This window comes from Sminthopsis crassicaudata, chromosome 3, assembly GCF_048593235.1.
Source record: "Sminthopsis crassicaudata isolate SCR6 chromosome 3, ASM4859323v1, whole genome shotgun sequence".
Taxonomy (NCBI): Eukaryota; Metazoa; Chordata; class Mammalia; order Dasyuromorphia; family Dasyuridae; genus Sminthopsis; species Sminthopsis crassicaudata.
The window spans coordinates 130,726,234-131,014,591 of NC_133619.1; positions in this window are offsets into that span (position 1 = coordinate 130,726,234).

Genomic DNA, 288,358 nt, shown 5'->3' on the forward strand with positions numbered 1-288,358 from the left:
AAAATGGAAAGAATTTTTTCCAAATAGTATATTGTTTAGGCTGTGATTTCATTAAGTAAAGCACACATCCATATTATAGATGCACAGGAATCCATAGCACTATACCTCCTTCCTCTAATGTTAAGAGGCTCTCCAAATAAGATGGAGAAGTTGGTGATCAACAAGGTATTCAAGTGGCACAATGCTTAAATTGATGGACCTAGAGTTTAAAAGCTTTGAGTTTACATCCAATTTCAGACTTTTATTAGTTGTGGGATCTTGGCTGAGTTAATTAAAAGTTGCAACTTCTTTTGCAAGCTTCTTCTATTACCAAATGCTTATAAAAATATTTATCTCTTAGGGGTATTGTGATAAAAGAAATAATATTTATAAAGTAATTTGCAAAGGATCTGGCATATAGTAGTCACCTATGAAATGCCTGTATTGTATTCTATTATTATTATTATAGATTCTGGCATTGGTTAGCTTATATGGAGAATGAGCTCATGATTGGGAGTAATTGATTCTTATTACTGCCCCCATCAGCCAACATTGTAAATAACACTTTATGTTAAAAAAAAAAAAAAGCAAAAATTCCATGTATATTAAGTAATAGTATAGTTTTCATTGAGCTAAGGAAGTTGAGATTTGTTATAGAAGAACCTTTGTGTGTGTATATTCATATGTATTTGCTATAAATTACTGAATAAAGATTCAAATTCCTTAGTTAACATTCATCCTCTTCAGTGATCTAAGTCCAGTCTATCTTTTTTTGCCTTAACTAATAGTAAATCTATTCTTGTATTTTAATTTTTAAAAACAAAAGCAAATTGTTTTGGTTGTAACTTGTTATTCTTTTACTTGGATATTAACCCCCATCTCCTCCAATTATGAATCTTTTCCATCTTTAAAATGTTAGCTTCTCTATGATATCTTCTCTAATTTCATCTTCTTTGAATCTCCCAGACCACTTTTTAAACATTCCCCAAGTAATTAATCATTTAAAATTTTTCCTAAATTAATTTATTAATCATTTTAAAATGCTTTATATTTATGCCCACATCTATAGAGACGTATAAGCTTACCAAGGTAAGAGACTATGTTATTTTATTGAATAGAATGCAAGTTTCTTGAGGGCAGTGTATGTTTTTCAGCGTGGTATGCTCCAAACATAGGAGAATGTCTTAAAGCTCATGTTCATTAACTCATTTGCTGAACTGAAGTGTATCTCTATATCTCTAATAACTAGTTCAATGTTTTCGTATAATCTCTACTAATCAAGGATATGTGATTTGATTCTTTGATTTTGATTCTACTGAACTTCTTAATTGTATCATTATTCATTTTTTGCCTGTCATTCCATTTTTATCAAGTGCTGAAAATACACTTCCATTTCAATTCTTTCCTACTATTTTTTTAGTAGCAAAAAGAAAGCATTTTCCATGTGGAGTGGTCTGTTGTAACAGAAGTATTTATTTCTTTTAAAACTTGTTACTATTATTAATAGTTGATATAAATACTTGTAACTATTATTACTAGTATTAATGGGATAGCATATAAGGAACTAGGTGTCTGTATTTATAACAATTCTGATGAAATGCCAAATCCAACTTCCATGTCTCTCCATAGACATCCTATTGAAATAAAATAATAATAGCTAACAGTAAACTAAAAATTTATTATATGTTTTTCCTCTGCATTATTTCAGTTCTTAAAACCAACCTTGAAAATGGTTAATATTAATATTATTTACCAATATTACAGATAGTATTTGAGCTCTTAAGTTCAACTACTGTCCCTTACTCTTTTTTATTGCCTCTGAGTATAGTAAGATGTCAGCCTTTTGATCTGATAATGAATATCAAGTCTTTAATATAATGAGATCCTATATCTGCCATTCCTAAAATGAATATTTAATTTTTACCTTTTTCATATTATTTGTGCCATGGATTTATCTCCTTCTGACTCCTTCTCGTTCTTGTTCTATTGTTACTTAACTCATACAAATAATCAATTCCTCCATTAACATTAATTCCTTGGATAAATAAGAATCATAATGGAATATAAATCGATCACTATATTTGAAATCATAAACATGAAGTCAAATCTTGCCTTTGATAAATAATATTTCTTAAATGCATCTCCTCTTTTTACTTCACTGAAATACTTTAGGTCTTCCTCACCTTACATATAGATCTTTACTTGTTGAGACCCTGGATCTCTTAGAATCAGCCAGAGTCAGGATAAGCAAAAGTCTTTATTCTTGGTTTTTTGGGGGTCACTCTCAGGGGATTAGATATAGCAATCTCTCCACCTCCTTCCTCTCTCTTTACAGCCAAAGAATCAATCTCCTCCTCCTACTCCACCCACTGATCTCACTTCCCCTTCTTTGTCCACACCCATAGATCAATCCAGAATCTAGTCGAGTAGGGTCATCCTCCAAAAATGTTAATTGAGAATTGTCCAATTGGTAATTAGTCCTAAATACTGGTTACCTTGCATCTAGGTCAAGTACATCCACTCAGATCTAGCCCTTTAGGGGCAGCTAGGTGGCGCAGTGGATAGAGCACCAGCTCTGAATTCAGGAGGACCCGCATTCAAATGTGGTCTCAGACACTTAACACTTCCTAGCTGTGTGACCCTGGGCAAGTCACTTAACCCCATCCTCAGAAAAAGAAAAAAAAAAATATCTAGCCCTTACATTTACTTTATTCTCACAAAGAAACTTTCATCTGACTTCTCCTTTCTTCACTTAATCCTTTACAAAATTCCCAGAATATCATTAGTAATATGAAGGCATGATCATGACACATCTCTATTCAATAATCTTCCATGATTTTATATTGGTTCTTGTATAAAAAATATATTATCATAACATTCAAAACAATTATACTCTTGTTACAATGTACTTTCTAATTTTATGTCACACAACCCCACTTCATTTTACTCTATTTTTCAAACAAACCAAACTTCATTCTGTTTTCTTATCTTTGCTTATATTTTCTTAAATTCCTGGAAGAGATTCCTTTTTTTTTAAATTTTAAATATCTATTTCAAACAACTGAAAAGCTCTTTTATTTTCAAGGCCTAACTTATTTATATCTTCTACCACTAAGCCTTCCTTCAATTTATACATGGAAATTTGTTCTCCTTTCTTAACTTCATAGGATCACAAAATATTAGAAATAGAAGAAATTATAAGTATTGTCTATTCCCAACCTGTCATTTTATAAAGGCAGGGTTTGAAGCCTACACAAATTATTTTACTTCTCCATTGTTATAAGGTTATTAAATGCTAGGAATAAATTTTCCAACCAAGTCTCCTTATTGTAAGTCTATAACTATTCCTTTACATTTCTGCATACCTTTATTTTCTCTTTGGATATGAAGCACTTCAGATTGTGTTTTTCATAATAAAGTAAGTGGGCATTTAGTGCTTTAATAGAATTGAATTTGTAGGCTTGAAGTAATATTTTAAGTGACTTTCCAAACATTCACTTTGTTCATGTTCTAAAGTTTGTATGAAATTTGTTTCTTCTGATTCTTACTCAAAAGATGTTATCTTATATGCTGATTCTATCATAATTTGACTTCTGAAGAAGGATGGTGCTCTTGTTTCTGTTAGTTCAGCTATTTAAAGATTTCACTAGGGAAAAGAAATTGTGAAACTGAGAATGGAGATTTCATATTATATGTGTGTGTTTGTACACATATGTATGTGTATATATGTGTGTGTGTGTGTATACATATTTGTAACATGCACTCCTGGCAGTTACAATTACTAGTCTACTCTACGCCCAACAGAGTACCTTTGACCACTGACCTTTGCAGTGTCAACTGTACCTGGCTCGCCTCCTCTGAGGCCTTCAAAGGTCTCTGGCCATGATCTCTTGAATCTATAGCTTAATAACCAGTAGCACACGCAAGAACAGCCACATGTAATCTTAAAAGCCTTTATTATACACACACACACACACACACACACACACACACACACACATATATATATATATATATTCATATATATATTAGGCTACTACTTATAAAGTGATAGTGAAGATATTAATGATAGAAGAAAGATGATAAATTTTAATAAGATTTATAGTAAAAGATATTCTGAAGAGTGTAGCTCAGAATGCTTTTTACAATGGATTAGATTATTCAAGTAGCAATGTTATCTTCCCTCAGTGACCTCCTCCCAAAAAACTGTACTTAACATATCTAGGTTAACTCAGTTAGACTTTAATTCTCAAATGAGGCTTATACAGTTTGAAATTGCTGATTGGTAAATTTTATACAAGACCAATTTTAAACTTACAAAACTTTACTTACTGATACACTGTTATAATAGTGGATATTACTAGATAATGGAGAAGCAGTAAGTTCAATTATTCTTGAAAAATGCCGTAAGGGTAAATTTAGAAATAACACATTTCAACCCTTCATTGTTGTTCTAAAAATAATCTACTCTTGGAGATATAGAGAAAGCCTGGGATAAATATAGTGTTGGAATGAAATGAAACATTTAACAATGCTAATGTTGAGAGACAAATGCATACTCCTTTCCTGGAGGGGGAAGTGAGATTGATAAAGCTAAATTTAGATGGAGAAATAATTAGCCCAATCATTGACCAAGGAGGAAAAATGCACTAATATGCTACTTTTAAACAAATATATATAAAGAGTGGTTGTGGGAGAATTAAGGTAAAATCATTTCAAGAGTGTTATTTCCATATATATAAAATGAAATCCACAATGACAATTTTCACCAAAGCCTGAGATCTGATCTTGTATTCAAATGCATATGTTACCTCCAGGCAAGATGAAGAATACAGATAATCAGTATCATCTCAAGCAATCCCAGTAGAGTTGAAAGATAATATAAATAGATAACAACATAAAAAGAATATATATGTGTATATATAAATGTAAATATGCATATTATGTAAATATTGTTAGTTTTAGATACTAAATTATCTTTTATAAAATATTTCTATGTTTGAGAAAAATGAAAATAATGGAATAGTCAAATTCTAGCACTTTGAGCTCTGAGTTGTTAAGGGCTTTATGTTCTGAAGTATTGCACACAATGCCCAGGGAGTTGTTTGGATTCATTAGGTTACCAGGGTTTATTGTCATCACATATTGCAATGATTGTTAAAGTAGTAAATGAGATTTGTAGCAGCACACTGCATTTCCTCCCATTTCTTCCCTGAAATAGATTTCATTACATTTACATTTAGTTACCTTCAGATTTATCTCTATTTTTATTGTCTAAACTGTTCTTATGATAGGGGTCTTTAGGAGAAGAATAGGCTAGCACATTATAAAGTTTTGCATTTCAAGACCTTAATTTAAAGTACTTTTTCTTTGTCAGTTTTGCTCCTTCTATTTCATAATGTCCCCAGGGCTTTGTGTCTTTTACAGTGTTAGAAAGTTTGTCTTAAATAAAGATCAGTGAGAAAAACACAGAGATACACTCCTAAAGAGAAATAGATGCAAAAACAGAGAGATAGAAGCAAAGAGATAGAGTAGGGATACAGAGAGAGAGAATTTTTCTTTGTGGATACTAATCTTTAAAATGTTTTGCTCTAAATTTTGTAATTCCAAACCACAAAAGGCTATTATAAATGTGCTGTCCTTTGTTTATGAAGATAAAACTTTCTTCAAGATAGCTTTGTGTATTTTTCAAATGATAAAGTCTCACACTATTTAAAAACTTAAGAAATGCATATTACTTTGGAAATCGAATAATGATATTTTAAAATTTTCACTCTGAAATATTGTCATAGTCTTAAAGTTGTCAAATTTGTCTGACATAGATCTAGAACTGTATTTGTACCATTAAAAACATTCCTCATCTTGCCAACTTTAACTCCTTCAAGCATTCTATTTCTTTGAAAGTATGTCTTTCTCTTCTTTGGTTAAAAATACTACTGAAAACTCAGAGCTGTTAAGAAAGCAAGAATACTCACAGTAAGACAAACTAAGCCATCTTTTATAGCAATCAAAACAATCAACAAAATATCTTCACTCTATATGGGAAAACCTGGCTGAGTTTTAGGATTTTCTAAAACCATAAGTGTCTTTTAAAATCATTTTGCTGCTAAATTTAGAGTTGTAGGCATTTCAAAGAAATTTAATTTTAAGGGGAATATTTTGCTAGCTAAATGAATGGTTGTGGAATGAGGGGAAATGAGGTAACTATATGATGGCATTTGCTTAGCTAATACAGTAATGCAGAAACATTTGACATTACTAGAGATGAGCTGTATGCTTCATGTTGTTTTACTTAGAATGATTGCATGCAATCAGCTGAAACATTTTTCTTCAGAAGAAGTTGCAAGCAACAAGGAACCCAGCTGATCTGGGTTCAAGTTTTAGAGTCAGAAGAAGTTGCAAAGAAAAATGCAAAGTTGCAAAGAAAAATGTCTTTGTGGACACATTTTTGCGTTACATTTTGTGATGGGGGAACCTTGAAACTGTCTTTGACTTTTGGGGTGAGCTCTGAAACTCTCCTGACAGGGACCCACCTTTGCGACAGTTAAGTGGTTTTATTAAAACTGGCCCAGGACCAATACTTAGCTCAAACTTAAGTGGTCTCATTTAGCTGAAGATCTGGACCTGATGTTTCTATTGAGTAACTGCACCCTCTATTGAGCTGAAAATTAATCCAGGACCACTCCTGTTAGGATTACAAGGTGAGAACTCAGGTTGACTTGATAGAGGGGGCAAGCTCATTGGCTGGGGTGGTTCTTCCCAGAAGCCCTTGCATTATCCCACGCCCATTCTCTGGGAGGATAAAAGAGACAGCACTGGGCGCAGAGAGCATATCGGCCTGGAGAAGGATAAGAGCTGGAGGAGATTCAGAGCCAGGATTCAAGAAGAGGGTCTCTGCATTACATCAGGCCTGACGGGGCTCTCTGCAGGAAGGGAAGTCACTTCTAAGGACAAGAGTTAACAACAACTGCCTGGAGACAACGGTTCACTACAGGAAGAAGAATCTGTCTGAGAGATTTGAGTAGACACAGCAGATCTCTTCCCAGAGAGTAATCCGGCAGCTTCTAGAGACGACAGCTCGCTATACACTCCTACTTAGTTGGAACTTAAGTGGTCTTATTCAATTGCAAATCTAAGCATGGGGGCAGTGACAACATTGAAGTAATTTCATTGAATTAAAACATTGAATTAAAAGTCTCAAATTTCCTATTTAAAGGGTAATTTGAGAGATCATTTCTTTGCAGAAGGCTAAAAGCAGGAATTATGCCATACCAAGGGACTTCTCTTTGGCATAGCTGCCTACCATGACCCTTGCCCACTGTGAAGACATTCTCTTCTCATCATTAACCCTTCTTTACTCTCTACCAAGATTTCTCTGCTAGGACCTTTATTTCTCTGTCAGAACCTTGCCATTGAAGAAGTCTGTCCCCTAGCAAAAGCTGACTTCTCAGTGTCAATAAACTTCCTTTTCCCATATAATATTTCAGGTTCATGAATTCTTTCATGTTGGATTTGTACCAACCAAAGAGGGATTCCCCCTACTCTCTGCACTGCCACTAACCTCAACAAAGCATTTCATAATCAGCTGATCTGGCTTCAAGTTCAACCTCTGGCTTATTGGCTCTGGGCAATTGATCTCTGGGCAAATTAATTAATCTTTGGTCCCCTTGCAATTATAATGTTTTAAATTGTAGTATAGTCATTCATGGAGGTATTCCCTCTCCTAGACTTCCTTACATGGATCAAAATAAGTCTAAGTAACAATAATAATGACAAAACAAATAAACAAACCAAAAACTACTTTATTAGATCAAGAGAACTGAAGCAGTTACCTTAAGATATATCACTGCAAAGTATTGGTTGTATATAGACAGTAGTCCTTGAGTTAAGCCTTGAAGGAAACCAAACATTTTAAGAAATAGAGTGGGGGGGAGGTGGAGCCAAGATGGCAGAGAAGGCACACACTCTTTAAGCTCCTCTCTCTTCCCCTCACTACCAATCTTTGAATTTTGCCTCAAAAATAGTGCTTGACTAATGAAATTCATTAAGATTAAAGGTGCAACTACTTACCAGCTGAAGATAATCTGGAAGACCACCAGAACAGGTTTGTCTGAGGGGCCAGAATAGACCAGCAGCAGACAGGAAAATAGGAAAGTTTGGTGTCCAGAGAGGACCAGGGGCAGGGTAGTCTCTGTGACTAGAAGAGCAGTGGAAACGACCCTGCCATAGGGTTACTGCTTTGCCTTGATTGTAAAGCAGGGGATCAGCACAGAGATTAGAGCCAGAGATATAGGATACTCTAAAAACACCAGAACTGTACCCTCCCCCCCAACCAGAAGTAACTCAGTATAGACTAGCACAACTATGCAGCTTCACACTGAAGCAGGTCAGGGCAGCAGCAAATATACACAACAGGGGGGCGCAGCCTGGGGCAACAGAACCTCCTCAGAAAGACTGTGCTTCTGATACAGAGACATTTCAGGTCCAGGGCAGAGAAACTTCCAGTCTGAGCAGCTGTTAATACCCACAGCCCAACAACGGTCTCGGATTGGAGCAGTGACACTTTCACAGCTCACACTCTTGTCTCAAGGCAGTCATTAATCCACACAGCAGGGTTCTTAGCAGGGCATTCCCCACAGCCAGACTGTGCAGACCTCAGTCACTTCCATTGGGAAACTATTTCCCAGCTGGTTGACAGGCTGGCCAGACACCTATACCTGTTCTGCAGAGAAAGCTGGTAATCTCCTGACCCTGAAAGCAGACCCTACAGGATTTAAAAAAATGAGTAAAAAAATTAAAAGGACGATTGATAGCTTCTATACAGAAAGAGAGCAGGATTTCAACCCCGAGGAGACTAATGGCAGACAGTCTCCAGACAATTGTTTGTCCCCAAAACAAAAAAGCTCTCCTAGAAGAGACACTTAAAAATCTTAAAAGGGAGCTAGAACAAAAATGGGGAAAGGAAAGAGAAGTTATTCAAGAGAGTAACAACTTCCTGAAAGGTGAAATGGGAAAGGTAAAAAAAAAAAAAATTCACAGGAAGTTCAGGGAAACAGAATTTGTGAATTAGAAGATAAAGAACTCCCAGGAAAGTAGAATTTGTGAATTAGAAAAAGAAAATAACTTAGTTAAAAAAAATAATTAGTGAAATGGAAAAAATTTCCATAGAGCAAAACAACTCCTTTAAAAAACTCAACTGGAAATATGCAAAAAGAAATTATTTTTTTATTAATTTTTAATTATAATTTTTTTTGACAGTATATATGCAGGAGTAATTTTTTATAACATTATCCCTTGTAGTCATTTTTCCAAATTTTCCCCTCCCTCCCCCTACTCCCTCCCCTAGATGACAGGCAATCCCATACATTTTACATGTGTAACACTATAACCTAGATACAATATATGTGTGTAAATCGAATTTTCTTCTTGCACGTTAAGTATTGGATTCCAAAGGTATAAATAACCTGGGTAGATAGACAATAGTGCTAATATTTTACATTCAATTCCCAGTGTACCTTCTCTGGGTGTAATTCTTTCTGTCCATCATTGATCAGCTGGAAGTGAGTTGGATCTTCTTTATGTTGAACATATCCACTTCCATCAGAACACATCTTCATACAGTATTGTTGTTAAAGTATATAGTGATTTTCTGGTACTGCTCATTTCATTCAGCATCAGTTCATCCAAGTCTCTCCAAGTATTTCTGAATTCATCCTACTGGTCATTTCTAACAGAGCAATAATATTCCATAACCTTCATTTACCATAATTTACCCAACCATTCTCCAATTGATGGACGGCCATTCACCTTCCAGTTTCTAGCTACTACAAAAAGAGCTGCCACAAACATTTTGGAACATACAGGTCCCTTTCCCCTCCTCAGTATTTCTTTGGGATATAAGCCCAATAGCAGCAATGCTGGATCAAAGGGTATGCCCAGTTTGATAACTTTTTGGGAATAGTTCCAAATTGCTCTCCAGAATGGCTGGATTCTTTCACAACTCCACCAACAATGTATTAGTGTCCCAGTTTTCCCACATCGACTCCAACATTCATCATTATTTATTTCTGTCATCTTAGCCAATCTGACCGGTGTATAATGGTATCTCAGAGTTGTCTTAATTTGCATTTCTCTGATCAGTAGTGATTTGGAACACTCTTTCATATGAGTGGATATAGTTTCAATTTCGTTATCTGAGAATTGTTTGTTCATATCCTTTAACCATTTATCAATTGGAGAATGGTTTGATTTCTTATAAATTAGGATCAATTTTCTATATATTTTGGAAATGAGACTTTTATCAGAACCTTTAACTATAAAAATATTTTCCCAATTTGTTACTTCTCTTCATAATCTTGTTTGTATTAGTATTGTTTGTACAGAAATGTTTTAGTTTGATGTAATCAAAAATCTTCTATTTTGTGATCAATAATGATCTCTAGTTCTTAAATATCTTCCTCCTCCACAGGTCTGAGAGGTACACTATTCTCTGTTCCTCTAATCTATTTATGACCTCATTCTTTATGCCTAAATCATGAACCCATTTTGATCTTATCTTGGTATATGGTGTTAAGTGTGGATTCATATCTAATTTCTGCCATACTAATTTCCAGATTTCCCAAAAGTTTTTTCCAAATAATGAATTTTTATCCTTAATGTTGGTATCTTTGGGTTTATCAAACACTAGATTGTTTTAGTTGTACCCTTTTTTGTCCTTTGTACCTAATCTGTTGCAATGAACGAGCAGTCTATTTCTTAGTCAATACCAAATGGTTTTGGTGACTGCTACTATATAATATAGCTTTAGATCAAGTATACCTAGACCACCTTCATCTGACTTTTTTTTCATTAATTCCCTGAAATCCTCGACCCTTTATTCTTCCATATGAACTTTGTTATTTTTTCTAGGTCACTAAAATAGTTTCTTGGGATTCTGATTGGTATAGCACTAAATAAATAGATTAGTTTGGGGAGTATTGTGATCTTTATTATAGTTGCTCGGCCTATCCATGAGCACTGGATGTCTTTCTAATTATTTAAATATGACTTTATTTCTGTGGCAAGTCCCTTGTAATTTTGTTCATATAATTCCTGACTTTTCTTTCGTAGATGGATTCCCAAATATTTTATGCTCTCTACATAAGTTTGGAATAGAATTTCTCTTTGTATCTCTTCCTGTTGCAATTTATTGGTGATGTATAAAAATGCTGAGGATTTATTTTGTACCCAGCAACTTTGCTAAAGTTGTGAATTATTTCTAATAACTTTTTATTAGAACCTCTGGAGTTTGCTAAGTATCATCTGCAAAGACTGACAGTTTGATTTCCTCTTTACCTACTCTTATTCCTTTAATCTCTTTCTCGACTCTTATTGCCGAGGCTAGCATTTCTGAAACAATATTTAATAGTAATGGTGATAATGGACAAACTTTTTTCACTCCTGATCTTACTGGGAAAGATTCCAGTTTATTTCCATTACATATTATGATTACTAATGGTTTTAAATATATGATCCTATTTATTCTAAGGAATAGTCCATTTATTCCTATACTCTCAAGAGTTTTTGGTAGGAATGGATGTTGGATTTTATCAAATGCTCTTTTCTGCAACTATTGAGATGATCATATGGTTTTTATTAATTTGATTATTAATATGATCAATTATACTAATAGTTTTCCTAATATTAAACCAACCATGCATTCCTGGTATAAATCCTACTTGATCATAATGTATTGTGATCTGAAGTCTTTTTGCTAATATCTTATTTAAGATTTTAGCATCAATATTCATAAAGGAAATTGGTCTATAGTTTTCTTTCTCAGTTTTTGATCTACCTGGTTTAGGTATCAGTACCATGTCTGTATCATAAAAGGAGTTTGGCAGGACTCCTTCATCCCCTATTTTTTCAAATAGTTTATATAACATTGGGGCTAGTTGTTCTTTAAATGTTTGGTAGAATTCACATGTGAATCCATCTGGTGCTGGGGATTTTTTCGTGGGGAGTTGATTAATAGCTTGTTCTATTACTTTTTCTGAAATGGGACTATTTAAGCAATTTATCTCCTCCTCTGTTAATCAAGGAAGCCTATATTTTTAGAGATAGTCATACATTTCACTTAAGTTATCAAATTTATTGGCATAAAGTTGGACAAAGTAACATTATTTCCATAATTTCCGCTTCATTGGTAGAAAGATCCCCTTTTTAATTTTTAAGATTAACAATTTGATTTTCCTCTTTCCTTTTTCTGATCAGATTCTACCACAAGGTTTATCTATTTTATTGTCTCTTTTCATAAAACCAACTATTGGTTTTTATTTATTAATTCAAATAGTGTTTTTTTTTTTAAGTGTTTTTTTTTTTACTTTCAATAATTATTGATATTCTCCTTTTAATTTTTGTATTTCCCAGTTTAATTTTTGGTTGGGGGTCTTTTAATTTGGTCTTTTTCTAGCTTTGTAAGTTGCAGGCCCAATTCATTAATCTTCTCTCTCTCTATTTTGTCCAAATAAGCCTCTAAAGTTATAAAATTTCCCCTTATTACCGCTTTAGCTGGATCCCACAAATTTTGGTATGATGTCTCATCATTTTCATTATCTTGTGTGAAATTATTAATTGTTTCTATAATTTTCTGTTTCACCCAGTCATTCTTTAAGATAATAGTGTTCAGTTTCAAATTAATTTTTGGTCTATTTACCTTTAACTTCTTATTGAATGTAGTTTTTATTGCATTGTTATCTGAGAAGAAGGCATTTAATATTTCTGCCTTCCTGCATTTAATTTTGAGATCTTTATGTCCTAATATATGTTCAATTTTTGTATAGGATCCATGAACAGCTGAGAAGAAAATATACTCCTTTCTATCACCATTCTGTTTTCTCCAAAAGTCTATCATCCCTAGTTTTTTTTTTTTTTTTTTTTTTTTTTTTTTTTTTTTTTTTTTAATGTTCCATTTACCTTTTTAATTTCTTTCTTATTGACTTCTGGCCAAGATGGCGGCGTGGAGGCAGACAGCTGCTTGAGCTCCTCGTTTTCTCTCAGAACTTACTTCATGACAAGCCTCTGACTTAATGCTTGACCCAGAAAGAAATCCACAGATGATCACCAAGAGAAGACATCCTTGAAAGTCGCCAGAAAAGGGGGAGAGTCAATCAGACTGGGCACAGACTGAGGGCAGACAGCCAGAGCAAGACAGGCAGCTCACACAGCTCAGACCAGAGGGGGAGGGGTGTGATCTCTGCCGTTTCTGTGAAAGGTCTTTTGCCCCAGTGTGGATGCTCCGTCTTGGTAGCAAGCCAGGAGCTGCAGAGAGGGTGTAAACACCGGAGGTGAAGATTAAAACCCCAGAAAGCCAGCGTCTCTCAGAGCCCGGCCACCCCCAACCCCCACCTGGACTGACTCAGTGCGTTCTCGGAGCCTCAGAGCGCAGACTCAGTACAGTCATTGCTGTTCTGTTAGTGGCTCTCTGCTGCCCTACCCCCAGTCTGTAGAGGAAGCCCATGAATACCATCCAGCCCCATCCCCTGCAAAACAGACCAATTGTTTCTCTTGTCAGTTTGTTTTCTTTGATTCCTACTCTGACAAAATGAACAAAAAATTCAAAAGGGCTCTAACCATTGACAGCTTCTGTGTGGAGAGGGAGCAGACTTCAAATGCTGAGGAGACTAGGAACAGACTGTCCCCAGATGTATCCCCTGGGAGGGATATAAGCTGCTCCTCAATACAAAAGAACCTCATAGAGGAAATCAAAAAGGCTCTCACAAGAGAGCTGGAAGAGAAATGGGAAAAGGAAAGGGAAGCTTGGCAAGAGAGCCTGGAGAAGTCATCCCATGCATTCAAAGACAGAGTGGATAAAGAAATCAAATCATTGAGAAACTAGGTTAGTGAGCTGGAAAAGGTAAACAACTCCAAGGAAAACAGGATTAGTGAGCTGGAAAAGGTAAACAACTCCAAGGAAAACAGGAATAGTGAGCTGGAAAAAGAAATCAGCTCTCTAAAAAATAAAATGGATAAAATGGAAAAAAATTCCATAGAAGATAAAAACTCATTTGGACAATTACAAAGAGATATAAAAAAGTGAGTGAAGAAAACACATCATTGAAAATTAGACTGGAACAAGTAGAAATGAATGACTCAAGGAGAAACCAAGAGGGAGTCAAGCAAAACCAGAGAAATGAAACAATTGAAAAGACTGTCAAGTACCTTACCAGAAAGACAACAGACCTGGAAAACAGATCCAGGAGAGACAATTTGAGAATAATCGGACTCCCTGAAAAATGGGAGGAAAAAAAGAGCTTGGACACCATTTTCAAGGAAATTATCAAAGAGAACTGCCCAGACGTTTTGGAAACAGAGGGTAAAATAGACATTGAGAAAATTCATCGATCACCTACTGAAAGGGACCCTAAAATCAAAACACCAAGAAATATAGTGGCCAAGTTCAAGAACCATCAGACAAAGGAAAAGATATTGGAAGCTGCTAGAAAAAAACAATTCAGATATGGAGGATCCACAATAAGGATAACCCAGGATCTAGCAGCGTCCACATTAAAAGAACGAAGGGCCTGGAACATGATATTCCGAAAGGCTAAGGAACTTGGTATGCAGCCAAGAATAACTTACCCAGCAAGAATGAGCATCGTTTTCCAGGAAAGAAGATGGACATTTAACGAAATAAATGAATTCCATCTATTTTTGATGAAAAAACCAAACCTACATAAAAGGTTTGATCTTCAAATACAGAACTCAAGAGACTTCTAAAAAGGTAAAAAGAAATCTTGAGAACTATACTTCTGTCAAAAAAATATGTAAAGAACATATGTACAATTTGTCTTAGAAACTAAGGGTGGAAAGGAGATTATATAATAAAAAGGTGTAAAGTGGTGGTACTACATCTCATGAAGAGGCAAAGGTAACCTATTATAACTGAGAGAAAGAAAGGAGGGAGATGAACATAGCGTGTATCAATAGACATATTCGATTTATGGTGAAACTTCTTCCACTTCATTGAAAAGTGAAAGCGAAGTAGTAAGGTAAGGGGAAGGGAATACAGTAATTTCGAGGAAAAGGGGTAAAATAAGGGGAGGATCTTTAAGGTGGGGGAGGGATCCTAAAAAGGGAGGGATGTGAAAACCAAGTGGTGTTCACCAGTTTAATACTGGATAGGAGAGTAAGAGGGAAGGAAAGGGGAAAAGCATAAGCAGGGGTTAATAGGATGGCAAGCAATATAGAATTAGTCCTTCTAACCATAAATGTGAATGGGGCAAACTGCCTCATAAAGAGGAAGCAGTTAGCAGACTGGATTAAAAGTCAGAATCCTACTATATGTTGTTTACAGGAAATACACCTGGAGCAGGATGAGACATTCAAACTAAAAGTAAAAGGGTGGAGCAGAATCTATTATGCTTCAGGCAAAACCAAAAAAGCAGGAGTAGCCATCCTCATCTCAGATCAAGCAAAAACAAAAATTGATCTAATTAAAAGAGATAAGGAAGGGCATTATATCCTGCTAAAGGGAAGCATCAATAGTGAAGCAGTATCAATATTAAACATGTATGCACCAAGTGGTGCAGCATCTAAATTCTTAAAAGAGAAATTAAGAGAGCTGCAAGAGGAAATAGATAGCAAAACTATAATAGCGGGAGATCTCAACCTTGCACTCTCAGAATTAGATAAATCAAACCACAAAATAAATAAGAAAGAAGTCAAAGAGGTAAATAGAATACTAGAAAAGTTTGATATGATAGATCGTGGGCAAAAGCTAAATGGAGACAGAAAGGAATATACTTTCTTCTCAGCAGTTCATGGAACGTATACAAAAATTGATCATATACTAGGGCATAAAAACCTCAAAATCAAATGCAGTAAGGCAGAAATAGTAAATGCATCCTTTTCAGACCATAATGCAATCAAAATAACATTTAATAAAAAGCCAGGGGAAAAGAAACCAAAAAATAATTGGAAACTAAATAATCTTATACTAAAGAATGATTGGGTAAAACAGCAAATCATAGACATAATTAATAATTTCACCCAAGAAAATGACAATAATGAGACATCATACCAAAATGTGTGGGATACAGCCAAAGCAGTAATAAGGGGAAGTTTTATATCTCTACAGGCCTACTTGCATAAAATAGAGAAAGAGAGGGCCAACGAATTGGGCTTACAACTAAAATTGCTAGAAAAGGAACAAATTAAAAACCCCCAGACAAACACAAAACTTGAAATTCAAAAAATAAAAGGTGAGATTAATAAAATTGAAAGTAAAAAAAAACTATTGAATTAATTAATAAAACTAAGAGTTGGTTTTATGAAAAAACCAACAAAATAAACAAACCCTTAGTAAACCTGATTAAAAAAAGGAAAGAGAAAAAGCAAATTGATAGTCTTGAAAATGAAAAGGGTGAACTCCCCACTAATGAAGAGGAAATTAGAACAATAGTTAGGAGCTACTTTGCTCAACTTTATGCCGATAAATTCGATAACTTAAATGAAATGGAAGAATACCTTCAAAAATATAGCTTGCCCAGATTAACAGAAGAAGAAGTAAGTAGTCTAAATAGTCCCATCTCAGAAAAAGAAATAGACCAAGCTATTAACCAACTTCCTAAGAAAAAGTCCCCAGGACCAGATGGATTTACAGGTGAATTCTACCAAACATTTAAAGAACAACTAACTCCAATGCTATGTAAACTATTTGAAAAAATAGGGATTGAAGGAGTCCTACCAAATTCCTTCTATGACACAGACATGGTACTGATACCTAAACCAGGTAGATTGAAAACTGAGAAAGAAAACTATAGACCAATTTCCTTAATGAATATTGATGCTAAAATCTTAAATAAGATATTAGCAAATAGACTTCAGAAAATCATCCCCAGGATAATACACTATGACCAAGTGGGATTTATACCAGGAATGCAGGGCTGGTTGAATATTAGGAAAACTATTAGTATAATTGACCATATTAATAATCAAATTAATAAAAACCATATGATCATCTCAATAGATGCAGAAAAGGCATTTGATAAAATCCAACATCCATTCCTACTAAAAACGCTTGAGAGTATAGGAATAAACGGAGTATTCCTTAAAATAATAAGGAGCATATATTTAAAACCTTCAGTAAACATCATATGTAATGGTGATAAACTAGAACCTTTCCCTGTAAGATCAGGAGTGAAACAAGTTTGCCCACTATCACCATTACTATTCAATATAGTACTAGAAACTCTAGCCTCGGCAATAAGAGCCGAGAAAGAGATCCAAGGAATTAGAGTAGGAAATGAAGAAATCAAATTGTCACTTTTTGCAGATGACATGATGGTATACTTAGAGAACCCCAAAGACTCTGCTAAAAAGCTATTAGAAATAATTCAGAATTTTAGCAAAGTCGCAGGATACAAAATAAATCCACATAAATCCTCAGCATTTTTATACATTACCAACACAATCCAACAGCAAGAGATACAAAGAGAAATTCCATTCCAAACAAATGTTGAGAGTATAAAGTATTTGGGAATCCATCTACCAAAGAATAGTCAGGAATTATATGAGAAAAATTACAAAACACTTGCCACAAAAATAAAGTCAGATTTAAATAATTGGAAAGACATTCAGTGCTCTTGGATAGGCCGAGCGAATATCAAAAAGATGACAATACTCCCCAAACTAATCTATTTATTTAGTGCTATACCAATCAGACTCCCAAGAAACTATTTTAATGACCTAGAAAAAATAACAACAAAATTCATATGGAAGAATAAAAGGTCGAGAATTGCAAGGGAACTAATGAAAAAAAAGTCAGAGGAAGGTGGTCTAAGTGTACCTGATTTAAAGCTATATTATAAAGCAACAGTCACCAAAACCATTTGCTATTGGCTAAGAAATAGACTAGTTGATCAGTGGCATAGGTTAGGTTCACAGGGCAAGATAGTGAATAAAAATAGCAATCTAATCTTTGACAAACCCAAAGATCCCAAATTTTGGATAAGAATTCATTATTTGACAAAAACTGCTGGGAAAACTGGAAATTAGTATGGCAGAAACTAGGAATGGACCCACATTTAACACGACATACTAAGATTAGATCAAAATGGGTCCAAGATTTAGGCATAAAGAACGAAATCATAAATAAATTGGAGGAACATGGGATGTTTTACCTCTCAGACTTGTGGAGGAGGAAGGAGTTTGTGTCCAAGGGAGAACTAGAGACCATTATTGATCACAAAATAGAACATTTTGATTACAACAAATTTAAAAGTTTCTGCACAAACAAAACTAATGCAAACAAGATTAGAAGGGAAGTAACAAATTGGGAAAACATTTTTACAGTTAAAGGTTCTGATAAAGGCCTCATCTCCAAAATATACAGAGAATTGACTTTAATTTATAAGAAATCAAGCCATTCTCCAATTGATAAATGGTCAAAGGATATGAACAGATAATTTTCAGATGATGAAATTAAAACTATTTCCACTCATATGAAAGAGTGTTCCAAATCACTATTGATCAGAGAAATGCAAATTACGACAACTCTGAGGTATCATTACACACCTGTCAGATTGGCTAAGATGACAGGAACAAATAACGATGAATGTTGGAGGGGCTGTGGGAAAACTGGGACACTGATGCATTGTTGGTGGAGTTGTGAAAGAATCCAACCATTCTGGAGAGCAATCTGGAATTATGCCCAAAAAGTTATCAAAATATGCATGCTCTTTGACCCAGCAGTGCTACTACTGGGCTTGTATCACAAGGAAATACTAAAGAAGGGAAAGGGACCTGTATGTGCCAAAATGTTTGTGGCAGCCCTTTTCATAGTGGCTAGAAGCTGGAAGATGAATGGATGTCCATCAATTGGAGAATGGTTGGGTAAACTATGGTATATGAATGTTATGGAATATTATTGTTCTATAAGAAATGACCAACAGGAGAAATACAGAGAGGCTTGGAGAGACTTACATCAACTGATGCTGAGTGAAACGAGCAGAACCAGATCATTATACACTTCAACAATGATACTGTACGAGGATGTATGCTGATGGAAGTGGATTTCTTCAACATAGAGAAGAGCTAATCCAATTCCAATTGATTAATGATGGACAGAACCAGCTACATCCAGAAAAGGAACACTGGGAAATGAATGTAAACTGTTATTTTTACCTTCTGAATCCAATTCTTCCTGTGCAACAAAAAATTCGGTTCTACACACATATATTGTATCTAGAATATACTGTAATATATTTAACATATATAAGACTGCTTGCCATCTGGGGGAGGGGGTTGAGGGAGGAAGGGAAAAAATCTGAATAGAAGTAAGTGCAAGGGATAATGTTGTAAAAAATCACCCATGCATATGTACTGTCAAAAAATGTTATAATTATAAAATAAAATAAAAATTAAAAAAAAAATTAAAAAAAGTTCTTTCTTATTTGTTTTGTGGTTTGATTTGTCTAAGTCTTAGAATGCAAGGTTGAGATCTCCCACTATTATAGTTTTGCTGTCTATTTTTAGTTGCAACTCTCTTAACTTTTCCTTTAGAAAGTTAGATGCTATGCCACTTGGTGCATATATGTTTAGTATTGTTATGGCTTCATTGTCTATGCTACCTTTTAGCAGGATATAGTTTCCTCCCTTATCTCTTTTAATTAGATCAATTTCTGCTTTTGCTTGATCTGATATAAGCATGGCAACCCCTGCTTTTTTGGCTTTACCTGAAGAATAATAGATTCTGCTTCAACCTTTTACCTTTACTCTGTATGTATCTCCCTGCTTTAAGTGTGTTTCCTATAAACAACATATTGTAGGGTTCTGACTTTTGATCCAGTTGGCTATCTGACTCCGTTTAATGAGAGAGTTCATCCCATTCACATTTACAGTTAAAATTACTAATTCTGTATTTCCTGCCATCATATTATCCCCAGATTATGCTTCCCCCACCTTAACCCCCCTGAACCTCATCCCAATTATTTAATTTATAGACACTACTTGTGGTGCACATCCCTCCCTTTTTAGAATGCCTCCCCCCTCCTTTTAAGTCCCTTCCCCTTTCTTGTACCCTTCCCTTATTCCCCTTTTCCTTTTCCCTTTTCCTCTCCCCCCTTTTAATGAGGTGAGAGAGGATTCTCTGAAAAACAAATATGTCGATTATTTGCTCTTTGAGTCTACTCTGATGAGAGTAAGATTCACACAATATTTCTCCCCCTCTCTAAATTCCCTCATATGTGTTAGATTTTCTATGCTTCTTCCTGGGATGTAGTTTCCCTCTTTTTATCTCTCCTTCTGCTTTACCTGATACTATCCCCTTCCCTTTACTACTTCCATATTTTTAAAATATTATATCAGTAAAATCAAATTATACATGCGGACTTTCTGTATATACACAATAGAGATATAGTTCTCAAATGTTCTTTTTACCTTTTTCTGCTTCTCTTCAGTCTTGTGGATGTAGATCACATTTTTTTTTTTAAGTCTGGTTTTTTTCTTAGAAAGAAATGGAATTCCTTTGTTTCATGAAATTTCCATCTTCTTCCTTGGAAGAAAATGCTAAACTTTGCTGGGTAGTTTATTCTTGGTTGCAATCCTTGATCTTTTGCCTTTTGGAATATCAGGTTCCAGGCCCTGTGATCCTTTAATGTGGAGGTTGCCAGATATTGAGTGACCCTTATTGTGGCCCGTTTATATTTGAATTGTTTTTTTCTTGCTGCTTGCAATATTTTTTCCTTAGTATGGTAGTTTAGCCACAATGTTTCATGGAGTTCTTTTTTTAGGGTCTTTTTCAAAAGGTGTTTGATGAATTCCTTCAATGCCTATTTTCCCTTCTGTTTCTATTATCTCTGGACAGTTCTGTTTGATGATTTCCTGTAAAATAGAATCTATTCTCTTTTTTTGATCATAGTTTTCAGGAATTCCAATGATCCTCATATTCTCTCTCCTAGATCTATTTTCCATGTCTATAAATTTTCCCAGTAAGTATTTGACGTTATTCTCCAGCTTTTCATCTTTTTTTTTTTTTTTTTTGACTGATTCTTGGGTTCTCAATGAATCATTCATTTCTATTTGTTCCATTGTGATTTTAATGAGTTATTTTCTTCATTCACATTTTTCATTTTTTTTGTATATTCCCAATTGAGTTTTTAAATTAATTATTTTGCTCTGTTTAATTTTTTTTCCATTTCACTATTTTTTAGCAAGTTATTTTCTTTTTACAATTCAGAAATCCTACCTTCTTGAGACTTTTTTATCGTTTCCAATTTCAGAAATGCTACTTTCCTGTGTTTTTTTTAACCTTTTCTAATTCACAAATTTTGTTTCCATGAACTTCCTGTGAATTCTTTATTTTTTCCAACTCAAATTTCAGGACATTGTTATTCTCTATCATAGCTTCTCTTTCCTTTCCCCATTTTTATTCAAACTCTCTTAATTTTTAATAGTCTCTTCTAGGAGAGAGTTATGTGATGGGTGGCAGGTATCATTCCCCTTTAGGCTGTTATCTGCTGACTCTCTGCTATTAACTTCCTTGGGGTTGGATACTGGCTCTTTCTCTATGTAGAAAGTGTCAATCTTTCTCTTCAGCTTCTTACTCATTGTTAAAAATCTTTTGGGTTTTGTGCTTTGGGTAAGAAGTTTATTTATGTACCAGCTTCTTTCCAGATTGGGGGCAGGGGTGTAGAATGCAACAACCTTGTGCCAGAGGTAAGAGAGAGCTATGGGAGAGAGTTCCCAGGAAATGCCTCAGAAGTGTTTAGCACAGCTGCTCTGTGAGCAGTGCTTAGTGAAGGATCCTGCTGTGTGACCTAGGGACTGCCCTGAGTTTTAAGGCTGAACAAAGAAAGCATCACAAACCCCAGCCAATGCCTCCCTTGGGGCTGTGGATGTCAGCAGCTGATGTGAAAAGCCCCTACGCTCAAACCGGAAGTGTCTGCCTGGAAACCGAGGTCCCCACTACAAAGGTTCCACTTCTCTGGGAGTTCTGCTTTTCTGGGAATAAGCTGCTGCTAGAATTCCATTGCCTTAGGCTGAGCCTTGCACTATATGGATTAGAGGCTGCCTAGGGCTGTGTCCCCACTGTTCAGGCTCTCAACTACCCCAAGGAGTAGCTGGGTAGCAGAAGGTGTCTGCACAGTCTTCACAGCCGTGAGGAGATCTGTTAGGTCACTTTAGGATTGGGGTGGATTTAGGATCTGACTTTATATTTTAAAGTAGCTTGATTTCTCTTCTGAACTGCTGTTTTATAAGCAGAGAAGAGCTTACAGATTTTGTCAGATTCTTCTATCTCAGAGTCTTCTCTGATCCAAGTGTGTTAGCACCCAGTCCAACCTTGTCTGTACTGGCCTTTTTTTTTTTCCTCCCCTTGGAACCATCTTTTTCTGTTGAAATTCCAGATTCTCTTCAGCTGGTAAGCTGTGCTTCTAATCCTTGTGGTTGTTATCAGTCCAGCATTATTTTTGAGGGTGATTTAACTAATTGGTAATGAGGGAAGAAAGGCGCTTATAAATTCGCGTGTATCTTCTCCACCATCTTGGCTCTGCCCCATACAAAAAGAAATTAAAAAACAGCTAATGAATAAAATAACTCATTAAAAATCAGAACTGAACAAAAAAATGAATGGTTCCCTGAGACATCATGAATCAGTCAAGCAAAACCAAACAAAAATGAAAAAATAGAAAGAAATATTAGATATTAGATATCTACTTGGAAAAACAACAGAACTGGAAAATATATCTAGGACAGATAATCTGAGGATTATTGGACTTCCAGAAAATTATGATGAAAAACAGAGCCGAGATACTATTTTACAGGAAATTATCAGTTCTCAAGGGTTCTGTGTACCTTTTTCTGTTTCTCTTCAGTCTTGTGGATGTAGATCAAATTTTTTGTTTAAGTCTGGTTTTTTTCTTAGAAACATATAGAATTCCTCTGTTTCATTGAATGACCATCTTCTTCCATGGAAAAAGATGCTAAACTTAGCTGGGTAGTTCATTCTTGGTTGCAGTCCTTGATCTTTTGCCTTACGGAATATCAGGTTCCAGGCCCTTCTATCTTTTAATGTGGAGGCAGCCAGATCTTGGGTGACCCTTATTGTGGCACCTTGGTATTTAAATTGTTTTTTTTCTAGCTGCTTGCAGGATTTTCTCCTTTGTGTGGTAATTCTGCAGCTTAGCCACTATATTCCGTGGTGTTCTTTTTTTAGGGTCTATTTCAGAAGGAGTTCGATGAATTCTTTCCACATCTACTTTCCCTTCTGTTTCTATTACCTCTGGACAGTTCTCTTTGATAATTTCCTGTAAAATAGAATCTAGGCTCTTTTTTTGGTCATAGTTTTCTGGAAGTCCAATGATCCGCAGATTATCTCTCCTAGATCTATTTTCCAGGTCTATAGATTTTCCCAGTAAGTATTTGACATTGTTCTCCAGCTTCTCATTTTTTTTGTTTTGTTTGACTGATTCTTGGGTTCTCTGTGGATCATTCATTTCTATCCTGACTTTTAAGGAGTTATTTTCTTCTTTCACAGTTTTTAGTTCTTTTTGTAAATGCCCAATTTCGTTTTTAAATGAATTATTTTGCTCTATTGAATTTTTTTCCATTTCCCTAATTTTTTTTTTGAGAATTATTTTCTTTTTCCAATTCAGAAATTCTATTTTCTTGAGACTTTTTTATCTTTTCCAATTCAGAAATCCTACTTTCCTGTGTTTTTTTTAACCTTTTCTAATTCATAAATTTTGTTTCCCTGCATCTCCTGTGAATTCTTTATTTTTTCCAACTCCAATTTCAGGACGTTGTTATTCTCTATCATAGCTTCCCTTTCCGTTCCCCATTTTTCTTCAATCTCCCTTAATTTTTTAAGAGTTTCTTCTAGGAGAGAGTTATGTGATGGGGGGCAGGAATCGTTCCCCTTTAGGTTGTTATCTCTCTGCTGTTAACTTCCTCGGGGTTGGATACCCGCTCTTTCTCTGTATAGAAGGAATCTATGGTTTTTCTTGGCTTTTTGCTCATACTTAAAAAAATCTTTTGGGGTCTGTCCCTGGGGTAGGAAATTATTTATTTACTTCTTTACCAGCTTCCTCCCAGACCTGATGGATGCAGGGGCTCCTGTGCCTGAGCTAAGATAGAGCTCTGGGAGAGAGTTCCCCACCCCCTCCCTGGAGGTGCCTCATAGGTGATTAGCACTGCTGTGCCCGAGGGCGTTGAATAGTAAAGACAGCAAAAAGCCCAGCCTATGTATCCGGGTGGGGAGTGGATGTCTGCAGCAGGTGACGTGAAAAGCCCCTGTGCTCAAACTGGAAGTGTCTGCTAGAAACCGTGGTCCCTAGTTCAAAGGTTCTGCTTCTCTGGAACTTCCTGGAGCTGAGTTCCACTCCCTCCAGCTAAGCTAGGCAGTGTGTGTTGCCTTGGGCGGTATCCACCCACTTGTCAATCTCTTAACTATTTTCAGGTGGTAGCTGAGGCCACACCCCCTGGTGCCGAGATCTGCTGAGTCACCTCCAGGGTCTGGGGAAAATCTAATATGAGTTTTAAAATATTTTGGCTTTCTCTTCTGAACTGCTAAATAATTAGCAGAGAAGAGCTAAAAGCCTGTGCCAGATTCCTTTACCTCAGTGGCTTCTCTGATCCCAGAGCCCTTCCCAGCGCAATGGGCGCAGTATGCAAGCACCCAGCCATCTGTGCTGGCCTCTCTTCTTCCTCCCCTGGGGACTGACCTTGTCTGTTGAAACTCCAGATTCTCTTCAGCTGGTAAGTCTTGCTTCCAGTCCTTGTGGTATCTATCAGTCCTGGGCCAATTCTGAGACTTAATTTATCTAATTGGTTGTGAGGGAGTGAGGACGTTCACAGAGTCGTCTGTTTCTTCTCCGCCATCTTGGCTCTACAGGAAATTATGAAAGAGAACTGCCCAGAGGTAAAAAGAACCACAAGGGAAAATAGGCATCGAAACAATTCATTGAATACCTTCTGAAAAAGATCCTAAAAAAACACTCCATGGAATATTGTGCCCAAAGTTCAGAACTACCAGATTAAGAAAAAAAACTATTACAAGCAGCCAGGAAAAAAAAAAAAAAAAAATTTAAATATCGAGGTGCCAAAATAAGGTCACTCAAGATCTGGCTGCATCCAAACTAAAGGATCAAAGGGCCTGCAATCTGATATCCCAAAAGACAAAAGAACTTGGAATGCAACCAAGAATAAGCTACCCAGCAAAGCTGAACATTTTTGTTCATGGAAGAATTTAATGAAACAGATGAATTTCATTTATTTCATTTTATTTCTAAGGAAAAAAGCAGATCCAAACAAAAAGTTTGATCTTCAACCAATAGAAACAGAAAAAAGGTAAAAGGATCTCTTGAGAACTATATTTCTGATGTGGATATACATAAAGTATAATTTGATTTTACTGATATAACATAAAAAAGGGAAATAGAAATTGAAAGGGGATAGTATCAGAAAAAGGGAAAAGAGGAGATAAAAAAAGGGAAACTACATCCTACAAAGAGGAAAAAAAATCCTATCAGATTTGAGGGAAATTAGAGGGGGAAGGAATATTGTGGGAATCTTACTCTCATCAGGTTTGGCTTAAAGAGAAAATAATTGATATATTTGTTTTACAGAGAATTCTCTCCACCTCACTAAAAAGTGGGAGAGAAAAATGGAAAAGGAAAAGAGTAATAAGGGAAAGGTACAAAAAAAAAAAGGGGAAGGGATTTAAAGAGAGGAGGGAGGGATACTAAAGAGGGAGGGCGGCATGACACAAATGGGGCCCATTCATTCAATACTAAGGAACGGAGTTCAGGGAGGGCAAGGAAAAAAAAAAAAAAAAGCATAATCCGGGGATATTATGATGCCAGGAAATACAGAATTAATCATTTTAAATGTAAATGTGAATGGGATGAACTCTTCCATTAAGCAGAGCAGATAGCAGACTGGATCAAAAGTCAGAACCCTACAATATGTTGTATACAGGAAACACATGTAAAGCAGGGAGATACATGCCGAGTAAAGATAAAAGGCTGGAGCAGAATCTATTATGCTTCAGATGAAGTAAAAAAAAAAAGCAGGGGTAGCCATCCTTATCTTAGATGAAGCAAAAGAGAAAATTGATCTAATTAGAAGAGATTAGGAAGGAAACTATATCCTGTTAAAGTATAGCATAGACAATGAAGCAATATAAAATCTATATGCAACAAGTGGAATAGCATCTAACTTCCTAAAGGAGAAGTTAAGAGAATTGTAAGAAGAAATAGACAGCAAAATTATAATAGTGAGAGATCTCAACCTTGCACTCTCAACCTTGCACAGAATTGTATAAATCAAACCACAAAACAAATAAGAAAGAAATTAAAGAGGTAAATAGAAAATTAGAAAAATTATGTATGATAGATGTTTGGAGAAAAACAGAATGGTGATAGAAAGGAGTATACTTTCTTCTCAGCAGTTCATGGAACCTTTACAAAAATTGACCATATATTAGGACTTAAAGATCTCAAAATAAAATGTAGGAAGGCAGAAATAGCAAATGCTTTCTTTTCAGATCATGATACAATAAAAACTACATTAAACAAAATGTTAGGGGTAAATAGACCAAAAACTAACTGGGAACTAAATAATCTTATCTTAAAGAATGATTGTGTAAAACAGCAAATTATAGACAAAATAATTTCACTCAAGACAATGACAATGATGAGACATCATACCAAAATTTGTGGGATGTAGCTAATGCAGGAATAAGGGGAAATTTTATTGGAGGCTTATTTGAATAAAATAGAGAAAGAGAAGATAAATGAATTAGGCTTGCAACTTAAAAAGCTAGAAAAAGCCTAAAAAAACTCCCAATCAAATGCTCAACTTGAAATTTTAAATCAAAAGGATAAATTAATAATATTGAAAGTTAAAAAAAACTATTGAATTAATAAATAAAACTAAGAATTGGTTATATGAAAAAACTAATAAAATAGATAAACCTTTGGTAAATCTGAACAGAAAAAGAAAAGGGGAAAGCCAAATTGTTAGTCTTAAAAATGAAAAGGGAGAAGTTTCCACCAATGAAGAAAAAATTATAGCAATAATAAGGAGTTACTTTGCCCAACTTTATGCCAATAAATTTGATAACCATAGGGAAATGGAGGACTACTTCCAAAAATATAGGCTTCCCAGATTAACAGAGGAGAAAGTACATTGCTTAAATAGTTCCATTTCAGAAAAAGAAATACAACAAGCTATTAATGAACTCCCTAAGAAAAAATCCACAGGGCCAGATGGATTTACATGTGACTTCTACTAAACATTTAAGGAACAATTAGCCCCAATGTTATATAAACAATTTGAAAAAATAGGGAATGAAGGAGTTCTACCAAATTCCTTTTATTACACAGACATAGTACTGACACCTAAACCAGGTAGGGTGGAAACTGAGAAAGAAAACTATAGACCAATCTCCTTAATGAATATTGATGCTAAAATCTTTAATAAGATATTAGAAAAAAGACTACAGAAAATTATCCCCAGGATAATACACCATGATCAAGTAGGATTTATACCAGAAATGCAGTGCTGGTTTAATATTAGGTAAACTATTAGTATAATTGACCATATTACTAATCAAATGGAGAAAAAGCTTTTGATAAAATCCAACACCCATTCCTACTTAAAAACATTGAGAGTATAAGAATAAATTGACTATTCCTTAAAATAGTCAGGAGCATATATTTAAAACCTTTAGTAAGTAACATATATAATGGGGATAAACTGGAACCTTTTTCCAGTAAGATCAGGAGTGAAACAAAGTTGCCCACTATCACCATTACTATTCAATATTGTATTAGAAATGCTAGCCTTAGGAATAAGAGCCAAGAAAGAGTTTAAAGGAATTAGAGTAGGAAATGAAGAAATCAAACTACCAATCTTTGCAGATGATATGATGGTGTACTTAGAGAACCCCAGAGATTCTAATAAAAGGTTATTAGAATTAATCCACAACTTTAGCAGTGTTGCAGGATAAAAAATAAATCCACATAAATCCTCAGCATTTTTATACATCACCAACAAAATCCAACAGCAAGAGATACAAAGAACAATTCCATTCAAAATAATTGTCAATAGTGTACAATATTTGGCAATCTATCTACCAAAGGAAAGTCAGGAATTATATGAGCAAAATTACAAAACACTTGTCACAAAAATAAAGTCAGATTTAAATAATTGGAAAGACATTAAATACTCTTGCATAGGCCAAGTGAATATAATCAAGATGACAATACTCCCTAAACTAATCTATTTATTTAATGCTATACCAATCAGACTTCCAAGAAGCTATTTAAATAACCTAGAAAAAATAACAACAGAATTCATATGGAACAAGAAAAGGTCAAGAATTTCAAGAGAATTAATTAAAAAAAAAAAGTCAAATGAAGGTGGCCTTGTTGTTCCTAATCTAAAACTGTATTATAAAGCAGCAATCACCAAACCATTTGGTATTGGCTAAGAAATAGACAAGTTGATCAGTGGAATAGGTTAGGTTCACAGGATAAAATAATGAACAACTATAGCAATCTAGTGTTTGACAAACCCAAAGATCCCAACTTTTAGGATAAGAATTCATTATTTGACAAAAACATGGAAATTAGTATAACAGAAATTAGGCATGGACCCACACTTCACACCACATACCAAGATAAGATCAAAATGGGTCCACGATTTAAGCCTAAAGAACAAGATCATAAATAAATTAGAGGAACATAGGATAGTTTACCTCTCAGACTTGTGGAGGAGGAAGAATTTGTGACCAAAGGAGACCTAGAGATCATTATTGATCACAAAATAGAAAATTTTGATTACATCAAATTAAAAAGCCTTTGTACAAACAAAACTAATGCAAAGAAGATTAGAAAGGAAGTAACAAACTGGTAAAATATTTTTACCATTAAAGGTTCTGATAAAGGCCTCATTTCCAAAATATATAGAACTGATTCTAATTTATAAGAAATCAAGCCATTCTCCAATTGATAAATCGTCAAATGATATGAACAAACAATTTTCAGATGATGAAATTCATTTCAAATAGAATTAAACAGAGTGAACCAATATAACTACTTCACAAGATTTATGATTCAAGGTAATTGGGACTTAGATGTAACAATAAGTACATTACTTAAATGTTAAATTAATTTTGACTTGGTTTATGTTTTTGAAATAGACAAGTATATTCTGCATGGATGAATTTAATTGAATCAATATCTATGGAAATCTGCATTTGCCATGACATATTCTGAAGTAACATTTTACTTAAGGGAACAATTAATGGAACTATCACACATGTTTAGAAAGAAAACAAAAAAAGAACAATTTCTATTTGTAAACATTAAGTTTTGGACAAAACAACTTTTTATCTTTAAAATGGATTGAACATTTTCATTGTCAGCCCTTCAAATCTCATTTTGAATAAAAAGTGTATTTATGCCTGTAAAATATATCAACCAAATAAATTAATATCTTCTTTTTTATACTCAATCCAAGATGGAAAAAAGAACCTTAAAACCATATAGTTTCTTACAGCCTTTGTCCCTCTCTATTCACAGAACCTCTCTATTCTATTCTATTCTATACATATTTTCACATTTATCATGATGCACAAGAAAAATCAGATAAAAAAATAAAATGAGAAAAAAAATAAAAAGCAAGTAAACAACAAAAAACTTGAAAATATTATGCTGTGATCCACATTCAAATTCCAAAGTCCTTTCTCTGGATGCAGATGGCTTTCTCCCTCACAACTCTATTGGAAATGGTCTGAATCACCTCTTTGTTGAAAAGAGCTATGTTCATTAGAATTGATAATCATATAATCTTGTTGTTGCTATTCTACTCAATCATTTAGCTTTAGTTCATATAAGTTTCTCCAGGTCTTTCTGAAAATCATCCTAGTAATCATTTCTTATACAACGATACTATTCCATAGCATTCATGTACTATAACTTCTTCAGCCATTCTCCTCGATTTCCAGTTCCTTTCCACTACTAAACTGACTGCCACAAACTATTTTGCCCATGTGGGTCCTTTTACCTTTTTTATGATCTTTTTGTGATACAGACCCAGTAGAGACACTGGTGAATCAAAAGTTTGGGGCATGCTTTTGGTCATAGTTCCCAATTATACTCCAGAATGATTGGATTAGTTCACAACTCCACCAACAATGTATTAATGTTCCAATTTTCTCACATCCCTTCCAACATTTATCATTGTCTTTTTTTCTGTCATTCTAGTCAATCTGAGAGATGGTTAGTGGTACTTCAGAGGTGTCTTAATTTGGATTTCTTTAATCAATAGTGATTTAGAGAATTTTTTCATGTGACTGGGAATTATTTTAATTTCTTAATTTGAAAATTGTCAGTTCATATCCTTTGAAAATTTATTAGTTGGAAGATACCTTATATTCTTATATATATGTGAGTTAAGGGTTCTATGCTTTTAAAGAAATATTTTGACATGTGTATGAAATTTGCACTTACCACTTAGTTCAGTGAAGCAATATTTTACAAACTAGTCTCTGGCAGAAACATCTTTCTTTTTCAAATTATGTAATTTAGAATTAAAAGTAACTTTCAAGATCTTTTTGAGTTTACTTTATTACCTTAATTTTCTTTTTTGATCCCCCCAAAAATGATCTTTCTCTTGGTCAGATAGAATCAATTATGTGAAACTAGATGAAATGAAGATAGTGTCTCACTGCCAATCTGAGAGGTATGTAGTGGTACTTCAGAATTATTTTAATTTGCATTTTTTTTGATCAAAAGAAGTGATTTAGAATATTTTTTCCATAGCATTAAAAATGGTTTTAATTTCTTTATCTGAAAATTTTCTGTTCATATTCTTTGCCATTTATCAATTGGAGAATGCTGGTATTCTTATAAATATGTGTATTTTAGAAATTAGGCCTTTATCAGAACGTTGGATATAATTTTTTTCCAGTTTGTTGTTTTCCTTCTAATCTGATCTGCATTGTTTTTGTTTGCACAAATTTTTTTTTAACTTTATATAATTAAAATTATCCATTTGGTATTTCATATTGTACTCTAGTTCTTCTTTGGACAAAAATTCCTTCCTTCTTCACATATGTGACAGCTAGACTATTCTTTGTTTTTCGAAATTGCTTGTAGCATCACTCTTTATGTATAAATCATGAACCCTTTTAGACCTTATCTTGATATATGGTGTTAGGTGTGAGTCAATGCCTAGTTTCTACCACACTAATTTCCAATTTTCCCAGCAATTTTTATCAGATAGTGTGTTCTTACCTCAGTGGGTTTATCAAACACTAAATTATTATAGTCATTGACTACTGTGTCTTGCAAATCTAACCTATTGCACTGATCAAGTACTCTTATTTCTTAGTAAGTATTAAATGGTTTTGATTAACACTTATTTATAATATAGTTTTAAGTCTGGTACAGCTAGGCCCCTTTCATTAACCTTTTTTCATTAATTCCCTTCACAATTTACATCTACATGTATTTGTAATGTGTGTGAAATTCAGAATTTAGAGTACAAAAGAAAGAAAGGTGGTACTCTCCCCTATTTGTCAATTATATTGCTAGGGGAAAAGTTTTAGGGGCTTGAGGTTGGATGGATAGCTCCTAGTAAAAACTCCAGTATTGTGGAAGAGAAAGGAAGCCCTTCTTCTTTATCACTAATTGGAGACTTGGAAAGTAGAATCGCACGACTGAAGAAGAATTAATTTTAGCCCCGTATTGTAAGTGATACTTTCACAGAAAAAAAAAATGGTATGATTAGAAGCAGTATGACATAAGATGAAAGCATAAAATAGGAATGGAAAAACTTAAAGTGGCAGAAGGAAGTTTTATTCAAAAAATAATAATAATACTTAGAACAAAGCACTTAACATGTGTGTATTTTTTCTCATATCAATTCTTTGATGTAGATGCTATTATCACTTAATGAGAAAAAGTGAGTCAAAGGGATATTCTTATTTTCCCACGTTCATGGAGCTGGCAATTTCTGTCAAGTTTAAAATCCAAGTTGTCTTGATTTGCAGGCCAGAATGCTATTCATAATGCCACTTAGCTTTCTAAGTAGAAAGAAGTTTATTTTTTGGTGAATGGGGAAGAAACCAATTACAAAGGTGGAATCAGGAAAGGCTTAATGTAAAATTTGATGCTTCTATTAAATCTCAAGTGAAAGTCAGATTTCTAAGATACTGAGGTAATAGTGTTTCAGAAGGTATAGAAGGAGATAACTGGGGTTTTACATAGAATTAGGATCCCCAAACCAATTAAGATCAGTGGGTTTTTATTGGGTTATTTCTAGGTAAAGCAGGATATGGCACTGAGGGGAAAAAAAACAGAATAAAACAACAACAAGAAAATGTTTGGAATTGGAGTAGAAGGAAACATTCAGACTAGTGATCATTTACACTTTGAGGAAACACCTGGGGAGTTGGGAACTAGTTGATATTACAAACCTCAATCATCACAATAAAAGGTCTTTCCACCTTTATTGCAGGACTTTCTTTGAAAGGTTAACTCAGAATATTTAAGTTTTCTCAGGGCTTCATCATTTAATATTGTAGAAAGAATAAATCCCTACAAAATGTGATCTGTTATTCTTTTTTGGCTTGTAAAAGTGCTGTGCTTTTGATTTGTGGTCTCAAGCCCACCTGGGAAAAAGTACAAGCCCACTGATGTATATTTTTTTCCAGTATTATAGTTCTGACCTTGCCCACACAGCAAGCTGGCTTCTGAGTGCAAATAAACCCATTTTTTTGCCACAAATCTTGTACCTGTATCCATTGGGATTTGGAAATTCTTTCACGAAGTCTGCCACCTGGCAAGGTGATCCCATTGCTGTTAGGGGATTTCTTACCCTCAAATTCTTGCATCTCATAACTTTGATTTAAAAAAAAAAAGTTTGTAATAATATTTTTACTGTGAAACTCAGTAAAAGAGGATAAGCCAATAATGTTGGATTTTTAGCACATGGTTTTCCTCCAAAAGCCTATAATATCAGCTTGAAAAGTTGATGTAATTTAGGAAATGTTATTATTTAGTCATGTCCGCCTCTTCATAACCCCATGGATGGATGATAGTGTCCATAGGTATTTTTGGCAAAGTTATTTGAGGAATTTGCCATTTCCTTCTTTAGTGGATTAAGGCAACAGAAGTTGTGATCTGCCCCCAGTTACCCAAATATCTGAGTTCTTCTCTCTCTCTCTCTCTCTCTCTCTCTCTCTCTCTCTCTCTCTCTCTCTCTCTCTCTCTCTCTCTCTCTCTCTGTATTTGATCATTTTTGACAGAGATTTGAGAAAAGAATAAATTCCCATTCACTCTATATTTTTAAATTTTTAAATGATAGCTGGGGGGGAATCTGGGAAGATGGCAGAGTAGGTTGGTAAATCTCAAACTCTTCCCAATTTCCCCCACAAATAGAACAAATTTGCACCATCATAAACTGGTGAAAAATTAAGAAGATGGGGCAGAAGAGGTATCCTCCAGATACAAGAATAGAAGAAAGACCCCAGGCTGAGATTACCCCATGTGAAGTGCAAACATCTCTGGGCTACCTCACATCTAGTGAGAATCCCTTAGGCTATCTCTTTGTGTTTGGAGCCTTACCAGGAACCATATTGACCTCCAAGACTGTTTGTGCAGTAGAGGTTTGAGTCAGGGAAAACAAAGTGAACCTGGGCTGATTGGGAATGCCAGGTCCAGCTGTGCAGCTGAAACACAGCCCTGGTGACAAGGAACCAGACAAAATCTAATGAGTACAGAAGCAGTGATGCAGGAATCCTACTGGCTTCAGGCACTTGCAGGAAGGGGAAGCTCTTGGTCAGAGGGGAGAGTTGAAGGGAAAGTTGAATACTGTAATGCTGGAGAAACTCAGGCAAGATAGATATTAGCTTTAATATTTTATTTAAATTTCTGGGAGAGAGAAATTTTTGGGGACCAAAGGATCCATTGTGGAATTTAGAGATAGAGGATGCCAATTAGGTATCTGAGGTAGGACATCTGGAGTCTTATCTTTTAGAATGCCAGAGTGACCAGTTCTCCATAGCCCTAATTATCTCAGTCCTAATGAACAGGAAAGCCAGGAGAATTGAGGCAGAACAATTCAAGGAACTGATGCAGAACAATTCAAGGTAACTGTGGCAGAACTCCCACCCTATGATTAGAGATGCTTACACTAATACCTATTATTAAAAAAAAAAAAAAGTTGAAGAGACAAAGAAAGAACTCTACCATTGAAACATATTATGAGAACAGGAATAACTGGGATTGATTTTCAAAGGAGGACACTTTATTAAGAAAAAAAAAAAGCTTCTACCCCCAAAGAGTAATGTGAATTGGCTCCCTGACTAGAGAGAATTTTAGAAAAAATCAAAAAATAATTCTAAAATCAAATGAGAGACATTGAGAAAAACTAAAGAAAAATTAAAACCATCCAAGAAAAAGAAGTACAAAGTCTCAAAGATGAAAATAACTCTCAAAATTAGAATTGGACAAGGGAAAGCCAGTGAAGCTATGAGAGACCAAAAAAAAAAAAAAAAAAAAAAAAAACAGATTATAAAAAATGAGAAAATAAAACAGAATGTGAAACATCTCATAAGAAAAACAACAGAACTGGAGAACAGATTAAGAAAAGAAATATAAGAATAATTGAACTGCCAGAAAACTGTGCCCACAAAAAGAACCTTGAGACAATAATGCAGGAAATAATGCTAGAAAAATGTCCTCATGTGATAGAACATGAGGGGAAAGTAGAAATAGAAAACATTTACCAATCAGCATCTTAAAGGGAGCCTTTCTGGAAAAGAAATAGTAATATTATTGCCAAGTTTTGAAGATCTCAGATCAAAAAGAAATATTTTGCAAGAAACAAGAAAAAAAATCAATTCAAAGATGCTTGAGCTACAATTGGAATTGTACAAAACTTAACAACAGCTACAATAAAACATTTCAGCACTTTCTATCAACCAAACCTTAACTTAGCAGAAAATTTAAGAGCCAATATCAAAAAACAGTTAAGGAACTCAACATGATCAAACTGTTTAAACATGGATAAATTATTTGTTTTTTACACGGAACAGGTAAACTTTATGTTTAAGATTTACATCAACAATATGGAAAGCTAAAAAGAAAGATTGGCAAAGTAAAAGTAAAAATAGTAATCATATTATACACATGAAGTAGGGAGGAAGAATAAACTCAGAAACATTAGAGGGGAGAGGAAGGCTCATAGTTCTAAAAACTTACATCGGGAATGGGTTCAATAGGCAATGATATGTACATACCATGAAGAGTATAGCACCCTGCAAAATTTATAAAGAAGTAAGGGGGAGGGATGACTGGATGGGGAAATAATAGGTAAAGGAAGAAAAAAAGGGAGGGTTCTCTGGGTGAGGGGAGGTTAAGTAATAGTAAGCCGAGTTACAGAGTAGAATGTAATGAAAGATTCAGTAGGGAGAGGAAAGACACGTGTATGTGGAGTATGTGTGTGTGTGAGTATGTGTATGTATGTGTAATCTACATATGTATACACAAATATATCTTTTCTGAACTAGTTTACTTGGTGGTAAGGATGACAAGGAGATACGTATGTGTGTGTGTGTGTATGAACATATGTATATGTAAATATATCCTTTCTTAACCATAGCCTGTTGGGGGGGGGGGGAGGTGAAAGGAGAGGAAAGAATAAACTAAATAAAGTGTGCAGCAGAGAACGAAAGAACAATTCAAAGAAAGTAAAGAAAAGATGGACACTCATGAATATAATTTATTCTGCATGTTTATATATATTATATATAGTTTCTTAAATTGGTATTTGTTGTTATATATTTTGAATCATCCCAGATGTTCTGCTGGTCAATGATAATGTTCTCTTTTGTTTTGTTTCATTTTGGTTTGTATTGCTTTTTTTTCCTTTTTGCATAATGCTGTTTCTTCAAATAAAATAAATTTTGGGAAAAATAAATAAAATTTTAATAAAAATAAATATATTTTAAATGACACCTTATTTGTCTATTAGACAAAAATGTTAAAGGTCTAAATGTCATTCCCTTCCCTTCCTCTCCCTCTTCCTCACTCTTTTCTTTCTATTTTGTTCTTGCTTACTTATTTGCTTTCTTCCTTGTTTCTTTCTTTTCCTCTTTGTCTTTCCTATTCCTTTCTTTTTTTCATTTTTATATTTTTGTCCTGTTACCCTCTTTCGGTCTCATTGCACTTTTTTTTTCACTTTTTACTTTCTTATTCTTTGCTGTCTACTGTTTTTCCTTCGTTTCATTTCTTCTTCTTCTTCTTCTTCTTCTTCTTCTTCTTCTTCTTCTTCTTCTTCTTCTTCTTCTTCTTCTTCTTCTTCTTCTTCTTCTTCTTCTTCTCTCTCTGTCTCTGTCTCTTTCTTTGTCTCTATGTATCTCTTCCTTTATCTCTCTCTCTCTCTCTCTCTCTCTCTCTCTCTCAGTCTGTTTCATTGCTTTCTTCCGTCTCACACAGGTTTTGAGAGTCAAGGAAAGACTACAGGAAGTGTAATTTTCTCTGGTCTGACGAATTTTTCAAAAGTTTGCCCTCAATAAGGCATTGTTAGGATAAGAATCTAAATAAAGTTAGGGATTTTTATAAAGGAGTTAGCATTACAAGAATTTTTCATCAGAGCCTTACAATACCCAAGGGTAATGAAATAATGTGGCTTGAAAATGTCAATGCCAAAACAATCCATAGCCATTTATGACCCATACCAATAGCAACTAGTGGAACTACTTGAAATAGTGAGTCTATGTCAAGTTGAACAGTGACCAATACATTACAAAAATTTCTCTCTAAAGGGTAGCAGAGTAAGAATATAACTATTTAGTGTTATAGATATCTACATGTATATTTATGTGTTTGTGGAGGGAAGGGAAATGTATTTAATGGTATTTATATTTAAGACTTAAGTAATAATAATTGTAGATTGTGAAATTTTATTTTGAAACTGCCTCCATTCTGAAGCTGTGATTTTATCTCTGTGAGGAAGAGACTACATACAAATTATCTCTAAAGATAGAGATTGACTACTTGTCCTATTTTTAAAATAAAATATTTGTTTATCCTAATTTAGGCAAGAGATAAGGAAGAATACCAAAAGGGCCATTGTAACTGGTCATGGTCTAGATTTTACTATGTGGTAGGTATGGGTTTTGTGGAGTTACCTGACTAGCAACTGCCAAAGTGTCATTCCACAGATTCCTCATGTTCTGTTAAGTATAACTAAGAATCCTATTAGAAAAATTCAATGTGGATGATATTTCCCCTTATTATTAAATAGGAAATGTATGCATCAAAATTATATATAATATTTCATTTTTAAAAAATAAGTTGTATCTTCTCCATTTTCTTTCAAAAATTTCTCAATTCCCAATTGCCCTAGGATATTCCATATCCCTAGAACTGAATATTTTATGGGTTCTGTCAAGATATTTTAAACCCCAAACAGTTCTTACAACAAAATTACTTTTAAATCAATAAGATTTTATGGTCTAATCAGCACAATTTACAAACTTCCTGGTCTAATATTCTTTGTTTTTTTGAGTGCATAGAATAATAAAATATAATATAAGAAAATATAAGGTATTATGTGCAAACCATTATGCTAGTCGCTAGTTTAGGTACAAAAATTAAAATACATTCTCCTCTCAAAGATGTTACTTTTAGTTTGGGTAAAATCAAACTTATTTAAATAAGTAATATTAGAAAATAAGTGATAATCCATTTATTTGAAATAGTAAGATGGATGCAAATAAGATTGTTACCAACTGGCAGGATGCCTTAATAACAGAAGCAATATTTGAATTGGGTTTTAAAGGATAAGAGAAGGGAAGGGAATTCATTCAAGTTAAAAGAAGCAGCCTGAGCAAAGCCACAGAGGTGTGAAAATATAATGTATTTATACAGTAGAGAATATTTTACTGGTGCATGCCACTTATTTCAAATGATTTCAGCAAGTATTTCCTAAATAGTTACTACTACTAAGTAGTTACTATTTGGATACCAAGCAGAAGATTCTGATTTTATAATCAATAGATTTATAATGATCTTATAAACAAGAATTTCTGTAGGGAGACAGATTTGAAGAGTTAAACAAGAGAGAAAAGCTAAGTAAGAAAAGCACATTTTTTTTTCTATAATTTTTTTATATAAATCTCATAGACAAAGAGAGAAATGAAATGAGGTAGCTGGGAAATAAATGTCAATGAAGTCTTTTTTTTTTTTTTTTTAAGTTTTGAACATATGGATGAGGGAGAGAGAGATTGAGAGAGAGAGAGAGACAAAGAAAGAGGGATAGAGAGAAGTGCAGGTGTGACCCAGAAATTTAATCTCTGAACCTCTTAGTGTTTTAGGCATATCTGTAGAAATGTAAACTGCAGAGCACATGCCAAAATGACTTTACAGGGGGAGTTTCCTCATTTATAAATTCTCTGTACCAAGGAAATCTTAGGTCTGGTATCTATCTAGCCATCATTTTTATTATATTACTTTGCTCTCTGATGGATAATCAAAATTTCATTTAAGTTTTTTTTTCATTTAAGTTTCCCTTTTTTCTGTTAAAAGCATCTTTTAATTATATTTTTCTAAGTTCTGGCTGTGTCTTGGTAAGCTTAATTTTATTGTTTTTATCATTAATTTGCATAGGATTTTGCCTTCAATTTCTCCTAGTTTTTTGTTCTTATAACATATTTAAAAACATTTATGAGTTTATTGCTTTATTTTATATGTTTCTAGTTTATCAAAAGTATTAATCATCTAGATTGATTCTATTGCTAGTTCCCATGAGCTTTCTAAGTATATGCTCAAAGGGATACTTTTATCTTCACTCTGATATCTTCTCATCAGATAATAAAATGCCATTAACTTATTTCTCCTTTCTCATTGTTACTATTAAAATGCATATGTGTGATTCTACTAAGTTAAATCTAATAAGAATAAGAAAAGAAGAAATCCTTGCTTTATATATGTAATTACTGGGAAACTTCTTGTGCTTTTCCGTTGCATATAAGTAACTTTTGATTTTCAATATTGTTATTGGCATTATCACAATTCTTGATTTTAAAATGACAATTATATTAAATCAAACATATTGCATAACAATCATACCTTAAAATGAACTTTGATAATTAAATTTCTAACATGAATTAATGTGGATATTAAGTATTTTCTTTTGTATCACTGTGTCATGGATGAAGAATTTTAAAGACAAAATTATTGTGGATCAAGTTCTATCTGTTCCTAATAAGATAAAAGGTACAGTGAAAGTAAGGTTAATTTTTTCCAAGAGAAACCTTTCCAAGCTGCTATTCACAGTATGAAAAGTTTCTAGGTATACATTTTGGAATAAATGGCTATAACACCAAACAAAAACCATCTACTAAAGCAATAATAGAATTTCAATCAGTGAAATCAGGAAGTTTAAATTTCTGAAAAAAAATGTTCATTCTGAAAGATTTCTGAAAGAGAATGTCCAGAACTGTGAAAGAACCAAAAGCCATGGCATAGGTCCATCAGCTGAGGAATTAGAATGTTTAGGCTGGAGAGAAAATTCAGAAGATAAGGATGGCATGATATCTTAAATATCTTGAATAACTTATATTAGAAATGACTAGATTTATTTGAGCTGACTTTATAAAGAATTAAGAATGTTGAGCAAATAACTATCAGGACCAGATTTTTGAAGCAATATAATGACAATTTGAAAGAAGATCTGAGTAGCCTAAAAATTGAATAGACTATTTCAACAATAGATTCTGAATTAAAGGAAGTCTCCATATAAGTAGTTGATAATCACTTTATAGTTTTGTTATTCAAGTAATTTATATTCAAAATCAAAGATTCTATGAAATATTAAACACTATAATGTACCTACTACTTAATGAACTAGAACAAACTTGACTATGACTTAAAGAATGAGATAATGTAGATGATGTCAACATTTGTTATTACTAGTGAATAATAGGCATATTTCAATGATAATCTACAGAGATTATTATTTTTTTTAATTTTTTATTTTATTTTATAATTATAACATTTTTTGACAGTACATATGCATGGGTAATTTTTTACACCATTATCCCTTGCACTTACTTCTATTCAGATTTTTTCCCTTCCTCCCCCAACCCCCTCCCCCAGATGGCAAGCAGTCTTATATATGTTAAATATATTACAGTATATTCTAGATACAATATATGTGTGTAGAACCGAATTTTTTGTTGCACAGGAAGAATTGGATTCAGAAGGTAAAAATAACAGTTTACATTCATTTCCCAGTGTTCCTTTTCTGGATGTAGCTGGTTCTGTCCATCATTAATCAATTGGAATTGGATTAGCTCTTCTCTATGTTGAAGAAATCCACTTCCATCAGCATACATCCTCGTACAGTATCATTGTTGAAGTGTATAATGATCTTCTGGTTCTGCTCGTTTCACTCAGCATCAGTTGATGTAAGTCTCTCCAAGCCTCTCTGTATTTCTCCTGTTGGTCATTTCTTATAGAACAATAATATTCCATAACATTCATATACCATAGTTTACCCAACCATTCTCCAATTGATGGACATCCATTCATTTTCCAACTTCTAGCCACTATGAAAAGGGCTGCCACAAACATTTTGGCACATACAGGACCCTTTCCCTTCTCTAGTAGTTCCTTGGGGTATAAGCCCAGTAGTAGTATGGCTGGGTCAAAGGGTATGCACATTTTGATAACTTTTTGGGCATAATTCCAGATTGCTCTCCAGAATGGTTGGATTCTTTCACAACTCCACCAACAATGCATCAGTGTCCCAGTTTTCCCACAGCCCTTCCAACATTCAATCATTTCTACATAGATTATTAAATGCATTCCTGGAAAGTTGTTGTATGAATCCAAAAATATTTTAAATCATTTTAAAACTTATGGTTGTTCATGTTTCATTCACTCATCAAATGATAAACCCCAAACTTCAAGCTTTAAGGGTAAGAACTAATTATTTGCCAAAAATTGCTTAGAAAACCACAAAGTTATTTGTCAGAAAATAGAAATAGACCAAAATTTCATACTGTCCACCAAAATGAAGTCAAATTGAGTAAATGATGTTGAAATAATTGGTGACATTATGAGAAAATTAGGGAAATCCAGGAAGTTATATCTGTCAGATAGTTGAATAAGGGTGTAATTTATGACTAAACAAGAATTAGAATGAATCACAGGAAGTGAAATGAATAAATGCATGTATATATATATATATATATATATATATATATATATATATATATATATATATATATATATATATATTTATATATATATTTATATATTTATATGTCAAAAAAAAAGTAACAACAATTTTTTTTTTTTTTACAGAAAGCAAACTAATTCAGCCAAATTTAGGGAAAAAAATAAACTGTAAAATGATAGAGGGTATGGGAAATTGCAGCAAGTTTTCCCATACAGACTTTGAGTTTCAAATATTTACAGAATTGAGCTAAAATTATATAAAAAAGATGCATTTTCCAGCTAATAAAGTCATGAAATATAACCTGATGGTTTTCAGGAGAAAAAAATAAGAACTATCAATATTATTTACATGAACAAATGCACTAAACCACTACTGGTTAAGTAAATGCAAATTAAAACAACTCTGACATAACTCATACCTAAGAGGTTAGCTAACATGACAGAAAGCAAAAATGATAAAATTTGGAGGGAATGCGGAAAAATTCAGATATTAATGCACTACTGGTGGAGTTGTAAACTAATGCAAATATTTTATAGAACTACTTGGAACTATGTCCAAAGAGGTATGAAACTGTCCATATCCTTTTATTTGTTTGTTTGTTGTCCCAAATTATAATCAAACCTTGGCTTTTCATAAGTCTGACAATGCTCTCTACACATTTTCCTTAATTTGGAAAAGAATGCTGTTTTCTAAACATCTGTCTCCTTTTAGCTGAAGTACTACTTTATCACTTTAACCAAATTTCCTTGTATATTTGTGTACTCACCCTAATTTCTGGGTTGAGGAGACTTTTCCACTGAAATTAGGATCATGTCTGTCCCATGTTTGGATGCCAAAATGTAATATTATCTCTAAAATGTAATGTTCTCTGTTAAATATTCCTTGGGGTCTCTAAGCTGCTTTTGTTTCAGTTCAGTAATCACCCCAAATGCAGCCAGGTGTTAAAGTCCACATCCTTTATTGTCTCTTTCCAAGTCTTGTCTCCTTTCCTGTGGCTTGGTTAGCTTTCTTAGAGGTATTCTGTAGTCTTGGTTCTGAGAGCTTGAGCTCCCACCTATCTTCTCTGGCTTCTGAATCTCCCCAGCTGAATACTGGTTGAGGCTTCTAGCTTATATATGCTCTCTTAAAAGTGTGAATCTTGTAGAACTATAGTAAGTCCTAAGTGCATGTACTGAACTAGAGAACTGTTAAGCACCATGATAAATTAGATAACTATTGTCTCTATCAAGTCCACTGACTTAGCATCTTGTTTCAAGTTCTGGCCGATAACAAAAAATAATCCATTTGCACAGAAATTATTATAGCAGTTCTTTAAGCTATAACAAAGAATTGGAAATTAAGGGGATCTTCCCAAATTGGGAGTTGGCTAAACTAGTTATGTTTATGATTATGATGAAATAATATTTCATTCCAGAAAATATGAGCAGGCTAATTCCAGAAAAACCTAGGAAGACTTATATAAGGTGATATTTTGTGAAAAGCAAAAGAATATTGTATACAGATTATAATATAAATATATATATGAGTATTATATATATATATATATATACACATATATATATATATATATATTGCATATACATGCATATGTATTACATTTGATATTGTTAATAACATTTATAAAATGTTTAAATATTCACAAAATATTTTACAAATATCTCTTTTCATCCTCTCAACAAACATGAGAGAAAAGGATTATTATTATTTCCTTTTTTATTGATGAAGAAACTGAGGCAGATAAAAGCTAAGTGAATTACTCAGGGCCAAATCACTGACAAACCTTCAAGGTTGTATTTGAAATCAAGTATTCCTGACTCAAGGACCAACACTCTATTAATTGTATCACATTATTCATATAAAAGATCTATGATTAATTGAAAATAAAAAAGTTCTCAAAGTGATAGTGATGCAAAAACTTGGGAAAATTTTGTTTTGTGTTGATTTTGATCATTAACATTTTATCCTACTGGTCATTACTACTCTTGTCTATACCTGCCCTACTACAGTTCTAAATACATTCAATATCATACCATTTGGAATCTCCTTTCCAAAGAGAAATAGAGGTAAGAAATCTGGGTATATTCTTTCAGAGAGTAAAACAGGCAAGGAAGGGAAGCAAATAAACTTACTTAAGGGACGACACCCAAGGAGCTCTACAGAAGCCTAAAGCCCATTGAAGAATACCTTTTTTTCCTCAAAAATGAAGGCCAAAAGGAGATGAAATAGATAGATAGATAGACATACATATATGTATATATGTATATGTATGGTGTCTTACAAACTTTTAAGGTAGATAAAAATTACTGGCTGGGAACAACAATAACAATAAATAATAATGATAATAACATCATATGTTGAGAGCTCTTTAGAATGTTAATGGACTATTTTCCAAAATTTCCACAAATATTTTCTGACAGTATAAACTGGTGAATCTGGAAAGAAATCATCTTTGTAAGTTATGCAAGATATAAGCAATCCTTTGGGAGTGGGATAACCTCCAGTTATGTCATTATTCCTATGCCTTATACTATTTCCTGTGCTTTGCTTTTGAGACTGCAATGCATCCTCTCCACTAATACTGATTGTTCTTCAGTGAGGTCAAGGTCTGGTTGGCAGCTTTTCAGGTTCAGAAACTCTATTTTCTGATCAAGCAAAAGGGAATTGATTTATGCTGACCAAACTCACAAGAGACTTATTTATAAACCAGAATGCCAAGTCAACAATTTGCACTGGAAAGGGAGCAAAAGAGAGCCCTGAATTGGTTTATAATCAGAATATGTGGTCTAAAATCTGTACTTTGTTACTTATTAGCTATGTGACCTTGACCAAATTGCCTCACATTTCTGAGACTTATTTTCATCATCTATAAAATGAATGAATTACTATAGTTCTTTTGGCTCTGAAGTCTATTATTGGATAGGCATTTCTAGTGATTGAAATTGTGCACTTTCTAGGGAATCATCATATACTTTTTAATACCTAGATCCATGGGAAACTAAGTTATACAGAATCCTGGTAAGTATGTCATTAGAGTAAAGTGATGAGGCATAATGGAAAGAACAAGATTTTATGGATCAGGAGCTGGATTCATATGTTCACTGTCATACTTATAGTTTGTGTGGTACTTTGAATAAACTTATAATCTGTTTTTGCCTTACTTTCCACATAGGAAAAATGAGAGAGGATCTCTAAGGTTTTATTCCATTTCAAATTTTATGATATAGATATATCTAAGCTATATTTAAAACTTAGAAAAACTATTCTCCTCCATTAAATAATATATACATATACATATATGTATATATATATATATATATATATATATATATATATATATATGTGTGTATGTTGTGTGTGTGGTACACTTGTTTATTTCTTGATATATTTTCATCTTCATATAGTACTAGATAATATGCTTTTGAGATCTGTACTTCAAAAATAGTTTGAAAAGTGACAAATTTTACATTTAAAATCATATAATATGCAATTGAAAGAATTATGTTTTTTATAATTCCTTGATGAATCTGTGATCTCCCTAAAGTATGTAATCTTTACAAATGTAGAAATTATAACCTATGCATACTTGTAAACATTCTTCTATAAATACCACCTGTGGGATTTGGATACTAACAATGATATCTTTTTTTTTTTTTCATTTAATACAATTTATATTATCTCTCTACCATCTTCCCCTCTCCAGAACTATGGGAATAACAAATAAAAATAAATTCTTTGCAATAAATGTGAATAGTCAAATAAAGTAAATTTGCACACTTTCCATGGATAGCCTGCATCTTGAGTCCATCAGCTCTGTAACTAAAGAGAGATAACATTCTTTACTCATTTTTTGTAATCATCATTTATCATTTCATTGGTCATGTTTCTTAAGAATTCCAAAGTTTGTCATTACAATGTTACTAAATGAATTGTTATGGCTCTTCTCACTTTACTGTAATATGTGGGTTATCAATCACCTTTTGTTTCATTCATCTTCTGGCTGCATATGTCATGCTTTTAACTTATGGGCACAACAATGGCCAACCACATCTGCCTTTTCATTTAACAATATCTCGTCCCCCATTTATAGAGATATAGAATTCATAAACACACACAAACAGCTTCATTAAATGCTCCCTACTATTTGGGAAAGTCATTTAGCATGTGTGGATTTCTTATTCCTTATCTGCAAAAATGAAAATGTGAAGTAGATAATTTTATAGTTACTCTTATGCTTAACAATTCTATGATTCTTTGGCAATGTAGCTTTATTTTATTATGTATAATATATCCAAATGTAAAAAACACAGATTGGGCTGTTTCTGCATATTCCTTATTAAGATGTCATTTTGGGAATGTAAAGTCTCTGTGATTCAATTAGAGCTTCCTAAAAGGAGATGTTTATGTTGCCCCTTTGGGATAGAAATATGCTCATGATATGTCAAGCATATAAAATGTTCTGGCATCATTTTGAGAATTCTCTATAAATAGACACCTACACATTTATCCTGATCATGTACTATCATATAACAGGGTTTATATGTAAAGTAGAAAAAAAAATCAACTTCATTTAAATCTTGGTCCCTGTGGTCACACCTATTTTTTTTTAAGTTGTTAATCAACCAAGAAATTTTCTTGTAGTATAAAGATTAAGGTATTGGTGTAATATAGTTTTACAAAGACTGATTAAGAGAGATAGGAGAGTTATGAAGTGCTCAATTATTTTCTGAAGTAAAACAACAGTAGTTGTTTCTATGAATGATATATACATGTTATAGTATTATGGACTCTCCCTATGCTTGTTTTCTTCAATGATGGGAAATGAGATACTTAAGTATAGTATTGACTTTTTTAGGCAATTAAGGAGATACTATTTCATGGCTTCCTGTTGCAGGAAAAAATACAAAAGTTCTAAAGTGTATTAAATTAGAAATTAGAAAATTTAAATTTTCTAAGCTGCTACTTAGACCTTAGCATCAATAAATCCTGTTGATTGGAAGACTATTTTAGATGTGAATTAATTATATCATAAAATATTATTATTTAGTCATATGCATATATTACTAAGAATGTCTAATTTTTGGGGACTCACTTCCTTTAAAAAGGAGGTTGTTATAAATATGTCTAGAGTTAATTTCTAATGCCTCTATAAATAGATTCAACTGACATTATCACAAAATCCCTAGAAGTTAATTTTATTATCTCATGGAATAGTCTGGGGTAGAAAATTCTATAAGATATCAACACTAATTGTTTAAATAAGGCAATGACTTTTACTGTCATTTTGTTTTGTTGAATTTGGGATTTAATTTTAATATATTTTACTTCCTTCACCATGCAAATCATGAAATATAATCACATTGTAGTCACTGAATCATTCTTTAGTTATTTCCAATTTGTTTTAATGTTCATCTGTAACCATGTTTACACTGAGAAAGATTTGCTATTCTTTTGCTTTTATTTTCCATAAACTGTAATTTTTGTTGAGACAATACTGTACTAAGAAATGTTACAACAGAAAAATCTGCCTTGCCAATGAGTTTTTTTGTTTACCAATGAACTTTAAATTAAGCACAAACACACACACACAAACACACAAAAAAAAAAAAAACATGAAAATTGGAAAATCCAAATGTCTTAAATGACTGAAGCAGATTCTTATAATCTCTGAGATATAAAATTTAAACTTGTCAATCCTTGTTATTAAGATTATAGTAAAATACCCTAGTTTTTCATAGAAAATAAGGAAAAATAATCTCAATTTTACACAAACTTAAATCATATAACTTAAATCATATAATTTGGTACAGTTGTATTCATTATCTATTAAGTTATGATTATGTCTTGAATGTAATGTAGTATTCACAGAAGGAGACTGTAAGGAAATTAATTAGATATAATATGCTTACAAATACTTCAGTAGATCTATAGTTTCATCAGTGTGCGTATTCCTTTTATTGGGACATTCTATATAGCTCTCCTAAATGTTCTTATTATTTGTAATTATTGAATTATTTATCATAATTCTTCCATGTAGAATGCACCTCAAATTCTGAAAGGCTTCTTCTTAAGTCCTTTCAAATAAATTCAATTCAATTTTAAAAATAGTAACTTACTATAAGCAAGGAGTATAGCTATTTTCCAAGGACAGTGTATCTTTTTATCTTTCCTCCTTTCTTCATCACTAGCTCTCCTTATTTTCTTTATACTTATTTTCTTAGTGGGATACTTTGTAGGCTATTAGATAGTTGAGGTCAGTAAGATCTGTGTTCAAGTACTACTTTTTACATATATGACCTCTAGTTGGCACTCTATGTAGAGTGCTGGGCATAAAAATCCAGCACCTTATACATTTTCTATGACTCTGGACAAGTCACTCTTTATCTCAGTTTTCTCAACTGTAATTTAATTGTTATAATCTAACTACCACATGTGTTTTGAGAATGAAACGATCTAATATTTGTAAAGTGCTTATCATAGCACCTGACATAGTTAACACTAATAAATATTTCTTCCCTCAATCTGCAGGTGAAGAGAAGCACATTAGAATTTTCTGTGCCTTAAAAAGCCTATAAGTATATGTTACAGATCTGAATTTGTGAAAAGAATTTTATATTTTTCTCACTAAGTATTACTTACAAAAATAAAATCACAGGACTGCCTAGCTCTTACCTCAAATCCAATATAGCACTTCATTTACTTAGATAATCATGGTAAATACATAGAAACCTATTTATGTCTACCATTATGTCTCCATTACTCTTTGGACCATATCCAATATTGATTCTTCAAATATGTGGTCTTCCAATATTTCAACCATGTAGTAAATCAGCAGAAATAGTCATTTTTAAATGATGAGTTTTTGTGGCAGGTGACAATTTTTGAACTGAACCTTATTTCTCCAATTCAGTCATGGCCCCAAATCAATGTCTATATTCAGTTCTTATCTTAAATGGATGTTCTAATGTGCTAAATGAATAGTCCACCTTTTGGGGGGCAAGTATGTATTTAAAGCAAACAAACAAACTCATTTGTTTTTGTATGGATTGCAAATTTTATTTCTGAATACCAATAGCTTTTATTCAGAAAAAACTTGCAGTGTTACTGAACTTGGGAAATCTGTTCATTTTGTTTTTAAAAAGGAACATCTAAAAGATTATACAATCTATTAAAAAACTGTCTTCCAGATAGACCTTTTAAAGATTATCTTTCAATGCATTGTGGGACTTCTTAACTGTCTTACATACATACATCTTATTATGTTCCTCATGTGATGTTATGAATCAGATGTTCATTAACATATTTATTCTGGTTCTACAAATGATCAAGAATCCATGAATGCAATTAAAGTAAGCAAAAGAGTCTCCTTTCAGGAGTAGAGTAGGTAAGAATGTTTTGCTCTATTGATTCAAATATATTTTTTTGCATTTTAACAAACAAGAAACAAAAAGATATACTTATTGTTTACATCTTTCATTCAATTTTGTAATTCTAAATATGTGATCTCTTGAATATTATATGTGGAAATTTGTCTTTTCTCATATATGCAAGAAGGATATATTTGATCCATGTAGAAATAAATTTCATAAATATATATATTAAAGGAAAAGAAATTAGGAATATCAGATGACAATTAAACCATCCTCTGTATCTCTTTAGATTAGTGTCTTTTTTTTTCTTTCTCTTGGTATTGTCACATCTTTTCAATATCTTGAAAAACATTCCCTACCTAATTTATTTCTAAAATAGGTTTCCAGTAGCATTGGTTTCCTAAATAGATTATCTAGTTCATCCACTTTATCTGGCTGCACCGTCTTTTAACAGTATCACTTCAACTTCAAAGATTGAAGTAATAAAAGTTAAATGGGGTTGCTTCATTACCAAATGAAATTGATAATTCTTCAGACAGTGGTAGATGATGATTTGGGCATAATAGTGGGTTATGTCTTTAATTTTATTTATTTTGTACTGAAAAAATAAAGCAAGTATTTCCATAACATAGTAGAGTAGAAAAAATTGATTGCACATGAAATTGCAAATCTTTTGTATAGAATTTGCTATTCCTTTTAAAGACAGAATAACGTTTTCATGTACCTTTTTATTTCTTCCCCCTCATTGAAATGGCTACCATTAGATAGAACTCTGTGTGTGTGTGTGTGCATGTGTGTGAGAGACAACAGACAGACAAGAGACAGAGACAGAGAGACAGACTGATATGAAGAGAGAGAGAGAGAGAGAGAGAGAGAGAGAGAGAGAGAGAGAGAGAGAGAGAGAGAGAGAGAAAGTGTGTATAAAACCATTTTATACATTTTTCTATTTATCAGTTCTTTCTATAGATGCAAATACTATATGGATACTTTTTAAGTTAAATTGGGTATTTATGGACTATATCTTATACAAAAATCATATGTCTTCTTGTTTCAAATTGATGGAGATATTCAATTAAGGAATTAAGGACTGAAGAATATGTAATGTTGTTTAAAATTTGGATTGCTGAAACTATTTTACTTTCATAAAAATGGGATTTTAATATTAATTTTAATAATTAGTCATCACATATAATTACAAGTGAAATACATTTTTTTTATCTTGGACTTTTTTAATATCCAGAATATTTGTTTTTTTCATAACTTCTAGCCTTGACATTTTTATTTTGTAGTTTGAAGGACAAGTGACATTTTGTTTTTAAAATCAAAACCAATCATACACACAAACAAGTGCACATGCACCTACACAACATTGGTTTGTAAGGGATATAGCTTAAAAGTAATCATGGTAAGGGTTATGTCAGGCATCAATACAAAGAAAGAACAAACAGGACTTCAATTTGACAACTTTATTATTGTAAAACTACTCTGGAAATCACTACAGCATCAGCTATGAAAAGTGTAAGAATACATAAAAATAATAAATAACAAGGAGCCTGAAGGTAATGCTCTCACTATATTGCAAAAGAGTCTTCAATATACAAATGACAAAGCCAGTTTAACTTTGATTTAATGAAGAACAAAAAGACCCCTGGAAATTCGCTTATGAGGGACATGATAAGCAAATTAGCTTACACGGTGTGCCAAATGGAAGAAATCCAAACTAAAGAAATCAAAGAACTAGTAAAGTATTTATAAATATATCATCTATACTTATTCAGTCTCCTTACATTGATAGTTAATGAAAAATTGCTAATTCTATGGCACAAAAGCAACTTTTGCTTAATTGATGATTAGTCAGGGGAATAATTCATGATAACAAAGATGGCAAGGGAGAAAAAATTGAGAGAGGAGTTATAGACTCTTCATGCTCTTGATATGGTGTACCAAAGTCATCAAGACTTTATGTCAGTAGTCCAAGTCATGAGCCACATATTTCAAGAAAGTTTTCAACAATTTTTTCCTGGGTTAAAAATGATTTACCCAGGATCACACAGCTAGGAAGTGTTATTTGAGGCCAGATTTGAACGCAGGTCCTCCTCTGACTTCAGGGATGGTGCTTTTTCCACTGAAGCACTTAATTGCCTTTTTAAGAAAACAAATAGCTTTAGCTTGGTGTATCAGGAGGTTCTGGGGAAAGAGTAGTTTATAGAGTAGTAAAGCAAGCTAAAAGTAGATATGACATCACAGGAAGAGGTAATGAGGAAGAAGCAGGATGTAAATGTAAATGAGAAGAAATTCCAAGTATCTTCTAAAAACTAAGGAAAACAATCAGAAGTTGTCCTGCTGCAGAAGTCGCAGCACCAAAATCAGGGGGAAAAATCCAGAGGCACAACTGCAGACTTGGAGAGCTGGTGGAAAAAACAAAATAACAAAAAAAAAACAAAAAACAAAAACAAAAATCAAAAAACATGAAGACTTAGTAAGTCAGTTTGAGCATCTGGCAGATCTTCGATGCTCTCATATTCTAGAACTCACCTCTGTGATTTTTCCCATTGATAAAGTTAAAACTGGCATAAGAGACCTTGTGGATACTGCTTCAGAGAGTGACAATGCTATGACCTCCAGCACTGTAAGCAAGCTTGCAGAAGCCAGGAGGAATAATCTCTCTAGGAGATGGATTTGTGATGACCACAATGGAGATATAAGCATTAGCACAGGAATATAATTTTGGAAAATTATACATATTGCCTCATAAACCAAGAAAACCTATAATGTAGAACACAAACCACTACCAGAGCTTTGTGTGAGGTAGATCCTTGGAGAGTTTGTAAATCATACTAAAGGAAAAAAAATAAGTAAAAATATCTTAAATAAGGTAGATGTTTCAGCATTTTTATAGAACTGTATGATCATGACATCAATAGTATTGATTCCATGTTTGGATTCTATTACCACTTTACCCAAATTAATATATGAAGATACAGCATTGCTATTCAAGCTAAGAAGAATACTTAAACCAGAAGAAAAATCCTAACTTAAAGACACATAAACATTAATTTTGGAAACATCTTAAAGAGGAGAAGTTTCAAGAAAAAATAGGATGAGTAGTGTTTTTACTAAATATTAGAAACTGAGACATTTATGATACTTGGGGAAACTTCTCAACTGACAGAATGAGTCCATTATTCCACTAATAGTGCACTAATAGGATAAGCCTATTCTAGTTTCAAGAAAGTCAAGAGAATTCTAATTCACTTGAACCATAGATCACACACCACAACAAATATACTTGCTTTTCTACAGGCAGTCAAAAGTCACTTTTTTTTCAAAATAAATTTTATTAATGAATACTAAGAAGCACAGTGATGAAACATTTCTCCAATAAACTTGATATATTATCCTAAATATTTGTGCATATATATATATATATATATATATATATATATATATATATATATATATATATATATATATATGTGTGTGTGTGTGTGTGTGTCTCTGTGTGTGTATGTTTGTGTGTGTATATATACACATACAAATATATATATATGCATATATGTAACTATCTATATATTTAGAGAGAGAGATGTACATATCAGCAATGATGAAATTGGACACAAAGAGGATTTCCTGTGGAAAAATAAATATATAAAGAACATATGTCATAGGGGACACATGTTCTAGGAAAAGCTCATATCTTCATTACTTTCTTTTGGTGATGCTTTTGTGCTGCTTCAACCAAATTTGTCTTCCTATTTGGTTCATTCATCACCAAATTGATTTGAGATATTTTCCCCAATGGATTCCTTAATTTTTTTTAGCATTTTTCTTTTCTTTTTTAAAAATATTTTTACTTTTCTGAATACATGCAAAAATTTCAATATTCACCTTTGCAGAACGTTGTGTACCAAAATTTTCTCCCTCTCCTTCCTCCAAGAGAGCAATATATCTGATATAGGCTAAACATGTGATTCATCTAAATATATTTCTATATTCATCATGTTGTGCAAGAAAAATCAGATCAAAAGGGGGAAAATACAAAAAAGAAAAACAATCAAACAAACCATAACAACAGCACTCCAAAAGATGATAATACTTTGATTTGATCGAAATTCAATAATCACAGTTCTCTTTATGTAAGGGGATTACACTTTTCATTACAAGGGTATTGGAACTGTCTGTGTATCACTGTCTTGTTGCAAAGTCAAGTCCATCACTGTTGATCATTACATGATCTTGTAACTACATACAATGTTCAATTATGTACTATATATTCTTAATTCTGCTCATTTCACTTAGAATCAGTTAATAAAAGTATTTAAAGGCTTTTCTGAAAGAAGACTTTAGCATTTTTTTCAGTGTTTATTTATTTATCAGTGTTGTCCATGGCCAGATGAAATTCTAATGGTACATGGTTGTGGAATTACTCTCTTATTCTAAATTTTAACTTCAGCAGCAGCATTTAGGTGATATATTATTTCTTTCTCATCAGATGAAGTGTGGGATAATCCATAACTCCAAAGAAAAGAGTAATATAATTTATGCAGTAGAGGAAAAATGGTGTTTTTTCACAAGCCATGACTGTTTTGTTTTTTTTTTTTAAGAACCTTGGTTAGAAGCCAAGCTCTCTGGGACATAGAGCAGAGACATTTCAAGTTAAATAGTGTCATCATACTTAGTTCTAATTTTAGAATGACATTTTAAAATTACTGAGTTCTGAATACCAACTAGAATTTTTCTAGTTTAGAAAGAGAAAATCTATGTGATTCCCTGTTCAATTCCAAATTAGAGACTCCATGTCATTAAATTTATTTTAGAGGCATTCTGACTATGCAGAGCTGTGTGGATATGATTCTTTATAGTATTTGGAGAGATGTAGTATATTTTGTGCACACTAACTAAGCAAGCAAAACCCAAGCTAAAGAAGTTTACCTAGCACATTCCTGGTTAATCATATGCATATATTCAAGAAAGCTTTTCTGGCTTTTAGTCTAGCCTAAAGAATGAACTGAAATAGTGACTAATCCATATTGTCCACATGACTGATTTCTCATCTCTATAAAATTCTAATGATAATAATCCAAATGCACATACTGAGGACATCTTCAGTGAAAAAAATCATAAAAGGAGCAGATAGGCTTATGAGAATTTGGGGGAGTATGTCACATCTTTATATTCATAATAGTTGCAGAAAGATAGGAAGAATATATAATGCAAGTATTTGTACACCTTATCTGTTTTATTTTTTAATTTTAATAATAGCTTTTTATTTTCAAAATACATGAAAAATAGTTTTCAACATTCACTCTTTCAAAAATCTTATGTTCCAATTTATAAGAAATCAAACCCTTCTCCAATTGATAAATGGTCAAAGGATATGAACAGACAATTTTCAGATGATGAAATTGAAACTATATCCACTCATATGAAAGAGTGTTCCAAATCACTACTGATCAGAGAAATGCAAATTAAGACAATTCTGAGATACAACTAAACACCTGTCAGATTGGCTAACATGACAGGAAGAAATAATGATGAATGTTGGAGGGGATGTGGGAAAACTGGGACACATGCATTGTTGGTTATGAAAGAATCTGGCCATTCTGAAGAGCAATTTGGAACTATTCCCAAAAAGTTATCAAACTGTGCATACCCTTTGATCCAGCAGTGCTACTACTGGGCTTATATCCCAAAGAAATACTAAAGAAGGGAAAGAGACCTGTGTGTGCCAAAATGCTTATGGCAGCTCTTTTTGTAGTGGCTAGAAACTGGAAAATGAATGGATGTCCATCAATTGGAGAATGGTTGGGTAAATTATAGTATATGAATGTTATGGAATATTATTGCTCTGTAAGAAATGACCAGCAGGATGAATACAGAGGGGTTTGGAGAGACTTACATGAACTGTTGCTGAGTGAAATGAGCAGAACCAGAAGATCACTATATACTTCAATAACAATACTGTATGAAGATATATTCTGATGGAAGTGGATATCTTCAACATAAAGAAGATCCAACTCACTTCCAGTTGATCGATGATGGTCAGAAACAGCTACACCCAGAGAAGGAACACTGGGAGTTGAATGTAACCTGTTATCATTACTGTCTTTCTACCCAGGTTACTTATACCTTCGGAATCCAATTCTTAATGAGCAACAAGAAAATTGGATTTACACCCATGTATTGTATCTAGGCTATACTGTAACACACTCAATATATATGGGATTGCCTGTCATCTAGGAAAGGATGTAGAGGGAGGGAGGGAAAAATTTGGAAAAATGAATACAAGGGTTAAAGTTATTTTTAAAAAATTACTCTTGCATATGTACTGTCAAAATTTTTAATAATTATAAAATTAATTTAAAAAAATCTTGTGTTCCAAAATGTTCTCCTTTTTTTATCATTATCCTTATCGCTTATACAGCAAGTAATCCAATATAAGTTAAACATGTGCAATTCTTCTAAACATATGTCCACTTTTATCATCCCACTCATGAAAAATAAAATTTAAAAAAGGAAAACATATGAGAAAGAAGAAAAGCAAGCAAACAAACAACAAAAATGTAAAATGTATATGTACCATAATTTATTCAACCATTTTCCAACCAATGGGCAAATCACTCACTTTGTAATTCCTTGCCACTACAAAAAAGACTACTACAAACATTCTTTTTTAATATGTGGATTGTTTTTCTTTTCTTTTTTTTTTTCCTTTGGGATATAGACATGGTAGAGATACTGCTGGATCAAAGGGTACTTACAGTTTGATAGTCCTTTGTGCATTGTTCTATATTGCTCTCCAGAATGACTGGTTCAGATCACAACTCCACCAATAATGTTCCAGTGTCTCAGTTTTCCCACATCCCCTCCAACATTTCTTATTATCTTTTCCTATCATCTTAGCTAATTTGAAAGGTATGTAGTGGTACCTCATAGTTGTCTTAATTTGCATTTCTCTAATTAATAGTTTAGAGCATTTTTTCATATGACTAAAAATACTTTAATTTATTCATCTGAAAATTGTCTGTTCATATCCTTTGAAAATTTATCAATTGGAGAATGGTTTGTATTCTTATAAAATTGAGCCAATTCTTTACATATTTTAAAAATGAGCCTTTTATTAAAATCCTTAGATGCAAGTCATCTATTTTAATAAAACACTTAAGTAGATTAAACAAAATGCATTCTTGAAATATCTCCATAGATAAACTTTTCACATATGCAACACAATCATATCAGTTTCTATGACAGATGTGCCTATAGAGATAACTGTTCATTTTTTTCCAGTACGTATTGTCAATTATTGTGTTAAATAAGACATACAGGTTCACCAAAGGTATTTATCTTTGTCATGGAAAAAAGACGAATTACAATTAAAAGAAATACTTCCCATTTATAGTAAGATTTTCTATTTACTCATTTTTATAGATAATATTAAATTAATCAAACAAATTCTTTACACACATTTCTTCTTGGAAAAGTGAAAAACATTTTTTCCTAAGAGAAACTTTTATCAATATTAAGGAGATTTACCTATCTATCCACAGTGGAAATCATTGCATGAAAAATTAACATTGGCCAGGTATGGCCTGCAGCTCTATCCTGGTTCATTAAATTAGCTCATCCATAGGGTTACCTTGAAAATGTACTGAAGATGACAAGAATCCAGGCCAGAAAATGAGTAAGAGAAAGCAATGATGTTCTGCATTTAGGAAAGCAGTGCCTCTGTTTTTGCACAAACTATCCATTGCCACAAAAACCCCTCTCTTTAACACCAATATTCTTTTAGTAATACTTTATGCTGTTAAATTCTGGAAACTGAATATTTCAGAATTAAGATGACAAATAATTGCAAAGACAATGGAAGGATTCATCTCCTCCTATAATAATACTTTGTCAGTAATGAACATTAAGTAGGATGTTGTATAAACATTATCATGAAAGAAAATGAAATGATTAAGCTAAATAGGTAGAATGAGAGGCATGAAGACAAGAAGGAAAGGGCTTTGATATTCCAATATATCAAAAGAAGGAAAAAGGTCTTAGCTCAACAAGCAGAAGTTGTAATAGAAAATTTATGGGAAAGGATGGAAATGGTTCATGCAAAATTGAAAAGTTCTGTAAGATTATAATCTGCTTTAGTAAAAGTACCCACACCAATGAAACCAGAAATTTTATAAAGGACATCAAAATTGTATATAATATAACCCTAATTGCAAAACCCATTTAAAGCTATAAAATATTATAATTGTCAGTGTAATTTTTTAAACAATATTAATAATTTTAATTTTAAGGGAATATGTTTTGAACTTATGTTTGGACTAAAAACATTTTGCTACAACTTTTCATACAAACAGAAATAGCAACAGAATTGTTTGCTATACTTCCAAAATATTGCAGTATCTAAAGTGGGAAAGGAATGGGTAAATGTTGAGAGGGAAAAAATTATGTTATAGACCAATTAAAACATAGAAGCTTCATTGAAATAGAATAGTCATTTATATAATACAGAGATATAGTTAAGGTGATGTGATTGGTACTTCATTCCAAAACAATTAAACATAGAAGCTATAATATGAACCATTAAGCAAAAATGAATCTTAATAATAAGATGCAATCAGATAATCTTAATCAGTTATTCCTAATATTTTTTTCCTAAAGATCCCTTTGATAATCTGATGAAATCTATGAAAGTCTTTTCTGAATATTTTAATTTTTAATTTTTACAGGTTTAAAGCTTTTAATTTTCAAAAATACACATAGAACATTTTCAACATTCACCCTTCTAAAATCTTGTGTTTCAAATTTTTTGTTTCTCCACCCCACTCACTCCCCTAGATGACAAATAATCAAATATATATATATCAAATGTGCAATTCTTCTATACATATTTCTACAATTATCATGCTACATAACAAAAAGCAGATAAAAAACAAAAAAAAATGAGAAAGAAAATAAAATGAAAGTGAACAACAACAAAAAGAGTGAAAATGCTATGTTGTGATTCACTCAGTTCCCATAGTCCTCTATCTGGATGCAGGTGGTTCTCTTTATTTCAAGACCATTGGAACTGGTTTGCATTACCTTGCTGTTGAAAAGAGCCACAAACATCAGAATTGATCATTGTATAATGTTGCTGTTGCAGTGTATAATGTTCCCCTGATTCTACTCACTTCTCTTAGCATTAATTCATATACGTCTCTCCAGGACTCTTAGCATCATCATGCTGATCATTTCTTATAGAACAATAATATTCTATAGCATCCATATAACATAACTTATTCATCCAGCCATTCTCTTAACTCATGGGTATTCTCTCAGTTTTCAGTTCCTTGTCACTACAAAAAGGGCTGTGATAAACATTTTTGCACATGTAAGTACTTATCCCTTTTGTATGATGTCTTTGGAATAGAGACACTGCTGGATCAAAGGTTATACAGTTTGATAGCCCTCTGGGCATAATTCCATATTGCTCTCCAGAATGATTGGATCAGTTCACAACTCCACTAAAAATGTATTAGTGTCTCAGTTTTCACATACCCTTCAACATTTATTATTATATTTTCCTCTTATCTTAGCCAATCTGAGAGAGGTGTGTAGGGTACCTCAGAGCTGTTTTAATTTGCATTTCTCTGATAAATAGTAATTTAGAACTTTTTTTTGGATGAGTATAAATAGTTTAAATTTCTTCATCTGAAAATTGTAACTTCATATCCTTTGACCATTTATCAATGGGAAAATGGCTTATATTCTTATAAATTTGAGTCTCTATATATTTAGATATGAGGCCTTTATCAGAACTCTTAGATATAATTTTTCCCAGTTTCTTGCTTTACTTCTAATCTTGTGTGTATAGGTTTGTTTGTACAAAACCTTTTTAATTCAATATAATCAAAATTATCCATTTTGTATTCCATAATGTACTTTGTTCGTCTCTGACCACAAATTCCTTCTTTTTCCACAGATCTCAGATGTACATTATGCTTTGTTCTTCTAATTTTCTTATAGTATCACTCTTAATGTCTAAATCATGAGCCCATTTCAACCTTATCTTGGTATTAGGTATAGGTCCACACTTCATTTCTGCCATAGTAACTTCCAATTTTCCCAGCAATTTTTGTCAAATAGTGAGTTCTTATCTCAGAAATTGGGGTCTTTGGGTTTATCAAACACTATATTACTATATTCATTAATTTTTAAAATATTTTTATTGATTGCATAATTATACCTTTTTTTTTTTTTTTGACAGTACATATGCATGGGTAATTTTTTTTACAACATTACCGCTTGCACTCACTTCTATTCTGAATTTTCCCTCCTTCCCTCTACCCTATCCACTAGATGGCAGGAAGTCCCATACATGTTAAATGTGTTATAGTATATCCTAGATAAAATATATGTGTGCAGAACAGAATTTCTTGTTGCACAGGAAGAATTGGATTCAGAAGGTAAAAATAACCTGGGAAGAAAAACAAAAATGCAAAAAATTTACGCTCATTTCCGAGTGCTCTTTCTCTGGGTGTAGCTGACTTTGTCCATTATTGATCAATTGGATCTGAGTTAAATCTTCTCTTTGTTGAAGATATCCATTTCCATCAGAATGCATCCCCATACAGTATCGTTGTTGAAGTATATAATGGTCTGCTTCTGCTCATTTCACTCAGCATCAGTTCATGTAAATCTCTCCAATCCTCTCTGTATTCATCCTGCTGGTCATTTATCATAGAACAATAATATTTCATAATATTCATATACCATAACTTACCTAAACATTTTCCAATTGATGAGAATCCATTCATTTTAAAGTTTCTAGCTACTACAAGAAGGGCTGCCACAAACATTTTGGAACATACAGGTCCCTTTCCCTTCTTTAGTATTTTTTTAGGCTATAAGCCCTGTAGTAGCACTGCTGGATCAAAGGGTATGCACAGTTTGATAACTTTTGGGGCATAATTCCAGATTGCTCTCCAGAATTGTTGGATTCTTTCAATACTCCACCAACAATGTATCGGTGGCCCAGTTTTTCCATATCCCCTCCAACATTCATCATTATTATTATTTTTTTTTCTGTCATCTTAGCCAATCTGACAGGGGTGTAGTGATATCTCAGAGTTGTCTTAATTTGCATTTCTCTGATCAACAGTGATTTGGAACACTTTCATATGAGTGTAAATAATTTCAATTTCATCATCTGAAAATTGTCTGTTCATATCCTTTGACCAATTATCAATTGGAGAATGGCTTGATTTCTTTAAGAGTCAATTCTCTATATATTTTGGAAATGAGGCCTTTATCAAAATCTTTAACTGTAAAAACATTTTCCCAGTTTGTTACTTCCCTTCTAATCTTCTTTGCATTAGTTTTATTTGTACAAAAGCTTTTTAATTTGATGTAATAAAAATTTGCTATTTTGTGATCAATAATGTTCTCTAGTACTCCTTTGGTCACAAATTACTTCCTCCTCCACAAGTCTGAGAGGTAAACTATCCTATGTTCCTCTAATTTATTTATGGTCTCGTTCTTTATGCCTAAATCATGGATCCATTTTGATCTTATCTTGGTATGTGGTGTTAAGTGTGGGTCCATGCCTAATATCTGCCATACTAATTTCCAATTTTCCCAGCAGTTTTTGTCAAATAGTGAATTTTTATGCCAAAAGTTGGGATCTTTGGGTTTCTCAAACACTAGATTGCTACAGTTGTTCAATATTTTGTCCTTTGAACCTAATCTAATCCACTAAGAAATAGCCAATACCAAATGGTTTTAGTGACTGCTGCTTAATAATACAGTTTTAGATCAGGTACAGGTAGGCCATCTTCATTTGATTTTTTTTTTTCATTAATTCCTTTAAAATTCTTGACCTTTTGTTCTTTCACATTAATTTTGTTGTTAATTTTTTTTAGGTCATTAAAATAGTTTCTTGGGAGTCTGATTGGTATAACACTAAATAAATAGATTACTTTAGGGAGTATTGTAATCTTTATTATATTTGCCTGGCTTATCCAAGAGCTCTTAATGTCTTCCCAATTATTTAAATTTTACTTTATTTTTGTGGCAAGTATTTTGTAATTTTGGTCATATAATTCCTGACATTCCTTTGATAGATAGATTCCCAAATATTTTATACTATTGACAGTTATTTTGAATGGAATTTCTCTTTGTATCTCTTGGTGTTGGAATTTGTTGGTAATATATAAAAATGATGAGGATTTATGTAGATTTATTTTGTATCCTGCAACACTGCTAAAGTTGTGGATTATTTCTAATAGCTTTTTATTACAATCTCTGGGGTTCTCTAAGTATACCATCATATCATCTGCAAAGAGTGATAGTTTGATTTCCTCATTACCTACTCTTCTTCCTTTAATCTCTTTGTTGGCTCTTATTGCTAAGGCTAGCATTTCTAATACAATATTGAATAGTAATGGTGATAATGCACAACTTGTTTTACTCATGATCTTGCTGGAAAAGGTTCCAGTTTATCCCAATTACATATGATACTTACTGACAGTTTTAAGTATATGCTACTAATTTAAGGAATAGTCCATTTATTCCTATACTCTCAAGTGTTTTTAGTAGGAATGGATGTTGGATTTTCTCAAATGCTTTTTCTGCATCTATTGAGATGATCATATGGCTCTTTTTAATTTGATTATTAATATGGATAATTATACTAATAGTTTTCCTAATATTAAATCAGCCCTGCGTTCTTGGTATAAATCCTACTTGATCATAGTGTATTATCTCAGGGATGATTTTCTGTACTCTTTTTGCTAATACCTTATTTAAGATTTTAGCATCAATATTCATTAAGGAGATTGGTCTATAGTTTTCTTTCTCACTTTTCATCCTACCTGGTTTAGGTATCAGTACCATATCTGTGTCATCAAAGGAATTTGGTAGGACTCCTTCATTCCCTATTTTTTCAAACAATTTACATAACATTGGGGCTAATTGTTCTTTAAATGTTTGGTAGAATTCACATGTAAATCCATCTGGCCCTGGGCATTTTTTTTTAGGGAGTTGTTTAATAGCTTGTTGTATTTCTTTTTCTGAAATGGGACTATTTAAGCAATTTACTTCCTCCTCTGTTAATTTGGGAAGCCTATATTTTTGGTGGTAGTTATCAATTTCACTTAGATTATCAAATTTATTGGCATAAAGTTGGGCAAAATAACTCAGTATTATTGCTTTAATTTCCTCCTCATTGGTGGAAATTTCCCCCTTTTCATTTTTAAGACTAACAATTTGATTTTCCTCTTTCCTTTTTCTGATCAGATTTACCAAAGGTTTATCTATTTTATTGTGTTTTTTTTCATACGACCAACTCTTATTTTAATTTATTAATTCAATAGTTTTTTTTTTATTTTCAATATTATTAATTTCTCCTTTTAATTTTAGAATTTCAAGTTTAGTATTTGATTGGGGGTTTTTAATTTGGTCTTTTTCTAGCTTTTTAAGTTGCAAGCCCAATTCATTGATCTTCTCTTTCCCTATTTTATTCGTAACCCTCTAAAGATATAAAATTTCCCCTTAATACTGCTTTAGCTGCATCCCACAAATTTTGGTACGATGTCTCATTGTTGTAATTATCTTGAGTGAAATTATTAATTGTGTCTATAATTTCCTGTTTCACCCAATCATTCTTTAAGATGAGATTATTTTCCAATTACTTTTTGATCTATTTACCCTTTTACAACTTTTTGTTGAATGTGGTTTCATTGCATCGTGATCTAAAAAGAAAGCTTTACTATTTCTGCCTTCCTACATTTAATTTTGAAATCTTTATGTCATGATATATGGTCAAATTTTGTAAAGGTTCCATGAAATGCTGAGAAGAAAGTATACTTCTTTGTTTCACCATTCAGTTTTTTCCAAAGATCTATCATATCTAATTTTTCTAATACACTATTTACTTCTTCAATTTCTTTCTTATTTGTTTTGTGGTTTGATTTATCTAATTCTGAGAGTCCAAGGTTCAGATCTCCCACTATTATAGTTTTGTTGTCTATTTCTTCTTGGAACTCTCTTAATTTCTCCTTTAGGAAGTTAGATGCTATACCGCTTGGTACATATATGTTTTGTATCGATATTGCTTCATTGTCCTTTAGCAGGATATAGTTTCCATTCTTATCTCTTTTAATTAGATCAAATTTTGTTTTTGCTTGATCTGAGATAAGGATGGCTACTCTTGCTTTTTTGTCTTTACCTGAAACATAATAGATTCTGCTCCAGACTTTTACCTTTGCTCTATAAATGTCTCACTTCTTTAAATGTGTTTCCTCTAAGCAACATATTGTATGGTTCTGACTTTTAGTCCAGTCTGCTATCTACCTCCGCTTACTGGGAGAGTTCCTCCCATTCACATTTACAGTAAAAATTACTAATTCTGTATTTCCTGACATCATAATATTCTTGGATTATGCTTTTTTTCCCCCTTGCCTCCCCTGAACCCTAGTATTAAACTTATGGGGGCCACTTCCATCACACAGCCCTCCCTCTTTAGTATCCCTTCCTCCTTTACATTCCTTTTCTTTTTTTGGTACCCTTCTCTTATTACGCTTTTCATTTTCCCTTTTCCTCTCCCACTTTTTAATGAAGTGAGAGAGAATTCTCTGTAAAACAAATATGTCAATTATTATCTTTGTGAGCCAACTCTGATGAGAGTGAGATTCACACAATGTTCCTCCCCCTCTCTAACTTTTCTCAGATATGATAAGTTTTCTTTTCTTCTTTGTATGATGTAGTTTCCATCTTTTTATATCCTTTTTTTCTGATACTATCCCCTTTCCATTTCCATTTCCTTTTTTATGTTATATCAATAAAATCAAATTATACATGTGGACATATATATATATATATATATATATATCCACCAGAGAAATACAGTTCTCAAGAGTTCCTTTTATTTATTTTTTTTTCTGCTGCTCTTGAGTCCTATGGTTGGAGATCAAACTTTTTGTTTTGATCTGTTTTTTTATCCTTAGAAACAAATGAAATTCTTCTGTTTCATTAAATGTCCATCTTCTTCCATGGAAGAAAATGCTCAGCTTAGCTGGGAAGTTTATTCTTGGCTGCATTCAAAGTTCTTTCGCCTTTTGTAATATCAGATTCCAGGCCCTTTGATCCTTTAATGTGGATACAGGCAGATCTTGAGTCTCCCTTATTGTGGTACCGTGATATTTGAATTGTTTTTTTCTTGGCTGCATGTAATATTCTTTCTTAGTCTGATAGTTCTTAAATTGGGCCAAAATATTCCATGAAAGGTTTTTTTTTTTTTTTTTTTGGGGGGGGGGGCGGGTTTCAGCAGGTGTTTGAGGAATTATTTTAATGCCTATTTTCTCTTCCGTTTTTGTTACCTCTGGGCAGTTCTCTTTGATGATTTCATGTAAAATATTATCTAAGCTCTTTATTTCATCATAATTTTCTGGAAGTTCAATAATTCTCAGATTATCTCTCCTAGATCTATTAATCCAGGTCTGTTGTTTTTCCAAGCAGATGTGTAATATTTCCTTCTATTTTTTTCATTTTTTTGGTTTTGCTTGATTGATTCTTGAAGTCCCAGGGAATCATTCATTTCTATTTGTTCAGTTCTGATTTTTAATGAGTTATTTTCTTCATTAGCTTTTTTTTTTTTTAACTTCTTTTTGTATATTTCCAGTCGAGTTTTTAAAATGAGTTGTTTTGCTCTCTTTTAAGATTTTTAATAGTCTCTTCTAGGAGAGCCTTTTATATTGGGGACCAACAATTGTCTGGAGACTGTCTGCTATTACTCTCCTCAGGGTTGAAAACCTGCTCTCTTTCTGTATAGAAGCTATCAATCATCCTTTTAATATTTTTACTCATTTTTTAAAGCCTATAGTGTCTGTCTTCAGGGCCAGGAAGTTACCAGCTTCCTCTGCAGATCAGGGATAAGTGTCTGTATGGCCTGTCAAACAGATACAAAGAGTGGCCAGGTACGGGATTGCTCTGGGAAATAGTTCCCCAATGGAAGTTTTTCAGGTGTGTACTGCCAGGCTGTGGGGGAATGCCCTGCTAAGAACCCTGCTGTGCAGATTAACAACTGCTCTAAGGCAAGAGTCTGAGCAGTGAAAGTGTCACTACCCCAATCTAAAGCTAGCTGTGGGGCTGTGGGTATTAGCAACTGACCAGCTGAAGGCCGCTAAGGCCAGACATGTCTCTGCCCTGGAAGCACATTCACACTGCAGAAGGTCTGTTGCCCCAGGCCAAGCCCACCACTGTGCAGATTAGAGGCTACCCTTGGATGCACCCACTGCTGTATAGATTTGCAGCTGCCCTGGTCTGCTTTGGTGTGCAGCAGCATAGTTCTGCTACTCTATGCTGAGTCACTTCCAGTTTGGGGGGGTAATGGTTCTGGAGTTTTTAGAGTACCCTGTACCTCTGGCTCTAATCTCTGTGCTGGTCCCCTGCTTTACAATCAAGGCAAAGCAGTTAGCCTATGGCAGGACGTTTCTACTGCTCTTCTAGGCACAGAGGCTACTCCCATCCCTGGTCCACTCAGGACACCAGACTTTCCTATCTCCCTGCCTGCAGCTGGTCTCTTCCTGCCCCTCAAGACAAACCTGCTCTAGTGTTCTTCCAGATTATCATTGGCTGGTAAGTCATTGCACCTTTAATCTTCATGAATTTAACCAGTCAAGCATTATTTTTTAGGCTAAATTCAAAGATTTCTAGTGAGGGCATGAGAGGAGTTTAAAGAGTATGTGCCTTCTCCACCATCTTTGCTCTACCTCCTCCTATAGTCATTAATAATTGTCTCGTGAACTTAACCTATTCCAGCGATCACCTACTCAATTTCTTAATATCAAATGTTTTTGATGACTGCTGCTTTCTAAGATAGTCTTAGGTCTAGTATAGCTAGGCTACCTTGCAATTTTCCCTTAATTCCCTTGAAATATTTGACCTTTTGTTCTTCCAGATGAACTTTGTTATTTTTTTTTTAGCTCTCTAAAATAATTTATTGAAAGTTTGATTGGTATGACACTGAATAAGTAGATTAATTTAGGTAGAATTATCATTTTTATTATATTAGCTCAACCTATCCATAAGCAGTTGATATTCTTCCAATTTATTAGATCTGATTTTATTTGTGTGTAAAGTATTTTGTAAGTGTGTTCATATAGTTCCTGACTTTGCCTTGACAGGTAGACTTGTAGTCTTTATAATTTATATATATTATAATATCTACAGTTATTTTGAACAAAATTTCTTTTTGTATTTCTTGCTGTTGTACTTTGTTGGTAATGTAGAAATGCTGATAATTTCTTTGGATTTCTTTTGTATTCTGGAACTTTGCTAAAGTTATGAATTTTTTGTGGTAGTTTTTTAATTCATTCTCTAGGAATCTCTATGTATATCATTATATCATCAGCAAAGAGTGACAACTTGGTTTCTTCATTATCTATTCTTTTCCCCCCCTTCTTTATTGATAATGTTAACACTCTAATGCAATATTGAATAGTAATGGTGATAATGGTCACTCTTCTTTCACCCCTGATCTTACTGAGAATGGTTTTACTTTATCCCCATTATATATCATGCTTGCTGATGGTTTTAAATAGATGCTTATGAACATGTTAAGAACATCTCTGTTTATTCCTGTACTCTCTCATGTTTTTAACAGGAATGAGTGTTGAAATTTGTCAAATGTTTTTCCTGCATTTATTGAGATAATCATGAATTCTGTTAGTTTGGTTTTGAGATAGTCAATTATGCTAATAGTTTTCCTAATATTGAACAGCCCTGCTGAATATATTTAGAAAACTGAAGGAGACACTAAATTTCATTGGAAGATTCATGAAAATGAATATCTTTGATTTTTTTTATGTGTGTTTGGTTTTTTGTTTTGTTTTTTATTCTTTCTTTTCCAAGTTTACTGATTTGCTAAAATCAATTAAATTTAAGAAGGCCTGCTCTACATGCTTTCTACCTCACCTTAACCCCCCCATCTCATTTCTAATGTTCCAGTCTCTGATGAGCTTTTCTCTAGTAGCCATGTTCTGTTGTTGCTTTTCCTACATTTTCTACAACAACCCATTATATCACTGGGTGATATCTTAACCAGAGCAGGAACTGGCTTCAAGAGAAAGCAGAGTTACATAATATTATCAGCCTTGCTCTCTTTTGCAGTTTCTAAAGTCAGTGACAAAACAAAGCCAAGATGACTGGCGACCTCCACAGTTCCTGCTCTAGCCACTTTTGTGGACTTTAATAGTTATAAAGTTTGGGTAGATATCCCTCTAATTCACCAACAAGTTTGACATCTGTTACTTCTTAATATGGTTGAGCCCATTTTTTTTTTAAATCAGGGAGACACTTTTCCCAGGGAGAGACTACTATACATGATATAGCTTCTTGAAGGCACAAAGGAGAGCTGGCTGAAGGGTTGGATACTAAAGGTGGATGAGCAACCCTTGAAAGGCTCAGCAAAACCTCTTGGCAGATGTTCTAGTCCTCTCTTAACACTCCATGCACCACAGTTTGGCTCTACTTCCTTAATAGCGGTTTCCTCTGTACAATAATTTCTAAATGTCCTGGAGTTTCTGATCACAACCTCCAATGTTAGCTTCATGTGTAAGGATCTCTTCCTTTTCCTTTAAACAGAATTTGTGTTACAAAATTTTCTTGAAGGAGTATTTTCTAAACTTTTTTATAAGCTTCAGAAAATATTGCTTATGACTGCCTGTTTATGTCATTGGTTCTTTTTTAGTTCAGTCTTTGTTTTTTTGATTCCTTGGCCTTTCCACACCCCTCTTATTCCCTTTTTCTCATATCTTCTACAATGAATTGAAGCCAAGAGAGTATTCAATGGCAAATAGGCAGATTTTGTAGACTGACAGTCTGGTGGGGGATTCGTCACCATTTAAACTCCTGACAGACAAAATGTTCATGCTTTTTTGGGTGACCAGAAGTGGTGGACTAAAAGCTGCCAGGCAGTCAGGAACCACATCCAGATAACAGATGGTTTATTCAAGCTTCTCTGTCTCTCTTTTTTTTTTTCCTGGCTAAGCCGATTTTGAACATGGAACAAAACATAGCAAAAAGGGAAAAAAAAATAACCAATTGATAAGTTTTTTAAATTTATATTCATGAACTTATTACTGTTAAAGTAATGGATATATAATAACAAAAGATTAATAAGCTAATGCTTTATTTATTTATTGTTAGGTGACTTCTTTTTTTTTCTAATTTGTTATTTTATTTTTTCTGGTTATGTGTAAAATTATTTTTAATATTTTTTAAGACTTTAAATTCCATATTCTCTCCCTTCCTCCTTTCCACTCACACCCCCATCATTGAGAAGGCAAACAATTTAATATAGGATCAATATGTGCAGTCATTATAAAATGCTCTGTAACAGTAATTTTGTGAAAGTAAACAAACCAAAAGAAAAAAGAAAATACTTTAAGGGAAATAAAGTAAAAAAGTATAAATGGGCAATATTTTTTAGCATAAATTAAAGAGAGTAGAAATATTATGAGGCTACTTTTCAAAGAAAGAATAAATAATATTTCCTAAATTTGAGGTGCATCAATTTTATTGAGTACAAACATTCATATGAGATTAGTGGGTTAGCATATTACATATACTTTCTAGAGGAGGGAATGGGGGGAAACAGGGAGAAAAAATTGAAACACAAGATTTTGCAAGGTGAACACTGAAAACTATCTTTGCATATATTTTGAAAATAAAAATATATATATATATTTTACACTGCATGTTTAAACACCGGTTTCTTACAGTTAAAGTGGTAGAAGCAAAGACTGACTTAAAATTGATAAGCCATGTCTTTTGTTATTTAAAAAATAGTTTTGGTTTTTCCCTAGATGAGAAAAATATTATGAAACAGTGAATAAAGACATAGATTTAGACACAATAGGTCTAGACTCTAGATCCAGCTGTTCCATAAACTTGCTTTGCAGTTTGGGGTAAAACATCTATTATCTGTGACCTTAAGTTTACTGTCCAGTGAATTGAGCCTATTGTTTTCAAGAAAGCAGTGGCTAACTTTAATAGTCAATTAGCATGGATATATTCATAAAATCTTAGTTCGAGTTTGTTTTGTAATTTGTATACCAAGGGTAAATCTTATCTAAATCCACCTTAATAGGATAGGCTATATTTATTTCAGTTATTTCCTGCTAGAGCATAGATCCATTTGTTATATGGGAAGAAATGTGGAATAGTTTATGAAGTGCTAAAATGGGAGTCCAGAAGACATAGGTTCAAATCCTGCCTCTGAAAATTCATAGCTATTTAACTCCAAATAAGTAACTAAACCTTTGTTATGCTCAGTTTCTCTGTCTATTTGAAGAATGAAAAAGCTTTTATTAGATGCTTACCTTGGTCCAGCTTTTTGACCACAAATATAAAGGCAAGGGGTACTCAGCCAAGATGGTAGAAAAGGCACATGCAATTTTCTAAGCTCCTCTCATACCCTCACTACTAATTACTACATTCAGCCACAAAAATAGCACTTGACTGGCAAATTCACAAATATTGGAAGTACAACAATTGACCAGCTGAAGATAATCTTAAAGATCTCCAGAAAAGGTTTGTCCTAAGCAGCAGGAGCTTGCTATCTCAAGCAGGGAGATAGAAGAGTTTAGCATACTGTGTGGACTGAGACTGGGGCAGGCTCCGTGGCTGGAAAATTTGCAGGGAGTAATCTACTACAGTTTGGCTGCTCTGCTTTGGTTGCAAAGCAGTAGATCAGCAGAGAAATTAAAGCCAAAGGTAGAGAGTTCTAAAAAATGCCAGAAGCTAAAAGGATCTGGCTATACCCACCCAACCAGAAGTGAGTGACTCAGCACACACCACAGCATAGCTGTGCAGCTACAATCTGCAGCACAGGGCTTTTGCCTGGGGCAATCACAAATCTGCATGGCAGTGGGGCTGTGCTAATCTGCACAGTGGAAGGCTTGGCCTGAGGCAATAGAATTTTCTGCCCAGGGCAGAAACGCTTCTGGTGCCAAGTGAAGCTATTGGCAGGGCAACTGCTAATACAAACAGCAGGCTTTTGCCTGGGGTAGTGACACTATCACTGTTCTGTCTCTAGCCCCAGGGCAATCACTAATTTGCACAGCAGAGCTCTTTGTAGGGCATTTCCACAGCTTGGACCTTGCTACCTAGGTCTGAGTCACTTCCAGTGCAGAGTTTTCACAAGAGCATTTTCATAGCTCAGCCACTCTTTGCAGCCCCATTGGCAAGATAGTTGCTGTCCATATGCCTATCCCTGCTCTGCATAAGAAGCTAGTAACCTGCTTGCCCTGAAGGTAGACCCTAAGTGCTTTAAAACAATGAGTAAAAAAGCCAATAGGCCGATTGATAGCTTCTATACAGAAAGAGAGCAGATTTTGTGAAATCTGTGAAAGAATCCAACCATTCTGGAGTGCAATCTGGAATTATACCCAAAAAGTTATCAAAATGTGTATACCCTTTGACTCAGCAGTGCTACTACTGGGCTTATATGCCAAGGAAATACTAAAGAAGGGAAAGGGACCTGTATGTGCCAAAATGTTTGTGGCAGATATTTTTGTAGTAGCTAGAAACTGGAAAATGAATGGATGTCCATCAACTAGAGAATGGTTGGGTAAATTATGGTATATGAATGTTATGAAATATTATTGTTCTGTAAGAAATGACCAACAGGAGGAATACAGAGAGGCTTGGAGAGAGTTACATCACCTGATGTTGAGTGAAATGAGCAGAACCATGAGGTCATTATATACACTTCAACAATGATACTGTATGAGGATGTATTCTGATGGAATTGGATATCTTCAACATAGAGAAGAGCTAATCCAATTCCAATTGATCGATGGTGGACAGAATCAGCTACACCCAGAAAAGGAAAACTGGGAAATGAGTGTAAACTGTGAGCATTTTTTTTTGTTTTTCTTCCCAGATTAGTTTTACCTTTCGAATACAATTCTTCCTTTGCAACAACAACAACAAAAAAAAAAATTTGGTTCTCCACATATATATTGTACCTAGGATATACTATAAGATATTTAATATGTATGGAAATGCCTGCCATCTAGGGGAGGGGGTAGAGGAAAGGAGGAGAAAAATTCGGAACAGAAGGGAGTACAAGGGATAATGTTGTAAAAGAAAATTACCTATGCATATGTAGTGTCAAAAAAAGTTATAATTATAAAATTAATTTTAAAAAGTTTAAAAAAATAAAAATTAATTATTCAATTAATTAATTAATTAATTTTAAAAAATAAGATACCTCCGAAAAAGATGCTCCGAGTCATTATTAATCAGAGAAATGCAAATTAAGACATCTCTTAGATACCACTACACACCTGTCAGATTGGCTAGAATGATAGGGAAAGATAATGTGGAATATTAGAGGGGATGTGGGAAAACTGGGATACTTATACATTGTTGGTGGAATTGTGAATACATCCAGCTATTCTGGAGAGTAATTTGTAGCTATGCTCAAAAAGTTATCAAATTGTGCATAATCTTTGATCAAACAGTGTTACTTCTGGTCTTATATCCCAAAGATATCTTAAAGAAGGGAATGGGACCTGTATGTGCAAGAATGTTTGTGGCAGCCCTCTTTGTAGTGCCAGAAACTGGAAACTGAATGTATATTTATCAATTGGAGAATAGCTGAATCAATTGTGGCATATGAATCTTATGGAATAGTATTGTTCTATAAGAAGTGACCAGCAGGATGATTTCAGAAAGGCCTGGAAAGATAAACTTACATGGACTGATACTGAGTGAAATGAACAGGACCAGGAGATCATTTTATACTTTAACAACGATACTATATGTTGATCAATTCTGGGAAAATGCCCTCTTCAACAATGAGATAAACCAATTTAGTTCCAGTAGAGCAGTAGAGAGTGAACTGAACCAGCTACACTCAGGGAAAGAACTCTGGGAGTTGACTATGAACCACTACATGGAATTACCAATCCCTTTATTTTTGTATGCCTACATTTTTTATTTCTGTCACAGACTAATTGTACACTGTTTAAAAGTCCAATTCTTTTTGTACAGCAAAATATTTTATATTTAACATATACTTTAGAATATTTAACATGTATCGGTCAACCTTCCCACCTTGAGGAGGGGGTGGGAGGATGGAGCAGAAAAATTGGAACAAAAGGTTTTGCAATTATCGATGCTGAAAAATTACCATGCATATATCTTGCAAATAAAGAGCTATAATAATAAAAATATAAAGGCGAGAGAATCTCTACTGCTAATAAGTGAAATCATTCATATAAAAGAAAAGTGTCTAAGGAAGAAGAAAAGTATGAGAGACGATAAGGACTAGTTAATGGGCACACTCTTTGCAGATCAATGGTATTCTTGATTTGATTTATGTAAGCAGCAGAAGAAAAGGAAATAAGGAAATGTATGTTACAAGTAGGGTTAAAATAAGGTATAGTTAGACATGACTTTATGGATGGTGTTAAATATGGTAAAGATATGGGAGCAGCTGGATAGAATGAGATTGTTTTCAATAGATTTGGTTGTTTTCAGATACTTTCCAGATTGAAAAGCAAGGCTCTCAGAGTGCTTGGGAGATCCAAAGTGGAATCCTTAGCTCTTCCAGGTTATGATTTCTGAAGAATAAAGGTACAGCAGTATAAATAGCAGGATGATATGGATAACACTATTAATAGTACGTATTTAGTAAGGTAATTGGGAGGCTTTAAATAGATATTTGCAAATACTTTAGAAACCTTATAACATTATACCAAAGATTAATATCATTATTGTCATAACTACCATAGGTATTGCTCAGTTCATTTAGATTTCTGTCAGGAATAGTTTTTATCATAGGTAATACTTTGGTTTTCACTCTCTTTTCTCCCCCATTGTTTTATTTCTCATACATTTGCTTACCCTTGTTCTTTCCCCTCTTATCCCTTCATATAGCATTGCTGCTTCAGTGCATCAGATAGTACCAGAGAGGCTGAGTTAATTTGCCTCCCTAAATGGCTTGCTACTAGGAGTGATTTAGGCACTGGGGAGAAGAAAGCCATTCATTTTTATTGAAGGAATAAAAAAGATCCATACAACCAGTGTGGTTACTCAGTGGTGACTATGAACATTGTCTGCTTTACATATGACACTTATCTTGTCCTATGGGCAGAAATCACTGCTTTCAAATAATTTTATGGAGCCGACTATAACCACCTTGTATTGACCTGGATGACTCTATTAGAAACATGTTGTTTAATGATCTGCAGCAATTTGCAAAATGGTGATTAAATATTGAATAGATCATTGCAGGAGAATTCTGTGCCAAAAAATCAAATGGTTCTGTTGCTATTCCATATTCCCTGGTATTTTGTTGAGCAAAGAAAAGTGTCTTTCAATGTGTTCTGATTTTTGGCATCTATTTCTTTTTCCTTTTTTTTTTTTTTTCCTGTACAATAAGATGTAAAATGCACATTTAATCCTCATCACTTAAATGGTCCATGGTGATCACTGAAGTCTATCCCTTATGAACTTTGAGTCTATGACATATGAGGATCAGTTAAATGAACTGGGCATATTTATCCTGAAGGAAAGTGTTTCTGGAGGAGGGCAGGGGAAAGATAATATCTTTTTTCAAGTATTTGAAGCGGTCATATGGGAGAGGAAAAAAATTAGTTTGATCTTATTGCCGTGATTAGAAAAGTTGCATGCCATTTAACTCATAAGGGCTGTTTGAAAGAATTTTAGAAAAGTCAAGTTGCTTACCAGAGTTACATACCTATTACTTTTCAGAGAAGTTGAACAAAATTTCAGACACCAAGTCTATTTGCTTTAATAGATGGAGTTGTCTCATCTAGGTAGTTCTTCTATATTGAAGAAACATGATATAGTGAAAAGAATCCTTGACTTAGAGCCACAAAGATCTTTGTTCAAATTCAGAAACTAAAGACAATTTCTTAACTATAAAATGAGGGGGCTAAATCTTTTTTTAGCTCTAAATCCTACATAATCAGAGTTCCAGTTTCCTATAAGATCATATGTACAGTTTAAATCCAGGCCTAAGTAAACAAAGAAATAATTAATGTCAAAGTATCATAATAACCAAAGAATAACTTAGGGTAAAGACAGTTTGGATTCTAGCCCTGCCTCTGACACATAATAATTATTTGAACATTAAAAGCTCACCTAACATCATTGTTTTGAGGAAATTATCTAAGATTAGAAGCTACATAAGGATTGCATTCTGCATCAGGTGAATCAATTTTCTACATTGGAAATTTCCTTCTCAAGGGAAATCAAGTTCCAGAATAAAATAAAACGCAAAAGAAACCATTAGTACATATTGTCTATGTAATTCAGTCTGAGCCACTTTCATCTATAACTTTAACACACCAGACTTGTTTGAACCTATCATCCAAGTTGTTTTGTCTATGTATTCCCTCTCTTACCACTATTCATGATTTGGTTAATTTCTTCATGCCTTTTTCTTATTTTATTTAATATTATTTTTTCAGACATAGGGATATAAAAACACTTCATCATAATGTTTAGTAACAATGAATTTATTTATTTATCTTGTATAAAGAACAGTGAAAAGTTCTTTCTTTTTCTTAGTGTATATAAAGAACGTTGGAAAGTAATTTTATTTTTCTCTGTTTCTAGGATTTTCTTCTCAATTCTCTGACTCCCATGATTTTTTTCTTACTTTCTCTTACTGACTCCATCAGTAACTATTCCATACTTTCTTATTCAGATTTCCTTTTTCTCCAAAAATATGTTTCCATTCCTATTGAAGCACAATTATTATTTTTCTTTCTAAAGTCAAGTAGAAATAAAATAAATAAAATAATCAGTCTGAGTTGTTTAAAAAGAAAGGAAGAAAATTAGATATGTTGTCAAGTAATAAGGTGATATTTCTCTTTAAAGCATAGGTTCTAAAGCTCAGATTTACAGATCCCAAAGAGACTATGGATAGATTTCAGAGTCTGTAAACTTGGATGAGAAAAGTATATTTTTGTGACAATTCTTTGCATTTATTTATTTTTTAATTTAATTTTTATTTTATTTTATAATTATAACTTTTTTTTGACAGTACATATGCATGGGTAATTTTTTACAACATTATCCCTTGCACTTCTGTTCAGATTTTGTCCCTTCCTCGCCCAACTCTCACCCCAGATGGCAGGCAGTCTTATACATGTTAAATATATTACCATATATTCTAGATACAATATAAATATATGTGTGTAGAACTGAATTTCTTGTTGCACAGGAAGAATTGGATTCAGAAGGTAAAAATAACAGTTTACACTTATTTCCCAATGTTCCTTTTCTGGATGTAGCTGATTCTGTCCATCATTAATCAACTGGAATTGGATTAGCTCTTCTCTATGTTAAAGATATCCACTTCCATCAGAATACATCCTCATACAGTATCATTGTTGAAGTGTATAATGATCTTCTGGTTCTGCTCGTTTCACTTAGCATCAGTTGATGTAAGTCTCTCCAAGCCTCTCTGTATTTCTACTGTTGGTCATTCCTTACAAAAAAATAATATTCCATAACATTCATTATACCATAATTTACCCAACCATTCTCCAATTGATGGACATCCATTCATTTTCCAGCTTCTAGCCACTATGAAAAGGGCTGCCACAAACATTTTGGCACATATAGGTCCCTTTCCCTTCTTTAGTATTTCCTTGGGATATAAGCCCAGGAGTAGTATGGCTGGGTCAAAGGGTATGCACATTTTGATAACTTTTTGGGCATAATTCCAGATTGCTCTCCAGAATGGTTGGATTCTTTCACAACTCCACCAACAATGCATCAGTGTCCCAGTTTTCCCACAGCCCCTCCAACATTCATCGTTATTTGTTCCTGTCATCTTAGCCAATCTGACAGGTGTGTAATGATATCTCAGAGTTATCTTAATTTGCATTTCTCTGATCAATAGTGATTTGGAACACTCTTTCATATGAGTGGAAATAGTTTTAATTTCATCAGCTGAAAATTGTCTGTTCATATCTTTTGACCATTTATCAATTGGAGAATGGCTTTATTTCTTATAAATTCAAGTCAATTCTCTGTGTATTTTGGAGATGAGGCCTTTATCAGAAGCTTTAACTGTAAAAATGTTTTCCCAATTTGTTATTTCCCTTCTAATCTTTTTTTGCATTAGTTTTGTTTGTGCAGAAAATTTTTAATTTGGTGTAATCAAAATTTTCTATTTTGTGATCAATAATGGTCTCTAGTTCTCCCTTGGACACAAACTCCTTCCTCCTCCACAAGTCTGAGACATAAACAATCCCATGTTCCTCCAATTTATTTATGATTTCATTCTTTATGCCTACATCTTGGACCCATTTTGATCTAATCTTAGTATATGGTGTTAAATGTGGGTCCATGCCTAGTTTCTGCCACACTAATTTCCAGTTTTCCCAGCAGTTTTTGTCAAATAATGAATTCTTATCCCAAAATTTGGGATGTTTGGGCTTGTCAAACACTAGATTGCTATTTTTATTCACTGTCTTGCCCTGTGAACCTAACCTATGCCACTGATCAACTAGTCTATTTCTTAGCCAATACCAAATGGTTTTGGTGACTGTTGCTTTATAATACAGTTCTAGATCAGGTACAGCTAGACCACCTTTATTTAATTTTTTTTCATTACTTCCCTTGAAATTCTCGACCTTCTGTTGTTCCATATGAATTCTGTTGTTATTTTTTCTAGGTTATTAAAATAGTTTCTTGGAAGTCTGACTGGTATAGCACTAAATAAATAGATTAGTTTAGGGAGTATTGTCATCTTAATTATATTCGCTTGGCCTATCCAAGAGCACTAAATGTCTTTCCAATTATTTAAATCTGACTTTATTTTTGTGGCAAGTGTTTTGTAATTTTGCTCATATAATTCCTGACTCTCCTTTGGTAGATATATTCCCAAATATTTTATACTATCGACCGTTATTTTGAATGGAATTTCTTTTTGTATCTCTTGTTGTTGGATTGTGTTTGGTAATATATAAAAATGCTGAAGATTTATGTGGATTTATTTTGTATCCTGCAACTTTGCTAAAATTCTGAATTATTTCTAATAGCTTTTTAGCAGAGTCTTTGGGGTTCTCTAAGTATACCATCATGTCATCTGCACAAAGTGATAATTTGATTTCCTCATTTCCTACTCTAATTCCTTGAATCTCTTTATTGGCTCTTATTGCTGAGGCTAGAGTTTCTAGTACTATATTGAAAAGTAATGGTGATAGTGGGCAACCTTGTTTCACTCCTGATTTTACAGGGAAAGGTTCTAGTTTATCGCCATTACATATGATGTTTACTGAAGGTTTTAAATATATGCTCCTTATTATTTTAAGGAATAGTCCATTTATTCCTATACTCTCAAGCGTTTTTAGTAGGAATGGATGTTGGATTTTATCAAATGTTTTTTCTGCATCTATTGAGATGATCATATGGTTTTTATCAATTTGATTATTAATATGGTCAGTTATACTAATAGTTTTCCTAATATTAAACCAGCCCTGCATTCCTGGTATGAATCCTACTTGATCATAGTGTATTATCCTGTGGATGATTTTCTGAAGTCTATTCATTAAGGAAATTGGTCTATAGTTTTCTTTCTCAGTTTTCAATCTACCTGGTTTAGGTATCAGTACCATGTCTGTGTCATAGAAGGAATTTGGTAGGACTCCTTCAATCCCTATTTTTTCAAATAGTTTACATAGCATTGGAGTTAGTTTTTCTTTAAATGTTTGGTAGAATTCACATTTAAATCCATCTGGTCCTGGGGACTTTTTCTTAGGAAGTTGGTTAATAGCTTGGTCTATTTATTTTTCTGAGATGGGACTATTTAGACTACTTACTTCTTCCTCTGTTAATCTGGACAAGCTCTATTTTTGAAGGTATTCTTCCATTTCATTTTAAGTTATCAAATTTATCAGCATAAAGTTGAGCAAAGTAGCTCCTAACTATTGTTCTAATGTCCTCTTCATTACTGGTGAGTTCACTGTTTTCATTTTCAAGACTAACAATTTGCTTTTTCTCTTTCCTTTTTTTAATCAGGTTTACTAAGGGTTTGTCTATTTTGTTGGTTTTTTCATAGAACCAACTCTTAGTTTTATTAATTAATTCAATACTTTTTTTACTTTCAATTTTATTAATCTCAAATTTTATTTTTTGAATTTCAAGTTTTGTGTTTGTCTGTGGGTTTTTAATTTGTTACTTTTCTAGCAATTTTATTTGTAAGCCCAATTCATTGGCCCTCTCTTTCTCTATTTTATGCAAGTTGGTCTGTTTTGCCGGGGATGGGACTGGATGGTGTTAATGGGCTTCCTCTACAGACTGGGGGTAGGGCAGCAGAGAGCCACTAACAGAACAGCTATGACTGTACTGAGTCTGCACTCTGAGGCTCTGAGAACGTGCTGAGTCAGTCCAGGTGGGGTTTGGGGGTGGCCGAGTTCTGAGAGATGCTGGCTTTCCGGGGTTTTAATCCTCACCTCCAGTGTTTACCCCCTCTCCACTGATCCTAGCTTGCTGCCAAGACGGAGTATCCACACTGGGGAAAAAGTCTTTTCACAGAAATGGCAGAAATTGTACCCCTCCCCCCCCAGTCTGAGCTGTGTGAGCTGCCTGTCTTGCTCTGGCTTGCCTGCCCTCAGTCTGTGCCCAATCTGATTGACCCTCCCCCGTGCAAACACATACCTTTTCTGGCGACTTTCAAGGATGTCTTCTCTTGGTGATTATTTGTGGATTTCTTTCTGGGTCAAGCATTAAGTCTGAGGCTTGTCATGAAGTAAGTTCTGAGAGAAAACGAGGAACTCGAGCAGCTGTCTGCCTCCAAGCTGCCATCTTGGCTGGAAGTCCCTTTGCATTTATTTTAAAACAGTATTTTTAGAAGGATAATATAGGCTTCACCAAAATGGCAAAAAGGATTCATGACACAAAAATAAATAAATAAATAAGAATTCCTGTTCTATGAGGATGAAGAAGTACTTATTATAGGAAGACAATTGTTCTAAGCACTTGGGATAAAATAGGAAAATGCTATAAAAATAAATATTCTTAGAAGGGTGAAATTACATGTAATATTTCATCTTTAAGTAAGATAGAAAAGCCAAATGGTGTATGGCATACATGGGCAAAGTAGATGACAATTCATTTTCTTTAGTATTGCTTGCATCAATAAAAAATAATCAGTTTCTGATGGCAAGAATATTCCCTAAAGAGATTAATAGAGCCCTTTCTAGATAGTTACTTACTGTACAAATTATTGAAACTAAGAATAAAATAGCTTTAATTTACCTCAAAAGAAATGCTTAAAAGCATAGTGACCTAAAACTGTTTATCATTGAATAAGGAAAAGGGAAAACTTTTGACTTTTCATCTCACTAAACTTCATCTCATTAAACTTTTTGCTTAAAGTTTTTGGTACTTCATCAGGCATTATATTTTTTTCTGGGGAAGGTCTAAGAGTAACATCATTAGGTTATTGTAAACAGTAATCTCACTTTGTAGATTTCTCAAAACAGTACTAATTTCAGTGAAAGATAATGTACTTTTCACAAGCCTTTTTAAAGGGGGAGTCCTTTAATTTGATGATGTTTACTATTTGGGATTTGATAAGTTAATTTACCAGTCATTGAAAAAAAATAGTAAATACGAGACCTTGTGACACTTCATATTATTAAAACTTATTTAGCTATCATTTTGACACAATTTTTGAATGTTGGAGATTTATGCCAGTGTTGGTGTCAGTCTGCTGGACTGCCCAATGGGAAAAAAAGGTTTTTTTTTGAGATTTAAGGAAAATAATGCTAAAAGAAAGAGCATTATCAGCAAAAGAAAGACAAACCTTTATGCCACAAGTTGAGAGAGTTCTTTATATTTTTGTCTATTACCCACTATGACAAAGAATTTCAAAGACAAAACAACCTACCCCCCAAATAACTATAAAAAACAATTATCTGTTCTTAAGGAGTTTATAAAATAATTTTAAATCTAAAGTTTGCAAGTGAAATTAGTTCATTTATTTTTTGGGGGAGGGAGAATAGAGAAGGAAGAGATGAGATGTGCCACAGAAATTCCATATCAGTAAAAGAGAATTTGTTGTCAGAGAAACAAGCTTCACATCCAGTTTTAAAATTTATTTCATGACCCTTCCTCTGGCCCTCTAATTTCTTAATCATAAAATAGAGGGTTGAACTCTGTTATTTCTAAGACTCATTTGAGCTCTCAATCCTATAAACATGAAACTCACCTAAGTAATTATGCTTCTATAAAATTCATAATATTTTAAATGAATGTCAGTTAAAAAGGAAAAAAAAAGCATCTTGTAAGTTAAGCAGTAATTGAAGAGTCCTTTTCCCAGAGGAATGAGACACTTTCCCATCATGTATTTGATCTAAATAATAATGATTTGATCTAAATGATCCCATTAGATCACCATTTTTTAATAGTTGTTTTAGCTAAAAGATGATCAGGATTGAAGAAGTTTTTTTCATTTGTAGCAAACAGGCCTCTTAAGTGGATTGTTCAACTCTTTTAGAATAATTGGGTTTCAGTACCATTCAATCAGCAGCTTTACGTTCTAGCCCATGATTACATACTAGCTGAACTAATGATGTGGATCAGACCCTGACCCATATTTTGATGTTAGTTATAGATATATGCAATCTGTTTATGTACTAAGTGATGGCTGACTGATATGTTTTAGCCAAAAAGTTTTTATAAAGATAACTAGTGTAGTGAATTTCTATGGAAATGGTATTGTTATTTTACATCTATTTATAGTAATTTTTAATTAATTAACATTTAATCATTTGGCTGAACTGAAACTAGCTCATTCTAGTAATCTCTCTTGATCAAAGGAGGACTCCTAACTTGGGACTATCTATAGTTTTACATGGTCATGATTTCTTTTAAGATGTCTTTTAAGGGGGCGGAGCCAAGATGGCATGGAAGATACACGCCACTGTGTAAGCTCCTTTCTTCCCTCACAACCAACTTGATTTAATCAGCCTCAGAAATAGCGCTGGACTGATAGAATCCACAAGGACTGGAAGCATGACTTACCAGCTGAAGAGAATCTGGAGTTTCAGCAGGAAAGGTCAGCTCCCAGGGGAGGAAGAAGAGAGGCCAGCGCAGACGGTGGGGTAGTGGCACACTGCGCGGGTCACGCTGGGGAGGGCTCTGGGATCAGCGAATCCACCGAGATAAAAGAATCTGGCACAGGCTGTTAGCTCTTCTCTGCTTATAAAACAACAGTTCAGAAGAGAAATCAAGCCACTTTAAAATTTAAAACTAGATTGGATATTCCCGGATCCCAGGAGTGACTCAGCAGATCTCGGCACTGGGGGTGTGGCCAACATAGGCAATCCAGGCTTTTACCTCGGGGTAATTAAGAGATTGAAGAGTGGGTGGGGTGGCAACTCATAGTGCCTGGCTCAGCTGGCTGGAGGCTGTGGAACAGAAGTCCCAGAGAAGCTGAACCTTTGAACTAGGGACCACGGTTTCTGGCAGACACTTCCCAGTTTGAGCGCAGGGGCTTTTCACATCACCTGCTGCAGACATCCATGCCCCACCGGGACGCATAGGCTAGGCTTTGAGTCGCCTTTACTGTTCAGTCTCAACCTCAGGGAAGCCGCTAAAACACAGCGCCCTAAAAGCACAGCAGTGCTGGTCACCTCTGAGGCACTTCCAGGGAGGGGGTGGGGAACTCTCTCCCAGAGCTCTCTCTTAGCCCAGGCGCAGGGGCCGCGGCATCCATCCAGTCTGGGAGGAAGCTGATAAAGAAATAAATACATAATTTCCTACCCCAGGGACAGACCCCTAAAGATTTTTTAAGTATGAGCAAGAAGCCCAAAAAAACCATAGATTCCTTCTACACAAAGAAAGAGCGGGTATCCAACCTCGAGGAAGTTAACAGCAGAGAGTCAGCAGATAACAACCTAAAGGGGAACGATTCCTGCCCCCCATCACATAACTCTCTCCTAAAAGAGACTATTAAAAAGTTAAGAGAGTTTGAAGAAAAATGGGGAAAGGAAAGAGAAGCTATGAAATTGGAGTTGGAAAAAATAAAGAATTCACAGGAGATGCAGGGAAACAAAATTAGTGAATTAGAAAAGGTTAAAAAATCACAGGAAAGTAGGATTTCTGAATTGAGAGAAGATAAAAAAGTCCCAAGAAAATAGGATTTCTGAATTGGAAAAAGAAAATGATTCTCAAAAAAAAAATTAGGGAAATGGAGCAAAATAACTCATTTAAAAATATAATTGGGCATTTACAAAAAGAACTACAAACTGTGAATGAAGAAAATAACTCCTTAAAAGTCAGGATGGAACAAATAGAAATGAATGATTCATTGAGAACCCAAGAATCAGTCAAACAAAATAAAAAAAAAAAATAAAAAAAATGAGAAGCTGGAGAACAACGTCAAATACTTACTGGGAAAATCTATAGACCTGGAAAATAGATCTAGGAGAGATAATCTGCGGATCATTGGACTTCCCAAAAACTATAACCAAAAAAAGAGCCTAGATTCTATTTTACAGGAAATTATCAAAGAGAACTGTCCAGAGATAATAGAAGCAGAGGGGAAAGTAGATGTTGAAAGAATTAATCGAACTCCTTCTGAAATAGACCCTAAAAAAAGAACACCACGGAATATTGTGGTTAAGCTGTAGAATTACCACAAAAAGGAGAAAATCCTACAAGCAGCTGGAAAAAACAATTTAAATAACAAGGTGCCACGATAAGGGTCACACAAGATCTGGCTACCTCCACATTAAAAAATAGAAGGGCCTGGAACCTGATATTCCAAAAGGCAAAAGATCAAGGATTGCAACCAAGAATAAACTACCCAGCTAAGTTTAGCATCTTTTTCCATGGAAGAAGATGGTCATTCAATGAAATAGAGGAATTGCATATGTTTCTAAGAAAAAAACCAGACTTAAACAAAAAATTTGATTTACATCCACAAGACTGAAGAGAAACAGAAAAAGGTACACAGAACCCTTGAGAACTATATCTCTGTTGTGGGTAGATAGAAAGTACGCATGGATAATTTGATTTCACTGATATAAAAGAAAAAAAAGGAGGGGGTGTAGTAAAGGGAAGGGGGTAGTATCAGAAAAAGGGGAGGGAGTGATAAAAAGAGGGAAACTACATCCCAGGAAGAGGCATAGAAAATACACCATATCTGAGTGAATTTAGAGAGGGAGAGAATCATCGTGTAAACCTTACTCTCATCAGAAGAGGCTCAAAGAGTAAATAATTATCATATTTGTTTTTCAGAGAATTCTCTCTCACCTCATTAAAAGGGGGAGAGGAAAAGGGAAAAGGAAAAGGAGAATAAGGGAAGGGACGTGGAGGGAGGGGGGAGGGATACTAAAAAAAAAAGGGAGGGCTGCGCGTCACAAGGGTGGTCTATACATTGAGTATTGGCGAAGGGGTTCAGGGGGGTCAAGGGAAAAAGCATAATCTGGGGATAATATGATGGCAGGAAATACAGAATTAGTAATTTTAACTGTAAATGTGAATGGGATGAATGCTCCCATCAAATGGAGACGGATAGCAGACTGGATCAAAAATCAGAACCCTACAATATGTTGTTTACCAGAAACACACTTAAAGCAGGGAGATACATATAGAGTAAAGGGAAAAGGTTGGAGCAGAATCTATTATGCTTCAGGCAAAGCCAAAAAAGCAGGGGCAGCTATCCTTATCTCAGATCAAGCAAAAGCAGAAGTTGATCTAATTAAAAGAGATAAAGAAGGAAACTATATCCTGCTGAAAGGTAGCATAAATAATGAAGCCATATCGATACTAAACATATATGCACCAAGTGGTATAGCATCTTACTTTCTGAAGGAAAAGTTAAGAGAGTTGAAAGAAGAAATAGACAGTAAAACTATAATAGTGGGAGATCTCAACCTTGCACTCTCAGATTTAGACAAATCAAACCACAAAACAAACAAGAAAGAAATTAAAAAAGTAAATACACCATTAGAAAAACTAGGTGTGATAGACTTTTGGAGAAAACTGAATGGCATAGAAAGGAATATACTTTCTTCTCAGCAGTTCTTGGATCCTATACAAAAATTGACCATATATTAGGACATAAAGATCTCAAAATTAAATGTAGGAAGGCAGAAATAATAAATGACTTCTTCTCAGACCACAATGCAATAAAAGCTACATTCAGTAAAAAGTTAGGGATAAATAGACCAAAAAGTAATTGGAAACTGAATAATTTCATCTTAAAGAATGACTGGGTGAAAGAGCAAATTATAGAAACAATTAATAATTTCACCCAAGATAATGACAATGATGAGACATCATACTAAAATCTGTGGGATGCAGCTAAAGCAGTAATAAGGGGAAATTTTATATCTTTAGAGGCTTATTTGAAGAAAATAGAGAAAGAGAAGATTAACGAATTGGGCTTGCAACTTAAAAGGCTAGAAAAAGACCAAATTAAAAATCCCCGACCAAAAATTAAACTTGAAATACAAAAATTAAAAGGAGAAATCAATAATATTGAAAGTAAAAAAAAAAAAAAAACTATTGAATTAATAAATAAAACCAAGAGTTGGTTTTATGAAAAAGCCAATAAAATAGATAAACCTTTGGTAAATCTGATCAGAAAAAAGAAAGAGGAAAATCAAATTGTTAGTCTTACAAGTGAAAAGGGGGATCTTTCCACCAATGAAGAGGAAATTAGAGAAATAATAAGGAGTTACTTTGCCCAACTTTATGCCAATAAATTTGATAACTTAAGTGAAATGGATGACTTCCTCCAAAAATATAGGCTTCCTAGATTAACAGAGGAGGAGATAAATTGCTTAAATAGTTCCATTTCAGAAAAAGAAATAGAACAAGCTATTAATCAACTCCCCAGGAAAAAATCCCCTGGACCAGATGGATTTACATGTGAATTCTACCAAACATTTAAAGAACAATTAGCCCCAATGCTATATAACCTATTTGAAAAAATAGGGAATGAAGGAGTCCTACCAAACTCCTTTTATGACACAGACATGGTACTGATACCTAAACCAGGTAGATTGAAAACTGAGAAAGAAAACTATAGACCAATTTCCTTAATGAATATTAATGCTAAAATCTTAAATAAGATATTAGCAAAAAGACTTCAGAAAATCATCCCCATGATAATACACTATGATCAAGTAGGATTCATACCAGGAATGCAGGGCTGGTTTAATATTAGGAAAACTATTAGTATAATTGACGATGTTAATAATCAAATTAATAAATACCATATGATCATCTCAATAGATGCAGAAAAAGCATTTGACAAAATCCAACATCCATTCCTACTAAAAACTCTTGAGAGTATAGGAATAAATGGATTATTCCTTAGAATAATCAGGAGCATATATTTAAGACCTTCAGTAAACATAATATGCAATAGAAATAAACTTCAACCTTTCCCGGTAAGATCAGGAGTGAAACAAGGTTGCCCACTATCACCATTACTATTCAATATAGTACTAGAAACTCTATCCTCGGCAATAAGAGCCAAGAAAGAAATTCAAGGAATTAGAGTAGGAAATGAGGAAATCAAACTATCACTCTTTGCAGATGACATGATGTTATACTTAGAGAACCCCAAAGACTCTGTTAAAAAGCTATTAGAAATAATTCAGAATTTTAGCAAAGCTGCAGGATACAAAATAAATCCACATAAATCCTCAGCATTCTTATATATCACCAACAAAATGCAACAGCAAGAGATACAAAGAGAAATTCCATTCCAAACAAATGTTGAGAGTATAAAGTATTTGGGAATCCATCTACGAAAGAATAGTCAGGAGTTATAGGAGAAAAATTACAAAACACTTGCCACAAAAATAAAGTCAGATTTAAATAATTGGAAAGACATTCAGTGCTCTTGGATAGGCCGAGCGAATATAATAAAGATGACAATACTCCCCAAACTAATCTATTTATTTAGTGCTATACCATTCAGACTCCCAAGAAACTATTTTAATGACCTAGAAAAAATAACAACAAAATTCATATGGAAGAATTAAAGGTCGAGAATTGCAAGGGAACTAATGAAAAAAAAAAAAAAGTCAGAGGAAGGTGGTACCTGATCTAAAGCTATATTATATAGCAGCAGTCACCAAAACCATTTGGTACTGGCTAAGAAATAGAACGGTAGATCTGTGGAACAGATTAGATACAAAGGACAAAAAAGGGTACATCTATAGCAATCTAATCTTTGACAAACCCAAAGATACCAACATTAGGGACAAAAATTCATTATTCGGAAGAAACTGTTGGGAAAACTGGAAATTAGTATGGCAGAAATTAGATATGGATCCACACTTAACACAATATAACAAGATAAGATCAAAATGGGTCCATGATTTAGGCATAAAGAATGAGATCATAAATAGATTAGAGGAACAGAGAATAGTCTACCTGTCAGACCTGTGGAGGAGGAAGGAATTTATGACCAGAGGAGAATTAGAGATCATTATTGATCACAAAATGGAAGATTTTGATTACATCAAACTAAAAAATTTCTGTACAAACAATACTAATGCAAACAAGATTAGAAGGGAAGTAACTAATTGGGAAAATATTTTTAAAAGTAAAGGTTCTGACAAAGGTCTCATTTCCAAAATTTATAGAGAACTGAACCTGATTTATAGGGAACCGAACCATTCTCCAATTGATAAATGGTCAAGGAATATGAACAAACAATTCTCAGATGATGAAATTGAAACTATTTCCACTCATATGAAAGAGTGTTCCAAATCACTACTGATCAGAGAAATGCAAATTAAGACAACTCTGAGATACCACTATACACCTGTCAGATTGGCTAAGATGACAGGAACAAATAATGATAAATGTTGGAGGGGATGTGGGAAAACTGGGACACTGATACATTGTTGGTGGAGTTGTGAAAGAATCCAGCCATTCTAGAGAGCACTTTGGAACTATGTCTAAAAAGTTGTCAAACTGTGCACACCCTTTGACCCAGCATTGCTGTTATTGGGATTATATCCCAAAGAAATACTAAAGAGTGGAAAGGGAAATGTATGTGCCAAAATGTTTGTGGCAGCTCTTTTTGTTGTAGCTAGAAACTAGAAATTGAATGGATGTCCATCAATTGGAGAATGGTTGGGTAAATTGTGCTATATGAAGGTTATGGAATATTATTGCTCTGTAAGAAATGACCAGCAGGAAGAATACAGAGAGGCTTGGAGAGACTTAAATCAACTGTTGCTGAGTGAAATGAGCAGAACCAGAAGATTACTATACACTTCAACTACAATACTGTATGAGGATGTATTCTGATGGAAGTGAAAATTTTCAACATAAAGAAGATCCAAATCACTTCCAGTTGATCAATGATGGACAGAAATATCTATACCCAGAGAAGGAACACTGGGAAGCGAATGTAAATTGTTATCACTACTGTCTATCTACCCAGGTTACTTATACCTTAGGAAGCTAATAATTAATGTGCAACAAGAAAATGGTATTTACACACATATATTGTATCTAGGTTATATTGTAACACATGTAAAATGTATGGGATTACCTGCCATCGGGGGGAGGGAGTGGAGGGAGGGAGGGGATAATTTGGAAAAATGAATAAAAAAAAATAAAACAATTTGTCTTTTAAGAAGATATAGTAGCCAGTGGTGTCTGCCTTGCCATAGGGAGTTTCTAATCTCCAAGTCATATTTTACTTAAAGTGTCTAGGATTGATGTTCTATCTTTATTACAGTGGTTCAGCCTGCCCCTTTACCTTTGCAACTGAAGTTAAATAATACCAATTGTTCTTTCATATGATTCTCTTGGAAGTCTAGTTATTCACTCCTAAAAGTGTTTTATTTTATTTTTAAAATTTTCCTTTTTTCCTTATAGGAATGAAATCTCTTGGATCTATATGTAGTTCTTATTGTACCTTGTTGGAAGAAAATGCTGAGGTCACATTTCCAATGTCAATTCTGTCACTAATAGTGTGACCGTGGACTTGTCATTTAGCTTCCATTTTTCTTATTTTTAAATATCATAATACTTCAAAAGGTTATTGTTAAGACAAGATTTTGTAAACTAAAATTGTTATGTAAATGTGAATTTTCCTAAAAGTAAAACTTTCTTTAGTATTTCCTTTGATTATATTGAAAATCATTTTTCGGGGGCAGCTGGTTTGTGTAGTGGATAGAGCACCAGCCCTGAACTCAGGAGGACCTGTGTTCAAATCTAGTCTCATCAGACACTTAATGCTTCCTAGCTGTGTGACACCCCCCCCCCTTGAAGATCACTTATCCCCAATTGCCTCAGCAAAAAAAAAAAAAAAAAAAAAATCATTTTTCTTCTTTACCATCTCTTACTCATATCACTATTCACCTTTCCATTGTTATCTAATTGATACTGTAGTTTACTTTTTTACTTCACTTTATTTTTTACAGACTGGTTTCATTTTTGCCTTTCTAATTCTTTGCCTACAAAGAATTGTCTTCAATCTCTACTACATCTTTGAGGTTCAATATCTTTTTGAAATAACTCAAGTTTCAGTTGTTTTAATGGAAATTCATATCTTATCCTCATTTGTATAATATTATCTAGCTAAGTAATTTCTAATTTTCTTTCTACCAAGTGAGGGATCAGTCTATACAATGATAGCTGATTCAGGAAATGATAACAGAATCATTGATATTATTTCCTAACTGTTAAAATGCAATTTAGGGGATTATATTATTATGTACTTGCCATATTTAATATGTCCATTGCTTTATAATTATTTTAAAAATGAAGTATTAATAATGCATGTCATCTGCCTCATCTACAACTATTTGGCCTCCATTATTTGTTGCATTTTATCAATATTTTCCAACATATTATTTTATCCATATTTCCAATATTATCTCTCTATTTATCCACATATATATGTATGTGTATATATATATACATATATATATATGTGTGTGTGTGTGTGTGTGTGTGTGTGTGTGTGTATATACCACATGTCTCTCTATATGTTTCTATACATAGATATAAATATACATATATTTATTTACATATACTATATCTATATTAAACATAAAGGAACATATTATGTTGGAAACATGGATGGAAAATGTAGAAAATAAATCCCAAATAAGGTGAAGGTCAAATATTTATAGAAAATATAGAGGACATAAATAAAAATGTTCCTATATGTGTATTTATATTTATGTATATGAACACACACATTTATGTGTGTATATGTATATACACATGCAGACATATATACAAATGGAAATTGAAAATAAACTGCTCTCTCACTTAAGCTGCTTCTAATACAGTTACAACAGACTACAACTAAGGAACAACTACTCCCAATTATAGATTATCCTAATTGCCCAAAAATAATGCAAAAAGAATAAGCAGTCACTTGAAGTCTGAATTTACAAAATTAATTTTTTTCAATGGGCATCTTAGATCCTATCCTAAAAATGTTCTGATGACCAGAATTGAAAATTTAATAAAATACTCAATCATCTTGTACAAAAACATAAAGTCTTCATAGAAATCATATCATATTTAAATATTGCAAGTGTTTATTTTGTGTACATATTTTGAAAGACAGATCCCCTCCAGAGATACTTAGAACCCCTCATAAAAATACAACAATAATATAATGGATTTTATTAACAATGTAGATATTTTCTGTTAGAAGAAACAAAGGGGGGAAATGAGACAAAATAACTGAACTAAATAACTTCTTTTGTCTTCTCCAGTATTACGATTAAATGACTTGAAAATAACAGCATAGAATCACTATTTTTAATAAAAAAAGAAAACTGAGATATTTATTATATGTATTTTTTTTTTGGTAATTCTTATAATGTTTCTTTTCTCTTAATGGTTTTTTTTCCCCCTATTTCATTTTTAGATCAAATGCCAATCTCAGCATTTTCTCTATAGAATGGAAGACACATCATGAATTTTAAACAAAGGAGATAGTAGTTTCAAGCAGCTGTCATCTTTTCTGCTTATTTTTCATTTTTGTTTTTCAACTCTATATAACCCCCACTTACCTGCTGCTAATTCTCCTGCTGTTCTAGGGATCACACCTGTTCTTAACTACTAGGGGTTGGTAGTTTGGGAATTGGAAAAAAGACACCTGGCTTTTGGTTTCTTGTTCACAATTTTCATTTGTTGGTAGGTTCAATTTGCCGGGTCTTATTAAATGCTGCCCTAATGTCCTCTCTCTTAAAATTATCCCTTCTCTTGCTGCTCTGTAAAAATCATGATTTTCATGAAAAGGTTAAAAACAAATTACCAGAAAATGATAATGCAAGAAAAAAAATTGAGCTGTTATTCTCTATTTCATGAAAGTATAGAAAAATAGAAAGTGCTAAGATAAGGAAAGGGTAGCATTATGTACAATTAAATACTGAAACACATTACCAATGTAAATATAGGCAGCCCATAATTTCTAAGTGTTTCCTATTACAATTGGCCAATAAGACTCTCCCCTTCCTTTCCTTTCTGTTTTTCATCTACTCTCAACTTGCAAAGTCACCACAACTTCTGCAATAGGATATGATGAGGATGATGATGATGATGATGATGATGATGATGATGATGAAGAAATATTTTTGTAATTTTGAAATGAGAAGGGAAACTATTGTGAAAAGAAGGAATAGTTGATGAAAGCACATCCTTTAAGACAATGCTACATTATTACTTTTGGTCTCTTAATTTTAAAATATGGACATTTTCCCAAATGCATTAACTCATTTGTAACATTCCCTGAAATTCTATAAATTTAAGATTTATCTTTACTAGTAAACATCCCCTTAAAAACAGCATTGCTACAGCACATAGGCTTTGAACAGTACAAGGAAAGCCTTGGGAAGAGGAAACTTAAAAGAGCAGGATTTAAGAGTCAGATGAAAAGATAACCAAGAAAAGCATTACTTTGTGTATTTCAAAAGTGTTCCTTTAACCCAAATAAAAGCAAAAGGCCTGGAGACTATGTGTGAGTTCACCCAGAGAAAGTATCCCACACAGGAATGTTCCCTTAGAATATGCAAAAAGTACTAGATACAATATATGTTTCTAACACAAACATGGAAGAAAACGTTTTCTTTAACTCTCTTTTCCATACCATATATTCATTTTTGCCCTTTTTTTTGAGGTTTTCATAAATTTAATGAAATTATTATTTTAAAATATAATTAATACATAGAATGTTGATATTACATATAATATAAATACATATGGGTTAAAATAGGTTTTTTGTTTACTAGCCTTGTATTCTAACACCAAATTTATAATATTGAGGTAAAAATTTCATTTTGAGTACATTTATAAAAATAAACACAAAAGAATATATAGAAGAGAAAGTATTGGTATAGAAATGTTAACACAGAAATATTAATTCAGGAAATAAGATAATTGATAGCAAAAAAAAAAGGAAGAGGAAATATTGAAAGGAGAGTTAGATAGATTGAAAAATCTGAAGGCATATAGAGAAAAATCACAAAGCAATAGAAAGAAAAGTCCAGAGAAGAAATCAAGATTTGAGTTTGAATCCTGATTCAGATGCTTTCAACGATGACAACAGGGCCAGACATTTAACCTCACTGGACCTCAGTTTCTTTACCTATAAAACACAGAGGGCTAGGTTTATAAATTCAAAGTATTTTCCAGTCGTAACTTTAGGATGTTATGGCTTTAGATAAGTCATTTGTCATACTTTCTTAAAATTCCTCAAGTCTACTACTTCACTTTAGAATCTTTATCAGGAAATATTGTAATGTTTTCCTTCTTAAATTATGGATAGGAGGATTTCTCTCATTATATCATGGGAAACTAAGGTTGTTACCCCATTTGTTTGTAAAATATTATGCTTAAAAACACCAATGGGTCTATGGAGACCCAAATTTAGTTAAATTAGGAAAATTTTGTCCTTTAAGTATATCCAACAAGTATGAAGTAAAACAAAACAATGGACTGGGTTTATTTTTAAATGATGACCTATTTTATATCACTTTTTTGAGTGTCTTTAAAGAAATAATCTCTATCTTCGTGAAGGAAAAAAAAAAACTGGATCTGTTGTTGTATGACGTGTTTATACATGGTTTTATAGCTCAATCCATTTATAGATATTAAAGTAGTGATATGGACATGGAAGAAGGAGGCAAGAGGACAAAGAAAGTGAAAGAAAGAGAGAGAGGATGAGATTCTCAGAATTATACACAAGTTCCATAATTATGTCTTACACCAAAAAGAAGCAAGATAAATGTTTGTTAAAATATCTGGAATTCACCAACATGCTAAGGGAAGCAGTTTGTAAATTTCAAATTACTTTATTAAATGTCAGTGACCATTTTAAGTTGGCCGGGAAAATTGTTTGCAAACTTAAATATTTTTTTGGAAAAAAATGATGAATCTAATCAAATGAATTCTAGCTTTTCTATTATTCAAGTAAAGAGTATATGCCTTTGCTCAATTTGCATTTCTTTGTGAAATTTTAAGAATATGACTTTGTCTAGTACTTCTAAATGTCTGTACTTCTAAATGAGATCTCGCCATGCTTTAAGGAGCTTTATTTTTCAAAATTAAATTCTTCTTTTTAAGGTCTAATCTATTGGAATTCCTTACAAATGGTATTTATTGAATGAGAATATTTAATGATTTAAACTTAATTATGTGGATTTTAACCAGAAAAAGTTTGGACTGATAAATTAAAAATAGAGGTAGAAAAGTCCTCATTAAATTGATTTTTTTCTGTTTGAATAATTAACAAACAAAAGGGTTTTTTATATGAAATATCTAAAGTTTAATATCTTTGTTTTTGGTATATTTGTTTTTTTTAATAATTGCTATTTTCTTCATTGTAGTTCTAATTTTTAACAGTAGTCTTATGGTGGTGGTGGTTTTAGCTCAAAAACAACTATTTCTGGTACATGAGTAGAAGTCAAAGACCAAACTTTTTTTTTTTTTTTTTTTTAGGATACACTAAAATTAACAAGGATGTCTACAACATTGATTATGGGCAATATATTACTAATCACTGGTGGTGCAAAGTGGAAAAAAAAAAAAGGCCTGAAGGAATTTAAAAAGCTTATGTTCTACTAGGAGGAGGCAGAATGCAAACAGATAAGTATATACAATCTGAATGGAAAGCAATAACAAATTGGGTCATTAGGAAATGGTTCTTATAGAAAGTAACATGAGCTGAGTATTAAAAGATGCAGGATTCAAACAGATGAAAGTATGGAGTACACTTGAGACATGAAGAACAGTCTGTATGAAGGAACAGAAAAATGGAATAGCTAAAGTTTAGTGAATCATTTTGATTGCATTGACTACATCAATGATAGTCAAGTAATTGCTAAATGGAAGGAAGTCAAGGACTTTTTTTGGCCCTAATAAGAACTGGCATTTATGTAGTATTTTTAAAATTTTAAAGAACTTCACCTTTGTAATCTCCTTTGCACTTCATAATATTATGAAATAATTATTAAAAATATTATTATCCCTATACAATGAATAGTAAATAATACAAAGATTTAGATTCAGATCATTATGGTTTTAGTTCTCTCCTTCTACTTATGGCATATTCCTTTACCTCCTTAACAGTGGTACCCTGAATTATTTCATAGGAGAAAGTTATACCAGGAAAACAAGGGAAGTGCTCAGGGGAGAGCATATAATACTGAAATCAGGAATTGCCATACCTGGCAATTATGCTTCTCTGAAAAATGTTGGGGCGGAAAATAGTTAATGCATTAGTCTATAACAGATAGCCTTTGGAAATCAGACATAATAATAACAGAAAACATTTCCCTGAGCATTAACAGCTCAGAAAAAAAATGTTCAGAAAGGCCTTCAAAGGAGGATACAGAGACACATTAACCAAGGCACTATACTAATTAATATAAAGATGAGACAATTTCTCTTCATTAGTGTGAAGCATCTGAACAGCTAGCCCAAGCATACTTCAAATGCTCCTACAGAAAAGACTTAAATATATCATAGAATTCAGAGCTGAGAGAGGGTTTAGTGATAATCTAGTCCAAATCTTTCTTTTTAAAGATGAAGAATCCAAAGTCTAGAAATTATGCTGCTTGCTCAAGTTCACTTAACCAATAATTAGCAGAATTGGATTCAAATCCTGGCTTCTGAAATATAAATCTGATATCTACCTCATTGATTCCTGAATTAAAAATAATCAATTTATGTGTAATAATATTAACTAGAAAACATACTGGGGTACCAGCATCTATGTTCTCTGTCTCTATAATGTGATTTCTTGTTACCCCACAAAGGACCATACCCTGTTAGAATCTAGAAATAAATCCTTCATAGATTGGTATGATATTCCTACATGATTTATACGTGACCTACCAGGGGAGTCAAGGGTAAAAATACTCACCCCTATATTTGTCTTTCCTTCTTCAATAAGTCCCTCAAAACACACATTATAATTTTTAGTAGAAATTGCATCTGAGGCATTAACATCTTTGTATACAGTTGTGTTCTTTTTCCCTAGATATCACTCTAGGCATGAAGAGGAAAATATAAAAGCTATAATAATAATTTTCAAAAACAATGGTAATAGCAACATTTATATAGAACTCTAAAGATTGTAAAGTGATTTAAATATTCTTTTTTTTTATTTTTTATTCACATCAATTCTACCAAGCTAAGTGCTATAATTGCCTCATTTTACTGCTAAGGAAACTGCAGCACACAGAAGTTAAGTAATTTTCTTTGGATATCACAGCTAATAAGTTTCAGAGTCAAGAAGTGTACTCAGGTCTTCATGAAGCCATATTCAATAGATAAATATCTCTTATTGTCATTCAGTAGTTTCAATGATATATGATTCTTTCTGACTTCATTTGAGGTTTTCTTGGTAAAGATACTGGGATGTTTTGCCATTTGTTTATCCAGCTTATTTTATAGTTTAAGAACTGAGGCAAACAGTTAATTGTGGCATACAGAGCCATAACATGTCTGAGGCTAGATTTGAAATCAAGTTGTCTTCATTTAAAACTATTATCTAGGCAACATAGCTTAGAATATTTACCATGCTACTTGTTTCTCTTGCTTTCATTTTATTTATAAATCTTTCATTATTTTTTTTTTCCATTCCTTAATGCACATGTTTAAGTATTTCAATACCTATTTTCCAAAGGACAGATTCAGATACTTTTTTTTATTCTTGTGAAATTATTTTTATCTAGATATATTTAAAATGTCAGTTGCATTTATTTAATCATGAACAGTTACTTCACATAAATAAATATTTTTCTCTATGTCTATATGATATCTATGTGTGTGTATGTGTATATGTGTGTATGTACAAACACACATACATACACACACATACACACATTTTATTTTTACTATGGTCTAAACTTTGTTTCCAATATTAGCCACTGAAAAAAAGTGCTGTCATGCATAATTTGATCAATATGGAATTTCTTCATGTTATTGTCCTTTTCCTTCTCTTTCTCCTTCTCCTCCTTTTCCCTCTTCCTGTCCCTCTCCCTGTCACTCTACTTCTCTCTCTCTCTCTCTCTCTCTCTCTCTCTCTCTCTCTCTCTCTCTCTCTCTCTCTCTCTCTCCTCTTCCTCCTCCTCCTCCTCCTCCTCCCCCTTTCTCCCTCTTCCTCCCCCTTCCTCCCTCCTCCTCCCCCTTCCTCCCTCCTCCTCCCCCTTCCTCCCTCCTCCTCCCTCTTCCTCCCTCCTCCCTCCTATCCTCCTCCTCCTCTTCTTTCTCCTCTCCCTTCCTCCCTCCTCCTCCTCCTCCTCCTCCTCCCCTTCCTCCCTCCTCCTCCTCCTCCTCCTTCTTCTTCTTCCTCTTCTTCTTCTTCTTCCTCTTCTTCTTCTTCTTCCTCTTCTTCTTCTTCTCCTTGTCCTTGTCCTTCTCCTTGTCCTTGTCCTTCTCCTTGTCCTTGCCCTTCTCCTTCTTCTCATTCTCCTTCTCCTTCTTCCTTCTCTTTAGAATATTAACCTAGATACAGTCATTTTGACTTAAAGGATCTCTGTTTTTCACTCTTCAATCTCTCCATATATATTGACTCATTGCTTTTAAACTTCAAATATTCTCTCTATACATGAATGTGTGTGTGTATATATGCATATATTTATATGCACATATATTTATCTGTCATATTTTCTTTTCTAATAGAAATTTCTACTTAAGAGTAGGGGTTATTACATTTTTATAAACACACACAGAGCCATCTATGTATATACATTCACATATGTATGTACACATATGTATGTATAAGTGCATATATACATATTTATGATTTCAGGAGGTAGAATTAGTAAATCCATAGAAACAACTGAATATTAGAGATGACTGAGATGGAAGAGTTCAAAGTAACACATCTTTGGAAAATTACATCTTTGGATGAGGATGCAATATCATTTACCTTGCTTCTGCAATTTAAGGATCACTGGACTTTTCTTAGTATGCTAAAATCTGTATGTATCTCCTCACCCCCCCACCGTGCAAACACACACACACAAATACACACAACCCTTCAATTAGAATATGAGCAAGTCACTTTCAGGAACAGTTTACTTTTTTAACACTATCCCTATCCTTCAGTACAATGTTATATGCTTATCAATTGAATTTCATAAAATATCTGAGAGTTAATTGAAAAAGGGAACTTTTGAATGATAAAATTCCTAACAATGCAGGTGGACAAACATTCTCTAACTTTTCATCTTAAAAGCATTGTTTTGTTTGTTTTTAGAGCATTGGGGTTTTAATTGATATATCCAGAGTCATAAACATAATATGTATCAAAGTGTCTCTGTCCCAAATTGGCTTTTTATCAATTATACCTCACTAAGTACTTAATAAACAATTTTAAATGAAATTGAATTAATTCATCCATCCCTCTATCTATGTATGCAATGCTTTCTTTGCATGCGTTCATTTATCCATTCAGTCAGTGAGTCAGTTAGTGAATCTGTCATATTTTCCTTTCTAATAGAAATATCTAATTAAGAGTAAGGGTTGTTACATTTTTATACACACACAGACACAGAGCAATCTATGTATATACATACACATATATATGTATATATGTATGTATAAATGCATATATCTCAAATATTATATATATACATATATACATACATATACACATATTTGTGTTTCTATATATTCCAACTATACATATACACTACCCAGTACAATGGTTTGAATACATTGGAGGCTTAATGAATGTCAACCAATTAATAAATATTACACTAAATAAATAATGGTAGGAATCATCCATTCATGGTTAACGTTGTAATGGAGGACTTCCTCTATAAGAAAAAAGCCTTAGTAGCAATATGTAATGTGTCCTACTGGCTGATATAATACATCAAGATGACTTGAAACCATTAAGAAATATAAAAACTGTTTCCTGTTTGCTGGCTTACTTTGTGGTAAAGATTAGCCATTTGTTTCATTAGTGAGAGTGAACTGAGTGTGAGTACAAAAACTAAAAAAAAAACAAAAATAAAAAAAAATATTATCCCATCTAATTCACTTTCTTTATAGTGATTAATTTTTAAAATTTTATTATAGCTTTTTGTTGACAATACATATGCATGGGTAATTTTTTTTATCACATTATCCCTTGCACACACTTCTGTTCCAATTTTTCCTTTCCCTCCCTCTACCCTATCCCTTAGTTGGCAAGCACTCTTATATATGTTAAATATGTCATAGTATATCCTAAATACAATATATGTGTGCAGAACCACAGTTCTCTTGTAATTGGATTCAGAAGGTAAAAATAATCTGGGATGAAAAACAAAAATATAAACTAGTCACACTCATTTCTAAGTGCTCCTTCTCTAGCTGTAGCTGACTCTGCCCATCATTAATTAATAGGAATGAAGTTAGATCTTCTCTTTGTTGAAGATATCCATTTCCATCAAAATATATCCTCATACAGAATTGTTGTTGAAGTGTATAATGATCTCCTGGTTCTGCTCATTTCACTCAGCATCAGTTCAAGTAAGTGTTTCCAAGCCTCTCTGTATTCATCTTGCTGGTTATTTCTTATACAACAATAATATTCCATAACATTCATATACCATAATTTACCCAACCACTCTCCAACTGATGGGCATCCATTCATTTTCTAGTTTCTAGCCATAACAAAAAGGGCTGCCACAAACATGTTGGTACATACAGATCCCTTTCCCTAATTTAGTATTTCTTTGGGATATAAACCCAGTAGTACATCTGCTGAATAAAAGAGTATGCATACTTTGATAAGTTTTTGGGAATAATTACAGATTGCTTTCCAGACTGGTTGGATTCGTTCACAACTCCACCAGCAATGCATCAATGTCCCAGTTTTCCCGCATCCCATTCAACATTCATCATTATTTTTTTCCTGTCATTCTAGCCAATCTGACAGGTGTGTAGTGGTATCTCAGAGTTATCTTAATTTGCATTTCTCTGATCAATAGTGATTTGGAACACTTTCATATGAATGGAAATACTTTCAATTTCATCATCTGAAAATTGTCTATTTATATCCTTTGACCATTTATCAATTGGAGAATAGCTTGAGAAATTAGAGTCAATTCTCTATATATTTTGAAAATGAGGCCTTTATCAGATCTTTCACTGTAAAATGTTTTCCCAGTTGGTTGCTTCCCTTCTAATCTTGTTTGCATTAATTTTGTTTGTACAAAGGCTTTTTAATTTGATATAATTTATTTATGATCTCGTTCTTTATGCCTAAGTCATGGATCCATTTTGATCTTATCTTGGTGTATGGTGTTAAGTGTGGGTCCATGCGTAATTACTGCCATACTAATTTCCAGTTTCCCCGGCACTTTATGTCAAGTAATGAATTCTTATGCCAAAAGTTAAGATCTTTCGTTTTGTCAAATACTAGATTGCTATAGTTATTGACTATTTTATCTTGTGAATCTAAACTATTCCCATGATCAACTAATCTGTTTCTTAGCCAATACCAAATTGTTTTGGTGACTGCCATTTTATAATATAGTTTTAGATCAGGTACACCTAGGACACCTTTATTTGATTTTTTTTTCATTAATTCCCTTGAAATTCTTGACCTTTTGTCCTTCCATATGAATTTGTTGTTATTTTTTCTAGTTTATTAAAATAGTTTATTGGGAGTCTAATTGGTATAGTAGCACTAAATAAATAGATTAGTTTAGGGAGTATTGTCATTTTTATTATATTCTTTCAGCCTATCCAAGAGCCCTTAATATTTTTCCAATTATTTAAATCTGACTTTATTTTTGTGGCAAGTGTTTTGTAAGTTTGCTCATATAATTCCTGACTTTCCTTTGGTAGATAGATTCCCAAATATTTTATGCTATCGACAGTTGTTTTGAATGTAATTTCTCTTTGTCTCACTTGCTGTTGGATTTTGTTGGCGATGCAAAAAATTGCTGAGGATTTATGTGGATTTATTTTGTATCCTAAACTTTGCTGAAATTGTGAATTATTTCTAAAACTTTTTAGTAGAATCTCTAGGATTCCCTAAGTATACTGTTATATCATCTGCAAAGAGTGATAATTTGGTTTCCTCATTAACTACTCTAATCTTTTTATCTCTTTCTCAACTCTTATAGCCGAGGCTAATGTTTCTAATACAATATTGAATAATAATGGTGATAATGGGAAAACTTGTTTCACTCTTGATCTTACTGGGAAAGCTTCCTGTTTATCCCAACTACATATGATGCTTACTGATGGTTTTAAATATATGGTCCTGACTATTTTAAGGAAAAGCCCATTTATTCATACACTCTCAAGTTTTTTTTTTATTACAAATGGATGTGGGATTTTATCAAATGCTTTTTCTGCATTTATTAAGATGACCATATGGTTTTTGTTAGTTTGGTTATTGATATAGCCAATTATGCTAATAGTTTTTTTAATATTGAATCAGCCCTGCATTCCTGGGATTTATACTTGGTTATAGTGTATTATTCTGGGGATGATTTCCTGTAATATTTTTGTTAATATTTTATTTAGGATTTTAGGATCAATATTCATTAGGGAGATTGGTCTATAATTTTATTTCAACCTACCTGGTTTAGGTATCAGTAACATGTCTGTGTCATAAAAGGAATTTGGTAGGACTCCTTTATTCCCTGATTTTTCATTAGTGGTAAATTTTTCCTTTTAATTTTTAAGACTAACAATGCGCTTTTCCTCTTTCCTTTTTTAAATCAGTTTTATTAAGGGATTATCTATTTTGTTGGGTTTTTTATAGAGCCAACTCTTAGTTTTATTAATTAATTCAATAGTTTTTTTTTAACTTTCTATTTGATTAATCTCTCCTCTTATTTTTAGAATTTCAAGTTTAGTGTTTGACTAGGGGTTTTTAATTAGGTCTTTTTCTAGCATTTTCAGTTGCAAGCCCTATTCATTGAACTTTTCTTTCTCTATTTTATGCAAGTAGGCCTCTAGAGATATGAAATTTCCCCTTATTACCACTATGGCTGAATCCCACAAATTTTGGTGTGACATTTCATTATTGTCATTTTCTTGGGTGAAGTTATTAATTATGTCTATGATTTGCTGTTTCATCCAATCTTTCTTTTTCTTTTTTTCTTTTTTCTTTTTGGTTTATTTTCCCATGCCTTTTTATTGAATGTAATTTTCACTGCATCATGGTCTGAAAAGGATGCAATTACTATGTCTGCTGTATTACATTTGAGTTTGAGGCCTTTGTGTCCTAATACATGATCAATTTTTGTATAGGTTCCATGAACTGCTGAGAAGGAAGTATACTCCTTTCTGTTTCCATTTAGTTTTCTCCAAAGATATATCATATCTAACGTTTCTAGTATTGTATTTACCTCTTTGACTTCTTTTTTATTTATTTTTGGCTTGATTTATTTAATTCTGAGAGGGCAAGGTTGAGATCTCCCACTATTATAGTTTTGCTCTCTATTTCTTCTTGCAGCTCTCTTAATTTTCTCTTTTAAGAATTTGGATGCTACACCACTTGGTGCACATATGTTTAATATTGATATTTCTTCATTATCTATGCTACCCTTTAGCAAGATATAGTTTCCTTCCTTATCTCTTTTAAGTAGATCATTTTTTTTTGCTTTTTTTAATCTGAGATCAGGATGGCTATCCCTGCTTTTTTTTTTTTTTTTTTTTTTTTTTTTTACTTCACTTGAAGCATAGTAGGTTCTTCCCCAACCTTTTACTTTTACTCTGTATGTATCACTCTGCTTCAATTATGTTTCTTGTAAACAATATATTGTAGGTTTCTAACTTTTAATCCAGTCTGCTAACTGCTTCCTCTTTATGGGTGAGGTTACCACTTAATGCCATGTTGATAACCCCTGATGATGTTTTTTTCCTTTCCTTCCCTCTTATTCCTCCTCCCATTATTAAACTTGTGAGCACCACTTGCTTCTCACAGCCCTCCCTTTTTTTGAAATTTTATTTATTTATAAATTTTTGACAGTATATACTCATGACTAATTTTTTTATAACATTATCCCTTGTATTCATTTTTCCAAATTATCCCCTCCCTTCCTCTACTCACTCCCCTAGATGACAGGCAATCCCATACATTTTACATGTGTTACAATATAACTTAGATACAATATATGTGTGTAAATCCCATTTTCTTGTTGCACATTAAGTATTAGATTCCGAAGGTATAAGTAACCTGGGTAGATAGACAGTAGTGCTAACAATTCACATTCACTTCCCAGTGTTCCTTCTTTGGGTGTAGTTGTTTCTGTCCATCATTGATCAACTGGAAGTGAGTTGGATCTTATTTATGTTGAAGATATCCACTTCCATCAGAATACATCTTCATACAATATTGAAGTGTACAGCAATCTTCTGGTTCTATTAATTTCCCTCAGCATTAGTTCATGTAAGTCTCTCCAAGCCTCTCTGTATTCCTCCTGCTGGTCATTTCTTACAGAGCAATAATATTCCATAACATTCATATACCATAATTTACCCAATCATTCTCCAATTGATGGACATCCATTTACCTTCCAGTTTCTAGCCACTACAAAAAGAGCTGCCACAAATATTTTAGCACATACAGGTCCCTTTCCCATCCTCAGTATTTCTTTGGGATATAAACCCAATAGCAGTAATGTGTAGTGGTATCTCAGAGTTGTCTTAATTTGCATTTATCTGATCAATAGTGATTTGGAACACTCTTTCATATGAGTGGATATAATTTCAATTTCATCATCTGAGAATTGTCTGTTCATATCCTTTGACCATTTATCAATTGGAGAATTGATTTCCTATAAATTAGGGTCAGTTCTCTATATATTTTGGAAATGAGACTTTTATCAGAACCTTTAACTTTAAAAATATTGTCCCAATTTGTTACTTCACTTCTAATCTTGTTTGCATTAGTATTGTTTGTACAGAAACTTTTTAGTTTGATGTAATCAAAATCTTCTATTTTGTGATCAATAATGATCTCTAGTTCTCCTCTGGTCATAAATTCCTTCCTCTTCCACAGGTCTGAGAGGTAGACTATTCTCTGTTCCTCTAATCTATTTATGATCTCATTCTTTATTCCTAAATCATGGACTCATTTTGATCTTATCTTGGTATATGGTGTTAAGTGTGGATCCATATCTAATTTCTGCCATACCAATTTCCAGTTTTTCCAACAGTTTTTTTCCAAATAATGAATTTTTATCCACAATGTTGGTATCTTTGGGTTTGTCAAAGACTAGATTGCTATAGATGTACCCTTTTTTGTCCTTTGTATCTAATCTGTTCCACTGATCAACTGGTCTATTTCTTAGCCAATACCAAATGGTTTTGGTGACTGCTACTATATAATATAGCTTTCAATCAGGTGCACCTAGACCACCTTCTTCTGACTTTTTTTTTCATTAGTTCCCTTGCAATTCTCGACCTTTTATTCTTCCATATGAATTTTGTTGTTATTTTTTCTAGGTCATTAAAATAGTTTCTTGGGAGTCTGATTAGTATAGCACTAAGTAAATAGATTAGATTGGGGAGTATTGTCATCTTTATTGTACAGCTTATCCAAAAGCACTGAATGTCCTTCCAATTATTTAAATCAGACTTTATTTTTGTGGCAAGTGTTTTGTAATTTTTCTCATATATTTCCTGACTATTCTTTGGTAGATGGATTCCCAAATATTTTATACTCTCAACATTTGTTTGGAATGGAATTTCTCTTTGTATCACTTGCTGTTGCATTGTGTTGGTGATATATAAAAAATGCTGAGGATTTATGTGGATTTATTTTGTATCCTGCAACTTTGTTAAAATTCTGCATTATTTCTAATAGCTTTTTAGCAGAGTCTTTGGGGTTCTCTAAGTATACCATCATGCAAAGATGTGATAGTTTGCAAGATAGTGATGCAAAGAGTGATAGTTTGATTTCCTCATTTCCTACTCTAATTCCTTGAATCTCTTTCTCAGCTCTTATTGCAGAGGCTAGCGTTTCTAGTACCGTATTGAATAGTAATGGTGATAGTGGGCAACCTTGTTTCACTCCTGATCTTACTGATAGCCCTCCCTTTTTAATATCCGTCCCGCCTCTAAAGTGCTCCTCCCTCTTTCCTATATACTTTCCTTCCTTATCTCTTTTAATTAGATCAATTTTTGCTCATGTTTGATCTGAGATTATGATGGCTACCATTGCTTTTTTCACTTCACCTGAAGCATAATAGCTTCTTCTCCAACCTTTTACTTTTACTCTCTATGTTTCACTCTGCTTCAAGTGTGTTTCCTGTAAACCACATATTATAGGATTCTGGCTTTTAATCCAGTCTGCTAACTGCTTCACATTTCACTATTCACATTTATGATTAAAATTACCAATTCTGTATTACTTGCCATGTTGTTAACCCCTGCTTATGCTTTTTTTCTTTTCCTTCCCTCTTACCCCTCCTCCCCATTATTAGACTTGTGAACACCCTTTGCTTCTCACAGCCCTTCCTTTTTAATATCCCTCCCCTCACCTTAGAGTTCCTCTCCCTTTCTTACCCTCTTTCCTCACAATTTCTGTATTGCCTTCTACTTAGCTTATTCCTTCTCTTTTCACTTTTCCCCTCCCACTTTTCAATGAGGTGGGAGAAGTTTCACTATAAATCAAATATGTCTAATATTTTTCTCTTAAAGCCAATTCTGATGACAGTAAGATAAACACTATGTTTATCCCCCTCCATTTTTTCTCTCAGATATAATAGGTTTCCTTTGCCTCTTCATGAGATGTAGTACCCCCACTTTACCCTTTTCCTGGTACAATTTCTTTTCCACCCCTACCTCCTAGGATAAAGTATACATGTGTTCTTTATATATCTTTATAGCAGAAATATAGTTCCCAAGATTTCCTTTTTTTGTTTATTTCTGTTTTTTTTTCATCAGAAATAGATTAAATTCTCTTATTTTTTGAATGCCCATCATTTTCCCTGGGAAAAATGCTCATTTTGCCTGGGTAAATTATTTTTGGCTGCATGCTAAATACCATAGCCTTTAGGAATGTCATATTCCAGGCTCTTTGATCCTTTAATGTGGACACTGCTAGATCCTGAGTAATCCTGATTGTGGTTCCTCTATATTTGAATTAATTTTTTCTTGCAGCTTACAGTATTTTTCCTTTGTCTGATAGTTCTGGACTTTGGCCACTATATTTCATGGGGTTTTTATTTTAGAGTCCCTTTCAGTAGGTGATCAATGAATTATTTTAATATATATTTTAACCTCTGTTTCTATAATATCTGGGCAGTTCTTTTTGATAAGTTCCTGTAAAATAGTGTCCAGGCTCTTTTTTTTAATCATATTTTTCAGGAAGTCCAATAATTCTCAGATTATCTCTCCTAGGTCTATTTTCAGGTCTGTTCTTTTCCCAAGAAGTTATTTGAAAAATTTTTCCATTGTTTCTTTTTTTTTTTTTTTTTTGAATGATTCTTGGTGTCTCCTCACGTCATTCATTTCCATTTGTTCAATTCTGATTTTAAATGAATTATTTTCTTCTCTCACTTTTTTATATCTTTTTCTAATTGTGCAATTGAGTTTTCAAGTGAGTTATTTTGTTCTATGGATTTTTTTTTTGCTAATTTTATTTTTTAGAGAGATATTTTCTTTTTCCAATTCACTAATTCTGTTTTTCAAGGATTTGCTTTCTTTATCCACTCTATCTTTAAAAAGTGGGATGACTTATCAAGACTCTCTTGCCAAGCTTCCCTTTCTTTTCCCATTTTTCTTCTAGCTCTCTTGTGAGAGCCTTTTTAATTTCTTCTATGAGAATCTTGTATGTTGAAGATTAGGTCATATCTCCCATTGGGGGGAGACAGTCTGTTTTTAATTTTATCAGGGTTTAAAGTTTGCTCTCTATCAATATATAAGCTATCAATGGTTAGAATCCTTTTAAATTTTTTGCTTATTTTGTAAAAGAAGAATCAGAGAAAATGAACTAACCAAAACAACAACAACAACAACAACAACAATAACAACAACAAATGCATTCTGGTTTTTTTTTGTTTGTTTGTTTGTTTTTTGGGGGGGCAAGGGATGGATGATGTTACTAGGCTTCCTCTACAGACTGCTGGGGGTAGCAGTGAGGTACTAGCAGGAAAGCAATGGCTGGGCTGTGTCTGCACTCTGAGATTCTGAGAGCATGCTGAGTCACTCCAGGTGGGTGTGGCCAGGACCTAGCTTTTCAGGGTATAGTCTTTATCCTCCCTTGTTTTTAGCTTCTCTGCTTGTCTACTGGCTTGCTACCAGGTCAAAGTAGTCAACACTGTGGTAAAGTTCTTCCCGAAGAAAAGGCTGAGATCACACCCCTCCTCCTCCAGTCTTCTCAGCTGTGGCCTTCCAGCCTTATTCTCACTGTCTGCTGTGCTATTGCTTCCTGCCTTCAGCCTTTGCCCGATCTAACCATCCCCACCCTTGAGCAAAAACAGACCTTTCCTTGCAAATTTTGAGGTAATCTTGTCTTGGTAGTTATTTGTATTTTTCTTTTTTGCAGTCAAGCCCTAATTCCTAGGCCTTGTCATGAAATAAATTATTTTGAGAGAAAAGACAGAGCTTAAATAGATGTATGTGTCCTCTTCACCATCTTGGCTGGAAGTGATAATGAATAGATTAAGGACTATTACAAACAGGTGGTGAAGAAGGCAGTGTTATTCTTAGCAATGGCCTTCTGAAGCAAGCTGCATATGTTCCAACCTTGGTCATACCATGAATATGTGACATTTTTGTACATTCTCTCTATTTATTTAGTGTTTTTAAATTTCTATTATTGAAAAATGATTAGGACTTTGTGAGCCTAGAAAGGTAAGAAATATTATTCTTGAGATGTCTAAGAACCAAATTCCATGACAGGATTTGTTAGAAGCTAAATCTAGTAAACTTCAGCACAATCCACATAAGTAGAGTGATATCTGTGAGCCAGTATAGACAGAAATGAATTGTTTAAGTTAAATACTGTCTGGTAGCAAAGGAGCAAATGATCCAGAGGCTAAGCTTCATCTGGAAGCACACATGAGGTGTTTAGTGCTTTGTAGCCCATGTAAGTATAAAAAAGAGAGTCTGCCAACATTGTTGGCGAAGATATGTTTGCCCTTCTCTTCCTGATATATCTCCTTAGTGAATAGTTCTTGTTAAAATTAATTCACATTAATTAATAGATGATATTGAGGCATTAATGAATGACACAAAGGAGATGTTAACTGCCACTAGGATATTGGGATAATAGAAGGAGCTAGATATGATGATATTAGAAGAGGTACCCCACTGTTCTTCAATATACCTCCAAAACTTGAGTAAGAGGCTGACACTTCCCATCCAGAGGACCTAACTTGCCAAAAGCAATTGGAATAAAGATCCCCAGAGTTTCTATATAAGCTGACAACAAAGGTTGATATTGATAACTCTTGTTTGTGTCATTTTCTCCTGGGCATGCCTCTGAATATCCTAAAATATTGTGAAGCCCTACTGTCAGGAGTTTTATGAGAGTAGGCAACCATGAAATTAATTTTCCTGAGTGAAGTAGCTTATAGAGTCCAGGAGATCCCACAGGTCAATACCAAGAATAAATCCCTAAGCTAGTTCTTAACTTGTAAGTTGTTCCATTGTTGTTGTTGTTCTAACTGGGTGAATGATTTCATCTTCTGGTTTCTGACAAAGTCAGAGTGGATTACATGTTTTCTGAACAATTAATTTATTTCTTTTGTATTGTTATTGTTATGTTTAGATATGTTATTATTATATGTTGTGCTTCTTGAGATTTCTGGAATCCTTTAATCATTTTCCGGCTTAATTAAAAATTCACCTGTTCATGTAGGAAAAAATACAGAAATAAACTCTCTCACTTTGTTAGGAGAAATGGTTTATTTTATTCCTTTTTTATAATAGTTATGACTTGCAATCATTCACTGACATTTTCTATTTTGATTTAATTTTTGTGATCATCGGTTTCATCATCAGTAAAGTAGAGATAGTGTTTATATTACCTAATACCAATATTTTTGAGGAAATCACTTGATAAACTATGCAACATCATACAAAAACAAGTTATCATCACTATCTTCACACAGTCTCTTTATGAGTATCTATGTTGTTGGTTCTTTTCTGGCTTAAAATGGGCTAAGCATATTAAAAGCTTACTATTCCTGATTCATAATACAATATAAATAATCCGATTCAACAGTTATGTTGAGATCAGTTGAGAGCAGTAGATCAGAAACCTGAGGAGATGCATGTGTAATTTGGGGTCAACAGAGAACAAGTACAACTCATCACAACCATCTACAACATGTTAAACTGTCAATTAGGTATAAACAAAGTTAAGAACAGATATATTGAATAGGTGGATCAGACTTTACCTCAGCAGCTACAAGGATTTGCTATTAGTATGAATCATTCATGCATTTAGAGGTAATAGAGATGCTGTGTGGTACAATGGGTAAAGAATTATCTGTCGATTTAGAGGCTCTGCATTCAAATATTGCCTCTTTGATTTCTGCCTGCTTGATCTTAGGAAGTCATTATAAGTAAAATCAAGTGGTTAGACAAAGAAACTTTATGATAGGGTCCTTTCCTTTAGCCTATATGACTCCTCCTTTATCCTTGCCCCTTCAAAAATGAAAGCACTAATTCCTTAGCCTATTATCATTCCTCCCTTTTACAACCCACAAAAAACAAACAAACAAACAAACAAACAAACAAACAAACAAACCACACCAAGTCAAAAACAAACAAATAAAAAAAAAAAATCTTACCTAAATTTATTGTTTCTTTTTCCTTTACTTTAACTTCTTCCTTGAATTTTGATTTTTGATCCCATCACTCAACTGAAACTACTGTCTTCAAAATAACCAGTTTCTTAGTTGCAAAAATAAATGTTCTTTTCTTGTTCACTCTCCTTTTTGACTACTCTTTACCAGTACTTGACACTATTATGAATAAAGTGATGAATTATATGACCTTGTCCTTCTGAATTCTGTCTTCTTTCTTGTTTTCATTAATAGAATCTTTTGCTTCTTCTTATACTTGTCAGATTACTAGTTTTTAGTCTCCTTTGCTAGATAGATCATCATCCATATTAATCCTGATTTGTGGTTATATATAATATCAATATCTCTATATAAAGGAGAGGATCAAAGAAGAAATGCTTTCTGTTAAGGATGAATTGGACTACAATAACAACTGACAGAGGAAAAAAATGCTGACCAAGCCTGCTATTACTTCTTTTTTTTTTTTTTTTTTCTCTAACAAAGATCATCATGTTTGGGCTTGAAAATAGTAAAGAATTATCAATATACATGGTAAGATAAGAAAGTGTCTGAGTACATATCAACCGAAACCCTGATGCTCACATTCCCTCTATACTTAAAGGAGAGCAGTCATAATTGAGAGTACTGAATGTACCAGAATTTCAGAGAATGAGAGAGAGAGTGAAAGAGAGAGGGGAGGGGAGGATGAGAGTGAGAGAGAAATGGAGAGAGAGGAGAAAGAAAAAGAAGGAGAAGATGAAGAGTATGAAGAGAAGAAAGGAGTTTTGTTGTTTTTTTGTTTGTTTGTTTGTTTTTTGTGAACCTCTGGTCCTAGAGGTAATAAGTATGCTTTTTGAGCTGGGCCCAGACCTGTGTGTTAGGTTTATCAATCTATCACCTCTGTGAAGTATCAATCAAGATAAGGAATATTGAAGAAAAAAAATATCAATTAGACAGGAACTACAGTAATTTTAAAAAATCATTTTTTTCAGGATTTGCTTATGATACAGATCAGCTATGTGACACTGAAACTCAATTTCTCAAACAACTATAAGTTTTAAGAAAATCACCAGTATTATTCAATAGAATCAGTTTATTCACTGGTTTCCTTATACAAAGGAGATTACAAATATAGATGAAAAAAAAAATGCAAGTGCCTAGAGAAGGAAGAAGACAAATATTGACATGAGATTTGGGTAAAGAAAGATATCCCCAACATGTGCATTAAAGACTTGTCTAAGAATTCAATAGAAACAGAACTTTTCAAGCACAGAAAAAGCTCTGTGTATGTGCATGTATGTGCATGTGCATGTATATTCAGATACACATATATTCATATATACAGATATATACATGAATATATATATACATATATATATATGTGTATATATATATATATATATATATATGTGTATATATGTATATATATATATATATATATATATATATATATATATATATATATATATACATATATACACTTATATATATATATATATATGATTTAAGGATGTAGACTGTAGGGGGCCTTTAAATGGGTGCCACAGTGCATCGGGAGATTGAGGCCCGGAAGTAATTTCTGTGGATATTAGGACTGCCCTTGGGCGGGATCCTGGCCATATTGAGATAGCTTCGTAATGGGTGACTCTCTCGCTGATTGGCTGTGTGTGTGACCTCACAGGCCCTATGTAAGCCCACTGCAGGCAGCAATCGCCCTCTTTAATCTGACGCTCTTCACCCTGGCTTCCTAGCCTGGGTGGCCAAGCCAAGATGGATAGCCAAAAGAGGTAAGGGTTTTGGTAGTGAACACATGGGTCTTCTGACCAGGTGTTCACTCGGGAACCAACAAGTCAGGGCATCAGTTAGGGCATTATGTGAGTAGGTATAATAAAGACTTTTAAGATTACACGTGGTTGTTCTTGAGTGCGCTACCGGTTATTAAGCTAGTAATTGTAACTGCCAGGAGAGCACATTACAGTAGACTTAGTAGATCCTTTGTGTATGATTTTAAGATTTAGTTGAAAGTAATACTCAGGATATAAAATGGGGGACAATATGACCAAAAGGTTATCCAAAAAAAATTGAGAAGTCCTTAGGCAAACACAGATTTTTTTAATAAGTTGACTTGAAATAGTGAAAAGTTAGTTTAAATTAAGGTATGTCTGGTTCAGTATTTTTACTAATTTAAGGTTATATTCTTTTTTCTTAAATTTCACAAAGATACTCTAAGCTGCCTATGGTTGTTACAGTTGTTATTGAAGTTGGGAAACTTCTTACAATTAGAAATGTCCAAAAGTGAATATTATCTGGTACAGAGACTTGAGGTTCAGACCCCTGATTTTGGATAATAACAATTCAAAATTAATAAGTACATCTGGAAAGAAGCAAAGGACCTTCTTTATTAAGATAGGAAATTAGGCTTGGGGTCAAGAATGTCACCTCAAAAATGTATTACCTTGTCTCCCTGGCCTAAATACATAAATTCTCTAGATTTCACTTTCCTCATTTTAAAAAATGAAAGCTGGAGATTGTAGAGAGCTACAGACAATGGGGGAACCCAGAATAAGTTATAAGATCCTTCAGCCCAGAGGGAACCTGCTGACAATGTCTGGTTCGACTCCCCATCTCTCCTAAAGGTTCTCCATCTTCATGAGAAGTCAGGTGGTGGTGATAACCTGTATTATAATTGAAGCAGAGTGACACTAGGTGGCAAAAAGTGATGCCAGGTGGCAAACTATATGCAATAGCAAGTTGTTTATGTGGTCCCATGTGTGCAGAATATACTTATTGCTCACCCAGTGTTGTTTTGGTTACATAAGGGTATTAGGGTTTAAAAGAGGAAAAGAGCTGGGAATAAATGGACTCCATATTTCCATCATCCTCTAGAGTCTTGGCTCATCACTCCTCCACTTATAGAGCATGGGATGGGGGCTCTAGAAAACACAGTACATTTTGTCACCACAACTTAGGGGTTCTAGAAAGCAGGACAAAACAGGAGGTCTCTAAGATCTCTTCCATTTCTAAATCTGTGATCCTGAAGTAAAGTATAGAAGAGCAAGGGTCTCTGAGTTAAATAAGTTCATTAGATAAAGAGGACTCAGGACTACAGTAAATTACAAGAACCTTATACTTATAGATTTTTAGACTACTGAGGGAATGTCATGTGTAAATAACAACAGTTTTGAAAGCAACAATGCAAAATAAGTACATGGAAGGAAAAAGGAAGAGCTTGGCTTTATCCCTGAAGGACTTTGAGAAAGCCTAGGTTGCACTTCCCAAGAATACAATAGAGGAAGTTCCTGTATACATTCATATTACAAATGTCTTGCTAATATGAAATCATGTTACTGTGACAAGATAAAATTTAACAATGAGTGAAGATTTTTTGAAGACCATATGTTCAAAATCATTTGCAGCAAAGAAAAATACAAAGCAATATTCTCTGATGAGGGGACAAATGCTGACCATTGGTAATGAAAGGAATAGAAATATGTGAAGAAATTTCAGGAAAAAATGTAAAAAACATTTTGTTTCTGTATAACTACATAAGCCAATTGTGGATTATATTTTCTATTTAATGTTGAAATATCTAGATATAGAGCTTTTCTACATCACCATTAGGAATACCTTCCATGTGACTTTTCCCCATTATGTTTCCACTACTTTAAACTCTTTTAAAACATATTTTCTAATTTACCTCCTTCAAGAAGCATTTCCTGAACAATCTGATTTAGCCTCTTCCCCAAAATTATATGATTATTATAAGGCATAATTTTCCCTTTTGTCATTTGTTAATATTAAGTGCTTATGTGTTCCCATATGATCTTCTTCAAAAGCAATAGGTAGGGATTTTGACACATTTCTTTAAGTTTCTTTCCACAGCACCTGAAAGCATGTTCTTAACACTAGGCACTCAACAAATCTCTGTTCACAGATTCCTAACACCAAAGTGTTCTGAGCACAAGCCAATCTTCTGAATTGACTGCCCTGTCTGTTTAGATCAACAGCTTGTCTTGGTTAATGATAGCTGCTGCTATAAACCAGATTCTGCCACAATTGAATGCTTCAGCTACTTTAGGTGACTATTCAATAAATGGGATATAGTATTTTAAATTGCAATACAGAAAAAAAGACTGGAAACCACAATTCCATCATATATATTTTGCTTTCCTGGTTATAAAAAAGCAAATAAAGCCAAATGAGAAACAGTCTCTCTTTTTTTCTTTTTTTTTTCTTTTATAATTATAACTTTTTTGGACAGTACATCAGCATGGGTAATTTTTGTTTTACAACATTATACCTTGAACTGTATTATAAAGCAACAGTCACCAAAACCATTTGGTATTGGCTAAGAAATAGACTAGTTGATCAGTGGCATAGGTTAAGTTCACAGGGCAAGATAGTGAATAAAAATAGCAATCTAATCTTTGACAAACCCAAAGATCCCAAATTTGGGGATAAAAATTCATTATTTGACAAAAACTGCTGGGAAAACTGGAAATTAGTATGGCAGAAACTAGGCATGGACCTGCATTTAACACCACATACTAAGATTAGATCAAAATGGGTCCAAGATGTAGGCATAAAGAATGAAATCATAAATAAATTGGAGGAACATGGGATGGTTTACCTCTCAGACTTGTGGAGGAGGAAGGAGTTTGTGTCCAAGGGAGAACTAGAGATCATTATTGATCACAAAATAGAAAATTTTGATTACACCAAATTAAAAAGTTTCTGCACAAACAAAACTAATGCAAACAAGATTAGAAAGGAAGTAACAAATTGGGAAAACATTTTTACAGTTAAAGGTTCTGATAAAGGCCTCATCTCCAAAATACACAGAGAATTGACTTTAATTTATAAGAAATCAAGCCATTCTCCAATTGATAAATGGTCAAAGGATATGAACAGGTAATTTTCAGATGATAAAATTAAAACTATTTCCACTTATATGAAAGAGTGTTCCAAATCACTATTGATTAGAGAAATACAAATTAAGACAACTCTGAGATATCATTATACATCGGTCAGATTGGCTAAGATGACAGGAACAAACAATGATGAATGTTGGAGGGGCTGTGGGAAAACTGGGACACTGATGCATTGTTGGTGGAGTTGTGAAAGAATTCAACCATTCTGGAGAGCAATCTGGAATTATTCCCAAAGAGTTATCAAGATGTGCATTCCCTTTGATCCAGCAGTGCTACTACTGAGCTTATATCCCAAGGAAATACTAAAGAAGTGAAAGGGACCTATGTGTGCCAAAATGTTTGTGGCAGCTCTTTTTGTAGTTGCTGGAAACTAGAAAATGAATGGATGTCCATCAATTGGAGAATGGTTGGGTAAATTATGGTATATGAATGTTCTGGAATATTATTGTTCTGTAAGAAATGACCAACAGGAGGAATACAGAGAGGCTTGGAGAGACTTACATCAACTGATGCTAAGTGAAACGAGCAGAACCAGAAGATCATTATACACTTCAACAATGATACTGTATGAGGATGTATTCTGATGGAATTGGATATCTTCAACATAGAGAAGAGCTAATTCAATTCCAATTGATCAATGATGGACAGAATCAGCTACATCCAGAAAAGGAACACTGGGAAATGAGTGTAAACTGTTATTTTTACCTTCTGAATCAAATTCTTGCTGTGCAACAAGAAATTCGGTTCTACACACATATATTGTATCTAGAATATATTATAATATATTTAACATGTATAAGACTGCCTACCATCTGGGGGAGGGGGTTGGGGGAGGAAGGGAAAAAATCTGAATAGAAGTAAGTGCAAGGGATAATGTTGTAAAAAATTACCCATGCATATGTACTGTCCAAAAAAAAAGTTATAATTATAAAATAAAATAAAAAATAAATAAAAAAAAACAGATTTAATACAAAAAAATTATACCTTGCACTCACTTCTTTCTGATTTTTCCTTTCCCTCTCTCCACCCCCTCCCTTAGATGTTATAGTATATCTTAGATACAATATATGTGTGTACAACCGAACAGTTCTCTTATTGCATAGGAAGAATTGGATTCAGAAGGCAAAAATAACCTGGGAAGAAAAACAAAAATGCAAACAGTTACACTCATTTCCCACTGTTCCTTCTCTGAATGTAGCTGATTCTGTCCATCATTAATCAATTGGAACTGAATTAGATATTCTCTTTGTCAAAGATATCCACTTCCATCAGAATACATTCTCATACAGTATTGTTGTTGAAGTGTATAATGAGCTCCTGGTTCTGCTCATTTCATTCAACATCAGTTCATGTAAGTCTCTCGTCTCTCCAAGAACCTCTGTATTCATCCTGCTAGTCATTTCTTACAGAAAAATAATATTCCATAATATTCATATACCAAAATTTACCTAACCATTCTCCAATTGATGGGCATCCATTCATTTTCCACTTTCTAACCATTACAAAAAGGGCTGCCACAAACATTTTGTTACATACAGGTCCCTTTCCCTTCTTTAGTATTTCTTTGGGATATAAGCCCAGCAGTAGCACTGCTGGATCAAAGGGTATGCAAAATTTGATAATTTTGGGGCATAATTCCAGATTGCTCTCCAGAATTATTGGATTCATTCACAACTCCACTAACAATACATCAGTGACCCAGTTTTCCAACATCCCTTCCAATATTCAGTTTTGATTTTAGGGTCCCTTTCAGTAGGTGATTGATGAATTATTTCAATGTCTATTTTGCCTTCTGTTTCTATAACTTTTGGGCAGTTCTCTTTGATAATTTTCTGGAAAATAGTGTCCAGGCTCTTTTTTTCATCATATTTTTTAGGGAGTCCTATAATTTTCAGATTGTCTCTCCTATATCTATTTTCTAGGTCTGTTGTTTTCCCAAGGAGGTATTTGGCATTATTTTCCATTGTTTCATTTTTTTGGTTCACTGATTTTTGGTGTCTCCTCTAGTCATTCAATAACATTAGTTCAATTCTGATTTTCAATTATTTTCTTCACTCACTTTTTTATATTTCTTTCTAATTGCCCAATTGAGTTTTTAAGTGAGTTGTTTTGTTCTATGGATATTTTTTTTCCATTTCACCAATTGTATTTTTTAAGAGCTATGTTCTTTTTCCAGATCACTAATTCTGTTTTTCAAGGATCTGATTCCTTTATCCACTCTATCTTTAAATGAATGGGATGATTTACCCAGACTCTCTTGCCAAGCTTCCATTTCTTATTGTCATTTTTCTTTAAGCTCTCTTGTGAGAGATTCTGTTTTTCAAGGATCTGATTCCTTTACCCACTCTATATTTAAATGAATGGGATGATTTATCCAGACTCTCTTGCCAAGCTTCCATTTCTTATTGTCATTTTTCTTTAAGCTCTCTTGTGAGAAATTAATTTAAATCAAATTAAATTAAATAATTTTAATTTCTTCTATGTGAGTTTTTTGTGTTGAAGACCAGAACATATCCTCCTTTGAGGATTTATCTGTTTTTAGTCTTCTCAGGGTTTAAAGTCTGCTCTCTATCCATGTAGAAACTATCAATGGTTAAAATCCTTTTAAATTTTTTGCTCATTTTGTCAGAGAAGAATCAAAGAAAAGAAAAGAAACTAACAAAAAAACAAATGCAGTCTCCTTTTTTTTTTTTTTTTGGAAAGGTAGCTGGATGGTGTTACTGGGCTTCCTCTACAGACTGTGTGGGGCAGCAGCAATGCACTAACAGGACAGCAATGAATGCACTGGATCTGTGCTCTGAGACGCTGAAGTAAAGGGCTGAAAATCTTGAGTTAATGCACTGAGGTCAGACAATTGAGGACTTAAGGCTAATTACTGATTGGACAATATTCTATAAAAACATGCTTGGAAATTGGCCTTTCCCACTATCCTGTGCTGGCCCAATCATTTGGTGTATACAGAGAATTTTAGGAGATACTAGGGCATGGAGTAAGACTATCCAGAATCACTTATGGGTGGGAGACAAAGAGGTGAGGTCAGGGAGATCCTGTGTGTCAATTCTCTTGACTTCTATCACTAAAGACCAAGAAAAAAGACTTTTGCTTATACAGACTCCTGCTTATTCTAAGGTATTCAGGGTGCTAACATGGTCATCACATTTGGTGCCCAACATGGGACCAAGAACCTTAATTTCACTGAAGAAGGCCTTCTGGAGCAGGACTTAGTGTAAGTATTTTCATAGACAAACAGGGAACTACAGGGAACTGTGTTAAGGGCTATACTAGTAACCTTTTCTAGTTGAAATGGGGCACATATTAGGAAAAGATTCTCCCCCAGCCCCAGCCCCACTCCCAGGGGGTGCTATAGAAAGCATGCTTAAGTTGATAAAGAAACAAAGTTTAATTATAACTTGGTTGCAGATCAGTAGACACTTGGGTACATTAGAATGCATGTCCCCTTGGGTCTTAAGTGAAGAAGATAGAGGGCTAGATAATTTGAAGCTGGTAGGAGATCAACTAAGTGAATACTACAATGATAAAGGTCCTCATTCAATTTCCAACGAAACATTCTATATTTACAACATAATACAATTGGCCTTAAAGAATCCTGCAAGTTATAGAAAAAAGAAAATTTTCAGAACAGCCAGATGAGGAAGTGTGAGGAAAAAGAGGAAGACAATGAACAGATTAATAGCAATATCATTAGAGGGCATATGTATTTAAGTGAAGATGAAATGTTTGGTGAAAGATGTGGTGATTCTCACTTTGACCAGGCAGCTTCAACCCTGCCAAAACCAGAACTAGTTCTTAACATGCCTCCATGAACTTCATCTTCCTGGATGGAGATGCAATGATACACTAGCACCTCCCCCGCAACAATCACCCCTTCCTATGACTACATTGCAAAAGGCAGTACTTAAAGCCACAGAGGAAGAGAAGGATATAGTTGATTTGAAAATAGGTATGTATCTGGTGATTCAACAGTTTAACTCTTCAGATCAAGAAAGGAGAATTTACACTCCTTTTGCTATAGAAATTCTCAAAGGCCTGAAAAAAGGCTTGCACTATGGGGCTACATCAGCTTATGTTAAGATGCTATTACAGAATTTAACTTATGAAGTCTTCACCCCTAGTGACTGGAAATGTATAGTAAGGATATGCTTAGAACTTGGACATAACTTGTTGTAGCTTTCTGATTATACTGAGCTCTGTAGGATACAAGCCCAACAAAATAGTCAAAGGGGAGTTAATACTCCAATCACTGTGACTAACTGACAAGTGTAGGTTCTTATGCAGAAATTTCGGTACGAATTAATTACTCCATAGCAGCATATGAACAAATTGCTGCTGCTGCTATCAAAGCATGAGCTTCTCTCCCCAATAAAAATGACAAGGGTGAAACCTTCAAAAATTGCACAAGAGCCAAATGAAACCTTTGCTGATTTTGTGGGACATATGCAGATAGCTATCATATGGACTAATGGTAAAAATACAGTAACAGACATTTTTATAAGGCAACTTGCTAAAGAAAATGCTAATGAGGTTTGTAGAAGACTTATACTAGGATTACACAATGATGCTCCTTTAGTGGAGATCATAAGAGCGTGTACCACAATGGGCACAAATGCCTTTTATAGCCAGGTTATAATGCAGACTTCCCAAGATCCCAACATGGGAAGAGAGGGTCCCTTTTGGCAAGGGACTTCCAGAGAGACTCATCAATGCTTTGAATGTGGGCATCTGAAAGCTCAATGTTTCCATAGAAACAGAGTGAGAAAACAGGGTGGGAGAACATGATCCAATAACCCATGTACAAAATGCAAAAGAGGCTTCCATTGGGCATCAGAATGTTGACTTATTCAGGGAATCGGGATGAGGGGCCCATTCCCAGGGCCCAAGGCAAAAAAATACTTGGGGCATGATGGCAGCTGATGCTACACCCAGAGAATGCCTAGAAGTTCAGTACCCAGACATGACCAGTCAGCCAGGAAACCATATGATGGGAGAAAGGGATTACAGTTGGGGAGAACAGAGTTGTATGCAGCTGGGACAACTGAGATACCTTCTGGATAGGTGAAATCTGTTCCTTTCCAGCCTATGGATCCCTTGATTCCAGGCACAGTAGGCTTGACCATTTCACCTCTTGAGAGTACTTCCAAAACAGTGTCAATCCACACACTTATGTGGGAAACTAGGGAATGTATAGATAATATTCCAGTCACTAGTACAGGTAGACAATGTATGACTTATCAAACAATAGAAGTAGTAGCATTAGGTTTATTGATACAGAGCCCTAATAAGCAATCTGGTGATAGTTGCCCAGATTCTGACTCCAACCAACAATATCCAGTAATATACTGGACAACAGCTGTGACAGCTGACCAACCTATGCTCACTGTCTATATAAATGGCAAACCATTAGAAGGATTGGTAGGCATTGGTGCAGATCATGCAGTCATTAGAGGTGGCCAACTTGCTCAGTCACTGGCCAAACATTAAGGCAGACACTTATATGTCTGGTGTAGGAGGATCAATAGCAGCTGAAGTTAGTGCCACCCCTTTGAGATGGATACTTGAAAGTGAAACAGGAGTTTTTATTCCTTTTATAGTTGAAAAAATCCCCATCAATCTGTGGGGAAGAAACATTTTACAACAATTAGGATTACAAATGAATACTTTGGTTTGTTAGGCAGGGCTGCCTGTCAACACTTTCACATGTAACTATCCAATGGAAAACTGATACACCAGTGTGGATAGAACAGTGGCCCTTAGGTAGCTATAAAATTCAGGCCTTACTAGACATAGTACAGGAACAACTTGACCAAGGACACCTAAAACCTTCTCTAAGTCCTTGGAATTCCCAGTATTTGTTGTAAGAAAGATATCTGAAAAATGGAGGATGTTGACTCATTTAAGAAAGGGAAATGAACAGATGGAAACTATGGGAACTCTTCAACCTGACTTCCATCTCCTACTCAATTGCCTAGAGAATGGCCTCTTTGGATTATAGACATTATTGTTTATATTCTACTCCTCTAGATAAGAAAGATATGAAAAGATTTGCCTTTTCAGTGCTCAGCATTAACTTAGCTGAGCTTTATAAAAGATATGAATGGACAATTTATCCACAGGGCATGAAAAACTGCTTTACTATATGTCAAATATATGTTGCTGCTGCTCTTCAATAAAAAAAGCATTTTCAAAAGTAATGTTATTACATTACATAGATGATATATTGGGATGTGCACCTGAGGAACAAATGTTAGAAGCATGTCTACAAAAGACCATGGAAACACTAAGGAACTACAAATTGCACATAGCTCCAGAAAAAATCAAAGATATGCTCCTTTTCAATATTAAAAATATGAAGTATACCTTAGGGTGTATACCGTAAGGTGCTTATAGTACAAAATTTTCCTTAAGAAGAGAGAAGCTAAACACCTTAAATGATTTTAAGAAATTGATAGGAGATATCTGATGGATGTGTTGACTACCTATCAGTTGCAACCATTATATGATGTATTAAGGGGACACAGTGTTTTAAATTCACCACACCAGCTTACAAAAGAAGCTCAAGAGGCTTTGAGAGAAGTTGAACTGGCTTTATCCAATGAGGTTGAAAGAATCACTCAAAAACCCTTGGAAATATCAGTTTTTGCTACATAAGAGGCACCCACAGCAGTCCTTCATCAAGAAGACAGTGTGATAGAGTGGGCGAACCTCCCAGCACAACCAGAACAAAGCCTTATTCCTTACACAATGCTTGTGGCTAGAATTTTATTAAAGGGCATTAAGTAAGCAGTATAATTATCTGGAATAAGACCTGACAAGATATACACCTTTTATACTAATGCACAAGTTAATGTGTGCTGTGAAACCATCCCAGAGTGGCAACTTTTATTAGCCACGGCTCCAAAATTTACACACTGGTCTCCATTAAAGACAACTAGAATATTACATGATTGGCAATGAATTCATGAAGAAAAGGTTTCTAAACTTACTCTTAAAGGACCAGTTATCTTTACAGATGCATCAAAACATAATATTTGCATTTTATACTCTCGTGACTTAACTATAAAGAGAATAGTCAGAACTCCTTTTCAGTCCACTCAGCAGAATGAATTATATGCAATCATTCAAATTCTTACTTATTATCCAGGAGATGTAAATAAATATAATATCTCATTTGGCCTATTCAGTAGGTACAAAGAATTGCCATAGCCCAAATAAAATATGTAGCCTCTAATATATATCAGCTCTTTAAGGAACTTCAAGAGCAAGTGAGAAAGCATCCAGGTAAGATTAATATCTCGCATGTCCACTTCCAGGTCCTATTTTTGATGGTAATTAAAGGGAAGATAGCCTTCTAACCATGTTGGCCAATACTCCTTTGTTTCAAGAAACCCAAGAATCTCATTTTAAATATCATCAGGCTGCTTGAGCTTTATATTCACAATTTGGAATAACAAGGGAGGAAGTTAGGAGCATAGTAAAAGCCTGTACAGTTTGCATTCTTTTCCACACTCCCTTCAGGGAAGAACCCTTGTGGTTTGAGACCTAATGAAATTTGGCAACTGGATATGACCCAATACAAATCTTTTGGTCATCTGTCTTTTATCCATGTTTTGGTGGATACTTTTTCAGCATTCACTTTTGTAATACCAGCAGCAAAAGAGACAGCCCAAGTAGTCACTGAACTGCTTATACAAACATTTGCAATTATGGGTGTGCCACAAGCAATAAAAACAGACAATGGACCTACATATACTTCTAAACAATTTGCACACTTCTGTGCACAGTATAAGATTTTACACACAACTGGCATACCCTTAAATCTTCAAGGACAATAGTAGAGTAGGAAAAACATAGACATTAAGATGCTCCTCCAAAAACAAAAGAAAGGGGCAGCCACAGGTAACCTTACAGAACTTTGAAATCTAGCTCTTTATACTATTAATTTCTTGATTTTTTTTTATATAAATGCACTGACTCTGGCAGACAGGTTTTATAACCCACCAAAAGGGCAGTGTCCAGTGCAAGCAGCTCCACTATCTTTAGATAATCACCAGGTGATGTGAAGAGATCCAGAAAGTGGTGAATGGAAGGGATCAGATATTAGGGGATCTTGGGGCAGAGGGTTTGCTTGTATCTACACAGATAGAGAAGAAATTAGATGGGTGCCAATGAGTCATATTCACCTTCTCCATTGGAGAGAGAGATAGAGCAGACCCTTAAAATAAAGGAGAAGACCCAAGAAACACCATGTGGTTCTGTTGCTGATTGTGCCCACCACTGAAAGAGCCTTGCAGTTATAGCTTTAGACTCGTGGACATCAAAAATTGTTGGACTTTAAAACCCTCAGGAATCATTGAATTTTTTTATTAATTTTATAATTATACATTTTTGACAGTATATATTCATGAGTAATTTTTTATAACATTATCCCTTGCATTCATTTTTTCCAGATTTTCCCCTCCCTACCTCTACTCCCTCCCCTAAATGACAAGTAATCTCATACATTTTACATGTGTTACAGTATAACCTAGATACAATATATGTGTATAAATCCAATTTTCTTGTTACACATTAAGTATTGGATTCCGAAGGTATAAATAACCTGGGTAGATAGATAGTAGTGCTAATATTTTACATTCAATTCCCAGTGTTCCTTCTCTGGGTGTAGTTGTTTCTGTCCATCATTGATCAGCTAGAAGTGAGTTGGATCTTCTTTATGTTGAAGATATCCACTTCCATCAGAATGCATCTTCATACAGTTTTGTTGTTGAAGGGCATAGTGATCTTCAGGTTCAGCTCATTTCACTCAGCATCAGTTCATGCAAGTCTCTCCAAGCCTTTCTGAATTCATCCTCCTGGTCATTTCTTACAGAACAATAATATTGCATACACTTCATATATCATAATTTACAAAACCATTCGCCAATTGATGGACATCCATTCATCTTCCAGTTTCTAGCCACTGTGAAAAGAGCTGCTACAAACATTTTGGCACACACAGGTACCTTTCCCCGTCTTTAGTATTTCTTTGGGATATAAGCCCAGTAGTAACACTCCTGGATCAAAGGGTATGAACAGTTTGATAACATTTTGGGCATAGTTCCAGATTGATCTCCAAAATGGCAGGATTCTTTCACAACTCCACCAACAATCATTATTTGTTCCTGTCATCTTAACCAATCTGACAGGTGTGTAGTTATATTTCAAAGTTGTCTTAATTTGCATTTCTGTGATAAGTAGTGATTTGAAATACTCTTTCATATGAGTGGATATAGTTTCAATTTCATTATCTGAGAATTGTCTATTCATATCCCCTGACCATTTATCAATTGGAGAATGGTTTGATTTCTTATAAATGAGCATCAATTCTCTATATATATTGGAAATGAGACGTTTATCAGAACTTTAACTATAAAAATATTTTCCCAATTTGTTCCTTCCCTTCTAATCTTGTCTGAATGAGTATTGTTTGTACAGAAACTTTTTAGTTTGATGTAAGCAAAATCTTCTATTTTGTGATCAATAATGATCTCTAGTTCTCCTCTGATCATAAATTCCTTCCTCCTCCACAGGTCTGAGAGGTAGACTATCCTCTATTCCTCTAATCTATTCATGGTCTCATTCTTTATGCCTAAATCATGGACCCATTTTGATCTTATCTTGGTATATGGTGTTAAGTGTGCATCCATATATAATTTCTGCCATACTAATTTCCAGTTTTCCCAACAGTTTTTTTTTCAAATAATGAATTTTTATCCCTAATGTTGGTATCTTTGGGTTTATCAAACACTAGATTGCTATAGTTGTAACCTTTTTTGTCCTTTGTCCCTAATCTGTTCCACTGTTCGATTGGTCTATTTCTTAGCCAAGACCAAATGGTTTTGGTGACTGCTGCTATATAATATAGCTTTAGCTCAGGTATACTTAGATCACTTTCATCTGACTTTTTTTTTCCATTAATTCCCTTGAAATTCTCGACCTTTTATTCTTCCATATGAACTTTGTTGTTATTTTTTCTAGTTCACTAAAATAGTTTCTTGGGAGTCTGATTGATATAGCACTTAATAAATACATTAGTTTGGGGAGTATTGTTATCTTTATTATATTCGCTCGGCCTATCCAAGAGCATTGAAATCTTTCCAATTATTTAAATCTGACTTTATTTTTGTGGCAAGTGTTTTGTAATTTTGCTCATATAATTCCTGATTTTTCTTTTGTAGATGGATTCCCAAATATTTTATATTCTCAACATTTATTTGGAATGGAATTTCTCTTTGTATCTCTTGCTATTGCATTTTGTTGGTGAAGTATAAAAATGCTGAGGATTTATGTGGATGATAAAGTTGTGAATTATTTCTAATAACTTTTTATTAGAATGTCTGAGATTTTCTAAGTATACCATCATATCATCTGCAAATAGTGACAGTTTGATTTCCTCATTACCTACTCTTATTCCTTTAATCTCTTTCTTGACTCTTATTGCTGAGGCTAACATTTCTAATACAATATTGAATAGTAAGGGTGTTAGTGGACAAACTTGTTTCATTCCTGATCTTACTGGGAAAGTTTCCAGTTTATCTCCATTGCATATTATGCTTACTGAAGGTCTTAAATATATACTCCTGATTATTCTAATGAATAGTCCATTTAGTCTTATACTCTCAAGTGTTTTTAGTAGGAATGGATGTTGGATTTTATCAAATGCTTTTTCTGCATCTATTGAGATGATCATATGGTTTTTATTAATTTGATTATTAATATGGTCAATTATACTAATAATTTTCCTAATGTTAAACCAGTCATGCATTCCTGTTATAAATCCTACTTGATCATAATGTATTATCCTGCGGATGATTTTCTGTAGTCTTTTTGCTAATACTTTATTTAAGATTTTAGCATCTATATTCATTAATGAAATTGGTCTATAGTTTCCTTTCTCAATTATCGATTTACCTGGTTTAGTTATCAGTACTATGTCTGTGTCATAAAAGGAGTTTGGCAGGACTCCTTCATCCCCTATTTTTTCAAATAGTTTATATAGCATTGGGGCTAATTGTTCTTTAAATGTTTGGTAGAATTCACATGTTAATCCATCTGGTCCTGGGGATTTTTACCTGGGGAGTTGATTAATAGCTTGTTCTATTTCTTTTTCTGAAATGGGACTATTTAAGCAATTTATTTCCTCCTCTGTTAATCTAGGAAGCCTATATTTTTGGAGGAAGTCATCCATTTCACTTAAGTTGTCAAATTTATTGGCATAAAGTTGGGCAAAGTAACTCCTTATTATTTCTCTAATTTCCTCTTCATTGGTGGAAAGATCCCCCTTTTCATTTGTAAGACTTACAATAAGATTTTCCTCTTTCCTTTTTCTGATCAGATTTACCAAAGGGTCTTCTATTTTATTGGCTTTTTCATAAAACCAACTCTTGCTTTTATTTATTAATTCAATATTTTTTTACTTTCAATATTATTGATTTCTCCTTTTAATTTTTGTATTTCAAGTTTGATTTTTGGTTGGGGGTTTTTTATTTGGCCTTTATCTAGCTTTTTAAGTTGCAGGCCCAATTCATTAATCCTTTCTTTCTCTATTTTGTTCAAATAAGCTTCTAAATATATAAAATTTCCCCTTATTACCGCTTTAGCTGCATCCCATAGATTTTGGTAAGATATCTCATCATTGTCATTATCTTGGGTGAAATTATTAATTGTTTTTATAATTTGCTGTTTCACCCAGTCATTCTTTAAAATGATATAATCAGTTACCAATTACTTTTTGGTCTATTTACCCCTAACTTCTTATTTAATGTAGTTTTTATTGCATTGTGATCTGAGCAGAAGGCATTTATTATTTCTGCCTTCCTGCATTTAATTTTGAGATCTTTATGTCCTAATATGCGGTCTATTTTTGTATAGGTTCCATGAACTACTGAGAAGAAAGTATACTCCTTTTTATCACCACTCAGTTTTCTCCAAAGGTCTATCACACCTAGTTTTTCTAATGTTCTATTTACTTATTTAATTTCTTTCTTATTTGTTTTGTCTTATGATTTGTCTAAATCTGAGAGTGCAAGGTTGAGATCTCCCACTATTATAGTTTTACTGTCTATTTCTTCTTGCAGCTCTCTTAACTTTTCCTTTAGAAAGTTAGATGCTATACCACTTGGTGCATATATGTTTAGTATTGATAGGGCTTCATTGTTTATGCTACCTTTTAGCAGGATTTAGTTTCCTTCCTTATCTCTTTTAATTAGATCAACTTCTGCTTTTGCTTGATCTGAGATAAGGATAGCTACCCCTGCTTTTTTGGCTTTACCTGAAGAATAATAGATTCTGCTCCAAACTCTTACCTTAACTCTGTATGTATCTCCTTGCTTTAAGTATGTTTCCTGTAAACAACATATTGTAGGGTTCTGACTTTTGATCCAGTCTGCTATCCGTCTCTGTTTGATAGGAGAGTTCATCCCATTCACATTTACAGTTAAAATTACTAATTCTGTATTTCCTGCCATCATATTATGCCCAGATTATGCTTTTTACCCTTGATCCCCCTGAATCCCTTCCCTGATACTTAATTTATAGACCCCACTTGTGACACGCAGCCCTCCCTTTTTTAGTATCCCTCCCTCTTCCTTCCAAGTCCCTTCCCTTATTCTCCTTTTCCTTTTCCCTTTTCCTTTCCTCCCTCTTAATGAAGTGAGAGAGAATTCTCTGAATAACATATATGTCAGTTATTTACTCTTTGAGCCTATTCTGATGAGAGTAAGATTCACACAATGTTTCTCCCCCTCTTTAAATTTCCTCAGATGTGATACATTTTCTATACCTTTTCCTGGGGTTTAGTTTCCCTCCTTTTATCACTCTTTCCCCTTTTTCTTTTTCTTCCCCTTTCCTTTACTACACCCCCTTTTTTTTATTCAGTAAAATAAAATTATCCAGGCGTACTTTCTATATATCCACAACAGAGATACAGTTCTCAAGAGTACTTCTTACCTTTTTCTGTTTCCTCTTCAGTCTTGTGGATGTAGATCAAATTTTTTGTTTAAGTCTGGGCTTTTTCTTAGAAACAAATGGAATTCCTCTGTTTCATTAAATAACTATCTTCTTCCATGGAAGAAAATGCTAAACTTAGCTGGGTAGTTTATTTTTGGTTGCAATCCTTCATCTTTTGCTTTTTCAGAATATCAGGTTCCAGGCCCGTCATTCTTGTAATGTGGAGGCAACCATATCTTGACTGACACTTATTGTGTCACCTTGATATTTGAATTGCTTTTTTATAGCTGCTTGCAATATTTTTTCCTTTGTTTGGTAGTTCTCCAGCTTAGCTACAATGTTCCATGGAGTTCTTTTTTTAGAGTCTTTTTCAGAAGGTGTTCAATTAATTCTTTCAACGCCTATTTTCCCTTCTGTTTCTATTATCTCTGGATAGTTCTCTTTGATGGTTTTTCTGTAAAATGGAATCTAGGCTCTTTTTTTGATCAGAGATTTCGGGAAGTCCAATGATCCTCAGATTATCTCTGCTAGATCTATTTTCCAGTTTTATAAATTTTCCCAGTAAGTATTTGACATTATTCTCCAGCTTTTCTTTTTTTTTTTGTTTGTTTTGTTTTGTTTGACTGATTCTTAGGTTCTCAATGAATCATTCATTTCTATTTGTTCCATCCTGATTTTTAACGAGTAATTTTCTTCATTCACATTTTTCAGTTCTTTTTGTATATGCCGAATTGATTTTTCAAATGAACTCTTTTGCTATATTGAATTGTTTTCCATTTCCCTAATTTTTTTCTAGAGAGGTATTTTCTTTTTCCAATTGAGAAATCCTACTTTCTTGAGACTATTTTAATCTTTTCTAATTCAGAAATCCTACTTTCCTGTGATTTTTAAAATCTTTTCTAATTCACAAATTTTGTTTCCCTGCATCTCCGGTGAATTATTTATTTTTTCCAACTCAAATTTCAGGACATTTTTTATTCTCTATCATAACTTCTCTTTCCTTTTCTCATTTTTCTTCAAACTCTCTTAACTTTTTAATAGTCTCTTCTAGGAGAAAGTTATGTGATGGGAGGCAGGTATCGTTCCCCTTTAGAGTGTTATCTGATGACTCTGCTGTTAACTTCCTTGGGTTTGGATACCTGCTCTTTCTCTGTGTACAAGGAATCAATTGTTCCCTTCAGCTTTTTACTCATTGTTAAAATCTTTTGGGGTCTGCCCTTGGGGTAAGAAGTTTATTTATTTATTTATTTACCAGCTTCCTCCCAGACTGGATGGATGCAGCGGCTCCTGTCCCTGAGCTAAGAGAGAACTCTGGGAGAGAGTTCCCCTTCCCCTCACTGGAAACACCGTAGAGGTGATAGGGCTGCACTGTGAGGGTTGCCCAGTGAAGGACCCCGCTGTGTCCTAGTGACTTCCCTGAGGTTTAACACTGAACAGTAAAAGCTACACAAAGCCCAGTCAATGTGTCCCATGGGGCATGGATATCAGCAGCTGAAGTAAAAAGCCCCTGAGCTCAAAATGGAAGTGTCTTCCTGGAAACTGCAATCCCTACTTCAAAGGTTTCTCTTCTCTGGGAGTTCTGCTTCTCTGGGAATTTCGGGGCTGCTCAAGTTCCACAGCCTCATGCCAAGCCTGGCCTTATGTGGTTTAGATGTTGCCTCAGGTTGTGTCCCCACTGTTCAGGCTCTTAACTACCCCAAGGTGAAATCCCAGACAGCAGAAGGTGGCTTCACAGCTGTGCTGAGATCTGTTAGGTTACTTCCAGATTGGGGTTGTTCTAGGATCTAGCTTTATATTTTAAAGTGGCTTGATTTCTCTTCTGAACTGCTCTTTTATAAGCAGAGAAAAGCTAACAGCCCAATTGGCACAGTGTGCTAGCACCTAACCGTCTGTGCTGGCCTTTTTTTCTTCCTCCCCTTAGAACTGACCTTTTCTATAGAAACTCCAGATTCTCTTCAGCTGGTATGTTGTGCTTCTAATCCTTCTATCAGTCCAGCGTTATTTTTGAGGCTGATTTAACTAATTTGTAATGAGGGAAGAAGGGAGCTTACAAATTCGCGTGTATCTTCTCTTCTCTGCCATCTTGGCTCCGCCCCTAATCATTGAATTTTCTGAGACATGATAAGATTGTTATAGGACTTCAAAACCCTCAGGAATCATTGGATTCTCTGAAACATGGTAAAACTGTTGTGAGATTTCAAAATCTGCAGGAATATTTGGATTCCCTAACACATAAAAAGACTGTTGCATAATTTCAAAAACTTGCAGGGATCATTGGATTCCCTGACACATGAAGCAATGGACAATAGATTGGTTTTGGACTATCTCTTGGCTGCTGAAGGAGGTGTATATATGACTGTTGTTTACATATCCTCCTTCTAGGACTCCTGGAAATCTTTTACAACACCATGTTGATATATTGTTTGTCATATCACTACTTGCATATAAAATTCATGTTTTTAAACCACATTGAGCCTGCACTATCTGTGGGGAGAGTCATCAATAATTGCCTGTGCATTATTTCTATGTGCTGATAGATTTGTGCATACATGTTTCTAATAAGACCGTTCAACCCAGAAACCTGGTAGCAATATCCACTTCCCTTTGGTGCTTTTCATCTCCCTTCCTGAGATGTCAGGGAGGGTGTGATCATCTTCTTTATAGTGCTTTCACCTCCCTTCCTGAGAAGTCAGGGGGATGTAATCACCTACTTTTTGGGGTTCTCACCTTCCTGAGAAGTCAGGAATGGTGTGATCACCTGTGTTCTAAAACAAAAGATAGTGGAAAATGGAAAGGGCTGAAACTCTTGAGTTAATGCACTAAGGTCAGACAATTGAGCACTTGCTGCTACTTACTGATTGGACAATACTCTATAAGAATATGCTTTGAAAATTGCCCTTCCGAAGTAACAAATTGGGAAAATATTTTTAAAAACAAAGGTTCTGACAAAGGTCTCATTTCCAAAATATATAGAGAACTGACCCTAATTTATAAGAAACCGAACCATTCTCCAATTGATAAATGGTCAAAGGATATGAACAGACAATTCTCAGAGGAAGAAATTGAAACTATATCCACTCACATGAAAGAGTGTTCCAAATCACTACTGATCAGAGAAATGCAAATTAAGACCACTCTGAGATACCACTACACACCTGTCAGATTGGCTAAGATGACAGGAACAAATAACGATGAATGTTGGAGGGACTGTGGGAAAACTGGGACACTGATACATTGCTGGTGGAGTTGCGAAAGAATCCAGCCATTCTGGAGAGCAATCTGGAATTATGCCCAAAAAGTTATCAAACTGTGCATACTCTTTGACCCAGCAGCGCTACTACTGGGATTATATCCCAAAGAAATACTAAAGAGTGGAAAGAGACATATATGTGCCAAAATGTTTGTGGCAGCTCTTTTTGTTGTAGCTAGAAACTGGAAGATGAATGGATGTCCATCAGTTGGAGAATGGTTGGGTAAATTGTGGTATATGAAGGTTATGGAATATTATTGCTCTGTAAGAAATGACCAGCAGGAGGAATACAGAGAGGCCTGGAGAGACTTAAATCAGCTGATGCTGAGTGAAATGAGCAGAACCAGAGGATCGCTGTACACTTCAACAACAATACTGTATGGGGAAGTATTCTGATGGAAGTGGAAATCTTCAACATAAAGAAAAACCAACTCACTTCCAGTTGATCAATGATGGACAGAGGTAGCTACACCCAGAGAAGAAACACTGGGAAGTGAATGTAAATTGTTAGCACTAATATCTGTCTGCCCAGGTTACATGTACCTTCGGAATCTAAAGTTTATTGTGCAACAAGAAAATGGTATTTACACACATGTATTGTACCTAGACTATATTGTAACACATGTAAAATGTATGGGATTGCCTGTCATCGGGGGGAGGGAAAAGAGGGAGGGGGGATAATTTGGAAAAATGAATACAAGGGATAATATTATAAATATATATATGTATATATATATATATATAATAAAAAATTAAAAAAAAAATTGCCCTTCCCACTATCCTGTGCTGGACCAATCATTTGATGTATACAGAGAATTGTAGGAGGGATTAGGGGGTGGAGTAAGAATAGCCAGAGTCACTTTTGGGGGAAAAAAGTGGTGAGGTCAAGGAGATCCTATGTGTCCATTCCCTTCACTTTTACTGCTAAAGATCAAGAATAAAGACTTTTGCTTATCCTGACTCCAGCTTATTCTAAGTTGTCCAGGGTGCTAATCTGTTCATCACACTCTGAGGATCTAAGAGTGTGCTGAGACACTCTGGGTGGGGTGGCCAGGTCCTAAGAGAAACCCTAGCTTTTAGGGGTTATGGTATTTACCTTCTGTGTTTACAGATTCTCTGCTGATCCTGGCTTTCTGCCAGGACAAAATATCCACGCTGTGGTAAAGTTCTTTCTGCAGAAATGACAGAGATCGCACCCCTATCACCTCCGGTCTTCTCAGTATGAGCTGCCTGCCTCAGTCTTGCTACCTAGCATCAGCCTGTGCTGGATCTGACCACCCTTGCCCCCAAGCAAAAGCAGATCTTTTCTGGCGAATTTCAAGGATGTTTTCTGTTGGTAATTATTTGTGGGTTTTTTCTTCCAGTTGAGCACTAATAAATTCTGAGGGCAAAGTAGATGTGTGTGTGTGATGTGTGATCTTCCTTCTATATAACAATGACATTTCTTTTAAAGAAATATTTGCTTTTCACAACTGCAAACATAAAAACCAATTTAATATATTTCTTATTATTGTTTTATATAAAGAACTGCAAAATTAATTATGTAATCTTAGATAATTTTCAAAGGGAAGAAATAAATATGGTAATTAACTATGGTGTATAGATTAGAAAAGAAGATACATTAAGAATCAGAAAACTACACTTTTAGTCACAACTCTGTCATTGAGCGACCCAGTAAACTTACATATACACACATACACACACACACACACACACACACACACACACACACACACACACACACATACATATAGAGTAAGAAAGTGAGACTCTAAGTTAGGAAGGCCTAGCTTCAAATTCTGCCTTTGATAGTACACTGTAGTTTACTAGCCATGTGATATTCACAAAACAACTATTGTTTCAGACTTTATATTCATAGTATCTATGTATTGGAATGGATCAGATGTGTAATTTCATTGGCATAGGGAATTCCTTTTAATAGAGGTAGCACCATTTAAAAATATATAGTCTTACTACTTTACTGTGAGCACTGAGTTGTTAAAAGACTTTCCCAGATCACTCAACTTTTGTACTTCAAAGATGGAACTGGAACCCAAAAGGTCCTGACTCTAAGGCTAGCTCTCTAGCTTTCACAACATACTACCTCTTAACTGTAAGGACCAAATAGACTAATATTTGCTATTTTCTAAATTCCTAAAGCATTATGAAAATATTAGTTACTACTAATAAGGACAAAAACAAACCAAAAAACTCAATCACTCAATCGTCTGATTTACTAAGAGTTCTCTCTGCATGTGATTACATACATATAGTTATATCTATTTACATGAAGAGGGAATAGAGAATGTGATGGTAGGAATTAGGTAGTGGAATGGAGAATGAGAAAGAAAGAAGAGAGAGAGAGAGAGAGAGAGAGAGAGAGAGATAGAGAGAGAGAGAGAGAGAGAGAGAGAGAGAGAGAGAGAGAGAGAGAAAGGCAGAGAGTCACAGAGACAGATACACAAGATACAGCGACACAAAGACAGCGACAAAACACAGAGACAGAGACAAAGTTACACTTCCTAACATTTCCTTGCATAACCTACCTTGATCACAGGCTGTGTATCTTAAATTTAAATATTTTATAATTTATGGCATAAGTTATTAGTCCTAAATTACACCATTTAACCCTCAGTTTACATACACAAATACACGTTTCATTCATTTATTCTGAACTACATTATATGTTGTAGGCTAATTTCATAAGAAAATGATTGTCATACTTTTTTGATTCCATTCTTAGATCTTGGATATTTTATAGGTCACATACCAAAACAAACTATTTTCAGTTTCATAACAAATCTAATAGTTTATTCCTGTTTGTAGCCTCACTATTTAATGTGAAATGATGTCTTCTTTTTCCAAAAGGATTTTTCTGGGTGTTAGACCTGCTTACATTCCAAGAATAACCTTCAATTGCTTTCCTTCTTTTCATTCTTTTTGTGAAAAAAAAAATGATAGTTTATCTTTCTATTGTTACCTTAGGTAATAAACCATGTGTTTCTTTTTAAAGGAGTTTTGGTAGATTACTTTTTGGGTTTGTTATGGTTATTTTTACTATTTCAAAAATAGACATTCACTATGATTTTTTGAAGATTCTTCTTATTTACCTTTGACTTCAGAATGCTAGTAACTTCAGATATTGCCACAGTCTCTTCCTTAACATTTATTCTCAACTTATCTTGTCAGAGAAAACCAGACTCATCATAAGTATTACCTTGATTCATCAAATCAACCCGAACTGTTGGTGTTGAGCTCTAAGCCTTTGTTCTATCTTTTTTTTTTTTTTTGGTATACACTAAACATTTTATTTTTATCAGGTCCAAATAACAATAATAACTAACATTTATGTATCACTCTAAAGTTTTAGGAGCAAATAAAATGAATATTACTGAATACTGGATGTTAGTGCTATTATCCTTTTTTGATTATTATTTTAATTCTTTCCCAGGATCATATAACTAATAAGTTTCAGAGGCCATATTTGAACTCAGATCTTCCAAATTCCAGGTCCAGACATTTATGTGCTAAAGCCTAGCTATCCTGACATTTTACTAACACTGGAACAAAGATTCCATGACACAAAAACATTATATAATGTATTTTTAGTGGAACTATATATCTTAATACAGTTCATAATCATAATTCTTATTATATTCCAGGAGTCTTCCTATTTGAATAAAATTAATTGCTTTCTGTAGCATTTTGGACCAGTGTATGAGGGCTGGGGAAATTGATTTCACTTTGATGGAGGATAAAAAAAAATGTACTGACCTCAGTCCTTAATTACAAGCAGTTTAGATTCTAGATTCTACTTGAGGATAATATATATTTATATTATCCTCAAGTAGAATTTACATATATATGTGTGTGTGTGTGTGTGTGTGTGAAATTGTCAAAAGATAGAGTATTAGCTGTAGCATGAATCCTTCAAGAATAGAATAAACATTGAGTACAATAGAAATTCAGAGATGGTCAGGGAAGGGTTTATGAATGAAGTAGAGCTCAAAGTAGCTTCAAAAAATAGACAGACAGAAGCAACCAGGAGGAAGGTATTCCATGAATTAGTGATTAAAGGAGAAAGCAGATTGGTGTGTGAATAATTAGAGTGCACAAAAAATAGAAGAAATATTGAGTCACAAACTGACTTTAAAGATGTGCTTTTTATCTTTTGGTTCAGAAAACAAGCAGATAAGCTTCAGTTTTTTGGTGTTTTTTTTTTTTTTTTGGCTATCTTATGTAAATTCACATGATGGCTCTGAATTTCTAATTTACAGGCTATTTTCCCATAATAGGAGATGTATCCTTGAGAAACCTGGAAAAAATCCTCAGTATAAAGGAGTTTTAGCTGTTTTTTTTAATATATCTCTTTCCAAGGATGAATCTTTCATTACCTTGAAGGTAAAAACATTCTTAATTTCGGAAATTTGGGAGCTATGTACCAGTTTTGCTTATACATGCAGATATATCTCAGTGGATAGAAGGTTGGCAGTGGATTGAGAAAGACACACTTTCAAATTCAGACTCAGATACTAACTACATGACCTTAGGCAAGTCACTTGGTGTCTCTTTTCTTAAGTTTCATCATATGTAAAAGGATGATAATAATAATATCTACCACTGAGGGTTGTTGTTGTTGTAGCAATCAAAAGAAATACTGTATATAAATTATTGTACAAATATTAAAGCACCATAGAAATGCTAATATCATCATCAACATCTCATGTCCTAGTACACATTTTCTTGAATAAACTTTTCTGTTAATCAAAAACTTTATCCACAAAGGGAATAAAGTTTCAATGGAAGGAGGGAGCCTGCTATTATTTTTTTAAATGAAATTTGTACTTATGATTTTAAAATTATGAAAGTAATGTATTAAGAGGTTAAATGATATAATTGTATACTTTAGGAAAGGTATTATGATGGATTTTCCACCTCTTTTTTGCATATTTGTTTTAATGTTTGCTTTTCTTAAATGATACTTTTATTTCAACAGCTTTAGATTGGCTTTTTTGGTATACTGGCTTATTCATGTTTAATTATTTAATAACATCTGTGAAGATCCTATAATGTGAAGAATAGTTTTCAAGCATTTCATTGTCATGATCTATCATCCTTGTACTTATATCAAAATTCTTCTAGCTTGTCTCAACCAATAAATATGTCACTCTGAGAACAACACTATATAGGTCAAAAATTATCATCTATACTCAGACATTCTGGATGAAATTCTTTTTGAAATTCCAAATTTTTCACCTACAGAGTTATAACAACTATTATCTCAGGAATTACTGAAGAGGATTGTTAAAGAAAGTTATTGAATTTCCTAGAATATTTATATAGTGTAGATTATAGTGTTGGAATATTAGTGAGTTTGGGGAATAGGAAGCTTCCAAGTCTACTTTACCTATTTCTTTGACTCGGGGAATTTTAATAACAATTAGAATAATTCAACCATTTTTTTTTTACTTTTTCTTACTGTCCACATATGTTTTCTTTTTGCCTCACAAAATTGCTATTTAAATATCTTTTTTTTTTTAAATTGTAACTTTTAATTGACAGAACATATGACTGGGTAATATTTTACAACATTATCCCTTGCAATCACTTCCATTTCGACTTTTCCTTTCCCTTTCTCCACCTCCTTCCCCTAGATGGCAAGCAGTCTTTTACATGTTGAATATGTTATAGTATATCGTAGATACATTCTATATGTGCAGAACCGGACAGTTTTCTTGTTGTACAGGGAGAATTGGATTCAGAAAGTAAAAATAACCTGAGAAGAAAAACAAAAATGCAAACAGTTTACACTCATTTCCCAGTGTTCCTTTTCTGGGTGTAGTTAATTCTGTCCATCATTGATCAATCGGAACTGAATTAGATCTTCTCTTTGTTGAAGAGATCCACTTCCATCAGAATACATCCTCATACAGTATCATTGTTGAAGTGTATAATGATCTTCTGGTTCTGCTCATTTCACTTAGCATCAGTTCATGTAAGTCTCTCCAAGCCTCTCTGTTTCCATCCTGGTGGTCATTTCTTACAGAGCAATAATATTCCATAACATTCATATACCATAATTTACCTAACCATTTTCCAATTAATGGGCATCCATTCAATTTCCAGTTTCTAGCCAATAAAAAAGGGCTGCCACTAACATTTTTGCACATACAGGTCGCTTTCCCTTTTTTAGTATTTCTTTGGGACATAAGTCCAGTAGTAGCACTGCTGGATCAAAGGGTATGCACAGTTTGATAACTTTTGGGACATAATTCCAGATTGCTCTCCAGAATGGTTGGATTCGTTCACAGCTCCACCAACAATTCATCAATGTCCCAGTTTTCCCACATCCCCTTCAACATTCATCATTATTTTTCCTGTCATCTTAGCAAATCTGACAGATGTGTAGTGGTATCTCAGAATTGTCTTAATTTGCATTTCTCAGTTCAATACTGATTTGGAACACTCATATGAGTGGAAATACTTTCAATTTCATCATCTGAAAATTATCTATTCATATCCTTTGACCATTTATCAATTGGAGAATGGCTTGATTTCTTATAAATTAGAGTCAATTCTCTTTAGATTTTGGAAATGAGGCCTTTATCAGAACCTTTAAATGCTTTCCCAGTTTGTTGCTTCAATTCTAATTTTGTTTGCATTAGTTTTGTTTGTACAAAGGCTTTTTAATTTGATTTAATCAAGTTTTTCAATTTTATGATCAATAATGATCTCTAGTTCTTCTTTGGTCACAAATTGCTTCATCTTCCACAAGTCTAAGAAATACGCTATCTTATGTTCTTCTAATTTATTTATGATCATGTTCTTTATGCCTAAGTCATCTTATCTTGGTATATGGTGTTAAGTGTAGGTCCATGCCTAAGTTCTGCCATATTAATTTCCAATTTTCCCAGCAGTTTTTGTTAAATAATTAATTCTTATCCTAAAAATTAGGGTCTTTGGGTTTCTCAAAAACTAGAGTGCTATATCTATTGACTATTTTTTCTTATGAACCTAACTTTTCCATTAATAACTAATATATTTCTTAGCCAATACCAAATGATTTTGGTAACTGCTGCTTTATAATATAGTTTTAAATCAAGTACAGCTAGGCCACCTTCATTTAATTTTTTCTTCATTAATTTCTTTGAAATTCTTGACCTTTTGTTTTTCCATATGAATTTTGTTGTCTTTTTTTTTCTAGGTCATTAAAATAGTTTCTTGGGAGTCTGTTATGGCCCTACATAAATAGATTAGTTTAGGGAGTATTGTCATTTTTGTTATATGTGCTCAGCCTATTCAAGAGCACTTAATATTTTTCCAATTGGTTACATCTGACTTTATTTATATGGAAAGTGTTTTGTAATTTTACTCATATGATTCCTGACTTTCCTTTGGTAGATAGTTTCCCAAATATTTTATGCTATTGACAGTTATTTTGAATGGAATTTCTCTTTGTATCTCTTGTTGTTGGATTTTATTGGTGATGTACAGAAATGCTGAGGATTTATGTGGATTTATTTTGCATCCTGCAACTTTGCTAAAGTTGTGAATTATTTCTAATAACTTTTTATTAGAATCTCTGGGGTTCTCTAAATATATCATCATATCATTTGCAGAGTGATAGTTTGGTTTCTCTAGGGTTGTCTAAGTATACCATCATATCATGTGCAAAGAGTGATAGTTTGGTGCATATATGTTTAATATTGATATTGCTTCACTATCTATGCTACCCTTTAGAAAGATACAGTGCCCTTCCTTATCTCTTTTAATTAGATTAATTTTTGCTTTTCCTTGATTTGAAATCAGGATGGCTATCCTTGCTTTTTTACTTCACCTGAAGCATAGTAGATTCTTCTCCAACCTTTTTACCTTTAGTCTGTATGTATCACACTGCTTTAGGTGTGTTTCCTGTAATCAACATATTGTAGGATTCTGGCTTTTAATACAATCTGCTAACTCCTTGCGTTTTATGGGGTAGTTTACTCCATTCACATTTCTGGTTAAAATTACTAATTCTGTATTACTTGCCATCTTATTAACCCATGCTTTTGTCCTTTCCTTCCCCCTTATCTCCCTCCCCAGTAATAAACTTGCTTCTCACAGTCCTCCCTTTTTAGTATTCCTCTCCCTATTTTAGAGATCCTCACCCTATCTTATCCCTTTTCCTTACAATTTCTGTATTCCCTTCTGTTTAGCTTACTCCTTCCCTTTTCACTTTTCCTCTCTTACTTTTCAATGAGGTTGGAGAATTTCACCCTAAATAAAATATTTCTAATATTTTTCTCTTTAAGCCAATTCTGATGACAGTATGATACACACTATATTCATCCCCTTCCATTCTTTCTCTCAGATATAATAGGATTCCTTTGTCTCTTTGTGAGATGTAATACCCCCACTTTACCCTTTTCTGGGTATGATTTCCTTTCTATGTCTAGTTTCTAGAACAATGCATACATGTGTTCTTTTTATATCTTTATAACAGAAATATATTTCCCAAGATTTATTTTTAGCTTTTTAGGTTTCTCTTGAGTTATATATTTGTAGATCAAACTTTTTGTTTACTTCTGGTTTTTTCATCAAAAATAAATGAAATTTACTTATTTCATTGAATGTCCATCTTCTTCCATAGAAAAAGATGCTCATTTTTGCTTAGTAAGTTATTTTTGGTTACATGCCAAGTTCCTTAGACTTTTGGAATATCATATTCCAGGCTTTGATCCTTTAATGTGGACACTGCTAGATCCTTAGTAATCTTTATTGTGGCTCCTCTATATTTGAATTAATTTAACTACAAATAATTACCAAAAGAAGATATCCTCAAAATTCACCAGAAAAGGTCTGTTTTTGCTTGTGGGTAAGGATAGTTTTAGATCAAGCACAAACTGAAGGCAGGCAGTGGCAACACAGCAGACAGAGTAAGGCAGGCAGCTCACAACTGAGCAGGCCGGAGGGGCTGGTTGGTGATATCAGCCATTTCTGTAGAGAGAGCTTTAACACAATGTTGGCTACTTTGCCCTGGCAGTAAGCCAGTAGACAATCAAAGGAGCTAAAAACACAGGGGGTGAAGACTATAACCCCCGAAAAGATAGCATCTCTTGAGACCTGACCACACCCACCTACAGTGTCTCTGCATGCTCTCAGAGTCTCAGAGAACAGACCCAGAGCAGCCATTGCTGTCCTACTAGTGCCTCTCTGCTGCCCCCTACAGTCTGTAGAGGAAGCTCAGGAACACTATCCAGCCCCCCCTCCCAAAAAAGAAGCAAACCATTTGTTTTTCTTGTTTTCTCTGATTCTTCTTTGACAAAATGAGCAACAAATTAAAGTGCACTTTAACTATTAATAGTTTCTTTACACCCTAAGGAGACTAAAAACAGACTGTCTCCAGATGAATCCCCAAAGGGGAATATCATATGGTAATCTCAGTGCACAAAACTCTCATAAAAGAAATTAAAACTGTTCTCACAAGAGACCTAGAAGAAAACTGGGAAAAGGGAAGGTAAGCTTGGCAAGAGAGTCTAGATAAGTTATTCTACTCATTTAAAGATAGAAAGAATAAAGAAATCTAATCCTTGAAAAACAGAATTAGTGAGTTGGAAAAAGAAAATAGCTCTCTAAAAATAAAATGGGTGAAATGGGAAAAAAAAATCCATAGGACAAAACAACTCACTTAAAAACTCAATTGGACAATTAGAAAATATATAAAAAAGTGAGTGAAGAAAATACTTCATTGAAAATCAGAATCAAACAAATGGAATTGAATGACTTGAGAAGACACCAAGAATCAGTCAAGCAAATACAAAAAAATAAAACAATGGAAAAAACATGTCAAATACCCTTTTGGGAAAACAACAGACCTGGAAAATCGATCCAGGAGAGACAATATGAGGATTATAGGACTCCCTGAAAACTCCTGAAAAAAATGATGAAAAAAAAAGAGCCTGGATAATATTTTCCAGGAAATTATCAAAGAAAACTGTCCAGATATTATAGAAGCAGAGAGTAAAATAGAAATTGAAAGAAGTAATTCTTTTTTTTTTTAACTTTTTTTTTTATTATATATATATATATATTTTATAATATTATCCCTTGTATTCATTTTTCCAAATTACCCCCCCTCCCTCTATTCCCTCCCCCCGACGACAGGCAATACCATACATTTTACATGTGTTACAATATAGTCTAAGTACAATACATGTGTGTGAATATCATTTTCTTGTTGCACAATAAACATTAGAATCCGAAGGTACATGCAACCTGGGCAGACAGATATTAGTGCTAACAATTTACATTCCCCTCCCAGTGTTTCTTCTCTGGGTGTAGCTACCTCTGTCCATCATTGATCAACTGGAAGTGAGTTGGATCTTCTTTATGTTGAAGATTTCCACTTCCATCAGAATACATCCTCATACAGTATTGTTGTTGAAGTATACAGTGATCTTCTGGTTCTGCTCATTTCACTCAGCATCAGTTGATTTAAGTCTCTCCAACCCTCTCTGTATTCCTCCTGCTGGTCATTTCTTACCGAGCAATAATATTCCATAACCTTCATATACCACAATTTACCCAACCATTCTCCAACTGATGGACATCCATTCATCTTCCAGTTTCTAGCTACAACAAAAAGAGCTGCCACAAACATTTTGGCACACATATGTTTCTTTCCGCTTTTTAGTATTTCTTTGGGATATAATCCCAGTAGTAGCGCTGCTGGGTCAAAGGGTATGCACAGTTTGATAACTTTTTGGGCATAATTCCAGATTGCTCTCCAGAATGGCTGGATTCTTTCACAACTCCACCAGCAATGTATTAGTGTCCCAATTTCCCCACATCCCCTCCAACATTTGTCATTATTTGTTCCTGTCATCTTAGCCAATCTGACAGGTGTGTAGTGGTATCTCAGAGTGGTCTTAATTTGCATTTCTCTGATCAGTAGTGATTTGGAACACTCTTTCATGTGAGTGGATATAGTTTCAATTTCTTCCTCTGAGAATTGTCTGTTCATATCCTTTGACCATTTATTAATTGGAGAATGGTTCGGTTTCTTATAAATTATGGTCAGTTCTCTATATATTTTGGAAATGAGACCTTTGTCAGAACCTTTGTTTTTAAAAATATTTTCCCAATTTGTTACTTCCCTTCTAATCTTGTTTGCATTAGTATTATTTGTACAGAAACTTTTTAGTTTGATGTAATCAAAATCTTATATTTTGTGATCAATAATGATCTCTAGTTCTCCTCTGGTCATAAATTCCTTTGTCCTCCACAAGTCTGAGAGGTAGATTATCCTCTGTTCCTCTAATCTATTTATTATCTCCCTCTTTATGCCTAAATCATGGACCCATTTTGATCTTATCTTGGTATATGGTGTTAAGTGTGGATCCATATCTAATTTCTGCCATACTAATTTCCAGTTTTCCCAACAGTTTTTTCTGAATAATGAATTTTTATCCCTAATGTTGGAATCTTTGGGTTTGTCAAAGATTACATTGCTATAGATGTACCCTTTTTTGTCCTTTGTATCTAATCTGTTCCACTGATCTACCGGTCTATTTCTTAGCCAATACCAAATGGTTTTGGTGACTGCTGCTATATAATATAGCTTTAGATCAGGTACACTTAGACCAACTTCCTCTGAGTTTTTTTTTCATTAGTTCCCTTGCAATTCTTGACCTTTTATTCTTCCATATGAATTTTGTTGTTATTTTTTCTAGGTCATTAAAATAGTTTCTTGGGAGTTTGATTGGTATAGCACTAAATAAATAGATTAGTTTGGGGAGTATTGTCATCTTTATTATATTCGCTCGGCCTATCCAAGAGCACTGAATGTCTTTCCAATTATTTAAATCTGATTTTATTTTTGTGGCAAGTGTTTTGTAATTTTTCTCATATAATTCCTGACTTTTCTTTGGTAGATGGATTCCCAAATATTTTATACTCTCAACATTTGTTTGGAATGGAATTTCTCTTTGTATCTCTTGCTGTTGCATTTTGTTAGTGATATATAAAAATGCCGAGGATTTATGTGGATTTATTTTGTATCCTGCCACTTTGCTGAAATTTTGAATTATTTCTAGTAGCTTTTTAGCAGAGTCTTTGGGGTTCTCTAAGTATACCATCATGTCATCTGCAAAAAGTGATAGTTTAATTTCCTCATTTCCTACTCTAATTCCTTGAATCTCTTTCTCGGCTCTTATTGCCGAGGCTAGCGTTTCTAGTACTATATTGAATAGTAATGGTGATAGTGGGCAAACTTGTTTCACTCCTGATCTTACTGGGAAAGGTTGCAGTTTATTTCTATTGCATATTATGCTTACTGACGGTCTTAAATATATACTCCTGATTATTCTAAGGAATAATCCATTTATTCCTATACTCTCAAGAGTTTTTAGTAGGAATGGATGTTGGATTTTGTCAAATGCTTTTTCTGCATCTATTGAGATGATCATATGGTTCTTATTAATTTGATTATTAATATGGTCAATTATATTAATAGTTTTCCTAATATTAAACCAGCCCTGCATTCCTGGGATAAATCCTACTTGATCATAGTGTATTATCTTGGAGATGATTTTCTGAAGTCTTTTTGCTAATATCTTATTTAAGATTTTAGCATCAATATTCATTAAGGAGATTGGTCTATAATTTTCTTTCTCAGTTTTCGATCTACCAGGTTTAGGTATCAGTACCATGTCTGTGTCATAAAAGGAATTTGGTAGGACTCCTTCATCCCCTATTTTTTCAAATAATTTATATAACATTGGGGCTAATTGTTCTTTAAATGTTTGGTAGAATTCACATGTGAATCCATCTGGCCCTGGGGATTTTTTCCTGGGGAGTTGATTAATAGCTTGCTCTATTTCTTTTTCTGAAATGGGACTATTTAAGCAATTTATCTCCTCCTCTGTTAATCTAGGGAGCCTATATTTTTGGAGGAAGTCATCCATTTCACTTAAGTTATCAAATTTATTGGCATAAAGTTGGGCAAAGTAACTCCTTATTATTTCTCTAATTTCCTCTTCATTGGTGGAAAGATCCCCCTTTTCATTTGTAAGACTATCAATTTGATTTTCCTCTTTCTTTTTTTTGATCAAATTTACCAAAGGTTTATCTATTTTATTGGCTTTTTCATAAAACCAACTCTTGGTTTTATTTATTAATTCAATAGTTTTTTTACTTTCAATTTTATTGATTTCTCCTTTTAATTTTTGTATTTCGAGTTTAATTTTTGGTTGGGGGTTTATAATTTGGTCTTTTTCTAGCCTTTTAAGTTGTAAGCCCAATTCGTTAATCTTCTCTTTCTCAATTTTCTTCAAATAAGCCTCTAAAGATATAAAATTTCCCCTTATTACTGCTTTAGCTGCATCCCAAAGATTTTGATATGATGTCTCATCATTATCATTATCTTGGGTGAAATTGTTAATTGTTTCTATAATTTGCTCTTTCACCCAGTCATTCTTTAAGATGAGATTATTCAGTTTCCAATTACTTTTTGGTCTATTTACCCCTAACTTTTTACTGAATGTAGCTTTTATTGCATTGTGATCTGAGAAGAAGGCATTTATTATTTCTGCCTTCCTACATTTAATTTTGAGATCTTTATGTCCTAATATATGGTCAATTTTTGTATAGGATCCATGAACTGCTGAGAAGAAAGTATATTCCTTCCTATTGCCATTCAGTTTTCTCCAAAGGTCTATCATACCTAGTTTTTCTAATGTTCTATTTACTTTTTTAATTTCTTTCTTGTTTGTTTTGTGGTTTGATTTGTCTAGATCTGAGAGTGCAAGGTTGAGATCTCCCACTATTATAGTTTTACTGTCTATTTCTTCTTGCAGTTCTCTTAACTTTTCCTTTAGAAAGTTAGATGCTATACCACTTGGTGCATATATGTTTAGTATTGATATGGCTTCATTATTTATGCTACCTTTCAGCAGGATATAGTTTCCTTCCTTATCTTTTTTAACAAGATCTACTTCTGCTTTTGCTTGATCTGAGATAAGGATAGCTACCCCTGCTTTTTTGGCTTTACCTGAAGCATAATAGGCTCTGTTCCAACCTTTTACCTTTACTCTGTATGTATCTCCCTGCTTTAAGTGTGTTTCCTGTAGGCAACATATTGTAGGGTTCTGCTTTTTGATCCAATCTACTATCCGTCTCCGTTTGATGGGATCGTTCATCCCATTTACATTTACAGTTAAAATTACTAATTCTGTATTTCCTGCCATCGTATTATCCCCAGATTATGCTTTTTTCCCTTGACCCCCCTGATGCCCCTCCCCGATATTTAATTTACAGACCCCCCTTATGATGCGCAATCCTCCCTCTTTTTTTTTTTTTTTTTAGGATCCCTCCCCCCTCCCTCCAAGTCCCTTCAGTTATTCCCCTTTTCCTTTTCCCTTTTCCTCTCCCCCCTTTTAATGAGGTGAGAGAAAATTCTCTGAAAAACAAATATGTTAATTATTTACTCTTTGAGCCTCTTCTGATGAGAGTAAGATTCACACAATGATTCTCCCCCTCACTAAGTTCCCTCAGATATGGTGTATTTTCTATGTCTCTTCCTGGGATATAGTTTCCCTCTTTTTATCACTCCTTCCCCTTTTTCTGAACCGACCTCCTTCCCTTTACTACACCCCCCTTTTTTTCTTTTATATCAGTAAAATCAAATTATCCTTGAGTATTTTTTATATACCCATAACAGAGTTACAGTTCTCAAGGGTTCTGTGTACCTTTTTCTGTTTCTCTTCAGTCTTGTGGATGTAGATCAAATTTTTTGTTTAAGTCTGGTTTTTTTCTTAGAAACATATAGAATTCCTCTGTTTCATTGAATGACCATCTTCTTCCATGGAAAAAGATGCTAAACTTAGCTGGGTAGTTCATTCTTGGTTGCAGTCCTTGATCTTTTGCCTTACGGAATATCAGGTTCCAGGCCCTTCTATCTTTTAATGTGGAGGCAGCCAGATCTTGGGTGACCCTTATTGTGGCACCTTGGTATTTAAATTGTTTTTTTCTAGCTGCTTGCAGGATTTTCTCCTTTGTGTGGTAATTCTGCAGCTTAGCCACTATATTCCGTGGTGTTCTTTTTTTTAGGGTCTATTTCAGAAGGAGTTCGATGAATTCTTTCCACATCTACTTTCCCTTCTGTTTCTATTATCTCTGGACAGTTCTCTTTGATAATTTCCTGTAAAATAGAATCTAGGCTCTTTTTTTGGTCATAGTTTTCTGGAAGTCCAATAATCCGCAGATTATCTCTCCTAGATCTATTTTCCAGGTCTATAGATTTTCCCAGTAAGTATTTGACGTTGTTCTCCAGCTTCTCATTTTTTTTGTTTTGTTTGACTGATTCTTGGGTTCTCTGTGAATCATTCATTTCTATTTGTTCCATCCTGACTTTTAAGGAGTTATTTTCTTCTTTCACAGTTTTTAGTTCTTTTTGTAAATGCCCAATTTCGTTTTTAAATGAATTATTTTGCTCTATTGAATTTTTTTCCATTTCCCTATTTTTTTTTTGAGAATTATTTTCTTTTTCCAATTCAGAAATTCTATTTTCTTGAGACTTTTTTATCTTTTCCAATTCAGAAATCCTACTTTCCTGTGTTTTTTTAACCTTTTCTAATTCACTAATTTTGTTTCCCTGCATCTCCTGTGAATTCTTTATTTTTTCCAACTCCAATTTCAGGACGTTGTTATTCTCTATCATAACTTCCCTTTCCTTTCCCCATTTTTCTTCGATCTCCCTCAATTTTTTAAGAGCTTCTTCTAGGAGAGAGTTATGTGATGGGGGGCAGGAATCGTTCCCCTTTAGGTTGTTATCTTCTGAATCTTTGCTGTTAACTTCCTCGGGGTTGGATACCCGCTCTTTCTCTGTATAGAAGGAATCTATAGTTTTTCTAGCTTTTTTGTTCATATTTAAAAAAATCTTTTGGGGTCTGTCCCTGGGGTAGGAAATTATTTACTTCTTTACCAGCTTCCTCCCAGACCGGATGGATGCAGCGGCCCCTGAGCCTGAGCTAAGAGAGAGCTCTGGGAGAGAGTTCCCCACCCCCTCCCTGGAAGTGCCTCAGAGGTGATTAGCACTACTGTGCTTTGAGGGCGTAGAATAGTGAAGACAGCAGGAAGCCCAGCCTATGTGTCTGGGTGGGGCGTGGATGTCTGCAGCAGGTGACGTGAGAAGCCCCTGCGCTCAAACTGGAAGTGTCTGCCAGAAACCGCAGTCCCTAGTTCAAAGGTTCCGCTTCTCTGGGACTTCCTGGAGCTGAGTTCCACTCCCTCCAGCTAAGCTAGGCAGTGTGTGCAACGTTGCCTTGGGCCGTATCCACCCACTTGTCAGTCTCTTAACTATTCTCAGGAGGTAGCTGAGGCCACACCCCCTGGTGCCGAGATCTGCTGAGGGGGGGGGGGGGGGGAAATCTAATCTGAGTTTTAAAATATTTTGGCTTTCTCTTCTGAACTGCTAAATAATTAGCAGAGAAGAGCTAACAGCCTGTGCCAGATTCCTTTACCTCAGTGGCTTCTCTGATCCCAGAGCCCTTCCCAGTGCAATGGGCGCAGTGTGCCCCTACCCCACCGTCTGTGCTGGTCTCTCTTATTCCTCCCCTGAGAACTGACCTTTCCTGTTGAAACTCCAGATTCTCTTCAGCTGGTAAGTCGTGCTTCCAGTCCTTGTGGTATCTATCAGTCCTGAGCTAATTTTGAGACTTAATTTATCTAATTGGTTGTGAGGGAGTGAGGACGTTCACTGAGTCGTGTGTTTCTTCTCCGCCATCTTGGCTCCGCCCCCCGAAAGAATTAATTCTGAGAGAAAACACAGAGATTAAGTAGATGTGTGTGTCCTCTCTGCCCTCTGAATTATCTTTTAAATTTCTTCAGGAAATATTTTATTTAGTATCAACAAAAGTCTATTATAACTCAAAGATAAATGAAAAACAAAATTATCCATGTTTTCAGAAGCTCTATTTAATAAGAAAATGTGGGACATTAAACATAGAAAAATCAAAGAAAAATCCCCCAAAAGGCATTTTAGTAGTTTTTTTCCCCTTTAATGTTGAGATAAATTCTTTAAATATAGAATGAATCTCTTTTCAAAATGGTACTGTTATTAACTATTAGAAACAGGGCTGTATTATAATATTTTCCCCATGGAGATTTAAATCTGGAAGAAAAAAATGAAAATGAATAAGTGAACTAAAATCATTATTTATCTGTATTTAAAGTTTTTGGAAAGATTTTATTTGGGGGCGTATTGTAGATCTATGATTGTTTTTCATTGATTTGTAAAATCCTTTACAAAGTTGTATGTCCATGCTGGGCTCCTACCTTTAACAAAAGCAAAATTTAAAATTGAATCAGATACTATTTTTCCTGTCTCTAAACTAAAAGGTATCAATGAAGCCAGAACTTGGAATAAATAGTAATTTTTTTTTATTCATACTGGATCAAATTATACAACATCCTTTTTGCCTCTGTTTTATCCTTATACATTTTCCCTTGTTCAATTGCCTGAAAGTGTGGAGGAATCAACAATTAAAAACCACTTCCACTGCTGCAGAATACAATCCTGCATGTCTTAACATACTGTAAAATTTTTGTTTACATTTTTCCATAAATCCTTCAAAGAGGACCCACAAAATTAATTAAAATATTTTCTCAACTTTGTTTAATATATTTGTCATGTCAATCAAACATGAGGGCTCCCCATCAGTTCTCTTTCATTCTTACATCAAAATTATGCAATTCATTTTCTAGTTATTGTTGATAAGTTGCATAAGTGATTTGCCACATCCCCTCAGCATTTTTGTTAAAAATATAGAGATTATTTGTGACAAGCTTACCTCTTAGTATTCGATAAAATTATATGTAATGTCATGATCATGATGCCATATAATGTCATTGAGATTATTTCTATTGAAAGGAATATTTTTTTAATGTTTTGAAGGCTTTGAAAGGTTTCCCAAAGTTGGTCAAACCTTATTTTTTTTTTCTTTCTCGTTAAAAACCAAGTTGAATAGCTAGTTACAAATTATGTTTCAAAGTATATTTTATTTCATTATATATTCCTCAAATACTTGTGAAAATATTAACATATGTTTAAATTTTTTGAATTTCAAACCCTTTTCTTTCTTTTAACTCTTCCCACAAACATTGAGAAGCTAAACACTATCATATATCATATATATATATATATATATATATATATATATACATATATATATATATATATATATATATATATATATAACCTCATGTAAAATATATTTCCATATTAGCCATGTTGTAAAAGAAAGAATGCATACATGTGTGTACACATATGCATACACATAACCTCAAGGAAAATAAAGTTTAAAAATTATGCTTCAATAAGCATTTGATGTTCTCTTACTGAGGATGGATAGCATGTTTTCAACATAGTTATGTTGAATTGTCTTAAATCATTAACTGATCTGAAGAGCTGTCTTTGACAGTTGATTGATTTATGTTTTTACTCTTACTGTACACAGTGTTCTTCTGGTTCTGTTATCTTCACTTGGTATTAGTTCATATAAGTTTTTCTAAGATTTTTGCAAAACTCTTTTCTTATTATTTTTATAGAACAATAATATTCTATTTTAATCATATATCACAGTTTCTTCAGTCATTCCTTAATTGGTGAGCATCCCCTCGATTTATGATCATTTACCACCACAAAAAAAGAGATTAATGCAAATATTTTTGTACAGAAGATCCTGTTCAACTAGTTTGAAATCTGCTATTTCTAGTCCTCCTTCCTGCATTCGTTGCATTTTTTAATAGGCTTGACTTTTTCTTCTTCCAGATAAATTTTGCTACAATTTTTCTAGCTTAATGAAATAATTCTTTGGTAAGCTAATTGGCATGAGATTGAATAAGTAAATTAACTTAAGTAGAATTCTGATTTTTTACCATATTGATTAGTTCTACTCATGAGAAATTGTTATTTCTCTAATTGCTTCAAGAAGAGTAAAAAACACAGTATATTTTGTAATTGTGTTCACATAATTTGTCTTGAGAAGTAGACTCCAAATAATTTTATATTGTCTGCAGTTAATTTAACTGGAAATTGTTTAAATTAGCATTTTTATTTTATTTGATTTTCTAGGATTTTCTAAAAATTCAAATTATGTTCAGAGTGATAGTTTTATTTGTTCACTGTCAATTTTTATTCCTCCTATTTCTCTTTTTGTCTTATAACAATAGGTACACTTTATAATATAATATTTAGTAATAGTGACAAAATTGGCCATCTTTGTTATTGACGAGGCTTCAAATTTATCTCAATTAGGGGCAGAGCCAAGATGGCAGAGAAGATACACGCGACTCTGTGAGTGCCCTTCTTCCCTCACTACCAATTATTTGTCAGCCTCAAAATTAGCGCTGGACTGATAGAAAACACAAAGACTGGAAGCATGACTTACCAGCTGAAGAGAATCTGGAGTTTCAACAGAAAAGGTTGGTTCCCAGGGGAGGAAGAAGAAAGGCCAGCACAGATGGTTGGGTGGTGGCACACTGCGCCGATCACGCTGGGGAGGGCTCTGGGATCAGAGAAGCCATTGAGAAAGACGAATCTGGCACAGGTTGTTAGCTCTTCTCTGCTTATAAAACAACAGTTCAGAAGAGAAATCAAGCCACTTTAAAATTTAAAGCCAGATATTAGAATCACCCCAATCCTCAACAGATCTCGGCACTGTGGGTGTGACTGACTTAGGCTGTCTGGGCTTTCACCTGGAGGTAGTTAAGAGATTGAAAAGCGGGCAGACACGGCCCAAGGAAACACATAGTGCCTTGCTCGGCTGGAGGCTGTGGCACTCAGCTCGGAAGTCCAAGAGAAGTGGAACCTCTGAAATAGGGACAGCAGTTTCAGGGCAGACACTTTCAGTTTGAGCTCAGGGGCTTTTCACTTCATCTGTTGCTGACATCCACACCTCACTGGGATGCATAGGCTGGGCTTTGTGTTGCCTTTACTGTTCAGTCTTAAACCTCAGGAAAGTTGCTAAGACACACAGTGCACTCAAAGCACTGCAGTGCTAATCACTCTGAGGCACTTCCAGGGAGGGGGAAGGGAATTCTCTCCCAGAGCTCTCGTAGCTCAGGCAAAGGAAACACTGAATGCATCCGGTCTGGGAGGAAGCTGGTAAAGAATAAATAAATAATTTCCTACCCCAGGGACAGACCCCAAAAGATTTTTTAAATATGAGTAAAAAGCAAAGAAAAACAATCGACTCCTTCTACACAGAGAAAGAGCGGGTATCCAACCCTGAGGCAGTTAACAGCAGAGAGTCAGCAGATAACAGCCTAAAGGGGAATGATTCCTGACTCCAATCACATAACTCTCTCTTAGAAGAGACTATTAAAAAATTAAGAGAGTTTGAAGAAAAATAGGGAAAGGAAAGGGAAACTATGAAATTGGAGTTGGAAAAAATAAAGAATTCACAGGAGATTCAGGGAAACAAAATTTGTGAATTAGAAAAGGTAAAAAAATCACAGGAAAGTAGGATTTCTGAATTGGAAAGGACAAAAAAGTCTCAAGAAAATAGGATTTCTGAATTGGAAAAAGGAAATAATTCTCTAAAAAAATTAGGGAAATGGAAAAAAAGTTCAATAGAGCAAAATAATTCATTTACAAATGGAATTGGGGATTTACGAAAAGAACTAAAAACTGTGAATGAAGAAAATAACTCCTTAAAACTCAGGACAGAACAAATAGAAATAAATGATTCATTGAGAACCCAAGAATCAGTCAAACAAAACAAAACAAAAAAAAAAAAAAAAAAAAAAAAAAAAAAAAAAGAAAAGCTGGAGAACAACGTCAAATACTTACTGGGAAAATCTATAGACCTGTAAAATAGATCTAAGAGAGATAATTTGCGGATCATAGGACTTCCCAAAAACTATTACCAAAAAAAGAGCCTAGATTCTATTTTACAGGAAATTATCAAAGAGAACTGTCCAGAGATAATAGAAACAGAAGGGAAAGTAGATGTCGAAAGAATTCATCGCACACCTTCTGAAATAGACCCTAAAAAAAGAACACCACACAATATTGTGGCTAAGCTGCAGAATTACCACACAAAGGAGAAAATCTTGCAAGCAGCTAGGAAAAAAAAAAACAATTTAAATACCAAGATGCCACAATAAGGGTCACACAAGGTCTGGCTGCCTCCACATTAAAAGATTGAAGGGCCTGGAACCTGATATTCCAAAAGGCAAAAGATCAAGGATTGCAACCAAATATAAACAACTCAGCTAAGTTTAGCATCTTTTTCCATGGAAGAAGATGATCATTCAATGAAACAGAGGAATTCTATATGTTTCTAAGAAAAAAACCAGACTTAAACAAAAATTTTGATCTACATCCACAAGACTGAAAAGAAACCGAAAAAGGTAAACAGAACCCTTGAAAACTGTATCTCTGTTGTGGGTATATAGAAAGTACGCATGGATAATTTGATTTTACTGATATAAAAGAAAAAAAGGGGGGGCTGTAGTAAAGGGAAGGTATCAGAAAAAGGGGAAGGAGTGATAAAAAGAAGGAAACTACGTCCCAGGAAGAGGCATAGAAAATACACCATATATGAGGGAATTTAGAGAGGGGGAGCAACATTGTGTGAATCTTACTCTCATCAGAAGAGGCTCAAAGAGTAAATAATTGACATATTTGTTTTTCAGAGAATTCTCTCTCACCTCATTAAAAGGGGGGAGAGGAAAAGGGAAAAGGAAAAGGTGAATAAGGGAAGGGACTTGCAGGGAGGGGGAGGGATACTAAAAAAAAAGGGAGGGCTGCGCATCACAAGTGGGGTCTATAAATTAAATATCGGGCAAGGGGTTCAGGGGGGTCAAGGGAAAAAGCATAATTTGGGGATAATATGATGGCAGGAAGTACAGAATTAGTAATTTTAACTGTAAATGTGAATGGGATGAACGCTGCCATCAATGGAGACGGATAGCAGACTGGATCTAAAATCAGAACCCTACAATATGTTGTTTACCAGAAACACACTTAAAGCAGGGAGATACATATAGAGTAAAGGGAAAAGGTTGGAGCAGAATCTATTATGCTTCAGGTAAAGCCAAAAAAGCAGGGGTAGCTATCATTATCTCAGATTAAGCAAAAGCAGAAATTGATCTAATTAAAAGAGATAAGGAAGGAAACTATATCCTGCTGAAAGGTAGCATAAATAATGAAGCCATATCAATACTAAAAATATATGCACCAAGTGGTATAGCACCTAACTTTCTAAAGGAAAATTTAAGAGAATTTCAAGAAGAAATAGACAGTAAAACTGTAATAGTGGGAGATCTCAACCTTGCACTCTCAGATTTAGACAAATCAAACTACAAAACAAATAAGAAAGAAATTAAAAAAGTAAATAGAACATTAGAAAAACTAAGTATGATAGACCTTTGGAGAAAACTGAATGGGAATAGAAAGGAATATACTTTCTTCTCAGCAGTTCATGGATCCTATACAAAAATTGACCATATATTAGGACATAAATGCCTTCTTCTCATATCACAATGCAATAAAAGCTACATTCAGTAAGAAGTTAGAGGTAAATAGACCAAAAACTGAATAATCTCATCTTAAAGAATGACTGGGTGAAACAGCAAATTATAGAAACAATTAATAATTTCACCCAAGATAATGACAATGATGAGACATCATACCAAAATCTGTGGGATGCAGCTAAAGCGGTAATAAGGGGAAATTTTATAACTTTAGAGGCTTATTTGAAGAAAATAGAGAAAGAGAAGATTAATGAATTGGGCCTGCAACTTAAAAAGCTAGAAAAAGACCAAATTAAAAACCCCCAACCAAAAATTAAACTTGAAATGCAAAAATTAAAAGGAGAAATCAATAATATTGAAAGTAAAAAAAAAAAAAAAAAAACTATTGAATTAATAAATAAAACCAAGAGTTGGTTTTATGAAAAAGCTAATAAAATAGACAAACCTTTGGTAAATCTGATCAGAAAAAAAGAAAGAGGAAAATCAAATTTTTAGTCTTACAAATGAAAAGGGGGATCTTTCCACCAATGAAGAGGAAATTAGAGAAATAATAAGGAGTTACTTTGCCCAAATTTATGCCAATAAATAACTTAAATTAACTTAACTTAACTTAACTTAACTTAAGTGAAATGGATGACTTCCTCCAAAAATATAGGCTTTCTAGATTAACAGAAGAGGAGATAAATTGCTCAAATAGTCCCATTTCAGAAAAAGAAATATAACAAGCAATTAATCAACTTCCCAGGTAAAAATCCCCAGGGCCAGATGGATTTATATGTGAATTCTACCAAACATTTAAAGAACAATTAGCCCCAATGCTATATAAACAATTTGAAAAAATAGGGGATGAAGGAGTCCTACCAAACTCCTTTTATGACACAGACATGGTACAGATACCTAAACCAGGTCGATTGAAAACTGAGAAAGAAAAGTATAGACTGATTTCCTTAATGAATATAGATGCTAAAATCTTAAATTAGATATTAGCAAAAAGACTTCAGAAAATCATCCCCAGGATAATACAATATGATCAAGTAGGATTTATACCAGGAATGCAGGGCTGGTTTAATATTAGGAAAACTATTAGTATAATTGACCATATTAATCATCAAATTGATAAAAAAACCTTATGATCATCTCAATAGATGCAGAAAAAGCATTTGACAAAATCCAACATCCATTCCTTCTAAAAACTCTTGAGTGTATAGGAATAAATGGACTATTCCTTAGAATAATCAGGAACATATATTTATGACCGTCAGTAAGCATAATATGCAATAGAAATAAACTGCAACCTTTCCCAGTAAGATCAGGAGTGAAACAAGTTTGTCCACTATCACCCTTACTATTCAATATAGTACTAGAAACGCTAGCCTCAGCAATAAGAGCTGAGAAAGAGATTTAAGGAATTAGAGTAGGAAATGAGGAAATCAAACTATCACTCTTTGCAGATGACATGATGGTATATTTAGAGAACCCCAAAGACTCTGCTAAAAAGGTATTAGAAATAATTCAGAATTTTAGCAAAGTGGCAGGATACAAAATAAATCCGCATAAATCCTCAGCATTTTTATATATCACCAACAAAATGCAACAGCAAGAGATACAAAGAGAAATTCCATTCCAAACAAATGTTGAGAGTATAAAGTATTTGGGAATACATCTACCAAAGAATAGTCAGGAATTATATGAGAAAAATTACAAAACACTTGCCACAAAAATAAAGTCAGATTTAAATAATTGGAAAGACATTCAGTGCTCTTGGATAGGCCGAGCGAATGTAATAAAGATGACAATACTCCCCAAACTAATCTATTTATTTAATGTTATACCAATCAGACTCCCAAGAAACTATTTTACTGACTAGAAAAAATAACAACAAAATTCATATGGAAGAATAAAAGGTCGAGAATTGCAAAGGAACTAATGAAAAAAAAGTCAGATGAAGGTGGTCTAAGTGTACCTGATCTAAAGCTATATTATATAGCAGCAGTCACCAAATCCATTTGGTATTGGCTAAGAAATAGACTGGTAGATCAGTGGAACAGATTAGATACAAAGAACAAAAAAGGGTACATCTATAGCAATCTGATCTTTGACCAACCCAAAGATACCAACATTAGGGATAAAAATTCATTATTTGAAAAAAAAAAACTTTTGGGAATACCAGAAATTAGTATGGCAGAAATTAGATATGGATCCACACTTAACACCATATACCAAGATAAGATCAAAATGGGTCCATGATTTAGGCATAAAGAATGAGATAATAGATTAGAGAAACAGAAAATTGTCTACCTCTCATACCTGTGGAGGAGGAAGTAATTTATGACCAGAGGAGAACTAGAGATCATTATTGATCACAAAATAGAAGATTTTGATTACATCAAACTAAAAAAGTTTCTGTACAAACAATACTAATGCAAACAATATTAGAAGGGAAGTAACAAATTGGGAAAATATTTTTAAATGTAAAGGTTCTGACAAAGGTCTCATTTCCAAAATATATAGAGAACTGACCCTAATTTATAAGAAATCGAACCATTCTCCAATTGATAAATGGTCAAAGGATATGAACAGACAATTCTCAGATGATGAAATTGAAACTGTATCCACTCATATGAAAGAGTGTTCCAAATCACTACTGATCAGAGAAATGCAAATTAAGACAACTCTGAGATACCACTATATACCTGTCAGATTGGCTAAGATGTCAGGAACAAATAATGATGAATGTTGGAGGGGATGTGGGAAAACTGGGACACTGATACATTTTTGGTGGAGTTGTGAAAGAATCCGGCCATTCTGGAGAGCAATTTGGAACTATGCCCAAAAAGTTATCAAACTGTGCATACCCTTTGACCCAGCAGCGCTACTACTGGGATTATATCCCAAAGAATACTAAAGAGCGGAAAGGGTCCTGTATGTGCAAAATGTTTGTGGCAGCTCTTTTTGTTGTAGCTAGAAACTGGAAGTTGAATGGATGTCCATCAATTGTAGAATGGTTGGGTAAATTATGGTATATGAAGGTTATGGAATGTTATTGCTCTGTAAGAAATGACCAGCAGGAGGAATACAGAGAGGCTTGGAGAGACTTACATCATCTGATGCTGAGTGAAATGAATAGAACCAGAAGATCGCTGTACACTTCAATGTTGTGTGAAGAGGTATTCTGAGGGAAGTGGATATCTTCAACATAAAGAAGATCCAACTCACTTCCAGTTGATCAATGATGGACAGAAATAACTATACCCAGAGAAGGAACACTGGGAAGCGAATGTAAATTGTTAGCACTACTGTCTATCTACCCAGGTTACTTATACCTTTAGAATCTAATACTTAATGTGCAACAAGAAAATACATACATATATTGTATCTAGGTTTTATTGTAACACATGTAAAATGTATGGGATTGCCTGTCATCGGGGGGAGGGAGTGGGGGGAGGCGGGGATAATTCGGAAAAATGAATTCAAGGGATAATATTTTTTAAAAATACCCAAGCATATATACTGTGAAAAAAAAATTCTAAATAAAAAAAATAAACTTCAAAAAAAGAGAATGAAGGATAAACAACAAGAAGATAATGGAGCATTTAAATAACGAGTTCTTAAATTTTTGTGTGTCATGGAGTCATGTGGCAATCTGGTTAAGTCTATGAATTTCTTCTCACAAGAATGTATTTTAATGCACAAAATAACATATTTAGATTTATAAAGGAAACTAATTTTATTGAAATAAACATGATTTTTTTCCTTAAAAAATATCCCAATTAATTATAATGTAAATTTTGTTTTCTCCAAAGAGCTATCATATCTAATTTTTCTAGTATTCTATTTACCTCTTTGACTTTTTTCTTATTTATTTTTTGGTTTGATTTATCTAATTCTGAGAGTGTTAGGTTGAGATCTCCCACTATTATAGTTTTGCTGTCTATTTCTTCTTGCAGCTCTCTTAATTTCTCTTTTAAAAATTTAAATGCTGCACCCCTTGGTGCATATATGTTTAATATTGATATTGCTTCATTATCTATGCTACCCTTTAGCAAGACACAATGCCCTTCCTTATCTCTTTTAATTAGATTAATTTTTGCTTTTCCTTGATCTGAGATCAGGATGGCTATGCTTGCTTTTTTGACTTCACCTGAAGCATAAATAGATTCTGTTTTAGCCTTTTACATTAAATGTCTTCAGCAGGCCGCATGTGGCCCGTGGGCTGTACTTTGAGAACCTCTGCCCGGGAGTCTATTTATAGCTTGATGAAATTGGTAAAATATAACCTGAAAGGGATATTTGGAAAATTTTATTCTAAAAGAGAAATTCATTTCTAAACAACTCTCAAAAAGCCTTTAATGACACAGATAAATGTTTTATGATATTCCATATTACCCTGTTTTTAATTAATTAATTTTCTAATTAATTTTTACAGAAAAGGTTATTTTCCACCATTGATAATTGCAGAACCTTTTGTTTCAACTTTTCTACTCCTTTCCCCAACTCCTTCCACCAGATGGCATGACCAATGCATGTTAAATATGTTAAAATATAAATTAAATATAATATATGCATACATGTCCAAACAGATATTTTGCTGTATAAAACGAATTGGACTTTGAAACAGTGTCCAATTAGCCTGTGAAGGAAATCAAAATTGTAGGCAGACAAAAATAGAGGGATCAGGAATTCTATGTAGTGGTTCATAGTCAACTCCCAGAGTTCTTTCACTGGGTGTAGCTGATTCAGTTCATTACTGCTTTATTGGAACTTATTTGGTTTATCTCATTGTTGGAGAGGGCCTCGTCCATCAGAATTGATCATCATATAGTATTATTGTTGAAGTATACAATGATCTATCTCTGGGTCCCACTCATTTCACTCAGTATATTAGCCTGTTTTCATAGACCTTAAAGTCATTGCTTTACTTTGGCATTTTCAGAGACCTATCAATACTTTGAAAGAGAATTTCAAGAGATCTTGTGGTATCCTTTTGATATTTCATTATCAATACAACCTCAAGTAGAGAACAAGGTATGTGATGTGCTATACAATGAAATAAATCAAGTATATTAAAGTTGATTTGGGTATCCAAGGACAGATTTTGGAGCTTACACTGAGTTATAATATAAATTCTGCATTTCAAGGAATCTTTTCCTATATTGATTGTTATATTCATCAGGATCTCAGAAACAGGGTTGAACATATGACTAAAGGAAATAGGAATAGGAGTACTCTGAATACAGACAATTAATTATATTCAGAGTTTATGTAGTGGAGAACAAAAATTCAGTGCTGAAAGGACAGAGTCAATCATAGCAAACTTGGAGCCTTTGGTCAGTTAACTTCTCAGTGTTCCTGAAGTTAGGCATATGCTAGCAACAATGGAGGTATCTCCAGGAGACCATTTGGAAGTTTGAAATCCTCAGGTTATGATATGGAGAGCAGTGCATTAAGAGAGATTCAGTTAAAAGGGAAGGATTCTGTGAATAGTGTTAGTTCAGATATTATGGGGGTGAGAGAGAGACAGACAGGCAGACAGATGGGAAGAGAGGGAACAGAAGACAGAGACAAAGATCGAAACAAATATTGGGAACAATCACAATATACTTAAGAGCATAAAGACTTGATCTGAATTTTGGATCTTAGAATTTTGGCTCTTGAAATACCCATATGCAGCAATAAATCAGTATGTAAGTATAATGTGATAAGAGGCTGATAAAGAGATTTAGTTTAGAAAGAGTTCATATTAGAAGTGAGAAAACCTGGTTTCTAATTATTGTTCTGCCACTTACTATGTGACTTAGATCACTTAAAATTTTTGGTTCTCTGGAAAATTATAGACTAAGACTACAAAAACAGTTATACTTATAATCACTAAAAATCACATATATTTCTATAATTATGATTTATGGACTTATATGAAATGGGTATTTTTGTTTTAAATTCTACATAAACTGTTTTGAAAAGAGAATACCTGACACAAAGTGTCAGGTATAGTATAGAAACAAATCTATCTGAAAAAAAGTGATAGAGAGAATACCAGTGATAGACTTGTATATTTATTACAAAATAATTAAATAATTAAATGAACTCAAATCAAAAGTCAATGTCTATCATATCAATTTCCAACCTACCAATATCCCATGTTTAAATTAAATATATAACTGCAACCTTTTTTATTTATTAGCATCCTGTAAAGGCACTTTGTAAGGAGCTATATAGAATTTGGTTCCCAACTTATCTTCATATTCTTATTTCACATCATTGCCCTTCATGTTTTATATTTCAGCTAAATTTGATTACAAGTTATCCAGAGCTCAATATTCTTTCTCACTTTCTCACTTGTATAAGCAATTATTTATTTCCTCTACCTTTCAAGATCTTTATTTTCTGATTTTAAATAGTCAGATGAAAGAATTCATACTAGTCATTCTCAATAAAATAAGAAACTAATTTATCTCCTCAAATTATGGGATTTGGAGATATGGAAGGAGGGGAAAAGGGGGTGGAAAAGGCTTGACATAATCATTGAGATTTGTGAGAATGGACATAGATAATAGTAGAATAGTAGATACAATATCCAGAAGCCAAAATAAAAGAACTGAGTTTCTAAAATATGGTCATATTGACCTAAATAAGTACATGATTTAGACATAGCGTAATATCATAAAAAAAAAAAAAAAATTGGGGGGAAAAACCTGGCAAGTCTCTGAATAAGAGAAGAATTTGTGACCAAAGAAGAGTTAGAATATATTACAGAATAAAATTATTTTGATTGAATGAAATTCAAAGATGTTTCAGACATTAAAAACAATGTAGTCAAAAGCTAGAAGAAAAGTAGGAAACTGAGGAAAGATATTTAGAGAAAGTTTCTCTTACAAAGGCCTCATTTCTCAAATATATAGAAAAATAATTTAACATTAAAAAAAAAGAAGAAAAAAAAAACTTCTTTATAAGAGCCATTCCCTCATCAATAACAGATAAAAAGTTATGAACAGGAAATTTTCAGAAAAGAAATATCCAGTAATCATATGAAAAAAAAATTTCCAAATCACTAAAAATTACTTAAATGCAAATTAAATCAATCCTTAAATATCATCTCATTTCTATTTAGATGTCTATTTACATGACAGAAAAGAAAAAAAAACAATAATATAGAACTGCCAAGTAAAGCTTATTTTTCACTTTTTTATTCTTCTTGTTTTCTTATTTTTGCAACAAATCTAAATTGGAAATATGTTTTGCATTACTTCATATGTAAAATTGATATATTGCTTGCCTTCTCAATGGGTGGGAGAAGGACTGGAGGGAGAGGGAGAATTTGGAATTCAAAATAAAATAAATGAATGCTAATAAATAGAGTGTATGTGCTTCAAATTAGTAATGTCATTTTCCCCTTATTTCTGCTGCATGTCTTTTTTTTTAATCACTCCTGGTATAGTCAACTTCTAACAATGATTTTTCCTGGAATCTTAACTAAATGTACAAAAAGTAAAGAATAGAGAAAAGGGAATGGAATTTGGGGTCAAATGAATAAGAGTTTATTGTGTTGTATTTGAAAAGTCAATTAATCTCTCTAGGCTTCCATTTTATTACTGTAAAATTAACTAAATAACATCTAGAGACCCTTCAAATTATAAACATATGATCTAGGAATTATTCTTTCATAAATTATTTTAAGTTGAATTTATGTCTATAAATCTTGTACTCACTTGTAATCATTCTTGGTTAGTCATTACTGTGTATAAGGTGGAGAAATAAGTGTATTTAATGAGAAATTCTAAAGGAACATCCACAAAGACATGTTCAGAGAAAACAGAGTATCAGATATATAAAGTTCCCTTCAAAAATCATTGAATTCATCTCACTACCTCGAAATTATACATTTAAAACATATCAAAGATGGCATTGGAACAGAAGGATCACATTTTCTTTTAAAATAATACATTTAAATTTCTAAATTAAGGGAAATGTATTCTAAAACACAAATGCCTTAGGAGTTAAAAGTTTGACCAGACAAATGTCTTATATTTTCTGGGGCAGTCCCAGTTTTTTTCCAAGGGTGCTTGAAATGAGCCTTGTAAAGGAAATTATTTTTGTCAGGCACTGTTTCTTGATTTTTAATTTGAAAATATAGTTTTCATAAAGCTGACCAATTATCTGTGAACCACTGGGTTGTACACTTAATTCTAAATTCAATTCTAAAATATATTTTACATTAGGTTTTCATTTCATATTCTATTTTGATGAACTGAATGATACATATCTTCACATACCAATATATTGTTTTCAAATTACCCTGTTGATATATCAATGCTTTTATAAAGTTTAAAAATAAATTACTCTGGCAAATGAGAAGCCAAAATATTTTAATAGTTATTTTTCTTCTAGGAAATACATACTATCAATAAATAATAGAGTGAATAAATAGTAGCTTATTATCTATCTCAACCACAATGCAAAACTATTAAAATGAACCTAATATAGTGTTCTATATTTAGACAAAAATATTTAAGCTGGTTTTGAAAATGTGAAATGACTTGTCCTAATTCTGACAAGAAGCATGCATTTTCATTAAAAGTGAAATTGGAAACACTTTTAAGAAAGCAAGTTTTAATATTAGGAGTAGGTACTGTATATACCTAGATACAAATAATGTTGACCAATCTCAATTCTTTTATATTTCTATTGAATTCATCTTTTTTATTCTTCATTTCTGGAATTAGTTGTTTTTTTTTAATGTAATACATTAATTAATGTAATACATGCTATTGGAAGTCAGAAGGTTTATGAAAAAGATTGGAATTTTACAAATCAGATCTTATAGCAGAAATTGTCCCATTTACACACACACACACACACACACACACACACACACACACACACACACACACACACATTTATTTTCAGGAGAATAGGATTCTATGCAGTTATTTCTCAGACTTTTACTAATTTCATAAACTACTTTTGACCTCTTAAATGCCCTAATATTTGTGGCCTAAGTGGAGACTATTCAATTAAATATAAAAAAGGTCCCTTCATTGTAAGCACTACTTTAGAAGGAAGGAAAATAGATGATGTGTGTAGTTCATAATGTTCACAGCTAACAGAATATAGCAGCTGCATGCCCTCAGGCTAATTGTCACTGCATTTTAATGTCTTGATCTGGAATTTTAGAAGGGGCATCTTAGAATGGTTCTTGGACAAATCATCATACAGCTACGGAATGAGCAAAACTTGATAGGTTTGTGAATCATATGAAGTATTTCCTGTGTCCATGAATTTCAAGACTGCTTTAAGGACAAGAAGGATAATACCTTTTAGGAAATCATAAATAATTTCTGTAACTGGTAAAAGGGATGTGGAATTTGAGAGAGATTATGTGCTATTGAATCATGTAATATCTCAGAGAGCATCTATATATATCTAAATAAATTTGTTATATTTATTTCACCTTGTTAAAATTATGTTGAAATTTCTAAAATCTTTTATCATGACATTTATTCTGAGCTGTGATTAATTGGTTCCATTATCATATATGCATGCATATTTTATGGAATTTTGAGATCTAACTGGAATTCTTGTAATTATAGTTTAAAATCCTGATAATGTTTGAGCCTGAAGGAGGACTGAGTCCTACTCAATAGTTTACAACACATACACACCCACCCACACACACACACACACATACACACACACACACACACATACATACACTTTTTGAGAGAACATGTTGAAAAAAAAGACTAGAGAGTTGGAGTTTCCAGATCTGCCCAGGATTTAATGAGGCTGAAGTCAAAAAGAATCAGCAACTCAGGGGCAACAGGGAAATGAGAAACTGGAAGATATGAGCTACTACAGAGAGAATGAAGCAGGAAACTGAACCTTCCAAAGAATCTACAAAAAGATGACTCAGGATGAAAATTTATATTCTATTTATTTTTTCAAATTATAGAGAATTTTCTAAAAAGGTCTTCCTTTGGTCAAAGTTTGCTTGTTGGTGATTCTCCACTAGCAGATACTATCATATAATCTACTCACATCTTTGTTCTAAATATCTCCTGACTTCTCATTTTGCCTGAAATATAAAAAGATCAAGGATTTATGGAGTTACCTAAATATTAAATTAGAAAGAGAATATTACAAATTTTTCTGAGAACTCTGATTTATTGTGATTACAATAATACTTTTTTTTTTCTTTTAACATATCATAAAAGAGCAGAGAAAGGAAAAAAATGGACATGAGGAACAGTATATTGTATACAGGTTGAACTAAATATGGATAATTAATTACCAAGCTTCCAATATGAGAAAGAATAGGAAACTATATGGAAATAGATGAGATCTTAATGAGATACAGATCTCTCTTCTGACAGAAAGGAGATAGGAATTAATATGATTGAAAAACTTTGACAGCATTATCCATTAATGTATGAATGTAAATATGTATGTTTGCATGTACATACACACATAGGTAGGTAATACAATTGATAGAGTGACAAGACTGAAGTCAGATATGTTCATTTTTCTGTGTTCAATTGTAGCTGTGTAACCATGGTTTCCTCATTTATAAATGAGCTGGACAGAAAAATGGCAAACCGCTCCAGTATCTTTGCCAAGAAAACACCAAATGGGGCCACAAAGTGTCAGAAAACAAAATATATGTATTTATTTAATTGAATGTTATTGCTTCTATATCCTCATGAAATTCTACAATATTCATAACATTATAAGGTATCTTTAAGTAGATACTACATAAGTATGTATTTCACCAAATATGAAATTTGTTGAAAATATTTATGTTTCCACAAATTTTGTATCTGGGGCTTTTAAAAAATGTGAAATATAATTTTATAATAGTTGAAGATGTATAAAAAATTTCATTCTTCTATAAATGAATTTATTTGTGTATTTATATAAATTATATTTATTTTTATTTTGATATAAATTATTCTACTTCCCTATAAATTTGAACTATGCACAATGGTTTTCTCAAAATTTGCAACCAATGAAAAATTTCTTATCTAGTCAGCTTTCATTATCCTTACAGGATCCATTTATATTTGTAGCATTTCAGAATTAAATAAAAGGAAATTGCATTAGGATTCATAAGCTTTGGGAGTAAATAGAAGTTACTCTATTTTACATGAAATATAGTGCACCATTTCAATTTTTCATATTAAAAAGGAATATTCAAGTGTTATTTCAACTGAATATTGTACTCGTAATGTTAGTTGACAACTTCAAAGAAAGACTTAACTAAGTATTATTTTCTAAGATTAATGTCCAAAATATTCTATTATAGCTTATTTTTCAAATTAATGTTGTATTTACCCACATTAATCATGTTTGGTTCATCAATTAATATAAATCACATGATGCCATGCCTTTCATCACAATCACTCAAAATGATTAGATCAGGTATAATTCTGATATATCATCAAGAATTCTTTAATTCTTTGATGATTTAAAGATAAATCAATTATGTTATAATATATATCATTTTTTAAAATGTTAAGCCATGACAAGCTGACAAGATTTATTTTATGTTTTTTTCAGAAGGTTAAAATAAGTGAAGCTGATGAAAAACAACAATAAGTCCACAAGTATTTATCACATGCACAGTGCCATAATGAGGCTTGGAGACACAAAGATAAAAAGTGTTTAAAAACACGTTTGACACTGTATTTCATGTACCTTGGAATGTTTATTCGAGAGAGAGAGAGAGAGAGAGAGAGAGAGAGAGAGAGAGAGAGAGAGAGAGAGAGAGAGAGAGAAAGAGATCATAGGAACTGAATGTTTCTGGCCAACAGTGGGTTCACCCATCTTGGAGAAGACAGAGCACAGGGTATAGAAGCATGAAAAGCTTTCAGCTTTTGTTTGTTTGTCACACTTCCTTCCCTTCATAGAACAGGCTGTTCAGGTCTTTTCTGGGCTACAGTCTTTCTAATACACCCATTGTATATTTCCCCTAAATATGTATAAGCATGTCAACCTTCCCTTGTCATGAATCCCATGTTCTGTTAATGAGTGTCTAATTTTATGCAGCTTTTGGCATCTTATATTCACAAAGCTTGTTAAGTAAGAAAAATTAAGAAAAGTCATATTTCAGTTGTTTACCCTGGCCAATTTAAGCCAATTTCTATCCTAGACTCTTTAACATATCATAAAAGAGCAGAGAAAGGAAAAAAATGGACATGAGGAACAGTATATTGTATACAGGTTGAACTAAATATGGATAATTAATTACCAAGCTTCCAATATGAGAAAGAATAGGAAACTATATGGAAATAGATGAGATCTCAATGAGATACAGATCTCTCTTCTGACAGAAAGGAGATAGGAATTAATATGATTGAAAAACTTTGACAGCATTATCCATTAATGTATGAATGTAAATATGTATGTTTGCATGTACATACACACATAGATTTAGGGCAGCTAGGTAATACAATTGATAGAGTGACAAGACTGAAGTCAGATATGTATGTTATTGAAAACATTTATTGCTATTGAAACATTTGACAATGTGATTTCAGTACTGAGAATTTAGTTTTCCCTTTCTTCATTACTTTTTGACTGATTAGATGGCAGAGCTTTAGTATGAGGAAGCAGCTGTTTGCTAACAATTATTAGTTTTTCTTCCTGGTCTGATAGTTTCAGGGACAAGGCTAGAAGTAAAACTATTGGTCTGGAGGTTCTGTGATTCTGGGTACTATTGGACTTACCCAATCGTGTGTGATAGTTGCTCGGGAGTTAGTGTGCTGTTGGTGAAGAAAGTAGATCCCTTTGCCACAATGATTAATGTGAGACTAGCTGGAAGCAAAATTGGTGGTCTGTAGGAGTCTGCTATTATCAAAATTCTAGGGAAGGTAGTTTTTAATCTGTCTTGATATGAGTCTGAGGAGAGATTATGTGGAGGTGATGAAAGAGGTTTGACCTGCCTGGCCTCTGTTGCCTTTTGATTCTTTCTCAGGATGCTTTTCTGCTATATTGACTATAATAATGTAACTAAAAACAACATAAAATAATAGCCTGAACAGGAATGAGTTTCAATGGCCAATCTCAATTTTGAAAAATAAACATGTTTTGCTTTCCATAGGAGCCAAATGAAAGCCATGATTTTTTGAAAACTGAATATAGATAAAGTAAGTTTAAGATAGGTTTATTTTTATGAGATGCTTGCTTATAATGGCTACATACTATAATGAAACCAATTGTATTATTAAGAGTTATAGTTCATTAATTTATAAAAGAAACAATCATTTTGTGATTATATATAAATAATATATGTTTTATATATATATACATATATATATATTACACAACAATATTTAAAATTTTCCTTTCTTCTGCAATTTATCTCTCTTCATTCTGATAGTGGTATCTTTAATCTTGGAAACAAGTATTCTTAATTATTTTATTATTTTAATTCTCAATGATTTTGAAAACTATAGGTTTAACCCATAAATCACTTTTTCTATTTATACTGTCCTTTCCCTTAACTACTCAAGGAACTGTTCTTAAATAGCACTAAGCTTCCATTTGTATCAATATTAGTAATCTCCTAATTCTCAATAATTGATGTAACAATCATATATTTATTTAAGAAGGAAGTATAATTCAATTTCAAAACTGCTTTGACATTTTTGGACTTTTAGTACTGAGGGAGCAAATTAAAAGAAAGCCTTTCTATTCCTTTAAGTTAAACCACAATGCAGTGATTCATTAAAGACCTACTATGTATAAAGTATTGTTTTTCATCAAGAAATATTTAAGATAGAAGTTTACAATGAAGCTTTACAAAGTGTTTCATCAACCTTCACTATGGTTCTAGCACTTTTAAAAGCCTTTGTCTTTACATACAAAGAGAGAGGCAGAAATAGTATATACTGCATGTGTCAGCCTTTTACAAATGTAATCCACATGCTGTAAAGCAGGAAAGGTCATCACGTTATTTAATATTTTATGGCTGCACATAAAAATAAATGATTTCACAGCTTTCCATTTGCTCCCTCACAGTTAATGTGGTGATAATAAAAGATGCTAGATTCTGTCACCTCACCTCAGTCTATAATCTGACATGTGATTGGCATAGTTCATTTCCTGTTTCATTCTATACATAAAGCAGTGGCATTACAATGTCCATATATAGGCCTTAAATCATATCATGCCTTATTGACTGCAATAACATTCTTACTGGTTTTATCCTACCTCATACTCCAATTCATCTTAAACACAGAAGCAAGGCCTGTTTGTTTTTAAAAACAAATATTAAAAAATCATAACTTTCTATATTTTGTTGCCTTGGGAAGTATTTTGCAAAGACTAAACCATCATCATTTTTATTTCTACAGCTTTGAGGAATACTATCTTGGGTACACATTGACTGCTGGATGGTAAAAATCATATCTACTTTGTATGGCTCCATGGTGTGAGTGCTGCTCTTATAGACCCACTTACTAGGGGAAAGGAAATATTATTAGTTACAAAAATACTTTTTTCTTCTATTTTTTTCTGGTTTTACATTCTTGCAAGCAAAACAAACAAATGAACAAAACAACTACAAATAAAACTAAACTTAATTTTTTTTCTTGGACATTATTTAAAAATATAATATTCTCTCGATTTTACCAATGTTTGCTGTGATATTCAACACATAGAATAAAATTGAAATGAAAAGATGTACCCTGGAGAATAGTGATTCTAAAGTGTTTTATGGAACACTATGGAAATCTAGTTAAGTCTATGAATTATTTCTCAGAATGATATTTTTCAATAATTGGAGGAAATGATAAATTTCAAATAAAGTTATTGAAAATAAATTGATATGCATATATGTATATATACATATATTTATATATACATACTTTTATTATATATATACATGCATATGTGTATATGTGTGTATATATATGTATGTATGTATATATATATGTATGTATATATATATATATATATATATATATATATATATATATATATATATATATATCATATATATCACACTCCCATTGAAATCTATCTATATACCTCTTCAAGATCCATAGATTCCATGATAAGAACCCCTTCTCAAGAAACTGATTTTTCCTCTCAGAAATTGGATACAACTCTGCAGCTGGCACCATTAAGGACCTATTTTCCAAGCACTTTACTAAATACTAGATATACAAAGGAAAACAGAACAGGTTCCCAGATCTCAAAGAGCTCATATTGTAATTGAAGACACAGAATGCAAACAACTATATACAAATAAACTCTATGCAGGGAAAATTGAAAATAACCAGTGAGGTAAAGGAACTAGAATTGAAAGAAAATCAGGAAATGCTAGTTGCAGAAGATGGGATTTCATCTGGGACTTGAAGGAAGCCAGGGAAACCAAATGAGATGAGAACAATATTCCAGGTCTAGGGGACAACCAGTGAAAATGTTTGGAGTTAAGAGATAGATTATTAAGAGATAGATTATCTTTTAAAAGGAATAACAAAGAGATGAGTCATTGGATTTAAACATAAATGGCATAGGAGTATAAGATTTAAGAAGACTGGAAAAGTGGAAAAAGAACTAGTGTTGTAGGACTTTGAATTCAAGATGGAAACATATTTGATCCTGATAGGAATTCACTGAAGTTTACTGGATGGGAATAGAGTGACATAATCACTCTTGTGCTTTGGAAATAGCATTTGGTTAGTAGAAGATGTTCTGAAGTGAGGAGAGACATGTCAGGAAGAACATCCAAGGTCATTTGTAATAGTGCAAGCTTGAAGTGATGAGGGCCTCCCTCAGGGTAGTGGCAATGTCAGAGGAGAGAAGGGAGAATATTTTTGAGGTGATACAAAATAAAACTGACAAATCTCAGCAATAGATCAGATGTGAGGAAGGTATTGATAAAGGAGAAAAATAGTATACATTTGAGAGCCTGCAGGATTAGGAAAATGGTGGTATCTCAATATAGAGAAATTAGAAGAATAGCAGATTTTTGGGAGAAAGTAATGAGTTCAGTTTTAAATATGTATATTTAAGATTGTTTTGGAATATACAGTTTGAGATGTCTGATTGACAACAAGAAATGTAAGACTGAAGGCCAGCAAAAAAGTTAGGGCTGCCTAAGAATAATAGACCATATATCCCTGTCATTTTTAGATGGCAAAAGATGAAATAATAATATAGTATAATAATATTAACAATGATAGCAGCAGTTTTTCTGCAGTACAACTAAGTACCAGACACTATGTTAAGCACTTATGTCATTTGATCTTCACAACAAACATGGGAGAGAGATTCTATCATTATCTCTATTTTACAGATGAAATAACTGAGGCACAAAATAGTTTAAGTGACTTAAGTGCCACATTTTTCTCTTTGGTAAGAACTGTGCTTAGTGCTAATCATACAAAACAAACAACAATGACAAAATATATGCTCTCAAAGAGCTCACAAACTAATGGAGAAGACAACATGCAAACAACTATATGTAAATAAGATATAGTGGATGAATTGGACATAATCAGTAGAAGGAATACACTAGGAAAATGGAAAATTAGGTTAGGGCTCTTGTATGAGATGGGATTTTAACTGAGACTTGAAGACAACAAGGGAGGCTAGAAGCTGGAGATGAGGAATAAGAGAATTTTAGGATCTAAAGACAATCAGTGAAAATAATCTGTTGTTAAGAAAAACAAGGAGGCCAATGTAACTAGATAAAAATGCAGGTAAGAGACAAGGGTTGGGGGAGAGACAGGGCTATGAAAGTAAGGTATAAAATAATAGGAGAGGTTCAGGTTAAGAATGATTTTGAATGCTAGAAAAGTTTATTTTTTATCTTGGAGATGATAAGGAGTCCTTAAAGTTTGTTGAATAGAGGGCAAAATGGTCAAAGTGAAATGCTTTAGGAGGGTCACATTGAAAGCAGAGTGATAGATGGAATGATATGTGAAAAGACAACTCAGATAGAAAAAAATAACGATTACAGTACTCTAGGCATGAGGCGGTAAGAGCCTGTACCAGAATGGTTGCAGTATCAAAGCAAAAAAAAAAAAAAAAAGGGGTAAATATGAGAGCATTGTCAATGTAATGTCATTAGGATTTGGCCAAAGACTAGATATGGGAAATAGACTAATACAAAAGCTAGGAAGAGGAGAGGTATGTGGAAGTAATGACTAGTACAATACTAGACATACTGAGTTTAGATGTCTATGTGAGACCTCCTTCAATATGTCCAACAGGTCATTGGAGATTGAAGGTTAGCAGATGAATATATTTTAGAATCATTAGCATGGATAAAGATTGAGTAAAGGAAACTGAAAAGAATTCAAGAGGTAGGAGAATCAAGAAAAAGTAATGTCGGGGGCGGAGCCAAGATGGCGGAGAGGAAACACACGACTCAGTGAACGTCCTCACTCCCTCACAACCAATTAGATAAATTAAGTCTCAAAATTAGCTCAGGATTGATAGATACCACAAGGACTGGAAGCACGACTTACCAGCTGAAGAGAATCTGGAGTTTCAACAGGAAAGGTCAGTTCTCAGGGGAGGAATAAGAAAGACCAGCACAGACGGTGGGGTAGGGGCACACTGCGCCCATTGCGCTGGGAGGGGCTCTGGGATCAGAGAAGCCACTGAGGTAAAGGAATCTGGCACAGGCTGTTAGCTCTTCTCTGCTAATTATTTAGCAGTTCAGAAGAGAAAGCCAAAATATTTTAGGACTCAGATTGGATTTTCCCCGGACCCTGGGGGTGACTCAGGCACCAGGGGGTGTGGCCTCAGCTACCTCCTGAGAATAGTTAAGAGACTGACAAGTGGGTGGATACGGCCCAAGGCAACACACACGGCCTAGCTTAGCTGGAGGGAGTGGAACTCAGCTCCAGGAAGTCCCAGAGAAGCGGAACCTTTGAACTAGGGACCGCGGTTTCTGGCAGACACTTCCAGTTTGAGCGCAGGGGCTTCTTACGTCACCTGCTGCAGACACCCACTCCCCACCCGGACACATAGCCTGGGCTTCCTGCAGTCTTCACTATTCTACGCCCTCGAAGCACAGCAGTGCTAATCACCTCTGAGGCGCTTCCAGGGAGGGGGTGGGAAACTCTCTCCCAGAGCTCTATCTTAGCGCAGGCGCGGGGGCCGCTGCATCCATCCCGTCTGGGAGGAAGCTGGTAAAGAAGTAAATAATTTCCTACCCCAGAGACAGACCCCAAAAGATTTTTATTAAGTATGAGCAAAAAAGCTAGAAAAACCATAGATTCCTTCTATACAGAGAAAGAACGGGTGTCCAACCCCGAGGAAGTTGACAGCAGAGAATCAGATAACAACCTAAAGGGGAACGATTCCTGCCCCCCATCACATAACTCTCTCCTAGAAGAAGCTCTTAAGAAACTGAGGGAGATCGAAGAAAAATGGGGCAAGGAAAGGGAAGTTATAATAGAGAATAACAATGTCCTGAAATTGGAGTTGGAAAAAATAAAGAATTCACAGGAGATGCAGGGAAACAAAATTAGTGAATTAGAAAAGGTTAAAAAAACACAGGAAAGTAGGATTTCTGAATTGGAAAAGATAAAAAAGTCTCAAGAAAATAGAATTTCTGAATTGGAAAAAGAAAATAATTCTCAAAAAAAAAAAATTAGGGAAATGGAAAAAAACTCAATAGAGCAAAATAATTCATTTAAAAACGAAATTGGGCATTTACAAAAAGAACTAAAAACTGTGAAAGAAGAAAATAACTCCTTAAAAGTCAGGATGGAACAAATAGAAATGAATGATTCACAGAGAACCCAAGAATCAGTCAAACAAAACAAAAAAAATGAGAAGCTGGAGAACAACGTCAAATACTTACTGGGAAAATCTATAGACCTGGAAAATAGATCTAGGAGAGATAATCTGCGGATTATTGGACTTCCAGAAAACTATGACCAAAAAAAGAGCCTAGATTCTATTTTACAGGAAATTATCAAAGAGAACTGTCCAGAGATAATAGAAACAGAAGGGAAAGTAGATGTGGAAAGAATTCATCGAACTCCTTCTGAAATAGACCCTAAAAAAAGAACACCACGGAATATTGTGGCTAAGCTGCAGAATTACCACACAAAGGAGAAAATCCTGCAAGCAGCTAGAAAAAAACAATTTAAATACCAAGGTGCCACAATAAGGGTCACCCAAGATCTGGCTGCCTCCACATTAAAAGATAGAAGGGCCTGGAACCTGATATTCCGTAAGGCAAAAGATCAAGGACTGCAACCAAGAATGAACTACCCAGCTAAGTTTAGCATCTTTTTCCATGGAAGAAGATGGTCATTCAATGAAACAGAGGAATTCTATATGTTTCTAAGAAAAAAACCAGACTTAAACAAAAAATTTGATCTACATCCACAAGACTGAAGAGAAACAGAAAAAGGTACACAGAACCCTTGAGAACTGTAACTTTGTTGTGGGTATATAAAAAATACTCAAGGATAATTTGATTTTACTGATATAAAAGAAAAAAAGGGGGGTGTGGTAAAGGGAAGGAGGTCGGTTCAGAAAAAGGGGAAGGAGTGATAAAAAGAGGGAAACTACATCCCAGGAAGAGACATAGAAAATACACCATATCTGAGGGAACTTAGTGAGGGCGAGAATCATTGTGTGAATCTTACTCTCATCAGAAGAGGCTCAAAGAGTAAATAATTAACATATTTGTTTTTCAGAGAATTTTCTCTCACCTCATTAAAAGGGGGGAGAGGAAAAGGGGAAAGGAAAAGGAGAATAAGTGAAGGGACTTGGAGGGAGGGGGGAGGGATCCTAAAAAAAAAAAAAAAAAAAGAGGGAGGGTTGCGCGTCACAAGGGGGGTCTGTAAATTAAATATCGGGGAGGGGGATCAGGGGGGTCAAGGGAAAAAAGTATAATCTGGGGATAATACGATGGCAGGAAATACAGAATTAGTAATTTTAACTGTAAATGTAAATGGGATGAACGATCCCATCAAACGGAGACGGATAGCAGATTGGATCAAAAAGCAGAACCCTACAATATGTTGTCTACAGGAAACACACTTAAAGCAGGGAGATACATACAGAGTAAAGGTAAAAGGTTGGAACAGAGCTTATTATGCTTCAGGTAAAGCCAAAAAAGCAGGGGTAGCTATCCTTATCTCAGATCAAGCAAAAGCAGAAGTAGATCTCGTTAAAAAAGATAAGGAAGGAAACTATATCCTGCTGAAAGGTAGCATAAATAATGAAGCCATATCAATACTAAACATATATGCACCAAGTGGTATAGCATCTAACTTTCTAAAGGAAAAGTTAAGAGAACTGCAAGAAGAAATAGACAGTAAAACTATAATAGTGGGAGATCTCAACCTTGCACTCTCAGATTTAGACAAATCAAACCACAAAACAAACAAGAAAGAAATTAAAAAAGTAAATAGAACATTAGAAAAACTAGGTATGATAGACCTTTGGAGAAAACTGAATGGCAATAGGAAGGAATATACTTTCTTCTCAGCAGTTCATGGATCCTATACAAAAATTGACCATATATTAGGACATAAAGATCTCAAAATTAAATGTAGGAAGGCAGAAATAATAAATGCCTTCTTCTCAGATCACAATGCAATAAAAGCTACATTCAGTAAAAAGTTAGGGGTAAATAGACCAAAAAGTAATTGGAAACTGAATAATCTCATCTTAAAGAATGACTGGGTGAAAGAGCAAATTATAGAAACAATTAACAATTTCACCCAAGATAATGATAATGATGAGACATCATATCAAAATCTTTGGGATGCAGCTAAAGCGGTAATAAGGGGAAATTTTATATCTTTAGAGGCTTATTTGAAGAAAATTGAGAAAGAGAAGATTAACGAATTGGGCTTACAACTTAAAAGGCTAGAAAAAGACCAAATTATAAACCCCCAACCAAAAATTAAACTCGAAATACAAAAATTAAAAGGAGAAATCAATAAAATTGAAAGTAAAAAAACTATTGAATTAATAAATAAAACCAAGAGTTGGTTTTATGAAAAAGCCAATAAAATAGATAAACCTTTGGTAAATTTGATCAAAAAAAAGAAAGAGGAAAATCAAATTGATAGTCTTACAAATGAAAAGGGGGATCTTTCCACCAATGAAGAGGAAATTAGAGAAATAATAAGGAGTTACTTTGCCCAACTTTATGCCAATAAATTTGATAACTTAAGTGAAATGGATGACTTTCTCCAAAAATATAGGCTCCCTAGATTAACAGAGGAGGAGATAAATTGCTTAAATAGTCCCATTTCAGAAAAAGAAATAGAACAAGCTATTAATCAACTCCCCAGGAAAAAATCCCCAGGGCCAGATGGATTCACATGTGAATTCTACCAAACATTTAAAGAACAATTAGCCCCAATGTTATATAAATTATTTGAAAAAATAGGGGATGAAGGAGTCCTACCAAACTCCTTTTATGACACAGACATGGTACTGATACCTAAACCTGGTAGATCGAAAACTGAGAAAGAAAATTATAGACCAATCTCCTTAATGAATATTGATGCTAAAATCTTAAATAAGATATTAGCAAAAAGACTTCAGAAAATCATCTCCAAGATAATACACTATGATCAAGTAGGATTTATTCCAGGAATGCAGGGCTGGTTTAATATTAGGAAAACTATTAATATAATTGACCATATTAATAATCAAATTAATAAGAACCATATGATCATCTCAATAGATGCAGAAAAAGCATTTGACAAAATCCAACATCCATTCCTACTAAAAACTCTTGAGAGTATAGGAATAAATGGATTATTCCTTAGAATAATCAGGAGTATATATTTAAGACCGTCAGTAAGCATAATATGCAATAGAAATAAACTGCAACCTTTCCCAGTAAGATCAGGAGTGAAACAAGGTTGCCCACTATCACCATTACTATTCAATATAGTACTAGAAACGCTAGCCTCGGCAATAAGAGCCGAGAAAGAGATTCAAGGAATTAGAGTAGGAAATGAGGAAATCAAACTATCACTTTTTGCAGATGACATGATGGTATACTTAGAGAACCCCAAAGACTCTGCTAAAAAGCTACTAGAAATAATTCAAAATTTCAGCAAAGTGGCAGGATACAAAATAAATCCACATAAATCCTCGGCATTTTTATATATCACTAACAAAATGCAACAGCAAGAGATACAAAGAGAAATTCCATTCCAAACAAATGTTGAGAGTATAAAATATTTGGGAATCCATCTACCAAAGAAAAGTCAGGAATTATATGAGAAAAATTACAAAACACTTGCCACAAAAATAAAGTCAGATTTAAATAATTGGAAAGACATTCAGTGCTCTTGGATAGGCCGAGCGAATATAATAAAGATGACAATACTCCCCAAACTAATCTATTTATTTAGTGCTATACCAATCAGACTCCCAAGAAACTATTTTAATGACCTAGAAAAAATAACAACAAAATTCATATGGAAGAATAAAAGGTCAAGAATTGCAAGGGAACTAATGAAAAAAAACTCAGAGGAAGGTGGTCTAAGTGTACCTGATCTAAAGCTATATTATATAGCAGCAGTCACCAAAACCATTTGGTATTGGCTACGAAATAGACCGGTAGATCAGTGGAACAGATTAGATACAAAGGACAAAAAAGGGTACATCTATAGCAATCTAATCTTTGACAAACCCAAAGATTCCAACATTAGGGATAAAAATTCATTATTCGGAAAAAACTGTTGGGAAAACTGGAAATTAGTATGGCAGAAATTAGATATGGATCCACACTTAACACCATATACCAAGATAAGATCAAAATGGGTCCATGATTTAGGCATAAAGAGGGAGATAATAAATAGATTAGAGGAACAGAGGATAATCTACCTCTCAGACTTGTGGAGGAGGAAGGAATTTATGACCAGAGGAGAACTAGAGATCATTATTGATCACAAAATAGAAGATTTTGATTACATCAAACTAAAAAGTTTCTGTACAAATAATACTAATGCAAACAAGATTAGAAGGGAAGTAACAAATTGGGAAAATATTTTTAAAAACAAAGGTTCTGACAAAGGTCTCATTTCCAAAATATATAGAGAACTGACCCAAATTTATAAGAAACCGAACCATTCTCCAATTGATAAATGGTCAAAGGATATGAACAGACAATTCTCAGAGGAAGAAATTGAAACTATATCCACTCACATGAAAGAGTGTTCCAAATCACTACTGATCAGAGAAATGCAAATTAAGACCACTCTGAGATACCACTACACACCTGTCAGATTGGCTAAGATGACAGGAACAAATAATGACAAATGTTGGAGGGGATGTGGGAAAACTGGGACACTAATACATTGCTGGTGGAGTTGTGAAAGAATCCAGCCATTCTGGAGAGCAATCTGGAATTATGCCCAAAAAGTTATCAAACTGTGCATACCCTTTGACCCAGCAGCGCTACTACTGGGATTATATCCCAAAGAAATACTAAAGAGCGGAAAGAGACATATATGTGCCAAAATGTTTGTGGCAGCTCTTTTTGTTGTAGCTAGAAACTGGAGGATGAATGGATGTCCATCAGTTGGAGAATGGTTGGGTAAATTGTGGTATATGAAGGTTATGGAATATTATTGCTCGGTAAGAAATGACCAACAGGAGGAATACAGAGAGGCCTGGAGAGACTTAAATCAACTGATGCTGAGTGAAATGAGCAGAACCAGAAGATCACTGTACACTTCAACAACAATGCTGTATGAGGATGTATTCTGATGGAAGTGGAAATCTTCAACATAAAGAAGATCCAACTCACTTCCAGTTGATCAATGATGGACAGAGGTAGCTGCACCCAGAGAAGAAACACTGGGAGGGGAATGAAAATTGTTAGCACTAATATCTGTCTGCCCAGGTTGCATGTACCTTCGGATCTAATGTTTATTGTGCAACAAGAAAGTGATATTCGCACACATGTATTGTACCTAGACTATATTGTAACACATGTAAAATGTATGGTATTGCTTGTCGTCGGGGGGAGGGAATAGAGGGAGGGGGGGTAAATTGGAAAAATGAATACAAGGGATAATATTATAAAATATATATATATATATATATATAATAAAAAAAAAAAAAAAAAAAAAAAAAGAAAAAGTAATGTCATGAGAAGTTAGAGAGAAGATTGTAGCAAAGAGAAATAGATGATTGACAATGTCAGAGACTACAGAGAGGTTAAGGATGATGATTGAGAAATGACCATTATTAGATGTGGTGATTAAATATCATTGATCACTGTGCAGAAATAGTCCCCCCCCCACTTACATGGTATTTTGTTTTTATTTTTGTGCTTTATTTATTTTTATTTTCCCTTTCTTTTTTTTAAAACTTTGAGTTCCAGATTCTATCTTGTGTTCCTACCTCCACTAGAAGGCAGATGTGACATTATACAAAATACAAAAAGAAATTCAGATTGAATTTCAGAAAGTCCTTTTCATGATAGTCAGCTATAGAAGTTAGAAGAGACATTGAACAAGAGTGAGGAGGTACAAGCAGAAAACATAGGGGAGATCGTGTGATAGGTCCAAAGCACAGAGGCTAGGGTTGGGGCTTAGAGTCTGGTCCTATTTACTTATCCTGTCTCAAACACAAACACCCACACATCTACCCTGACTTACAACTTCCTTTAATTCATTTGTCTTTTGTATTGAATATTGTCTTTGCCAAGTAGAATGAAAGAAAGGTGTTGTTATTTTTTTTTCTATTTCTTTGTTATCAGCATTGTATTCTACTTAATTTTTAAGGTGAGATAACACTACCTAACTCCCTACAGAAGCTATTTTAAGCATATGAATAGAACAAGTTTGTAAAATGCAAATCTTTTCTTACACAAAATTACCTCAGCTCTAATGATCTTTTTTCCAACTCTTAACATGTCTGAGAAAGTTATGACTTCATCAAATGAGTCCTCCAAAATGGTTTTGTCTGAAAACAAAAAAGTATATTACAATTGATTTTGTATACTACAGAGGAAGTTGAATGATTGGGATTCAACAAGAGCTCTCTTTTTGCTAAAAGTATAACAGATGATAAATTGTTGACTTGCTTTGATGATAACTTCTTTTTTAAGGATTAAAGAGGAAAATTGACATTCTGGGCTAATTTTGAGTAGTATGTAGGAACCAGAGTGACCACACTGAAGTATAAATAATGGGAACAGTAGTTTCTGATACAGAGTGAGAAGCCAGTTATAGTTCAATATACACATGAGGTTAGGGAGAGTTAATGAAAAAGATGTCAGAATCATAGTTATAATTTGGAAGAGAATTTTGAAATCATGCAATTAAATTTCTTTGTTTTATATATGAGGAAATATATATTCATAAAATTAGATGACTTGTCTATAATCACAGAAGTAGAAATATAATTTGAACCCTAGAGTTTTTAGTTTGATATCTAGCCCCTTATACACTCTATCACACTGCCTAAAAAAGTCAGAAAAAAACATTAGATCAAACACTAAGGCTTGAAATTTTGCAGGGAAACTAAGTTTACAAGGAAATGGATAATAATGTTAATAGGTAGTATATGTAAAGAACTTTAGTGTTTGAAAAGTTCTTTGAAAATGAAAGCTAATTTGATCAATATAGTATTTCTATGGTGTAAATGTTATTTATGTGTAAATGCATACACATGTACACAAATACATATAAATATACATACATATATGAATGTAACTGTACATGTAAGGGCTGCACATATTTATAGTTAAATTTAGATAAATATATAGATATGTAAACATATATATAAAATTGTAGAAAGGAGATTTAATAAGAGGTAGATGGAAACTAAAGATGAAGAGGAAAGAGCTAAAGTCCTATAAGAAGTACTAGGAATTCTAAAGGTGAGGCTAGGGGAAGGCTGGTAAAAAATGTAAAAGACAGCATTAATCATCTTTTTTTTCTTTGTTGGGGGCAAAAAGAAAATCAAAGAAAGGATAAGGATGCTGCAGCTCAGAGTAATTGAATCTAGCTAATAAGAAACTGAGAAAAAGCAGAATTAATCAATTCCTATTTTCCTTCTGTCTTTTTTTTTTTTTAATTTTTTTTATTATATATATATATATTTTATAATATTATCCCTTGTATTCATTTTTCCAAATTACCCCCACTCCCTTATTCCCTCCCCCCGACGACAGGCAATACCATACATTTTACATGTGTTACAATATAGTCTAAGTACAATACATGTGTGTGAATATCATTTTCTTGTTGCACAATAAACATTAGAATCCGAAGGTACATGCAACCTGGGCAGACAGATATTAGTGCTAACAATTTACATTCCCCTCCCAGTGTTTCTTCTCTGGGTGTATCTACCTCTGTCCATCATTGATCAACTGGAAGTGAGTTGGATCTTCTTTATGTTGAAGATTTCCACTTCCATCAGAATACATCCTCATACAGTATCGTTGTTGAAGTATACAGTGATCTTCTGGTTCTGCTCATTTCACTCAGCATCAGTTGATTTAAGTCTCTCCAACCCTCTCTGTATTCCTCCTGCTGGTCATTTCTTACTGAGCAATAATATTCCATAACCTTCATATACCACAATTTACCCAACCATTCTCCAATTGATGGACATCCATTCATCTTCCAGTTTCTAGCTACAACAAAAAGAGCTGCCACAAACATTTTGGCACATATATGTCTCTTTCCGCTCTTTAGTATTTCTTTGGGATATAATCCCAGTAGTAGCGCTGCTGGGTCAAAGGGTATGCACAGTTTGATAACTTTTTGGGCATAATTCCAGATTGCTCTCCAGAATGGCTGGATTCTTTCACAACTCCACCAGCAATGTATTAGTGTCCCAATTTCCCCACATCCCCTCCAACATTTGTCATTATTTGTTCCTGTCATCTTAGCCAATCTGACAGGTGTGTAGTGGTATCTCAGAGTGGTCTTAATTTGCATTTCTCTGATCAGTAGTGATTTGGAACACTCTTTCATGTGAGTGGATATAGTTTCAATTTCTTCCTCTGAGAATTGTCTGTTCATATCCCTTGACCATTTATCAATTGGAGAATGGTTTGGTTTCTTATAAATTATGGTCAGTTCTCTATATATTTTGGAAATGAGACCTTTGTCAGAACCTTTGTTTTTAAAAATATTTTCCCAATTTGTTACTTCCCTTCTAATCTTGTTTGCATTAGTATTATTTGTACAGAAACTTTTTAGTTTGATGTAATCAAAATCTTCTATTTTGTGATCGATAATGATCTCTAGTTCTCCTCTGGTCATAAATTCCTTCCTCCTCCACAAGTCTGAGAGGTAGATTATCCTCTGTTCCTCTAATCTATTTATTATCTCCCTCTTTATGCCTAAATCATGGACCCATTTTGATCTTATCTTGGTATATGGTGTTAAGTGTGGATCCATATCTAATTTCTGCCATACTAATTTCCAGTTTTCCCAACAGTTTTTTCTGAATAATGAATTTTTATCCCTAATGTTGGAATCTTTGGGTTTGTCAAAGATTAGATTGCTATAGATGTACCCTTTTTTGTCCTTTGTATCTAATCTGTTCCACTGATCTACCGGTCTATTTCTTAGCCAATACCAAATGGTTTTGGTGACTGCTGCTATATAATATAGCTTTAGATCAGGTACACTTAGACCACCTTCCTCTGAGTTTTTTTTCATTAGTTCCCTTGCAATTCTTGACCTTTTATTCTTCCATATGAATTTTGTTGTTATTTTTTCTAGGTCATTAAAATAGTTTCTTGGGAGTCTGATTGGTATAGCACTAAATAAATAGATTAGTTTGGGGAGTATTGTCATCTTTATTATATTCGCTCGGCCTATCCAAGAGCACTGAATGTCTTTCCAATTATTTAAATCTGATTTTATTTTTGTGGCAAGTGTTTTGTAATTTTTCTCATATAATTCCTGACTTTTCTTTGGTAGATGGATTCCCAAATATTTTATACTATCAACATTTGTTTGGAATGGAATTTCTCTTTGTATCTCTTGCTGTTGCATTTTGTTAGTGATATATAAAAATGCCGAGGATTTATGTGGATTTATTTTGTATCCTGCCACTTTGCTGAAATTTTGAATTATTTCTAGTAGCTTTTTAGCAGAGTCTTTGGGGTTCTCTAAGTATACCATCATGTCATCTGCAAAAAGTGATAGTTTAATTTGCTCATTTCCTACTCTAATTCCTTGAATCTCTTTCTCGGCTCTTATTGCCGAGGCTAGCGTTTCTAGTACTATATTGAATAGTAATGGTGATAGTGGGCAACCTTGTTTCACTCCTGATCTTACTGGGAAAGGTTGCAGTTTATTTCTATTGCATATTATGCTTACTGACGGTCTTAAATATATACTCCTGATTATTCTAAGGAATAATCCATTTATTCCTATACTCTCAAGAGTTTTTAGTAGGAATGGATGTTGGATTTTGTCAAATGCTTTTTCTGCATCTATTGAGATGATCATATGGTTCTTATTAATTTGATTATTAATATGGTCAATTATATTAATAGTTTTCCTAATATTAAACCAGCCCTGCATTCCTGGGATAAATCCTACTTGATCATAGTGTATTATCTTGGAGATGATTTTCTGAAGTCTTTTTGCTAATATCTTATTTAAGATTTTAGCATCAATATTCATTAAGGAGATTGGTCTATAATTTTCTTTCTCAGTTTTCGATCTACCAGGTTTAGGTATCAGTACCATGTCTGTGTCATAAAAGGAATTTGGTAGGACTCCTTCCTCCCCTATTTTTTCAAATAATTTATATAACATTGGGGCTAATTGTTCTTTAAATGTTTGGTAGAATTCACATGTGAATCCATCTGGCCCTGGGGATTTTTTCCTGGGGAGTTGATTAATAGCTTGTTCTATTTCTTTTTCTGAAATGGGACTATTTAAGCAATTTATCTCCTCCTCTGTTAATCTAGGGAGCCTATATTTTTGGAGGAAGTCATCCATTTCACTTAAGTTATCAAATTTATTGGCATAAAGTTGGGCAAAGTAACTCCTTATTATTTCTCTAATTTCCTCTTCATTGGTGGAAAGATCCCCCTTTTCATTTGTAAGACTATCAATTTGATTTTCCTCTTTCTTTTTTTTGATCAAATTTACCAAAGGTTTATCTATTTTATTGGCTTTTTCATAAAACCAACTCTTGGTTTTATTTATTAATTCAATAGTTTTTTTACTTTCAATTTTATTGATTTCTCCTTTTAATTTTTGTATTTCGAGTTTAATTTTTGGTTGGGGGTTTATAATTTGGTCTTTTTCTAGCCTTTTAAGTTGTAAGCCCAATTCGTTAATCTTCTCTTTCTCAATTTTCTTCAAATAAGCCTCTAAAGATATAAAATTTCCCCTTATTACCGCTTTAGCTGCATCCCAAAGATTTTGATATGATGTCTCATCATTATCATTATCTTGGGTGAAATTGTTAATTGTTTCTATAATTTGCTCTTTCACCCAGTCATTCTTTAAGATGAGATTATTCAGTTTCCAATTACTTTTTGGTCTATTTACCCCTAACTTTTTACTGAATGTAGCTTTTATTGCATTGTGATCTGAGAAGAAGGCATTTATTATTTCTGCCTTCCTACATTTAATTTTGAGATCTTTATGTCCTAGTATATGGTCAATTTTTGTATAGGATCCATGAACTGCTGAGAAGAAAGTATATTCCTTCCTATTGCCATTCAGTTTTCTCCAAAGGTCTATCATACCTAGTTTTTCTAATGTTCTATTTACTTTTTTAATTTCTTTCTTGTTTGTTTTGTGGTTTGATTTGTCTAAATCTGAGAGTGCAAGGTTGAGATCTCCCACTATTATAGTTTTACTGTCTATTTCTTCTTGCAGTTCTCTTAACTTTTCCTTTAGAAAGTTAGATGCTATACCACTTGGTGCATATATGTTTAGTATTGATATGGCTTCATTATTTATGCTACCTTTCAGCAGGATATAGTTTCCTTCCTTATCTTTTTTAACGAGATCTACTTCTGCTTTTGCTTGATCTGAGATAAGGATAGCTACCCCTGCTTTTTTGGCTTTACCTGAAGCATAATAGGCTCTGTTCCAACCTTTTACCTTTACTCTGTATGTATCTCCCTGCTTTAAGTGTGTTTCCTGTAGGCAACATATTGTAGGGTTCTGCTTTTTGATCCAATCTACTATCCGTCTCCGTTTGATGGGATCGTTCATCCCATTTACATTTACAGTTAAAATTACTAATTCTGTATTTCCTGCCATCGTATTATCCCCAGATTATGCTTTTTTCCCTTGACCCCCCTGATCCCCCTCCCCGATATTTAATTTACAGACCCCCCTTGTGCCGCACAACCCTCCCTCTTTTTTTTTTTTTTTTTTTTTTTAGGATCCCTCCCCCCTCCCTCCAAGTCCCTTCACTTATTCCCCTTTTCCTTTTCCCTTTTCCTCTCCCCCCTTTTAATGAGGTGAGAGAAAATTCTCTGAAAAACAAATATGTTAATTATTTACTCTTTGAGCCTCTTCTGATGAGAGTAAGATTCACACAATGATTCTCCCCCTCACTAAGTTCCCTCAGATATGGTGTATTTTCTATGTCTCTTCCTGGGATGTAGTTTCCCTCTTTTTATCACTCCTTCCCCTTTTTCTGAACCGACCTCCTTCCCTTTACTACACCCCCCTTTTTTTCTTTTATATCAGTAAAATCAAATTATCCTTGAGTATTTTTTATATACCCACAACAGAGTTACAGTTCTCAAGGGTTCTGTGTACCTTTTTCTGTTTCTCTTCAGTCTTGTGGATGTAGATCAAATTTTTTGTTTAAGTCTGGTTTTTTCCTTAGAAACATATAGAATTCCTCTGTTTCATTGAATGACCATCTTCTTCCGTGGAAAAAGATGCTAAACTTAGCTGGGTAGTTCATTCTTGGTTGCAGTCCTTGATCTTTTGCCTTACGGAATATCAGGTTCCAGGCCCTTCTATCTTTTAATGTGGAGGCAGCCAGATCTTGGGTGACCCTTATTGTGGCACCTTGGTATTTAAATTGTTTTTTTCTAGCTGCTTGCAGGATTTTCTCCTTTGTGTGGTAATTCTGCAGCTTAGCCACAATATTCCGTGGTGTTCTTTTTTTAGGGTCTATTTCAGAAGGAGTTCGATGAATTCTTTCCACATCTACTTTCCCTTCTGTTTCTATTATCTCTGGACAGTTCTCTTTGATAATTTCCTGTAAAATAGAATCTAGGCTCTTTTTTTGGTCATAGTTTTCTGGAAGTCCAATAATCCGCAGATTATCTCTCCTAGATCTATTTTCCAGGTCTATAGATTTTCCCAGTAAGTATTTGACGTTGTTCTCCAGCTTCTCATTTTTTTTGTTTTGTTTGACTGATTCTTGGGTTCTCTGTGAATCATTCATTTCTATTTGTTCCATCCTGACTTTTAAGGAGTTATTTTCTTCTTTCACAGTTTTTAGTTCTTTTTGTAAATGCCCAATTTCATTTTTAAATGAATTATTTTGCTCTATTGAATTTTTTTCCATTTCCCTAATTTTTTTTTTGAGAATTATTTTCTTTTTCCAATTCAGAAATTCTATTTTCTTGAGACTTTTTTATCTTTTCCAATTCAGAAATCCTACTTTCCTGTGTTTTTTTAACCTTTTCTAATTCACTAATTTTGTTTCCCTGCATCTCCTGTGAATTCTTTATTTTTTCCAACTCCAATTTCAGGACGTTGTTATTCTCTATCATAACTTCCCTTTCCTTGCCCCATTTTTCTTCGATCTCCCTCAATTTCTTAAGAGCTTCTTCTAGGAGAGAGTTATGTGATGGGGGGCAGGAATCGTTCCCCTTTAGGTTGTTATCTTCTGAATCTTTGCTGTTAACTTCCTCGGGGTTGGGTACCCGCTCTTTCTCTGTATAGAAGGAATCTATAGTTTTTCTAGCTTTTTTGCTCATACTTAAAAAATGTTTTGGGGTCTGTCTCTGGGGTAGGAAATTATTTACTTCTTTACCAGCTTCCTCCCAGACTGGATGGATGCAGCGGCCCCTGAGCCTTAGCTAAGAGAGAGCTCTGGGAGAGAGTTCCCCACCCCCTCCCTGGAAGCGCCTCAGAGGTGATTAGCACTGCTGTGCTTTGAGGGCGTAGAATAGTGAAGACAGCAAGAAGCTCAGCCTATGTGTCCGGGTGGGGAGTGGATGTCTGCAGCAGGTGACGTGAGAAGCCCCTGCGCTCAAACTGGAAGTGTCTGCCAGAAACCGCGTTCCCTAGTTCAAAGGTTCCGCTTCTCTGGGACTTCCTGGAGCTGAGTTCCACTCCCTCCAGCTAAGCTAGGCAGTGTGTGCAACGTTGCCTTGGGCCGTATCCACCCACTTGTCAGTCTCTTAACTATTCTCAGGAGGTAGCTGAGGCCACACCCCCTGGTGCCGAGTCTGCCGAGTCACCCCCAGGGTGGGGTGGGGGGGGGGGGAAATCTAATCTGAGTTTTAAAATCTTTTGGCTTTCTCTTCTGAACTGCTAAATAATTAGCAGAGAAGAGCTAACAGCCTGTGCCAGATTCCTTTACCTCAGTGGCTTCTCTGATCCCAGAGCCCCTCCCAGCGCAATGGGCGCAGTGTGCCCCTACCCCACCGTCTGTGCTGGTCTTTCTTATTCCTCCACTGAGAACTGACCTTTCCTGTTGAAACTCCAGATTCTCTTCAGCTGGTAAGTCGTGCTTCCAGTCCTTGTGGTATCTATCAGTCCTGAGCTAATTTTGAGACTTAATTTATCTAATTGGTTGTGAGGGAGTGAGGACGTTCACTGAGTCGTGTGTTTCTTCTCCGCCATCTTTCTTCCTTCTGTCTTATAAAAGGGGAAAAATTACCCACAAATGAAAAAAGACAGAACAAAAATGAAGGTAAAGGTAAATGAAAACCAAGATAAGTTAGGAGATAGTAAAAGAATCCTAACTACTCCAATGCATTCAAAATATCAAGCCCAGAAGAACTTTTTTCATAGTAAATAGAAAGAATTGTAGATGCCACTATTGAACTCTTATCAGTGATCTATGGGGAAAAAAAAAAGAAAAAAAAAAAAAAACATTTGGGAAAGTAAGAAAAACAAGGCTTGAGAAAGGCAAATTTAATCTGTTTTCCAAAAGGGAAAGAAAGTAAAATAATTGTACTAAAGGTTAATAATTAACAATATATGATCAAAGTTATTATTGATAAACATTTAGATGATGCTAAATTATCACCAAGAGCCAACTTGATGAATTAGTTTATACTCATTTTCTATTTCTGATGGAAATAAATAGAATAATGGAAAACACAAATTATGTAGACATAGTACATCTGGATTTCAGTGAGGAATTTTTCAAAACATTTCATCCTACCTTTATATACAAGATGGGAAGGTATGAATAGAATACAATAACCTTAGGTAAATTCAGAAACTGTTTGAATGACTCTGCTCAAAGTGTGATTATTGATGAATTCATCTCAACCTAAAAGATCTGAATGCAAGTGCCCTCAGATATATGTCTTTGTTCCTCTTAACATTTTCCCCATAACTAGGAGCAAGTTAAAAAGCCATGCTAATCTGTGTATTACACAAAGCTATAGAGGAATATATCTAGTGGATCAAGATTCAAAAGATTTTGACAGGCTTTAATGACAGACCAAATATAATATAATGAAATTTAGTCTGAATAAAATTAAACATCAACTAGAGTTTAAAAAAGAAGCTCAACAAATAGAAGATAGTGGAAGACCTAAATTTCAAGAACAACATGAATCTATATAGTATGAAATAGTAATCAAATCATTAGAGCCAGAATACATTACTAAAAACACTGCGTTTTTATTCAGAGCAATCTAACAGTTTTTTGTTTTGTTTTGTTTTTAATAAGGGCAGGATGGCCCTAGTGGAGAAATTCAATACAGATAAACTAGTGTTCTGAAAAAATACTTAAAGAGTTACCTGGGCCACTTTCTGTTTAACTGTCTTGCCCAAGCTCAAACAATCAATATGTGACAGAGATGAGTGAACCTTTCTCCCTTTGTGTCTCTCTCTGCCAATCTGTATCTCTGTATATATCTCTTCTTATATCTATCTTTCTGTCTCTCTGTCTCTGTCTCCTTTCTAATGTAGAAAGAAACAAATTCTAGTAAATTCTGTGTTTTGGTCTGATTGGATTGCTCTTGCCACATGATCAACTCATCTTTTGTTTCTGCTCATACAACTTTTTGATGACGTCTTTTATGTTACTTCTTTTTCATGCTATTCATTTCTAATATGTTTCATGCATCCAACTCCCACTTATTAAATGCTAAATATTTTAAATGCTTAGAGAAATGTAAAAAGTTTTAATCACATAAAAGTTTTAGTATAGTTTTAATATATTTCAATGATGGTTATGACAACTGAAATGTATTTAAAGAAAATAATATTCAGTATTCTACAATGATTTTGTAGTAAAGAGTTGGTGGTCAGTAATCTCAAAAGCTGAAAAATGTTTAATGAAAATTTTATAGCACTTATAGAACAAAAATAGAGAGAGATTGCCTTTGAAGTTGAGAGCTCACAGCAGGTATATAGAGATTAATTATTAATGTTCAACTGGAATAGTTGCCCTCTAATTATCTTCTTATTTTTTTGTAGCTGACTTACAATAAAAATTATTTTTAAAAAAGGGAATACATTCCCTTTAATTCTTTTTCAGAGAGAATTTTTCACAGGTTCTCTAATGTGTTAGTTGCTCAGCTTGCATGTTAAAGATCTGGAAGAAATTTTATTCTACAAAGCTTAATGTTATTTTTGATATGAGGTCTATTTTCCTTGTAACAGATGAAACAAGATCTTACAGTTGAACCTTTATCTTGTGGAGAACAAGAATAAAATTATTTTATATTGACCTTTTCTGATGAGGACATTGTTGAAAATTCTGACTATCTAATGTTTTATCATTTCACCCCCTTCATAGTGACCTTTATTAAATAATATTGAATTAAATTTGAATTTTATTAGGTCCTTCAATACTTACTATTAAAATGCCATTTGCTGTATGGATCATTTTTAAAAAAATTCATTTATAAACACTATAAAACAACAAATGAACTAACTTGGCAGTGCCTTTGTTCTCTAATATTTCTTTCTATCTTAACCTCTTTATCTTTCTTTTTCCTTATGTAAACTCTAATTCTGACTTTCATTATAATTTTAATATTGATCTTATCACATTATTTATTTTATTATAAATTATGGCCTTCTTATACTTTGTTTGAATGAAGCTAAAGTAAATGACAATTGATTAGATAAATGTCAACTTTTTAATAAAACTATAGGGAAGCCATATTATTAACTTCATTGTTAATTTTCACCTTAGATAATTTCAAATAAAAAGCTTTTAGCAGATGTGTTAAAAAATAAACAAAGTTATTGAGCAGAATTTAATTAAAGAATCTGCAAAGATAGGAAAGATGTGTGTGTGGATGGATGTACAAATGCATGTATGTATGTATATATGTACACACATATAAATACATATGTCTTTTCTTAACTTAGGAGTCATAGGGGATGAAAAGGAGCTGTCTGTGTTTATGTATGCATATATCTGGAAATATATATATATATATATATATATATATATATATATATATATATATATATATATCCCTTCTTAACTATAGTTTATTTGATGGTGGGGGGGGGGCAAAAGGAGGAAAAGAATAATGTGAAAAAAGTATTCAGCAAAGAACAAAAGAATAATTTACAAATAAGTAAAGGCAGATACTCATGAATATAATTTCTTCCACTAACATATATATTTGTGCATATATATGCACATAAATATAATTATATTTATATTTCCTTAAATTGGTATTTGTAGTTATATGTTTTGAATTCTCACTGATGTTCTGCAGGGCATATGACAATTTTCTCTTTTGTTTCATTTTGTTTTGCATTGCTTTATTCTGTTTCTTCAAAAAAAAATTAGAAAAAGAGAAAAAAAGCTTAAGGATAATTGTTAAATCCTTTTCCATAAATTCTTAATGCTCTTTTTCTTTGTTTTCTAATACTGAAAAAATCAAGTTCCCATGAGTTTATAAAAAAAAAGAGGCCTTTTTTTTTGGTTTTCATATGTGAGTAAAAACACAGTTGCTAGAATATGCCAAGTACAGAAAAACTACTTGTTATGAAATCAAATTACTCTATATTTCTTCTTGTCTTTTCCTTTCTTCTTTCCTCTCTTTCTCCGTCTTTTTTCATTCCTTTCCTGTCTTTCTCCTTCATTACCTTCCTTCCTTCTTTGCTCCCTTCCTCCTATCCTGCCTTCTTGCCTTCTTGTCTTTTCCTTCCTTGTACAATCTAATGACTCTATTCTTTGAAGCTAACCACATAGGTTATTGATTCACTTCAGATAGATCAGCTTTGGCTTAACTGTAACACAGAATAACCTGACTCAGAAGTATCAGTCAGAAGATACTCACTATTTCTTCTATACACACACACACACACACACACACACACACACACACACTCAAACTCACACTTGCGCATACACACACAAGCACAAACATATACACTCCTCAAATTTGGCTTATAATACTTATCATAATGTTCACCTATAACACTCATATGACTTCTGGCATTTTTGGTGACATACATAATTTTTACTCCAGAAAAATCTAATAGCAACAATTATAAAAGTAATACTCTCCCAAACCCAAAGGAAATTATTCTCAAGTATGAGCAAAGAAAAAAACACCAAAGACTATGTCTCAATTTTTTTTTAATATTGAGGCATTTACATTGAGAAAAAAGAGGACAGAAAATAAATTTCCCTAATGAAAATCTAAAAATAATATCAGCATCCAAAATTGCCCTAATTATTCTTCCACTATCCTTGTTCAAAACTATTTAGAGTTTCACTTTTAAAAACCACAACAATAGTTAAGGCATTGTTTAACTTTCTGATCTGTTAATGCCTACATTTATAAATATTATGTTTCTAAAAATGGGCATGAAAATATTCTTTGTAATAAAGAGAATTTTTGTGATTAATGTATTCATTTATATTTATTTTTATAAAATAAATACTATTCATATTCTTTAATATGTTTTTGATTAGTGCTTAAAAATAAATGAGAGCTTCTTATACCCTTTTACAAGTAACATAACTTTACTTTGTTGTTATATTCTATTTCTAATTTAAACAGTAGATTTTATTTACATTAATTATTGCTAGAAGAGGATAGGCTTCCAATATTGGGCAACTTTTTGCCAAAATTAAATTTGAGTATCACTCATAGAAATGCATATAAAGACATATTTAGGGTTTCCACATTGAAGGAAAATAGACATTTAGTACATAAAATTCCAAAAAGCAAATAAACAACTGATTTTGTATACGTTCATCTATTACATAGTATTTTTCATCTGCATAATTTTTAGATTTGTGGACCATTTAGCCAAATTCTTTTGATTATGGATTTCTGAATTAAGAATATTCTGAAGTATAGTGCAATAATCAAAATAGCAGAAGAAAAAAGAACATATTCAAAACCTAGAAAATTCCTTCTTAAAAGTTTTTCCAATAAAGGGGATGAATATTTTTACAAATAATATATGATAAAATTATCTCACTATATATATATATATATATATGTATATATATATATATTTTTTTTATTTGCACATAAAGATACACTTTATTTTGACCATATACCCTTTTAGCTCTTCCAAATTTCCTATTTTTGTAAATTAACATTTTTAAAAGATTGCTCTAATTTCTTGAAGGTGATAGCTATCAAACACAAGGTTTAGAGTTCAGCCAAATGATGATTTATGTCTATGTTCCCAGGAATGATCCTATTAACCTTGGGGATCTTCATCCCTAGAAGATTGAATACAAGGTATTTGGGGTTGGACTGTAGAAGAGAAAGGCATAATGACAAGACCTCATGAAGATTGTATATTAAGGGATGGAGCATTTGTGAGCTGTATCAGTGGAGAAACACCAAAGCAATGAAACTGTGACCTTTTAAAGTATGAAACACCACATATAGCCTATTCCATGACAAATACATTTCCCCTTAATGGTGCCAAGCTTTCAAAAATGTTTGCTACTTATGAATCTGATTGGTAATATGGATTTAAACCATTTTACTGTCATTCCTTGGAGGCACATGGCATTTGTTTCAGACCTTCACCATATCATTCATTTATAACTGTAATCCATTGCCTATGAAACAATTTTATCAGGATTTTCAATTCTATAGACCATACTAAAATACTGCTGCTTGGAATTGGACTGCCACAAGATTAAATCAGAGCAATACTGAAATCCTGTTCTCTGATTTTGTCTGTTCTTTATGAGCATCCTTCACCTTTCCCCCCACTTCCATTATTCAATAATATGTTTGTTATTTTAATATCATTTAAAAAAAGAAATATAATGTAAGTTATTTGTTAATAATAAAACAAATTGAATGATAGAAGATGTATACACATATATACATACACAAAGAAACACACACATATATGTATATGTATATTTATGGCAAAAAAAAGATTTCCATTGTAGAAAATGATAGTAACATAGATTTTTGAATATCACACAGAAATAATCACACAGGAATAATTATTAGAGTTTGCTTTTCCCCATAGCCAGAAGAATCCTTAGTAACAGGCTATGTGTGTATATATACATATATGCATATGTGTAAATATGTATATATACTTGTATACTAGGTATACATTTGTGTATAGATGTATATATGTATATTCCAACTGTATGGTCCTCGTGTTGACCCTTGATTTCTATGAGCAACTCAAAACCTGTGTGTCTGGTATTGACTAAAGAATGAATCATGGGCCAGCCAGAGACATGAGAGAAAACAATTCTTTGGTGAGTTCAGATTTTAAGAATGACATACAAAATAATGAGAATTATCAGTTTGATGAAAAACCTTTATTGAAAGAAATGAACAAGAGAAGAAAGGGGAGAGAGAAAAGGGACCAGATATACAACACAGACATACACACTAACATAAAATATAACTGACATAAGCAGAAGCACAGAGACAGGTCCATTCAGTAGGAAAGATGTGCACCAACATACCCTTCTGAGAACAGAATTGTCATACTCTGACTCTAACTGGCCACACAGTAGATGAATACAATGCAATGATAGGCATGAGAAAATTGATTAACCTTCCAAGAGTTAGTATATCATTTACAAACAAAATAGTAAATAGTATCCCTAAATTCACATTAAAAATAGAGTTCCATGAAATTAGGGATTGGACTATAATTAAAACAAATCAAAATAAATAATAACCTTATTTTCTTAATGAAAATGAAAGTCAAAAAAGCATGATTACTCTTAAAGTTTTTCTATTCCTCAAAATCTGTGTAGCAGGTAGGAAAAGCTAGCTACATGACAATGAGAAATATCTAGATATGGCCTAATCAGGCCAGAATACAATGTGACTATGACTTACGTCTTCTTGGTGGGGTGGTAACTGGCGAAGAAGTAGGAGAGACAGATAAACAACAGGCAGAAAGACAGAGAAAGATAGAGACAGAGACAGAGATAGAAATAGAGAAACAGAGAGAGAGAAAGAGAGAGAGATAGAAACAGAGACAGAGACACAGAGAAAGATAAAAAGTTATCTTCCCAAGGATTTATCATATTGGTGTTGGGCTTGATACAGAGATTAATTTGCCATATTGTAGTTCAGAACTTCAATTGCAAGCAGTGCTTGAACTTCAGGTTTTCCTAGCAGCAGAGATTACAATATGAACAAAAATGTCCAACACTTCTACTGTGTTATTAAATTTGATTCCTACTATAGTCTTTTGAATTACAAAAAAAAGGCACTTGGTAAACGAAGAATTTGTTGAGAAATTGGTAAATGTGGGACAAAGAAATATTAACTTCATATAATTGAGATTCAGTGTAGAAAAAGGATGCAATTTATTCTGTTTAATTCTACAGGGAAGAACTAGGAAGAAAGTTCAGAGATGAAAATTCAGGTTAGGTACATAGAGGAACTTCCTATTTATTAGAACTTTGTGAAAATTAGTAGATAACCTGTCACTGGAGATGGCAGTGTCTATCAGGTTCCTGTTCTCAGAATCATTTCCTTCAAAAATCTGAATGCTGTTGGCTTATTCTATCAGGTCTCTAGAAACTGGAAGGCAGTTGTATACTCAGAGAAGAATTTTAATTGGAAAGACAAAGGTTGAACTCTCTTACCTCTCACCAACTCCATGCTGCCTCTTGTATAGGGCAGGACCTTTATCTTCCCCAATAAGGAATTCTTTCATGGTTGTTAATATATTTTTATAGCTTTTTATTTACAAGCTGTATGCATGGGTAATTTTTCAACACTGATAGCTTCAAAATCTTTTATTCCAATTTTTCCCTCCTTCCCCCCCATCCCCTCCCCGAGACAACACATAGACCATTACATGTTAAATATGTTAAAGTAAATGTTAAATACTATATATATATATATATATATATATATATATATATATATATATATGTGTGTGTGTGTGTGTGTGTATATGTATATACATATATATATATATGTATATATATATATATATATATATATACACATGTTCATAGAATTATTTTGCTGCACAAAAAGAATCAGACTTTTAAATAGTGAACAATTCACTTTGAAGGAAATGAAAAAAATGTAGGCAGACAAAAATAGAGGGATTGGGAATTTTATGTAGTAGTTCACGCTCATTTCCAAGAGTTCTTTTGCTGGGTGTAGTTGGTTCAATTCATTACTTCTCTGTTGGAATTGATTTGTTTCATCTAATTGTTGAAGAGAGCCACGTTCATCAGAACTGATCATCATATAGTATTGTTGTTGAAGTATATAATGATCTCCTGGTCCTGATCATTTAACTAAGCATCAGTTCATGTAAGTCTCTCCAGGCCTTTCTGAAATCATCTGTGGGTCACTTCTTACAGAACAATAATATTACTTAACATTCATATACCACAATTTATTCAGTCATTCTCCAGTTGAGAGGCATCCACTCAATTTCCAGTTTCTGGCCACCACAAAGAGGCCTGCCACAAATATTTTTTGCACATAAAAATTCTTTTCCCTTTTTAAAGATCTCTTTGGGATATAAACGCAGTAGTGGCACTGTTGGATAAAAGGATGTGCACAGTTTGATAACTTTTTGAGCATAGTTCCAAATCGTTCTCCAGAATGGCTGGATATATTCACAATTCCACCAACAGTGTATCAGTGTCCCTGTTGTCCCACATCCCCTCCAACATTGCTCATTTTCTTTCCCTATCATTCTAGCTAATCTGACAGGTGTGTAGTGGTATCTCAGAGTTGTCTTAGTTTGCATTTCTCTGATTAATAATGACTTGGAGCAACTTTTCAAAAGGCTAAAAATAGTTTTAATTTCTTCATATGAGAATTGTCTGTTCATATCCTTTGACCATTTATCAATTGGAGAATGGCTTGATTTTTTATAAAGTAAAGTCAATTCTCTATATATTTTGGAAATGAGGTCTTTATTAAAACCTTTGACTGTAAAAATGTTTTTTTTTTCTTATTGCTTCCCTTCTAATCTTGTCTGCATTAGTTTTGTTTGTACTAAAACTTTTCAATTTGATATAATAAACATTTTCTATTTTGTGATCAATAATGATCTCTAGTTTCTCTTTGGTCACAAATTCCCTCCTTCACAAGTCTAAGAGGTCAACTATACTATGATCTTCTAATTTATTTATAATCTCATTATTTATGCCTATGTCATGAACCCATTTTGACCTTATCACCTAGCATGGTGTTAAGTGTTGGTCAATGCCTAATTTCTGCCATATTAATTTCCAATTTTCCCTGCAGTTTTTATCAAACAGTGAATTCTTATCCCAAAAGATGGGGTCTTGGGTTTGTCAAACACTAGATTATTAAAGCTATTAACTATTATATCCTTTGATCCTAAGCTATTTCACTCATTAACTAGTCTATTTCTTAGCCAATACCGAATGGTTTTGTTAACTGCTGCTTGACAATATAATTTTAGATCTGGTACAGCTAGGATATCTTCATTTGCTTTATTTAGTTCCCTTGAAATTCTTGACCTTTTGTTTTTCCATATGAATTTTGTTGTTATTTTTTAAGGTTATTAAAATACTTTTATGGGGGTCTGATTGGTACAGTGCTAAATAGATTAGTTTAGTAGTATTTTTATCTTTATTAATTTTGCTCACCCTATCCAAGAACATTTAATATTTTTCCAATTGGTTAGAGCTGACTTTATTTGTGTGGAAAGTGTTTTGTAGTTTTGCTCATATAGTTTCTGATTTTCCCTTGGCAGATAAATTTTCAAGTAATACTATCAGTAGTTACTTTAAATGGTATTTCTCTTTGTAACTCTAACAGTTGGATTTTGTTTGTTATATATTAGAATGCTGATGACTTAATGTGAGTTTATTTTGTATCCTGCAACTTGCTAAAGATGTGGATTATTTCTAATAGCTTTTTAGTAGAATCTTTGGGGTTCTCTAAGTATACCATCATATCAGCAAAAAATGATGATTTGGTTTCCTCATTACCTACTCTAATTCTATTAATCTTTTTCTAAACTCTTAATTCTGAATAGTGATGGTGATAGTGGGCTAATTAGTTTCACACCAGATCTTATTGGGAATGTTTCCGGTTTATCCCTATTATATATGATGCTTACTAATGGTTTTTATTAGGTGCTACTGATTATTTTAAAGTAAAGTCCATTTATTTCTATACTCTCAAGTGTTTTTTTAATTGGAATGGATGTTGGATTTTATCAATTATTTTTTTTCTGCATCTATTGAAATGATCATATGTTGTTGTTTTTTTTTTTTTGTTGTTGTTAATTTGGTTAATGATATGGTTATTTATACTAATTGCTTCCCTAATATTGAACCAGCCCTGCATTCCTGTTATAAATCCTACTTGGTTATGGTGTATTAATTTAGGGATGATTTTCTGTAGTCTTTTTGCTAATATTTTATTTGAGATTTTAGCATCAATATTCATTAGGGAGATTGGTCTATAATTTCCTTTCTCTGTTTTCTACTTACCTGCTTTAGGTGTCAGAACCATGTCTGTGTCATAAAAAGAATTTGATAGCTTATATAGTTTTGGGATTAAATGTTTGGTAGAATTCACATGTAAATCTATCTGTTCCTGGGAATTTTTTCTTAGGGAGTAAATTAATAGATTATTCTATTTCTTTTTCTGAAATGGGACTATTTAAGTAATTTACTTACTCCTCTGTTAATCTGAGATGCATATATTTTTGAAGGTAGCCATACATTTCAATTAGGTTACCAAATTTATTGGCATAAAGTTGGACAAAATCACTTCTGATTATTGCTATAATTTCCTCTTCATTGGTGGAAAGTTCTCCCTTTTCAATTTTAAAACTAACAATTTGATTTTCCTTTTTCCTTTTTCTAATCAGATTTTTTAAAGACTTATGTATTTTATTGGTTTTTCATAAAATCAACTCTTAGTTTCATTTATGAATTCAATGTTTGTTTGTTTTTTTTTTTTACTTTCAATATTATTAAGTTCTCCTTTTAATTTTAGAATTTCAAGTTTAGTATTAAATTGTTGCTTTTTAATTTGGTCTTTTTCTAGTTTTTTAAGTTGCAAGCCCAATTCATTGTTCTTCTCTTTCACTACTTTATTCAAGTATGCCTCTAAAGACATAAGATTTCCCTTTATTACTGCTTTGCCTGCATAGCACAAATTTTGATATGATGTCTCATTGTTTTCTTGGGTGAAATTATTAATTGTGACTATAATTTGCTGTTTCACCCAATCATTCTTTAAGATGAGATTTTTTTTAAAGTTTCCAATTTCTTTTTGGACTATTTCCCCCTCGCTTTTTGTTGAATGCAGATTTTATTGTATTGTGATCTGAAAAGAATGCATTTTTGCCTTCCTTCATTTAATTTTGAGGTCTTTATGTTCTAATCTATGGTCAGTTTTTGTGTAGGTTCCATGAACTGCTGAGAAGAAAGTATACTCCTTTCTATCTCCATTCAGATTTATCTAAAGATCTATCATACATATTTTTTCTAATATTCTGTTTACCTCTTTAATTTCTTTTTTATTTGTTTTGTGGTTTGATTTATCTAATTCTGAGAGTGCAAGGTTGAGATCTTCCACTATTATAGTTTTCTATTTATTTCTTCTTGCAATTCTCTTAACTTCTCCTTTAGGAAGTTAGATACTATACCACTTGGTGCATATATGTTTAGCATTGATATGTCTTTATTGTCCATGCTACCCTTTAGCAAGATATAATTTCCTTCCTTATATATTTTAATTTGATCAAATTTTGCTTTTGCTTGATCTGAGATAAGGATGACTACCCTTGCTTTTTTGACTTCTTTTGAAACATAAAATATTCTGCTCCAGCCTTTTAATTTTACTCTGTATATATCTCTCTTTTATGTGTTTCCTTTAAACACCATACTGTAAGGTTCTGGCTTTTCATCCAGTCTGCCATCCACCTCTGCTTTATGGGAGAGTTCATCCCATTTATATTTTTGGTTAAAATGACTAATTCTGTATTTTCTGCCATCTTATTATCCCCAGATTATGCTTTTCTTTTTCTTACCCTCCTTACTCCCTTCCCCAATATAAAACTTATGGGCACCACTTGCCTCATGCTGCTCTCCCTCTTTAGAATCCTTCCCACCCCCTTTGAATCCCTTCCCCTTTCTTGTACCTTTCCCTTATTACTATTTTCCTTTCCCCTTTTCCTTTCCCACTTTTTAATAAGGTGAGAGAAGTTTCTCTGAAAACCAAATATGTCAATTATTTTCTCTATGAGCCAATTATGATGAGGGTAAGATTCACACAATGTTCCTCCCCCTCTCTAAATTCCCTCAGATATGATAGGTTTCCATTGTGTCTTTGTGGGATGTAGTTTCCCTCTTTTTATTTTCCCTTTTCCTGATTCTAACCCCTTTCCATTTCTACTTTCTTTTTTATCACTAAAATCAATTTATACATGCACTCTTTATGTATATCAATAACAGAAATATAGTTCTCAAGAGTTCTTTTTATCATTTTCTGCTTATCTTGAGTCCTGTATTTTTTTTTTTGTTAGTTCTGGTTGTTTTCCTTAAAAACAAATGGAATTTATTTGTTTCATTAAATGTCCATCTTGTTCCCTAGAAGAAAATCCTCAGCTTAGCTGGGTAATTTATTCTTGGCTGCATTCCAAGTTATTTTGCCTTTCAGAATATCAGATTCCAGGCCCTTCAATCTTTTAATGTGGAAGCAGCTAGATCTTGAGTGATCCTTACTGTGGGTCCTCAGTATTTGATTTTTTTTTCTGGATGCTTGTAATATTTTTCCTTAGTCTGATAAGTATGAAATTTAGCCACAATATTTATTGCAGTTTTTATTTTAGGGTCTTTTTCAGAAGATTTTTGATGAATTCTTTCAATGCCTATTTTCCTTCTGTTTCTATTACATCTCTTTGATGATTTCCTGTAAAATAGTATCTAGGGTCTTTTTTTCATCATCATTTTTAGGAAGTACAAAAATCCTCAGATTATCTCTCCTAGATCTATTTTCCATGTCTGTTGTTTTTCCAAGTAGATATTTAATATTTTTGTAATTTTTCATTTTTGTGGTTTTGTTTGACTGATTCTTGATTCTCAATGAATCATTCATTTCTATTTGTTCAGTTCTGATTTTTAATGAGTTATTTTCTTCATTAGTTTTTTTTTTAACTTCTTTTTGTATATGTCCAATTGAGTTTTTAAATGAGTTGTTTTGCTCTATGGAATTTTTTTCCACTTCACTATTTTTTTACTGAGCTTTTTTTTTTCTTTTTCCAATTCACAAACCCAATTTTCTAGGGAGTTCTTTATCTTTTCCAGTTCACAAATCCCACTTTCTGGGGGTTCTTTACCTTTTCCAATTCACATTTTAGGAAGTTGTTTTCTTTTTCCACTTTATCAAATTTTTCTTTTAAGTGAGTTATAAGCCTTTTCTATGCTCTTTTGCATAGCTTCTCTTTCCCAATTTTTCTTCTATCTCTCTTTTAAGATTTTTATAGTTTCTTCTAGGAGAGCTTTGTGTGATAGGATCAGGATACAGCCCTCTTTGGGTTTTTGTCTGAAGACGGTCTGCTATTCGTCTCATCCGGGTTGAAAACCTGCTGTCTTTCTGTACAGAAGCTATAGATAGACTGTTTGGCTTTTTTACTCATTTTAAAAATTTTTTTTAATTAATTTTATAATTATATTTTTGACAGTACATATGCATGGGTAATTTTTTTTTTTTTTTTACATTATCCCCTTGTATTCACTTCTATTCCAAATTTTCCCCTCCCTCCCTCTACTCCCTCCCCTAGATGACAGGCAATCCCATACATATTAAATGTGGGCTTTTTTTGTTTTTTGGGGGGGTTTTGTGTTTGTTTGTTTTTTTTGTGTGTGTGTGTGTGTGTGTTGTGTGTTTTCCCCCCTGCAGCTGGCGTTAAGTGACTTTCCCAGGGTCACACAGCTAGGAAGTGTTAAGTGTCTGAGACCAGATTTGAAATCGGGTCCTCCTGAATTCAGGGCTGGTGTCTATCCACTGCACCACCTAGCTGCCCCCCCATGTTAAATGTGTTACTGTATATCCTAGATACAATATATGTGTGTAAAACCAAATTAGATTCCTAAGGTAAAAAACCTGGGTAGAATGACAATTGTGCAAACAGTTTACACTCAATCCTCAGTGTTTTTTTCTTTTGGTATAGCTGTTTCTGTCCATCATTGATTAACTTGAACTGAATTAGATCTTTTCTTTTTTGAAGATATCCACTTCAGTTAGAATACATCTTCATACAGTTTCATTGTTGAAGTGTATAATGATCTTCTGGTTCTGCTCATTTCACTCAGTATCAGTTCATGTAAGTCCCTCCAAGCTTCTCTGTATTCATCCTGCTGGTAATTTCTTACAGAGCAATAATATTCCATAACATTCATATACCATAATTTACCGAACCATTCTCCAATTGATGGGCACCCATTCATTTTCCAGTTTCTAGCCACTACAAAAAGGGCTGCCACAAACGTTGTGGCACATAGAGGTCCCTTTACCTTCTTTAGCATTTCTTTGGGATATAAGCCCAGTAGTAACACTGCTGGATCAAAGGGTATGCACATTTGATAACTTTTTGGGCATAGTTCCAAATTGCTCTCTAGAATGGTTGGATTCTTTCACAACTCCACCAACAATGCATCAGTGCCCCAATTTTCCCAGAGCTCCAACATTTATCATTATTTTTTTCCTGTCATCTTAGTCAATCTGATAGGTGTGTAGTGGTATCTCAGAGTTGTTTTAATTTGCATTTCTCTGATCAATAGTGATTTGGCACACTCTTTCATATGTTTACTCATTTTTTTTAAAGCTCTCTTGGTCTCCCTTCAAGGCAAGGAGGTTACCACCTTCCTCTGCAGAGCATGGGCAGATATGTGGACAGTGGCTATCCTGCAAACGGGATGCAAAGAGCAGGTGAGCTGCAGAATTACTCTGGGAAAACTTTGCACTGAAAGTGTCTCTTCCCTGGATAGCATGGGCTGAGCTGAGGAGTGCTCTGCTAAGAGCCCTGCTGTGAGGATTAGTGACTACACTGGGACTAGAGGATGAGCAATGAAATTTTTACTACCCCAGGGAAAACCCTGCTGTGGATATTAGCAGTTACCCTGGAAAGAGTCTTGCACCACACTGAAAGTGTCTCTGCTCTAGGGAGTGCAGTCGCTGTGGAAGTTCTATTGCCCCAGGCCAAGCACCCTTTCCCCCCTGCAGATTAGAGGCCACTCTGTGCTGATCCCCACTGCTGTGTAGATTTGTCACTGCCCCAGGCAAAAGCTCTCTACTACAAAATGCAGCTGCATAGATGTGCTGTGGTCTATATTGAGTCAGTTCTGGTGCTGGGTGGGTGTAGTCAGATCCTGTTAGATTCTGGTATTTTTTGGAGTACACTCTACCTTTGGCTTAAATTTCTCTGCTGATTGACTTCTGTACAACAAAAGCAGAGCAGCCAACCTATGGTAGAGTCTTCACTGTGAATTTTCCAACCATAGAGACCGCACCTGCACTGATCCACTCAGAATGCTAGTCTCTCCTTCTATCTACCTGCTTGTGCTGGCCTGCTCCCTCAGCTCAGGACAAACCTTTTTCTGGTGATCTTCCCGATTATCTCTGACTGGTAAATTGTTGTACTTCCAATTTTTGTTAATTTTACCAGTCAAGCACTATTTTTGAGGTTGAATTTAGTAATTAGTAATGAGGATATGAGAGAAGCTTGGAATGTTGTGTATGTCTTCTCTGCCATCTTGCCTCCACCCCCTTATTAATAGTTTTCAATTCTTTAGAGAGGAGAGAAGAAGAAAAAAAGAGAAGAGGAAAGGGGAAAAATCATTCTTTAGTAATGAATATATACTTGAAAGAATTAATGAATTAGTTCAATCATTTACTAAATGTCTCATGTCAATTCCATTATATATGTTCATATGCATGCATGTTTATATGTATATGTAATTATCCTTGGACTCAATTTTTTAATATACTTCATTTAATTTTCAAATAAAATTAAAATTCTTAACTATAATAAAGGGCATTTGCTGAACTATTTCCTTCTTTTGTTACTACTTCTGTATGCTACTTTGAAGATTATAATCAATCTTTTCCATTTACTTCCATGCATGAATGAACACTCCAATTATGTTTTTATTTCTTTTTGAATTTGAAATGTCCTTTTACATCTTTGTAAAAAAAATCATAATGACATTGCAATTTGGACATTCTATATCCTAAATAACAATTCAAGTAATTGTAATCAGCTCAGACCTTATCTATTACTATGTCCAGGCCTACATAAAACTATATAAAACTTAGTAGTTTTTTTTTCACTGAAGGATTAAGATTATGTCCTGTATGAATATGATCATTTAGTTTTAAGTCAAAAAATTGCCCTTCATTATTCTTTTAGTCTGATTTTTCATTGAACTAGCAAACTGTTGTTTTTCTCTTTGTATGAGAGGAGTAGACTAGTGGATGTATTTGTAGATAGTAGAGTCTTAATAGCAAAGTTTATTTAGCTCAGCAAGACATTAAGTTCTGTGTGAAGAATGCTAGATAGTTGAATGATAAGTGAAAATTATAAATAATCATCTGAAAATCTGACATTGTGGAGAATATCTGAATATACAAAAGTACAATGGTGAAAACAGTAGAAATTGAATAAACATAAATGTATATATTAATAAATCACTGAATAACTGACAGAAAATCTTTAGTCAAGATGGCAGAGAAGAAACACACGACTCTGTGAACGTCCTCACTCCCTCACAACCAATTAGATAAATTAAGCCTCAGAATAAGCCCAGGACTGATAGATACCACAAGGACTGGAAGCACAACTTACCAGCCGAAGAGAATCTGGAGTTTCAACAGGAAAGATCAGTTCCCAGGGGAGGAAGAAGAGAGGCCAGCACAGACGGCAGGGTGCTCGCATACTGCGCCCATTGCGCTGGGAAGGGCTCTGGGATCAGAGAAGCCACTGAGATAAAGGAATCTGGGACAGGCTGTTAGCTCTTCTCTGCTAATTTTTTAGCACTTCAGAAGGGAAATCTAAAATACCTTAAAAACTCAGATTAGAATTTTCAGGACCCTGGGGGTGACTCAGCAGAAGTAGATCTAATTAAAAGAGATAAAGAAGGAAACTATATCCTGCTGAAAGGTAGCATAAATAATGAAACCATATCAAACGGTATAGCATCTAACTTTCTAAAGGAAAAGTTAAGAGAATTTCAAGAAGAAATAGACAGTAAAACTATAATAGTGGGAGATCTCAACCTTGCACTCTCAGATTTAGACAAATCAAACCACAAAACAAACAAGAAAGAAATTAAAAAAGTAAATAGAACATTATAAAAACTAGGGATGATAGAACTTTGGAGAAAACTGAATGGCAATAGAAAGGAATATACTTTCTTCTCAGCAGTTCATGGATCCTATACAAAAATAGACCATATATTAGGACATAAAAATCTCAAAATTAAAGGTAGGAAGGCAGAAATAATAAATGCCTTCTTCTCAGATCACAATGCAATAAAAGCTACATTCAGTAAAAAGTTAGGGGTAAATAGACCAAAAAGTAATTGGAAAATGAATAATCTCATCTTAAAGAATGACTGGGTGAAAGAGCAAATTATAGAAACAATTAACAATTTCACCCAAGATAATGACAATGATGAGACATCATACCAAAATCTGTGGGATGCAGCTATAGCAGTAATAAGGGGAAATTTTATATCTTTAGAGGCTTATTTGAAGAAAATAGAGAAAGAGAAGATTAACAAATTGGGCTTACAACTTAAAAGGCTAGAAAAAGACCAAATTATAAACCCCCAACCAAAAATTAAACCTGAAATACAAAAATTAAAAGGAGAAATCAATAATATTGAAAGTAAAAAAACTATTGAATTAATAAATAAAACCAAGAGTTGGTTTTATGAAAAAGCCAATAAAATAGATAAACCTTTGGCAAATTTGATCAAAAAAAAGAAAAAGGAAAATCAAATTGATAGTCTTACAAATGAAAAGAGGGATCTTTCCACCAATGAAGAAGAAATTAGAGAAATAATAAGGAGTTACTTTGCCCAACTTTATGCCAATAAATTTGATAACTTAAGTGAAATGGATGACTTCCTCCAAAAATATAGGCTCCCTAGATTAACAGAGGAGGAGATAAATTGCTTAAATAGTCCCATTTCAGAAAAAGAAATAGAACAAGCTATTAATCAACTCCCCAGGAAAAAATCCCCAGGGCCAGATGGATTCACATGTGAATTCTACCAAACATTTAAAGAACAATTAGCCCCAATGTTATATAAATTATTTGAAAAAATAGGGGATGAAGGAGTTCTACCAAAAGTCCTTTTATGACACAAACATGGTACTGATACCTAAACCAGGTAGATCGAAAACTGAGAAAGAAAATTATAGACCAATCTCCTTAATGAATATTGATGATAAAATCTTAAATAAGATATTAGCAAAAAGACTTCAGAAAATCATCTCCAGGATAATACACTATGATCAAGTAGGATTTATTCCAGGAATGCAGGGCTGATTTAATATTAGGAAAACTATTAGTATAATTGACCATATTAATAATCAACTTAATAAGAACCATATGATCATCTCAATAGATGCAGAAAAAGCATTTGACAAAATCCAACATCCATTCCTACTAAAAACTCTTGAGAGTATAGGAATAAATGGACTATTCCTTAGAATAATCAGGAGCATATATTTAAGACCTTCAGTAAGCATAATATGCAATAGAAATAAACTGCAACCTTTCCCAGTAAGATCAGGAGTGAAACAAGTTTGCCCACTATCACCATTACTATTCAATATAGTACTAGAAACGCTAGCCTCGTCAATAAGAGCCAAGAAAGAGATTCAAGGAATTAGAGTAGAAAATGAGGAAATTAAACTATCACTCTTTGCAGACGACATGATGGTATACTTAGAGAACCCCAAAGACTCTGCTAAAAAGCTACTAGAAATAATTCAAAATTTCAGCAAAGTGGCAGGATACAAAATAAATCCACATAAATCCTCGGCATTTTTATATATCACTAACAAAATGCAACAGCAAGAGATACATACAAAGAGAAATTCCATTCCAAACAAATGTTGAGAGCATAAAATATTTGGGAATCCATCTACCAAAGAAAAGTCAGGAATTATATGAGAAAAATTACAAAACACTTGCCACAAAAATAAAATCAGATTTAAATAATTGGAAAGACATTCAGTGCTCTTGGATAGGCCGAGCGAATATAATAAAGATGACAGTATTCCCCAAACTAATCTATTTATTTAGTGCTATACCAATCAGACTCCCAAGAAACTATTTCAATGACCTAGAAAAAATAACAACAAAATTCATATAGAAGAATAAAAGGTCGAGAATTGCAAGGGAACTAATGAAAAAAAAAAAACTCAGAGGAAGGTGGTCTAAGTGTACCTGATCTAAAGCTATATTATATAGCAGCAGTCACCAAAACCATTTTGTATTGGCTAAGAAATAGACCGGTAGATCAGTGGAACAGATTAGATACAAAGGACAAAAAAGGGTACATATATAGCAACCTAATCTTTGACAAACCCAAAGATACCAACATTAGGGATAAAAATTCATTATTCGGAAAAAACTGTTGGGAAAACTGGAAATTAGTATGGCAGAAATTAGATATGCATCCACATTTAACACCATATACCAAGATAAGATCAAAATGGGTCCATGATTTAGGCATAAAGAATGATATCATAAATAGATTAGAGGAACAGAGAATAGTCTACCTGTCAGACCTGTGGAGGAGGAAGGAATTTATGACCAGAGGAGAACTAGAGATCATTATCGATCACAAAATAGAAGATTTTGATTACATCAAACTAAAAAGTTTCTGTACAAATAATACTAATGCAAACAAGATTAGAAGGGAAGTAACAAATTGAGAAAATATTTTTAAAAACAAAGGCTCTGACAAAGGTCTCATTTCCAAAATATATAGAGAACTGACCCTAATTTATAAGAAACCGAACCATTCTCCAATTGATAAATGGTCAAAGGATATGACAGACAATTCTCAGAGGAAGAAATTGAAACTATATCCACTCACATGAAAGAGTGTTCCAAATCACTATTGATCAGAGAAATGCAAATTAAGAACACTCTGAGATACCACTACACACCTGTCAGATTGGCTAAGATGACAGGAACAAATAATGATGAATGTTGGAGGGGATGTTGGGAAACTGGGACACTAATACATTGCTGGTGGAGTTGCGCAAGAATCCAGCCATTCTGGAGAGCAATCTGGAATTATGCCCAAAAAGTTATCAAACTGTGCATACCCTTTGACCCAGCAGCGCTACTACTGGGCTTATATCCCAAAGAAATACTAAAGAGCGGAAAGAGACATATATGTGCCAAAATGTTTGTGGCAGCTCTTTTTGTTGTAGCTAGAAACTGGAAGATGAATGGATGTCCATCAGTTGGAGAATGGTTGGGTAAATTATGGTATATGAAGGTTATGGAATATTATTGCTCTGTAAGAAATGACCAGCAGGAGGAATACAGAGAGGCCTGGAGAGACTTACATCAACTGATGCTGAGTGAAATGAGCAGAACCAGAAGATCACTGTACACTTCAACAACAATACTGTATGAGGATGTATTCTGATGGAAGTGGAAATCTTCAACATAAAGAAAAACCAACTCACTTCCAGTTGATCAATGATGGACAGAGGTAGCTACACCCAGAGAAGAAACACTGGGAAGTGAATGTAAATTGTTAGCACTAATATCTGTCTGCCCAGGTTACATGTACCTTCGGAATCTAAAGTTTATTGTGCAACAAGAAAATGATATTCACACACATGTATTGTATCTAGACTATATTGTAACACATGTAAAATGTATGGGAATGCCTGTCATCGGGGGGAGGGAATAGAGGGAGGGGCGGATAATTTGGAAAAATGAATACAAGGGATAATATTATAAAAAAATATATATATATAATAAAAAAATAAAATAAAAAAATAAATTAAAAAAAAAAGAAATTTTGGAAAGGTGTAAGAAAGGCACATGCTTGTATTTTGACAAAATTTAGTCAATTATACAAAGCCACATATAAATATATTATAATTTTTACCATTCTTATTTAATAAAGAACTTAACCTAGTCTATATTGCTTGATAAAGGAACCCTATTCTTTATTTTTTCTTCAATAATTTTTATGGCTCCCTCTAATTCTTAATTCATTATTATTTCAGCCAATGAACATGGAATCAAATTGTCTAAGTTATTTTTTATAGTTTAGGTATTAAGACTATTTCCTGTTTCATACTTGCAATTTAAAGCGCTTGACTCTCCCTTTCATTATATGGAAAACATGTTTTTACTTTATTAAACTGATACTTTTTAAAGGATCATTTTTATGAAAGTAATTCATATTTGAACTTTGTCACACCACACTGCCTAAGTCAAATATTCCGGTATTCTAAACAAATTATGTCCAAATTAATGGAGCATTATTTAATTTACTTTTGTTTTCAATTTAAGCAATTCAGTTTTATAAATATTAACTTGTGAATAAATTAATCACTTAATTGGATTTTGTATGTTTAAATAATCAACTTTAATTGATACATTTCTCTGGAGACTTTGCCTTTGCCTTTACCTGATTTTAAAATTACTTATATCCTTTAAAAAGTTAATTTTATAAAGGTAATTTAGAACCAATTTTACCATAATCCATTCTAAGTGAAATGTTTGAGTCTTCCGGTTGACATGTAGCAGCATGCTTAATGATCTTGATGTAATTTAATAGAACTTGAATAAACTTAAAACTTTTAATGATTCATAATTCTTGTCCACAAAATATCATTTGTCCCTTTGGGGGGAGAAGGGAAGAGGAAAGTAGTATGTTTCTACCTTTCCCAATTTATACTTCCCATTACAACATTTCAAGTCCTTATAGCATTCTAATTAGAGAGGAAGTTCATTAGAGCAAAGGTTATTAAACTATAGGTTGCAACAACAAATTGGGTCACATAACTGAATACTGGGGTCACAAAATTAAGATTTATTATAAGTAAATGTTTTATTTGGATAACTATTTTAAGAGGTATGTACTTGGGATTCCATAAATATTTCTCAGCCAAAAAAAGTAGAAAAAAGTTTAAGAAGCTCTGCATTAAAGTAAAAAATACAGAACAAGGTTATGCTCTCCAACACTGAAAATACATGTTTCATTTATAGTTTAGAGTTTTTGATAGTTTTATAGATTCAAATATATTAACTCTATCTTTCAGGTTTTTGTTTCTTGCATGTTTCAGAGAGAAGACTTGAAATTAAGCAATCCTTAATCCAAGCCTGATCCATTTTTCTCTTTGAAATGCTGACTCTTCTTTCAGTGACCTTTTATACAACCCATTATGAAAAATGCTATAAAGTTGTGAAATTAGGAAACTAATGACACGCAGCAGTTAAATGTCATGAGGTTTATTATGATCACACCTTAGAGGTCATTTTATCCAACCCTCTCATTTTTGAATGAGAAAAATGAGGACCCAGAGAGGCAAATCAACTTCATAGGATCATAAGATCTTATACTTAAGAGTTTGAAGTGTCCCCAAAGGCCATTTAGTTCAACCTCCAGTTTAGAGTAAGAGTAGTTTTCCAGGATTCAATGTCATGTCTTCTAATTCCAAGTCTAATTTGTTTTCTCCTCCATTACATATTTAAATAGCTTTCTATAAGACTAAATAAATAAGTACCTATCATGAGATATCTAAAATTAGATATTTTACCTTTTACTTTATAAAATCTAAAAGTAGGATTACATTGAGCATTCTTTACCAAAATAGCTAGATGGTGCATTGACAGAACATGAGGAATGGAGTCAAGAAGACTTAAATTCAAATTTGGATTGTGGCAAGTTACTTTAACCTGTTTGTCTCAATTCCTCATCTATAAAATGAACTAGAGAAGAAATTGACAAACCACTTCAGTATCTTTGCCAAGAAATTCCCAAATGGATTCACAGAGAATTGGATACAATATAAAAAGAGACAACAACAAAACCAAAACAAAAGTTTTATACTTAAATGCAATCTTAAAGTCAAAAATCACACAATCCTATCTCAAACCTTATTCAGAAATTATTTTTTATAAGATTTTTTACAGGTGACAATAAAGCCTGAGTATATTTGCACACAACTAATTTACAATTTTACAAAGTTTTTTTTTTCAAACTTGGGGACAATCTCATACAATAGAAAGAATATTGAATTTTAAGGAAATTTTTCTCTAAAACTTACTAGTTTGGTAACCATATGCAATCCATGTAAAATCAATGAACTCCATTTTCTTTACCTTCAGAAGCATTGATATGGATACTATCTATTCTGGTATAGTTCTTTTTGTTGATCAAATAAGATGATGTATACCAGGTGAGTTGTAAGTCTAAATGTGCTATGGAAATATCAGATATGATTATGATTTGTCACAGAGCTCTAATTACCAAGAATAATTTGGCTTACCAAAAGGAAATATATAAATATGAACCTCTTGTTCTAGTACTTCCTTCTGGAAAAGTAACAAAAATAACTATAGTCTTTTTTTCAAAAGTCATATTTTAAAATATCATAAAATTTATCTACCCCTTCCCCTCTCCTTTTTTACATAATAGAACCATCTCCTATTCAAGAAAAAAATATCATTTTAACTATTTCTAACATGATTTTAGGGAAAACTATGTATTATAATGGATAGAGCAATGACTTTGATTATTTAATAGCATTTGCATAATATGGAAATTTCTCAAAAGAAAAAAATAATCAATAAAATTCTAAATGGATATAGAATCAGAGCTTAGTATTAGGAAGACTCATCTTCATAAATTCAAATCTTACCTCAGATTCTTAATAGCTAGCTGTCTATCCCTGGTCAAGTCACTTAATCCTGCTTTACTTACTTCCTGTTGTTTAAAATGAGAAGAAAAGGCAAATCACTTCAGCATCTTTTCAGCAAAATCTCAAATATAATTATGAAGAATTGGATACAACTAAAAACAATTGAATAACAATATGGTTTTATTTCTAGGCCTTTAAAAATCCTTCCCCCTCTTCACTTTGAATATATTTCACCTTTTTAAAATTATATTTTCAAATATGTCATCTAAAACTGAACACATTTTACATGTGGCTAACCACATATAGAGTATCAGAGATGATACTTCCTTATTCTGACATGTAAATGAAGTTTAAGGTTGAATCAGTAGGGATGAGAGATAGATGGATGCATAAATAGATAGATAGATAGATAGATAGATAGATAGATAGATAGATAGATAGACAGAGATAGACAGACAGATAGATAGATAGAAAGATGTGAGAGAGAGAGAGGAAGAGACTTTGAATAGGCACTGAAATAGACAATAGTTGAGAATTTAACAAGAAAAAAGTAAGCTTATTTGAATTTGTTGAAATTGCAGTTATTTTAATAGCTTAACATTTGTTGCTGAAAAAAGCACATCATTTTATAGCTAAAATTCTTCCTGGGTTGTTATATGTCTGCATATTTTATGTTGTGTAGTCTCTGAGGAAGCAAAATAACAATGAAACTGAAATGAATAGGCTCACACTATGGATTGGCTCCATTCTAACACATTATAAACTGACATAGGATGAGAGAAGTAGTATAAATGATGTAATCAGAGAAACATCTGAGTAAAAAAATATGGGTTAGTAAAATGATAAGAGTGAGATATAAGTGAAGGTTCTATATATTTCATTTTAGTCCTTCCTCTCAAGGAAAAGTAAGGAAAGATGCAAATACGTTTTATGACCACTCTGTAACAAACATAAAAATATAAAAATCATTTAAAAAGACAAAAAAGGAAGGCATGTTTGGTTTCCAATATAAATCTTTGTTGAGAATATTCACATAAATGAGATTACAGAACCATTTGCAAAGATTTCAATAATATATCATCATCATAATAGTTATACAAGTAGATAACTATAGTGCTTAATATGTGATAGTCACTATGCTAAGTACTATATAATTTTCTCTTCTGATCTTCACAAAAACCTTGGGGAGTAGGTGTTGCTATTATTCCCATTTTACAATTAAGGAAACAGAGGTTAAATGACTTGCTTAAAGTCTCAGAATTGGATTTGAATTGTTATTCCTGATTGCAGGCCTAGAACTTTGTTCAGTGTACCAGCAAGTTACTATCATTAATATTTTAAGCTTTAGTCATATATTGTTTTCTCACATTGACTTGAAATCAACTAAAATGCTTACATTCTTTTTATAGGAAGTTTCATCAGTCTAAGTCTCCTTCTTGTGTATGTCTATTTGATGTAAATTTGGAACTCAATTGCAGTCATTTATATTTGTCTCATATTGCATTTGAGATCTTAAAATATATATTCTATCCTTCAATATAAGTATCCTTCTCAATGTTATGTTATTTACAAAATTGATAAGAATGCCAGTATCTCTTCATTTAAGTTACTCATTAAAAAAAAAAAAAAAAAAAAAGATAACTAAGACAGGTATGTGGATAGAGCCCACTAGCTGCTGGTATGGTATTGAATGAATTCCCTTCAAGGTAGCATTCATTGATTTATCAACAATTTTTATAAAGTATAACATTTAAACTAACTACTAAGCAACATAATCATTCAGGACATCCTAAAAAGTACTAATATTCTGACATATTCATCACCAAATTTCTTGCTCTTAACTATAGCTTCTGACAAACATTCTTCTTGACCAATAGTAATCTTTTCTTTTGCCTTTTTGATTCTAGGAAGTAATTATATTATACATTACTCTCCACTAAATATGCAAACAAATCCCAAAATGACCAATTTTTTTAAAAAATTAAAGAAAGGATTAGTTCACAATACTAAGGCCATGTGGGTCTAATCTATTACAAAGTATATAATATAACAATATTAAATAATATAATAGCTAAATTTAACTTTAATAACTGTAGTTTTAAAAGGCTTCTTTGAATACCTGAACACTGTCTGACTCTGATTATTTTAATAGTATTTGCATAATATGGAAATTTCTCAAAAGAAAAAATAATCAATAAAATTCTAAATGGATATAGAATCAGAGTTCTACGTGATCTTCTGTGTTGTCTTTCTACAGCTTTATCAAATCAGGAAAAGAGAAGATGTGAAATAATTTGGAGAGGTCTAGGGAAACACATTATAAAAAATAAATAAATATGAGTAAAACCTGTAATTCAGTGACATCCCAAAAGTCACAGGATTGTAGAATGCAGTTGTCTCCTATGTAGGTTTTATACAGCAATTTGAAATACTTTCTCTTATAGATTGATTTGTTCTCTATAGACTACACATATATAGATTTTTCTTCCTTTTACTGAGAAATTATTTAACAAGTATTATAACATTTATATTATGTAAATAGTATTTAGTAATTTAGAATTATTACATTTAGTATTATAGAGCCTAAATTAAAATTAAACAATTATAGGAATAATATATTTTATCTGTCCTTATAGCTAAATATAAATATAGCATCTGAATAATCTTTATTCCATTAACTGAAATTGAGTCATGAAGACCATTTTTCTTTGTTTCAAGATGATCATACATACTTCTTCTCATGTATACTGACATGTTTTCAGAGTCTAATATATATGCCTAGTTCTCAGTCCTACCATTATAATTACATTCAGACATTTCCTCTTATTCAGGCATCTTATTCTTGACTATCATCAGTATTAATTTGCATGAGTTAAAGACACAGATACTCAGCCCTGAGAGCAGGAGCTAAGGATAGACTATACATTTTAAATACTTTTCATTTTGTCACCTATTGAGAGAAAATTTCTCTTCACCCCCTTGCTTCTTTTCCTAGTTGTTTGAATTATCTTTGATGCACTGCATCTTTTATGTAATATTCAGAGACTGATTTATCTATTGCTCAAATTTCTGAAGGAGGTAAAAGCAATTGATCATTTGTCTTCTTAAAAATGTTAGATCTACATTAAGGTCTATTTTCCATTTCTCTTGGGTCTTTATAGGTTATATTCCTAGGTAAAAGCAATGGATTACCTGACAGAGGAAGGATTCACCTCAGCTGTCAAACTTCCTCTGTGAGATAAAAGCATCATATGCAGTCTGGGAAGGCGGCTGGCAGACAACCTTGACAGGCAAGTTCCAGGTATCGCCTTTATATTAGAGCACAAAAGGAGCTGGCAAACTCAGGCACAGATAACTAGTAAGTGATGAGAGCACTGGTTCACTCTATTTATAAGTGGTGCTGCAGAGACTTCTATTTGTCTTTCAGGTTTTGAATGAGCTTGCAAGGTTGGGGAATTTTAAAGAAATCAATCTTTTTGAAAGCAGAAAGATAGAAGCAGATTTTGGATTGAATCATACCTCTGACATATGTTAGCTAACTGACAACACACCAGTAGCTTAACCCTTCTAAAGCTTCTTCTTCCTACATTTGTAAAAACCCAACAATGTCACATAGTATCTAATTCAATTGGTTGAAGAAAAGGTGTTTGGTAAGTCTTAAAGGACTATGTAAATGTGGGCTGTTATAAAACTGCTAAAGAAAGTAGAATATTAATCAAAACAAGACTTAACCAATACAAATGCCAATATTTAAGCTACTTAATTATTTTCAATAAATCTTCTTTTACTCTAGTTTTTTTTGTTTGTTTTTAAATAAAGAAGTGGCCATTGTCCTTATTGTCCTTCCCATTCCTTTATCCATTTCTTCCTGTTTCTTTGAGAAGTTGCTTCCTTGGTATTCTTTCTCTATTCTTTATTCTATCCTAGCATATGTATTGTTATTTACATTAGTGTGCAGATCTCAACTATTTTAACATCTAGGGGTTCAAAGACATTTCTTCAAACTCCCTCATTTTATAGATGGAGAAACTAAGGTTTAAGATGGAAGGGGGCAAATGACTTTTAGATATTTGCACAGGTAATGAGCAGAGCTTAAACCTAGCTTTTGAGTTCTCTGACTCCAAATCCAAAGGCCTTTAAAACCCTTCACTTAACCTGGATATTCACTCAAGCTATGACCTCAAATTTGTCTTCTTTTTACATGACATGACCTAAAAATTGATTCAATTATCTTTGCCTGCTCTGTCTCACTTTTTTTCTCTCTTTTCAGACTCTTGAAATCTGACTTCTGATTGTATCTTTCCATAGAAACTAAAGACTCATAAATACAAAAAAACTTTATTTTTTTGATCCTTTATCCTTCTCACTATATTTATAGCTTTGGATTTGACTATTCAGAAAGATCTTCCTCTGGAAAATCCCTCTTTCTTTGCTTTGCATGACATTGATTTCTTAGTTCTCCTAACTTTTGGACTAATTCTTTATAACTTCCCTTGCTAGATCATTATTCAGATCCTATTCTCAAGTTTAAATGTATATCAGTAATATTCTGGTAAGTGTTCATACTGAACTTTATGTTCATACTGAAAATTTTTCAGTTGATCTTGATGAGCATTTCTCCAGCATATTCCTACATATTCCTATTCTTTTACTTTTCTGTGTGTGTATGTCTCTGTCTCAGTCTCTATGTATGTATTACATTCTTCATCTTTCTATTGAAATATCATATATTTATACATCCATTTTATTTCTTTTAACTTCATTGCATGTTTTACACCTAATCTCCTAGTCTCATTTCACATAACAATTAATCTACTTCAGGTCTTCATCATTTCTCATGTAGATTATTAAAATAATTTCCAAATTAGGCTTCCTGTCTTCATTCTCTTCGACATAAAATTTATACTCATGTAGGACTAATGATATCATAATCATGCTTCTAGGACAAAATTACTTAAAATCTTCCACAATTTGGTTTTGGGCTATATTTCATTTTACCCCTTATTCACACTTTAGAAAGTGGCAAGCATTGTTTCTAAGTGAACTCCTGGATTATCTGAAAAACAAAACAATATAAAAAAAAACAAATGCTCCACTTCTGAATGAATGACAGAATCCTCTAGGGACCCAAGTTCATCTAGTATAGACCTAGAAGCAGCCAACATCCAGACAATTTAATTTTTCCAAGATTGCAGATGAATATTTCAAATTTTGTTTTGAACCACCTAGTCTCTAGAGGCATTTTAGTTTATACTTTCCAGTTCTTTATTGGCCAGAATCCGAAGAGGGAATCTTAAAAGAATTAAAATCACCTCCCTATCTTTACTATCAGGAGATATTTTTTTCCTAATTTTCCAGTTCTAAGGCCCTGAAAACTTAGTATAGCTAAAATCATTTTCACTCTATATCTAGATAAACTTAAACCTAGCAAAATCCTAGCTGATCTCTGAAGTTCGACAAGCATCTCAAATACCCATATTCTAGTCATGAAAGCTTACTATGAATCAGCTTTGTATTGTCAATGTTATCCCTTATCAACACTCTTTTTGAAAGGAGGTCTAGTTTCACTCCTTGAATGGAATAAAGACATTTTTTTTTAGTTATGACTGTTGTTAACTCTTTGGGTTTACTTCAGTTTTATGTTTTAATTTTCAGAGTTAACTCTGGTTGTGATAATCTTTGTGAACACTTTAGTATTTTCAGAATTAACAACAATTGCCTAACCTTTTGACTCTTTTGTCATTCATTTTCAGAGTTGAATAAGTGTATGTCTGTGTGTGTGTGTGTGTGTGTGTGTGTGTGTGTGTGTGTGTGTGTGTGCCGAGTGTGATTCTGTTCTAATTCTTTTGGTTCAAATCCTTATTAGCTGCCAATGATTAATGTTCTGTTTAATCAACTAATATAGATTAGCTGTCACAATGCGGGCATTTATTTCAAATTTATAATAAGAATAGAAATCAGGGGCACTCCTCCCAATTATCTTAGGAGTTCACCTAATACCTCAGTTTCTAAAGGGAGTGGGTTCTGTCATAGCAATGGTCCTACCAAGTTCAAGTGAACATCAAATAAAACAACACTGTTAGATGAGTCCTTGTCAAAGTTTTCGATGGAGTGGGCCACAAAGCTGATTTCTTGCCAGCTAACATCTAATGCCAACCTTGTCACCTTAGACATTTGGAGATATTTATAATCTTGTGAGCTTCAAAAGGTAAGATAAGCAAGGTATCATGGGTCCAGGAGAAGAAGTCTGTAATGATTTTTTTTTTAGCAAGCTAAAATTGTAGAACTGAAATCCTGAGTTACCTATCAGACTGAGATTATGTTGCATTTGGAAGGGATGTTGGTAGGGCTAGCTATTTTATGGAAACAGATTTAAATTTCAGCCTACTATAGATTATAAATTATAGAAGTATAGGAGAGACTATATCTCCAGGAGTGTATAGGGAAAAGGGATATATATTTTTGCTATAATCATATCAGAAAAAATTCCATGATAAAAGTTAACTGATGTTAATTGGTTAAATGGTCCTGGTCCACTAATCACAAGTGTATATTTATGATGAAAGAGAATATTAATGTTAATGAGTGATTGATATTTGAGTGGAACATCATAATGTGGGCTTCAGTCAACAGCATTAAATAGATGCTTCCATTGCTATAAAAAAAATGATGTTCTAAATCCTGAGAGGGAGAGTAGCTAACCTATATTTTGGAAGTTGGTCTGATTGATCAATGTAATATATGTCAATAAGGACAAAGGTATACCAATAACAATCAGATGTTGTTAAACCAATGTTTAACAAGATATTGGAGAAAAGGAAACTGTGTCCATTTTAAACTATAAGATTAATCTGAATTATTAATATGTGTTCTCTCTCTTTAAGTCTAGATAATCAACAAAACAATAAATCAAACCAGATTTAGTATTTGCCAATTTCTGAGGTATAAATAATCACAGTGGAAATTTAATGAAATTTAATGAAAATTTAATTTTTTTAAATAACTCTAGCATAAGTTATATAAGCCTAAGGACTAATTTAGTCTTACTTTGCTATTACTATCACATATTTTTGTGACTTGCATATAACTGATGTTTTTTAAGTTTAATTGAATCAAATTAACATAATAACATTTTTAAAGGTGCATATTAAATTCCTTATACTTTATTGTGAGGTTAAATTATAAGATGTCATTAACCTTTTTACCAAAAATGTAATATTTAATTTATCTTCTTCATAGACACAGTGTGCATAGGAGTGTTCACTTTAGAGCTTGAATGGTTATTTAAATAACATCTAGTCAGTATTGTGTAGCAGGAAAAAAAAAAAACAACAATAAATTTGGAAAGAACTGGCTCCCACTTTTAAGCTGTGCAACTTTGAGTAAAACTCTTAATAATTCTGTTTATCCGATTTTCTGTTTGTAAAATAATAAGTTTGGCCAATGTGGCCTCTAAGGGTGCTTCTAGTTTTCAATTTATAACCTAGTCTCATCTCTTCTTTTTTCTCTTCTTTTCTTTTCTTTTTTTTAATGAGAAAATGAGGCTTGGGTCACAGAAATATCTCCCTTGAGATCACTTAGATAGAAAGTGACAATGCATGGATTAGATTGCAAAATTAAGACTTTTCAGCTGAATTAAATCCAATTAATCCAACTTATGTTATACTACTTATTTATTTACTTGTTTCTTTTTTCTTTTTTTTGATGAATAATATTAGTTTTCAAATTACATAAGAAAATAGTTTTCAATATACATTTTTATAAGACTTTGAGTCTCAATTTTTTTTTCTCACTCATAACTCTGCCAATTTGGCAAGCAATCTGATAAAGGCTATATATGTGCAATGATATAAACATATTTCCCCCTTAGTCATACTGTGAAAAAAGAAACAAAAAGTGGAAAAGCCACATGCGCGCACACACACACACACACACACACACACACACACACACACACACACATACACAAATGAAGAACAAAAAAGAAGTGAAAATGGTATGCTTAAATTTTCATTGCAGAAATAGTTATTTTTCTGGATGTGGCTAGCACTTTCCATCATGAATCTTTTGGTATTGTCTTTGACCATTCTGTTGCTGAAAAGAGCTAGATTAATCATAGATAATCATCATACAATGTGGCTATTACTATGTATAACATTCTCATGGTTATATTTATTTTATTCAGCATCATTTTCTGTAAGCCTGAAATTTGTCTGTTAATCATTATAATGCAATGGCATTCCCTTATATTCATATACAACTTATTCAGTCATTCCCCAATTGATGAACATCTCCTCAATTTCCAATTTTGAGCCACCACAAAAAATAGCTGTTTTTAATATTTTGTACTTATAAGTCTTTTTCTATTTTTATGATCTCTTTGGGATACAGAGCTAATAATGGTGTTTCTGTATCAAAGGGGATGTATGGTTTTATTGCCCTTTAGGCATAGTTTCAAATTGTTCTCCAGAATGGTTGAATCAGTTCAATTCTACCAACAATGCATTCATATGATTAATTTAAAAGTAAGCCCATAAAAGTATAAGAAAGAAAAATTTTAAAATAGCCAGGCAATAAAATTACCCAGGATGATGCTATAAACTAAAGACTGTTTCCTTTCTCAACCCCACATACAATGGATTAGTATTGTTTCACAGAAATACTGTATTTAAATTGCTCTCTTAAAATACAAACTGAGAAATGTAAATATGAACATTTTAGTAAGTCAGGTGCATTGGGATTAATTAGAATTTTTATTGAAAAGCAGTTGTGTTTCTGTTTGTCTACAACATTATACATATATTTTTTCTAGTGTATATTCAAATGCTGTTTAAAAAAACACACATTTAGACTGTGGCAGTATGAAGACTGAAGCCAAATGTACATTATTTATATAGATTGCCCCAATTACATATTTCTCAGCAGAAGAATCCACTTTGAACAAAGACATTTCATTTTCTGCACCTGCAATCTAGACTGCAGGCAGAAACACATGTTCTTAATATGGATTTTTTTTTTCACCAGTCTACTTTTATTTGAAAGTTATCACCATATACCATAAGGTGCAAAAAAGTAAAATATCTAGCATTGTGCAGCTAGCATTGTAGCATAGACACAAAAAAAGTGGTGAAACCAAATGGAAAGAGGAAATGTATAGAAAAAGTAATGGATTTTTGAGTCAGGGAACCTGAGTTCCAATCATTGCTTTGCCATATACTCAGATGTATATGACCTCATTTAACCTCTATGAGTTTGAGGTAACTCAAATCTAAAATAATGACGTTGAACTATATGGCTTTTCAACACATTTCTATCTCTAAAACTATGAAACAGAGGAAATACTACGTTCATATTCAGCCTAGCTCTGTGAACCTGGACAACTTCCTTTACCTCAATGGTCTCCAAAAAAAATTAGTGATCAGGGGAAATGATAATTTCTATATTTACATATGTATACATGTAAATTTGTATATGTATATAATTTCTATTATATTGATGTCAATCTTTGTTATGAAAGAGAGACAGATAAAAGGACAGTTAGAGAGAGAAAAGAGAGCGAGTGAGGGCAGAAAGAGAGAGAAAAAGAGAGAGAGAGAGAGAGAGAGAGAGAACACCAAAACTAGAGGTCAGAATATAATTGGCACAATGATGCTATAGATAGACCATTTGGCCTAGAGTCAGGAAAACCCAAGTTCATATCTGAGCTCAGACAAATTAGCTATGTTACTCTATAAAAATCACATAACCTATATTTGCTTCCTGTATAAAATAAATGCCAACAGTAATAGTGGAGTATAAACAAGACAGAAAGAAGCTATGTCTTAAATGAGTCTAATATATATTTTCTAGATTGTGTTAAATTTATTTTTAATTAATAATTTTTTATTTTCAAAATACATGCAAAGATAGTGTGCATTTATTAGACCTAAAGAAATCATAGTATTCATCCTGATTTTTCAGTGACAATGATGAATATACATATATATATATGTATATATATATGTATATATATATATATATATATATATGTACATATATATATATACATATATATATATATATCTTCTTGGAAGAAAAACAGTCATTATTATATTAGAAATGTTAGACAGTAAGAGAAGAAAAATAAATTAAAATAATTAGAGTAGGTAATGAGGAAGCAAAATTATCACTCTTTGCACATGATATGATATTATACTTAGAGAATCCTAGAGAATCAACTAAAAAAAATACTAGAAGCAATTCACAACTTTAGCAATATTGCAGTATAAAAATAAATCCACATAAAAACCATCAGTGAAGTGAGCAAAAGTAGAAGATCATTGTACATGACAATGGCAAGATTATTTTATGATCAATTCTGATGGACATGGGTCTTTTTTAACAATGAAATGATTTAAGCCAGTTCCAATGGTCTTGTGTTGAAGAGATCCATCTGCACTCAGAGAGAGGATTGTAGAAACTGAATGTGGATCACAACAGAGTATTATCATTCTTTTTGTTGTTGACTGCTTTCATTCTGTTTACTTTCTCATTTATTTTCCTTTTTGAACTGATTTTTATAGGGTAACATGTTAATTGTGGAAATTAGAAGAATTAGAAGAATTGCTCATGTTTAACATATATTGGATTATTTGCTGGTTAGGAGAGGTAATGAAGGAAGAGGGAAAAAATTGGAACACAAGGTTGTGAAAGGGTGAATGCTAAAAATTATTCTTGCATATGTTTTGAAAATACATATGTTTATATAAAAAGGAAATAAAAAAAGTTTTAATAAAAATGCAAAAAGAAAAGCTAAATAGTTAATATCAATTATCAAAAGCATTTTTCCATATAAATATGATAACTTGAGGACTATGAAGGGAAAGGTAAGATGTAATTCATGATCATTTATTGTTCTTCCTCATAAAAATCTTATTGAAGAGAGTAATGAATGCTTTTGTAAAGAAAAGTAGAAAAATGAGAATACTAAATGTGAGTATTACACATGAGTATAAATATATGGCAGCTGATATATTTGGACTATTACTTTTGGCTATGTCAATCAAATATTATTATTCTGGAGTAATCAGGGAAAGAGAGCTAGATAGTGCAATAGATGGAGCATTGATCCTGCAATCATTGTAATTCAAATCTGTCCTAGCTGTTTGAGTCTTGAAACATTACTTTACTGCTATTGTCCCCAAAACAAAAGGATAATCAGGGGAAAATATAATTCTACATCTTGGCCAATGTTTGTTATGAGATAGATAGATAAATAGATAGATAGATAGATAGATAGATAGATAGATAGATAGATAGATAACACAAAGCTAGATATCAGGATAAGTGGTGAAGATGATGCTTTAGATGGAACTCTGGGCTTAGAGTCAGGGATACTTAATTCAAATTTAACTTTAGACACTTACTAGGTATGTTACTCTGGGCAAGTTTTTTAACCTATATATATCTAAATTGTAAAACTGTGTAATGGTAACACCTACTTCACTATAATTATAAAGTGTTTTTGCACACTGTCACATAAGATTTATATTGTAATTACTTTTATTATAATCTTTAATGTTATTATATAGACAATGTAAATGAAAGAATGTGGATTACATGACATTCAGAAAATTCCAAATTTTCTTTAATGCCCTCTACTAAGGCCAGATTATTTTCTCACTCAACTACTTTATTCTATGATTGCATATAAGTTCATCTTCAGCAAAAAACATTATATTCAAAGTATCAATTTAAAAATAAAATTTGAAAAGAAATATATTTTATCCATTGGTTGTATCCAATAAGTGCTCTTAAATATTTAGATACTACATCATAGTTACAGGAAGTTATAAAATTGAAAATAACCTTAAAAGCAATAATAGCCTCAGAGAAAGTCTAAACGCTAATGTTTAAACATGCTGTTCTATAATTGCACCTTGGCATGTTATATTGGTTTATTTTTCACCAGCATAACTTGCCAGTCAGACATGCACAAGATGTGTTTTTGTGTATCTTCTTTTTGTTATTGATCTAATCATGTGTACTTTAAGAAATTAGATAATATTACAAGTTTCTTTCATTTTCTCTTCAACTTTTCATTTTAATTAAGTCATTGTTACGTAATATAATTGCTGAAATTTACAGTGATCAAGTAATGATGAATGATAGTAAACCATTAAATAAAAGTTAACCAAAAAAATTGAAAATATTTCTTTAAAATGCTGAAAATATACTGCAAAATGAGCAGATTTGCCTTAAATATAACAGAATCTATAAGATTCTAATTTGTATTTGTATATTGTCCAGAAATAATATAATGGAAAACTTAATTATTATTTTTATGTAAGATAACTAGGAGGTACAATGCCTAGAATCCTTCAAATATCTACCAACTATGTGACCATGGAAAAGTGACTTGCTTTTTGCCTGCCTCAGTCTCCTCATTTGTAAAATAAAGATAATAATAATAATATCTCTCAGGATTGTTGTGAGAATAAAGTTATACATATAAAGTATTTTGCAATCCCTTAAACATAATATAGATGCTAGCTATTACATTATTATATTATTATAATTATTACAATATATTATTATATCTTATCAGAATTGTACTTCTCTTTGATATACCAGCTTTTGAAAGGCAAGTTATATTTCTCCCAACAAAAGAATACTAGAAATTTCAAAAAAGTGTTTAGAATTTCCCACAATCTCATTCCAAGAAGGAGGGCAGAAGAAACACATTTCAAGTTATATTATGAATAACTTGTTACTTAAAAGCAGTATAAAAACATTACTGAGTTTGAACTATATAAGTGACCTGCCACAAAATATTAATCATCTAATAGCTAAATATGAGAAATAGTAATAAAATGCTGGAGTAGAACAGGATAGACAATTTTAGTAAATAAAAGGCCTGAAATCATGATGAATGAAAGAATATGCATGTCCCTTTGGAAAGCTCAAGAAAATCTACCAGTGCTTTGTAATGTAACAATGTGATGATCATCTTATTGTACAAAGTAAATTATTTCTAGCAAAATTTCAGGAAAAATACTATTGACTGATGTCAGAACTATTTACAAAAGCATATCTTATTTTTTCTTCTGTATTTTTCCCTTTCAGACACTAAGAGCATGTCTTCAGCCAGGATACAATTTTTCCAATCAGCTTTACCATTCACTGTATTGAGATAGAAATGTAGTTCATTTTCCCCTAAAATGATAATGCATTAGAGTAACAAAGAAAAAGGAAAGAACTGAATAAACAACAGAGATAAAGTCTCTCTCTCTCTCTGTCTCTGTCTCTCTCTCTCTCTCTCTCTCTCTCTCTCTCTGTCTCTCTCTCTCTCTGTCTCTCTCTCTCTCTGTCTCTCTCTCTCTGTCTCTCTCTCTCTCTCTCTCTCTCTCTCTGTCTCTCTCTCTCTCTGTCTCTCTGTCTCTGTCTCTCTCTCTGTCTCTCTCTCTCTCTCTCTCTCTCTCTCTCTCTCTCTCTCTCCCTCTCTTTCCCTCTCTCTCTCTTTCTATCTCTCGGTCTCTGTCTCTCTCACACACAGACACATATATACACACACAAAGATAGAATCAAAAAGTGAGAGAAAATGAGACAGAATTTTTGAGATTTTTATCCTTGTCCCTTGAATTTTTAATAAACTAGTCTATTTCCATTACTTAGTTTATTTTAGTATTTGCATGAATTTCATGTGGTCAGCCCTCCAAAGATTTCTGAGTGTATTTGTTTTTTCTTTTAGTCAAGTAGACTTATTTTTTTTATTTTTTAATGCTTTCTTGATGTCATTTTTAATTTATCATATAAAAACTTCTCATAAACTATTCTAACTACCATTCCAGCACCGAAATACTTTTTGGTAACAAAGAAAGAGTCAAGCAAAACCAAGAAACGGAAATTTTACAACTGCTAAAAGTATCTAATCCTATTTTGATACGTCACTATGATACTACTGAGGGGGAGAAAAATTTGCTTCATAATTTTCCTCTGGAATAAACATCAGTCATTTCAGTCAAGAAGTTCAGAGATTATTTAGTAGATAAAATGCTAGCCTAAAAGTTAGGAAGACTTGAGTTCTTGTTTTGTTTTTATTTATTTATTTTTTATTTATTTTTTTTAACACAGTATTGCTATGTATTTTGTGTTTTGGCTGAGGGAGGGAAAAAGGGAACCAATAAAACTTTGGTGACTTTCTTTAAATCAGAACTCTTTTGCTAACTATCAATAACTCTGGAGAATCATTCAAAAGACAAATTCGGAATAGAAGAGAGGAAGACATAAGATTTGACTGGAGATCTATAAAAGTTTAATAATTCTCTAGGGTATTACTATAATCTTTATAGAACATTTATCTAAGTATATAATATTGCCATAAAGAATTGGTTAAGTCATTTTTCAATTGTGTCCAACTTTTCATGATCCCCATTTGCTGTTCTTTTGTTATTTTTTGAAATCCCAAGGTTTTTGTTTCTCTTGTCCCTTGCCTTACCCATAACAGATAAGGGATTTGTTTTCTTGAACCACATATTCAATAGGGAAATCAGGGGAAAAGAATAAGATAGGAGTACAAGAGAAGCAATGTCCTATAGATATAAGAAAAGGTAAAAATTGTACATAGTAGTTATATTATATGAGCATAACAAAAAAGGAGTTGAGTACCCACAGAATTATGCTTGACAGATATTGATTAACAGTTTAACAGTGGGTTTCCTAAAAGCTCAGTCATATTCTGCTCTAACAGAGACATTTATGGCTTGTGTCCTATAGCCAGAGTCCTCTCCCAAGAACAGCTCACTGAAATCAGAAACACACATCATTGATCATGAAGGGGTGTGGGGATAAGAAGGTAGCAAACAGTCCCAGTGTTCTAGCACCGAGGATAACTTGACCTCAAGGGCTCCAAGGACCATTTGGGGTTTTCTTGTCAAAGGTACTAGAGTAGTTTGCCATTTCCATCTGCAGTTCATTTTACAGATGAGGAAGCTGAGGTAAGCAGGGTTGGTGACTTGCCCAGGTTCAAATAGCTAATAATATCTGAGACTAGATTTGCACTTAGAAAAATAAATCTTCCTGACCTCATGTTTAACACTCTATCTCTTTCTACATACAGCTGTCCTCATGAAAAATAAATGTACCCATCCTTTTCCTCTCTCTCTTTCTCTCTCCTTTCCTGTCTCCTTCCATCCTTTTCTCCCTTCCTCCTTGTTTCTCTCTCTTATCCTTTTTCTCTCTTTTTCCCTCTCTCTCTTTGTCTTTTTTACTCTCTCTCCATATAAACACATTTGCATATATATATATATATATATATATATATATATATATATATATACATATATATGTATATATATATATATGCATATACACCTATAGATATCTATCTATCTATCTATCTATATATATATATATATATATATATATATATACAAAATGCATATGTATATTTAATATATATTTATATCAGATAAGTTCTTTAAATTCTAATAAAATGGAAAGAAATACATTTTGGGTATTAAAGTTTAAAGTTTACAGACTGAATCTCATGATATAAAGAACTCATAGATAATACCTCCCTCAGAAATATAAATGAACACCTTCTCTATAACTTAAGAATCTTGAAGAATTATCCATGACACTGAGAGATTTATTGACTTACTAAGAGTCACCTAATTATTTTGTGTCCCAAATAGAAATTCACCCTAGGTCTTCTTGGCTCTGAGGCTTATCATTATAATATATTGTTAGAAATGTTATCTTCATTACAACATTAGATGTTTAGGTCATCAGCAGGATTGTTTCAGAAAGGTCTGGAGAGACTTACATGAAATGATGCTGAGTGAAATGACTAGGACCAGGAGATCATTATATACTTCAACTACAGTACCATATGATGATCAGTTCTGATGGATGTGGCCCTCTTCAACAATGAAATGAACCAAATCAGTTCCAATAGAGCAGTAGTGAACTGAACCAGCTACACCCAGTGAAAAAAATCTGAGAGATGACTATAAATCACTACATAGAATTTCCATTCCCTCTATTTTTGTCCACCTGCATTTTGGATTTCCTTCACAGGCTAATTGTACACTATTTCAAAGTCTGATTCTTTTTGTACAGCAAAACAACCGTTTGGACATGTATACATATATTGTATTTAACTTATACTTTAATATATTAAGCATATATTGGTCAACCTACTATCTGGGGGAAAAAGTGGGGGAAGGAGGGGAAAAGTTGGAACAAAAGGTTTTGCAATTATCAATGCTAAAAAATTTCCCAGGAATATATCTTGAATATAAAAAGCCAAAAAAAAAAAAAAAAAGTATAGGTCATTTCAGAAAAAAAATAAAAACAAAAACAAAAAACATTTCCCAGAGAGTAAATTGTCTTAACAAGGTATTCACAGTAACCATTAAAACAATTAACTCACAAAGCCTATAGAAGATTCTGAATAGATGGTAGATTGGTTTTTAAAGAGAAACAATTAAGCTAAATTAAAAACATTTTGTAAAGAGCTTGCCTACTTATTTCCTTGAATGTGTTTGTGGGGGGTGCCATGTATATGTGTGTGTCTGAGTATACAATCATGAAGGTAATTTACAATAAAGATTCCTCCCACTACTACATCTGCTCCCCCATGCTCTCCTCCTATCTCACCTCACACCCCTGAAAAATCTGCCATAGACTTTAAAGGCATATACTATGCTAAATTATAGGAATTTGTTACAAAATTAATTATCCTAACTAATCTGAAAATACCAGGTGACCGAACTTCAGATTTTTCACTGGCTAATTTGTAAGATTCATTTTTGTACAGAATTGCAAGGAGCTTCCAAATCTCTTACTTCAACTTGATTCTCTACCTGAAATAACTCATTCCTTATTTCTTTAAAATAAGTCTTTTTATTTTCTACAATTGAGCTATTACAAAAAGAAATGGACTTCAAATATTCCAAATGTATGATCATGTATGCTTGTATATGTATGTGTGCGTGTCCTTCAGTTGTGAGATTATTTTTTTGTTTGTTTTTTATAGTGTATTAGATAACTATGGTTGTCTTGGGACCCAGAGGAAAAGCAGAAAGTTGTATTTTTATTAGGTAGAAACTTAAGTTGAACAAAGAACATTTTATTAATTCGTGGTCATGAATTCCCTAAAAGAAAATATTAAAAAAATCTACCTCTCCAAATATTTAGACACAACCTTAGCCAGGAGTATACAAGTGAGAAGAAGAGCAAGTAAACAGCTGCATTGGCTTCTTTCCACAGATTTAGGTTTTTTTTTTTTTCTTTTTTCCCAAGGTCCTTGTCATTGTTCTCTCTTAGTATTTATGTTCAATGAAAGAGCTTTGATCTGAAATTAAGGGGTTGTTGAATAGGGGTGTTGATTCAGTCAAAGAGGAAACACCTCAATGAACCACCTGAGAAAGATTGGCTCTGCCAATCTTGGAATGGTAGAGGTTGAGAGAAGAAAAGTGGCTGATTTTCCTGTTCAACCAAACACCTCCATAACCACCACTGTGAAAGTTTGACATAGGTAAGGAAAAGGAGGCAAAAAAAATGAATTGCTTTTTCAAACCTTTAATCTTTCTTAAGAAGGTAACTTTTGTAGTGATAAATACAAGGACAAGGAAGCTTTGAAAAACGTTTCTCTCTTATTGTAAATCACAAAAAAATTCATCAAATTAGCATATAATTAATATTTGTTGTAATTTGCCAAAAGACTCATTAAATATGTTCAAAGACTTTGATGGCCATTATTTTGGAAAAGGAAAGAACAATAACAGAACACACTTGGTAGTTTTAGAGAAAGGGGATACAGATTTCTCCACCCATCTTCTCTCGGGTTTAAATTAGGAGCAAAGGGGCCTGCTCATTAAAAATATAAAACAACAAACTTTACCCCAGAAGGAAATAGAACCAGGCCTTGTAATGATTGCTAGAGACTGTATATGAGAATATGAGAAACATTCCACTATTACATTGCTGATAATATTAACTGACTCAACTCTCCCCTTTATATCAGAAACTTTTTGAAGAAGAGATTATCTAGTCCAATCATTTTAATTTATAAAGAGAAATAGAAAGCCAGACAAATTGACACACATGAGTCACATAGCTAGATAATACTTAAATTTGTAGACTATTACTTCAAAGTTATTTCTATAACTATATTAATCATTTCTATGTAAAGAGAATGAATATATTCAAATAAAAGTTACAATTCATGGAGTAAGCACATATTCATTAAACTCCCAGTGAGAGTAAAGCAAGAAGCAGCATAGTTTAGGAATTAAAATTTTGGATTGGAGTCACAAAGATTTGGTTTCAAAATCTGCCTTAGACATGGACGAGTTAGTCATTAAATTTCCATGTTTAGGTATTTTACTAATTCGTAGGATTAGCTAACCACAAACCTCCATGAATCATCACTGGCCTGGTACCATCACCTAAATGAAAGTCTAGAGAATATGTCTTAATGAGGGGAAAAAGGCATGGTTCATCTGTTATCAGACGTTTGGTTTATTTGTAATTTTTTCTTAAGCTTTATTGTCTTTGTAAAAAGACAATGAAATGTTGTTGGGACAGATATTAGGAACAAAAAAAATAAACAAAATATGTATAAATATGCATAAATGACAAAATATGTATAAATGACAAATAGATAAATCCATGAAGGAGATATAAACAAAATGCTCAAAGGATAAGTGATTGATTCCAGGTAGGCAGCATGCAAACCTTTACAGAGATAAAGTTATTACAGCCAAAAATTGAAATATTAAAACAGATGAAAGTTAAGGGAAAGAAGTTCAGACACATGGTCTTCTGTGAACAAAGACAATAGAAAAGGAAAGGATTGGAAAAATTCATGGGAGCAGTGATCAATTAATATTGATTGGAGAAAAGAATACTTGACCTAGGGTGGGGACATGGTAGAAAGCTTTTGGCTAAGATTGAAGAAAATTATAGAGACATGATATCACTGTAGAGATATACTACAGGCAGACAGGTAAGCTAGGCAAAATTGATGAGTAATTTCTGACCCAAATCACATAACTGGCCCAGAGGCAGGACAGGATTATGCTAAACAGCTTTAGCCACCTGATACTCTGCTTGGGATCTTTCTGCTATAAATAGAGCAGGAAAGAAATTCTTGACTTGAATGCCTGATAATTTAATCTTTCGGAAAGCTGAGGAAGTAACCAAGAGCACAATTTTCCTGGATTTTATTCTGATTCTAAGGGAGAGGTGGTTAATAAGAATGATTAACATCTCAGTGGTAAGCAATTATGCCATTATAAAAATTGTGAATGAATAGTGATGATTACTTGAAACAGCGCAACATATATCACAGATTTTGAAAGGAGAAATTTCAAACAGTTTAGAAAGAAGTACAGATAAAATAATACCTTTGTTCAAGGGAGAAGAAAACATTTCATCAATACATTGCTCATGACATAGTTGATTTTAGTGAAGAAGAAAATGATCATTTGTGAGCATTTCAGAAATGAGTTCTAATAAGCATTCATTAATTATATTTGGATATATATGGATGGGGAAACAAGTGCAGTCACCAGAGGAAAATATGGAGGGAAAAAACCAAATTCCTGTATAGCAATTATTTTTGCCTAATTTTCTCTGAATAACCCTTGTAGTTTTCTAGAGGTTCACATATTTTTGTTTAATGCTATTGATTCAAATTCTAATTCATATGTTTCCCTCAACTTTAATTTAATTTAATTTAATTTAGCTTTAATAAAAATAATTGAAAAACTTTTAAAGACACTATTATTTCAAATATATAGCAAAAGCAAGAAAGAACATTATTTCTCCAAATTTTTCTGTGGGAGGTATAGTCCCTTTACACCACTTTCATTTTTGTAAAGAGAAAGCTCTAATTCAATAGTATTTCTTCCCCAACATTGTTTCCACCAAGTTTTCTCAGCTACTGATAATATGGATTGCAAAGGTCATCCAGGGACATAGTTTTGAATCAAATGTCTACAAAACACAGCACAGATTCCAATGCAAGACTTATTTGCTCACTTCTTTATACTTTTGAAGCTCACAATATCATAATTATCTCTAATATCAAAAACATCAGGAGAAAATATAAATACAAATAAACGAATATCAGAGGCTCATAATTCTTACCTGTATTTTGTCCTGTGATGAGAAGAACTCAAGAAAAGCTTTGCTTTTATTGTATTCACTGTCTTTTTCCCACCAGAATGTAGATAGGCAGGAAAGAGTCATACTAAAACAACAACAAAACAAAAGACTGCTTCTGAATGACTACTATCTTTTGAATTTTTGAACCAATTTCAGAATACCTGTGGTTGGCAAATCTCTCCTAATCTCTTCTATTACACATGATAATGCTTCTATGATGCAGCCTCTGCAGGATCTTTCATATGAGGTATTACATCCACCAAGCATACTGATCTGTGATCATCAACACCCCATTACACTTGTAAGAATATTATCAGAATGACTTCTAAAGTTCAGTGATAACTGAAAATTTTAATGTGTATTCAAGACAATTAAACCTCCTTAAAAGATACTTTGGTAGGAATGTGGTTAAGTATAAAAAGACCAACAAAGAGCCATATGATTTTAGTACTCTTTCAAAGACATAGAATTATGGAGAGACAGAAATTATTAACAGAAATAGGAAGCCCAAGACATTTCAATACCTGAGAAGAGAAAACAATTTACATTTTAGGAGTCATATTGTCCTGATTGGGATGGACTACATCCCAGGATACCAATGACATTTTATGTATGACTATGGAACTTGATGTTTGAGGACATGGGACAGGCAATATTGGATTGGATAAGGGGAAAAAATACTTCCACAATAGGTTTTTTTAAGCTTTTTTTTCAAAACATATACATAGATAGTTTTCAACATTCACTCTTATAAAACTTTGTGTTCCATTTTTTCCTCCCTCCTTTCCCCATCCCTCAATATTTATTAAACATGTGCAATTCTATGCAAATTTCCATAATTAGCATGTTGCACAAGAAAAAATCAGATCAAAAAGGAAAAAAAAATATATGAGGAAGTAAACAAAATGCAAATAATTCACAACTGAAAGCGTTCCACAATAGTTTAAAAGGGGATGAAGGTAAATCCTTCCAAATAAAAAGTCATTAACTAGAACTCATTTAATGAATTGTTTCTTTGCAAGGACTCAGAAATTGAAGAAGTAATGGGAAGGAGCTAATGTAGATTGACTTTAAAAGTGTCCTGACAGATTGATTTTTTTAATGTAAAGTTGTTGCCACAAGACTGTCAAAGACATATTATAACTTCATTTTAGATTGAAATGTGAAAAAATACTTGATGTCACTCTTGTAGAATGATTATAATACAATTCAATGAGTTGATATTTGTTTGACTATACCCACAAAAAATGATTAATAGATGTCAGTTTGAAAGAGGGTCTTATTTCTCCTTGACTATGTGCTACTCAATGTTTCTCTCAACAAATTAAATGAAAATATAAATATCATATTTTTGCAATTTATATATAACTCAAATGAATAATTAACAAACTCTAGGATAAAATCTTGACAGCCTTAAATGATGGACTAAAGATCATATATTTAAGAATAAGGAATTAGAGCTTTCATGTTCAGGGAACTTAGAAACTGACAAGTGAAGAAACATCTTTTAGTTATGCAGGCTAGTATAATCCCTATAATTTATGATAATAGAAGCCTAAAAACTTTACAATTTAAGTGAATTATAAAAGGTCATACAGTCTCTAAATATGAGAGACCAAATTTGAGCCCAGTTTTTGCTAACTTCATGGGTAGCTCTAACCACTATCCATTATTGCTTCTCAAGAGGCTATTTAAAAGATGTTCAAAGTCTTATAATTTTATTCAAAAAAAGAGTTTATCAAAAGTGTAGAATGAACGGGTTGTGGTACTTTGACATAAGTTCATGAACATTGGGAAGCTAGATGGCACAGAGAACCTGAATTCAAATGTAGCCTCAGATACTTAATACTTCCTAATTATGTGGGCACTTAGCAAACCCCAATTGTCTCACAAAAGGGAAAAAATTTAAAAAAAGATGAACCAAAATCATTATTCTATGAGAATCTTTTTTGTAAGTAGTTTACTAGTATTTATTATTTCTTATTGTCATTATCCATACAATTCTATTTATAAAATTTTCTATTCAGTAGGCTTGATAATTTATAATGATATATATATATATATATATATATATATATATATATGTGTGTGTGTGTATGTGTGTGTGCATATATATATATATATATGTGTGTGTGTGTGTATGTGTGTGTGTATATATGTATATATATATATATATATATATATATATATATATATATATATAAGTCCCACATTTCAATCATCATTTCCTTATGTTTTTTTATTTGCCTTGTGATTTTTAACCTTTTGTTTCTTTAAATTAATATTGTCATTCGTTCAGCATAATACACTAAAAACCTCCATAAGTTCATTAGCACAGTGCAAAGTTTGTCAATTTCAATGGTGTCATGATTTGTATACCATTGGTACAACAAAATGATTGTCTCCCTTTATTTCTATGAAAAAATGTTTTTGTAACTATTTATATGTCTATATCTTTTAGTTCACAGATATCCCCAGATATATTTATTAATTTTATAATTACTAAAATATAATTTGTTTTTAAATTCTCTTGTGTTCTTTTTTTTTTTTTTAATCAAGATGTTGATGATGGGGAGATGGAGTAAAGATTACAGAAATAAAAGATAGGAATTTTCCCTGATCTCTCCCATAAATTGTTCCTTTAAATAATGACTTTAAACATATTGTAGAGTGTTAAAATACCCAAAAAAGAGGGAATACAACATTTTTCCAGCTGAAGGCAACTTAGAAGATGAGCAGAAAAAGTCTATGGCATCAGAGTGGTAGTCCAATGTGCAGTTCCAATGCAGGCTGTGCCAGTGTAGCCTATCCCAGTCCCAGCCCCAGCCCTGGGCTGGTCCCATTTTAGCAAAGCAGGAATTGGTAGAGAGATCTCTGAAATCAGTACCAGTACTGGTGAATTCCAGACCTCTCAGTCCAGAGAGACCAAAGAATACTTATAAAAAAGAATTTTAAAAACAAGTTCCTCTAATAAAAGCCTTATTTCTCAAACATAGAGGAAACAAAATTTATAAAAAAATAAGGTCCAGGCCCTAATTAATAAATTATCAGAAGATATAATCTGTGCCTCAAAATATCTATATCTATCTATTTAGGTAGATAGATATAATCTGTGCTATATAATTCAAGCACAAGCATATCCTTCAACCTAACTCTACCACTACTAGGCATGAGTCCCCCAAAAAAGTGCTTTTTTTTTTTAAGATAAAGGATTTAAATATTTTTATAGCAGCTCTCTTTTCAGGACAAAAAATAGGAAATTGATGAGATGCCCATCAGTTGGGAGATGGCTAAAAAATTGTGATTATAGGCATATTGTGCTTCTATGGGAAATAATGAGCAGGATACTCTCAGAAAAACCTTAAAAGTCCTCCATGAACTCAAGTAAAGTGAAATGAACTGTATACAAAATAATAGCATTGTTCTGGGATGATCAGTTGTAAATGACTTTGCTATTCTCAGAAGTACAATGATCCATGACTATTCTGAAGGACTTGTGATAAAAAATCTCATCCATACCCACAGAAAAGTCCAATTGTGTCTGTGTAGATTGAAATATTCTCTCTGTCTCATTCTCTCTATTTTTCCGTAGGGATGTTTTTATTTTCTTTTTTTGATAGGGTGGATAATTTACATTTTATTTTAAAACATGACTTTTATAGAAATGCTTCTTTCATAACTTCACATGTGGTTTCTTAATGGGAGTTGTAGTTAGGGATAAGGGAAAGAATCTAGAATTCCAAAGTTGTAAAAGTGTTAAAAATGGTTTAAATATAACTGGGTAAAATATTAAATAATTTTAAATGTTGATTTTGTAATATATTATATAAGCTAATTTTATTGGAGTTGTAATCTCTATTTTTTAAATTATTATTATTTAATAGTTTTTATTTGCCAGATATATGCATGGGTAATTTTACACACATTGACAATTGTCAAACCTTTTGTTCTAAATTTTCCCCTCCCCCACCCCAGATGGCAGGTTGACCAATACATGTTAAATATGTTAAAGTATAAATTAAATATGATAAATGTATACATGTCCAAACAGTTGTTTTGCTGTACAAAAAGAATCAGACTTTGAAATAGTGTAAAATTAACCTGTGAAAGAAATAAAAAATGCAGGCAGATAAAAATAGAGGGACTGGGAATTCCATGTAGTGGTTCATAGTCATCTCCCAGAGTTCTTTCACTGGGTGTAGCTGGCTCACTTCATTACTGCTCAATTGGAACTTATTTGGTCCATCTCATTGTTGAAGATGGCCTCATCCATCAGAATTGATCATTGTTGTTGAAGCATACAACGATCTCCTGGTCCTGCTCATTTCACTCGGGCATCGGATCATGTAAGTCTCTCCAGGCCTTTCTGAAATCATCCTGTTGGTCATTTCTTACAGAGCAATTATATTCCATAATATTCACATTCCACAATTTATTCAGCCATTCTCCAATTGATGGGTGTAATCTCCATTTCTTTGGGAAATCTGTTTTTTGTTTAATAAACTATCATATTAACTTTAAATCTAGATATATTCTTCTACTTCATAATGCCAATATTTTTATTGCATTCTTTTGTCTAGAATTATGTCAACTAATATTTGAGAAAAGGGATAATTTTGTTTTTCTTTTATATTTATTATTAGGAAACTTCTAATATATAAATTGAAGATAGTTTTTGTTTTAATCATGTACTTTTAGTACATTAAAGATTTTTTTTTTCTGTTCCTTTGATTTTTTTATTCTTTTTTTCATAAATCAATGGCATATTTTACCAAATTGTATATTGATATAATTATGCAGTTTATATTTTGTTATTAACATACTGATGTTAATTCTTTTATAATACTAACTATATTTATATGTCACCATAAATCAAATTTAAGCACACTGAAAAACTTTGAATATATTAATGTAGTCTTTCTGGTAGAATTTTATTAAAATTTATTGAATCAATATTCATTACTGATATGTATGTATATTACTTACTCTGATTTTTTCATTCTTTGTTAAAACATGAAGATATATTTCTTTCATGAATAAAATTAGAAATGTACTTTCTTTATAAATTATCTTGAATATTTTTGAAGCATATATTTTAATTGTTCTGTTATAATTTGGGAAAATTTACTTGCCAATCTGGCTGGACCTTGCTTTGCTTCCACTGGTATTTTCTTTTATTCTTGCTCAATTTCAATTTTTGAGATACCTTTTTTTTAAAATGTCTTTCTTCTTTTGTGAAATTTGATATTTTTAAGTAAACATGCATTCCCTTTAAGATTTTTATGAGCACATAATATTAAAAATTGTTTTCTGATATATGTATGTATATATAAAATATAATTATATAATATATATATATAATCAATTAGTAAAATATTTTTATGTTATCAGCATTGGGTATTACACTTATATCTGGAATGCACACAGAATCCAATTTTTCAAGTACCTCATTTCAAAGATTTCAAAACTAAAGTGTAGAAAATTTAAATGACTTGAGCAGAGTTGAATAAAACCTAAAAGACAGAAACAGTTTATGCTTTTATCATTTCTATAGTTCTTTATCATTTGTTTTATTTATTTCTCCTCTAAATTTTCAAAATTCCTTTTGTGTTTATTTTAGATTTGCTATTTTAACTACATATTTATTTTAATTTCATGCACAAATAGCTATTTTTTTTCATTTCCCAAAAGCATAGATTAAGGGAGACTGCCATACTTCTGACTACTGCTTTAACTGTCATTCCCAAATCTCATTGTTATCAATTTCACTCACATGTTTGTTGCTTCTATAATTTTTGACTCATCTCATTGATGTTATCAATATCAATACATATAAATATATCAATAAATTCAGAAGTAAATTTATACTGATATTGGTTTATAGCGTCTGGTGTCCTTATAGAAAACATAAATTCCCTCTTTATCTCTGAAAAAAAAAAAAACTGTTGTTGATCTTCATTATTAAATGGAATCTTTCTTTCTCTCTCCCTTTTTCCTTCCTTCCTTTCTTTCTCTTTCTTTTTTCTCTCTCTTTCTCTCTTTCTTTCTCTCTCTTTCTTTCTTTCTTTCTTCTTTCTCTCTCTTTCTTTCTCTCTTTCTTTCTTTCTTTCTTTCTTTCTTTCTTTCTTTCTTTCTTTCTTTCTTTCTTTCTCTCTTCCTTTTATTTCTTTCTTTCTTTCTTTCTTTCTTTCTTTCTTTCTTTCTTTCTTTCTTTCTTTCTTTCTTTCTTTCTTTCTTTCTTTCTTTCTTTCTTTCTTTCTTTTTTCTTCTTTCTTTCCTCTTTCTTTCTTTCCTCTCTCTGTCTCTGTCTCTCTCCCCTGCCCTTTCTTCCTCCCTCCCTCTTCTTTCTTTTCTTTTTTCTTTCCTTTTTGCTTCCTTCCTTCCTTTCTCTGTCTCTATCTCCCTAGCTTTCTCACCTCTCTCTCCTGTCTATAGTTATTATTTCCATATTTATACTTCTCTTTTTCTAATCCTCCTACACATACACAAGTCCCATGTGTGCTACCACATGCCTGCTCATGGTGTATGTATGTATACACACCTGCTCATGGTGAATGTGTACACACAAACATATTTATGTTTACCTTTGATCCCCCTTTTCCCTGCCTAGATAACTAATATTAAAATTATCATTCTTTCACATATCTTTTTTCCAAGAAATGTTTACTTTTTCCTCCCTGTTTCTGTCTAATCTTACTTTATTTTAAAAAGCAATTTTGTTTTTTTTTCTTCTAGTATTATACCTGTAGACTTAATTTTTTTCCTGTGTTTTATGAAAAGGAGAGGTTTTTTTGAGCACCAAAGTTAAGTTCTCTGTTGTATTTTTTCTCATGTACATGTTCATATATAAGTCGGTAGGGCTTTCACTTGTAACGTATTCCTTTAATTATCCGTTTGTGAAGAATGCAGTGAAATAATGTAAAGTGTATATAATTACCTGTAAGATCTGATGCTTTACCCTATCAATATCATGATCACTCACATTTATTAAGATAATAATACATTTCCTCAGCATCTCTTTCCCCTTTATCACTATCATTTAGTTATGTATTATGCTCAAATATTGATTGAGCTCCTCTCTTAAGAGGTGAAACACTTGCTTGGAGAAGGTATTGTAATGACGTGCTTAACCTTTCAAAAAAAATACATTATAAATCACTTGTTGCTTTCATTCAACCTTTGACAACATTTTAATAGCAATTATTTTTTTTATCCTTTGTAAAGAGAGACCAGCCTGCAGCCACATGTTATCAGTTTAATTCCTTCACTTTCTATTGCTTAACTCTACTCTGTCAAAAAAATTAAGGGACTTGTTTTTGTTTTGTTTTCTTTTGTTTTTTTCTCTTACTAATATTTAGCCAGCATGAAACTAGATGTCACATGAGAAGTTGAAGGGGACTAGAGTAGTATTACCAACTTAGCTAACTCTGCAAAGAACATTTGTGCATCAAATGTATGAAACCACCAAGAAAACCCTATAAATCATCAGCATATTTACTGTAAGATTTAATCCATGGAATATTAATTCAATATCCCTTCCTTAAATTATACAACATCCTTATATCTGTAGTTTTTTAGATCTGTTTTTGCCTCTTGATGATGTTTATTTTTTTTCTTTAAAATCTAATTCATTCTATTAGAAAATGAAATTTTAAAAAGCCTGGAAAAATAGCTTTGACACATTTAAATTTTGCAAAGTCAGTTTTTATTCTAAGGAGACTATAACGTGTAGCTTGTTTATTCCATTGTTTTTTAGCTTTTCCCCTTTCTTGCCTATGTGAATACAAGTGTTATAATCCTATCTGATATTCATTAAGAACTGAGAGAATGAAAAATAAGTATTAATATTTCTAATAGTATTAAAGTTTGCCTATTTTAAAACAAGAAAAATATGTGTTTCTTTTAATTGTTTCCATTGTAATTATACATTTCCTTTGAATATAGAATTATAGAGACTGGATATAGAAGGCCCTATTAGGCCATCTAAACCACTTTCCTTTTTTTGCAATTTTGTATATCTATATGCATTGTGTTTGCATATTTGAAGAGATATTCTAAAGAGATACACATATACACATAATATAGTAGGTGTACATCTATGTGCATACATATGTAAATGTACTATGCATAGTATATATGTGTGTATACATTTAAATATGTATGTATATGCATATGTTTGCATATACAGTCATATTTGTGGTAGAAAAAAAATTCAGATGCTTAGACAGACCTGAGGTTACAAAGGTGTTGGTACTTAATCCCACCCATTATCTCATATCTATCTTCCTATCCTCTTAGCCAATGTAATTTTTGCTTTTTTATGTATATCTTACATAGAGAATCCATCCATATCATTGAAGACTTTATTTTTTGTCTTGTCTTGTTTAGTTTAACTGTAAAAAATAATTTATTTATTTTTAGGTAAAAATTACATAAGAAAAATCTTTTCATGCAGGTGCTGAGAAAAGACCATGTGCCATTCTATTTTTAGTGGCTACCTTTAAGCATTTTTTCCATAATAAAATGAATAATTCATGCACATTTTTACCTGAACCAAAGCTTTGCTGGAGTGGGAAAAGCCACAAATAGTACATTTGCTCCACTGAATTAACCTGGTGTTGTGGAACGAGTACTGGAAATGGAATCCTGCCTTTGATGCATTTTAACTCTGTGACCATAAGGGAGTCACAAAATTTTTCTCCACTTCAGGTTTGCTTTTCCATTTATAAAATAAGGATAATAATACCTGAAATATCTACTTTTCAAGATTGCTTCTAGGAATAAATATGATGTTTGTGAAGTACTTTTCAAATTTCAAAGTACCATGAAAATATTCACTACTCTTATTAAACATTATTGCTTATCATTGAAAGATAAAGTAGATATCGGACATTGATTAAGAAATAATGAAATCCATTACTTATACTGTGAGAATATCAGTTTCATAGATGAGGAAACTGCTGATTGCAGAGCTGACATGATTAGCCAAAAGGGATACTAGAAGTAATATAAAATGGAGTCAGAGTCCAAATTATTTTTTTCAGACCCATATTGATGAGAACGTCAACATTAGTTGCCTTGGACCTTCAATAATAAAGCAATTGATCTGCCAAAAAAATAAGTAATAGATGCTTTTAAGCCTAGGTATTCACTATCAGTGCTTCTACTTGTGTACTTTAGATCCACATGTTAACAAGATTACTACTGTTTTATTTTTTTGTTTTATAAAATATTCATTTTATATCATTTTAGACCTCTGTGACATAGATTACTTAGTTTCCATATGAATTCTGTGAATTGTAAACAGAAAGATTTATGAATTTCTACTCCTTTCCATGTTTAGGAATCTATAACTTCATGGAATGAATTCTTCTGAAGCCCATAATATATGAACAAATTGAAGGCATTCCCTACCCCGCCCCCAAAAAAATCCTGCCAGAATTAGGATTTATACAAGTACAATTTCAGATCTACATTTATTATTATTAAATTATTATTATTATTAAATTACCCATAATGTTCAGTCCCACCAAATCTACTGATGTTAAGTGCTAAACACAATTTGTAGATAAAGTAGTAAAATTATTGTTGAATGACAAAAGTTCCTATAAATTGTGCAATTATCAAAATAGCCTAACATTAATGACAGAAGTTGGAGTAATTTTCATTTTAAGGTCTATTCTCTTGCATCTACCCCAAATATGAATCCTAATTTAATTACTTTCTGACCTATTTCATTGTATAGAAACCTCTCTCTCTTTCCATATATATATATATACACACACACACACATATATATATGTATATGTATATATGTAATGACCTATTAGTTATTATAGTTTGTGTATATGCATACTAATATATATATACAATTTATATGTGCATTAAAATATATGCACATATATAATTGCATTAAATATACACACATGCATATGTATATGTATCTTTATATATCTATGTCTATATATACTGAAATTCTTAATAGATCACAAATTAATGTCTTTCTATGTATGTTGACCACTAAGCATATGCACGTTTTTATGTATATTTAAATGATTCTCTGAACATTTCTAACATTGCAATGGAATCTGCCCTCCATGAAATTTGTGTTTTTGTTCCATTTTTTAAATGCAACTTCATAGCTGCAAGAAGTCTATTAAAAAATATAAAAATCCTTAGACTGATTTCCCCCCCTTGCTGTGTATCTAAGTTTACATAATACATACAAGTAGCAGGTGTTAGAAATATATGAGTTTACACAAGTAAAACAAATTTATGCAGGCTTTAAATAATTAAGTAGCTCCATTTTCTATGCAGCACATAGAGTAGAGCAGAACCCATAAATGTAGCCAAGTTGGATAGTCTGTTGAATCATAGTTTGGTTGTCAGCCCAGAAATAAAGGGGGCAGGTGAATTGCAGGGGAATACTGCCCATACAGAGAACATTGGGACTGTATGTTCTTAATATATATTTTTAGTCAAATGAAATTCAGGAAATTCCATTTAAGTTTGGGATTAACTTTTGTAGTCTGTGAATTCCCATTTCCATGCAGGTCTGTGATCTTCTGTCTGTAGACTACAATATAAGTTTTGTGTACTCCTCTGTACATGAAAGACAGATAAATATAAGAGGATTGTGTTTGTTTTATTAGATAGAAAACATGCCTTCACTTGTAGATTTTTTTTTGTCACAAACATTAAAACTAGAAGTTTTATAATACAAGATTAATTACTTATTTTGGCTTTTATGATGCAGCTTCTGGGTTCTCTTATGATTATGTTTGCCTTCTTTCTCTAGAAATTATTATACAATTTATAATTTTAATGTAAATTTATATGAATAAATTTACGTGTATTAGTTTATTTTTAAAGATTTTCCTTCTCAAGTTACCCTAAAATAATTTATGCTTTGTCACTAGTTCTATAGTAGAACAGGATTACTTAGCACAGTGCTTGGTACATAGTTTGTGCCTAAGAGATGTTTATTGATTGATTAATTTAGCTAGTTGTTTATAATTTAAAAAATCCAAAATCTGACATTTTACATTTTTAATCACCAGATAATTCATATGATAATTCATATCCATAGATACATAGTACTTTTAATATGTAGGAATCAATATTGCTTTTACCAGCTTTAAAAATGAATGACCAATAACAAATATGTAATGAAACTAATTTTATTCATATACCTTTTAATGAATTATGAGGACTCTTTGAGGTCCCCTAAATGAATGGGTTAAATTATTCATGTAGTCTATCGTTTTTTATCAATGCAAAATGAAAAATTTCATTATCATGCACTGCCTGGTCTTTAACATACCTACCCTATGACAATTTACAAAAATAAAACTGCAATACAGTAGTATGACTATATCCCAAAGGAAACTGCCTTAGTTATTACTTTTTTCCCTGATTAAGATATCAACCAGAGGAGTTTTTGTCATTGAATCCTAATGTCAGCATGAGACCACATTTATTAACCATTTCAACACAGTGAGATCTTGCCTCACAGCATCTGCTTAGAATGGCTAAAGAAGATTTCCTTTTTTTTTTTTTTTTTTTTTTAATTTTTTTTTATTATATATATATATATATTTTATAATATTATCCCTTGTATTCATTTTTCCAAATTACCCCCCCTCCCTTATTCCCTCCCCCCGACGACAGGCAATACCATACATTTTACATGTGTTACAATATAGTCTAAGTAAAATACATGTGTGTGAATATCATTTTCTTGTTGCACAATAAACATTAGAATCCGAAGGTATATGCAACCTGGGCAGACAGATATTAGTGCTAACAATTTACATTCCCCTCCCAGTGTTTCTTCTCTGGGTGTATCTACCTCTGTCCATCATTGATCAACTGGAAGTGAGTTGGATCTTCTTTATGTTGAAGATTTCCACTTCCATCAGAATACATCCTCATACAGTATCGTTGTTGAAGTATACAGTGATCTTCTGGTTCTGCTCATTTCACTCAGCATCAGTTGATTTAAGTCTCTCCAACCCTCTCTGTATTCCTCCTGCTGGTCATTTCTTACTGAGCAATAATATTCCATAACTTTCATATACCACAATTTACCCAACCATTCTCCAACTGATGGACATCCATTCATCTTCCAGTTTCTAGCTACAACAAAAAGAGCTGCCACAAACATTTTGGCACATATATGTCTCTTTCCGCTCTTTAGTATTTCTTTGGGATATAATCCCAGTAGTAGCGCTGCTGGGTCAAAGGGTATGCACAGTTTGATAACTTTTTGGGCATAATTCCAGATTGCTCTCCAGAATGGCTGGATTCTTTCACAACTCCACCAGCAATGCATTAGTGTCCCAATTTCCCCACATCCCCTCCAACATTTGTCATTATTTGTTCCTGTCATCTTAGCCAATCTGACAGGTGTGTAGTGGTATCTCAGAGTGGTCTTAATTTGCATTTCTCTGATCAGTAGTGATTTGGAACACTCTTTCATGTGAGTGGATATAGTTTCAATTTCTTCCTCTGAGAATTGTCTGTTCATATCCTTTGACCATTTATCAATTGGAGAATGGTTTGGTTTCTTATAAATTATGGTCAGTTCTCTATATATTTTGGAAATGAGACCTTTGTCAGAACCTTTGTTTTTAAAAATATTTTCCCAATTTGTTACTTCCCTTCTAATCTTGTTTGCATTAGTATTATTTGTACAGAAACTTTTTAGTTTGATGTAATCAAAATCTTCTATTTTGTGATCAATAATGATCTCTAGTTCTCCTCTGGTCATAAATTCCTTCCTCCTCCACAAGTCTGAGAGGTAGATTATCCTCTGTTCCTCTAATCTATTTATTATCTCCCTCTTTATGCCTAAATCATGGACCCATTTTGATCTTATCTTGGTATATGGTGTTAAGTGTGGATCCATATCTAATTTCTGCCATACTAATTTCCAGTTTTCCCAACAGTTTTTTCCGAATAATGAATTTTTATCCCTAATGTTGGAATCTTTGGGTTTGTCAAAGATTAGATTGCTATAGATGTACCCTTTTTTGTCCTTTGTATCTAATCTGTTCCACTGATCTACCGGTCTATTTCGTAGCCAATACCAAATGGTTTTGGTGACTGCTGCTATATAATATAGCTTTAGATCAGGTACACTTAGACCACCTTCCTCTGAGTTTTTTTTCATTAGTTCCCTTGCAATTCTTGACCTTTTATTCTTCCATATGAATTTTGTTGTTATTTTTTCTAGGTCATTAAAATAGTTTCTTGGGAGTCTGATTGGTATAGCACTAAATAAATAGATTAGTTTGGGGAGTATTGTCATCTTTATTATATTCGCTCGGCCTATCCAAGAGCACTGAATGTCTTTCCAATTATTTAAATCTGATTTTATTTTTGTGGCAAGTGTTTTGTAATTTTTCTCATATGATTCCTGACTTTTCTTTGGTAGATGGATTCCCAAATATTTTATACTATCAACATTTGTTTGGAATGGAATTTCTCTTTGTATCTCTTGCTGTTGCATTTTGTTAGTGATATATAAAAATGCCGAGGATTTATGTGGATTTATTTTGTATCCTGCCACTTTGCTGAAATTTTGAATTATTTCTAGTAGCTTTTTAGCAGAGTCTTTGGGGTTCTCTAAGTATACCATCATGTCATCTGCAAAAAGTGATAGTTTAATTTCCTCATTTCCTACTCTAATTCCTTGAATCTCTTTCTCGGCTCTTATTGCCGAGGCTAGCGTTTCTAGTACTATATTGAATAGTAATGGTGATAGTGGGCAACCTTGTTTCACTCCTGATCTTACTGGGAAAGGTTGCAGTTTATTTCTATTGCATATTATGCTTACTGAAGGTCTTAAATATATACTCCTGATTATTCTAAGGAATAATCCGTTTATTCCTATACTCTCAAGAGTTTTTAGTAGGAATGGATGTTGGATTTTGTCAAATGCTTTTTCTGCATCTATTGAGATGATCATATGGTTCTTATTAATTTGATTATTAATATGGTCAATTATATTAATAGTTTTCCTAATATTAAACCAGCCCTGCATTCCTGGAATAAATCCTACTTGATCATAGTGTATTATCTTGGAGATGATTTTCTGAAGTCTTTTTGCTAATATCTTATTTAAGATTTTAGCATCAATATTCATTAAGGAGATTGGTCTATAATTTTCTTTCTCAGTTTTCGATCTACCAGGTTTAGGTATCAGTACCATGTCTGTGTCATAAAAGGAATTTGGTAGGACTCCTTCATCCCCTATTTTTTCAAATAATTTATATAACATTGGGGCTAATTGTTCTTTAAATGTTTGGTAGAATTCACATGTGAATCCATCTGGCCCTGGGGATTTTTTCCTGGGGAGTTGATTAATAGCTTGTTCTATTTCTTTTTCTGAAATGGGACTATTTAAGCAATTTATCTCCTCCTCTGTTAATCTAGGGAGCCTATATTTTTGGAGGAAGTCATCCATTTCACTTAAGTTATCAAATTTATTGGCATAAAGTTGGGCAAAGTAACTCCTTATTATTTCTCTAATTTCCTCTTCATTGGTGGAAAGATCCCCCTTTTCATTTGTAAGACTATCAATTTGATTTTCCTCTTTCTTTTTTTTGATCAAATTTACCAAAGGTTTATCTATTTTATTGGCTTTTTCATAAAACCAACTCTTGGTTTTATTTATTAATTCAATAGTTTTTTTACTTTCAATTTTATTGATTTCTCCTTTTAATTTTTGTATTTCGAGTTTAATTTTTGGTTGGGGGTTTATAATTTGGTCTTTTTCTAGCCTTTTAAGTTGTAAGCCCAATTCGTTAATCTTCTCTTTCTCAATTTTCTTCAAATAAGCCTCTAAAGATATAAAATTTCCCCTTATTACCGCTTTAGCTGCATCCCAAAGATTTTGATATGATGTCTCATCATTATCATTATCTTGGGTGAAATTGTTAATTGTTTCTATAATTTGCTCTTTCACCCAGTCATTCTTTAAGATGAGATTATTCAGTTTCCAATTACTTTTTGGTCTATTTACCCCTAACTTTTTACTGAATGTAGCTTTTATTGCATTGTGATCTGAGAAGAAGGCATTTATTATTTCTGCCTTCCTACATTTAATTTTGAGATCTTTATGTCCTAGTATATGGTCAATTTTTGTATAGGATCCATGAACTGCTGAGAAGAAAGTATATTCCTTCCTATTGCCATTCAGTTTTCTCCAAAGGTCTATCATACCTAGTTTTTCTAATGTTCTATTTACTTTTTTAATTTCTTTCTTGTTTGTTTTGTGGTTTGATTTGTCTAAATCTGAGAGTGCAAGGTTGAGATCTCCCACTATTATAGTTTTACTGTCTATTTCTTCTTGCAGTTCTCTTAACTTTTCCTTTAGAAAGTTAGATGCTATACCACTTGGTGCATATATGTTTAGTATTGATATGGCTTCATTATTTATGCTACCTTTCAGCAGGATATAGTTTCCTTCCTTATCTTTTTTAACGAGATCTACTTCTGCTTTTGCTTGATCTGAGATAAGGATAGCTACCCCTGCTTTTTTGGCTTTACCTGAAGCATAATAGGCTCTGTTCCAACCTTTTACCTTTACTCTGTATGTATCTCCCTGCTTTAAGTGTGTTTCCTGTAGGCAACATATTGTAGGGTTCTGCTTTTTGATCCAATCTACTATCCGTCTCCGTTTGATGGGATCGTTCATCCCATTTACATTTACAGTTAAAATTACTAATTCTGTATTTCCTGCCATCGTATTATCCCCAGATTATGCTTTTTTCCCTTGACCCCCCTGATCCCCCTCCCCGATATTTAATTTACAGACCCCCCTTGTGACGCGCAACCCTCCCTCTTTTTTTTTTTTTAGGATCCCTCCCCCCTCCCTCCAAGTCCCTTCACTTATTCCCCTTTTCCTTTTCCCTTTTCCTCTCCCCCCTTTTAATGAGGTGAGAGAAAATTCTCTGAAAAACAAATATGTTAATTATTTACTCTTTGAGCCTCTTCTGATGAGAGTAAGATTCACACAATGATTCTCCCCCTCACTAAGTTCCCTCAGATATGGTGTATTTTCTATGTCTCTTCCTGGGATGTAGTTTCCCTCTTTTTATCACTCCTTCCCCTTTTTCTGAACCGACCTCCTTCCCTTTACTACACCCCCCTTTTTTTCTTTTATATCAGTAAAATCAAATTATCCTTGAGTATTTTTTATATACCCACAACAGAGTTACAGTTCTCAAGGGTTCTGTGTACCTTTTTCTGTTTCTCTTCAGTCTTGTGGATGTAGATCAAATTTTTTGTTTAAGTCTGGTTTTTTTCTTAGAAACATATAGAATTCCTCTGTTTCATTGAATGACCATCTTCTTCCGTGGAAAAAGATGCTAAACTTAGCTGGGTAGTTCATTCTTGGTTGCAGTCCTTGATCTTTTGCCTTACGGAATATCAGGTTCCAGGCCCTTCTATCTTTTAATGTGGAGGCAGCCAGATCTTGGGTGACCCTTATTGTGGCACCTTGGTATTTAAATTGTTTTTTTCTAGCTGCTTGCAGGATTTTCTCCTTTGTGTGGTAATTCTGCAGCTTAGCCACAATATTCCGTGGTGTTCTTTTTTTAGGGTCTATTTCAGAAGGAGTTCGATGAATTCTTTCCACATCTACTTTCCCTTCTGTTTCTATTATCTCTGGACAGTTCTCTTTGATAATTTCCTGTAAAATAGAATCTAGGCTCTTTTTTTGGTCATAGTTTTCTGGAAGTCCAATAATCCGCAGATTATCTCTCCTAGATCTATTTTCCAGGTCTATAGATTTTCCCAGTAAGTATTTGACGTTGTTCTCCAGCTTCTCATTTTTTTTGTTTTGTTTGACTGATTCTTGGGTTCTCTGTGAATCATTCATTTCTATTTGTTCCATCCTGACTTTTAAGGAGTTATTTTCTTCTTTCACAGTTTTTAGTTCTTTTTGTAAATGCCCAATTTCGTTTTTAAATGAATTATTTTGCTCTATTGAATTTTTTTCCATTTCCCTAATTTTTTTTTTTTGAGAATTATTTTCTTTTTCCAATTCAGAAATTCTATTTTCTTGAGACTTTTTTATCTTTTCCAATTCAGAAATCCTACTTTCCTGTGTTTTTTTAACCTTTTCTAATTCACTAATTTTGTTTCCCTGCATCTCCTGTGAATTCTTTATTTTTTCCAACTCCAATTTCAGGACGTTGTTATTTTCTATCATAACTTCCCTTTCCTTGCCCCATTTTTAGAAGATTTCCTTTTAAAAGACTTTTGTTTTTTTCAAATACTGTTGACCCTGGGAATGCTCAATTCTTCTAGGAGCTTTGTCTTAATGGGTTTTTATGCTCCAATGCTGTAAAGCTTTATGACATTCTTCCATTTTATGTTAACTGGGCAATTACTCTTTTGGTGGGCTGACCCTTCACTCTTACTGATACTGCAATTTCAAGTGAAGCATGATAGAGTGAACTTCATTTGCATATTTCTTCAGGCCAATTTTCCCAAGTCTGGGTTAGCTTATGTCTAATAATAGTTCATTTAAGTTCCCCTACACACCTTCTTTTGGTAACCCCACCAGTAGCAAGGATTCTTTTTGCTTCTGATCTACATCTAAAGCCAAGGTCGTATGACAGAACTTGGGGCATCTTCACAGCACCAGTTTTTCTCCACCTTTCCCAAATAGCTAGAAGCAATGTGTGAGGTCACATAGTTTATTATTTACGATTTTTTTTCTGTCTACTTCTCAAATTCTTTATATTTTATTTCATATGTATATATATATATATATATATATACATATATATATATATATATATACATATATATATATATATATATATATACATATATATGTATATATATATATATATATACATGCGTGTATTATACTATGCATATATATTATATCTATATATCAGATAAATAAGATACAAAATTTATTATGGTGAGTATATACACACATATATATTTGCATGTATGCAGACATTTTACAGATGTAAAATATATAGAACACATCTGCATGTATACTATTTTGCATATAACGTCCTGCATAGATACAAATACACAAAACATATAAAAGTTTATACTATAATACATTACAGTCATGTTTATTCATATGTAAACATATGAATATAACATATATTTGCATACACATGCATATAATATTTAAATGCATATGCATACATTTGTAATATTTCTGCTGCATCTACTGAAAACAATTTATTCTATATCTATTCTTGAATGAAGATTATAGAGTCCAGCTTAGTTTCTTTAAGATAATACATCAATAATGTATTGGTGAATTAATGATTCCATGATTACCATAACAATATTGCTTCATTATGAACTATATAAACCAAATTTATAATTGTAAAGAATATTAATCAAACCTCATTTTATAAATTTATAGGATTAAAAATCTAGAGATAAAGGGGATTAAAGAAGTATCTAGTTCATTCTTTTAATTTTACAAAGGACAAAACTGAAGATTATAAAGTTTAAGTGTCTTCCTCAGGGTTAAATGGGTAATATCAATTAGAGGTAGAATTTAGACTTAGGTCTTATGTCTCCAAATCTAGTGATTTTTCAACTCCACAACTGTAGTTTCTATATATTATAACCTATAATTATATCTTGTTATATTTGGAGGACAGTGGGATGAAGTCCATTTTAAAAAGAATTTAGCTGTGACTAAGGACATTTATACTGATTCTTAACTATTACCCCGGATCACTATCTAAATGGTTTTGTCTAGGGTCTGTCTCTGTTTAGATAGATGGATGGATAGATAGATAGATAGATAGATAGATAGATAGATAGATAGATAGATTTTTAAAAAAACATATAATTTTTCACCATTAAATCCAGCTGATGTCCTCAATATTCAGCAAATTCTCCAATGAGTATGATAAAATCAAATACCTAGAAAATCTGTCAGGTAAATTTCTGCCTTGGTGAATTTATTTGGTGATGTTAACCCTTTGTTCAGAGGAAGAGTTTTCACTTGATTTGCTCTTTTCAGTTTGATATGGTTTGAACTTGCTACTTTATGAATGTATTACATACACACAGAACTAACATTCTTGAGAAAAGTTATATATTTATATAACATGTGTGTGGTCTATGTATGTGCATGTATATATATATATATATGTGTGTGTGTGTGTGTGTATGTATATGTGTGTGTGTGTGTATATATATACACACATACATAGACAAACAATATTGCATAAGAAAAGCCAACTTTGTTTTCTTTTTTTTTCCAACTTTGTTTTCTAAGACTAAAACAGACAGCAACACTTTAACTGAGGAGTAAGAAACCTTTTTTTTTTTTTTTTTTTTTTTCCCCATATCTTTTGCCTTATATGAAGAAAGAGGCATTTTGATTCCCAGGCTTATCTGCATGCAGGGTTTTCCCAGTCCACAGGACTCGGAGAAGGGAAATTTTTCTAACCTCTGTCTGGACAGTTATTTTACTACAAGATGATTCCACATTTCTGTTTGAATTTTTCATTAAATACAAGGAATGACAATTTTCTTTCCCATGACAATGAATACTCCAAAAACCTGTAATAAGAAGTGAAAACATATTCTATTCACCCACTTTTAAACATGTTATATATCACTCCAATCTTTCCTCTATGGTCATTGCAATATTTATAATATTTGTTAGCCCAGTCCCATTTATCATTGACTTTAGCAAAATTTAACACTTCAAAATGCAATTTTCTTTTTTCTTGAAGATGAAGTTTTGCATTGTTTAATGAATGTTGTAGCAGCTTTCTAACCAAGAACACTTACTTTCTGTTTGTATTATTAATCAAGCTTTCCCTATAGCCTGTGCTGTCCTGTACACACACAATGTATGCATATACATATATAGAGTTATAGCTATGGTTTTAACATTTGTGTGTGTGTGTGTGTGTGTGTGTGTGTGTGTGTGTGTGTGTGCACCAGTCTTCTAATTTTCTGTCTCTCATCTCAGGTCTTCTGTCTCTGTATCTTTGGGTCTCTCCTCTTGTTTCTCTGTGTCTCTTGGTCTTGTTGTCTTTTTGTCTCTCTCCCTGTTTCTATCTCTTTCTCTCTGTCTCTTTTTCTGTCTCTGTCTCTCTTTATTTGTCTTTTATCTATACATCTCTTTGTCTCTCTGTCTCTGTGTCTATCCCTCGATGTCGTTCCCTGACTTTGTCTGTCTCCCTTTCCCTCTCCCTCTCCCCCTCCCCCTTTCTCCCTTTCTCTCTCCTCTCTCCCTTTCCCTCTCCTTTCTCCTTTCCCTCTCCCCCTCCTCCTCTCCCTCCTCCTCCTCCCCCTTTCTCTCCTCCTTCCCTGCTGTACTCAAAATCTAATGAAAAAAAAAAATGCTGTGAACTATTAACTGGTCATCTTAAAACTTATGTTCCTTTCCCATCATTTTCTACCAATTTGCCCAAGCAAAAGAGGAAATAAATGTGAAATTAAATTTGAGTAATTAGAAAATAATATCTTGGGTTTTTTGTTTGTTTGTTTGTTTGTTTGTTTTCTCTCTGTTCATAAATGTGGATCTGGAAAGGAAAATCATCTGATATTCTATCCCTTATGAATAATGGCACTTTTAAATTCTTCTTTGTTGTCATTGTCCTCCTTCTCCTTCTTCGCCTCCTCCTCATGCTTCTTCTCTTTCTTCTCTTTGTTCTTCTTCTTCTCCTTCTTCTTCCCTCCTTCCTTCCTTCCTTCTTTCCTTCCTTCCTTCCTTCTTTCCTTTATTCCTTCCTTTCTTTTTCTTCTTCCTATTTCTCTTCCTTCTTCCCCTTCCTTTTTTAATTCAGATATTTCTTCATGTCTACTAGAGATAGAAAGTGAACGACTCTGATATTTTGATTTTGTTTTGATTTTAAATTTCATAGACTATGCTAACACCTTGTAATTCTGGCATAATATATTACAAAAGTTTCCTGTGAAACAAATGGTGACACTTTTTGTGAGTAATCTGATAACTCTACCAAATATTTCCTTAAAACTTGGACTAAGGATTCATTAAATGTCGGCTAGGGGAATAAATTAATTAGCATGATGGTATATCTGAATAAAACCTAAAGAAGCAATTATATCATTCTTGCAAATCCAGTTGGTGTGATTTATGAAAATTTACCTTCTAATCCTTCTGGGGGTGGGAGAGGCACAGAAAAGAGTACAGTTCCCTTTATTATGCAGTTCTACCTAAGATTATATATAAGCATGTGGAACACAATGAAAAAACCTCCATTCAAAATATGCCGATATACATGATCTGCACCTTCGATTCATGATCAAGTAATTAATAATTTTTTTTTACGGTACACTAGATAGTGTGCTAGATTTGTGGTCAAGAAAACTTGACCTCTTTCAATTTTCTCAAGTGTTATAATGAGAATAAAAAAAATCACCTATTTTATAAGATAATTATAAAGATCCAATGGATGCATAATATACATATATATATATATACATATATATATATATATATATATATATATATATATATATATATATATATATATATATATACATAAAGCATTTTGAAAATATTTAAGTGACATAGGTGTAGTAGCTATTATTTAATTTCTTACTGTTTTCCAGATACTCAGTAAGATATGGGAGGATATCATGGAATCACCAATATTTGAAGTACTGAAAGGTCAGTCCAAATATATTTTCTTACCTATAAATTCCTAAAATACATATTCCCTAACACTGAAATAGTATCACTTCAATTTTTTTAAATAAATATTTTATGAGAGGCCAAATTGTATAATGGGTAGATAGTAAGACACAAAATCAAGATGAACTTGTGTTCCTTTATTTATAGTGTGTGTGATCCTGAGCAAGTCACTTTAACTTCTCCATATTCTAGATGATTCTTCAAGTCCATAAGTGCACTTAAATTTATAGAGGGAATGTCCTAGAAATTTACTATACAAATAAAATCAAAGGTTGTCTCTGCTTTCATCAGTCAAGGATGGATATTATGATCAAGATGCTAGACCTCACCAAAAACTCAGAATTCAGAAGAAGTGAAAAATTAGAAATAAAAAGAAACTGGTCAGGTACAACTTTGCAGGTCATATAGTATAGTAGGTGTGCTATTATTGACCATGGAAGCCTTTTAAAAATGTTTTGATACAATGGTCTTGAAGTTAAATTTTTCCAACTCTTTGAAGAGATCATTCCATTTGCATGAAAATTCATTTTCATTAGCAAGTAAAATAGGTACTGATGAGCTGCCTAACATCTTCAATTTGTTATCCTTGCTTATTTAATTAAAAGTGTATATAAAAATTAATACTTTGAAAGGAACATTCTTTCTGTTACCTGACCTTGCTTTTTAATTTTTACTGTTATCCTGTAGTCAATCCATATTAAGCATACAGCTGTTCTCTAACTTGAAATGAAATCATTGTGTTTTGTATAAGGATAAAGCAACTTACATGGCTACAAATTATGATTATGGATCTAAATGTGTCAACTAATTTTTATAAATCATCTCCAATATTCTTCATTACATTTGGACATTTTCAATATCATTGTGATACTTTTTCTTTCTTGAATTGTTATCGTTTGTTTTTTTTTTTTATTTTATTTGTTTTTTTTTCCTGAAATAATTTCACTTTAATTCATCTGCAAAGAATATTAATTTCATCATAATCCTAATAACTTCAATGGAAAATTAGGGTAAATATTATCTCATAACCACATAATACTTTTGTTTATAACAAAGTATTTTGTCCTTGGACAAAGCAGCATTGAGGCAGGTTAATATATACATGAATTAAAGAGTTAGATTTCAATTATGCATTAGTATAAGAGAGGATCAAGAAGGGAGGTAGTTATCTTTTCTTCTCTTATGGTTGTCAGGAATTTTTCTTTATTCATTCTTGTCATGTGATTTCTTTTTGTTTTGCTTTTTACAGGAATATACACATAGTCCTTCATTTCATTTTAATCTAACCAATAAATCTGTCCTGTGAACTGGTCAATTAATCCCATTTTTTGGTGTATTCAGTAATGCATCTATTAATCAATTAATTTTGTATTAAATATTCAGCATCATGGTTGTTGTTAATTTGTAAACAGATATATCAGAAGGTAATTTCTGTCTTCACCAATTCTTTTCTGTCTTTACTGCCGAAGGAAAAAAGAAAATAACAACAAAAAAACACATCCTGTTATGAAAAGAAAAAGGAGACAATTTCAACTTGGGGAATTGAGGAATAGGCAAATCTTGTCCTTTCGCTACATGACATATTTCTCCATCTCCTTTTCCCTAAGAATGATGGAGAAAAATGGAGGAAAAGTGCAAGTTATACTAACTTTACTTTAATTCTATAAAATATTTTTCCTTTATTTTATGAAGAATAGGAAGGAGAAATCTAAATGGTTCTAATCCTTGCTTGTATGTAGAAGCTGGACATAGCAAAACCAATATTGTCTTAGGCTTATGATTATAATAAAATATATATTAAATTCATTTTTAAATTTCTCACTTCACATATAACAGAGCCCATGTGTGTGTGTGTATATATATATATATATGTATATATATAAATATGCACATATATATATATAAATATACATATATATACATATACATATATATATTCAAATATAGCTATAAATATAGCTCCCCAAATTTAGAACACATGAACAGAGTAGCAATAGTTGATACTAAGTAGCAGTAAAATAGTGAACAGAATTGAAGTCAAATTTCTAAATGCCCTAAAAATATGAACAAGGTGAAGAAAGTAGCATTTTTAGGGCATGCTGAGATATGAATTAAAATTACTTGGCCTAGTTGCAGACTAATGGCAAACTATAGGCCAGAACATTGTCTAAAATGCCAAAGTGTTTGGGGGTTTTTTTGGAAACAAAGATGAAGGCCAAAATCATAGTTAAAGTTGCTTTTTTTTTCAGTAATAGGAAATGATATAATAGTTAATGCTGTATAAATCCATTTATATCATTTAAGATTGGACCTCATAGTAGATACAGGTCAAATCCTTGTATCAATTAGAAATCAGTTTGATAAAACCTCAAATATACACTTTGTTGTGTGAATGAGCAAATCTCTAAATTCACTTAGTCAACATTATGAGACTGTCATTTGTAGAACAGTTGCTGATCTGGTTTGGTGGATTGATAGAGGAAGTTTCCCTTTCAAGAGTTCTCTATACTTGCTAAATGATAAACACACACACATAGAACCACAATATGAAAATAAATAAATGTATAGGTTTAGATATATGTGTATATACATATATATATATATAAATAAATGCATTCATATACATCAAATTAATTTTATGTATTATATGCTATAGCTAAATATATGTGTGCATGTATATATTTAAATATATAGCTAAATCTATCTATCTATCTATCTATCTATCTATATCTAGATAGATAGATAGATAGATAGATAGATAGATACCTATATCTAGATAGATAGATAGATAGATAGATACCCCCACAGGTGTGAGTATGTATATATGTATTTAAAGCTAAGACTGATATTCACTGTCATTTGTATTCATCCTTATCTCCCACTATTCTATTATGTTTTCTTTAAAAAATAATGCGTTTTTTTTTTTAATTTGAGGAAAGTAAAAACTTTGGTAAATTTAGGTTAAGTTGAGTTAGCTGTTAAGATTAGAATGAGATGAAAGTTAAAAAAGAAAATAGTGGCCTCAACATCATTTCTAATCTCTAAACCATTTACTTATGTTTTTATCCTTTACTGCTCATTCCAAAGGCTTTTATGTTTAACACCAGAAATTTTTCTTAAAGACAAGGATCATAGTCTATGTGAAATGTTGCATCCTTAGTGCCTGGCATAGTATGTATTATTAAGTATAGATGCTTGCTATGTGTTTGAATTGAATCAGCTTTTAAGACTTTAGAATCTACATTCAAAATATATTTCCAAATTTATTTCACACTTTACACTTTTATTTATTCTTGCTATTCCTCAAACTCAGCATTTATCTTCCCTTTCCATGATTTTATGTATACTGCTAGAAATATATTTCCTTTTTACCTCTGCTTTTGAAAATTCCTAGCTTCTTTCAAGACTCAGCTTGTGTTCTACTGAAAATCCTTTTTAGAGTCAAATGTTTGCAAATATTTTCTTCTTCCCCAAATAATTATAAATATACTTATCTGTTTGCATGTTATGTTATATATTCAAAGTAGAATGTTAAGTTAATTGAGAAAAATATACATATGCTTACGCAAACATGTACATATATATTTAATAAAGACAGAGACAGAGATGGAGATGGAGAAAGACAGAGAGAGAGTGAGAGAGAGAGAGAGAGAGAGAGATGAGAGGAAAAACAGAAGAGAAAGAAAGAAAGGGAAAAAAAGAAAGGAATGAATGAATGAACAAGGAGCAAAGGAAGGAAGGAAGGAAAGAAAGAAAAAATTCCTTTTATCAATGCCTTGTCATTGAAAAATTATGTTCCTTGCCCAGAGTTACAGACATTACTTAGTTGGGACTTGAGTAATAAATCCTGAGGTCAACCTTATATTTATTAAGTGAGATGTTTTACACTCACAGGCAATCAACAATTTGTACCTTGGATTCTGCCTCTGAAGTTTACTACTTTTGTAACTTTATTTAAAGGGCCCAAGTTTTTTTTTTTTCATTATAGAAATAAGATATTGATCAAAATATTCTTTGAGATCCTATCCAGCTTTAGTTTTAGGATTCTATCATGCTATAATCAAGCTATTCCAGTGATTTTTCTGCATCCCTTTTCTATAAGTGTTTAATACAGTGTTTAATTACCAATAGTCACAGCTTCCTCTAGTCCTCCAATACTAGACACTTATCTGTAGAGTTTTCTGTAACAGGAAGATTAATTTCAGAGAAGTTATTTTGGTAAATACATACGTCAAGTACACTTTTTTTTTTATTTTCCAAGTTGACAAAGAAATACTCAGTCAGCAAGCATTTATTAAGCACTGACTTTATGCCAGGTACAATTCTGAGATGGGTTATAAAAAAAAGTGGAGAACAAACAAAAAACAAATAAACAAAAAGTCTTATGGCTCAGAGGCCAGATCCTATTCTTAGAATGCTTATAGAAGTTTCATGGACAAGTTAATTTGGTCCCTGAAAATCAATTCATATTGAGCAGAAGGTAATATGACTATGATAAATGTATTCCAGTTGAATAAAAGGAGATGACATTAAAGAAAAAGTGCCAAAGGCAAAATGTATTATTTTATAGTAAAACAAGTTTTCAGAATATGAAACTCCTAAACAGCCATAACCATTCTGTCCTCCATATGCTCCTTCTCCTCCATCATCATAGTTGATACCACCATTATTGATTTTTTTTTGTTTCTAAAATCATGTTCATTGTCCTTATCCTCACCTTCACTGTCACTATTGTCATCAGAATCATTCTGTTAAAGTTGAAAAAAATAATCCCTTAGACTCATGAACAAAATCAAATTATTTAATAACCATCCCTCTTTCATTTGTCTTTCTGCAATCAATTCTGCCCATACCAAAGTCTAATTGGCTCTTAATACTTCCTCTATGAACAATCTTTTTTCCCTTTGTCTCTCTATCTCTCAGTTTTATTAAGAAATAAAATTTATTGATCTAAAAGGAGAAAAAAATAAATATAATAAGTGAAAAGCACCCAAGAAATGCTAACTGGAGGGTCTGAGTTCATATCCCATTTTCTATACTTTCTGATTATGTGACTGTAGGTCTTTTGACTCATTCCCAGTTTTTTTATTTGTAAAATGGGCATGATGAAATTGGCACTGAGAGGTCTCCATACTAAGAATGACTGGACCCTTGATATGGATGGCCTGAGTTCAAGGATCACTAAAAATGAACAAATGAACAATAGCTATAAAAACAAAAACTGGGAAGCAGAATCAAGATGGCAGAGCAAAGGCTATGACTTGCCGGAACTTTCCCCAAGACTCTTCAAATACCATTAGATAATGTCTAAATAAATTTGAGAGATACAGAACCTACAAAAAAATGTAGTGCAACAATTTTCTACCTAAGACAATTTAGCAGCTAAATAAAAAAATGTAAGTTGTACCAGGTTGAAACCAGTCTACTGCAGACTGCAGCAACACAGACTCCAGCAAATCAGAAGCAAGCCTTGGGAGCTATTGAATCAGGGACAATAGTGGTATTTTCTAGGCATCTCCCATAGACAGTAAGGGGATCAGAAAACAGGTTAGAAGGAGATTTGCAGAAATCCTTCTGTACGCAACAGGCCTCTTTCCAGGCACTGTATCACATTTCCTGTACGTGGATCTGGCTCACAATACAAAATCTAGTTCCAATGGGAGGAGAAGCACTAGCAAAACAGAATCCATAGATACTGGGAAAAAAGGACCCTGGTCATAGTTTTAGAGTTGAAGAAAAGTGCTTATGTGATCAAAAAATATGAATAGACACTTTTCAGATGAAGACATTAAAGTAATTTCTAATCACATGAAAACATGTTCAAATCATTATTGATCAGAGAAATACAAACTGAGACAACTCTAAGGTACCACTTCATACCTTTTAGATTGGCCGAAAGAAGACCAAGAACTAGTACATTGCAGGTACAGTTGTGAACTGATTCATTTTGGAGTATAATTTGGAAATATGCCCAAAGAGCTATGAAACTGTGCATGCTCTTTGATCCTATCTCTGGTGGATTTGTATTTCAAAGAGATTATAAAAAAGGGGGAAAAATACCCACATATGTAAAAATGTTTTTAGCAGTCTTTTTGTGTTGTCAAGGAATTGGAAACTGAGTGGATGCCCATCAGCTGGAGAATAATAACTGAATAAGTTGTGGTCTATGCATGTTATGGAACATTATTGTTCTATAAGAAAAGATCATCAGGATGATTTCAGAAAGGCCTGTAGAGACTTACATGAACTAATGCTGAGTGAAGTGAATAGAAACCAGGAACACATTGTACACAGCAGCAACACAATTATATGGTGATCATCTCTCATGGACCTGGCTCTTTTCAGCAATGAAGTGATTCAGGCTAATTCCAATAGACTTGTGAGGGAAATAGCCATTTATGTCCAGTGAAAAGACTATGGGAACTGAATGTGGATCAACACAAAATATTTTCACAAATTTAGTTTTGTTTTTTGCTCTTTTGTGTTTTTTCTCTCTCACCTTTTCCTTTTTGATCTGATTCTTGTCCATCATGATAAATGTAGAAATATGTTTGGAGAATTGCACATGTTTTATTTATACTGGATTATTTGTTGTCAAGGAGAGAGAGGAAGTGGGGAAGAACAGAGAAAAATATGAAACACAAGATTTTGCAAGGGTGAATGTTTAAAACTAATTTTGCATGTATTTTGAAAAATAAAAAGTTATTATTAAAAAAGAAAAAAAAGAAACAATGCTTATGGTCCTTCACAAACTAGTTCACAATAGGTCACCAGCACACTTCTCCCAAGATAAAACCCCCTGCAAGAGTCAAAAATCTTACAGGTCCTCAGAATTACTTTTGAAAACAGCTTAACAAAAAACTTGAAGCTTGGAACAGTGCCTCCTTCAGAGACCCACTTAAGCACAGAGCTTATAAGTCAAGAAACAGCCTGGAAAATAAGCAAACAATAGAAAAAAATTCTGACCATTGGTGACTCTGGCGACAAGAAATATCAAAACACACTCAGGAAAAGAAAACAAAGTCAGAATTTTTGCATATCAAGCCTCAAAGAAAAATATGAATTTGTTCTTGGTCATGAAAGACTTCAAAAAGTATTTTTAAAATCAAATCAAATTGAAAAATGAGAGTGATTTAAGAAAATCATGGAAAAAAAGGAAAATATGCAATAGCTTGGGAAAAGATGTACAAAAATTTCTGAAGAAAATAATAGCCTAGAACAATACACCAAATTGTTAGACACATAAAGATCTATTGAAGAGAACGTCTTGAAAAGCAGATTGCAAGCAAGTGAAAAAAAGACATAAAAATTTCACTCTTAAAGAGAACAACTCCTTAAAAAGTAGGATAGGCCAAATGGAAAAAGGAGGTACAAGATCTCACTGAAGAAAATAATTATTTAAAAGTTAGGATTGATATTTAACAAAATTGAAGATTTTCAGACTTTCAATCAAATCTAAAATTAATAAAAAATTTGACATCAAAGGGTCAACATCAAAGATTCATATCAAGGGACTCAATACAGATTTTTTTTGGCCTGGAACTATATATACATTTAAGATTGATATCAGTAATTAGGTAGCTAAAAAAAAAGAAAAGAAAAGATTAAGGCAAAGTTGAGTATGGTTTGAATCTAAAAAGCAAAACTGCCTATAAAAACCTAAAAATAGTTATTAGGTTATCTAAAGAGGAAGAATAGACACAGAGGCATTAAAGATGGGAAGAGGGCTCATAGTTCTGAAAATATATTTACATGGGGAATGGGTTAAATAAGCAATTACTACTATGAAGAAATCTATAAAGAAATAAGGGGTGAGGGAAGAGGGAAGGAATAGAGTAAGTGGGAGTACAGCAAGATATGTAGATTCATGGTACTTGTACAAGGTTTTTAGATTAATGGGCAAGTAATAAAGGATAAGGTCTGGTATAGAAGTAAGTGTAAACTTATGACAGTAGGACAAAGTATATAGATTAATAGAAAAGAGAGAAGGGGAGGGAAGGAAAGGATAGAATAAAGAGAGATGCAAAAGAGTATTTAGATTAACAAGAGTGGGATAAGGTGTGTAGATTAATGGGAATGGGTTAAAGAATGGAGGAAACATTGGGAAGACAAGATAAGAGAAGGATCTGTGGGTAGGGGAAGGTTATGTAATAGCAAGGCAAGTTAATGAGCAGAAAGAATTATTAGCAGGGATAGAAATCAAGAGAAACAAAAATACTACAACAAGGATTTAGTAGAATTTATTAGAAATAAAAAGCAAGCTAGGAATTTATTGATGTCAGAAAAAGTCAAACTTAGAGATTCAATCAAGAGAGAAATCATTATATGTCAGCCATTTCAGTATTGTTTTAAGTTCATGTTTACATATGTGTAAATGTGTCTGTCTATATGTATACATTTAGGTATATGTAGGTGGCTTATAAATAGATCCACTTGTGTGTGCATGTGCTTAATTGCAGCCTGTTTGGGGGAGATAGGGAGAGTGAAAAGGGGAAAAAAGAATAAAGTAAAAAGTGAATAGCAAAGAACAAAAGAATAACCTACAAGGAAGAAAAAAAAGATAGATGGCAATGAATATATTTTCTTATATTATTAGATATGCTTTCTTGAAAGGCAGATTTAATACATATTTTGAATCCTCCCTAATGTTCTTCTGGGCACATGAACAATGATTATTTTTCTGTTCTGTCTTTCATTTTTTTTTTAAGTTTTTACTTATTTTGTATTTAGATTAAATTGAATATTTTTTTAAAATTTGAATTGATCAGTTCCAATTGATAAGTAATGAACAGAACCATTTACATCCAATTAAAGACTACTGGGAAATGAGTGTGATCCACAACATAGCATTTATCCTCTTTCTCTTGTTGTTTGCTTGCATTTTTGTTTTCTTCCCAGGTTATTTTTTTACCTTTCTAAATCTGACTTTTCTTGTGCAACAAGAGAACTGTATAAATATGTACACATATATTGCATTTAAGATATACTTTAACATGTTTAACATGCATGAGACTGCCTGCCATCTAGGAGAGGGGGTGAAGGGAAGAAAGGAAAAAAGTTGGAACAGAAGTGTTTGCAAGGGTTAATGTTAAAAAAATTACCTATGCATATGTTCTGTCAATAAAAAGCTATAATATTTTTTTAAATGAATTGAGCAAATGGATGCTACTGACTTTGTAAGATGTCAAGAAATAATAAAAATATTCAAAAAAAGAATAAATAAAAGACTATGTAAAATATCACACTGGAAAAAACAAAGAAACAAACAAACAAACAAACAAACAAAAAAACACCTAGCCTGGAATATCCAGATCTAGTAGTAATAATTTGAGAATTAATGATGGGGGAATAAGGATTTTGGGAAGATGTTAGAGTAGGTCAGCAAATTACTAGCTCTCCCATTTCTCCTACAAACAGAACAAATTTGCACCTGGGGTGAACATAGACTGGTGAAAAATCAAGACTACTCCGGACAGAACTGGGGTCCTCATGGAACCACCTGAGAAGTTGGGGGAAAAACCCAGGCCAAGGATTAACCTGTGTGAAGTGCAAACCCCTCCAGGCTTGCTCTGCAAAAACCCCAAAAACCCCTGGGGCAAGCTGGACTTGGCTGGAGTCTCAGCAGCAACCATAACAAGTTTTACCTCTAAGACATGTGGAGTAGGGGGGTCTGGGAAGACTGAATGAACCTTGGCTGATTAGGAACACCTGGTCCAGAAGTGCTGTTAAAATGGGTTCCCTCGTTAGAAGGAGCCAGCATATCTGGTAACTGCAGAGAGACAGTGGGGCAGAGATGATTGATGTTGGATGCCAGTAATTTTTTGTTTGGGGTTACAGGTCAGAGAGGACACCTGAAGTGAAACTGGACTCATCATCCCACCAACCCATGATTAAAGATGTTTACACTAATATGTCTTATTTTTAAAAATGTACCAGCAAAGGAGAAAGAATCCAAACATAGAAACTTACAGTAGAATAGGGAAGTCTGCAGTTTATCTTCAGATGATGATTCTGGGTTAAAAAAAAAAAAAAAGCTTGTTTTACCCCAAAGGGTAATGTTAAATGGTTTCCTATTCAGAGAGAATTGATAAAAGATATAATTCTTCAGGAGAAAAATGGTTATTCAATGAGATAGAGGATTTTCAAATATTCCTTATGAAAAGACCAGAAATGAATAGAAAATTTGACTTTCAAATACAAGATGCAAAAGAAGCATAAAAAGTAAACAGATAAAAGAAACCATAAAGGACTCAATCATGTTAAACTATATTTTTACATGGAAAAAACCCTTAAAAACTTTCTCATTATTAAAGGGACAGTTATAAAGAAAACAGATGTGTGAGTTTAATGTGAGTATGGTTATCTAGAAAGAAGGATGAACTGAAAGAAGGGGAAAGGGAGAGATGAAATGAGATAAATTACCTGATATAAAAGAGGCAGAAAGACTTTGTAGTAAAGAAGAAAATAAGGGAATTAGGAAGGGGGGCATGAACATTATTCTCATCAGAATAGATTGAAAGAGGAAATAATATGTACACTTTGTTAGGTATAGAAATCTGTTTTACTTACCGGAAAGTAGGAAGGGAAGGGAATAAAAGAAAAGTTAATGGATAAAAGGGAGGGTAGTTCCAGGGAAATAAAGATCAGAAGCAAAACACTTTTTCAGAATGCACAGAGTAAAGAGAGAGAGAAAATAAGATATATAGCAAGAAAATAGAATGGAGGGAAATAGACAGTTGAAAATCATTATGATAAAAAAAAAAATTCAGGGAGTTTCTAAGAAAAGATCTTCATTTTTCAAATATTTGAAAAAAATGAATTCAAATGTGTAGAAATAAAAGTCTCACTTCAATTAATAAATGGTAAAAAATATGAATAGCCAGTTTTCACTCAAAATAAGCAACACTTCATGATTTTTTCCTAAATCACTACTAATGAGAGAAATGCAAATTAAAACAACTCTAAGTTATTATCTCACACCTGTCAGATATTACAGAAAAATAAAATTACTAATGTTGAAGGGGATATGGAAAAATTAAAACGTTAATGTATTGCTAGTGAAAATGAATTATGATATCTATTCTGGAGAGCAATTAGGAACTATGCCCAAAGAGCTATAAAGCCCTCCATGCTTTTTTGCTAAGCTATATCACTAGTAGGTCTGTATCCCAAATAAATAAAAAGCAAAAAGTAAAGGGACATTCTTTTTACAAAAATATTTATAGCAGCTCTTTTAGTGGTCATAAAGGATTGGGAATTGAGGGGATATCCATTAACTGAGTAATATCTGAACAAGTTGTTGTATATGGTTGTGATGGAATACTATTGCATTTTAAGAATTAATGAGTAGAATGCTCTCAGAAAATCATATAGACTTACATGGACTTGGTCAAAGTGAAATGAGTAGAAACAAAAGAACATATATTTTAACAGCAATATTGTGTGATTATCTAGTGTTCTCAGCAATACAATAATTCACAACATTTCTGATGATGAAAGGTGCTTTCTCCAGATCTCAATAGAAAGAACTGCTAGAATCTGAATGCAGATCAAAGATAATTCTTTCCTTATTTTCTTTATTTTGGGAAAAGTGGATTTCTTGTATGTGTTTTCTTTCACGGAAGGCTTGAATAGGAATATATTTCCCATGACTACAAATGTATAGCATATGTCAAATTACTTGCTTTCACAATGAGGGATTAGAGAGATGGAAAGAATTTGGAACTCAAAATTTGAAAAAAAAATGCTAAAATCATTTTGACATGTAATGAAGAAAAATAAAATAAATAAAATTAAAAATTTAATTCATGTTCATCATAATGTACCTCAAAATTATACCAGATTTTGATACAGTGATGTGTTTAACAGCTACCTTTGTTTTGTTTTGTTTTTCATTTATTTTTTAAAGATGGGAATTTGAAGGAAAATAGAAGAGTATGAAGGTAAAACACACCATTAACAAATAAATGTGAAATTTTGAATGCTCTCTCTAGTCTTTTTTTGTAGTTGTTGAGTTGAAGTAATAATAGAGACCTCCATTCTTTGAATGTGTTTGGGATCTTACAAAATGATTATTAAATGAAATAGAATCTGCTGACTTGGAGAGGAGTGATATTCTTATAGAATTGTAATGTTATATTAAGCAATTTTTATCCTATCACTGAATTGAATAATGGGATTTGGGAATAGAGATTGCAGAGGACATCCAACACATATAAAATAAGGAAAAAAATACCACAGTTATTTTAATATCTCCATTAATATTTCATTTGTTGGGAATGTGGATACAAAAAATACTAAGCATCTTATTAAACATCATTCTTGATAAGATAATAATTACTTAAAATATTTGAGTACCCTTAAACCCTTTCCACAGAAGAACTGTATATGAATTTTCATTTTTAAAATGAGAATTCTGGCTTAAGGAAACAAAAATAACAAAAAATCCTGCAAATGCACTTTAGTAATACAACAATACCCTACCTAGAGCAAGGTGAAAAGCACCTATCAAATAACAGCTGTTGATGCTAGTGTTATTGTTATTATTATCATTATTATTATTATTATTATTATTATTATTATTATTGTTGTTATTTAGATATACAAATTTATTCAGAAGTTGCTTAAAGACAAGCCATGTACCCAAGATTATCACATGTATAAAATACTTTGAAAAGATAAATGATTCCAAGGCAGTGATCTTAATCATATTATTTGCATTCTTCCTGTACCTTCTATATATCAAATCCCTGGCACTTTTATTCTAGAAGTATACTGCTAGCTGATTCATAAGGATTCTAACTAATATTGATTACCTTCATTAAATGTTAGAGGAACATGTAACTTTACATTTCTATTAGATCATCACTCTGATCTCCAAGGTCAGCAGAGTCAAATAACCAAATCTAATAGGATTTTTGCAGTCCTTAATCATTTTAATTGTCTACAAAGTCCAGAACTATTGAACTTTCATTTCTTTTTATATAAATGAAAAAGTCATATGTGTGGTATGCTGAAGGCACTGAGTAAGTAATTCTGAATAAAAATATGAAAACAAATTCACAAATACCCCTGTCCTCAAATACGTTATAATTCAGGAGGAAAAAATAATACATCCACAAACATTCTATTAGGTAAAGTGAAATAATTACAAAGGATATGTATATAAAGAATGAAAGAAGAAAATCCCTTTAGAAGCCACTTTTCATTGAAATAGATCAAGGAAGACCACACAGGAAATAATAATTTTTGATCCAAATCTTAAGTTAGGAAAAAATGAAATATTTTGGCATTCAAAGATTTTGAGAAATTATATTCTATTGCTCAGGGAAAGCAACAGAATGCAAAAGAAGTCAGGACAAAATGTTGAAAAAGTAAGTAATTCCATTTTGTCTGAAAAAGATCATGTAAAAGAAAGTAGTGTGATATGAGTTTGCTTCAGAAGATTAGAGTCAGATTCTGCAGCACCTTAAATAGGAAGAAAATTTGAACTACTTATTCTTGAAGCGATGTATGAAAGATTTTTTTTATAGATAGCTAGGAATAATATAATCAGTGAAGTAGGCAAATTAATCCCACTACTGTGTTTAAAAAAAAATCAAATGAGTTTTGAAAAGAGACCATAAATAAAGAAACCAGTTCTGGGTTTTTAATATTATAGAGAAGAGAAGACTGAAAAGAAGCAATTTCATTATTCACAGAAGCTAAATTGCAGGTGCTTGAGAAGTGATTAGTGAAGAAGTAGAGGCTATACTTAAGTGATACCCTTTCTAGAAGCTAAGTAGGGAAGCAGAAAGGAAATAAAGCATAATAGTTTCAGTCAATGACTTTCTTGGAATAGTGGGTAGTGTGTGTGTGTGTGTGTGTGTGTGTGTGTGTGTGTGTGTGTGTGTGTGTGTAAGAGAGAAAGCTAGAGACAGAAAAGAGGGAGGGGGAAAGAGAGAGGGAGAGAAAGAGAGAGAGAGAGAGAGAGAGAGAGAGAGAGAGAGAGAGAGAGAGAGAGAGAGAGAGAGAGAGAGAGAGAGAGAGAGAGAGAGAGAGAGAGAGACAGAGACAGAGACAGAGACAGAGACAGAGACAGAGACAGAGACAAAGAGAGAGACAGAGACAAAGACAGAGACAGAGACAAAAAGAGAAGAGACAGAGAGAGAGAAAGACAGAGAGACAGAGAGGAGGAGAAAGAGGAGAAGGAGGAGGAGAGAAAGCTGTCCTTTTTCTTATAATACATGACAAATCTGAACTGGTGTTTAAGAATTGGAAAAAGAATGAGTAATTGGAAAGGGAAAGAAAAGTAAGGGAGCTTAGGGATAAGAAAAGAGAAGGAATCAGAGATAAAAGATAGAGAAAGATACACATAGAGAGAAAGACAGAATAGGAGAAAGAAGATTCGAAAGGATAGTATTAAGGGCGGAGGGGTTGTCAAATTGTACATTATCATGTTTATTCTATCATCGTGGTTGTTCCTTTTTTTTCTCTTTGGAATTGTTTTTTCTTCCTTCTCTTGCCTTTTACATGAAGATGAGCCAGAAAATTCATTTCATATTTCTATATTGCTCTCTGTACTTATTCTGCCCTGTAAGACAAGATGATTATCTTTCAAATAGCATTTCTAGGCTTCATGTCTCAAGTCACATGAAGCCAAGAAGCATTTAAATGCCTACTATAGCCCAGGCTAAGCATTGGGAAGTAAAAGAAAGAGGAGAAATAGGTCCTGCTAGATCTAAACAATTGGAAAAATATGAAGTGCTCCTAGATAGCTTGAGCAAACATGACAATACTACATCAACTAATCTATTTATTTAGTGCTATACCATTCAGACTTCCAAGAAACTATTTTAATGACCTAGGAAAAAATTACAACAAAATTCATCTGGAAGAACAAAAGGTTAAGAATTTCAAGAGAACTAATGGAAAAAAAAATCAAATGAAGGTGGCCTAGCTGTACCTGATCTAAAACTATATTATAAAGCAGTGATCACCAAAACCATTTGGTATTGGTTAAGAAATAGACTAGTTGATCAGTGGAATAAGTTAGGTTCACAGGACAAAATAGTAAACTGTAGCAATCTAGTGTTTGACAAAGCCAAAAACTCCAACTTTTGGGATAAGAATTCATTATTTTTTTCTGATCTACCATACTTTCTTTTTTTTTTAATAATAGCTTTTTATGTACAAGATATATGCATGGGTAATTTTACAACATTGACAATTATCAAACCTTTTGTTCTAAATTTTTCCCTCCCCCACCCCAGATGACAGGTTGACCAATACATGTTAAATATGTTAAAGTATAAGTTAAATACAATGTATGTATACATGCCCATACAGTTATTTTTCTGTACAAAAAGAATCAGATTTTGAAATAGTGTACAACTAACCTGTGAAGGAAAGCAAAAATTCAGGCAGGCAATAACAGAGGGATTGGGAATTCTATGCACTGGTTCATACTAATTTCCCAGAGTTCTTTCTCTGGGTGTAGCTGATTCAGTTCATTACTCCTCTATTGGAATTGATTTGGTTCATCTCATTGTTGAAGATGGCCACGTCCATCAGAATTGATCATCATATAGTACTATTGTTGAAGTATATAATGATTTTCTGGTCCTGCTCATTTTACGTAGCATCAGTTCATGTAAGTCTCTCCAGGCCTTTCTGAAATCATTCTGCTGGTCATTTTTACAGAACAATATTATTCCATAATATTAATAAACCACAATTTATTCAGCCATTCTCCAATTGATGGGCATCCACTCAGTTTCCATTTTCTGGCCACTATAAAGAGGGCTGCCACAAACATTCTTGCACATACAGGTCCCTTTCCCTTCTTCAAGATCTCTTTGGGATAAAAGCCCAGTAGTAACATTGCTGGATCAAAGGGTATGCACAATTTGATAACATTTTGAGCATAGTTCCAAATCACTCTCTAGAATGGCTGGATGTATTCACAATTCCACCAACAATGTATCAGTGTGACCATTTTCCAAAATCCCCTGCAACATTCCACATTATCTTTCCCTGTCATTCTATCCAATCTGACAGATGTGCAGTGCTATCTCAGAGTTGTCTTAATTTGCATTTCTCTGATTAATAATGACTTGGAGTATCTTTTCTTGGGGCTAGACATAGTTGCAATTTTTTTTTGTCTGAGAATTGTCTGTTCATATCCTTTGACCATTTCTCAATTGAAGAATGGCTTGGTTTCTTATAAATTAGAGTTAATTTTCTATATATTTTGGAAATGAGGTCTTTATCAGAACCTTTGACTGTAAAAATGTTTTCCCGGTTTATTCCTTCCCTTCTGATATTATCTACACTAGTTTTGTTTGTACAAAAACTTTTCAATCAGAATTTTCTATTTTGTGATCAGTAATGATCAATATATTCCTTCCCCTTCAACAGGTCTGAGAGGTAAACTATGCTATGTTCTTCTAATTTATTTATAATCTCTTTATTTATGCCTAGGTCATGAACCCATTTTGACCTTATCTTGGTTTATGGTGTTAAGGGTGGGTAAATGCCTAGTTTCTGCCATACTATTTTCCAATTTTCCCAGCAGTTTTTGTTAAGCACTGAGTTCTTATCCCAAAATCTGGGCTCTTTGGGTTTGTCAAACACTAGATTATTCGAGTTATTGACAATTATGTCCTTTGAAACTACCCTATTCCACTGATTAACTAATCTATTCCTTAGCCAATATCAAATGGTTTTGGTAACCTCTACTTTATAATCTAATTTTAGATCTGGTACAGCTAGGCCAACTTCATTTAATTTTTTTTTTATTAGTTCCCTTGAAATTCTTGACCTTTTGTTTTTCCATAAGAACTTTGATGTTATTTTTTCTAGGTCATTAAAATAGTTTTTTGGGAGTCGGATTGGTATAGCACTAAATAAATAGATTAGTTTAGGTAGTATTATCATTTTATTATATTTGCTCACCCTATCCAAGAGCATTTCATATTTTTCCAATTGGTTAGATCTGACTTAATTTGTGTGGAAAGTGTTTTGTAGTTTTGCTCATTTAGTTCTTGATTTTACTTTGATAAATAGATTCCTAAATATTTTATATTATCGATAGTTACTTTAAATGGAATTACTCTTTGTAACTCTAACTATTGGATTTTGTTAGTGATATACAAGAAAGCTGATGACTTATGTGGGTATATTTATTTTGTATCCTGCAACTTTGCTAAAGGTGTGGATTATTTCTAGCTTGGTAGAATTTTGGGGGTTCTCTAAATATACCATTAAATCATCAGTAAAGAGTGATAATTTGGTTTCCTCACTACCAACCCTAAGTCCTTTAATCTCTTTCTCCACTCTTATTGTCAAACTAGTATTTCTAATACAATATTGAATAGTAATGGTGATAGAGGGCAACCTTGTTTCTCTCCTGATCTTATTGGGAATGATTCTAGTTTATCCCTATTACCTATGATGCTTACTGATGGTTTTGAATAGATGCTACTGATTATTTTAAGGACAAATCCATTTATTCCTATACTGTCAAGTGTTTTTTAATAGGAATGGATGTTGGATTTTATCAACTGGATTGTTTGCATTTATTTAGATGATCATATGTTTTTTGATAATTTAGTTATTGATATGGTTAAGTATACTAATATTTTCCTAATATTGAACCAGCATTCCTAGTATAAATCCTTCTTGGTAATGGTGTATTACCCTTGGCATGATTCTCTGTAGTCATTTTGCTAATATCTTATTTAATATTTTAGCATCAATACTCATTATAGACTCATTGGTCTGTAATTTTCTTTCTCTATTTTCAACCTAGTTTAGGTACCATTTCTGCATCATTAAAGGAATTTGGTAGGACTCCTTCATTCCCTATTTTTTCAAATAGTTTATATAGCATTGGTGCTAATTATTCTTTAAATGTTTGGTAGAATTCACATGTAAATCTATCTGGTCCTGGAGATTTTTTCTTAGGGAGATGATTAATAACTTGTTCTATTTATTTTTCTGAAATGGGACTCTTTAAGCAATTTATTTCCTCCACTGTTAATCTGGGAAGCCTATATTTTTGGAGGCAGTCATCCATTTCACTTAGTTTATCAAATTTATTGGCATTAAGTTGGGCAAAATAACACCTTATTATTGCTCTAATTTCCTCTTCATTTGGTGGAAAGTTCTCCCTTTTCATTTTTAAGACTAACCATTTGATTTTCCTCTTTCCTTTTTTCTAATCATATATACCAAAGGTTTATCTATTTTATTGTTTTTGTTCATAAAACCAACTATTAGTTTTATTTATTAATTAGTTTTTTTTTATTTTCAATATTATTAATTTATTTTTTAATTTTAGAATTTTAAGATTAGTATTTGATTGGGACTTTTTAAATTTGATCTTTTTTTCTAGATTTTTAAGTTGCAACCTCAATTCATTGATATTCTCTTTCTCTATTTTATTCAAGTAAGCCTCTATAGATATAAAATTTCCCCTTATTACCACTTTGGCTGCATCCCATAGATATTGGAATGATGTCTCATCGTTGTCATTAACTTGGATGAAATTATTAATTGTGTCTATAATTTGCTGTTTCATCCAATCATTCGTTAAGAGGAGACTATTTAGTTGCCAATTACTTTTTGATCTATTTACCCCTAACTTTTTGTTGAATGTACTTTTTATTGCATTGTGATCTGAAAAGAAATAATTTACTATTTCTGCCTTCCTGCATTTAATTTTGAGATCTTTATGTTCTAATATACATGGTCATTTTTTGTATAGCCTCCATGAACTGTTGAGAAGAAAGTATACTCCTTTTTGTCACTACTCAGTTTCTCTAAAGATCTACCATACCTAATTTTTTCTCATATTCTATTTACCTCTTTAATTTCTTTCTTATTTGTTTGTTGTTTGATTTATCGAATTCTGAGAGTACAAGTAAGAATTCATTATTTAACAAAAACTGCTGGGAAAAATTGGAAATTAGTATGGCAGAAACTAGGCATTCTCCCACAGTTAATAATGTACACCAAGATAAGATCAAAATGGGTTCATGATTTCGGCATAAAGAATGGGATTATAAATAAATTAAAAGAATATAGGATAGTTTACCTGTCAGATCTTTGGAGGAGGAAGGAATTTGTGACAAAAGAATAACTGGATATCATTATTGATGACAAAATGCAGATTAGAAGATTAGAAGGGAAGCGATACTAGGAAAACATTTTCATAGTTAAACATTCTGATAAAGGCCTTATTTCCAAAATATATAGAGAATTGACTCCAACTTATAAGAAATCAAGCCATCCTTCAATTTATAAATGGTCAAAGGATATGAACAGTTTTCAGATGATGAAATTAAACCAGTTTGTACTTATATGAAAGGGTGTTCCAAATCACTATTTGTTAGGATTACTAGGTGAGAACTCAGGTTGTCTGGACAGTGACAAGGTGAGAATATAAAATATGCAAATTAAGACAACTTTGAGATATCACTACACACCTCTCATATTGCCTAAGATAACAAGAAAAAATAATGATGAATGTTGGAAGGGATACAGGAAAATTGGGACATGGATCAATTGTTGGTGGAGTTGTGAATAGATCCTCCAATTCGGGAGAGCAATTTGGAACTATGCTCAAAAAGTTATCTAACTATGCATACCCTTTGATCCAACAGTGTTACTATTGGACATATATCCCAAAGATATATTAAAGAGGGAAAGGGACTATACGTATGTGCAAAAAAAAATTGTGGCAACCCTTTTTGTATTGGCTAGAAATTGGAAATTGAATAGATGCCCATCAATTGGAGAATGGCTGGGTAAATTGTGGTATATGAATGTTATAGCATATTATTGTTCTGTAATAAATGACCAGCAGGATTAATACAGAATGTCTTAGAGAGACTTACATGAAGTGGCTAAGTAAAATGAGCAGAACCAGGAGATCATTTTAGACTTCAACAACAATACTTTCTGAGGATGTATTCTGATAGAAGTGGATATCTTCGGCAATGAGAAGATCCAACTCAGTTCCGATTGATCAATGATGAACAGAACCAGCTACAAGCAAAGAAAGAACACTGGGAAATGATTATGGACTATAATATAACATTTCCACTCTTTCTGTTACTATTTGCTTGCATTTTTGTTTTTCTTCCCAGATTATTTTTACCTTTTTTCTAAATCTGATTTTTTCTTGTGCATCAATACACGTATAAATATGTATACATGTATTTTATTTAACATATACTTTAACATAGTTAACATGTATGGGACTATCTGCCATCTGGGGAAGGGGGTAGAGGGTAGGAGGGAAAAGTTGGAACAGAAGTTTTCAACACTGACAAGGGTCAATGTTGAAAACTTACCCATGCATATGTTTTGTCAATCAAAAGCTATTAAAAAATTAGACCTTGCTCTCAAAGAGCTAACAGTCAAATGTGGAAGAATACATGAGAATAATTGTACAAATATATTGTGTAAAAGATAAATTAAATATAATCCTTGAGAAAAGGCCTTAGCTTTAAGGAATATGGGAAAAAGATTTCTAAACAGGAAGTGGGACTTGAAAATAAGCTAGGGTAGATAGAAGACCAAGATGAAGAACAAGGGAGTCCCATAAATGGGAGGGATAGTAAAAAGGCAGAGTCTGCAGATGAATGCCTGTTAGAGGCATAAGAAGATATAAAGGAAGGAACGGGGCCAGTTCATGATGGGTTTTAAAAGTCAAGCTTTAGTCCAATACAAACAACTAACAATGCACATAATTACTTGTATATCCTACAGTTCCTTTACACATGCTGTGTTTTATACCTAACATCCTTCCGATTCTTTATACTTTTGTCAACTGTAATATTATTCTATTTGTAATCATAGTTTAAGACCTTAGATTGATTCATAAATCCTAAAATTTCCTTTCTGAAGACCCCACTGTTATAATTCTATTGGATTCTCCTTTATAATATTTTTCAGATGCATCTATTTATTACTGTTAATACTTATGCTTAAAAGCTTATTTATACCTTGCTTATTGAAAGTCCCTTAAATGCTCATATTTTCTTTATAGTCTTCAGCTCCAGCCATTCTGTAGTCTAGCCATCATGTCATTTCTGTTCAAATTTTTCAATACATCTGTTACTTGTAAGGGAAAGTCTAAATCTCCTAGCCTAGTTAAAAAAGATGTTTCAATACAACTCTTCTGTTTTACAGATGAGCCTTTTGCTCCAGTCAAATGTGTCTATTCATTTTCCTTTGAAGACATATTGTACACTAGTAGTGTCAAACACAAATAAAACAGGAGCCACTAACCTATAGTTAGTTCAATGTATAGTTCAATATACATGAAGGTTTCATTGAGTCACATATTGATTCAACTTTAAAATACATCCAGGTTTGTTATATTTTCATTTGTTCTGTTAAATATTTCTGAATTACATTTTAATTTTGTTCAGGCCATACATGAGTATTATGGTTCATCGATCTCATGTTTGATATATAAATATAATTAGTGTGATATAGTCAAACCAGTATGAATTTGGAGTTATAGGATCTGGGTTCATGTTTTACCCTTTGTATTTACTCCCTGTATGGAAAAGTACTTAATTTTTCTGTGCCCTAGGTTTTTTCATTTACAAAATGTGAGAATTTTACTAGGTTGACATGAAGCCCCTTCCATCTCTAAATGATTTTATAGAGCTTTTCACATGCCATTACATTTACCTGAAGAACTCTTCTTCTGCCTCTCTAAAACCTAGTCATCTTTCAAGATAGATGAAACATTTAACTTCCTTTTTTAAAGCTGTCTTGAATCACTAAACCTACAAGGAGAATTAAAGGTACAATTCTTTAGCTTCTTTTAGCATTTGACATGGGCACAATTCACTTGGCGTATATTATCAGCTTCTTTGTGGATTGGAAAATCTAAGTTCCTTTTATGGAACTACTAATTTAATACATATATAGCACTTTAAGCTTTGCAAAGCACTTTACATATATCATCTCATTTGATTCCCGTAATAAATTTGTGAGTCAGGTACTATTGTAATACTAATTTTTATCAATAATAACTAGCATTTATATAGTATTTTATATTTTAAAAGTACATTCCATATGATGCTTTATTTTTACAACTACTCTGTGAGATAGAAATTAATACCATTATACAAAAAAGGAAAATGAGTCTGAAAGAGGTTAGATGATTTATGCAATGTCATAAAATTAAAATCTCAGAGAAAAGATTGAAAGTTGAATCTTTCTCACATCTTCATACCAATTCTGATACTTTATCCAATAAGTCACCTAGTTGCCTCTCAATATAATTAATTGTATTTTTATATTATTGCTGTATCTCCACAATTTTATTTATTTTTTAAATCTAAAGAACATGGCATTCATTTATATTTCCCACCAAATCTGAAATAGTGATTTTTACATAAGAGGCCCTCAATAAATATTTCTTATTTTTTGGATTTATTATATGTAACTTTTAATAAGTCTGGAGAATAACATAGACTACTGACTTCTAATCTTTGGTTCACAGAATACAGAATTATTTCAAAGAGTCCACGAGTCTATATGCAGATCAAATATTGTCATTTTGATTTTTAATTCCAACAAAATAGTCACTGTAATTCATCATGATAATTACACACACTTTCCCAAAGAAATTTGAATTAAAATATATTAATAAGCTAGAATAATCATTTAAAAGGAACAAGACAAAGTGTGATGTATATAAATGTAAAGGTTTGTAATCAGTATGAAATGTCTATAAAAAATGAACTGGTTTGATAAAAGTTTATATGAAAAACAGCTGAAGGCCTTAACTGATCAAAAATTTAATATAGGTCGATTTGTGGCACATGTACTAGTGAAAGTATATTCTTCATATCAAGGGAAATTATAGGATCACAAGACCTATGACTATTATTCAGTCTTTTCATTTTATACACAAAAATTATTAGATCAAGAATGATTATATGAATTGCCTAAGATGACAAAAGTAGTAATTAACAGGTCTAGGATCAGAACACAGGATTGCTGAGTCCAAGTTATTGATGAACTTTCAGTGTTATTCATAGTCTAGATGGTGATTTTGTTGCACAAATGCTAATAAAAAGTAATTTGAAGGTTGAAATGAGAAACATTTCATATAATGACCAAAGCTGTAAGGTGCCATGAAAACAAAAAATATGATAGGATGTCTATATCTTGGCCCCATAAATAGGAAAGTGTGGAGGAGCAGGAGAAGACTTTTATGTGTGGTGGGGTAGAAAGGGAAGTGATATATTTTTTTGAACAGAGATTTTTAACAACGATCGTGTATTCCCTAGGGTTTTATAGATAAATTTCAGGGATTCTATATGAATTTGGATGATTAAAAACATTTTTATTTCAATATAGTAAACTTCTTTAGTTGTCTTGTGCATTTTATTTTATTTTAAAATGTTATTTCAAATAGAGGCATATAAATGTGACAAGGTTGCAAAAGGCTTTAAAACAGATTAGATCTGAATCTGAGATTTACTTGATATAAAAATAATAATAATAATTCATACTATAGGCAAGATTATCACCACAGAAAAGAATGTAGGGGGAAAAATGCTATCCAGAACTGAAACTTGCAAGATATTCATGCTCAGAGGATGGGTATCAACTGGAAAGAAAATGGAATTAATCCATCACTTAGGTAGGTAGATGAATGAAGGAATCAATGAATAAGCTATATTAAGTAGTACGGTGTCAAGCATTGAAATGATATAGCTAATATAATTAGTTACATATAGAAAAAGTGACAGTGTCTCCTCTCAAAGAGCCCACTCTTTTCCAAAGGAGGAAATAAAGATAATGCAAAGCAGTGTTAATAAAACCTACCAAAGTGTGCATTTCAGAAGGAAGAAAAGAAAATAACAATACTGAAAGTTGTGGGTATAGGAAAATCTATAGTAAGAAGACACTATCAGATTTATCAACTAAAAAACTTTGTAATATATCAGCCTCAGCTGAATGATAAATTTGAAAGCAGAATTGTTTAATGAATGAGTTTTGATGAAGTATTGACTTAAGAGCAAACTCTTCCTACTAAGCATTTTCAGAGTGAAAAGAAATACAAACAGAAAATTATATAGCATAAGGGGATAATAGTAGGACAAGGGATGGCAAGCGAATTATTTTTTGTTAATTTGGGGGGGGTGAAAGAGAAATATTTTTAATACTGTAGGAAAGAAGCCAGTAGAAAAAAGGAAAGAAAAGATGAGGGAGGAAGAATAAAAGAGATGAAAGACATAACTGCTAACCCTCTACAACTTACATTCTTATACCAGATCCTTCAAAAAACTTTCCCATTTTTCCAGGTTCTGTGCTCACTTACTCCCAAGTTCCCTTCTCTGTATTAATCATTAACTTTGTTAGATTCTGTCAATAGAATGAAAAAAAAATCCTTGAAGGGAAAGAGTATTTAGATCTTTGTCTTTTATTATAAGTATATAACACACTGCTGTTGTTCAGAGTAGGTGTTAAATATTTGCTGTATTGAAATGAATAGTCAAAATTTCTCTCTCTAAGTCACCTCCTCTTTGTAGTTTCCCCTGATTCCTCTTACCCTAATTTGCTATCAAATTTAAAGTGGTTTTTACCTATTCATATTGTTTTTTTAAAAAAAAAACAATTGCCTAGACCTCTCCTTTGCTACACCTCATTCTACCATAAGCTCTTTTTTTTTTTTTTAATCAGGGCATAGGTTATTTACCTGCTATTAGAATATAAGCACCTTGAGAATTCTTTTAAAACTTTGAATTTTGTGTATCACTCATAATAAATGGACCCAATATGCATTTGTGTAATTATGTTGAGATTAACTAGATTCATTGTAATCTAAAATTATAATTTAATTGAAAGCATCACCCATGTATTTGTGCTTTATATCTATATCTATTGATAGTTATCAAAACTATACACACATGTATGTGTATATATACACATATATGTAATATGCATATATATATAATGATATATGCTTATATGCATATGTATGCATATATACAAGCTTATGCAATGTATATACTGACATTAAAATTAATGTGTTTTATAATTTGTTGTTGATTTGATATAATGAGGAAAATATGGATGTCTTCATACTCTTGAACAGCTGTCATTTTGAAGAAGGAATCCGTTTCTTCTGGGTGCTGATTCAGAGAACATAACTATAATCAGTGGAAAGAAAATACTGCAGATGATTTTCCAAAGAACCTGAAAAACAAACTATTGCATAAAAAGCCATGAAAAATATTAATATATAACCCGCAAACACATAATATACAGAGAAACCCATTCGTGATTACATCTGACACATGCATTGTACATATATGTATTTGTATGCTTATTTCTGTGCAAAAATAACAACCTAAATGTAATTATGGTGACATAGGCCTGCAGTTAAATAAACCAAATGACTTCAGTGATTTTTTTGAGGTAAAAGTGAGCAAAAAATTATATTTTAACTCTATAAAACAGATTTTCTTAGCTATATATAATGAAAAGTAACAGCAGTTATAAATTTTTAACTTGGCATCATTATCACTCTGAATTCAAGTTTGACTGATATTTGTGTGATGAAGCCTATGGAAAAATGTGTTCCTTTGCAATCTATTTTCTACACAGACAGAATGGAAGTTTTCTTCTAAAGGCCATATTTAACTGCAATGCATTGGAGATGATCTGAAATGATGTAATGGTGTGTCAGCTAGAGATTCCCAAGTAGAATCTCCCTTGGCAGCTAAATGTTGTCCCTTTATATTTATAATTTTATTTATTTTCTTTTTTAATTCTCAAATATTTATTTTCTCCTTTTCAGCTCCTATCACCCACTGAAAGAAAGATGGAAAAAAAAACAGTCTTATTAGTAGATAGTGAAATCTCAATTTTACTAACTATTACTTACTGAACCATAGCCTTTGAGATTTTTAAAAATATTATTAACTGTTCTGGGAAGGAAGTGCTAACTAATGTTGTTTAAGTAAGAATGTAGGCTCAAAAAATGATTTGTTATTTTTGACTTATATACATAATCTTTTTATATCATTGATATTTAAAGAATCAGGTTGCAGTGGCCATTTAATTAATTAATAAATGTTATTATTTTTAGAAGCTAGCATCTTAAATAATACTAAAAACTACTGCAGATCAAATCGCACCAAAATGTCATAACACTATTCAAATTATTTGCCCAAAGCATCTTTTCATAAATATTTTTCTCTACCTTTACTGAAGACATATAAAAGAAAATGGATCTAACTTCTGACAGGGAAGATTTATTAGTTGTAAAACTCAAATTTCTGAAGGCCTATAAACATTGAATGAAATTGGAAGCAGTTTTTATAAAAGCCTCTTTATTGAAAAAAAAAAAATAAAAAGTGATACTCACCTCTTTAGAATATCTTCGTTATCCTTAGCAGCAGGCATATGGTTTGAATGATATGTAGAATTACTTCATGGTCTATATTTTCATGAAAATACTTTCTGCAAAGTAATGTTCAGTAGTTTGCAAGACAAGAGAAAAACATGATTGAAAATAACTTTACATGTAAATGGTATTCCAGAATAACCTTTTAATCACAAACTCTTTTATAATTATCAGATAATATAAATTCAAACAATCCCAAGTTTATTAGCAATAATTATTTTAGCATATGCAGATGTCTTCTTGTTTTTGTGTATTGTGTTGACAATTCATTATCTTCAATAAATGTTTATTACAGATTAATCAAATGTATGACACCATGACAGATATTTATCACAATCAAATTTATCACAGCAACAAAATGAATAATTAAGGCATTTGTGCAAAAGGTTCTAAACTAGAATTTGAGACACAGATTTTGGACCCAACCCTGTTTTGGAACTTTAGACAAAATAATTCATTTTCTGAGAACTCCATTTGCATATCTATAAAAACAAAAATGTTAGTTGAGATGGTCTCTTGGGTTCTTTAATCTCCTAGTTTTCCCTTGTTGTAGAAAATCAGAAGTGAAAGCCTTGCATTTTATTCTTTCCATTTCTAACAGAGATTTGAAATGTCATGTTAGGCTGTCATGTTTCACTTACCCCTTTTGCTTTTGCTGAATAGCAAAGCATTGTTCATTAAAAGCACTATATTAGCTGGATATTGGTGAGGTACATGAAAACCAAAATGGAGAGTGCCCTTATGCTTCAGCTACATAGTCAAATCTCCATGTTCAAATTTTAAATTGGCCTGAGTACAGAGAAAATGAAAGCATGACTACATAGACTTTGCAGTTTCATTTCAGATTAATACCCAAATCACTGACATCCATGACAGAGTTGACAGTTTGGAAGTTGAGGTTTTTGTGAGGAAGAATGACACTTTGCAACTTAGTGGCTAAAACACTGGCAGTACACTAATTAGTCTCTTGTCCTGGCTATTCATAGAAATAATACAAAATGCTTGCCAGCATTCATCACAGTTTCATCGTGAAGCTGATGAAGTCAGTGCAAATGACGTGTATAGGATTTTTAAGGGACAGAAGGGGGAGGGGATAGTGACATACTGTTCTTCCATGAAAGAAGTGTTTTGTCCAGCCTGCTAAAATGAGCTACTTGTTGATGAGCTTGGCTGGCACACAGCCATAGTTTTCAGACCTCACATTTTCTTAGCTTGTCTTTGTTGAACATACTGTACAGTATCTTTAGCTGGTATGAAGATTTCTAACATCCCTCTAGTGTCCAAAAGCACAGTGATGTTGTTCTTTCTGTTATTAGGCAAGAATGGCAGTTTGTGATACATTTGCAAGAGACATAGAACACTCTATGCACTTAAGGGCCTGTAGTTATATGTAGACGTTGGAGTGAAATCAAAAAACCTTTTCTTCCTTTCTCTATTTTTTTAAGATTGATCTATTTCCCTAGTAGGCATGTGTTTATATATGTATTATTGAAATACATATATTATTATTCTGTATTTTCTATAGCATCTTTTAAAAATGTAGCTCTTTCTTCTCCAGCACTGTACTATACAATTTTGTAATTTACCAAGATGTAAGAAATATAGATGAGAAAGAAGGCAATTTAAAATTTACCTGTTGTAACCCATCCTAAAAAAGCATGTGAATACACCATCTATACCAGTTCTACTTTGCTTATATTTTTTGTGATTATTCAGGTATTTTTCAATTGGGTCTAACTCTTTGTAACCCCAATTTGGGTTTTCTGACAAAGATATTGGTGTTGGTGTAGTTTGTCATTTACTTCTTCAGCTCAATTTATACAAGAAGAACCAAGTTAAACAGGAGTGAATGTCTTGCCCATGGTCACACAGCTAATGCTTCTGAGGCTTGATTTAAATTCAAATCTTCCTGACTCCACGTCCAGTATTTTATCCAAGACAAAACCTAAATGTCCTTTATTGCTAGTATTTATGAAGTAAATTAATACATTAGCTATACATTCTTATAGGCCCCAGTCACAGCAAGGATTATCATGATGTGAAAAGTCAGGAAAAGAAATAATATATGCATTCATATTTCTATGTGTTTGTTTTGTTGTTGTTTTGTTTTTTTTTTTATTTTTTGCTGTTGGTTGATAGATAACAGGAGTTTCTAAAAGCATAGTGAGATACTTGAATTTCTTCCTTATAGAAAAAATTTTGTGGCATAGCAAAGCATTCTGGGAAAAAAACATCATTTGATATCTGAAACAATGAATGTGGTATAAACAAAATAAATAAAAAGAAACTTAACTGCTGTAGGATTGATAGTGTCTGTTATATCACTTGTGTTTCTAATTAACAAAAATTTTAATATTTTAAAAGTGTTTTTTCATTTAAACATATAAACAGAACATAATTGATAATAATCTCTTTTCTGAAAAATGAAATCTCCAAGTAAAAAACAATCTTCACACACACAAAACAAGCTATAGTGGTATGATCCAATATTGTGATAAGGACAGCATCAATATCGTTCTTAGGGCCAAGTAGAAATAATTGATTGATGGGGTAGTGGAAAGGGAAGAACAAATAAGAAACTGGGTCATAGCCCAAAACAGTAGGCCACACAACCTTTCTCCTTGGTCAAGGCAGGACAGAAATTCGCTCAGGTTGCTCATTACTTCAGAAGTTCTGATATCAGAATGGGGGTTTCTTTGATCCTGCTACTTCCAAAGTCATCCTCCAATGAGCCTGGTAATCCATCTTGAATCTCCCATCCTGTTGCCCAGTGTACTCTTTATAATACTAAACTTAATATAATGAAGTATTTAATATGATTGATTGTTAAAGGCAAGCAAAAGAAAAGTTAGGAAAACATGAGTATAAAGACATCAATTGGTCCTTTTGCATGATTGCTTATAAGGAAGAATACATTCATTGAAAACAGGTTTTTTAAAAACCACAAGAAAGAAAATGAGTCACTTATAAAAAAATAAAATGATCCATTATTTATACATAATTTATCCACAGTAGTTAAAATTTGTAATAGTTAAAAACAAATCTACAAATATATTTGCAATAAAACATGGGCAATATTTTTTTTTCAAAAAATAAATGATGAAATATAAATATCACATATTTTTAAAAATCTTAATTATTCAACAACAGTTCAATTCATTCATTGGATATTATAATTTTCTATTTAATTATTTATTAATAGAACTTTTATAAATAGTAGCCTCGTACTAGAAATATAAAGAAATGAAAGGGATACAACACATTCATCACTGAAGCATTAAGTCTACTTACTTTAATCTTTTAAGTGAATTTAATTCATCAACGTTGATACTCCTTTTGATTATTGTTAGTACAGAATCAATTAGTAGAAGATTGTTTGAAGGCCCACTAACAAGTTTCTTCCATCTTTCAGCAAAGCTGGAGATGAACCCTCCCAGCTTTGAAAGGCTGGTCTTCAAATAAATAACATAGGGGGGTTCATAATGTTTTCCTGTAAGATCTTCAGCACTGGTATCACCACCTTCCAGGAAAGCAGATAAATGTCACACATTGAGAGACCCTGTGCTTTAATGTCAGTGGAGGAATTAAGTTTAAATATGTGTAAAATACCCTTATATATTTAAAAACTCTGATTATTGTAATGACCACAACTATAATTCTGGAGGATTAGTGATGAAGAATGTTATCACCTCTAGAAACAGATAATAAATTCAAGATCCAGAATAATATATATTTAAGGACATGGTTGATGAAATAATTGTTTTTCTTGCTTATGCATATTTATTATAAAGGTTTTATGTTTAGATTTCTGTTTTTTAAGTAGCTGGAGTAAGTCAAAAGAAGAGATAATAGATTTTAGTTAACAATAAAAAGGAAGCATTTCTGTATAAAACACAAGGTCAAAACTAACTTTACTCTTCAAGGAAGGTACATTCTAAGAATAAATGGTTATCAAATATAGAAAAACTACATATATAGAGAGAAAACTTGAAAAAAACAAAACAAGCCATTAGCAATACTACATATATAGAATGAATTCAGGTGTTATAGCAACCCCAGGTAGTGGTTGATCTACTAAATTCTTAATGAGGTTAGTACTTAAATAGGAGACACAGTTTACTCTAAGAATATATGCATGGAAATTCCAGCTTTGTTGGTACTGCTAGAGATGATGCTTCAGTAGTACAACTTTTGAAAATTCAGGACTAGTTAAAGAGTACAATTATTGGCAAAAGAGTACTGAAGTAAACAAAAGAGTAAATATATTTTGAACTCTCCAACTGAAATGAAAAATTTTATACAATTCAATAAAGTTGAGAAATCATCACTTTATATGGAGTTTATCAGCAACTTGTTTGTAAAGGAGATGGAATGTTTCAATAACTCTTTGGAATGTAAGGAAATTTTTTTAGTGATGGAGGACATTGCAAATATGGAAAGTAATATTTTATTCATCTGTCTAGGGAGTAGACAGAATATGGAATGTAGGTAATACAATCTAATATACCTTTCAAGATGGGGACCAGAAACCTCCATTGAATTACCAACCCCCATTGGGATATATAATATCCTCAATTGAAGTGAATCCTTAGGTAAAACTGACTTAACTAAAGCTTAGTGGGAAAATACTTCAAATATGGCTTAATCTTACCTCAATTAGGTATAGATATTCCATTAAATCTTTACTTTAATAACCTGGAAGGGACAAGGATTGGCCCATTTCTATCTTGATGTTCACAGTATAACTCTTTCTCCCAAACAACTGGTAATTTCTTTCTTAGGCATTAATGTTTATATCATATTATATTCTAATTGACATTTTTCAACAAATCTCAGTATTACAATACAAGATATGTATTACAATAAATTATTTTTCTTTAAGATTTTTAATTCAACAAATGTTATTTATCTTATTGATGCCTTTATTTATTATTGATGCATGGTTAGATGACACAGTTGATGATCTTGGACTTGGAGTAAAAAAGAACAACGGCCTTCAAAGTTTCATATTTTTATGGAAAACTTTCTTCCATGTTCACTTTAAACCATCTTTTTTATAATTTTTTTTAGAATTTTGTCAAGGATTAACTTATTTATAGATTGCAGGTGTTACCTTGTTCCTCTTTTTTTTTTTTAAATCAGTTCCTTATGTCAACCTCATACAACCCTTCAATTACTTCAAGACATAACTCAGGGAACACTTGTACAAAGCATACCATCCTGATTTCTCCCAACTCATATTACCCTCCTTCACTAATTTTCTTGCATTAATTCTAAATATGTTTATTTAATGTGTACTTAAATAGTCACATTTTTTGAATTCTAGTACATTTTGAGGTCCATAACAATAAGAATTGTTTAACTTTTAAAAAATTGTATCATGCCTTGAACATATGGGAGCTTAGAAGATGTTTATTGGTTTACTGACTGGTTCAATCCTAATCCTTTGACACCCTTGCTCTTTGCCACAATTCATGAAACATCACTAGAAATAACTGATTAATTTCAAATTTAAATTATTTTAATTCCTTGGATGTGTTTTCTCTCTTCTCATTTTTTGCAATACCTCCTATTTCGTTTGATATTTGTTACAATAAGCAGTTAATTTTGAGTCAGCAGATGGAGAAGGGAACAATCTTAGTCCTGTTAGCACAGAACTGGGACAGAGGGAGATATAATGTCTTTGAAAGGTGATACATGTAGATGCAAAACAGAAAAGAAGACACTCATATTTCTATGTTGGAAAGTGAAAATCAAGATTCCCTGCTTATCAGTAAAAATTCTATATAACAAGAAAGTTTCTTAGTCATCTTACCTAAAAACTTTCAATGCCATAAAATTTCATTACAAAGAATAATAAATATCTAGACAAGTTTTCAAAATTCACTATAACAAAATTTATCTTGGTCATTCTCTGAAAAAAATGGAATAAAATCATTTTCTCATTGTGTGAAATATGACAGATGACTTCCATCACACTTTATCATTTTGAATCTGTTGCATCACCATTTCTAAATAGAAATTTTGTCATGTTTACTTATTATCAAACTATTTTGGGCAAATATGTGAATTCAGAACAAATTCAACTATGTGAAGAAACTACCACATTTCTTTGTTTCTTTCCATTTATAGTTATATGGTAGAAAAAGAAATAAATATGGAGTTAGAAGAACTGAATTCTGAAAAAAAAAAAAAAAACACCTCTATTTACTATCTATGCAACTGTAGACTTAACTTTTCTAAACCTTCATTTCCTCATATGTAAATGAGATTGGGGATTAATTTCCATTTTCTAATAAAATTAATCTAAAGCTATACAAATTTCAGAATGACGAAATTTCAAAGTCTCAAAGAATGTCTGTCACCATACCCCAAAAGGAAGACTCACTATCACAAGAGTAATACAATCTTGTCTTACTTACAACTACTAATAACTCTTCAGAGGCTGTCCATTGTGATAGCTCTGTATGTGCTTTTTAGAGTTGCATTTGGAGAATGCTAAACATTAGAAAGTTTTTGTTTACATCAAACTTTAATTTTGCTTTGAGGAAATTGATATCCATTTTTCCTTATTTTGTCATCTATAAATTGCCAAGTCTAGTGGATGTTTAGTTCTTTGTTTTTTGTTTTTTGTTTGTTTATTTGTTTGTTTTTGCCAATTCTTATCCTTGCTGAGCTCTTTGCAGCCTTTGGCACTGTCATTCAACTGATTCCATTAGATAATTTCCCCTATTTAGGTTTTCCTGACACAAATCACTTTTGCTTTTTTTCCTGTCAATCTGACCATTCCTTGATAGTATCCCATATGAGATCTTCATGTAGGGCACACAAAGTAACCACAATTGTTCCCCAAGGATCTATCATTGATTCTCTTCTTCTTTTCCCCTATACTCTTGAATTTGGTGATCATCAGTTTCAAGGGATTTTATTCATCTTTATGAAGGTGATTCCCAGATCTATATAAGAAGCCTAAATCTCTCTCCTGAGCTTATCTTCCATTATCTGATACTCAGACAACTTAAATTGGGTGTTGCATAACTATGTTATATTCTACTTGTCTAAACCACATTATGTAATATATCTTCTCCCAACTTTTCCCTTCTTGCCAACTTTCATATTATTTCAAGTGGTGACTGTAAGGGCCCTTTAAATGGGCGGACACAGTGCATCGGGAGATTGAGGCCCAGAAGTATTAGGACTGCCCTTGGGCGGGATCCTGGCCATATTGAGATAGCTTCGTAATGGGTGACTCTCTCGCTGATTGGCTGTGTGTGTGACCTCACAGGCCCTATATAAGCCCACTGCAGGCAGCAACCGCCCTCTTTAATCTCCTGCTGTTCACCCTGGCTCCCCAGCTGGGTGGCCAAGCCATGATGGGTAGCCAAAAGAGGTAAGGGTTTTGGTAGTGAACACATGGGTCTTCTGACCAGGTGTTCACCAGGGAACCAACAAGTCAGGGCATCAGTTAGGGCATTATGTGAGTAGGTATAATAAAGGCTTTTAAGATTACATGTGGTTGTTCTTGAGTGCGCTACCGGTTACTAAGCTATAGATTCAAGAGATTGTGGCCAGAGACCTTAGAAGGCCTCAGAGGAGGCGAGCCGGGTAGAGCTCACACTGCAAAGGACAGTGGTCAAAGGTACTCTGGTGGGTCCAGGACAGACTAGTAATTGTAACTGCCAGGAGAGCACGTTACAAATGGCGCCCAACGTGGTGGACACATAAGGAATTATCAGGTTTTGAAAATATTTAATATTCAGAATTAAGATTCTGAAAGATCCGGTAGAAACGCCACTTAAGAGGGAAGACAGAGAAGCAATATGGACCCAGGTAAATCTGGGATCAGGCTCAAGGACACAGCTGAACATAATGCTTATTATATAAAGAGGTTAAAGAGCCAGATGGAAGATCTTTTAACAAAGATCACCACTGAAGAACAGCAGGAAGCTTGTAATCAAGCTCCACAAAGGCTATCCCCACACCCAGTAAATAGAGCTAGGAGTGGGAGCAACCTAGAGCTAATGCGATTGTATGACAGTAGAGAGTATAAAATGCCACAGCAAGAGTTGCTGGAATTGCAGGTTAAACTACAGATGGAGATAGAGAAAGAAGAAAAAGCTAGGTTACTACAGATAGAACAGGAAGAGTTCAAACCAGTGGCTGAAACTAAGGAAGGAAATAAACGAATCACATGGACTTCAGTTGTAGAAATTCTTCTTAGCGTTTTGTTGGTTTACCTTGTGCATTGTTGTTTTAAGGAATTTATTGATTACTCTTTCATTGAGAAGAAGTTTAGTTCTTTTTATGTGCAAAGCTCAGGTTTGATTTTAAATCAGCCTTTGGGGAATTTTCCAATTCTTCTTCCCTCTGCCTCACCTTCTTGGGCCAAGGGAGAAGGGGGAGGAGGAAAAGGAAGGGCGATAATACTATCAGCACTGCCCATTAATCCATTCAAAACTCCTGAGTCTTCATTTCAAAGGACAGGAGTAGGCTTTATGCCCCAAGGCAAAAAGGAATTGTGGGGTATTGAGTATAATCAGAAAAGTTTTAAAAATACAGTTCAGTTAATTTCTAAGAAACCTTACAGGGATAAGATCTTGCAGTTAGAGAGAGTGGAATTTTATACTTGTAAAACTGCTAGGATAGTCTTTGGAGAGTTGAAACTCCTCTTTTCTTACCTCGTGGATTTTCCACTTCCACAGGTGAGCTTGATTTCCCAACCCCCTACGGGTACTTATAAAACAGTGTTTATGTCTAGAATGGGTTGGAAAATTGCTGTTTTAATCACTAGAATAAATAGACAGTGTGTGATCTTTGACCCAGGAGGAAAATATCAGATTTATTGATTCGCACTCCTGAAGTACAATTCGGTATCAGAAACTCAAACTTTGATTTTTAGGCAAAAGAATTCAGGGATATAGCCGAGTGTTCTAGTAAAGTCATTACTGCACAGACTATCCCCAAGATCTTCTCTTCTAAACAAGAGAAGGGAATTTTGGGATATGTGATTGCTTACAATTTTAAATTTTGATTTTACATTTTTAAACACTTTTGATTTTACATCTTCAAAGTATTTTGATTTTACATTTTAAAGTTATTTTGGTTTTATATTTTTAATCTATTTCGGTTTTACACTTTTAAATTATTTTGGTTTTACATTTTTAAATTCTTTGCATTTTACCTTAGCAATGCACTTCGGGCATACACAGAAAGTGCAGCTGAGTGACAGACTGACTTTTGTCTGACTTGTTAATCTTTTTGACAACAACTTTGTTTCCACTGTGATGTGGAAAGGCCTGGATGGCATTTGGAAAGGCCCAAGTTGGGCCCCGGGGACATTCCTTCCTAGGTGCAGATCCAGCAGCAGAGTTCATCCCCACCAGAGACATTTGTAACCTGGGGATCCAAGAGAAGGACCAGACAACCAGCCAGAGAGACCAGCCAGATGTCAGCAGCCCTTCAGACGCTGATGGCAGCAATGTCCCTCCTGACCATGACACCAGAGACACCAGACACGGTTCCAGTGTTGCAGCTGAAATGGACTGTTTTGGGTGATACGCAATATAAAGACTGTAAATGGACAATGGGCCTGCTTGCTTCTCCCGTGGCCACTTGCCATATGGTGGCCTGGGGAGAGGCTTTGCCCTATGCTTTCTATTGAAGGACTATGCTTTTAAATTAGTGGGTGAAAAACCAACACACCCACCTGCCATTGTTATTGAGACAATGTTACTGGACATGACTGCTTATGTGCACCTGTGAAACTAGAATTGTTCTAGAATTGTGAAAAGTGCAATAGAGAATTGTGATAAGCTAGAATTGCTCTAGGATTGTGAAAAGTGCAATTGAGAATTGTGATAAGCTAGAATTGCTCTAGAATTGTGAAAAGTGCAATTGAGAATTGTGATAAACTAGAATTGTTCTAGGATTGTGACAAGTGCAATTGAGAATTATGATAAGCTAGAATTGTTCTAGGAGTATGAAAAGTGCAACAGAAAATTGTAAGAAACTAGAATTGGTCTAGAACTGTGATAAATGTAACTAGAATTGTGACAACCTACCTACTAATATTTGTTAACTAGAATTGTGATGTTTTACCTTGTTGACTTCCCACCTCAGTGTTGACATCCTACCTCTTTGGCATATTATCTCGAGTATGACTTTGATGAATGGGTTGAACATTTGGGCCACTGTTGAGCCTGGTTCTCATTGTCATACTTCTGTTTACTGATTTGCTGCTTTGTACCTCCTTGGGCATAACACTCTGTCATCTCATGGACCAAGTGAACTATAGCTGGTGCTAAAAGTTTAGCTTGATGAGATGTGCGGTTCCCGCAAAACAAGAGAAAGGGAATTGTAAGGGCCCTTTAAATGGGCGGACACAGTGCATCGGGAGATTGAGGCCCAGAAGTATTAGGACTGCCCTTGGGCGGGATCCTGGCCATATTGAGATAGCTTCGTAATGGGTGACTCTCTCGCTGATTGGCTGTGTGTGTGACCTCACAGGCCCTATATAAGCCCACTGCAGGCAGCAACCGCCCTCTTTAATCTCCTGCTGTTCACCCTGGCTCCCCAGCTGGGTGGCCAAGCCATGATGGGTAGCCAAAAGAGGTAAGGGTTTTGGTAGTGAACACATGGGTCTTCTGACCAGGTGTTCACCAGGGAACCAACAAGTCAGGGCATCAGTTAGGGCATTATGTGAGTAGGTATAATAAAGGCTTTTAAGATTACATGTGGTTGTTCTTGAGTGCGCTACCGGTTACTAAGCTATAGATTCAAGAGATTGTGGCCAGAGACCTTAGAAGGCCTCAGAGGAGGCGAGCCGGGTAGAGCTCACACTGCAAAGGACAGTGGTCAAAGGTACTCTGGTGGGTCCAGGACAGACTAGTAATTGTAACTGCCAGGAGAGCACGTTACAGGTGACACCATTGTCCTGGTCATCAAGCCCCAGAAACTTGATGTCACCTTTGATTCTTTCCATACACTAAGCATGCGTATGTAATATGTTCTAATTTTGGTCATTTGGTATTTGGTATTTGTATATTTCCCCTTTTCTCCACTCCTATAGACATGGCTCTCATCATCTCTTCTTTAGATCATTAAAATAGACTTTTGTTGTCTTCCCTGATATAAATCTTTCTTTTTCATAGATGACAAAGTGATCTTCAGAGAAAGTATCTGAACAAGTCATATCACTACTCAATAATCATTAGTTTATTATGTCCAGGATAAAATATGCAATCCTTTGACAATAAAACAACCTTTTTTCTTTGAAATTTTCTGGTACTCCTCTCCATGTACTCACTAATGCACTTATACTGGCCTAAATCTGGTACCTTTCATACGCTTTATATTTTCTGACCCCGGGCATTTAAACTTGCTCTCCCCCATCCTAGAGATACATTCCTTCCCTATTTTTGACTCCTAGATTTCTGGAGTAATTCTATAGAAAGTTCAAATTCTATCTTTGGCAGTAATGCTTTCCTGTTCATCTCATTAGTCCCTTCAGTCTAAGAATATCTTTTATTTACATTGTTTATACCTTTGTATGTACATAAGTATTTGCCTGAGTTTTTTTTTTTCTTTTTCTTTTACCTGCTATATTAGGATATGAGCGCACTGAAAGTAAGACCTATGTTTTTACTTTTCTTGTATCCTTGGCCTTGTATACACTAAGTGCTTAATAAAGACTTATTGGCTGAGTAGGAAAAAAAAAGAACAATTTTAATACTATTTCTTCAAGGTGGAATGTAAGTCCATTAAACTAAAAATCCACAGTCTCTTCAAACAGATCTCACATAACATGAGCTCAGTGACCTTCACAATCTTAGATAATCTTCTTTGGATGCTATCCAATCTATCAACATATTTTCTAACCTCGGATACCTATTTATTGTTGTTGTTCAGTAACTTAAGTTGTGTCCTCATCTTTGTGACCCCATTTGATATTTTCTTGGCAAAGATACTTTAGTGATTTATCACTTACAACTGAACATAATATTTATGATATTATCTAGATAGAGGACATAGGAATATCACCTCTTTATTACTTAAAGACTCTCAACATTG